Genomic DNA, 288,358 nt, shown 5'->3' with positions numbered 1-288,358 from the left:
GCAAGCAAGAATATTTGAAGAATAAGAGTCAAATTTGCCCAGAGTAGCCACAAAGACTAAGGAATAAAAGACAATTACACAAGGTCAGACTTTACCGTTATAGACAGAACTCAATAGAAAAAAAAGATATTTTCATTATAAATTAATAAGCATTCATTTTGAAAATAGTTACACATGAGTAAAAACAATGCTAATAGCCAACCTACTTGATTAAAGTCATACACTTGGGAAAGAAAAGAACTATTACTGAAAAGGTTCAGAAACTTTTCATATTTTTATTAAAAGACTTCTATATGATTGTTTTAAAACAACTTTTTTAAAAATCGAAGTGTCGGTGAAATCTAGTTCTTCAAAAATATTCCATATTATATAGGGTGAAGTCAGTTTGAAATGCAAAATCGTATTTCTTCTAATATATTTATATATTTTTCTCTCATTATAATCTGTGGGCATTCTGCTATTACATGGTGCAGTTTAATTGTCTACTAAAACATAATAGTGCTGATAGTAAAGAACATTGGTCTTTCCATTTTCTGGTCTCTGCAATAATAGGGATAATCATATTTTAGTCATGGGCCTATAGATAACTTTCTGTCTTCTGACCATGAATATAAGTTACATTTGACAGTGAGTAATAAAAAGGAGAATTAAAGGAAGTAAGGAAGGTAAAGAGTAAGGGAAATGAGGGAAAGGAAAACGAAAAAGGAGAAGAGAGAAATCAGTAGTTGCCTTCTCAACAATACAAATATAGTATGCAGTCAGTCATTTGGATACCATATCTGTATAATCCTCAGAGTCTTTAAGATTAAATTAAAGTTGTAGGTTACACATCTCTTAGTAATCACTGACCAAGACCAAAAGAAAACAGCATGTGTTGTATAAAATTGAGTTCAGCCACCAAAATAAGATGTAGGTACCAAGGTAATTTTAGCATGCTTTTTCTCTGAAATCATTCTTATTTCTGTTATTTTATACAAAACTATTTGAAAAGTGAAATATTCTAACAAGATGTTAGGTTTTTGTGTATAATACAGAAATACCCATAATTCAATCACTTGAATTTTTCACCTAATAGTGTCCCAAGAGTCCTGTAGCCTTTCTTTTTATGTATTTATTTTTATCTGCCACGAGTATTTCAGAAGACCTCTCCTTATGTTCATAAATTCTTCCTTCTGCTTGATCTAGTCTGTGACTGAGATTTTCAACTGCATTTTTTATTTGACTTACTGACTTCTTCAGCTTCAAGATTTCTATTCGGTTATGATGATCTCTCTTTGCTGAATTTCCTCTTTATATTATGAATTGCTTTCCTAACTGTATTACATTGCCTTTCTCTATTTCATGGTTCACCTAAAGTCAGCTTAAATGTTCCTTATACCAGAAAATTTTCCAAACCTTCTCGGTCTTCCTGGATCCAGGATATTTTGTCATGTATACTTAAAATGTTCCACCTATTTTCTCTTACCTCATCAACTCTTCTTAAAAAAAATATTCTTTTTTTATTTTTTCCCTGGCAGTTTGTTCATTTTCTTTTCTTTGGGGTCTGTGGATAGGGAGCTACTGTGCTCCTGTACAGATATCAGTTACCCCCACCTCTTCATAATTCTTATGCCCCTCAGTTGGTATTTGCACATATGATTCATCTTTGTCTCTCTCAATTTTATAGGGTGGCCTATGTGGAAAGAGACTTTCTTCTAAAGATTTGTCTCACTGGTTAAGAAATTGAAGTTACCACCTCTATATCTGTTTTGTGACATGAACAGTGGTCTTGTCTGTCTCTTGACCCTTGGAATGGTTCCTATTCCCATTTGCACTTTATTTTGATGGTAACCTGTCACTTGAGGTAAGGTATGGAATGTCACACATGTGGCATTATATCAGCACTCAGAAATTTCATATTTAGGAGCATTTTAGAATTTGGAATTCTTGGATTCAGGAAGCTCAGCTTTCAATATCAAAGTCAATTGTGTTGGGAAAAAGACATTTACCAGCAAAACAATCATTTTAAGAAATACACAATTCAAAACATCATGATTTCTCTCCATTAACTGTTCTAAGTTGATGTCTCTTAACCAAGTGATGGCATATGTATTTTGTGAATTCCTATAATTTTATGTCACCTTGGCATCAATTTTGAATAGGTTTAACCTTCTCATACCAGAAGTAGGATTAGTACTCTTACAGTTTTCAGTTCCCTACCTCATCCTACTTTGTCAACGTGGTTGATTCAGACATTTGTCATATGCCACCACTTCTGCATGACCTCCTCTCTCTGGGATATATAGATACAAGCTACCTGACAAGCTACCTGGTTAACCCCCACACAGATAAACTTCAGTGACCACCTCTCAGTCACAGTGTGACTTTTGAAGCATACCCATACTCAATTTCAACCCACCAGTTAAAACTCCCTATAGGGCCAGGTGTGGTAGAGCATGCCTATAATCCCAATGGCCTGGGAGTCTGAGGCAAGAGGATCACAAGTTCAAAGCCAGTCTCAGCAAAAGTGAGGTGCTAATCAATTCAGTGAGACCCTGTCTCTAAATAAAATACAAAATAGGGCTGGAGATGTGGCTCAGTGGTAGAGTGTCCTGGAGTTCAATCCCCAATACAAAAAAAAAAAAAAAAAAAACACAAAAAACCTCACCATGGGAAATCTGCTTAAGCAATACATTGACCTCAGTAAAGGCCTCTGCTTCAGGCCCATCTTGTCTCCTTACCCCACCTGCTGGATGAATGCGTTGCCTTCCCACTGGCTTTTGCCCCCTTCGGCACACACTTACTTAGTAGATCTATGAGTATTAAATTAATTCTGTCATCTCATATTTTTTTGTTTTGTTGTGTGCTCTGGGTTTCACCTGATGGATACCATTAGACGTGGTCAAGGCTCTGCTAAAAATGACCATCTTGGATGACATAAAATGAACACATATTAGAAAAGAACCACAAGGTTTCTGTCGGTATAAATATGTTTTCAACAAGAAATACATCTAGTCACAGGTTAGATTATTGGATATTAGGCTTTCCAGCAGGGCTAAGATGTATCCCATGAAAGGAACATTTTAAGTATACATGACAAAATATTCTGAATCCAGGAAGACCGGAAGGTCGTGGAAAGCTTTCTGGTATAAGGAACATTTAAGCTGACTTTAGGTGGACCACAAACTAGGGGGAAAAAAAAAAAAAACCTTGTGTGGGGGATAGAGAAAGTGTTTGTATATATTAGTAAGTCTTTGTGTGGTGGGTCAATGCATGAATGCAGCCAGTGACATTCCAGGCAGGGAAAATGTGTATAACAATGATTTTTATTATTTGTCAGCAAAATTTTGGCATATAACAAAATGTAATTTTGATGAGATGGAATTTTTAATGAAAAAGCTGGTGGGAGGGCTTCATTAGGTAGCTAGTAGGAAAGCCAATTTACTGATCAACAGCTATATATTAAAGATATTACTCTCATGAGACTTAATGCAGTTTATCATCACTCTTATTGTGAGATAAAAGCACATTTTTGAGTTTATGAAAATTGTAACAAAAGTTAAGATTATTCACTTAGTAAAAGAGCATTTGCCCAGGAAATATAATCCTTTGACCTCCATTTTAGAATCTTGTTGAAGGTAAATATTTTTTACTTACTTTTGTAAGTTTATTATAGATATACATAATATCATGGTTCATTTTAACATAATCATACAAGCATGAAATATAATTTGGTCTACTTCAGTTCCTACCACTTCTTCTTCCCATCTCTTCCTCCCTCCCCGACTCCCTTTCCTCTACTCTATTTGTCTTCCTTCTATTTATTTAGAGCATTTTTTTAAAAAATAGTGCTTTATAATTATATATGCAATGAAATTCATTATGGCATATTCATATATGTACATAGCATAGCTTGGTCAATTTCATTTCACCATTTCTCTTTCTTTCTGCCCATCTTTCTGCCTTCTCATTTCCCTTCCTCTGCTATATTGATACCCCTACTATTTTATTGGGATCTTCCATATTTTTTCCCTTTATTTTGGTCTAGCTTCTGCATAAGAGAGAGAACTTTTGACTCTTGATTTTCTGGATCTGGCTTACTTACTTGGCATGATGTTCTCTAGTTCTATCCATTGATCAGCAAGTGCCATAATTTCATTCTTCTTTATGGCTGACTAAAACTCCATTGTGTATATATACCACATTTGCTTTATATATTCATTTGTTGATGGGAACCTGGGCTGCTTCCATAACTTTTCTACTGTGAGTTGTACTGTCATAAACATTAATGCGGCTGTATCACCACATTATGATGATTTCAGTCCTTTAGAAGAAATACCAAGGAGTGGGATAGCTGGGTCATATGGTGGTTCCATTCCTAGTTTTTCAAGGTATCTCCATACTGCTTTTCAGAGTAAGTGTACTAGTCTGTAGGCCCACCAACAATGTATGAGTCTACCTTTTCCCAACATCCTTGTTAGCTTTTACTATTACTAGTATTCTTGATAATTGCCCTTCTGAGTGGAGTAGGATGAAATCTCTATATAGTTTTGATCTGCATTCAGAAAATACAATTCAAGAGTTGGGAGGAGGAGAGGAAGATACAGAAAGATAGAGAAGATAGAAAGATAGAAAGCTTTGAAGTTATTTATGAATTGAGGGCATATAAAAATCTTGAAACATTGTATTTATCTTGGAGATTCTAATTGATAGTGGCTTCTCTTTTCCAGTTTTTCAGCTTCTTAGAACCCCATCTATAGTTTGGATAAATTCATTATTTTCATAACTGTCTTATGTTGCCAAGAGCAGATGTCAATGCTCTCCTGCTATTGAACAGACAGAGCATATTTTTTTTTGCATAATATTTTGCATTAACCTAGGGGTGAGTGCTGGAGGTTGAACCCAGGGGTGCTTTACTACTAAGCTACATATCCAGTCCTTTTATTTTTTATTTTGAGACAGCATCCAGCAAAGTTGCTGAGGTTTAAACTTCTGATCCTCCTGCTTCACCTTCTCAGTTTCTGTGATTACAGCTGTGCACCACAACAATGGCAATGTATTCATCTATGACCAGTAGTTTTTCATGCACAGTAGCACTGATAAGATTGTAGTGCAGTGTTTAAGATTCAGATCGTCAATGTTACAATTAGAAAAGACCTTGCCTCACTATATCAGGCAGTTCAGGCTGATGCCAACACAGCACTTGCCCTCTCCAGGGACTCCCAGAAAAATTCCTGGCATTCTTCTCTCTCCCTTTTTTCACTTTTCAAGGGCTGGAATCAGACCAGTTTGACTTTCTCAAGTGTGAGTCACGCATCCATTCTCTGCAATTCCCACTGCATGAAACTTTTCTAAATTAGCCAAGAGGCACTTTTTGTTAAACATGGTGTCAGAGGGCAGCCCACTCTCACTAATCATCATATGGAGATGTACAATGCCTCCACAGTTCTGCAAACAGAGCTCTTCACCAATAATCTCTTCTCCGTTGTTCTGTTTAAGTGGATAAAGGGATTCATGTGCTATGGAATAATGTCTCCTTCATTCTTCTTTATTCATTTACAAAATTTGTATGGACAGAGGAAATGTGTTCTATCTTACACTAACTTCTGCATCCCCCATATATCTAAAACTGAATCCAGAAATCCTTTCTACTTGGTATTACACAAAGTCTGACTTTAAGTTAAGCCATATGAATTTAAACCTTTCAGAAATCTCTAAAATTCTTGGATAATTCAAAAATATAAAAATTAAAGAAATAAAATATTTTAGTATGTATTCTATAAATATTATCAGTGAGTCCTAGATCATATTTTTTTGTAAACAAAGGATGGGAAAAAATGCCTAAAGTAATTATTGGAAATCAACCAAATGAGAAATTATACAGGAAAAGCATGTTTATATGATAATCAAATACCCAAAGAGCCCAAGTCAACTTTGCTAAGACTGCCTTAGTTTCTAGTGAAACATGGTCAATGTTATTTAAATTATAATTCACCTCAAAGTGATGTTAAAATAGTTAAGCAGGAAAACTACAGACATTAAGAATGTTTAATAAGATTAAACAAGGAGCGTAATCCAATCTGAAAAACAAAGGCTCTCCTTTTTGTAGATTCATAAGGTAACAAACTATACAAGCTGATTATAACTGCTTAAACATTAAACATTATATCCCAGAGAATTTTTATGATTTTAAAAAGGTTACTAAGTGCATATCTGGATTTAATATTGCATACTAGAATGCTTGGAGGCAGCATCCTCTACTCAAAGATATTAATATTAATACAATGAAGGGTGTTAATATTCACAAGTGGGACAAATAAAATGATGAACATATTCACATTAGTTCAAGTTTCACCACAAATAAACTTCTGAGTCTTTTAATTATCTGAGGCTTTTAGATTTCGAAATTATATATACATAATCATGGTCAGAAACAAAATATTCAGCTAGCTGACTCTAAAGCACAGACCATTTAAGCTACATGGACATAGACAATCTCAAAAGGCCATGTAAAAAGAAAATGAAGTAATTGTCCACCAAAAAGTCACTATTTACACACCAGAAAGAACTTTATCCTCCTTATCCATGAAATTGATAAAGTCAGTTCCTCTTTTTAAAAGGAATCAAGTACATTCTGTGAATGTCATTGGAATAAAATACTAAGGGAAATGCAGAAGATAGTAAGTACAAGGAAAATAAAAGGAGAAAACATTTTCTTAACAGCTTTTTAAAAATATATTTCATCAATTTCATAGGAAAGAGTCATGATTGAAAATTAACATCATGAATCTACCCTATGTGTCATTTGGATGCATGAATAGTTCTATTAACTCTTATAACCAGCACAACATCCTTAATCTACAGCAGAAGAGGATCCATCATCTGTGAGGCCTCAGTTGAAGAATTTTTGTGTTTATTTGGATCATACCAAATTCTTCTCAAGTTTGCAACTAAATCTCAACTGCAAGAGTAGACAGAACTGGTTTATAGATTTATTTGAGCATTGCCTATTGTCCTGCCAGATTTCCTGTCATGTATGCCTATTTTAAAAGCATGAGATGTGAGGTAATACATAGTTAGATAATTTCTCAACAACAGGGTAATTTTTATCCTGTCCATTTCCAAAAGAAATTAATGTTTAAAACAAAACCACACTTTTGAGAGACTGCAGCAATAGACATAAAAAAAATAAAGTGTATTAAACTTGGGATTGGAGATGTGAAGAAACTCCATATCAATTTGTTCTGCTAAAAAGACATAAAGTAAGTGCTAAAATTTAGTCATAGGCTTCCAAGTCCTGATGACAGCAATAAAAAATTTCCTTTCATTTAAAATAATATTTTCAATAAAATGACCATGTACTTTCAGTAAAATAAGATCAGATTCATTAATGTAATTTTTAAAATCCCATATTTTATACTTATCATTGAATTGTGTGTACATAAATTTTTCCACACAAGGTAATTTTTTCTGACCTTTGAAATAGCCATAAGCACTGCAGATATAATAAACCTGAGGATGATCATGGGCATTTGCAACATTCTCACTTTGTTTTTATTTTGCCAAAAACATTACAAATGAGTTTGTAAAAATAAATCTGAGTTGCAGATAGTTGAGGCTACTAGTCTAAGTAGAAAATGATGCTAACATGGCTAAATTTTTTATTAAAATGGAGAAAAATGTATGAGGGTAGGTCGTTTATACTGTCCTTTGGTCAAAATATAATATAAATGAGTGGTCAACTTTTTTGTGATAAGAGCAATGAAAATCATTGAAGTATTTTCCATGATTCTTTATATCTAATTAATTTTTGTTTTGTTGTTGTTGTTGGTGGTGGTGGTGGTAGTGGTGTGTGTGTGTGTGTGTATGTGTGTGTGTGTGTGTGTGTGTGTGTTTGCAATAATGGGGATCAAATTCAGGGCTTTATACACACTAGGCAAGCACTCTACCATTTAGCTACACCACAGCCCTTTTTAAAATTTTATGTTATAGTACATTGCTCAGACTAATTTTGAACTTGTGATACTCTTGCCTCCACATTCCAAGTAACTGGAATAACAGGTGTATTCTGCCACATCCAGCTATATATAATTAGTTTTTAATAAAAGAAAAAGTATAGTTTGTGGTTCCTTTAGATCAAAATACTTTTAAGTATCTTTTCCAACATGCTTAATGGAAAAATAAAAAGGGAAAAAAATGAAGTATACTTACAGTTTTGAATAGTTTTCTTATTTTCATGTAACCACTACCTGTGTTTCTCAGGTGGTTCCTAAATAACCCAAGAGATATGACATACATGAAGCAACAAGATAAAGAAACCATTCACTTGGAGAATAAATTTTTCTGGAAGATTTCAAAAAAGTTAATTTTATTAGAAATAGGATATATTTTTCAAGTAGACTGAAAAATATGCATGATATTTTAAGGTAAAGTGCTAGTCATCAAAGGTCAAAGACTATTTTTCCAAGCCAAATATGAGGGAACTCAAGTCACACTCCCAGAGTATGGTGGCTTTGGGGGATAACTAAGCAAGGATTGCGATCTTGCCATAATGTTCTTCTCTCTCTCATCCTCTGCCAAAGCAAATTCCGAGATACTACTGCATAAGAAAAATCATGGATTTAGCAACGCAAGGAAAGACTTCTACTTTTATTGCTTGTAACAATTTAAATAAAAGTGTGAAAAATCTTCTTGTTTCTTTCTATAACTAAACTATTGCCCTAAGATCCCTTAAATCAACATCTCCCAGAACTCCTACAGGTATAAGTTTGCTTTTCTCTACAGAAAAATAAATAAGCAGAAAAGTTTTAGATATATAACCTTAGATGATATGATCTTTAAATTTCTCTTTGTGTTCTGAGGACTGACATAGTATGAGAGCTCAAAGAATATTTATTACAGTGACTTTTCCCCTCTTCTCTCTTCATAAATAATCCAGACCACAAAAGAAAACATAAGGCTATTTGCAAAGTTCTCAAGAAATCTTAAATTCAAATGTTTTCTTTTTAAAAAAAAATTTCATCAAATCAGAATGTTCCTGAAAGTTTTCCACTTTGGGAAGCACTGACAGTTATCAGAAATGATTTAGAGCATTGGTAACCTTAGAATTTCTTTGACAAAGGTCAGAGATGAATGATTGAGAGCTAAAAGAAGTCTTGGAGTTGCATTATCATAGCTAGCTCATTGTCTGGCTTAGACTCTGTTCACCTGAGAGATCCCATTATGTATATATTTTTAGTACTTACTATATGTTATAGTTGGCTATTGGTATCTCCCAAAAGGAATATTCAGAGGTGAAGTGATTAGATTGTGAGAGCCATAACCTAATCAGCCCATTGTCTTTGTTTGTTTTTTTTTTTTTATTTATTTGCCCTTTCCAATGTTTTATTCACTCAAATCGCTCAATACAATTTCACTCTATAGGTTCTTAATCAAGAAAAGGACAATCCTTAATGCTAGGCACCGCAGTAGACATAGTCAATTCACAGCAAACAATTCTAGATTAATTAATTCTAAGTACTGCAAACACACTTAATCATGACAGGCTAATGACAGACATTCCCTCTGTGTGCTAAGTTCAAGTGTCAGATCAAAGTCTCAAACCTTAGGTTTCAAGTCCACCAGATGCACACTCACTCAGACCCTGGTGATCAAGTCAGGAACCGAGGCAGGCTTCTCCTGGGGTGGAGCTGATGGCAGGCTGAGGAGACAGTCCTAGGGAGAAATTGTGGTTTTCACCAGGGTCAAGATGTGGCTGTAGAGTTTGAGAGCGTGAGGACCACGCAGAGAATTAGGCAAACGATGACAAGCGATGGAATGCCAGTCTAGGTCCTCATCAGGCTCTCCAGCTTGTGTGCATCAGTATCAGCTGGCTGAATGCCCATTGTCTTTGTATGATAACAATAGGCAGGTGGGATGTGGTTCGAAAAGGGTCACTGAGTGTGCCCAGGAAGATTATCTCTTTCCTGTAGCCTCTAATCCCCTTACTCCTCTCTCTGCATCCTTTCTGCCATGAGGGGAGCAACTTCTCTCTGCCACATTCTTCCTCCATGATGTTCTGCCTCACCTTGGGCCCAGAGCAATAGAGTCAGGCATCTGTGGCTGAGACCTCTGATGCCAGGAGACAAAATAAACTTGTCTTCTTTTAAGTTGTTCTTGTCAGGTGTTTTGGTCATGGCCACATAAAACCTGACAGAAACACTACATAATAATAATAAAGAACTGTTATAAGAAGTTACTTGAATCAATACTTTAGGGAAAAAAATCATTATAAAGATGCATAAAAAATGTACTTGTTTTTACATGCAAAGTCTTAAAATTTAAATAATATGCCCCTTGCTTTAATACCTCAAAATTTTACAAAAAAAAAAAACTGAGTAAAGGTAAATATTTTAAAGAAATCCATACTAGATACATATTGTTTATAATTATTGAGTCCATTGCTTTGTCATAAATGTAAATAAAACCTGTCACTGTATATAGATTGAGTCTATACCTACATATTTGTGAATTTGGGAGCAATATGAATTATTTAATTTATAAAATTTCCCTTAGTTTGCAGGTACAGTGGTTTTAAATACTGGGCTCAATTTTGAATAACCTGTAAGTTGAAACACAAAGAGAAGCAAAAAACAGGCACTCAGCTCTACTGCAAAAGCACAATCATGCATGTAAGAATTGTTTTCATCATGCTATCCTAGGGAAGTAATTTGACAGTTTAATTAATTTGTTTTTTCTCTTAAGCAAGCATTTCTGCCTCTCAAATCATCCTTGCCCTCCAAAACAACGTGTTATTAATGTCAGCAGGAGCACCATGCATCTTCACAGCATGCATGCCATCATCTTTTATTCAAGGACACATGGAAAATAGTACTGAAAATCATTTCCTTTGGGCCTAAACAAGAGTTATTCCCAATAATGCTTGGCATATGAATATCTCTTGCCCCAGTCTGAGAATATATAAATTTTCTTTTACTGGATATAAAAGCCCTGTTGGACCTAAGGGATTCTTTTTTTTTTTTTTTTTTTTTTTGTCTGAGTCTGCCAGTCACATGGCAGACCTCCTAAAATTCCTAAATCATACCCATCCAATGCTAGAGGCACTCCTAATTATTTAGGCTACCACATACATACACCGACTTCCTAAAACTCCCAGGCAGTTATAAAATTCCCACTGAAGAATACTGTCTTAGAGCAAATCAAGTTAGAGCTAAGAACTATGATAACTTAGACATTAATGTTCCTTAGACTTTGTTTAAACTAGAGCTGATGAGATGTCATTTGGGTTAGCCCTTTAAGAATGGGAAACATTAAGGCTGTTGCTCATCAATGCCATCACAAGCTTCCCCTGTGTTGAACAAGGAAAACTTTATCTTCGGGGGGATTAGAAATTAACAAAGATTAACTAGTTATTGTTCCTATCATCTCATCAGCTTGCTTTGAGAACTATGAAATCATGTATGTGCTCTAGGAATTCAAGAACATAGAATGTTTATTCCTTCTTCTTTGCTTAGAATATGTGACAAAGTATTCAAATGAGGTTCACCTTTTTCTAAGTAGCCACAGTATATTCTTCTGAGACTTACATTCTAGGTAATCATAACTAAATAAGTTGAAAAATATTAGATGAAGTTTGTTTGCCATTGGTCATATTGATAATGATTTATAAGCTACAAATGAGATAGATACTGAAGTAAATAAAGGACAACTTTCTGTATATTGGTTAAATCATAAAAATGTATGGAAGTAATGCTATCATAATTCTAGATATTCTGAAATTATCTCAATGAGAATGAAAAACAGCACTAAACACTTCATTTTCTGGCAGGATGCTATAATTCATCTGGCAGGTATGTGTTCATTTAACAGCACCAAACGCTCCTCTGAAATTCTCCTTCAGAAAGATTGTTTATATGTTCCTACTCCAAGAAAGATTGAATAAACACATCCCACTCTACATCTCATACATTTTGGAAATATTAAATGTGCACTGAATGCACAAAAGAGCTATTTGGGGACTTTGAAAGGTGAACAGTAGCAGGCAGAATGAGGAAGAAGATCAATGTTTTAAGTACCACTGAACCAGTGGCAAGTTTATCATTTTTTTCCAAATTGATATTGCCCCAATATCATTCAATAAAACTCGAAATATGGGACTGGATAGTAAAGTGATGGAGAGAGAATCATGAGAATCCTGTTTCTAGTTCCCAGAGTCAGAAATAAGTTTCACAATGGAATCCATTATTTGTTTGTTTTGTTTTCTCTATTCTTTCAGGTCACATTCAGGCAGTCTAGCAATATTGGTGACAATTGCATCAACAAGACTATATGTCTAATAAAGGGAAATATCTCTGAACAGAGAAGATGTGGTCCCAAGAAGATGAGGCAAGCCCCTATTTCTTTTTCTTCTTCTTCTTTTCTCTCTCCTCCCTTTCTTGGCTAGTAATGGGTCCTCACTACTTATTGGAAGTAAGGTAAATAAAACCCAGCTTCCTTGCCAGAGGACAAAACAGAGAAGCCTGAGAGGACCAGAGGTAGCTGGAACAGTCACAGAAATGGTAGAGCTCAGGAAAGCAACCTCATACAGTTGTGAGCTATGCAGGTAAACATCTCACACTAAAGAACATGGTGAAGACAATAATTGCTGAGCCAAGGGGTGGATGATGGCCAAGGTCCCAACTAGCCATGCGGTTGTACAGAAGTGTAGCAGGTAAAGAGCACTCTAAAAGTTTGGAGACACAGCTGATACTGAAACCAAAACTCATACAATGCTGATTAAAATTTTTAACTGAATCCAATAGCATCAATTGTCTAATAAAACAAAAGTATCTATAGTTTTATAGGGTACAAACAAAAATCTGTTATTTATCATATTTTAAAATGGCTAATATATGAGCCAAAATTACTTGTATAAGGTCCAGGAATATCACAACTCATACAGAAAAAAACTATTAATAGAAAACAAAGTCTACAAGACACCAATGTTGGAAATATAAGAAAATAAATAAATAAAATTTAATTAAAATTAAATTTAAAAAATTAAATTTCCTTTTATAAAAATTCTTTGAGTGACAGCTTAAAAATAAAAATAAATCTTCACATAAAATATCATCAATAAATTGAAGATGTAAAACACCAAATGGTAATTTTTAAAAAGTAAGTACAATAACTGAAATATAAACTCGCTTGATGTCCTCAATAGCTGGAGATGACAAAGCAAAGAGTTATTGCACTTTAAGGTAGATGAATAGAAGTTAACCATTCTGAACAAAGAGAAAAAAAGAGACTCAGGAACCTGAGATAGTAACAAAAGGTTTCATATTCATATCATTGGAGGTCCAAAATGAGAACAGAGAACTTATGTATAGTGCAGAAAAAATGTATTTAAGAAATTATATGTGAAAATTTATTAAATTTGGCAGAAGACAAGAAAGTGAAAAATGAAAAAAACCAATAATTTAACAGTCCTAAAGATGGAATATATAGCTACATCATAGTCAAATTACTAATTAAAAGTATAGAAAAATGTTTGAGAGTAGCCTGAAAAACAATGATACATTAACTCACAGAGTGATGGCTATCATCAGTGATTTTGTCCTTCAACCTATGCATTCGAAAAAGTCTAAAGACATTTTGATTGTCGCACACAACAGGGGAATTCAAACCACTGACATTGAGTGCGTAGAATCAGTGGATACTAGTGAACTTCCATTACAGAGAAACTTATTTTGGCCCAAAATGCCAGTACTTACAAGGTGGAGAAACCCCACTGTGGGGGAGCAAGTATTCATGGTGGCTGAGAATTTCTCATCAGAAACTATGAAAATTCAGAAGGAAATGGAGTAATTCTCAAAGCATGGAAAGAAAAGAACTGATAACTCAGGATTTTTCATCCAAACAGAATGAAGATGAAATACAGGCACTCTAAAATGGAAGAAATTTTTGCCAGCAGACCTGCCTTAAAATTTACATAAAAATACACTCAATATAGAAATGATAAATTAAAAATCAATTTTAAATATGTTAAAACAACCTAAAATAAAGCATCAGGAGGAAATAGACAAAGAAAATGGAGAGGGAGAACAAAAATAAAATATAATACTAAGTAAAGAAGCCAATCTCAAAGGTTACACAATGAATTATTCTACTTATGTGAATTCTTGAAATAAAAAATCATTTTGCTAAAGAACATCTCAATGATTTCCAGAAGTTAAAATTTGAAGTAGGGTATAAATATAAAGAGTAATAGCAAGAGAAATGAGGGAGTTGATGGAATTTTTCTGTACCTGGTTATTGCTGTGCTTATATGACTCCATATATGTGCTAAAATTCATAGAATGATATAAGAAAGGGTCAATTTTACTGTGAATTAACTGATAAAAATAAAATGCAATACCTTTGGAAAAACAGAATATATTATGTAGTAATGTATCAAAATATACCACATCTTATATGCAATGGAATCACATTCAATTGTCAGAAACAAGGAAATTCCATCATTTGTGACAACGTGCATAAATTTGGAGGACAACATATTAAGTGAAAATAGCCTTGTGTAGAGAAACATCTGTCACAGGATCTCATAGAAGTAGAGAATAGAATGGTGACTTCCAGAAACAGGGTTAGGAGAGATGGGGCAATAGGAAGATACTTGTGGAGGTATACATAATTACAGTAAGATACGAAAAATAAGTTCAAGAGATGTGTTGCACAGTAGAGTGGTTATAGTTAAGGTATTCTAGTTTTGAAAAATGCAAAAAAAGCGAATATTAAATTGTTCTCATCACAAAAAAAATGACAACTATGTGAAGTAATATGTATCTCCATTAGCTAGATTTAACCATCCCACTATATGGAATAGAAATCAACTTTCATTTATAAAAGAATTAATGGCATTAGAATGATAAAATTATGAGAGCAATTCTCTTTGTTTTAAAATATTCTTTAATTTGCTATATTTTTATCTTCAATAAAAAGGAAAATACTTCAATTTAGAATATATTTGGTTCACTCTTGTATGGACTTTCTTATAAGAGACTACATTAATAAAATTGTGATCATGATAACAAGTTTACTTTTATGTAATCCTTTAAAATAGAGTGTTCCAATAGGGCAACAACAGAGAAAAGTCATCTTTAGTAAAAAAGAAAATAGTCTCGAGCAATATAACATTCAATATTGCATTAATGAAACATTTGCCCATGATAACATATAGGTGATGGCATGTCCACATCAAAATAAAGTAGGTCCTGAAATACTAACTAGCTGGAAAGAATGAATTAAATGAAATTTAGAGACTGTTTTCTAAACTCTATTCCAAGGCACTACAAACAAAGATTAAAGAACTTCCACTCCCAAAACTTTGTTGAAAGACCCTGTAATGTGGAAATAAAAATAATATTCAAAGATTAGCCAAGTTTTGTGAAATAAAAAGATTAAAATCCAGTACAGAGAAGACTTCAATTTAATATATGTATGCATTTGTGAAGAAAACAACATGAGAGTTTAATGAAAACTCAGAATCCTGCTTAAATGTCCACTGTTTAGAATTCCTGTTGTATTTAATTATTCACTCTTTTCTGTAGTTGGTGAGATAATACATCACCATGGCTCTAGTTATTGCACCTTAATAATTTGTATTCCCCAAACTTGTGCTTATCAGGCAATTGATAAAGCTTTAAAAGAAACTTTGGGTCTAAATTGTCTAGCCTAGCCAAGGATCTGATTGCAGGTTACCTGGTGAGACATCTGAGCCTAGATCACTTTGGGTTGCTTTGTGTGAAGCCCAGCAAAGGAAAAAGCTGAAGCTGAGGACAGTGAATCTGGTCCAGCTATAGCTTTGAAAGAAAAGAAAGAACATGAATAATGACTGAGCACCCATTTTGAGATCTCCATCTTTTATAGGACAAGTTAATTGTTCTAAAAACATTTTCTGCTGTAGGTATTATATTCTCCTTCTCTTACCTGAAAAAAATGAAGGCTCAATTTCTTATGTTTCCTAACATTTCTTAATCATGAGGGAGTAAACATCTGACCATTTCTCTCGTAATTATTTCATTAACATCTCTATCTCTCTGGGTTTTGTTTTATTATTGTCATTCTCTTGCTTTGTTTTAAAATGTTGAATATGTGAACAACTAAAACTACTTAAAGTAATAGACTAAAACTATGACATTCAATGTCCATTAATGAATTCATTAACAGCCTACTTATAAATACTATACTAGCAGACTAGAATTTCTAACCCATCAAAACCAAAAAGGCAGCCTCACATCAAAGTTTGGTAGATAATCAAGGTGGCACAGATGGCATGAGCCATGGGATAGAGTGTGCAACATATTCTTCTATAGAAACACTACACTCCAGCTGTGAAACATACTCATGTTTGGAGATAGAAGGCAAAATGAAAGGCATAAACTACACTTAAAGTCAAAGAGAATCATTCCTCTCACCATGTTCCCTTTTATTCTTGGCAGTTACACAGAGCAGCTGAATGAGCAATACGTTCCAGCTTCATGCAATATAGACATCCTTGTCAGGTACAACACAGATCTGCGAGTTCTTATATTTTAATTATGAAACAGAAATACAAGAAAGATTGCAAAAAACAATTTAAAAATAATCAAAATATCCTACTTATTTATATTTTCTCCCTAGTTTATTCTTCAGTAAATAGTGCTTTCATTTCTAAAGCGTGTCAATGACATAATGCAGATTGTGTTCTTTTATATCTGATTAATTAAAATCAGAGCAATCAAATGTAGCTCAACCAGCTTAAGTTTTTCACTTATGACAAAACTGAGTAATGCAGAGGGTTGAGAAGGAAGTTATAGAATAAAACTTTGTCAAGGTCTAACCCAAAGAACAAAGTATTATCATGATTACTAACTTTGGGCTTGGCCAGGTACCACATTAGTCAATAGAAAGGGACTGGTATGACATCATACCAGTTTCAAACACAGGCCTTTAAAACCCTTGCATATTTCCAGTTGTGCTAATACTTCTGCAATTATATATCTGCAAAGAGAAAAATCTGTCCCATTGTTCACTGGTCCAAAGAGTATAAGACTCACAAGAAGCCTACCTTCAGGTCTGACTCTTGAATCAAAGCCTCTTAGGTGAAGTCAACCTAGACCAGACATACAGCCACCTCAGTCCTGTGCCAAATGACCTGCAGAAACCATGAGTCTATGATGTTCTGCTCTACATAGTTGCACCAGCTAAACTGCAGATTTATAAAAAACAAATTGATGTTGTTTTAACCTACTCTGTTTTGAGATTATTACCCAACAACATTTTAGTGATAGTCAATTTACACACATGCATATGGCTTGATGCAGTAGAAAATAAAGCACACATGGCCATGCACACACAGGTACATATGTGTAAGAAGAAAAAGCACATAGCAAAAAGTGCTGGATGGAGAGGAGGGTCATGAAAGTAAACTGCGTTGAAATCATGAAGGAGAATATAAACCACCACAAAAACTTTAAAACACATTTTTGGAGAGATGAAAATTTGCCTCCTCATGCTTACCCTCTGGCTATTACAGCTCTTTGTGAACTCTACTATTCTCTAGGATTTTAGAACTTAGCATGAGTCTGTATTTTAACAGCAACCTTTCCAGTAGTTTTTGAGGTAACTGACATTTCACCATGACTTGGTGAATAAGCCAAAATCCAACTTCATGTATACTATCATGGCCAGCTGCAATGAAACATGATACATGGGTTGCTAAAAATAAAAGCAATCGTCAAGTCCATGATCAATGTTAGATTTCTGGTATTATGCCTTTACTCATTTCCACATTAAGGATAAAACTGACTTTATGAAAATACTCAACTTTGGGTAAATTCTGTAGCTCTATTTATTACCATCTCATAAATTCAAAAGAGACAAATATCAAAAGAATTGCTAAAGCATTCTTGTGCAGATATTTCACTATTTTTATCTTTAAAAAAAAATAGGGGAGGTTCACATAGGCTTGTACCCCAAAAAAAGTTTTTAAAAGAAATTGTCAATTATAGTGATTTTTATCACTGAATTATTTCTTACAGTTAGTAGAAGTAACCATTTTGAATGCACTGTGTTCATAAAAAATTAAAATTTTAATTAACCATCTTGATATATCTTTGAAATTTTCTATAAAAATGTTTGAGTAACGAAAATACAGGTGAATAAATAAAATAAGACATGAGTACCAATAAAAACAACAGAGGGTCAAAGAAGCAAAGAATTTAAGATAATGGGGGTGAGGGCAGCAAACTGACAAATGTTAGATCAAATATCTGTGAAAATGGAATTTTCTTCAGTATTCCACTGAAACTGTCAAAAAAAATTGTGCCTGTTTTCATTTTGTTTCAAACTAAGAACCTAACTCTATACTTATTTATCAAACTGTGGTAGAACTGTTTGTGACCTATCTATGGAAGAAATAATGTATAAATGTTACTGTAAGTGCAGATAAATAGGAAACTGTGAACAAAATTTGTTAAAAAAATAAATATTTGAAAAATTAGGATTGTCTTATACCTTCAAATTGCATTCACTATAAAATAGATATCTTGCTATATATAAAACACAAAAATAAACTTCAATTTTTCTATGTTCAGTAAATAAATATCATTCTAAACATCCTCTTACACTGAAGAATCAATTCTAGAGAAATAACTTTTCTCTTTTAGTATTTCAGAAAATATTTTCTGTCATTTTCTTCTCAAGTATTTGTATTTTTTTTCATTTCATTTCTAACTGTGTTTGTGATCATACTTGTATAATGTCCAAAAAAGAAAAAAATATAATAAAAGCTACTAGAACTAAAGAGTATTTAGCATGATCACAATATATGAAGTTTGTTTTTCAACTGCATACTTACATGGTAACAACAAATAATTGGAAATTAAAAATTTTAAATCATACAATTTACATTAGTAGAAAAAATATAAAGAACTGAAAATAAATTTAAGTATTTAAGACTTGTACATTGAAACACTAAAGCATTGAAGACAGCCATTAAATAAGCTAAATAAATGGAGAAAGAAACTTTGACCTTAATGGCAACTGAGGATGTCTCTTCAGAGGTGGAGTACTCTGCTGAGACCTTCCAGGCTCAAGAAAGAATGTAAGGACATGTCAAGTTTTAGCAAAGAACAGAAGAGCTCTATTAGAAAGTGAAGAGAGTTATACATTCTGAGGGCAGAGTACAGTCTATACCCAGATGAAGAGGCACTGCCTGAGATTAAAGCCCATGTTTTTAGTAGGGTACATAATTGGGTGGAATATATCTGATCCAAAGGGGCTGGACTTCCCTCAGGATTGGGAAGGACTCAGTAAGATCATGTTTCCCCATTAAGGAGTCGAGCCTGGCATGTATATTTCAGTTTACATCAAAATTCCATTTGAAGGTGGCAGTCATGATTAGATACGTGGTGTCCCTCAAAAGCTCATGTGTAAGACAATGCAAGAAAGTGTAGAGATGAAATGATCAGGTTATAACATCTTCAACTTAATCATTAAATTAATCCCTGATATGGAATAACTTGGTGGTAACTGTAAGGTGTGGCGTGAGGAGGTGGATTATTGTGGGGTGTGCCTTTGGGGTATATATTTTGTTTCTGGTGATGGCAGAGTGTTCTCTCTGCTTCCTGGTGTCATCCTCCATGATGTTCTGCCTCATCTCAAGTCCCAAGGAATAGAGTTAGTCATCTATGGACTGATACCTCTGAAACCATGAGCCTCAAAATAAAATTTTCCTCTTCTAATTGCTCTTGTCAAGTCTTTTTAAATCACAATGGCAAAGAAGCTGACTAAAACCAGGTGGACTGTGTAATCCAGCCAAAGGATCATGATCAATCAAATGTTAGCCTCTACCTTCATGAGATTAATGTGTTGTTTTTTTTCCCCTAAGTCTCATTCCTGCTTTGATACATCCCAGAAAAGTTCTAGGGTACTGGAGAGGGACAAATAAATTTATAGGTTGGTCATTATGCTCCTAAATTTTTGTCCCTTTCTGTTCCTTTGTCCAGTTCAAGAATTGGTCATGAGTCCACGCATTCGAAATTCCAACAGGAACATTGCTTTATAGAATCTGTTTTCTCTGTATATTCCTAAATTTCTCAATCATTTACCATACCCTGAGACTTAAATCCTTTATTCTTAAAGGGTTATAGAAGAGGTGTTAGATAGTAGTTAGTAATAAGCAGTAGAATGAGATCAAATAATATAGCAGGGTCATGGGATTCTTTAAATTGCCTCTAAGGTTAATGACTAATCAATAACTTATGGTAAAAGAATGGGTATACTAACCATGAGAATCAATAGGCAGAAGGAAACAAAGGGAGACAATTAAAAAAATATGTCGAGAAGGAATGATCAATGGGGCTAACTTCTGACAGGGTCCATTAGGATTTATGGCCACTGGTCTCTCAATATGTACTAGAAGAGAGATATCCTTAGAGCACAGATGCACTAAGATAACGTTTACCAGGTCATTGACCCCAGCACCAGCTTTAACAAGGATAAACTTACAGATGAACCCCCTCTGAAAGGGATAGTACTAACCATGACAGTTACGGAAAGGACAAACTTAGGTCAAAACCTCCCCTGTGCAATGTGAAGGTGGAGTTTAACATCAGACTGGTGAAGACTACAAAAGGTGGCCCCCAGATCTCCTGGTAAACAAAAAAACAGGAATACACTTGGAAATAGCATAGTTTCCTTTGCCATTCTCCACTCAGAGAATACTCAGTCTCTTTCTCTCTTGAGAGTGTTCTCTGCTTGAGACTTATTTTTCATTTATAATAAAATTCTCTTCCTTGGCTTTTCGTGTCTCACTCAGTTTGCTTTCATTCCCATTAGCCTGCTGCAAGCTGAAATGGGTATTGTCCCTACAAATGCAGGGATCTATATTATCAACCTGCTCCATCTATTGAGGACAGAGAGAAACTGGACTTAATTGTTGGGACAGGTTGGACACCTTGTATTGCCATCATTTTAATCAGAAATTGTTATAATGTGGAATGTTCACATTTTATCACAAGATTAAGAAAGCTAAAGCTGAGCAATAGGAGTAGAAGCATAGCAATTTAACATCCTAACAGTGGTGACATCTAGGGGAGGTTAGGCAGGCAAACTTTAATAATACTATTCTGGGTATAAGCATTGCTTTACAATAGCTTCAAGAAAGAGAGGAGTAATATGATCATGGTTGCTAAGAGACAGCTGACACGTAGCTGTCTTCTGATGAAGTACAGTAATTCCTATAGCCAGAAGAACCCACCAGAGTGGAAAGGAGCACAATTCCTGGTGTATAGTGCATAGGGAAACATGGTTTAAACAGGTATTTTTATTTCTTGTGAACAAGACCCATAGAACCTCCAGAGGCTCTTGTGAATAGTTCTTTTCTACTTCTTGTGGTGGCATGTGGTCCTGATCCTAAATTTCTCTCTCAAAACCATTTCCTGTATAGGAAAACTCAATATATTTAAGAAGTCAATACTTCCAAATTTTATCTGTGAGTTCAGTGGAATACCATTCTCAATTCTAGCAGACTTGTTTTGGAAAAAATTAACAAGATGATCTAACAGTTAGCTGGAAATGCAAATATCCAGACTAGTCAAAGCAATTCAAAGGAGAACAAAATTGAAGATTTATGCTTTCTTATATATTTCTATTTATATACAAACCTTTATGTTTAGGTTTATTATAAAACTATAGTAGTTGAGAGAGTGTAGTATTTGTGTATAAATAGATGTACATATTCAATATAAAAAATAGAGAATCTAAAAATAAACACATCTATATAATTAGTTGATAGTTAACATAAGTGTTATGGTTAATTTTACATGCCAACATGAAAGAATTTTCATGTTGGGTTTCCTGGACATTTGGTCAAGCAAAAAAGCTCAAATAAAGACTTATTATCCAATATTCATATCAGTTTTTTTCATAGCCAAAACAATAAAAGAGTGCACAAATTGTTCTATATTCAAGAAAACTTTACAAAATGACAAAAAAAAAATAGTGAAACATAGATGTAAGGGCTAATGGATTAATTGCAACACATTTTGTAAAGTGAATGAAACCAGACATCAAAAACTACTTACTATGTGATTCCATTTTTATAAAATTTTATGGAAAGCAAAACTATTGTAGCTGATATACTTGAGAAAAAAGAATGAGATTGCTACAGGGTGGACTTGTGGGGACAGAATACTTTGGGTAGTGATGATAATATTTTGCATCTTTGCCAAAACTCATTGAATTGTACATGTAAAATTTATAAATTTTATGTGGATTACACTTTAACAATGTTTATATTAAAAACTACATTTCCCTAATTCTATATTTTTAAATCTATATAATTTTCTGATGAATTAAGCCCAAAACTTTTAAGGAAAAAGATAGAAATCTCTAGTATTACAAAGTACTGAACTTTATTTAAATGACCTACAATATTTTATAATATAAATGCCTTTCCAAATTATGATTTAATTTTTTTTCTTTACCTTTTTCATAGCCAATAAACAGTCTGTTAGTAATCATTGTATTTATCCTTTTTGAATTGCTAGTGCAAATTATCTTTTATAATTATGATTAGAATAGATAATTAGGCATCCAATCTTATTCTACTCCCATTTTGAGTGTTAGTGAGATGTTAGCATGTGAAAATATCACAAATGCAAAATTTCCTTCAGTGGTAGCTAATAACATCATTGATTTATTGATACAATGATGCTTCTTTATGTTAAGGAGATCTCATAATATTTATTATGATTCATTAGTTATGCATTCATTATAGAATATAATAATAATAATTAAAATAATTTATTATTCATCCTGACATGACTATGCTTGATGTTTATATAAATATGCCTGTATTCATCACATGTATAATTTCATGTATAAAACTGGAGACACTGACATATTTTTATAAATTCTGTAATTACTTTATAATGAAAAATGATTTTGGAATCAAGTTTTTATGGATTTCACATAGTATCAATGTGATTTTAAAAATACTTATTTCATTATACCATTTTAATTAAAAATTAGAATGAGGCATATAGCTATTGAAATTCACAAGTGTGTGGAGTGGGGAGAATGAAGTGTTGGTCATTAATTTAAAAAATATAAAAGAATGATCTTCAAATATACATTCAAAGTTTAGAGCTAAGAATAACAGTGATAATTTACTGAACAATATATAAAAGCAAAAGTTGAGATTCACTTCAATTAAAAGACTTATACAAAGTGAATGAGAAATTTAGTAGGAATTGGGAACAATCCTAAATCTCATGCCATTCTACTTGACCTTCTTTTCTTTCTATTGGTTAAAAAATACAGCCATACTAGAGAAAAGCATGGTACCTCCAAGACTGCCATGTTCAACTGCAGATGCATTGTCCAACTGCACAGAGCTTCATTCACAAATGTCTGTGATTACATCACATACAGACTGTGCTAACCACTTTGACTTACATGATATGGTTTGAATGAGACATTTTCCCCAAAAGCTCATGTGTGTGACAAGACAAAAAAAGTTTAGAGATGAAACGATTGGATTATATAAGAGGTTTAATCTTATCAGTGCATTAATTCCCTTAGAGAGATTAACTTGGTGGTAAATGTAGGCAAGTAGGGAGTGGCTGGAGGAGGTGGGTCATTGGGAGCGTTTGTTTGGGATATATATTTTGTATCTATTGAATGGACTCTTGCTCTCTGCTTCCTGATGGCCATGTCCTGAGCTGCTTTCCTCTGCCACACTCTTCTTTCCTGATGTTCTGTCTCATCTCATACCCCAAGGAATGGAACTGGATGTCCATGGACTGAAACCTCTGAAACCTTGAACCACAAAGTAAATTTTTCCTCTTCTAATTATTCTTGTCAAGTCTTTTGTTCACAACAGCAAAAAAGCCGACTAAAACACATATTACACATTGTATACAGGTATTCAATTATTAACTATACCCCATATCCTCAAGTTTATAGGAATGATATATACCACTAAAATAATTAATAAAAACTAATAAATAATAAATCAATAATTATGATATTAATTAAAAACAATAGTTCAGGTGTGGTTCTGAATCCACGTTCTTTGTTCTCCAAGGAATCTTCATATATGTAAATATTGAAGGATATGCTTTTAATGTTTCACAGGATTAAAAACATCAGTACATTAATTAAATTTCTAATTTCAGTCTTGATTTCCCTAAATCAATATTCACATGGCTGCCAATATTTGATCATTTCACTCTCCTATTTAGTAATTCCTTCCTTTCTAATGCAGCAAATGCAAGGTTAAAATGCCGATTCCCACACTGAACTCACCTTGCTGTCAAAAACTCAATGCTCAGTGTGGTACCTAATTAGATCATATGAAATCTTTCTGGATCTTCCTGAGGGTTCTACACCATATGTTCATCAGAGAAAGAAAACAGAGAAAAATCCTCCATAGGGAAAAAAAATTTCAATGGAGGCTGCAAGTACTCACCTACAAGCAACTTTTCTAAAACCAAGCAACTGAAATTAGGGTATAGGCTAAAGGGAAATTATCCAAATTTACACAACTCATGTCTCTTGGTTTATGGCTCCACCCCTCTATCTTCCAAGAAAACAACAGTTTGTTGAATCATTTTCACAGTGCTTTGAAACATTCCTCCTTTTATGGTATCTCTCAATATTCTGCCTTCTTCTTCTTTTAAGAACCATGAGATTACATGGTGACCTCCCAAATGATCTAGTAAATCTTTTTAAATTCTGCTGATTAGACACTTAAATCCTATCTGCCACCTTAATTCCTTTTTACCATATATAACATTAAATATCCCTAGCATACCACAAGAGGGAGAAAGATCATGGATGCCAAAATCTTGCCTATAACAATTTCTGAGAATGATATTCTGCTTATCACTTCAGTAGACATAAGGATCTCTAGAAACTTGGTTTAATATGCAGACTTCTGCACTGCCTTAAAAAATAAAAAACTACATAGGTCTTAAGTACAGCCTATTAATCTTCATTTTAACATAATTCAGATGATTTTAGCACAAGTTAATAATAGACTTCACATTCTTATTATTTTTGAGGTCAGACAGACAGATATATTCTTTCAGTCATCAAATACTATAGAGTACCTGCCATGAATCAGACCTAGAAATTAACACTGAACCTAACCTCAGCCATCATGGAGTCAAGACATAGGTCAATCTAAGTGTCTATAAATGACTGAATTGATAAACAAAATGTAGTACATATTCACAAGGGAATTATATTCAGACTTAAAAAAGAAGGAAATTGTCTCATTTATAACAGCATGGGTAAACCAAGAAGATATCATGTAAAGCCAAATAAACCAAGTACAGAGAGACAAATACTGCATGATCTTTTCTATATGTGGAGTCTAAAAATGTTGAGCTGATAGAAGTAAAAAGTGGAACATAAGGGCATACAATGCAAAATTTTAGCTATATGGAAGAATAAGTTGAAGTGATATATTGCACATCATTGTGAATATAGTTAAAAGCAAAGTATCATACACTTGAAATTGCCAAGAAAGATTTTAAATGCTCTCAACATAATAAAGTAGAAGTAATACATATGTCAATTAGCTTGACTTAGTCATTTCATAATGTAAACATATAACAAAACATCATGGTTTATGCCATAAATATATACAATTTTTATTTATAAATTTTAAAATGGAATAAATATAATGCAATGACCTTTAAAGAATATGAGTGAATTCATGAGGGATCATACTCTCAGAGCTAAAGCTAGCTCTGATTGGTTCACTTGATGAAGGAAGGACCTTATACTCCTTATCAACTCAGAATTTTTTTAATTATAAACAAACAAAACCCAAATAAGTAATGCCTTATATATTTAGTGTTTGTTTACTTCAACTAAGTGCAAGGCTGGTACATCACTTTAGTGATTTCCTAGAGGCCTCCACTCTTTCTTATTTCTACACTGACACCCATTGCATGCAGGTCATAGTCTTTATGCATCTATAATATGCAGAGACAAGGGTGAAAAGCAGTGCAGATAGTTCCAGAATAGCAACTCAGGGGTGTGGACCACCATGACCCAAGATGTAAATTCAGATCTAGAAGCTCAACCTTTTGTCTTGCTATTGTGTTATACAATCACACACACACACACACACACACACACACACAATAAAAAACACTACTCACACCTCACACCATGTATTTTATTGTATCTTTGAATCTACTAACAGGTTGGAAGAGATAAGTAAGGTTTATATCACAGAAATACACTTTATGTAAAATGAGTGATTATGCATTTCTGTTCTTAAAAATTCATTAGCTATTTTATTATGTTCTCAGCCTTTCTTTTTTTTCTGTTTTCCTCATCTACACAGAAAATTACCAAGAAATTTTCTCCTATGACAGTTGATTACCAAAAGGCTATTTGTATTTGCTTTCATAGAACTTCTAGAAATTATTTTATGTATTTATAATTTGGCTTCTATATTCTCAACATGAAATGTTAGTATTCAAATAATAAATATAGAAGTGATGAGAAAGATTAGTTTACTGGGATGTGTGGGGCTTTAGAAAAATGGAGATCAAGTGATTTTAGAAAGTAATTTCCAGGTTTCTAAATTATCTAGAAAGTAGAAAAATGAGTCCACTTTTGTTTTTAATGAATCTCTCCTAAAAGCTGTTATTAGGTGGCCACAGAGAAGTAAGCATCTTCTAAAATATGACATATAAGTAACTAGTGGTACACAAAAATATATGTAATCTTAATAGAATGTATTTATTTTAATATGCATGAGAGAAGAAACAGCACATTAACCCGCATATAATATTTTCTGAATATTGTTATAAGCATAAGCTAAGCAAAAGCAGTAATTTTAAAAAAATATTCATTAAATAACAGTAGTAGTGGAATCACAATATAACAAAACCACAAAAATTAAATGGGAAAAGTAGCATGGAAAATCTGCAAAACATTATATTACAGCAAGCAAGATACTCTTGAGTCACCCAACTACCACACAGTTGTCCAGGACATCTGCAAATCACAGTTTCAATTAGTCAGGTTCAGAGCAGATTGCCATAGAAAGCTCATCACAGAGATGCAAAAGCCAAGGCAGTGACAGGGCTCACTGCATAAAGTCAGCAAGGAGAATATTACCCTTAAGGACCCAGAAACTGGCTACTTGCTCATAAGAACCAGGAGAGAATTTAAATTGCAATGTCTCCCCAAAAGCTTGTCCTCTCTGCTTTGTGCTCCCTGATATATCACTCCTTCTGAAACCAAATGATTCCTTCCCCATCTCTGATGGGGAACAGGATGGTGCTGTTGGTTTGAATCATCACCTTTATATCCTACAAGGACTATAGTTAGGAGAGATGTCCATATTACCTGGGAGCTGAGAGTCTGGGACAGGAGAGAGATCTAAAAGTTGTTTTCCTGCTTAAATCGCATATTTCCCAAAAAGGGCCAAGGGCCAGGTTCCAGGGATGCTGATACCACACGTTTCAGCTACTTGAAACAACAAGTTGTCCCTAACAATCTCAAATTCAGAAACATTTCAGCTATCTCACATGTCTCATAATCTACAGGGCACGTTAACTGTATATCTATTAATAAACAATTTCCAAGCTTGAAAATGTTAAAGACTCCACATACAGTGAAGTCAATTCACATAACTAAGCAACTTCTGAAAAAAAAATGCCCCTTCGGGAAAACCCCTGAAGATTTTGTGTTTTTTGTTTGTTTGTTTGTTTGTTTGTTTGTTTGCTTTGTGTGTGTTAATAGGTGGACACAGTATATGATATCCAGAAAGGTGTATATTTTTTTCTAGCCTTAGGAATTATATGCTTGAATTTTCTTTAAAGCACATAAATTAGGACTAATTGTATGGTTAGAATTCAGTGACTCATTAGACAGCTAGACACACTGCTGATTATAGAAACTAAATAAAACAGAAAAAAAACCAACTAAAGCAAAATTGTGGGTTTCTCTGAAAAGAATAGATGATGAAAGGATTGGGGTTGTGACTCAATGGTGGAGCGCTCTCCTACCACATGTGAGGCCCTGGGTTCGATCCTTAGCACCACAAAAATAAATGAATAAAATAAAGGTATCATATCCAACTACAACTAAAAAATAAATATTTTAAAAAAGAATAAATAATAGAGACTTAGAGAGAGAGTTTATTTTTGATCATCTGCCCTTTTGATGGCCTCTCTAATTGTACCTTACAGAAATGTCTCCAGGGAAACTACTGAGATTTTTGTTCTGTGATCTCAAATGTTGCAATTACTTGCAATATTTTATAAGTAAATTAGGTTAGCTTTCAGGTTTTTTTCTATTTGGTAGTTTTAAAGCTATAATAAATCACAGTGAATCTAAACTTTTAATAATAGAACTTTTTCACCCAGGTCAGCACCACTGATAATAGAAAATATCTTTATTGCAGCCAAGGAATGTGTTTTGTGCTAATGACTAGTGAGAAGTGAATTCTACTGTGTGCACGTATGTGTATTCACACTACGTGGCTTCCATTTATTCATTGGAACTACTGTCTTCTTCTGCTCTTTGCCTTAGGGGCTGATCTGTACAGACTGCATCAACATGTTTCAATATTCTTTGGCTACCATTCAGATATGCTAAGTGGGAGCCCTAGCAGTTGCTTGAACAAAACAGGAGAGTAAGTAAAAGCTCTTTGTTCTTCTAAAGATTAGCATTTTAGTTGACCCTGTGATTCTGAAAAAAAAAAAAAAAATTCCTACAGTTATTTCTTGAGAACTGGGTCAGGGAGATGGGAGATAGAGAGCTTGTGATCTTTAAGATGTTCCTGAACTCCAGAAATTCCTTATTGCTACCTAAGTAGCAGAGAGAAGGAGGCATAAAGGAAGACAGTGCTTCCTCCCCAACATGTTTCCAGATGTCAATGGGAGAGAAATTACCAGACCTCAGCAGCGTAGGGAAGTTTCTTCCTGCTGAAGGATTCGTTACAGAAAGGAGATCAATTATTAGCAAGAGAACTGCCAACTCTATTGGTTGCCTAGAATAAAATGTTGTAGATGTTCTGGCTTTTAGGGAAGTATAAAGTTTCTCTACATTAGAATTTTCATAGCTCTGTCATCTTTAGGATGTTACTACACCCTAAAGAAAATAAGCACTCAGTAAAATGTTACTCTTTTATAGTAATCTAAGTATCTTCAAAAAATGCATTTTTCCTTCAGTTTACATTACATAATATTTTTTTTCCACTGATCCCAGGGGTCCTTAACCACTGAGCCACATCCCCAGCTTCTTTTACTTTTTATTTTGAGACAAGGTTTCTCTAAATTGCTGAGGCTGGCTTTGAACTTGCCACCTTCCTACCTCAGACTCCCAAGCCACTAGGATTGCAGATGTGTTTGACCACAACAGGTCTGATAGCATAATATTTATATTATTCATCTCCATAGACTCAGGTTTTTGGATACTCATTTCTTATCATTTAAGACCATAGGTATTCCCAAGCTCACATAATAATTGTTTTACAAATTAATTCCTAGGTAAAATCCAGGAGTTCCCCCAGTTCTTCATCATTTCAAGATGTATGAGTGATCCAATTCTTCTGAAATGATGGTTTTAAAGCCAAACACCTGAGAGCTCTGTGGGTAGCAAGGTAATGAGATGGCTGAAAATGAGGCTTTGACTCAGGACCACTAGACACACAGGGCTCCAGGCTTAACTTTGCCAGTTGCTGGCTGTGTGACCATCAGCAAATTACTGAGTATCCAAAAGGCCTGGATCTCATCTTTTGTAATATATGAATTTTGTATAGGAAGATAATAATCTCTGCCCCCAAGGGTCATTGCACTATCATGAAAAAAAATGTAGATAGACTGAGCAGAGTACCCAGTACAGAGTAAAAGTTCAATAGATTATATTATCATCTGTTGGAGATATCTTAAAAAGGAGAGTGAATATAAGTGAATGAAATACAGGGGTCCCAACCTAACCTCCAAACCAACTTTGCTGTTACCTGGTTTCCACTTTGGATTTTCAGGTAAGGTACTATTTGAAGAAAGATTTTCACTGTGTATGTGAAAAAATATAAAAAATAATAATTAGAGAAAACAATAGTAACCAGTATTCTTTGAGTATCAGATTCTATGCCCTATTCCAAGAGCTTCTTGTGCATTAATTTATTTTTCCCAGAAAACCCTGGGAAAGGTGCAATTACCTACCCTTTATAAAAGAGCAAACCAAGGCACACAGGAGCTAAGAAATTGAATCATGTCACGCAGGTAATAACGTGAAGATCCAGGAATATTAACACTTAGCCCCTCTCCTCTAATTCCCTTCTGAATATTAAAAAAAAAAAACCTCTTGATAGACCCCAAATGCCACTTTTTCATAGTGTTTTGAAGGGGAAAATTGCATCATTCACTTTGACATTGCCTAAAACAGGATATGGACTGAAAAGATACCTGACCAGGAACAAACCGTGATAGCTATAAAACATTGCAGAATTATCCCAGTAAAAAATCATGAACTTTAAATTCATGTGGACCTTGTTCAAATCCAAAATTTGTCCATAGAAGCTATGCATTCTGTTTAAAAACTTTTTAATTGGAATTTAACAGAAATCTAACTTTTTTTTTTTTTTGTCATAAGGATTTAAAGATTGACTGAAAAGGTATTGAATGTCTCACAAAATCTAAAGGAAGGCCAGACCAAGGAAACAGAATCACTGGAACAGGTGTGTTACCAAAACAAGTTTCTTCTCCTCTCCTCCCAACATCTCCTTGCTTGACCTCACATTTTTGTGGGACATCTTCAAAGCAGCTCTCAGCTCTAGGATTAGATCCCTAACACTGGTGATCAAGAGGGAAGGAAGAGAAATTCACTGTGATATATTAACAGAGGTACAGAGGATAATGGGGTCAATTCCATTCCACTGTTCCTTCCTTTTCTGCTCCTTCTCCTCCTACTCAATCCCCTTCCTCTATTCCACTGATCTTGCCTCTGTTTTCATGGCATCTTGCCCCAAACTTTTTGCCCTTGTTTTGCTCTAGCTTCCACCATGAGAGAAAACATTCAACCTGTGACTTTCTGAGTCTGGCTTACATCACTTAACATAATGTTCTCCACTTCCATCCATCTAGCCTCAAATGCCCCAATTCCATTCTTCTTTATGGCTGAGTAAAACTCCATTGTGTCTAATATTCCACGTTTTCTTTATTCAATATTATGTAGGCAGCAATTTTTAAAAGAAAGAGGGAGAAGGAGGTGCCTTCACAGCCAGCTCCAGCAGGAAACCTAGGAAAATGACTCCAATTATCCTCAGCTGGACGATTTCCCTCTCCTCTTTATCCACTCTCCCAAATCACTGTGACTGATGAGGCCCACTCCTGCTTCCAGACAAAGGAGGTTTGCCTCGAGAAAAATGGGAATAATGAAAATTTACAAGTGGACAGAAATCATGGTTATCACGGGACTCAAGATGTCATCTGAAAAGTCAGGCAATTTTCTGCCTCACAGGCTTAAAATAATGATAGGTTGAGTACTGTATGTAAAGCGACTGGAACACCGTAGATGCTGAATGAATATTAGGACCCTCAAATTGCATAGCCCTTCCTCTGAGTCTTGGGAAGTTTCTGGAAAAAGGTCAGAAGAACTAGATTCAGAAGTGTGTATGTGTGTGTGTGTGTGTGTGTATGTGTGTGTGTGTGTGTGTGTGTGTGAGAGAGAGAGAGAGAGAGAAAGAGAGAGAGAGTTAAAAAGAGGTACAGGCTTGCTTCTTGCACTAATCCTTCATCTTGTTTTGACCCTTGTACCAAATACCACATAGCCCATGTTGAAAGTAGAGATACAACATTGTGTACCATCATTGGGAGCTTTATTTCACGCCTTCTATCCATATTTCCATAACATTTTATGTTATTATAGTTTCCACCATGTTGATTACCGTTTTTAATTTTTGCATGGCAAAAAGAGTTTCTAAAATACAGGAAGCATATTTTATTCATATTTGCACTTCTAGAATCTGGGTTTTTGCACACGTGTGGTCTAATAAAATGAATGAATGATCCAGAGGGGGTGGGATTTACAGGTGCAATTATATACAAAAATATATAGTTTATAAGGTAAATATAATTATATAATCGCTATCCAAGTGACAGCAATGAACCTTCATTAAGAACTTACTCTGCAGGCTGGGGATGTGGCTCAAGCGGTAGCACGCTAGCCTGGCATGCGTGCGGCCCAGGTTCGATCCTCAGCACCACATACAAACAAAGATGTTGTGTCCGCCAAAAACTAAAAAATAAATATTAAAAAAAAAATTCTCTGTCTCTAAAAAAGAAAAAAGAACTTATTCTGCCTAAATGCTTTGCTTTGTCACCTCATTTAATTCTTTCAATACTTCTATACACTTTGTAATATTACTTCCTCATCTTTCCCTTCTCTCTCTCTTCTTGTTGACACAGAAAATGAGAGTTAAAAAGTATTGTGCAAAGGATAGTTAAAGAGATCAAGTATCTTCCCCATTGCCCAATCAGTATGTAACAATCACCAATATGTTGGTGTTTATCATGTTGTTTTTTTGAGCATCATACAGTCACTTAGATACATGTATACCAGAAGTAGCACATACAATCTGTGTATAATGTCAGAATTAGGTGGGGCTACTCCACACTGACAAGGGACAGCTAGATATCCCAGGCTTGCAGATTACTTGTCATGCTATTGTTACACCTCACCATTATTATCCTGTGTTTTGTAGGGAAACATGCATTTTATGAAAGCGCTTTTCTCTTTCTCTGTTACCTTTTACCCTGAAGGCTATGGGATATTAAAATTGCTCCTGTCACCTAAAATTCCTTGCTCCAAAATATAAATATGTACAATGGGAACACCATAGCTAGTGTCAATGCCAAATCCTGATGGACACACATGACACTCAGACATTATAAAGGGGACCATCTGCTTGCTGCTGTGGGAAGTCTGAAATGTGAGTGTCCAGAACTGAGTCCTCAGTTCCTGACCTTACAGCTGTGATTGATGAAGGACCTTCCCCAAATTACCTTGTATTTATCAGGCATGAGGGACAACATCACTCACCCCAGTGCTGGGTTCAGTGGAACACAGTGCCTCCCTGGGGCCTAGGACAAAGTGGACATAACATAAAAGTGGGCTGAAGGGGACAAGAGGCATATCACCACTTAACAAGTCATTTCTGCTAAAGAGAAAAAAGTAAAGTGGGCCTTCATTGTATTCTACATCAATTTCATAAGGTGCAATATGTACCTGTACAATATGGCACTACCATTTCTGAACAATGGTACCTTGTCCAGTGTCATGTTCATCAAAGGTTCTCAGAAAAGGCTACTTTACTTGACATTTAATAATCATAGTTTTTTTTCATTTTTTTTAAGAGAACATCCCCTTTGCTGGTGATTTCAAGACAGAAGCTGTTCTGCAGAAAATCATGTAGCAGAACTTTCATTCAAATTCCTTCAAATCCGCTTAACACAAGATAGCTTCTTTAGTTTAGGGGTCAAAGAAATGGGAATTTAAAAGATGCTGGCATGGCATGTTAGAAAAAAAAAGAACTCATCTGTCTGAGTTGTGCTGTTAAGCCAGGATCATGTGCTCCTTCAGGGCCAGGAAAAAATCCTGTAACTATTGGCCTCAAGAACCCTCCCCTTTTAATGGAAATTCACTCACTGCTCACATCTAACCCATACTCTTGCTTGTACTTACATCTGGAGACTTCTGAGATTTTGGGTCTTATCTTTCATTCTAAGTCTCAGGTTTACCTGAGTATTATGGTTTCCCTTGGTTTTGAATCTCAGAGCTTTCTGGAAATTACCTTGGGCTTACACACAGGCTTTTTTAAATCCAGAATTAGATACCCACCCTCTCCTGACCCAGTTCTATCTCACTACATTCTATCACAAATCCACTGAAAAGATGTCCCAGTTCTCTCCAAGTATAAAAAAGATATTAAAATCCATGTTCATCAGACAGGAGGCCTGCCACTAAGAGAACACACCTCCAATTAAAAGTAGTACACACAGCATTGGCACTTACTATCTCACTAATGGGAAGACGAGATATAGCAGGTGCTGGTCTTGGTGCAGCCATTCAGAATTTTCTTCAAAAATCCATATTCCTCCAATCTTTTCTCTCTGCCATCTTTCAAGTAGTGACAAGGACCACCAGCATGGCTGAGACGGCTGCCACCACTAAGGGCAAAGAGAGTAATGAAAGTGCATTATCAAAATGGTTTTCTTCCTTCCTGATTCTTTGAACACAGAGTAAGAGGGAACACAGATAAAGAGGAAAATCTTTATCCAGATGACTTCAATACACTTTCTTTATATCTTACAAGACCAATTTGGATTTCTTTTAGCAAAAAAAAAGGAAGAAATGGCTTTGGGTATACAAACAAAAATGTCAGCTGATCTGTACTGAGCAGGAGTGAAGAAAAGGATGGCAGCACATGTACCATCCTTCTTCTTTCACCTTTTTTCTTTAAAAAGAAAAATTCAAAAATTAGAAGTTTGGAAACAACGTTTTATTCAAAAGGGCATATTCATTATTATTTCCTACATGAATTATATTGTAATGCCTAAAATTGGAATCCGCTGCTTGTAAGAGGACCCTTTTGGTCCCTGTCCCCTGAAAAATCACGTTAAACTCTACCAGCAGCATCTCTGCTCCATTCCCTTTCCTCATATTTGCATTGCACCATAAGGTAGCAGTGAGGGCTGCGGCCAAAGAGCTGGGACAGCCACATGAATGAGGTGAATCGCACCTGTGCTTTTTCCTGCAGGATCCTGGCCCATAACACTGCATGTTCTGGGATGAATGCTGCACGTGGAGAGAAGTGAGCAAAGGCAGATGTAAACCTTATTTTGTATGGGCTGTGCAGCTCTGAGGAGCCTGGAGAGACACAATCCATTATGACAAATGCTAAAGAGGGATTCAGGGATTCAGCTGAGCACTGTGACTGCACCACAAAAAATGCTGTTGACTTACCGAGATAGCCACTAAAATATAATGCTTTTAAAGTAGTATTTATTAGAATGAATAAAGTCTTCAATCAATATCTGTGCCTATATAACATACTTTGTAAGTCCCTATGTGAATGCAATGAAATGAACTGAAATAATCCCCGCAGGGTGGGAACTTCTTGGAAAACACTTACATTCATACTATTATGTGCTCCAGAAAACAATCTTGAAATAGTCTCAGGATTTATTTCATGTCAAATAAGTACATCTGATAAGTCACTATTCAATAAAATAAAATGAGCACAGCAATGGTAGTCTTGATTGATTTTTTTTAGGATAGGTAACAACAGTAGTAGTAATAATGTATGAGAAAACTGCCTTTCAGGTTCACTTCATCAAACACGTTGAAATGGTTTCGTAATATTGCTTATTTGTCCTTTTAATGTAAACATCCCCTACATGAGCCAAACAACTTTCTATTCATTGTCTCTAATGGCTATACAAAATCTTGTTTACAAATAACTAAACTGAGGCTTAAAGTTATTTCCCAGGAGCATGCAACTTCTTAGAGATGGAGCTGGTCCTCAGACACAGGCTTTTCTTCCTGTAAAGACTTTATATTTTATATATCTTAATATAACGTTTCCTTTCTACTATTATTTTCCATATAACCAGTTATACTTCACGCCACACAAGAATGTCTTCTGCGAGAAATAGTAAGAGAGAGAAGGACTGCAGAAAGAAGTCAAATCTTGTCCTGGGAGGGGAGCAGAAAAAAACTGGGTAAAAGACTGACCAAAAACATCTCTATAATGTAGGGACTTATAGTTCAGAAATGCTACTCTAACTAATGGAAAAAGTAAAAACATGACTGAAATATCTGGTATATTTTTCTGCTAAGTCTTAATATTGGCAATTTTCATAAAGCATTTTTTATTATACACAATATTTTTCATTAGTCAAATTAGATAATAAAAACATTTTAAGGAATAGTAATTTATTCATTTAAATATTTATTAATACTCATTACATGCTAGGAAATTTGCTAGGAATTGAGATTATAAGGACAAAAATATCTGTCCCTGTTTAAAAGGATTACAGGTTACTAAATGCATCAGAAAACACGGAAAGACCGTACAAACAAATATAAGTAATAAAGTCTTATATTTAAAAGAAAGGAGAAAATATTACACCTTCCTTTACATTTTAGCTTCCACATCAGGCAAGGGAATATTATTAAATTTATTAGTTCTTTATTAAGAAACCATTGTCTTTTGAGTTAATAAAGATCTGTATACATCCAAAAATAATTTGAACACTGCAGTTTTTGTGGAGCAAATATGTCCCCTCACAGTTAATTCCCAGCAACAGTTGCAAAGTCTCTCTAAAAGGAATGTTGGACCAAGGTGTCTGTGCATAAAGATAAAGGAGAAAAAAAAAACCCACAATAATTAAAACAAATAATTTCAATAATATATTTCTAGTAACTACATATATACATAAATCAATTTGGTACCCAAATAACACATAGGTACTAAATAAAACTATGAAGAGGATCTTGCTTAATGCATTCAATGTGAAGTCCATTCTGCTATGTCACCTTCCAGGTGACTTTGAGAAATTTACTTCAACTACTTAAGCTTCAGATTCCTAATTGATGTTATTACTAAATGTTACAGGGGAAGAGCCTGCCATGGAACTGAAGCCTCCACAGAAACCTTCTCTCAAAAGTTCTTGCAATTATGCCAGAAAGACTTGAGACATGTTGCTCAGAGTTGTAAGGATGAGTTTATTAAGGGATCAAAACGGGAAAAGAATAATGTCAAGGGAGAGAGCAAATCTTTTCAAAAAGAAGGATGGTATATTTCTCCTGCCCTCCAGTGTTATTCTGGGCCCCGGAAAAGTTTCCAGAGAGTCTCACTCAGGTCCATATCTTGACTTTTGACTGACAGTAGAATGACATCAAACTTCCAAGTCCCCGCTGTGCATGATAAAGATTCAGAGCAACTCTATTTAAATCACTTTGATCCATGCTGACCTGTTGTAATGGGAACTTGTTCTCACTGATTTTATGGTTAGGGAGAATTATCCTTAACTCCCTGTGTTCTGGGATCTGGTCTATATAATGGTCCCAAAAGTACCCCCTTCAAGATAACTCGTGTTCTTTTTACCAGCATTTCAGGTCTGTATTTCTCCTGCAGATAGCAAGCTGTTTGCCGAGGAATATAACTTATCCTATTTACTTAGCCAGGCATGGTTGCAGGTAAATTGCTTTTTAAAAGGAAGCATATGGAGATCAACACAGTGGGTCCAGAATTACCACTTTATTCTCATGTTGCCACTGTTCACGTTTGTAACCTATCAATGAACATTCAATTTTATTCTCTGACATACATACAAAGAAATACAGCTGATGAGTCATTTGATAGCCTCATGTTTAGTTGTTTGGGTAGTTTTGCTTTTTAATTTTTTAATTAAAAACTGTTTTTCATGGTGTCTATGCTATTGTGTATTCCCGCCAGCAACATAAGAATGTTCAGTTTCTATTTTCTAGAAGAGATTGTGTAGAATTAATGGCGATTCTTATTTAAATATTTTGATTCATTCTCCAGTGAAGTCAGGTTTGTCTGAATATTTATTTGGGGGATATTTTACACTTTGAATTATTTTTATTTCATAGTTATAGAATTTTTCAAATGTTCTGTTTCACATTGGGTGAATTGTGGCAGTTTATGCAGGGAATTAGTAATGTATTCATCTGCACTGTCAATTTAGATGACTCATTGAATACATCCTTTTAGCATCTGATGTGTGAAGATCTGTAGCGACATCTACATCATTCCCAGTATTAGCAGCTTAATCTTTTATTCTTATTTTGTAAGTCTTATAAAAAATTTTTTGTTTATTTATCAAATAAACTATACTTTATTTCACCAATTTCCCTGTTTCTTGCTTTCAATGTAATTAATGTTTGCTGGATATTATTCCCTTTCTTCTATTTGCTTTTCACTTATTTTGCTCCTAAAGTAAGAGCTGATGTTATGTATATGAGACTTGTCTTCCTATCTAATGTATGAATTTGGAATTTCTCAGCACCACATTAGCTAAATTTTACAAATGTTGAAGAGTTAAACTTATGCTTTCAGTAAGTTCAATTTAGTTTTTCCCTTGAGACTTCTGTTTTGCCTGTGGGTTATTCAGAAATATGTTGCCTAGTGTCCAAATATTTGGAGGTATTATTTTTATTTTTCTGCAGTGGATTCAATTATATCCCCCCACCTATAATTTCTACATTGAAATCCCAACTCCCCTGTTAATTATATCAGTAGAGGGACCTATGAGAGGGGATTAGATTGTGAGGATGGCGCCCATATGAATGGGATTAGTGCTCTTGTAAAACAGGCCTGGTCTGAGCCAGCACTATTACCCTTTCCACATCACATTTTGAAGCCATAGCAAGAAGGCTGATCTATGAAGCAAGAAACTGAATCTATCTCCAGAACTGAGAATAAATTTCTGTTCTTCACAAGCTACCCAATCTATGGTATTTTGTTATTAGTAGTCCAAACAGATAAAGATGCTTTCTGCTAATTGTTTCTAATTTATTTATCTTGTGAACTTGGAGCAAATTGCATATTTTCATTTATTTTGAATTTTTTAGGTTCAGTAAGTTTCTATGGTCCAAGGCATGATCTATCTTGGTATTTGCTCTGTGATTACATATGAATATGATTTTTGGTTGGAGGAACAGAATTCTGCTTTTGGGTGGAGTGTTCTAAAAAAAGTTGATCTGAATTTGGTGGTTACTAGTATTATTGAGTTTTTCTATACTTGTTTGGTTTTCTATACAGTTTTTTCCATCAGTTGTGAGAGTGTTATTAAAATCCAAGTGTAATTTTGAATTTGTCTATTTCTTCTTACACTTCCATAAGTTTTTCTTGAAATTTTTTTCAGTGTTTTTTTGTTGGGTACATACAAATTAAAGATTGATAGCTCTTCAAATTGAATTGACACTTTTATCACCACATACTATCCCTCTTCATCATGGTAATTTCCATTTTAACTGTCTAAAATTTTCTGTTTTTTTAGGCTTCCCTTTTCTTATTCCTTTGGCTAGAGAGCAAATTTGATTATTTTTTTTTATTTTATTGTTTTTGATGAGGTCCTATCATCATTTTGGTGTCAAGGGTTTCTTCACTAAAAGTTTACAATATATTAGCAAAAACAAAATAAAACAAATCAAAATCAAAGATCTCATCATCGTATCAATCCTTGAGCCCAAGAATCTCTAACAAGTCCATCTTCTTCACTTCATCTTTCAGAATCTCTTTGTTTGTTTTATAAATAATTTTCAGGATTCTAAGTTACTTTTAGCTAGAGGAAGAGGGGAAACTATATATACTCTCAATTCTCAAAAGGATAATTCTTCAGAGTTGCTTTATGATTCATTCAAACCTGTATGTGAAAGTGTTAGCAATATCTGAGAAATAGTGAACATCTCAGGTCAAGAATCCTTGCATATTTAACCAAGAGAACAGTGTAACATCGAAAAGTTGGAAACAAATAATAATAAGAGTGTAATTTTCATCTATTATTTCTGTGTGTGTGTGCGTGTGTGCGCGTGTGTGTGCGCGCGCATGTGTGTGAAAGAGAGAGAGAGAGAGACAGAGAGAGAAAGACTGGGGATTCGACTGTGGGATGTTGCTACTACTGAGCTATCTACCCAGCCCTTTTTATTTTTTTGAGGTAGGTTACTGTTAAGTAGCCCAGGCCAACCTCGAAGTCCTGCCTCAGTTTTCTGATTCACTGGAATTGCAGGCAAGTGCCTTCACACCTGGCCTCATTAATTATTTTGACATACAAATTGTGTACAAAGTAAATATACATATTTATATCCCACTTTTCCCTCTGTATTAAGGTACAATCCCAATCCTGAGGAAATATGACATAAATATGAAATATGAAATAACTTCTATGTTCTGAAACTAAATCAATGTACAATGATTTAGACATTCCTACAGTGATTTCTTGACTTCAGTAATCAGACATTTCTGGGTATTTAAAAGATAAAATATGTTTGAAGTACATTCTTTTTTAAGGAAATAAAAAAGGAGACTTTTTAAAAAGTATCATTAAAAATGTAGGCTTAATAAAGAGAAGATGGTAAACACAGAAATGACTCTTTTATCTGACCTTTTTGCAATCAATTGTTAGTTATTTTATTTCTCCAGTTAATTGACTTCAGAAAGACATTATCATCTATAAGAGATGTGATTAGTGAACATCATGTTCTCAAAAGGTGATGAGTGGTGATATTTTTTCATATTCTTTTCTTTTTATGAAAAGTTTTCTGCAGATTTACTATGGCAATATATCAAATATAAAGGGGAAAAAGGCAGAAAATGGGAGGAATAGAGAGAGAATGTGTACAGTTTTATTTGGGAATTATTCAGTATGTACTATCAAGGAATTTAGAGATAGATAGATTCTAACCAGCCCAATCTTCTTACATTTTAGATATAGCACCTGATATCCAGAGAACATAAATGATTCGCTTAAGAGCAGAAGCTGACAGAATTTGAGATTAAATCCACATCATTCATTTCTAAATCTTATAGCAGTTTTCCATTTATAATAGATGTCAAAAAATACTTTGTGTTCAGAAAATTAATGTGAATGTAATATGAGGTAGCAACAAGTTAGAACAGTGTAAAAACCAAGCATGTATTCTCCTAAGTGGAGATTGATGAGCTTTTTCATATAATGTTTTATCACTCAAACAAAGAGAACAAAGAGTCTCTTGTATATTTAGAACTTGAGCATTAATTCAAACCTAACATCAAGAAGATTTTGATAACTTCAATCAGAAAGATTATATTTAGTTAATGGAGATAAAGTACTGAAAACATTCTGAATAAAAATATGCATCATTGAAGAGGTTTCTCAATTATGTTGTAATATAAAATGTGATTTAGAGAACAGGTTAGTTTTAAGTACAGAATTTTTGTATTTTATTATGGATGTTTACTACGTACTAAATATGTATATAGCATATACATATACATATGTACAATTGCACTCACCAAGCAACTTAATGTAGACTATTATCAACCCTCTCACCCCTGAATTTCCTGTTGCTTTTCTCCCTCTGATCCCATCAGCCTGCTTCTTCAGGGCCCTCAGGAGGAAACAGTATCCTGAATGTTGGCTCTTTGACGTTTGTATATTTATGCATTTGCATTTTCTGTGCCTTCCTTCTGTCTACACAAGCTTTACTAGGAAAAACCATAGCAGCAACAGAGTTGTGACAATTCCAACTGTGACCACTGTGACTAATAAAGCAAGAGCAGTTTGTGTGAGGAAGCTGTTGTGTGTACTGTGGCAGGACAAAACAGTATTGATTCAGAGCTGTGAGAAATATCCATGACCCATGGAAAATTTGGGGTGCAAAGAGACTTTACAGAGGTCCAAATTCTCTCCTTGAGATAATAAGAACAAGTGCAAGGATGGCTTAGAAGTATATATTCATATACTTTAATCTTCATGTATGACTCTATTATTATTCTTTGCCCATGAGACTTCTGGATTTTGACAGTGTGCATTGGAAATTAAAATCATCTACCTCTTTGGCTATGATTCATTTCCTTTTCTTTATTTTTACAGAAGAATGTTGACTTTAAATTGTATTATGTTGTATCTTATTAGATTTATTGTCTAAGTAAATGCATGTGGGAAATATTTGGCCAATAATAAAGAGTTGATGTGTAAAAAGGATGTTCCTACCTCAAAGAAGAAAAGTATGGTGGAGAAAATTTACTCAGCTCATAGCAGTTAGCTGGGAAGGAGGGAGAGAGAGAGAAAGAACATTTGCTGTATTTGGGACCATACTTTCAACACTTGAATTTTGGGGGAATATTCCAGATCCAAACCATAATAGAGACAATGCCTTGATCACCAATACTAATGCTAAACTGGGTCTCATCTTAGTCTCACGGCCACAGGGTCCTATGTAGTAGGGATGTGAGTACTCTTGGCACACTCCAGTGTTGACAATGATGCAGACCAAAACTTAAATTTTGTCTCACTAACACACAGGTCTCCACCAGACACCAAGGCAGTGTATGAGCTGTGGCCTGAGTTTAAGGGCCATTAGGTTTTGCCTGGTGTAGGATCTTACCAGCATTGAACTTCAAGTCTGAGACTTATGTTAGTTTGCATTTCCACTCCCCAGCTGGTATTATTAGAGGCCATCAGCCATTGACTAAACAGTTTTAGTGAGTCTGTTCATGGATATTGGCCTGAGGATAGGGATTGTGGGGCTCTCCCCAGAAGTGGGATTCATGATTGTGGATCTGATATTGAACTTTGAATCAAAGTCGGAGACTTAATTCCTCTCCTTCACCCAAGGGGGAAGCATATCTCTCCACTCTGCCTAGAGTTGAGGGTGGGGTGACAGAGGCAGTCCTTTTATTTCTACCTTCTTCAATGCATATTTTCCTTATCATATCAAAACCAAACATAATCGTCTCTCACCTTAGCTCTTGTGAAGGTAGTTTGGCGAATGGATAGCTGTTGAAATAGTGTATCTGGGGCAGTGGGGGGCAGGGGAGCCTGGAAGATTTTAGCCACCATTCTACACTGCCTCTCATCTCTATAATTTTGTCATTTTTTTACTAAAAATAGTTTCAGTTGTATCTTGTACCATAAATAAATACAAATTGTATAGAATCTATTGCTATAAACTATTGTTTCTTTTCTTTGTCTGAATTGTCATAGTGATATTTAAGAAATTACTATATTATTTTGTGCAGGGGAAAAACAGTAAAGGCTATCGTCCTTGTCTTCTAGGCATCCCAGTACACAAACCACTGCCAGGATATAAGTGCTGATAACAATTTGGGTACAGACTTTCTGATGTCAACTGAAGAGTTTGCAATGCTTTATTTTCCTTTTTTAAATGGGAATATAGTACACATAATATTTATTCCTTGGTAGATTCTCTAAACAATATATGATGAACATATTTCCATGGCATTATACATTAGACGACCTTTGTCTTTTAAAGGGTTGCATGTGACCCTTTTTATGGACATAGCTTAGGTAACCTTTATCATTTTGGTCCACTTTACAATTATTTCCTGGTTTTGGTTCTTGAGAAACAATGGAGGTATGTGAGTCAGCTTTTTGTCTCTGTGATCAAGACCGTGACAGGAAGGTAAAGTTTACTTTGGGCTCATAGTTTCAGAGTTTCAGTCCATGATAGTCTGGCTTCATAGCTCTGTGCCCAAGGTGAGGGGGCACATTAGGGTGGAGGAGTGTGACAGAAGAAAGCAGCTCAAGTAATGGTAGCCAGGAAGCAGAAAGAGAGAGAGAGAGAGAGAGAGAGAGAGAGAGAGAGGATCCAGAGACAGTGATAGTCTAAGGACATAACCTCAGTGACCTATTTCCTCTAACCATGCCCCACCTAGGAGTCAGTAGTCTATTCAAATTATTAATCTATCAAATAGAAAAATCCACTAATGAGGTTCCAGCTCTCATCATCTAATCATTTTGCCTGTGAACCATCCTGCATTGCATAATACATGAGCTGTTTTGAGAGGGGACATTAAAAATCCAAACCATAACAAAGGCAATGTATATCTTTGTGAGTTAAACTGATTTAAAGAATACTTCCAAGGGCAGGTTTCTTTTGCCATATACCTTAAAATATTCCCCTGTCTCCCACCATACATAAATCAACTCAAAATGGATAAAACAGTTATATGTGAGATCTAAAACGAAGAAACTACCATAACGAAACCTTGGGGAAACTTTTTCAAGACATCAAAATAAGCAAGGATTTTTTAAAAATATATAATACAATAAAAGAACAGGCAACAAAGAAAAAATAGACAAATGTGATTATATTAAACTTAAAATCTTCTATAGAGCAGAGAAAACAATCAACAGAATGAAAAGACAGAATGGAAGAAAATATTTGCAAACTATAAATCTGTCAAGTAGCTAATATTCAGGATATATAAGACACTCAATTCAATAACTAAAACAACAAATAATCTGATTTAGTTATAAATGGACACACTACTTTTATTTTATTGATTATTTTTAGGTGGTGCTGAGGATCAAGCCCAGTGCCTCACACTACGCAAGCTCTCTACCACTGAGCTACAACACCAACCCAAATAATCTGATTTAAAAATAGATGAATCCAAACCATAATGAGATACCACTTAACCAGTTAGAATGACTATTATCAAAAAGACAAAAGATAACAAGTGTTGATGAGGATGTGGAGAAAAGAGAACCCATAAACATTGTTGGTGGGAATATAAATTAGAATACTCATTGTGAAAAACACTATGAACATCCCACAAAAAATTAAATATAGAATTATGATATGTTTCGGTGATCTTGATACTGGCTACCTATCAAAAGAAATCATATGTCAAAGGGACATCTGCATTCCCATGTTAATTGCCAATTCACAATTGCCAAGAAATAGAAACAATCTAAGTGTCTATCAACAGATAAATGCACAAAGAAAGTGTGGTGTCCATATGCAGAATACTATTTGGCCACACATGGATGAAATCCTAACCTTTGCAACAAAGTGAATCGACCTTAGGTTCATTTAGTTAGGTAAAATAAGCCAGGCCCAGAAAGACAAAATACTGCATGATCTCTCTCATAGGTGGACATTTAAAAAGTGAATCTCATAGTAGCTCAGAGTAACAGTGGTATCAGATGCCAGAAAGAAAGGATAGGGATAGTTACACTTAGGTTAAAAAGCAAGAAATTCTGGTCTTCCATTGTATAGTGGGGTGACGACAGAAAATGATCATTTTATTTCCAAAACTCTAGAAGAAAAAATTTTGAATGTTTTCACTGCATAGAAATGAAAAGTGTTTTCAGGAATTGATACATGTATCCTGATTTGGAAATTTTCAAATATAAGCATCACATGGTACCACATGAGAAATATACAAATTACTGTGTCAAAAATAAATTTAAAAATAAAAAAGTTGCAAATTCAAAAATGCAAAAAGTGTTTAACTACTTAATATACATAGTGGGGGAATGAATTGATGTTTTTATTTGTAGTTAAGTGTAAAAGTCAGGGGGTAGTATATTAATTATTCAGTTCTTAAAAGTTTTTTCCTGAAGCAAACTGACAATGTAGTCATGAAAGAAAAGTCTCATAAGCTACTTATGTTTATGAATAAAATTGAAAGATTTAAGACATTTGAAATACAGAATGTAATTTACCCTTCCCAAAAGCCAATTAAAGAGGTTGCATTGATCCAAAATCTAAATATATCCTCAAAAATTTGTCAGTAAATGTTATAGTGATTCAGGAAAAGTTAGAACAAAACAAATGTAATTTGAACTACACCATTTCAGATATCAAAGAAAATACTACATCTGAATGAACTTCCAATTATATTTTATTTTAAGCATCTCCCAAGAAGTGTTTGCCAATATGAGCTTAAGCTGAAATTATTGTTACAGATGGCGTTAGGAAATCACACAGCCTTCAAAATTTAAACCCAAGGAAATTTAACTTTAAGCCTCTAAGGAGGTGCTTCCACCCCACTCAGAATGGGCCTTCATAGACTTTCAAAGCTCTAATGGGATTTGAAGCTCATTTAATTGTCCCAGTAGACACAAATGGAACACAAATTATGCTTGATTACCTCAAGTTGCAAGAATTCTAACCTATTGCAGACATTTGTTTAGATATTCAGCTCTTTTAAATCTTGGGATTATTTCTTCCTGTAAACTTTTGATCTATGATCAGATCTTTGGAAAACAAAAAAATGCTTCATCCCTTTTTTATAGACAGCCTTGCCGATACTTGATGACAGCACCCTTCTGCTTCCTGAGCCTTCTCTTAGGGTAAACATCTTGCCAGTGGGAGATATTCTGAATCCTACAAATCAATCACACTTTCCAGAGTTCTCTGCTGTTGTCTTTGTTCTTTCATCCATCCATTCACTGGTATTTATGGAAAACTTCCCACAGGCTCTGTAAAATACTCCCATTCACTGGGAGTGTAATAGTGAATAGCGTGAAGTTTATGTAAGAGTTAAGTAAGGCTAAAAGATAGGGTCATTTTATCACCATGTGTAAACAACATTCAACTGCAGAGGGCCACGCCAGAAAGAAAAGTTACATGGAGCAGTGGAAGCATTTAACAGAGAGCTCTGACCAAGACCTTGATGACAAGGGAGGCTTCTCTGAGAAGGTGGGTCTCTGCTGAAGAGTATGATATGAGACATCTCAGTAGAGAAGTAGGAAGAAAAGGCAGAGAATTTAGAGTTACATAGTAAGTGCTTATATGTCTCTCTAAAAATATGATCTTGAAACATATAAAGACAGAGAAATATTATTTTTTCGTTTCAAAGGCTATGAGTGATGAAATTTACAAGGGGGAAATTTCTTGCTTTAATGAGCTGGGTCACAGTGCTTTTATTGTAAAAGTAACACATTTAAGTTTAAATTTTAGAATATTGAAGGCATTGAAGAATTTCAAATAATGCTGTCTCCAAACCCAAATCTTAAATCCTGGGTTTCAGTAACATTGGAATTCAGTATTTTTTGTATGCAGACTTAGATTTATAAAGACTGGTCATCTAGCTCCACCTTCTGGTTACATAATTTTTAAAAATTCCTGCTTCCCTAGGAATACTTACTGAAATGAATATTATGATTTTGGCGCCACCTGCTGGAGTGTATTTTTTTTCTAAAAATGAGTACATTCTGTTGCTGGGAAATCTGATGGTTACACTATAGGAGCATGATTTCTAATCACTCTAGGAACTAATGTAATATGTTCAAAGCAATTAGAATCCACATTATAAGAATTTTTCTAAATTATTCTTACATAATATTCTAAGTAATTATTATGCATTCTGGTTATTCTTACAGAGAAAGAAGCTCTGTGGCCCTTTGGTGATTCATTCTTTATTTCTTCTGCTGCTGTTGATACCGCCCATTACCGGTGATGAGTCCTCACTTGTTGGAGTTTGAACATTAGAGAAGCTCACTAAGGCAAGCACATAAAGCAGGGTTTATTTAGAAAGGGATAACATAGACTTCTGCCCGGAGGGAGAGGGGGCCATAGCTGGTATCCCAAGAGGTGAGGTGTTATGCCCTTTTTATATGTCCTAGGCTTCCTTTGTTCTCCTGCCTTTCCCTCCTTATCTTTCTCCTTCCAGTGTCTGTGACTAGGCCCAGGAATGCTCAGTGGGAGGGCCAAAAGGTGGGAAACAGGTGGGCTGAAGGGGGAAGAGCAGAGTGGAGTATCCAAGGACACATTAATAACCTCACAGCTCTCTATAGGGAGGGGAAATTCCTGGGACAGGTTACCTTGGCAACAGGTAGGAGCTGGGGCAGGTTCTTGATAAGATCCCTCCCAGATCCAACCTGACTCCATTTATCTATCTACACTGACTGCCTGTCTAATTCTGGCTTCATTGTTCCCATGAAAACCATAACCTAGTAAGAAATTGTCCTCTTATAGTGTAAAAGCAAAATAAACCAATATTTGGGCATGCTTAAATAGATTGGTTACTAAATCTTACAATTCTACAAAATAGTTTTAGCCCCACTTTGTTATCTAGAAAATGTCAACTTGGTTTAGCTGTGTCCAGAGTTGCTTATCACAAAAACAGTCTAACCAAATTTTCTCCTTTTTCTTCTCGGCCTTTTTTCATTGTTGCTTTTAAGGGGGTTGTGTACAATGGATGGTATGCAAATATAATTTTTAAAAACCTGTTAAATATTTTCTAATATGATTTTCTTGTCCAAATTTTGTGGTTCTTAATCAAAATCACTTTGTTTTCTGTACTAATTCTTCTACAGGCTGTGTGCCACATTTCCTATTGGTTGTCCATGACTTTTTCCCTGCCTGGTTTTCTCCCAAACCGACTACAACATTCAAATCTCCTTTTTGGTATTTGGACAGAAAAGTCTCAAGGAAGGAAAGATAATTTGTCATTAGCTCTAAAGTGTCAATTAAATTCAGCCTAAAGAAAAGAATGCTTAAAATTTCTACTTAATTAAAAGCAGATTCTCAAGTTACTAACACTAATCCTATTTAATGTGATTTAATGTAAGCTTTATAACTATTCCTTTAAAATGTTATTTTAACTAAAAGTCTACAACAGTCAGGATCCTCCAATCTAGCTGGCAGGAAGGATCTTTCTTATGAACAAAAAATGGTGGCCTGGCAGGAAGTGGGTGGATGTGAGCATCTCCCTTTATTTGCAGATAAACCTCCCTGAAGTAGGACAGAATAATGCCAAACTACAAAGGGAGGCAAAGCTAACAGGAAGATGATATGACAGAAGTGAATTTCCTCCTAAATGTCCTCATTATGAAAACAAATAATAATCCTTTTTCACTTTGCTATTTTCAGGTTCTGTTCTTGAGACTAAAGGAGTGTTATAGCTGGGGATGTGGCTGAGTGGTAGAGGGCTTGCCTAGCACGCAGTTGCCCCTGGGTTTAATCCCCATAACTACAGAAAAGACAAAGAAAAATTTAAGGAGTATTAATATAGTATTCCAAGTAAAGGAAATGGAGACTTACAAAACCCGCAGGCAAAAAGGGAGCTCAGAAATCTGACTTATCACAATCTCCTTTATCTGGGCAAATTCCCCTGCCTGCTAAAAGTAAGCCCCTCAAAAGTAACTAACCAACTCCTCCCATGACCTGGCCCTGCTAAGCACTATAAAACTCAGACCCTTGTAGGCCTTTGCCATTCTCCCTCTTGAAAATGTGCCCCTCTGCTACTTGACAATGCATTGTTGATCCACTGAGGTTGTTTTCCCTTTCTTTTTCATTTTGTTTTCTCTTTCATTTGCTTTCATTTGTTGCTGAAAACCAGGATGGGATTTGGGGCTTTCTATTGCTCCCTGTCCTAAGGAAACTCTACTGTCTTTCTCTTCTCATCTCTCTTTCATTTCTTTCCTTCTTTCCTCCTGATAGAAAGAGATCCTTCACACCCTCCAAATCCACTACAGCTTCACAGTTGCCTGTACATGACTCCAAACCCACTCCAATCCTGGGATAGGTTTTTGATCCCTTGCTGCCATGTGAATAAAGCTGTATGGGGTCCTTTATTGATGTTGGAGGCATCCATCCTCCTTGTAACCCTATCTGCTCCAATTCCTTCCTTCTCTTATGTATTTAGACCTCCAGATCAGAGACTTTCTGCCATTTTGTTCCTACATCCAACAGTGGCCTTCTCATTCTTTGGAGAGGTAAGATCTCTTCCAGTTTTTTGCAGAGAAATTCTACCTGAGACCCTTGCCTTTTTGGCTCATCCTGACTTGGGGGTCCTTCTCCATTGGGATTGCAGAAGGGGATGCCTTCTCATTCTTTGGTGGAACTCTGTCTAGTAATGGGAGACATCAAGGGATGCTTTCATCTCAACCTCCACCCCAGTCAAATCTCTCCAAAATGGAGAGGTTAAATATTTTTAAATTCTCCACCTCTAATCTGACCTCAAAAGTAACTGCCTTACTAGGCTGAGTACACAGATCTGGCCATAATCTTAATTAGACATCCTATGTCAATGGCTCAATTTCAGAATTTTGGAACTATCACCCCCAAATCCTCCAAGACTGAGATAATTTCCTCCAACAAAATGGCAAATGGCCTGAGTTTCCTTACCTACAAGCTTTCTTCTACCTTCACTCAAGGCCCTCATTATACATACTTTGCTGTGCTCTACAATTAATTCTCACTGACTTCCTGCTCCATAATCCCCTAAATCAGGTCCCGATCCCCAGCCCTCTTCTTCATTTACTGCCCCCAAAATAGCGGATGGACCCCCACAAAAAGTAAGTAAAGCTGGGGGCTATAAAGGAAAGTTTCATAGACAGGAATGCCTGATAACTATCCAAAGAGATTGTCAGAGTCACAAGCATTTTTTTAGTCAATTTGAGACAGATGAATTTTCCTAACCTCCTACCATAGGCGGGCTTGATCTGTGTTTTTATGTTTACTAGTATGATAATCTAGCCCCAATATTTATCCCTCATATTGGTTTAAAAGATGTAATGTGGCACATTAAATTCCTAACTAACTTTACTAAGAAAGCTCTATTTGACAGAGATAAAGAGATCTCCACTAAACATAGAGGTAATGGTAAAAGAAGGGTATTTTGCAAAAACCAAACTGCATTAGACATTAGATATCTTAATTAGAGCTCATGAGAAAATTTGTGACATTATAAAAGCTAAATGTTGTGTATAATAATTCATCAAATGGGCCCACTGTGCTGACCCCAACATGCTTTCTATTTCAAGAAGCAATTTACCTACAGCCCTGCCTGGCCTGTAGGAACAGGATATGACACATTCCTTGACAAACTACCTATTCACTGCAGGAGAAATACAGGTCCAGAATAATGTTAATAAGAGGAACCCAAGTTTCCCTGATGGAGGAGACTTTTCTGATGAGATCGTGAAACTCTGAGATATAAGGATAGTTCCTGTTAGCCACAAAACCTGTAAGAATGTATGATTAGGAGTCCAGTTAGAACTGGTCAGCATATGTCAAGGTGACCTAGAATTGCCATGAGAGAGGGGACTTGAAAGTCTAGTGTCACTCTGCTGTCAGTCAAAAGTCAAAAGGTGGGTTGGATCCCCCTTCATCCAGGTGTTGGGAATTTCAGTCCTAACTTGATTCAGTTCTTTTCTGTGGGAGAAATTTGGTGCATGGGACAGAGGAAGGCTTGAAACAACTGAAGACAGCTGGCTGGGTACACTTCCCACTGCTGAATGAAGGTCTCATTTCCCAAGTCTGACCCTGATAGCCTTTAGGGGGACCAAATACTAATCACTATCTGTCTCTGTTTCTGAATGATTTGACCCTCACCCAATGAATCTTGGACTCTGAGATGAAATTTCAGTCTCATCTGAGGTCTTTGGGAAAGAGGTGACCATTAATCCCCAGAGCATGTATGAGCCAAGCAATCTCTCCTTCTTTAGAAATGCTTCTACCCCAATTCTGCCCATTCAGCCTGCCTCTTTAACAGCGACCCATTATGAGGGATTCTCAAGAGAGAGAGTCCCCTAGTTTTATAATTAGACTACCTTCTCTAGACTTTCATAAGACATGTTTTCTTCTATATTCCCCTCATCTAGCAAGAAAAAAAAAAGACAAGAAAAATCTGTCTCACTTAATTAGAGTAAAACTATCCTTCATCTGTCCTAGTTCAGGAATCCAAATTATTTATTTTCTCCAGTGGAGATATCACCCAGAGCACTAACTGACTTGCCTCCCCCTTCAAATTGAGGAGCATAATATGAAATTGTGGTCTTGTGAGTATGTGGACCCAAAAGGACAAAGGGAACATGTAAGAAATTTTAAGGGCAAACTAGCTGGCAAATGTCCTCTCTAAAATTAAAATAGTCATCAAGAACTTAGTATCCTCCCCTATGAGTGAGGTTCAAGCCACAGGTCACGGAAGGAAAGGCAGAAACTGCTGATCCCTAGAGGTTCTGAAATTGGGGGTATGTTCCCTAGGCAAAGAGAGTTTTTTCTCAGCACAGGAGGCCATGTTCTGTTCTTTTTTGTTTGTTTTGTTGTTTTATTTCAGAGGGGAGCCTTGTCTTAATAAATAGGGAATGACCTAATGACAGTTGAGATAAAATAGATGCCCAATAATTTTCTGCATCCAAACCTGGCCTGATTACCAACTGAGGAAATGAAAAAAAAAAAAAATTAAAATGCCCTATGCATGAAAAAGTAGATTCCCTTACTTCTTAGCTTCTGCCAGATCTCTATCTCTCCAAGGTTTATGGAGTCTGCAGAGCTTGCAAAATTTACAAGGCTTACAGATGTGATTGCCCAAACTGGTTTGAGGCCAAAAGAAAAAAAAAAAAAAAAGTGTCACTTTAAAATTCAAGCCTTAATGACTGGCTATCTTATTTGCTCTTGCACTCTACCATCCTGCTTTCTTAAAAAGTTCCTCCCTAAACACTACAGTACAGGGAGGGAAAATGGAATGATCAAGACTTCTTTACCTTGGGAATTTCTACTTAAGGATTTCAGGGGTTTTTCATTCTTTCAATTTCCAAACTGACTCTAATCTGAGTCAAAAATTCACCCTGATCTGATAAAGATGTTCTGCATACTCCTTCACTAATTATGGTTCTCTCATTTTTTTAAGAATTCCTCTCTTTTAAAATTCTATATTTTTGAGTTAGTGGTTTTATTTGATCCTGAATGCCTAAGAGATAATATTTTTCTGATCAGTCTTATTTTATCTAACTATAGAGGTTTTTACACTCTGTTCAAAGGCCATATTTTCAAGGGTTAACTCTCAAATACTTTGGATAATGTCCTTTTACAAAAATCCCATAAATGACAGAGTTATGGTGATGTTGAGAATAAATCTGATAGCTATTGAGGACAAAATGGTCCCCTGAACCTTTGATTCCAGTGTCCATCATGGCTGTCGGACTTCAAACCTACCATTTCCAACTGTACAGGGTTCTCTATTTAAGTCATAGTGTGAAAGTTTGATAAACTCTATTTTAATTTCTAACATTTTAAATGTAATAAATGATTTAATAAACAACTCTAGTGTTGCCTCTTCCCTATGGACATCTACAGACAGCTACAAGATCTCTCTTTCCTGTTTGTCATATGTATGTGTGCACTCCTGTGTATTATGTTGTCGTGTCTACATATGTGCTTGCATCCTTTTTTAAAATATGATACTATATCATGTATATAAAATCAAAATTGGCATATAGATAAATGAAGACTCCTAAATTAAAATTTAAATGAGAAATGGATCCAAATACCTTTTAGTTCAGATGACTTAAAAAGTTCAATTTAAATTATGTGAACAGTTGAGAATAAAGATATATTCAAAGTTATTAACTCACAAGTTTTTCTAGGTGTTCAGACAATTAACAGAGTGTTGGTGTCTATGAAATGTCTGAAATATAAAATCAATTGTTTCTAGGATTTTTCTTCAACAGGGAGGAAACAGCTAGGTCTGTTAACTACAATTGTCTGAAATCTTGGATTTTCCAATTAAAAATGAGAAAATTAGATTTAACATCAACATCAATGGGATTAATCATGAATGTGTTTGATAGAGGAGACAACTGATTAATTTAAAAAAATAAAGGGCTAAAACATCAACTGCTAAGTATAAAATCAAGTACTCTTGACTTCTTAAATTCAATAAGGTAATATATTTGAACATTAAATGTGTTTTTATAAATTATTAAATGAAAAAAGTTTAATATTTCTTTATGAGTCTTAACTAAAGCAAGATTACTAAAAGTTAAAGTTCTAACAGATGTAATTCTGTATGCAAAGGGTCCAAAAAGTTTCAGCTGTGTTTTAGTTAAAGTACTGAAAATAACATAAAGTATTTCATCTTATTAAGAAGACTAATTGGAAAAATTTAGAAATTTCATAAGGACTGTTTCAGAATGTGAATTTTAAAAAGGATCAACAGCCAGGAAAGAGACAGTAGGTATGAAAACATGTTTTAGTATGAAAGTAGAAGGAAAAAGAAATGTTTCTGGATTAGAAATTATTTTGTATGGTAAAGTAAAAAAGTTGTAGAATGTCTAAGTTTCAGAAGGTTTATAGAGGGTAAATTTCAACAACTTTGTATGTAACTAAATCATATGTAAGTAGCAGAATCATTTTAAAGTTATTCAAGGTTTTACCCTAAAATCAAATATTAATGTACTAATACAAACCAAAGTTTAATACTCTATGGGTTGAAGTAACAAGGATTTCTTAAAACATTAATCTGTTCTTATCTATCAAAATAATTTATTGTGTCTGTGTGAAGTTTTATCCTTTAGAAAAAAACTAGTCTTAAAGGAATTAGTGTTTGAACAGCTATGGTTAAACAACAACTTTTTTTTTTTAATATAACACTACATTTCAGATTCTGAACTTCTCTTTGAAAGCTAAATTTAGTTAGCATAAGAACATCAGTGTAATCATGGAACTGTTCCTGACTTATTTGTCATAACTTCCAAGTATAGAAGTCTTTAAAGTATAGGGTTTATAAATCTTTAAAGCATAAATTTAAAGTAAAGATTTGAAAGTATAAAAATTATGTTTCTTGGTGCATAGCTATTATAAAAAATAAATATATTTTTACTCTCATTAACTTCATTTTGTATTGTCTTTGCAAACATTGACTGTAATCTGTTAGTGTCTTGCAGAAGTATAACTGCTACTATAACAACCTAAGTGATTTTGAGATAATAGGCCATCACCTACAGAACAGACAGAATGATATAAGTCTAACTTCCAGTATTAATACTGACCCAAATTAAATAGAAGGGGTAAATAACTATAAAGTTATAGACATTAAAGTCAAAACCCAGTGCACTTACTTTAAGACTAGTGAAACTGGCTTGCTGGATGTTTAAGACCAACGCTTAAAGATTAAAGTTAAGTAAATAAAGGGCAAAAAAAAAAAAAAAAACACCTCAATATTTGGCTCTTACCCTCTGAGTCATCTTGAGTCCAGGGAACAATGGGACTTCTCTAAGGGCTTTGAAACTCTGGGCCACATTATTTCCTGATCAGGAAGATCAATGAGACCCTGGTGAAGAGAAATCTGACCAATGAGCATGCTACAGACAGGAGGATCATTAGAGAGAGAGAGATGTCCCTGATGCTTTCAAGGGAAGCCATGTTATCAAGGAGACTCTGACCCAGCCTGGCAGATGGCATTAAAGGCGCTAAGAGGCTGCTCTCAAGTTCTGAAGAGTGACCCACTGAGGGAACTCAGCTGACTCTTAACAATAGATAGAAACAGGGTCAATTTGACCAGCTTGGTCTTAAACACCTAGAAAAAAATAGTTACAACCAAAGTACAGCCATACCTGGCCATTTAAAAGAAAAGAAAATAGTTCTTTTAATGAAACTTAAGGCATACACCTGTGTCAGCTCTGATGCCTGAGCCCATACACCTGAGCTCCACAGCTCTGATGCCTCCCAAATTCTGGGGTAATTTTTCCTTTGCAAGGCTCATGTTTACCCCTCCCTACCAAAAATTGGACTGGCCTTTGTACCTTGGTCTTCCTTACTCCTCAAACTAATGTTTTGCCTAACAACCAAAGTTTGCTTATCCAGATAACAGCACACATTAGACACAAGACAGCCTTTCAGTTTATCCCTAACTCATAGGGCTAGAGATATTGGCCAGGATTGTCACAGGAGCAGCAGTATTAGACACCTATATTCACTATTATAAAAGTTGTCAGTAGAATTTATTGAAGATACACAACAGGGCGAAAATTCAGTGCTGACTTTACAAAATCAAGTGGATTCCCTGGCATCTGTATTCCTACAAATTCACTGGGTCCTAGATCTCCTTACTGCAAATGAGGTGGCTTCTTCCTTTTTCGCAGGGAAGAATTTTGCCTCTATATTAATAAATCAGGAATAGTAAGAGAAACCTAAAGGAACAAGCCACTAATCTAGCAATCATCTCCTCCTCCCAGAGAAGAAAGGGGGAAATTTCAGACCTGAATTTGACTCATTATGACCCCCTTTTCTCCTGATTATTATCTCTCTCTTTTTTTTTCATGTTTTACTAATATTTTCTAGAGGTTTCCAATGCAACACGTCTCCACAGTCTCCAGGGTCACCACCCAAGAACATGTGAAGGTTGTGTTCCTTCAGACTCTAGAAGATGTCCCAATGACACACCTTCTCAGCAGAATGTAGCCAGATATGATGACACCTCCCCAGCCTATAACACCCCTCTGAGAGTTTAGAATGAAGGAAATGCAGACTTACAAAAGCCTCAGGGGAAAAGGGAGCTCAGGAATCTGACCTGTGATAATATTCTTTATCTGCCCAAATCCCCTTGCCTGCCAAAATAAAGCCCTCCAAAAGTAGTTGACCAACTCCTTATAAAACTCAGATCATTGTTGTAGCCAATCACCAGTTTCCTTTTTGATCATGTGCCCTTTTACTGTGTAATAAAGCATTGCTGATCCATTGAGGCCTGTCTCCTTTTCTTTTTCTTTTTGTATTCTCTTTCATTTGCTTTCACCAAGTATATTTATTAACAGAATATGTCCAGTGGGATAATCCTAGTTGGTTGTTTAAGTTGCCTTCATAGGGAACAGAGATGCAAGTGGTAGAAAAATGAGGTTACAGGAATCATTCTAAAAAATGAGCCCTCAGTGCTCACCCCTGCAAACTTTCACTTTTTTTAATACCTTTATTTTATTTATTTATGTGGTGCTGAGGATTGAACCCAATGCCCAACATAGGCAAGGCAAGCATGCTACCACTAAGTCACAACCCCAACCCAAGCTTTTACTTTTAAAAAGTAATTTACCTGCAGCCCTGTCTGGCTTAACTGGATGTTGGAATAATGTTCAGTCGCACCTAGCAGCTACGAACAGCTTGAAATATCCACATTCGTTCAGACAGAAGGGCCTGCAGGATGGGGTGAAACCACATCCTCAGCACTTGTAGTTAGCATTGCCAAACTACCGGGCCAGGAAACTGAGAGTCGGGGGCTTCAGGGCATGAAACCCCTGACTCAATAAGGACCAAAGACCCTTCCAGATTGCTTTCCACCATGACAGCAATATTTAGAGTTTCCTCACAGTGCGGTTACATTAGGCAGAAGATGATTGGCTTATGGATATTATCTTCCTTATATATAATTGACGGGCATGTCCCACTCGAATCCTATAACAGTTGTGTGCATTCCAAAAATAAACTGAGCTACTGGATGTCGACTTGAGGTTTTTCTCCAGCTCCCAGAGTCTGTGTGTTGATCCGCATCTCTACCCACCCATAACTGAGGTAGCTAAGCAACTAGTTGACCACACCAGTGACAGGAACGTATGCAGCTGGACAAACATATGTTACAATCCACAGAAAACTACCTATTATCTGAAAAAGAAATGCGGGCTCAAAATAATGCCAATAAGAATAACACAAGTTACCTAAATGAGGAGACTTGTGACTCTTACACAGACCAGGTTTCTGCATTCAGGGTGATAGGATAATCCACCTAACCATAAAATCTGTAAGAAGAGGTTCCAATTAGAACTGATCAGCATGGGCCAAAGTTCTCTAGAGTGGTCATGGCAGTGGGGACTTGAAAGGCTGATGTCATCCTGCTGTCAATCAAAAGTCAAGAGGTGGAATGGAATAGGACACTCTGGAAACTTCCATGGGATCCCAAATAGAATTGGAGTACAAGAGATGGGTATGCTGTCCTTTGGTTCTCTAAAAGGACCCACTTTCTCCCTTGAGAGTATCCCTCTCTCTTTCTAAGCCCCTCTAATACACTTATGCATGTAACTCCAAGTGACTGTCTGAAAACTCTCTGACTTGATCCCAAGAATTGTGGTTTGAAGGGGAGTGATCATTGTGCTGCCTCAGTTTTCCAGAAGACCTCAGCCCTACAACTCTGAGTTTCATTTCACTTTTCAATTATAAAATTGAAGTATTTATATATGCTTTTCTTTCTTCCCAGTGCTTAAAATTTTTTAATAAAATTATAGATTTAGGAATCCTTTATATATGTGTTACATAAATATAAAAAATCATGATATCCATACTTGTCATATTGTTGAAAATAATTAACCCATGTGTTCAGCAAATGTTCCTTAACTATGGTATATCTTCAAAAAGTGTAAGTGCTTTTCAAAATAAGCTGATTCCATGTGGTGTGTCAACTCTAATACAAAAAGATAGAAATAAGGATTTACATGGGTTATATTATTTAACATGACACTGTAATTCAATGTTATTGTAAAATAAGGTGATCAGTGTACTTACTGGGGCATCTATGTTTGTCAGATAATAGATGCTTGAAAAAAATACTTTGTAAGAAAGAACACTAGATTTACATTTTTCTCCTTTGTAAAAGAGTGAAGTTATTTATCTGTCAATATAAAAGGACATACTTTTCCACACTTGTTTTTCAATTCCTGCTATCTAAAAGCTATTTTCTTGTAAAAACTGATCCAACTTTTAATGTTCCTGCGATTATTAAAGACTCAGAGGGCAATTTCATATTTATTCTAGTGAAGTTAACTAGCAAACATAGCTTCATCATACTAATTATAGACCCAATACAAGACAGAATCAGATGTCTTTAAGAAAAAAAATGTGCTTTCAATAAAGATGAGTATATCTTCATAAGGTTACATTTTCTTCCTTGAACAATAGAGTTATGTGCTATTTGGATTCTGAATCATATATTTTACATTTATGTTCTTGATTAGCAGTTTAATATGATAAATTGCACAATAACCAAAATTAGAGAATATACGAATGAAAAGATCCTTTGTCTCTGTACACTTGAGTAAAGTTACCTATGATTACATAGGATGACAGGTTTATCATACTTGTCCCCTTCTCATCCCATCATACTCATGATTTGAGATTTTAAGAATTTTTAAGTATTGCAAAGAAGCTCTCTTCATTATGAAAACTTAACTCTAAATTAATTTTTTTATTTAAAATAAACTTTACTTTGCTTTTTTCCAGTAAGAATAGCATAAATTAACTGAAGTCTGCTAAAAAATAAGAAGAGTCTTCAAATATTTCTGAATAGAGCATTACAACACAAAACATTTATTTTGCTGGTGATGATCCAATGTTCACAGAAAAATTTAAATGATCCCCTCTCTAACAAGGGTGATTTACAGGGGGATAGTTCCTTTCTGACACATAAATTCACATATTATAGTATGAACATAGATAAAAATGGAGAGTAATGAGGCTATGACTAACCATAACAAAACTTACATCTCAAGTATTACATATTTTAGCATCCAGGTACACTCGATAGTTGCCTAAACATTATTGCTAGGTCCTGAATTTCAGGATTGTTTTTCCCAGTAGGGAGTTAAATGCTAATCCAGATAAATAGTCCATAAATAGCTATTTTTGAGATTTATATCATTCTCCAGAAATAAATAAGAAAGTATCATCATGTCTGGAAAATTTCACCAGATAGAAATGAGGTAGGAAGGGCATTTTCAATCCTTGTTGGGGAGGGGATCATTTAAATTTTGCTATGAGCATTGATCTGTGTTGTGTTCTTGAAGCTCTATTCAGAACCACCTAGACATACATAATTTTATGTTTAAAGATCTTATTTAGCAAAAACCAAAGTCAGCCACGCGACCAGCACGCTGGCTTCATACAAGAGGTTCGTAGCATAGAAGTTAACTAGTGAGATCAAAATAAACACACAAGACTCAATTACCTTTTTCTTTGACCAAGTCTGAGACTGCCCTCCCTCTGGCTCCCACCTCGAACTACCCAGTGGGGCAGCAAGGTTTACTCAGGACTAGCAGGAGAGAGAGAGAGGGCACGCCAGGGAATGGCCTTTTATTGGGGAACAAGAAATGCAGGGGAAAATTCCATCCATTGAAGGTTGATGGGGACAGCATTCCAAGGTCAGGGTCAGTGATTGGTCTCAGGGTCAATGGTCAGTCACACCCCCACACGGACAGGCTCTCGCACCTGGACTGGGTGGGGATTAGTTTGGCACAGTTCAGCCAGAACGCCTCACACCAAATCAGGGAGGTGCCCAATCACATGCGAGAATGGTTTCCCACATATTCCCCTTTTTTCTCTTAAAAATCAGGCTGTGGTTCACTCTTTCGAGTTTCTGCATTCTTGTTCTGAAGACTCACCATCCTATAATTACAACACAAAAGAGAATTAACAGCAAAGAAAACAATCCAATAATGTACCAGGCCGAGTGTTTAAGAATATTTCCAGGGTTAAATCTATTTAACTCCTTCAATATTTGGTTAGCCAAAGAAGAAGGATCCGAAAAACCAGCTCTATTATTTTGAATGTCTTGGATATGGTGATGAAGTTCCAAAAGATCCAAGCTATTATTATTATTTTGTCAAATACCTAACAAATGGTTTTTAACCTTCTCCTAATCCCAGAGAGAAGCATTGTACTTGGCAGCTGTAACACCCACATATTTATAATTTGCATAGCATTTAAGCCTTTCTTTAAATTTTAAAGCTAAAAGTTCATTACCTATGTCTATAACAGTCGCCTCTAAGGTGTTTAATTTAGTCTCAATCCTTTTATCATTATTTACTTGATTATGCAGAGCCTTGGAAGTATTTTGAGCTAAATTATTAAGAAATTTTGCATGTTGAATATTTTGAGACAATGTCAGAGATGCAGAAACAGTGGATGCAATGAAAGAAACTACCGCCAAAACACCAACAATTATAATTCCAATAGCATGTTTAGGTCTTGCTAGCTGGGCATGAATTTGCTGCAAGACTTGTAAACCTGTATCAGCATACCATGGCTCTGAAATATTAGCAGGTAAAAAAACAAAAGAGGGCTGATGAAGTACCAGTACTCCTTTTCCTCCATTATACCTAGTAATTCAATTGGTTAGGTTACATTTGTTACATGTGACAACATACCTGTCATCTATCCATTTAACTTTTACATTTCCAATAATTAAAACATAAGGAGATTGGACACAGGCTCGTAAGCCATAGAAAGATCCCTCCTTACAGTTCTTGCCAACAAATTTTGGTAAAGGCTTGTCTGTAAAATGTAAGATTTCTGAGGCAGCAATTAAGCGCCAAACATCTTTTTGAATACCACCCTCACTGTAAGTCAAAATATTACTAACAAATCCTGTAGGTGTCATAGCAGAATTTTTTCATAATTGTCTCTCATCAATTTTTGGAGAGCAGTCTAAAATATACCCACTATCTTGAGACACCTTATGTTGTACAGGAAAAGTATTTACACAATCCACCCATCTAAGAAAGGTGCCAATATCAATTGTAGAACTATTTGGACAGTGGGGTATCCGTGGAGGTTTTGTAGAAATGACTGGTTTGTTATGGGAAAGTCCCATCTTAATTACTGATCTAGTATAAGATTTTAAGTCTCCATAAATAGAATAATTAGTCAGTCTAGGTCTACCAATCGCTGTCTTTTCCTCAAATGATACTTTCAGACAGCCAGCATGTTTATCGTGGGACCAACAAAAAGGTAATTGGGCACTGTAGCCAGAATAATTAAATCTAGTCACATGATTGGGAGTAATATGAGTATCTGTAAATCCTCCCATCATGAATGAGTCATTAGTAAACACTGAAATAGATTCTCCAGTCCACACAGCTGGGTGTACCAGGGGTGGATCTGGGAAATATGTCCAGTAAGTGTCTGTCTGGTTCCCCTTTACCTGACAGCCCAGCAGGGCAATTACTGTTGCTACCATCATCACTGGGGTCCTGTTCTTTCCTAGGAGTCGAAGTATTCGGGAAGCCTGTGTTGTTAGCTTCTTCACGTCTTCCCATGAAATCAGCTTTTCGGCTAGGTCAATCTGGTTTCTCTTCGTCTTTTTTCGATATCTCTTCCTTTTGAATGGGGGCTTCTCCGGGTCGATCTTCAGTAGCTTGAATCTCGGTTCTATCTCTTCCATGGCTGATTGCGCATTCAGGCACCCAGATAGGATGAAAAGCACCTTCTGGGAAAATACAAGCATGACCTCTGCCCCACATAATCACTGGGTCTGGGCCTTTCCATTGACCAGTCTGTAAATCCACAAAACTCTGCCTAAAGGGCCTGTTACTGTGGGAGACATTTGTCTCTCAGCCACAGTATGACCTTCTATGTCACAGTTTAAAAAATTTAAAACAAACAAAGCATGATTGAGGCTATTTTGGGGAGTCATAAACCTATTCCCCCCTTTTAATTTTTGTAATTGAAGCTTAATAGATAAATGAGCTCGTTCATAACTTTGACTTCCATAATCAGAACATAACCGAGCAACCTGGTAGAATGAGCTCCTACATGTTGTTCTAGGATGAATGTAATAAACTGTAAGTCATAGAAGAGAACAGAAGACAAGAGAGAATGTTTTTGTACTATTCTGTAGGGTGTGTGTGGGTCGGGGTAAGCATTCCTCTCTGGTTAGCTAATAGACTAGGTCTTTTCTAATAAGCCATTGTGTTCCCAGGCCTTTTCAAACATTTCAAATTGAAGATATGATTGATAGGAAGTTAAAATATTTCAATTGAGAGAAAGAGATCTTTTAAGAACAAATGTCCTCAAGAATTTTTGTATAAAATTGAGTATTAAAATTTCAGAGATGGCCAAGTGTGATAGTTTATGCCTGTAATTCAGCAACCAGGCAGGGAGGCTAAGACAGAAAGAAAACAGCCTCAGCAACTTAACAAGATCCTATCTCAAAATAAAAAACTAAAACACCTGGGGTTGTAGCTAAGTGGTTGAGCATCCCTAAATCCTTGGTACAGCAAAAAAAAAAAAAAAAAAAAAAAAAAAAAAAAAAAACAAAACAAAGAATTATACCCTTATCTTGTGTAAATCTTACACATCCATATTTAAAAACACATTGCAACTAGCCCTCCATATCCAGGGAGAATTGCATGACAATTACAGATGCCAAAATCCACAGATGTTCATGTCCCATATGTAGTATTTGTGTTTGAATTCTGAATTACTTATAATGTCTAATGATATGTAAAAAATATATAAATAGTGTTAGACATATTATTTAGGTAATAATGACAAAAAGTCTATACATACTTTGCACAGACACCTTTTTCTGAATACTTTTATCTGTAGTTAGGAAATCAACAAATGCCTACAATTTATAATGATTATATTAGTTTAGAAACATTACTTATTTCCATGCTCACATTTCACTGAATAATTTTTTGGCTTTTATTTATTTTTATCTGTTCCTTTAGTTATACATGACAGTAGAATATATTTTGATATATTTATACAAATATGGGACATATTCTTATTCAACCTCTTCATATACACTTTCAGCATCACTTATTAATCACTAGAGCCACTTAATTTTGTTGTATAGTAATTTTCAAAGGCACATATTTTAAGTCCCATCTCAGTGCCTTGGATTCCAACCTTTTAAATTCTAATTGAACAATGTAACACATTATTGGAAATTTATCTAAAGGCTAAGTACACATTCAGATGACATTAGAAGAGTTGTTTGTTTTTTACTTATTCATTGTGTGTATATCCAGAATCTCCTAAATGTAGCTATTTCTTTATTTTATTGATTTTAAGGTAAGCTTTAAAAGACTTCTTTATAATGTCTTTCAGATACCCCAGGGGTGATGTATCCCAAGAGATAACTGCTAAACTTCTTTACCTTGTGCCTTTACTGATTCACCTAATGTGACCCAGAAAGTTTTCAAAGCAAGCATTCCTTAATGTCATTTACAATTAATGTGTCTTCCTGAAAAACTTTATTTCTTAATACAAAGTAATGGAGGAAGGTCTTGGAAATAGACATCATAAGGGATCTGATATAGGCCAACTCACTCTTTTCTGTGGAATCATTTTGAGGAAAGTGTTGACCTTATATTAAAAACGACTTGATACATGCAGAGGTCAGCAAAGATAAGAAGACTGAAGGTGCAGAGCAAGTTTCAAACAGCAAAGGACAATTTTAAATGGATGGGTTGATGGTGGCATATTAGTTCCTATAGCTCAAGCCTCTGAAGAGCTGAGTGAAGGAAGCAGAGGAGTGAGAAGAGCAATAATCACCACTGGTCTGTAGGGCTACAAGGTGATTTGCCTCGCTTTTTCTAATCTCAAAATCTCAAGTCTGTCTTTCTCCATAGTTATTTTCCCTTTTTTTTCTCCTTAACTTTTTAAATTCCACCTTTCACTCATAGGTCTCTTGCTACTCCAGGCTAATGCAAAGATGGACCCTTAAGTAGTTCCCCCATGCTATAAAGCCATTTCTTGTGAACTCACTCTCTGACTTCCCTCTTTGCTATGTTCATAACACATGCATCAATTCAAAGGTGACTTAGGATGAGGTCCATGCTTGCTATGATTTCCTGTGCCTTGTGATATCTTTCTGGTACAGGCCAATTTTTATCTATCTTGAATGGCTTGTTCTGCTTTGTCCTTTGTGGTAGCAGTCTTATGACCTTAATTCTTATTCATCAAGATTTATGTGGCAGCATCACTAGCCCAGAAGTTCACCTCTGCCAGCTCTGCTTGAATCCAGCATTGATTAAGGACCCAATTTATCCCATGGTCAAGAAACTCAGAAACCAGAAGCTCTGACATAATTTGTAAAAAGTCCCACTGTTTTAGTCAGCTTTTTCACTGCTGAGACTGAAAAACCAACCAAAACAATTGTAAAGGAGGAAGAGTTTACTTTGGGGCTTACAGTTTCAGAGGTCTCAGTCCATAGACAGCTGGCTCCATTCCTTGGTGCTTGAGGTAAGGCTTCTGCCTTCTTTCTGAGACTTCATCATGGTGGATAAGTGTGTCGGAGGGAAGTATCTACAATGATAATTAGGAGGCAGAGATCTCCACTTGCCAGATACAAATATATACCCAAAGCCACACTCCCAATGCCCTACCTCCTCCAGCTGCACCTGCCTTCGGTTACCAATTAATCTCATCAGGTGATTAATTCAGTAATTGGGTTAAGGCTTTCATAACCTAATAATTTCTTCTATAATCCTTCTTGCATTGTCTCACATTGATATTCACAGAGACACCTTACACCCAAATTATAACATCTAATAAAACAGACATACAATTAAATGCAAATAAAGAAATTGTCAAATGTAAAATGGTAAAGGATATGTTTTGTTACTCCTAGCATTCTAACTATGGCAACTGATTAATGTTTTCCTTGCAATGACCCAATGACCAAGAGACACATTAAGTGTGGCCCAAACTAAACCACATAGGTAAGCAGGTTCACTTCCAAGTGGTGGGAAGAACAAGTGGGTTCTCATGGAGTAAGGGGAAATACGTGAAATTGGTCACTATCCATGTCTAGATTATAGATTCATCATAATCATAAGGAAGAAAATTATTGATGCCCTTCTTTTATGTAATTCAGTTTTAAAAGGCAGTATTCAGAAAACTGAATGATGATTTCCAAATGTATGTTCACATCCTAATCCCTGGTACTTATTTTTACCTTATTTGGAAAAGAGCTCTTTGCAGATGTGATTAAAAGTTAAGGATTTTAAGATGAGATGATTATTTGGGTTATCTTGATGGGCCTGAATGCCATTACAGCTTTCTTTATAATAAGGAAGCATAGACAGAGATTATACAGACACAGAAGAGGTGTTGAGAGAAACAGAATCATAAATTACATTTTATATCTAAAAATGGTCAGGCCACAATTTTGAGATTTCCATGCTCAGGAAACTGGTAAACTATAGTGAGGTAAAGCTTATCAACTTGAATAGGGGAGACTTCAAACCATTTTCTAGTTTATGAAAGAATGCATGTAGCTTAGGGTATGATGGTTGGTTGGTATGACAATTAAGGTGTTGCCTTTTATCTCTAAGTCTATTTTTCTATAGTCTTTGTAAATCCACGGCTCAGGCTATGCATAGCTTATTTCTCTTCAGAAAAATAAAAGCTGAAAATTTAGTGAGCTGAAGTCCTGGTAAAGTAATCCAATAAAGGGCACTGTGGGGAGCTTAGAAGACAGGTGGAGGCAAGAGGATCTTGATCGAACCTTTTTTCCCCCCTAGCTGTAGTACCTCAGCAATAACCCTTCGCCTGGTGGTAGCAAGTGTCTCCAGCAATAGTTGTTTCCAGTTTCCAAGGACTTTCCACACTACCAGAATTGCTTTTATTGCTCCTCCTATCATGCCTGCAAATACCAGATAGTTTCCCCTTGTAAGAAGCCTCTCAGTTCTGAAAGATTCCCCCAAGCTTCACCAGCTCAGCTTGGTATGTTAGTGGTCTGATTCCTAACTTATGAGACTCTTCCTCCAAACATCTATATCATGATAATGCTAGCTTCTTCCTCCAGGCTTAGCATCATGTAGGAGAGGGTGAGTTTACGTGAGAGGACTTTGAGGATATAATTAGTACTAGTGGATGGAAGTAACAGAATAGCATATTTTATATCAATATGGCTTAGTAGGTTTCATTAATCAGAAGTGTCAAAAAATTGAACATGCTGGAGCGAATTTCCTATCCATTGATTAAGTAGAAGAACATAAACTGGACAGCCATTAAGTTAAAATTTTGCTGAGACAATCCAAAGTTTCAAGTGGAATATCAAGGTGGATGATACATGAAGTCCTTTCCATTCCAAAGATTTTATAATGTAATGACAGTAAAATATAATTACAACTATTATTATTGAATAACTGTTAGCAAGCAGGAACTAGACCCAACTCCTTACTTACATTATCTCTATTGTTTTTAACAACATAGGTTATTATTATTATTAACATCCCTATGTTATTAAATTTTAACATTTCCACTGTGGAAAAAGTATTTGGAACTCATGCAAGATAATTAATTGGCCAGGTTTACTAAAGTTTTCAAGTGGTTAAGATGGGATTCGGACTTTTGTGGGTGCCACTGCATGATACCTAATGAGTTTGAGACATAATTCTGAAATATTATCTTATTGCTGCCTGCAGGTGCCAGATTCCAAATAAACATTGTTTTATTTCAGTTGAGCCACCTTAGTTTCTTTCTTTCTTTCTTTCTTTCTTTCTTTCTTTCTTTCTTTCTTTCTTTCGTACAAAGAAAGGGAGGAAGAAAGGCAATGAGAAGTGATGAGTGTAAAGTGATGAGCAGTAGTTACCTATTCAGCAAACCCATGATTCTGAACCATACTCCCTGTCATCTGGGTATGCTGCTGCTTGTGCCAGGAATGTTCTTTCATAGTCTGCAGGGCAAACTGACCACTCCACTATCAAGACTTCTTGGACTCATCTTCAGAAAGAACTAGCGGCTTCTAAATGTCTGCAAGACATGTGTCAATTATTGAGGATCACATTGTACTGGTTTACCTAAGCTGTTCCTAAGTTGTTTAAATTATTGTGAATAATTTGATTCATTTTTACATTCATAGATCTAGCAAGTTATGCAATAGTAATCATCTGAAACGTACATTCTTCAGACAATGTGATATGTTAGAAAAATTTTAAGACAATTTCTAATTTGTGAACATTGGCAAGGTTATAAAATTTTTCTAAGCCTTACTGCTCCCAGACAGGGGGGTTTCATAAAGGGAGTGGTCAAACACTATACTCAGGCAAAATTATTTAGTTTTTCTGAGTCTGAATCATCCAAGAAAATTCTTCAGCAATATCTTACACTGTGCAAAAGACATGTGGTAAGAATCGTCCATTAAATTCAGCAGAAAGATTCTTAATGACCTTTTTGAGAGAAATTCCAGCAGAATATTGAGAGTTGAAACAGGTTGCAGAGAGTCACATATTATTAAGCTAAAGAAGAGGAGATAGGAGGTACAGGTAATTCCCATGAATATTTTCTTTGAACAGAAGGCATGAGCAACAGATGCAATTAATTGCTGTTCAAAGTGTTTTCTTTTATCAGTTTAAAGAAGAAATTTGAGCAGAAAGTATTTAAATGTTTAGAAATAGGCCAAAAAAGAGAGGCTAATAAAAAGAAGGAACAGTGAGAGCTTTGAAGGAAACTCCTGGGAGGGAAATGACATGAGAACTTAAATGGAGGGATTTGAGACAAGAGGAGGGGATTCAATACTTCATTTTGATAGGGCTACAGGCAAAAGATAACGTGGACATAGACAAGGTTACAGGCTTACAGGTGGTAAGGAATTGAAGTAGGTCCATTCTGGGATTTAGAAGCAGTTGCTAGCATAGTACTGTGTGTGATTCAGAGTGAAGGCTTTGGAGGAAGTTTCTGGATTTAAATCCTAGCTCACCTTCTTGCTAACCAGATAACCCGGGCGCTACTTACTAAACATGCCAGTGGCTCATTTCCCAGGTGATAATCATATAATTATCCCCTTGGCTTATCTAGGGATTAGTTAATACATATAAACTCATCCAACAATGATGAGCATAATAAGCTCTATGTGGTCCATTGTCAGATTGGTTTTTTTTTTTTACTTCTGCTAAAAGTGACACAGAGAGACTGGTTTCAGATACGCAAAAGAGGAAAGACAGTTTGAGGAGAATGTCGCAGAACACACAAAAAAGAAAGAGCTGATACAACCTGAAAGAAGCTGTAAGCAGTGCTGAGGGCCTAGTTTGTTGGAGATCAAGGAGAAGTAGAGCAGCCAGCCATCTTCAAGGCCCCATCCTTCAGCCTGGTATAGGCAGGCAGGGAGAAGAAGGCATAGGCGGTTGAGTTGGTCCAAGTAGAAGCTGTGATGGAAGACAAAGCATCCATAGATAACAGATAGATTGAGGTAATAAAGGAATCTAAGCCAGACATCTTAGGAAAGGAAGGAGGCGCAACAGAGAAGAAAAGTAAGAGGACTAGAAAAGATGATAAACTGGCACTGTGTGATTTTCTGAGCAGGGGAGCTAGAATATAAAGAATGACAGTAAGCCGGCATTCATCCTTCTGAGACACTCCGTGGACACCAAGGGCCCTTGCCTTCCTGGCATTGGGACAGAGGGAAAGGGTGGGGCTATCATGGCCACAATAAAGAGAATTGTGATGGAACCAGGTGGGGCTGCTCTTGAGGGCCAAGAGTGGACCTACATTTTCTGGGGTCGGGTTAGGCACTGGACACCCAAGGTGCCCTATGGCTCTGTAACATGTGTCTGCGTGGTACGGAAGATGATCCTGCCCAAGTCTTCCCTGTGAGTCTTTCGAAGCCCTTGAGCCCCTTTGGCCACCGTGCAAGCCGGGATCTACTGGGACCAATGGCGCTTCCAGCCCCCACACTTGATTAGACATTGGGAAACCTTGGGTGAAAGACAAACTAAATCCAGGTTTGCTGGCCCCACCTGGAAGGAGGCGGAGAAGCACCACCTAGCCCCTGCTAGGGGTCAGCCCAATTCCATGGACTGCTGACTGAGCCACTGATGCGCCCTGGGAGGTGGGGTGGGAATGACAGAAACAGGCCCTAAATGAAGGCCTCAGTATTGAAATGCAGAGTAGATTACTTTGGGAACTTCTGGTTTAAAAATTGGATCAAAGTGGGAGGGGTTTTGAAGGGAGGATTTAGATATTAGCGGGAGGAGGGGCAACTTCAGAAACCAACAGCGAGCTCCCTAGGTGGCACCACTTCAACCACCCTAGCTTTGCCTGGCTTTAGAATCCTCAGCCAAGAGCAGTGTGGCACCACTGAAATCAGGTAGCAGCAGAAACATGATTTTTAAAAAGTTTTTGAAAATGTTTCTCCTCCAAAATAAATCTCAGCACTCTACCTATGCCCTGTGATATAGTTCCTAGCTGGTTCTTTTTTTTTTTTTTTTTTTTCATAATACCACCACCACCCTCCCTACTCTTATTTTTACCTTAGATTGTTTTTATTCTTTTGCCCCTTGTGGTGGAGGTAATATTCATATACTACATAAATAAAACCTAGTGGCAGAGGCTTCCTGTTGTGATGACTGATTTCTCTGCTTTTTCCTGACTTTTGGGTGCTTCTGTGTGTTTTAATTTTACATATTATACAGGAAGGACCAAGAAAGCATCACCCTTCAGATGTCACCGCCAGGCAGGTAACGATTACATAAACTAAAATTATGGTTGTTTCAATGCTGCTTTTAGCTTAATCCTTTACGTGGGGTGATCCCTAACATTGTAGGATTTGTATTAACTAGACGCTAAGGCAATACCTTTCTTCAGACTCTGCAGTCTTTAGACTATTATTGAAACGGTTTCAACTAGGGTAATCTAAATGGCTTATAGTGTAATTTTTAATGTAACGTTTGATACATAGGTCAAAGGTAGGTAGCATATATAATTGATAAAGTAGGTTAATAAAACATACCTTTAACTTATGGTGTAATTATCCTTGTGTCTCTCTAGGAACTGCCTCCCTATATTGCTCACCTGCACCTCTGTCTTGAATTTTATTTTTATCTATTTCCTCCTTTTAACAATTTGTCCCATGTGTGTAGTGTTGCTTCTTCTTGGTTTTAAATTTTGTAAATATAGAATCAAATAAAATTCAATGTCTGAGTCCTCCACATTGTGCCCTAAGGTAAGTCTATATTGCAGTATGTAGCCATCATGCCTTTCTTTTCAGTTGTTTAAAATTTCATATAAGAAAATATCACAACCTTCTTCCTCTTGTGAGGCATCTCCTCCTGGATGTTAAAGAGCCAGCTCCTATAACGGAAAGTACTACTGTGAACATTTGAGTGCATGTCTTTTTGCCCTTTGGACAGAAACTTCATTCACTTGCTTATTTTTAATGCAGGATTGAAATGGCTGGATGATATGGAAAGGAAATCTGTCGTTGTTTTAAAATAATGGCACATTGGTTACAAAGAAATTATACTAATTCATAATCCCACTGGCTGTGGTTACACAAGTTCTCATTTCCTCATGATCTAATACTATGTTTCATTTATCTTCAAAACATTCTAGTTTAATGCCCCTATGTCTATGTCGCTGCTACTTAGAGAAGACGTACAATGGTGACATAAAAAAGCCATGTGAAATGCAGTATTTAAGAGGAATAAAGAGTGTACTCGTTTACTTATTTCTTAATATATATATATATCATATTAACATAATATATATCAAGAAATATACACTTATATATGCATACATATATATGTGTATGCATATATATGATATACATATATCATATATATTTAGTCATAATTGTACACAACACTTTTGTTTTATTTATTTATTTTTATTTTTATGTGGTGCTGAGGATCGAATCCAGGGCCTTGCATGTGTTAGGTGAGCACTCTACCTCTGAGCCACAACTGCAGCCCCTTGTTTTCTTATTTCTATAACATAAATCCCTCTGATACTTTAATGAACATTATATTTTAAATACAATCGAACACACATATCCTAAATTGGGGTTAACAGAAATGTACACAGGCATGAAGTGGGAATTGGGAGTGAATAGTCTCTTTTGAAAGCTCTGCTGATGCTTCAATATGTTTTGTTTACCTATGAACCATACATTTAAAAGAAAGGGGTTTTTCTACTTCTATTAGTTATATAAATCATATGTGTGGATTTATCATTTGTAATGACACAAATGATATTGATATTCCAAAAATAGAATCAGCATGTTTATATTCATAATGAGCAGTATTTTTTCTTTTAATTTTCCTAAAGTCTGCAAATAAACGTATTCAGAATATGAAAAGCCTAAGGAAAGAGAAGAAGAAGTTAGAAAAGAAGTTTGCAACGCCTGCTCCAATTCCAGAACCAGGTCTCATAGTAAGTGTAGAGGTGAAACTGAAATTAACAGATACTTAGATGCTATTGACATCCTCATCTTTAACTCATGTAATAGTCACTGTAAATTTTATTTTCCCCCTTTCCTTTAAGAAATTTGTGATTTCTGGGAAGGTACCTTAAAACTCCTCTTATCAAGCTCTCATTATCTAAATCATCTTTGTGCTTTTATCCTGGAGGTGATGTGGTTTAATGAAGAGTCTGGTTTTTGAAAACATAAAACCATGTTGTTCTGGATTCCAGTTCTTGTTTTGCCATGTTAGCTGACTACCCAAGATTCTTCACTTAAATCTTTTGGATTACATTATTTATGAAATAAATTACAATATCTCCCAACAAATAGTTATTTAGCCTACGACTGAGCATTTGAAATATCAAGAATCTCTTCAGACCAGTCACAATTTATTTCATCTTTGCATATCTTTGGCAATGATTTAAAAGGTCTAATACTCAATACGTTTTGTTGTGCCTATGAGTTTTGCAATGTGGTATTGAAGTATGTTTCTTGTAGTTAGGCATAAAACCCATTACCCTTCTACTTGAAAATCCTTCACATATTCAAGGACAACTACTACTTTCCATCAATTTCAGACCTTTGTTTAGCACAAAAAAATCCATTTTCTCATCAATTTCTCTTTCAATCTACTATAAAGCCTGGGGCTTTATACAGACAATCATCAGGATCATGTTTGTATTTTGTACAGAAACATTCACTTCTTTTATCAGCTTCATTGAAGTGTAATTGACATATGATAAATTGCACATAAAGACTACATTTTTATATTTTTGAAATATGTACACTCAAGAAACATTTCCACAACCAAAATAATGAACATATCCATCACCCTGAAAATTTTTTCTTGTGCCACCATTTTTTTAATTAAGTTTCTTTTTTTAAGGCCATTTAGGCATATAGAAAATTTGAGCAGAGAGTTCCCATATATTTCTTCTCTTCCTCTCACAAATTTCCCTATTATTGAAGTCTTGTTTTGCTGTGATTTATTTGTTATGATTGATGAGCTACTATCCTTACTGTTAGCTAAAGCCTATAGTTTATATCAGGATTCATTCTTTATATTGTACAATTCTATGGATTTTGACAAATGCATGAAATATCTTGCATCCACCATCACGATTTCACATGCAATAGTTTCTCTGCCTTAGAAATCCCGATTCCTTCCCTTAAACCTTTGGCAACCACTGATCTTTACTTTTTCTGTAGTTTTGCCTTTTTCTAGATTGTCATATAATAGATATTATACATCATGTAGCCTTTTCAGACAAGCCTCTGTCACTTAAAAATGTGCATTTACAGTTTCTTTATATTCTTCATGGTTTGATAATCCAGTTCTTTTTATAACTGAAATAGAATGCCATTTCATGGGTATACCAGAGTTAGTTCATTCATTCATATATGGAAAGGCATCTTGGTTGCTTCCATTGTTTTTACCATTTCAAATGAAGCTGCTATAAACATTTATATACAGGTTTTTGCATGGTTGTGTTTTCAAATCATGTAGACAAATACCTGAGATTTATTTTTCTGGATCATGTTGCAAGACTGCATTTACTTTTATAGGAAATTGACAAGTTGTCTTATAAAGAAGTTAAGTGCATCATTTTGCATTAGTGGACAGCAACAAATGAAAGTTTCTGCTGCACAAATTTTTACTAACTTTGTTTTTTTTTCCATGTTTGATTTTGGACATTCTCATATCTATATAGAGGTATCCTATTATTGTTTTAATTTTCAACTCCCTGGTTATGGGATGTTGATCATATTTTCATATGCTTTTCTTTCAACTGTATAATTTCTTTGGTGATGAGATACCCTTTCCAATGTTTGAGCCACTTTTTAGTTGGGTTATGTATTTTCTTGGTCTTGAATTTTAACAGTTTTTTAATATATCATTTTTAATATATCATTTTAATATATCATTGGATATAATTTTTTTATCAGTTACGTGTTCTGCAAATATTTCTCACAGTCTATGACATAATTTTATTTTCCTTCTTTTAACATTATTTTCCTTGAGCAAAACTTTTCTTTTCAAATGATGGTTCCATTCCCAGGTTTCCAAGGAATCTCCATACTGATTTACATATTGACTGCACCAATTTGCAGTCCCACCAGCAATGTATGAGTGTGCCTTTTCCCCTATATCCTTGCCAACACTAATTGTTGTTTGTCTTCATAATAGCTGCCATTCTGACAGAAGATGAAATCTTAGAGTAGTTTTGATTTGCATTTCTCTAATTGCTAGAGGTGATGAACATTTTTTCATATATTTGTTGATTGTACACCTCTTCTGAGAAGTGTCTCTTCAGGTCCTTGGCCAATTTATTGATTGGATTATTTGTTGTTTTGATGTTTAGTTTTTTGAGTTCTTTATATACCCTAGAGATTAGTGCTCAATCTGATGTATGAGGGGTAAAAATTTGCTCCCAAGATATAGCCCCTCTGTTCACCTCACACATTGTTTCTTTTGCTGAGAAGAAATTTTTAGTTTGAATCCATTTCATTTATTGATACTTGATTTTAATTCTTGTGCTATAGGAGTCTTATTAAGGAAGTTGGAGACTAATCAGACATAGTTACTTTTTCTTCTATTAGACAGAGGGTTTCTGGTTTAATTCCTAGGTCTTTGACCCACTTTGAGTTGAGTTTTGTACATGGTGAGAGAAAGAGGTTTAATTTCATTTTATTGAATATGGATTTTCAGTTTTCCCAGCACCATTTTTTGAAGAGGCTATCTTTTCTCCAATGTATGTTTCTGGTGCCTTTGTCTAATATAAGATAATTGTAATTTTGTGGGTTAGTCTCTGTGTCCTCTATTCTGTACCATTGGTCTACCAGTCTGTTTTGGTGCCAGTACCATTCTGTTTTTGCTACTATTGCTCTATAGTATTGTTTAAGGTCTGGTATAGCAATGCCACCTGCTTCACTCTTCCAGCTAAAGATCGCTTTAGCTATTCTCTTATTTTTCCAGATGAATTTCATGATTGCTTTTTCTTTTTCTATGAGGAATGCCATTGGGATTTTGATCAGAATTGCACTAAATCTGAATAGTGCTTTTGGTAGTATGGTCATTTTGATAATATTAATTCTGCCTATTCAAGAGCAAGGTCTTTCCATCTTCTAAGGTCTTCTTTGATTTCTTTCTTTATCCCTCTCCTAGATCTATACCCAAAGGACTTAAAAATAGCATACTACAGGGACACAGTCACATCAACGTTTATAGCAGCACAATTCACAATAGCTAAACTGTGGAAACAACCTAGATACCCTTCAGTAGATGAATGGTTAAAAAATGTGGCATATATACACCTGGAATATTACTCAGCAATAAAGGAGAATAAAATCATGGTATTTGCAGGTAAATGGATGCAGTTGGTGAAGACGATGCTAAGTGAAATTAGCCAATCCACAAAAAACAAATGCCTAATTTTTTCTCTGATATAAGCAGTCTGATTTATAGTGGGGTAGGGAGGGGGAGCATGGGAGGAATAGACAAACTCTAGATAGGGAAGAGGAGTGGGAGGGGAAGGGAAGGGTGCAGGGTGTTAGAAATGATGGTGGAATGTGATGAACATCATTATCCAAAGGACATGTATGAGGACACAAATTGGTGTGAATATACTTTATATACAACCAGAGTTATGAAAAATGTGCTCTATATGTGTAATATGAATTGTAATGCATTCTGCTGTCATATATAAAAAATCAATAAAAAAACCTTTTCATTTTTAATGACGTTCAACTTCTCAGTCACTTGTTTCATAGTCATGCTTTCTCTTATACACTTGAAAACTTATTGCCGAATCCAAGGACACATAGATTTTCTCCTGTGTTATCTTCTAGAAGTTTTAAATTTCTATATTTTACATGTAAGTCTGTGATCCATTTTTAGTTATTTATTGAAAGACTTAAGATCAGTTCCTAGATTCATATTTTTGCATGTAGCTATCAAATTCTAGCAAAATTATTAATTCTCTATTCTGTTGCCTTTCTTCCTTAGTCAAAGATCTGACAATGTATTTGTGTGGTTTATTTCTTGTCTTTTCTGTTCCACTGAATTTTGTTCTTTTGCCTGTATAACATTATCTTAATATCTATAAATTTAGAGTACCAATTCAAGTACTATTAGTCCTCCAACTTTTTTCATCTCTTTCAATGTTGTGTTAGCTATTCTGGCTCTTTTTCTTTTCTGTGTAAACTTTAAAATTGTTTATTCATATAAAAAAAGTAACTTTCTAGAATTCTGATTGGTATTGTGTTGGATCCATAGATCATTTTCTATGGACCACACATCTTACCTAATGCTTTTACTACATATATCATCTCTTACTTTAAATCAAACTCTCAATGCTTCTCAAATGAGATCAAAGATCAATTTTGTTTGATACTTTTTTTTGGCTTTGTTTTATTTTGAAGTAATCGTGGACTAGTAATATTGTTACATAAAATCAAAATGCTATAGCAGGACCAAATTGTCATAAAGAAACCTAAATGGTTACTCTAGATTTTTCTACCAACATTGGTCTAGAAGAGGTAATAAATATAAGACTTATACCAGAATCCAGAGCACATAATAATACTACTTTAAATTGTACTTGTTCTTCTTTTACCTTTTTTCTATTATATCTTTTGCAAATTATATATATATGGGGAGCATCATTACTATTACCCTCCTCTCATGATTTATGATTAAATTGGCCTTTGACTAAGTCAATGGTTTGGGTAGCAAATGAAGGCTCATATTTAGATAAGGATTGACAAATAGGCTGTGCACAAAACAGAGAATGTATGATATGGCTAGAACACCAAAATGTGAAAACAAATTTCAAAAATGGTTTTATCTTGTTTATTTAGCCTATGTAACAAATATTTCCTAATTGTGTTGCTAATTATATGTATCCATGGTTATTAAAATTATCCTGAAATATTATGTTTATAAGCCTGTGAAACTGATAATGTACATATCTTTTCATTTTCACTTATTTCATTTTTCATGCTGCTCATATCATTTTGAGTCATTTCAAGACTTAATGACTCCTAACAGATGCCTACAATATGTTCTGTTTTTCCAGTCACTCACAGACAACTTGGGAAAGAAAATCCCTGTGTTTAACATTTATGACATATCCATTTTGTTCAAAAATGACTTTGATCTTTTTTTGAACTGATACATATTGGGTTTTAGAAATTATTTCTGTTTGCGTTGTTTGTTGTCTGACTCACATGGAATTTTTTTAATATCATATTCTTCTCCAGGTAAGATTTATTTGATAATATTTTTCATGTTTGGCTTCTATTTGAATGTGACCTTACATTAATTTAGAATAACATTTCTAACTATTGAGAATTGTTATATGCAATACTATTTACATAAAATATTTCACCCTCTGAGAGTTTTCCCAGATAATTTTTAGTTTGCATCAGCACTTTTTTTACATCAATTTTAATTGAATTTCTTTTTCTTTGTGTATTTTAATTTTGTGTAGTGGTGACCTTGATAAACCTGGAGTCTACAGGGAAGAAACCATGTTCCAGTCGAAATATATGCATTTTTAACATCAAGTGGCATATCAAGATTTGACTTCATTTGAATAATAAGAGGCAGTATTCTGTCATTTCTGCAAAATAAACACAGAACATGCAGTTAATGGCCAACCTGCAGGCTCTTGAATTTTATTAAATAGCATATTGCACTCCCACTTTCCTTTTGTTTTTTTTTCTTTTTCTTTCTCTTTTTTTTTTGAAAAATTGGAGATAGATTTCTGCTTTCCAACTAATAATAATAATAATACATAATATATGTAGCCTTTTGAAATATTGTACTCATTTTTATATATTTGCATTCAATATGTTAATTTTGATATTGAGAATTACACTTTAATAACAGAAAGGCTGATTTCTGCTGCATAGTAATAATGACCTGCCTAAACAAATGTTTAAATGTTTTTAAACAGTCAGATGAATTAGTTTTAATATAAATAAAGTCTGTATTGTATGTTAACATAGCAAATAAGATTGAGTAACTACAATCTTTATTTAAGGTAAGATGTGATTCATTTTACTTTTATATGTGATAAATAATGATTATATTATGTGTCTTTCTAAAATATTTACTTAAATGGATAAGTAATTCCTAACTTGCAAATGCAAGGGTCACATTTTTTTTTCCTAAATTAAATAACTACCAGGGCTGGGAGTATAGCATTCATGAGGCCCTGGATTCAAGCTCTAGCATTGAAAAACAAAAACTACCAAAGATTGGATTGATGTGAACAATATATTTGGTAACTGCCAGAATTTGATAAGTTGCCATATGTACTTGTATAAGGAATTCTATTAAAAATCATGGAAGTAACCCCAATGTGGTCCCACTGTAAGCAAGTAGAGAATAAGAAAAAATATTAAAAACAATGGTTGTCCAGAAATCAAACACAAGTTAAAGAAAAAAAAAGAAAGACTTGTGATCCTTCAGGTAAGACAAATAAGCAAGATGAGATTCATGATTATGGAGGAACATTCTGTATCATGATGCAAGGAAGTTCATAAGCAGAGCACAGCAATTTTCTTCAGTTAAGAATGAGTTATGGGGGCTGGGGTTGTGGCTCAGCTGTAGAGGGCTCACCTAAGCCCTGGGTTCGATCCTCAGCACCACATAAAAATAAATATACAAAATAAAGGTATTGTGTACAACTAAGAAATAAATATTTTTTTTAAAAAAGAATGAGTTATGAAACAGAGATAGGAATTCAGATCAGGCATGGTAGTACATGCCTGTGATCTCAGCAATTTAGGAAGCTGAGGTAGGAGGATCGAAAGTTTGATCCTCAAACTTGGATCTCAACAACTTAGTGAGATCCTGTCTCAAAATAAAGAAAAAAAAAAAAAAGGCTGGGGATGTAGCTCAGTGGTAAAGCAGCTGGGGGCTCAATCCCCAGTACAAAACCAAAAACAAACAAACAAAAAAAATTGCAGAAAGTCTGGTTTAGCTGAAAGCTATTGGGCTATGAGAAGAAATTCAGATAGTGAAGACTTTGCAGAGACCTTTATAGAACTTCCTATTGTTTGTACTGACTCTTTGCTGAGTGCTAAGCTGCTCCTGAAGTCAAATGGATTATCTTTGTCTCTTCCACAGGTAGGTAGTTAAGGATTGGCTAGTTATAAGGTAAACAACCCCTAGCAGTCACTTGACATAGATATTTGAGTATTGACAAGCTAGCCTTCAGAGTCCTTGTTGATCAAGTGAGGCATTTAGAAGAGACACCAGTGGACACATGTCATAGCAGCAAATCCCCCCTATTAGAAATGTATCCTAGGACCAGCCTAAGGAAGTTTAACAACTTTAAAATACAGTAGTCTCCCCCTTTCTTCATGGAGATACATTCCAAGATCCTCAGTGGATGCCTGGAACTGTTCTTACTACTAAAACGTATATAAACCATGCCCTTTTCTATACATACAAACATGATGAATTTTAATTCATAAATTAAACACAGTGAGAAATTAACAATACCTAATTAGAAAATGGAACATAAAATATACTGTAATAAAAGTTATGCAAATGTAGTTTTACTCTCGTAGAGTCAAGACAAATGCCCATATTTTCAGACCATGTTTGGCTAGGGATAACTGAAAATGAAAAGTGGAATTTTGAACAAGGAAGATATTCTAGTCAGATTTATCTACAAGTGACTGCCAACCATAACAAAGGCCAACACTTCAAAGAAAGTGTACAAAATCCAGGTACACAATAGACACAATATCTAGTATCTAATAGAATATTACTAAGCATGCTGAGGTGAAGCAAAATGAGCACATAATGGAGGAAAATGAAGCCATAGAAAACAAACGAAAAGACATGGTAGGATTATTAAAAAAACAACAACACTAAAACACACATTTTAAATAAATTAACTAAGTGCAATAGTTTAATGGAAAAAAAATGGACCCAAAGAGAGAAATGAAAGACATTAAAAAGAAAAAGGCTGGGCGCTGGGGAACACGCCTGTAATCCCAGCAGCTCAGGAGGCTCAGTGAGAAGGATCATGAGTTCAAAGACAGCCTCAGTAATTTAGCCAGGCCCTAAGCAGTGTAGGGAGACTCTGTCTCCTAAATAAAGTATTTTTAAAAAGGCTAGGATGTGAATCAGTGTTTAAAGAGGCCCTGGGTTCAAAAAAAGAAAGAAAGGAAGGAAGGAAGGAAGGAAGGAAGGAAGGGAGGGAGGGAGGGAGGGAGGGAAGAGAGGGAGGGAGGGAAAGGGGGAGGGAGGGAGGGAATGGAAGTTATAGAACTGAAAAATATTTGAAATTTAAAAATTCACTAAAAGATATTAAGAGAATATTGGATGCAAAATAAAGTCAATGAAATTGAAAATTAGCCATAAAAACAATCCAAACTGAAATACATAAATAAGATAGAGAATAATAATGGGAAAATTATTAGTGTCTCATGACCTATAAGACCATATCAAGTGAAGATAGCTGAATAGGGTGGAATTGGAGTGAAAACCTTTCCAAAACTTTTCCAAATTTGATAAAAACTAAAACTACATATCCAGAAAGCCTAAAGAACACCAGACAAGATAAAGATAAATATTGTCTAAGCATTCCAACCAAAAGATAATGCCAAGAACTGATAATGAATTGAGAGTTTTTCAAGATTAAAGTTTTTAGTTTCACATATGCTGGCAGAAGACAGAGTCCACCAGGTGTAGACTAAAGACTTGTCTACTTCTGGCACAGTAGCCAGCAACAAATGCAGGTTCACCTTTGGTCCCTTGTCTTCCCAAGTCCCAAAAGAGTGAGGCCGAAGTGCACAGCCATGGAAGCCCCTATTTTATGTGAATTATTGCTGGCAAACCTGCCCAACATTTGCTCTAGAGGGAGAGGTAATATCTGGTAACCTCAACATTGAACAAATCTACTCCAGAGGGATATTCTCACAAGATCTTTACTATACAAACATTGTTGAAAAGATATTATAGAGGGGGAAGAAAATTGAAACCTTTGGTCAAAAACTATACAGACACAAGACGGAACCATGGAGGATTTTTCTCCTAACAGCCAAAATTGTCATGTTGTAGTAAAAGGAAGAAGAAGAAGAAAAAGAAGAAGAAGAATAGAAAACAACAACAACAACAAAAAACCAACTACAAACTCTCCATTGGACACTTTAAATATTGATAGGTTAAAAATAAAAGACTGGAATAATATGTCTTATACAAAGAAATTTTAAAGTGTTGATAGCACACAAAGTAATGTAGCAATATCATCATATCACACACACATATGGACACTTGTAATAGTAAAAGAGTCAGTTCATCATAAAGACATAATAATTGCATGTGCTTCCAATAACAAATCATCAAAACAAACAAAATCTGACAGAACTCAAACAATTCCACAATTAAAATTAAAAACTAAACACTCATTTCCTGGCAATTGATGCAACAACTTGACATAATTCACATATATAGAATATTCTATTCAGTGTCATCACAAAACATATTAAGTGCACATGAAGCATTAAAATATTCCATCTACTGGACCATAATGTATGATGTAGTGAATTTCACAGGACTGAAATAACAGAGTGTGGTCTTCAATCACTATGAAATTAATGAAGAAATCACATGTGAGAAATGTGGAAGTCGGCAACATTTGTAAATCAAACAAAAAATAATGTATGGGTCAGTCAAAGAAGCATCACATTGAAAAGCAGAAAATATTATATACTAAAAGAAAATACAAAGGCTTTATATTGTTAATATAGCTACAATAGTAAAGAAAAAATTATAGGTGGTCTTGATGAGAAAAAAAAACTAAGATGAATGATTTTATCTTCCATATTATGAAAATGGAGGTGAGAGACCAAATTAATCCCAAGTAAGAAGAAAGAAGGAACTATGGAAATATGACTATAAAAACAAGGAGTTAGAAACAGATAATGGAACAAATAAAACCCAAAAATTGTATTTTAAAGATCAATTAACATTAATAACTGTAGGTTGATCAGGACTAAAAGACAAGGTACAAGTAACCATTATTGTAGGTATTCTGACCCTGGAAATAGACAGGGAAGTGTTCCCCTGGTGAGCAAACTCCCAGGGGTAACTGGTGCCCTGATTGCCAGGATTGGAATGCCCAGCTATTCCCTGCTGAGGCTATTAAGATAACTATGGGGATGTACTATCTGGTTTACATAGTGACATCTTTGAAGAAGAGAAGCTCTGTGTTTGCATTAACTGCAACCTCATCTCAGTCAGCAAGCATTCAGGGTTAAAGGAATAGGGAATACTGGTCAAAGTGTAGTCACTGGTGTTGGGTAACATGTAAATTTTGGGATTAGTAAATATGACAGCAGAGAGGGATAGGCATCCTTTCGTCTGCCATCCTTCTGTTTGTTTGCACCAGCCGTGTGTGTGTGTGTGTGTGTATGTGTGTGTGTGTGTGTGTGTTTTCTTTGTGTGCCTCTTCCACAATTCTCCCCGCACAGGTGTTCTTTAACAGCTGGTGTCCAACGGCAGGAGATCCCACAAGTCTTCCCAGTCCATGGAGAGTTTGGGACAAGGAAATTAGACAGAGACCTCTCAGGACGTCCAACAGATAACAGGGGAAGGGAGTGGCTCACGCCAGCTGGAGAGCGCCTTGGTCCTTACTTACATCATCTGGATCCCTAAGGGTCATGAAGATTCTTTGTCTGACCTACTTCAGTGTCACCTAGTGGAACTTTTACTGCTCAGTAAGGCTGGACATATTGTAATAGTGATCTGGCCGCCTTGCTCTAGGAGATAGATTTGTCCTGTCCCTGGAATCCAGGATCTGGGACATTGCATTCAAAGGACTGAGAAACAATAGGTGAAATTCTGCATGAGGAACCACATTCCCCCATATCCATTTTGCACGTGTGGTATTGCTGTAGGGACGCTATTGACCTGGCTTCTGCCTCACTGCCTGCCTTTTCAGCTCTTTCTGCACCTGTGAAAGAGAGATGCTGTAGCGCTAGCAGACAAGCAGCCTTTTTGTCCCCAGCTAGATCCAAGTTAATTGAGAGTTTGCATCAAGCTGCAGAGGAAGGGGAATTTAATGATTTATCTATCTGTTCCACTGGGTTAAATTTCGCTGGTCAGCAGAGCATAAGCAATTACCTTCTGTTCTATTTAATGAGTTGCAATGTACTATTTTAGAAAATTAGAAAAATCACTAAAAACAGTAACTCATAAAGCTGCCTTGTTTGTCACTGCCTTAAAACGCACACACACACACACACACACACAAACACACACACGCCCACTCAAGACAAAAGGAGGAGGAACTAATTTCTCCAGCCCTCTCAGGATCCCATGATGCAAGTGTTTCCAATACAAACAGAGACCTCTTGACCTCGTTTCACAAATCCTTTCATGCTACTAGAGAGGGTACTGAAATAGATTAGATTACTACTAAAGACATCTGTGTGAGGTTTCCCAGGGACAGGAGCCATAGCTCAGCTTAAAGAGTGTTTACCTCCCATGGGAAAGATGCTGGGTTCAATCCTCAGCAACAACCTTTAAATGAAAGGGAAGATAAAAGATTAGACTCTACTGTTACTGGAGCATGTTTGTTAACTACTGAAAGTAGACCTGAATTAACCTTTTGTTTTAATGAGCAATTGTAGGATTATCAGGCACAAATAGCAATGTCAGTCATGGTAATAAATACTTTTATGGTATGTCTTTACACATGGCCTTAAGAGGCCACTCCAGTTTGGGGAAAAGAAAACAGAAATAAACAAGTATCCAAAACCTCCCTGTGGCTACCATGCTCTGCCCCTTTCAATCCACAACAACTCATCGCTTATGTTCAACCATGTGTGGAAACTGTTACAAGATTTGCAAGATTTAGGGCTGGGGTTGTGGCTCAACAGTAGAGCACTGGTCTAGCACATGTAAAGGCCTGGTTCAAGGGCCTGGGTTCAGTCCTCAGCACCACATAAAAATAAATAAGTAAAAAATAAAGGTATTGTGTCCACCTTCAACTAAAAACATAATTTTTTTTTTTTAAAAAAAAAGATTGCAAGGTTTAGAACAAAAAGAAAAAAGGGAAAAAAAAAAAACAACTCTCCAGAAAGAATATAAAAGTGCAAGACCATGCTCTAAGGAAATAATTTTATAAAAGAAAGAATGGTTACAACAATTTTCCTTACTTTTTAACTTCTGTGAGATTTCTAACTTTCCTAGCCTTATATTTAAAATGTGAATTACAGCTCTTATAGGATCTACGAGGGTTGCAAAAAAACAGTTTGGACAAAAGAAGAGAAAAAGTGTCACTTTTAAATCCAAGCCACTTGGCTAGCTATCTTATCTGTTTTCACGCAGCTTTCTTAGCCAGCTCCTCCCTCTTCCTAAAATTGCACCACAAAAAGGAATGAAAAAAGTAGAAAGATTTCAAATGTGCAAGTTTTCTTTCTTCAGAAAAGTTTTTTTTTTTTTTCCTTTAAGAATTTCACGTTTCCAACTGATTCTTATCTGAGTTAAAGGTATATTCGGACCTGATAAAAAGGTTAATATTACTGTGATGTAAGTTTTTGAATATTCTATGTAAGTTGATATGTTTTTCTGATTAGTCTTGTTTTATCTAACTATAAAGGTTTTTATACTCTGTCTTTATACAAAGGCCAATTTCTCCGGAGTTAACTCGTAAATACATTCAAAGATTTATTTTATTAAATCCTAGGAAGATATAAACATGGCTGTGTTAGGGATAAGTCTAGTAACCACAAAGGACACAGATACTAGCTATATGATTTCAATGTCCACCATGGTTTTAAGATCTTATACCTGACATATCCAATTACAGATCTGTCTTATGTCTATATATTATATGATTGATATTAAATTGACATTTAGACAAATGAGTGCTCATTAAAGCTTTATTAAAATTTAAAGAATTAAACAGATCCAAATAATTTAAATCAAATAATTACATAAATATATAGATGTCTTTAAGGTTATAGCTCATGGGTTTTTCTAGGTTGTTAAACAATAGTCTTAATTTCTAAAAAATATCTGAGATATAATATTCATAACTTCAAAATTTTTTTCAACAGAAAAAGAATGATTAATACTATTATCATGTTTTTCTTATGTTTTTATGTTACAATCAAAATGAGTAAATTAAATTTAGCATAAATGGGATTAGTCTTCATAAGTATGGTTTCTTAAATAATTAAATTAAAAATTACAGCTGATGCCAAGCTGCTCTCTCCCTTTGTTTCCAGTTGTTAGAGAAATAGGATGCTGCCTCTTTTCTTGTTTGACTCTTCTTTCAAACAAGCTCTACAAAGAATTAATGAAAACAGTGATAATAGATCGACTTCCTGTATCTAAAATGCCATTATCATTAGTTTTTGTTGGAAAATCTTATGCTTTTGCAACAGTTGTTGCTATTCATAATAAGAAATTATATATAATAAAATGGTTACATTCTCTTCATTTTTCAGGCTTTAATATTTTGCCTTTTATTGATATATATTCTCAATTAATTGCTAATGGTCATATTAAAATTGTATCCTTAACAGGCATGAACATTCATGTTTTATATCTTATTTATGGGAAAAAATTTATATCTCTAATTCTTATAGTTAACCCTATTATCAAGTTGTATTAACAAAATTTTTAGCACCTATTAATGTAAACATGCCTCATGATGGACAATTCTCTTTGTTATATCAGGCTCCTTAATTATATCCCTTTTCCTTAATTTCTACTGTTCCTCTTGTAGACGGAATAATGGTGTATACGGTGGGGGTAAATAAAGAGTAGTATATCTATTTTTATTAATGGTAAGGACTATTATACCCTACCTCAGATTTCTTCACAGCAAGCTGAGTTAGCTACCATTATCCTGATGCTGAAATTGGTTTCTACTATTTTAAGTGTTATTACAAATTCTCAATATATAACTAAGCTCGTGCCTCATATTTCCATGGTTGTGTTAGTGCCTTCCTTTGGATTCCAATTCACTGTCTCTTTTTTTTAACCCTTTAAACTCTTTTGCAGCACCGCCTTGTACATCTCCCATCTTCCTTGCTTATGTACACAGCCACAAGATTTCTAAAACTTTGATGGAAGGCGACACTCACATAGATAAAACTATGAAATCCCTTTATCCTTTATTTTCAGATACTGTGGAATCCCATGCATTTTTTCATTTGAAATGCTCCATCACTAATGAAAATGTTTTTCATCTCTTCTCAACAAGCTCATGCTATAGTCAACAACTATTCTCACTGTGTACCCTTTCAGACTCCTATGTGGAAATTTATAAATCTATGGGGCCTAAGTTCCAACGCACTTTGGTAAATGGTTGTTACCCATTTCCCTCCTTTTCATCCTTACTGCTTTCTTTATGTTTTTATTAATACTCATTCTAGGTTTATTTAAGCTAATGCCCACAGGTCTAAAAAAAAAAAAGGTATCTGCTTGCATTTCTCATTTATTTATTGTTTTGTTTTGCCACACTGGGCAAGCCTATTCATTTAAAGATGGATAGTGCCCCTGCATATACATCTTGTGCCTTTGCACAAATTTGTAATCAATGAAATATAATTTTAAAGTATAAAATTCTTCATAATCCTATTGAACAAACTTTGATTAAATGAGCGCATTGTACTCTTAAAACTTGCCTTTTAAAACTAAAAAGTGGGAATCTAGCCTCTCATATTAATAATGCTTTAAATATTGTTTTATTTAAAGTTAATTGCTCAATATGCAATGCAAAGTTAATATTCACAATTAGTTGTCTACTTTGGATAGAAGTTTTATTCCCAAACAGCTATTACTAAATATTTATGTAAAACATAGTGTTTCAGACCCAGGATGACAAGACCCTATGCCTCTGATAACTTGGGAAAAAGGACAGACTGCTACACTTACAGGTCCTGTTTGGACTCCAGGTTGATGCATGAGATCATTATAATTATGAATGGACATCAGGAACTTCTCAACCCAATTCCCAAGTTTTGTTTGATCCTGGATGAGGAGAGTCCCACCAATCAAGAGGACAATGACCACTCTCCTCGAAAGAGAGAAAACATTAAAGGAGAAAAAATAAGAAACACTGAAAGAGGATCCCAAGCTTCTAGGTTTCCAGTGACTTGGGGGGACAGAAAATCATTAACAGCCTCAGCTCAACATCTGTTGACTCAAATGGATTTAAAATGTACTCTTGAAAACTTACTTTCTGCTTTGTTTGCTAAACTCATATAAACTCTATAAATGTTTTGATTCTTATGGTAATGTTATTCTGCTGTTGTACCCCAGTTGTGGGAGATTTAGTTCAGTAAGACTCCTGGACTTCCAGAACCCATCATAATATCTGGGTTTACTTGGCTGAAATTATTATATACCTGCAAAAATGTTGCATGGCACTCACTGTTGTCTTAACAGATTAACTGTGTTCATACCATCCTCGCAGGGTTTAATGGGCCACCATCCTGCACAATGTATTCATGGAGGTCTATTCCCATTGATGATATACTGTAATGACACAGTATATCTTCTCTAAGACAGAATTTGACGCTTTGACATTTTCCTTAGTGGGTATCCCTATACTAGTTGTTGGGGCTTACAAAACCACTATGAAGCTGGCCTGTGCTATGGTCTAGTATTAATCATAACTCTATGGCCATTAATATGCTTAACAAGGAATAAAAAACAACACTGTAAAGCCATTCTTGATAATTGGGTTGCTATTGATTATCTGTTGTTGTTACATCATAAAGGATGTCAGGAGTTTAATAATATTTGTTGCTTCAATTTGAGTGATAACAGTAATTCTATTTCAAGGGGGTTAAATTACCTTAAAGATACCATTAACAAGGTTCAACAAGATGATGGAGGTTTAAACCTGTTGGATTGACTAACTTTGTGGTTACCCAATTTCACCTGGGTCAAACAATTATTCATAGGTGGATGTTTACTGCTTTGGGGATTGTTATGTTGCGCTTGCTGCTGTCAATGTCTGTCCTATTTTTGCCCCCACCAGAATTAAGAAGAAAACAGATATTACTTATCCAGAAGGTCCTAAAAAAAGGGGGGCTGTAGGTATTCTGACTGTGGAAATATCAGGAAAGCATTCCTCAATGAGTAAACTCCCGGGGGTAACTGGTGCCCTGATTCCCAGGATTGGAATGCCCAGCTATTCCCTGATGAGACTATTAAGATAACTATGGGGATGCACCACCTGGTTTACATAGTGACATCATTTGAAGGAGAGAAGCTCTGTGTTTGCATTAACCTGGACCTTATCTCAGTTAGCTAGCACTCAGTGTTAAAGGAATACTGGTCAAAATATAGTCACTGGTGGTGGGTAATATGTAATATTTTGGGTTATTAAAGATGACAGCAGAGAGGGGTAGGCTTCCTTTTTTCTGCCATCCTTCTGTCTGTTTGCACCTGCCCTATATGTGTGTCTGTTCTTTATGCACCTCCTCCACAAGTCTCCCGAAACAGGTGTTCTTTAACACATTATTATGAATGTAAGACAACTTTGAAAAAAAATTCTGCCATTTCAGTTTAAATGTGTCTGTGTGTGTGTGTGTGTGTGTACAACTATCGATGTTTGTATGTGAATTAAATATATCCTGAATTACACACTGAAACTGAATGCCATTGGCAGCTTTTCAGAAGGAGGTTAGAAATTTGTGACTGGCACTAGTATGGCAATATGTTAAAACGTTGATGTGTAATCGATGTGATTCTGCAATCTTATACGGGGTAAAAATGGGAGTTCATAACCCACTTGAATCAAATGTATGAAATATGATATGTCAAGAGCTTTGTAATGTTTTGAACAACCAATTTAAAAAAAAAAAGAAATTTGTGACTGGGGTCAAAAAGAGAAATGCATATTTTTGTGTATTTGTTTTCATTCAATACTTTGTGTAACCATTTGCATTTTTTCAATAAAAAGAAAGAAACAAACAAAAAAACAAGGTCAAAGAAAGTTTTCACCAGATAAGAGTTAAATAGGTAAGGAAGTCCTCACTGAAGACTATTTTATTAAAGGAAAAGAGAAGGCAATTCCCCTGAAAGTAAAGGAAGGGGAGATGTTAAGCACTGAACTGTCTTAGAGGGAAAGGACTGGAAAACATTGAAAGGTTGGTCGACTTGGACCATCTGTTTGTGTTATTGGTACTGATGAAAATCCTACCTTTCCGTAGAGACCAGGAGTTAGGAGTTATCTTTCTTGAATATTGCATTTCAGAGAGAGAACACTCAGGTCCTTGAGAAGGAGAGTTTTGGCTTGTAGAAGTGATAAAAGACTAGGATAAAATTTACATCTTGGAGAGGAAGGGAAAGAAATTACAACTGCAAATTTCTCATGTAAATGGTACAAGAAAATGAAATATAAACTCATTGTTAAAACTGAAGAATTGAAAATACCAAGAATGGCAATAATATGTGATAAGGTTTTAAATGTACCATACAAACACACACACACACACACACACACACACACACACACACACAATACATAATACATTCCTAGTTAGAATTTTAGTAATTTAAACTAATGTTATCATTTAACCTAACAATTCTATATATTTTTTTTTCTCATGGAAAATGAAAACATATGTATAAATAAAGAATTTTACAAAAACGTTTATTCTTAATAGCAAAAAATTGGAATCAACCCATACACACATCAATAGGCAAATCTGTGGAGAAATAATGGAAAGTGCTTGGAAAATATGTAAAATGTAGAAAGCATTTTTTAAATAATAATTAAAAACAAAATTTCCTTTTTATGCAGAAAATCTCTCCACAAAGGCAGAAAAAGAAAGGGAAAAAAAAAAAGAACATAAAAACTTTTATCACTGAATTAAACATTAACCCTTTGTATCACAGGCACTCTGCTAAAGAGATATCAGTGGTGTTGGTGGTTGGGGGGGATCTTACCACAGGATATATCCCAGCAGATACATTCCATATGGTGATTGTTCTTATCTAAAGGAAAGAATAACACATATTTTAATGAGCAAAGAGCTGTATCTTCTAGCCAAATGCCTATACATTAAAGTACCATGAAGATAGGACCACAGGTGTCACCCTTCTGGATATTTACTAAGAGAAAGTTACTAAGTTTACAAATATACTTCTGGGATACAAAACTGGGAAAAGACTTATTTTGCTTTTTGAAAAAATTGTATCAGTGAGATAGTGGCAGCAGTTAGAATTTCAAGATTTCTAAAAGTTCTAAAGAGTAGTTATAAAGAGTAAGAGATGGGTAGTTTACATTTTGCAATAGAGATGATGCACTTTTTTCTTTATAGATTTGCTTTTAATCTTACAAAATTTCATGTAGCAGAATAAAAGAAGGGGGTACTGTTTCATTTAAGGACGTGAGAGAATTTCAAAGACATTGTGATATGCAAAACTAACATATTTATATCCCCATATATTTGAAACTTCTTAAATACCATAGAAATGTGAAATTATGTGTTGCTTAGAGCTAACTATGTGATATACAAGGTTGGTCGGGAATGAATGGGTACAATAGAACTCTGAAGCTTATAGAAATCTTTCACATCTTGAATAAGTGATTTCATGGCTGCATTTGCTTATTAAAACCCAATCAAAATAAGTGCACATTATAAGTAAATTATTCATCTATATAAAATGAGCCTGTAAGAATACAGATTAAAATATGAACAGTGGTTTCTGAGTTGTTAACTGTCACTTTATATCCTCTATTTGAAAAGTCTGAAATTTTTCCAAGGAGCAGGAATGCTAGAAAAAAAATAAATAAATGAAAGTTATTGTTGTGAAGATATGATCAGTCTTCTGTTAACGTACTTGAAATGAATCTAATCTTTCATCCTATCTTTTCTAATTCAGCATCTACATTTTAATAAGATGCCCTGGTTATTCTTATGCTTATTAAAATTTAAGTAGCACTTCACTGAAATATTTCTGAATAGATGAAATTTTATCATTGCTCCTGGAAAGATAAATGAATCCCAAATATCAGGAGCTAGTGGAAATTTCTATTAAAGCCAGCTAAGTGTGCTATCCTCGACTTTCAATTTTTGGTTTTAATTTCTTGGAGGCCAGAGTCGCATCTCATAGAACAGCAAAAACCCTCCAGAGGTATAAACAGAGAGGCAAGAGAAGCAGGAAGAGCTTTGAAATCCACCGCCGAGCATTTCTCCGCGGACAGCGGGTGTTTCCTTGTACCTAGGTTTTGTCTGCAGGCCTTGCTTTCCAACGTCCGAGCTGCACGCACCCGCTACTGGTCTCGGCCTCTAGGGGCGGAGCCGAGCCGCAGGGGCGGGACCAGGTAAGGAGATAGTGGGGGCGTTGCCGCGGATAAGCGTGGCCGAGCGGGGGCGGAGGGACTGGGCTGGAGGAGCCGTGGGGTGGGGGTGGGGCGTTGCCGCAGGGGGTGGAGCCGACAGGAGCCACTGGGGCCAGGGTGGGGGCGGGGCAAGCGCGGAAGGCCTGGGACCGGTGTCGGATCGCGCATTTAGCGCCGCCTGTTCTGGGGCGGGCGGGGTCTCGGACCCCCTAGGTGTCTGGATGGGGCTGTGTTTTCCGTGCCCGGGGGACTCCGCTCCTCCCACGCCCGACCCGGTGAGTAGCGCTGCGCCTCGCGCATCTGTGCTCTTGGGGCGCGCAGGCAGCCTGAGCTACGTGCAGCCCGGAGACGGTTGTACTTACTGGCTCGGGCCTGGGAGCTGGTCGCTGGGGACCTGGGTGACGGGGAAGCGTGAACCTATACCAAGGACCCTTGGGACCTTACCGGGGAGGGCAAGGCCTCCGCCTCCTTGTTGCTCTCTCCAGTTTTTACCTTTGGCCGACTGGCAAAATTGAGTTTGTTGGACAGTGGCATACATACACAGGAGGTGCTGTGTATGGACCGGTCTTGGAGGTGCGGTTGATGAAGTTAGGGTGCAAAAAGAAAATTACCTCCGTGAAGTGCCTCACTGTACTAAGAGATGTGTCTTTTCCTGTGTCTATACGAGCTCTTTAAAGAAGGTGCTCTTTTTTGGAGATTTTATTCATCAATGATTTCCTTTTAGTGTTTATTTCATTTAAAAAAAATCTTCCTTTAAAAAATATTGTGTGTAGAATAGCGTGTACAATTTGTAAGATTGCCATATTTAACAAAAATACTGGACGCCCAGGTAATCTGAATTTTAAGATAAACAAAGAATACATTTTAATATAGATTTATTCCATGCAATATTTGGTATATATCTATATAAAAATAGTCGTCGTTTATCTAAAATTCAAATTTCAGGAGGGAATATGTAGTATAATACATTTGTACTTGTAGCTTTTTATTGTTAGCACTATATTTACATTAGTCTTTCTTACAGGGAATTAATAACAAAACAACAACAAAAAACAAAACAACAAAAAAAAGCCCTAAATTCCTCTCATTTCTTCTGTGTAGCTAAAAATGAGTTGAAAAAATGAAATATTTACGGAAATACTTTAACTCTTCATCCATTAGTTTATAAGTACTGAAAGATCATATAATGTACGAAATATCAACTTGTCTTAGTTGCTGCTTTTGCTTTTAAATGAGGTTAATTTTGTTTATCTCGCTCTTGATAAAAATGCCACTCTGTCAGCATTTGTTAAGCCCTGCACCCACCCACCCCCATCCCTGGGTTGTACCCTCTTCCCTTGATAACCACTAGCTGTTGGCTGTCACTACATAGGTGAAGTTTTTCCTGAGATAAGTAAATGTATTCCCCACCATACCGCCTGCACCTCCTTTCCTCATTTATTCACAATGCCTTTGATGTTTTCCCCAAACATGCACTGAACTCTGACATTTATTTACTTGATTACATTCCTTTCTGTGCCCTCATTGCAATTTATGTTTATCTGTGTTTTCACTGCTATATTCCCAGCACCTAGAAAGGTTCATAAAGCAATGGTACTCAATGATTTGTCCAATGGATGAATAAGTACATCATTGCATGGAAGATAAATTATTAATACCATTCCCTAAGAGAATGCTATTTATTGACTTATATATTTAAATATTTTACAACTAAATAATACATGGTATAGAAAAATAATAGTCACTGTTTTCCAGCTTGGAACATTATCACTCATAAGTTTACTTCTTGTTCTTATCCAACACAGTACTAGCCCATTTCATTCAGGAATCTTTCCTGAAAATACCTGCCAATTCCATTCTCCCTTTTTAACTGGCAGCTCCAAACTGTGCATCTGCCTCCTTGTAATTTTAATACTACTTGTTTTATTATTGCCCCATTTACAAGCCCTTTTTTCAAAAAGAAAATAATATTATTATATAGGGCATACAGCTTGTATTATTTTATCATGCCCTAATTTGAAGGTGTTTTGATTTGGAAAATGAAATTCAGAAAGTTGAATATTTTATAAATTTTCTAATATTGGTATTTTTGTTGTTTTGTTTTGGCTGGGAGGGACAAGGTCTCCCTATGTTTCCCAGGCTTTTCCTAAACTCCTGAATTCAAGGGATCCTCCTGTCTCAGCCTCCTGAGTAGCTAGGGCTACAGATACAAACCATTCCTGGTTTGAAAAATAGCATTAATTGTGAAATGTTTCGGGTCAGTACTGAATGTTTTTGTAATTATACTACTTATAACATAGTCATAAAATTTGTATGTAATAATGTTTGGTTTTGAGGTGTTTTTTTTTTTTAACATGTTTTCTTTAGGCAGAGAAAAGAGCAAAGCTTGCAGAGGCTGCAGAGAGAAGACAAAAGGAGGTAAGATTAAAACTAAAATTATGCCTACTTACATAATTTTGTATTTCACTTTTTATAGATGTTTATTATTAGTGGTAGTATTCTGTAATATAAGTGGTGTCCAATATCCTAAAAATATGAGCCTAAAAATAATCACTTAAAATATCATTTCTGTATTTTTATCAGTTACATTAATATGTTTACATCATTTAATATAATGAGGATTAGCCTACAGATATTTTCTGCAAGTTTAGATGCTCTTATAATAATATTCCTCCTTGGGACAAAATAGCCATGTTTTATAAAACAGTAACAAATATGAAGCAAGTTTAGGGGAAAATTGTGTATGGTTGCAAAATATTCACTGAAGAAATAGCAGTGCATTTTACATAAGGCTGTTGTACAAATGTTCTTTGTTACCAAAATGAACCAACTTTCCAGCCCCAAAGAAAAACCTAAAAACAAAGACACACACACACCTTTTAGACAGCAGATACCAACATTTTTTTTATACCTCTTTTTAAATTACTTACAGGCTGCATCTCGGGGAATTTTGGATGTCCAGTCTGTGGAAGAAAAGAGAAAGAAAAAGGAAAAAATAGAAAAACAAATTGCCACATCTGGGCCCCCACCAGCAGGAGGACTTAGAGTAAGTATTAAAGTTTACTTAAGACTTAATTTAACTGGTATTTTACAAAACTTAAGTAGCAATCTATTCAATAATTTCCTCTGAAAATGCATTATGAGAAAAAATTGAAGTAATTTAAAAGTAGGTATGTGTTGAAAGAAATGTCAATTTATTTTAACATTAATTAGGATAGATTACTTTTTTTGTTCTAAAGAGAAAATAGTACACTTTTAATATTACTATATTTTAATACATTCACTTAATATAAACGTGTCAAAAATTCAGGCAACATAAAAAAGTATGAAGAACAATGTAAAAATCCAAATTCACTGCCATTTTGACAGACAGTATTTGTAATCTCCATTTACACATCAATCATTAAATTCTGTTTTGTAGTCTAAATTTTTTTACTCTGTGATTTGGAATTGTTGATCTTCCCATTGCCACTCATTGTCATAGTTATGTAAGTGTTAATTCTGACCACAGGGTGTACAGGTGTAAGCTCTGCACACATTCCTCCTAATGTACCTATTGCAAAGGGAGCTAAATACAGAGTATATAACTGTGGAGAAATTATTCAAGCTTCCTGAATTATGGAGTCTTTACTGTGTAGCAGCATTGGAAAAGTTTTATCTTACATGTTATAACTCAGGATAATGATTTATATATTAACATTTATTCTTGGTTTGCTTTTAAAGAAGTACTTTTCTAAAATAAGTCTATTTGTAAAAGGGACAATGTCCTCAATTTCAGGCATTTTTAATTTATCAGTGATTTATAAGTGGTTTTTAGGTCATTTCATTTTCTTTGCAATTCAATTTTGGTTTTTCTCTAAAACTACACTCTTCCCAGATACCACCTCCCTCCACCCTACATATCTGTATACCCCTAAATTGAGGGGCATGTACTTGAGGGGGGCATCGTTAGGACAGAATTGATTCTAGCTCAGGAATATCATGTAGAAATAAGAGTTATATCTTTGTTATTTTAGCATTGTAAATTACTCCTTTTAGTTTCAATTAATGAAATTACATTTTTTCTTTATCATGAATTTTTAACAATGTATAAAAATTAATTTTAATGTCAAGATATATAATGTGATCATTGTGCTGTTATTTTATATATCTTTATAAAAGCAAAATAAATCTAGGGCAGAGTTGGGAGATGACAAGGTCAAAACTTCATTAGAATCAGTTTCAATATTCTGTTGAGATAAAGAGCTATGTTACTAGGTGTAATTCAATGTAAGGTTATCAAAAACAAATAAAAATATGAATGGTAAATTTTAGAACTGGAAATAATGTTGAGATCCTCTGTTCCATTGAAATAGAGATACTTAGTTAAATTCACGTAGACTGTTATAAGAAAAGGATACTTTAATGTACATACAGTCTGAATTAAGAAGATACATTTTAACCTAATAAATTTAACATCTGCTTTTTAAACTCTAAGAAAGAAAGGGACTTATTTAATTAAATCCAAAACTTCATACCCTGAAGTATTTAGATTATATTAGATTACTGCTGGTCCCCTTCAAAGTGTTTTAAGTAGAAAACATCTCCAGTCTTAAATTTAGTGTTTCTTTGTTTTTTGTGTGTGTGTGCCGCTTTTTTTTTTTTTTTAACACAATGCAAAAAGTATTTATTAGTGATTTTTCAAAATGACACTATAGCAAAGTCTCTAGCCTCTTTATCCATCCTATTTAGTAAGCATGTGTAATTTCAGGAACAGGTAAATAAATGTTTGGCTCTTCTATAGGACCAAGAAGAATTTGCTTTAAAAGTATTCAATTTAACCTACTACTGTTCATCTATTACAATGCAAGTTGCCACGGTGATGTTTCCTTGGGATAAATATCAGCAAAATGTTAGCTTAAAATTCAATCTGGCATCTCTTATAGGAGCTCTAAGTAAAAATTATTAGCCACATTCTGTCAACGGAGAAAGTTCCCAAAGTTGGTACAGTCTCTGCATCACTCACATCTTTGCAGAACTGGATTAGACCAAGTCCTTCAATTCTAGAGGCAGATTTCCATTCAGGTGACCTTTGACCCAAGTTTCTATTGTGATTACTTCATCACCATAGGGTCTTGAACATTGTTTTAAAGGGAAGAATTTTAATAATTATCTATTTATTTTTAAACATTCCAGTAAATTCTGAATAACTAAAACTATAGAGTGTTACTCATCTATAAAGAGTGAAATTATGGCATTTGCCACTAGATGGATGGAACTGGAGAATATCATGCTAAATGAAATAAGCCAGTCCCCAAAAAAGAAAGGTTGAATGTTCTCTCTGATGCTAACCCATAACAAGGAAAAGTAGGGAGGGGAAGTATAGAAGTTCATTGCTGCTCTTATAAGAAATCTTTCTTACTGAATAAAAATGATTCTTGGGGCCATCAAGCTAGATAATGGCAAGATATTTTTCTCAAAAAGAGTGACTTATTCTCAGAAACCACTCTTGCTGCCTACTTTGGGTTCTTTTCCCTCAGGATAATCATTTCTGCCCCTAACATACTGGCTTTAATGGGCATGTTCCTACAGCACATCCAGAGCATGGCATTCAAAAAATTATTTTGGAAGCTCAGAGATAAAAGAAGAGAAAATACAAGGTAGAGAGAATATCTTAATCCTCAAATCTCTTGGTAATTGTACTGCAGGTACCCATTGATTTGCTTAGATATTTTGTCTTTTTATGCTTTTAAACCATCATGTTATCTCAGACTTTTGACCATAATGCAAAGTTTAATTATTAGTTGTTAATCATAAAAATCATGTTGCAGTTTTGGAGCTATAGCTCAGTAGTAGAGCACTTGCCTAGCATGTGTGAGACAACTGGGTTCAATCCTTAGCACCACATAAAAATAAATAAATAAAATAATTAAAAAGAATTTCAAAAATCATTTTGCATTTCTATGTCCCATATTATTATTTTTACATATTTTTAATTAAAATTTTGTGACCTAGTTTTAAGTAAAAAAATTACTTTTCTCTATTTTTGTCTTTTCTAGTGGACAGTTTCATAAAGCATGACATGAATGGGAGAGTCTACTGCCAATAGTTGTTCAACATCTGCAATCAAATGGAATTCCTTAATTTAATTTCTTCTCTTTGAATACAAGAAGAGTCAAACTTTGTAATATTAGTGCCCTCAAGTGCAGTGCTAAATCCGTACTAAAGGTATTGGAAAAACTTGATTTTCAAGCTTAGGAATTAGTGAGACCTTTCATTAAATTCTTATTTTCCTATGTTTGCTCTTCTATAGAAGTGATTTATTTTTTCATATGGATCTAAGGCTGGGATGTAGCACAGGGGAAAGAGTACTTGCCTACCTTGTGTGAGGCACACAGTTCAATTTCCAGAATCACAAAAATATGTGTACAGATTTAAATAGCATATATACGTTACATGTAAAAATCCTGCATATACCTCTAATATTAAAACTTGCAATTATAGTTCCTTCCTTTATAAAATGGCCTACCTGCTTATAGTTGTGCTGCATGACCTTATATCTGTTTTTATTTTACTACATTTGAAATCTTTTGCTCAAACTTATGGACTTAGTGCCTTTAAAATGATCATCAGGGAACATCTTGAGAATTCGTTTGAAGGGCTTATGTGAAGAATGCTATACATTTTTATAACTTAGTAATGAATATTTATAGGTAAATGTTGAATCTCTATTTATTTTATATTTCTATAGCTTATAAAATTTACAGATCATTTTACATTATAATAAAGGCTTTCTTTGCTGCATCTAAAATTATATATTAGACGTACCATCAGAGGGCAGTGATGTACTATTGTGTAACGTCAGACTCAGCTCTTTAAAACTCTATGTAGAAATTAATGAGCTAAAGAATCTGGATGAATTATGAGAGAGAATGTATTTGTTCAAATTTCATAAGCATTTTTATTCTTTTGTATTTATTAAAGAATACTTATACAATTCATACAGTTGTAAAATTGCCAAGGCAAGTATGAATGTAAGAAAGAGCAACATGTATGTACAGTATTTTAAAAATTCTACTTCAAACATAAAAATATTAGGTAATTCTATATGAAGCATAGACGTAAAATTTTTGATTTTTATTCATTAAGAGCTTAAGGTTAATAGTATTTTATTTTTCTTTTTGATGCATATAAGCTAAAATAGAAGAATTACTATTAACCATCATGGATGCTGACTCTTCTAAATGGCAGGGTCACATATCTGAGCCCTAAATTAGAATATCTAGATCCTAATTGCCAATAGAGGCTATAAATTAAATAGACCACCCCTCTTGATTTACAGAAGGAAAACTGAGCCACTATTTCACTCATCCCTCCCACAGGCTTCTATTGTATTGTAATGCAATTGTACATGTTACTTTTTTTTTAAGAGAGAGAGGAGAGAGAGAGAATTTTTTAATATATATTTCTCAGTTTTCGGTGGACACAACATCTTTATTTTATGTGGTGCTGGGGATCAAACCCAGCGCCCCGCGCATGCCAGGTGAGCGCATTACCGCTTCAGCCACATCCCAGCCCAAGGATAGTGAAATCATTGAATTTTATTTTAGAAACCCAATTTTTGACTTTATATGATTAATTTCTCCACACAAACAGAAAAAGGATCATTAATAGCTGAATGGATACAGAACTAAAGTATATGAACTGTGCAAAGCCTTCCTCCTCTGTTAATATAACAAGAACAATTTTTCCCTTCACTATGTCTTGAAGAAGTAGAGCTTGGTGTACAAACAAATGATTATTACTTCAGGGGACAGCACTGTATTTCTAACAGCAGTTTTATCACAATAGATGTTATGTGAGAAAGAGGAAGGTGTTGCTGTATTGCTTCTGGGGGAAAACAGAATATGCTGTTCCTGTCCATCATGACCTGCCTCCATGGTGTGGCCCATTTTCCTCAAAACACAAGCATTACAGGGACAAAATGGTGGTACTCAGATATTAAGAATATTGTTAGGAAGATGAAGACAAAAGGGGAAGCTAGATGCTTGATAAGAAACTAGTAAGTGACTTTTAAAATACACACAATGCATTTTCCTCATAAAGTTATGGATCAGTTCCTGTGAAAACCATAAATAGGAGGGAATTTTCTCTAATTTATCACTTAAATAACATTATAATGATTAATATGCCATTCAAAGTCCCTGTCCAGAATACTAAAAACTGGAGCAGTAAGATGCACATATGTTGCTATCATGTTATGTAAAATGTTTAAACCAAATCTTAATTTGATTCATTGAACTATTAATATGGCTAATAAAAAGCTCTATGTTATTACACAGCTCCTTTATGACACATTGCATGTTTTTAAAACATCGGTATGTGATTCTGTTGTTTGACCAATCATATTCAGAATGTGATTTAACAGTTTCACCACATGGTTTTGTTATAAATTCTGTATTGCCTTTGGAGTATATAAATATACATTTTTAATATAAAATCTGTCTTTGACCATCTCTGTTTACCCAAAATCCTATCTATAATACATCTTAAATAATTAGAACATGTGTTGGTGGTTAGAGACACTTTCGTTTATTTGGGATTATCAACAGCAAGCAAGATAATGACTGTTCATAAAATCTCTAAATTTATAGATGGTCATGCTTCTTAGTTTATACTGTAAGGGAGAAATGATGTTATTAGTCTAGTTTTTTTTTTTTTAAGAGAAATTATGGTATAGTAGAGGCCCTATCATCTTGGATATCCTAGGAAAATTGATATAAGCTGTGAATTTTCCTTTTTCCAAAAGTTTGATTTGTTTATTTTTCACTGATAATTATGCTGTGTCCTTAGAAAATAAAAGTATATCTTGTGAGTTTTGAAAAGTAATTTTTTGCATAAATAGATCAGCAAAATGCAGATAGATATGTTTGCCTATCTGACTTGAGAATTAAGACATATTTTTTTTTAACATCTCTAGGCAAGCTTTAAATGATGTATATGCTCTAAGCTGGTTCATGTATGGTAATGAGGCCCTTTCCTTTGATTTTCTAAATAGCATTGACACAAAGCACTTGTGTGTATATCAAACTTTTTTATTTTGAATCATCTGTGTTCCAATAATTGTTGTTCCAACAACTGTGTTTTTTTGTTCCAACAATTGAAACATTTTAAATTTCCCATAGGATATGGCTTTTTATTATACTGTTCTCCCCCTTCTGGGTGTGCCTCCTTTTACAAATATTGCCTCAAAATAGGACTGCTCTGGTTTAAGAACTAAATGTGCATAAATTCCTTGATATGGATGTGATACCTTTATTATATCCTGAACTTCAGTGGCTATCTTTGTAAGACCATACTTAGCTTATGCTGAGTTTCAATTTAATGCCCTTCATATTTTAAGGGCAGAACATTGCAGTTGTCTTTTCAGTGACACAATGCCCACCACTTAATGAAGTGGGCATTGCATCTTAATTTTTATTAAGAAGTTCTTTCCTTTGAGCTGCATTGATGGCTAGAAGTTTCTGTCCATTAACCTTCCATGTATCCTTCAGGCTATTACAAAAAATCTGTAGGCAAGACATCTAACAGTTCCTGTACTAATTTCCAAACAGTCCAAACTGAATACTTTGAGAGTTTCTGAAGTCATTCTTTGGGTGTGGATGAGTCAGTCTAGGAACTGAACAGGATTTCTCTATCCCATAGTAGGAAAAAAATAATACAGTAAAAGTGGTTCACAGAATAGCTCCAGAACCAGCTTAATCTGCTCATTGTGCTGGACTCATTTCTAGCTGTGTTCTTTTCACTGTTTATTTACCTGAACTTCATTTTTGGATATTTCCCCTCTGTTATTATCATTCAGGATTCTAGATTATATTGATTTGGAGTCCTTTATTTACATGGATAGGACCCATCTTCTCCATCATGCTCTCCTGGATCTTACTTCTAGCTGAGAATAAGATGATACTAGCCCAGTTCAGTCCACTGCCTGGCCAGTCTTCACTCAGGAGTCAACAAGAGCCATTTACATTTCTTCATTCCCTTCTGAACACAGTATCATCTCCCCACATCCCTTTTCAGTACTGATTAGTTAGGAGCTGGACCCCATGCTGTAACCATTTTCTTAACAATATGTAAAAGATGATTTTAGATGTGGTATAGGACTAATAATCCTCCTCTTCCCCCAAATATGTTTCTGCCCTAATTCTAAGGATGCATAAATATATAATTTTCTATACCAAAGGAGATTTGTAAATGTGATCAAGTTAATGACCTTTTTGGAGGCTTATCCAGGTGGACTTTACTCATCCATGTCCTTAAAAGTTAAACTTTTGATCCTATGATCAAGGAAAGATATGAAGAAAGATTATTTGACTCTCCTAAAAACTCTCAGGGAAATAAGCCATTTGAAGATGAACTTTATTTCAGATTGAAGCATTGATAGAGAAACAAGTAACATTTTAAAAATTTATGTTTTTAATTTTTTCAATCAGTGAGGACAATACTTTGCTGTTTATTGGTACAAAACAGCCCTGTCCAGGTATATGAGGGTATACATAAGTCTGTAATATCATTAGCTACAGTGAGTTTACTAGACAGCATAGCAATGTAGAATTTAGATATAGTTTAATTAAGAAAATGCTTTAAAATAACATGAAGTAATGAATATTCGTACAATTCACTCATCAAAATATAAATGTATGTCAGCTTGTGTGTGTGAGTTACACTAAGTCATGCTAAACACAGACGTATGCTTACGTGTGTGTGAAATCATAAACTATTCGCTAAGGGGGTGTCTTGAAGACTTCCAAAAGTACCCCAGATATTTGGTCAAAAATAAGAGATAAACTTTAAGGCAATCTTCCAAGTGAATGTAAACTTTTCTGACTTGGCCTTTCCAGTAAAGTATTACTGTTCTGAGTCCTCTGAACTTATTTATAGTGTCATTGAATATTTTTTAGTAGCACATTATCACACAAATTATTATTTTGTAAAAAATAGCTTAAAAATTCTGCAATTATAAAAATGTCTGGGGTGCTTTTACTCATAACATACAGCAGGCACTTTCTGTTGACTTATCTGCAAATCCTAAATAATTTCTCCTGAAAGTTTTATCTTGAGCATCTATAGTTAGAATTGTGTTCCTAATATTGTGTTCTAAATACTATGCTCATGTATTGACAAATAATAATTTGTCTATAACTCATCTAATTGAAATCTGAGTTTAGAATTTCTTTCAATAGGTCTTTTTCTACAGAAGCATTGAAAATAAATAGTGCTACTCTTTGAACATTTTGCATTATGATGACATTTTTTTTCTTTCTGTTACGCATTTTTCCAAAGTAGTTTTCAGAGCTTGTGAACTAAACTGACTACACTGGAGAAGTGGATATAGGCCATTCTGAGAGTCCCCTTGTCATAACCAATTAGTTTCATTTAATCTCCTTCTTAGCCTTATAGTTGGCAGAGACCACCAAGTAATTATCGGGATTCATGTCCTTAAGGGTTGGAGATTTACTCTGGATGGGGGATGTCTTGCCATCCACACGGGAGATCTGCAGCATTCGGCAGGGGTCATGTTTCAACAAATACCCTGCAAAAGTCTCCCATCCTCCTCCCACACGAACCATGACATGTTTGTTGTGCAGCATCTGTAATGAAAAAAAAAAAAAAGCAAAAGTGTTAAATTCCAAGAATTCTTACAGTATCTAGAATCAACTTTCAGTTCTAGTGGAATTAGTACTTCTGTTTGTCTTGCATTTCATGCCCCATTGTTTTTCTGCTTGTTGCACAGAGCCTGAGTTAGCATACAGTTTATGAAAGAAGCTTTGTGTTTTCCATGCCAGGGGCTCTTGGGTAAAGATCCCCGGCATCCAGCTTTGCCTAGGGGAACCAGCATCTATGTATACTTCTTTGATTTTCTGGCTACCCATAGTCCTTCATAGCTCTCCCCACTGCCTCTGGCTTCTGTCTATTTCCTCAAATTAGTGTTCCGTTCTTCCCACTGGGTTATTTCTTGCTCAACCAGAATTTGAAAGACCATGAAAATGTCTGCTCTTGAATGATAATGTGACCACACAAACACTTGATATAAAACAGAACTAAAAATGCATGCACAGAAATTGGATGATTCCCTAGTCATTGTTTGAGCCCTTCAAGGAAAGGTGTGTTTGAATAATTAAACATTTATGATTTTCTTTGGGATTTTCTTTCTTATCACTGCAGAATTCATCTTAAAAAGACAAAAACAAAAACAAAATACAACTTACCTCTAGACCTAGCTATAGATTTAAAATTGGACGAATAATGTGGTTTATTCTAATAAAAACGTGAGAGTCATGGAGACTTGGCATGGAAAACCAAAAAAAAAAAAAAAAAAAAAATTGACAGTGGTTTCTTCAAATATCAAAGTCTAACAAAAAATGTTTTGCAACTACCCTCCTACTGCAATATTATGGACACACAAGGCAGTGCAGCATCAGGAAGGGGAGGGTCATGGGATGTCAGGGTCATTGTGGAATATACATGGTCTCTGAGTTCCTTTCTCTGTCAGCTTGACACCTGAATGAGATGACTTGTGCTCATACCACTTTAATTTAGCTTTTGAGAAAGTGAATCAAGTCTTGGACAACCTTTCTCTATGTCTGGGTCTAAAAATTTTGCACGTGTTTAGGATTTTTATGAAATCTTATATGTCTGTCTATAGCCTCACTGTAAAAACCCTGGTTCATGTGGTTGACCTGTGGTTTTAAAAATTAAATATTATGCAAACAATTAAAGTATGATGTATAACAATAAAACATAAGAATTAAATTGAGTGAAATTCTATAGGTTATTCTCATGTATAGTTATTATAAGTTTAGATTAGAAAACATCTTCTAAATTGAATTCTTTAAATTTATTTTAGCCTGTAACTGCCCATTCAATAGAACGTCAAGAAGAATCCCTCAAATATAAAGTAGGTTATATAAATCAGGATTTAACTTGCAATACATTGCCTCTCCTGGCTAGCCTTTGTATCCTGTACTTGTTTTACAGATGAAGATGCTCAAGATCTTATCTTTTACATGATTTGCTTAGGATCCAGGTTTCCTTACTCTAATCGAGAGCTTCCCCAAGAGCAATTTCAACTAAAAAATATATAATCCATCAAGGCTTTTAAAACTTGATCAGTATATTCCCAAACCTACAAGTTTCTTTGTCTCTATTGCCTACTTCAAAACTTAGACACTGGGATAAAAATTGCAAAGACTATTTCAAAACAGCACTTTGACCCTTTCTCCCACTGTCCCAAAGAGCCGCTTTATCCATTACTGAATTTCTGCCACTTCCCAGCCCTGCTAATTGCATCCAAGATTTGCCTCTAAACATTCTCCATTCAATGCCTGTGGCAATATGCCCAATTGACTTGACTGTGAACAGACTCACAAACCAGAAAGATCCACCAGTCGGAACAGTTTTTAAATAATTAACTCTGGGAGTGACCCACATACTTTTCAACATGGAGTATACTGATCATTTAGGCACATATTGTGCTTGCATATTCTTCAGTGAATTTGCAGGACCCTGAAAAGTGAATCCCAGAGTCATATCGAATGTCAACAACATAGGAATTAAATTTCTGCCCACCTCCTCTTCCACATCCTTCCTATGGCAGTTGTAGTTTTCAGGCCAACATTCTTAACAGAATCACAGCTGAGGATTAGCAGAAAACACTCTTATAACATTTCTAAGTTCACTTTTCTTCCTTGGTAATTGGAGGGTAATGGACATAACTGTATTTCTGAGTGACTTCAGACTTCTTACATCTAACTTCATCCTGTGAAAGTGCTTTTAATGAGAACCACATTTCCAGGAAGCATACATTTCTCCCAGGCTCTAAAAGCTTTGATGATGGAATGACTGTGTGTGAGGGGGAAGTGAGGGAAAGGGTTGGTTGGTTTATTTACTCATTATGAAAAATCAGTGTTTCCTGTGATTGTCTCCTTTTGATTGTTTTATATGTAATCACTACAGAGGTATTTTTCTCCAAAGGTATAGACTGGCCATCCTCCCACTCCCAAACTTTGTTGACACAACGAACAAACAACATAATTTATACCTACCTTTAAAAAATTTTACCACAAAATTAGATTATTTCCTTTTAGAAAAAGATACAACTCCCTGTAAAACATTTTTATGTGGTCTACTTGCAATACTGCTTCATTCAAGACCTCAAGAATTGGGACATTGTTAATACTAAAATCAGATATCAGGTTTCTTCAGAAAATTTTCATTCGGTCTCAATATTATATTTCATTTTCACAAATTTTCAAAGACAGGTTTTTATTTTTCTCCTGGTCTTTCCTCTTAACTCTGAAGCTTGGGTCCTCACAAACCAACCAAAAAAAAACAAAAAAAGAATAGAATTACATACAGAAATTCATTAACACACCTTTCACTGAGTGCTTTTTTTTTTTTTTTTCTTTTTCTTTTTTTGGTACCAAGGAGCATTTAACCCCTGAGCCATACTCCCAGCCCTTTTTCAATTTTTTATTTTGAGACAGAGCCTCGATAAGTTGCTAAGGCTGGTTTTGAACTTGCTATCCTTGTCCCTCAGCCTCCAGAGCAGCAGCTGGGATTACAGGTGTGTGCCAACACACTCAGCTCTGAGTGCTCTTCTGATGAAGCATTTATCAAGGGCCTATGCCACTACAATCCATGCACACATATATTTATTCCTACTACTTAAAAACAAAATGGATTTTCTGTATTTTCAATATTGATTCAATATTGAAGAGGAGCAGTTACAGAATCCATTATCTTCCCTTATGCCTCATTTTGACTACTCCGGGAGTTGGAAGGAGTTCAGGTTGATATTGTTAATTTCCATAGTAAAATTTAGACACCTTAATCCTTGGAGAGATACATGACCCTGTATTTGGATATATGAGAAACCAAACTTGTCTGTCAGCTCTAAGACATTTTCACTCCAGGCTCAGTTGGACCTTGTTAATCAATAGCCTGTAATTTGCTAAGAAAGCCAGTTGTCAAAAAGCTTTAAGGACAGGATTAAGATAAAAAGGTCACAGAGATTTGATCACTGATTTATAGAGATTTAAATTGCATGCCCCTTTTTAGTATATGTTCAGTGTTTTAAAAAAAGATCCAATACCCACCCCATTTCCTACTGTTTAACCTAAAATCATGTGCATCTCTAAAAACAATATTACACTTTTTGCTACAGTGAGTTCCAGCAGAAGGGCTCCCTCAGCTGGTTTAAAATGGAGATTGTAGATTTGCTCCAAAAACTCAATCCATTTTAGGGATTAGTGACATTTTAGACCTGGTTCTCTTGTTTTGTTTTGTTTTGTTTGTTTTTTAATCCAGCTCCATTTCCTATTCTTTCTTTCTCAAACATTCTACCCATCCCCACTCTTGTTGGTTTACTGATAAATTCACCCAGATCAAGCATGTTTCTGCTTTCAGTCTTTCCTATGAGCTCATTTATCTGAATCTATATTTATTCTTTTCCTTGCCTTTCTCAGATCTCCCATCAAATTCAATTCCCTTCATAATGACACTCTCACTATTGGACCTTCTCCTTACATGCTAGCTTCTTGACAGTAAAATATGACCTTGGTACATTGACATCTAACTTCCTAATTACTGTATAAAACACAGTGCACATTGCCTTTGCCCCTTACTTCTTAATGATTGGATATAGGAAAAGAATCACCTACCTTCCAGATGCCTCAAATCTAATGCGTGGCCCTAATACTTACCTTTCTTGATTAATTTGTCAAGTAAAACATCTCATGACATTTCACAACATCTCCCTTGAAACTTTCTACTCCTTGTCTACCAATGACAAGACTCTTTGCTGTATAACAAATACAGATATCGGGTTTCTTTCTCCACCTCCTTTATAGGATACATTTATTTTACCTTTTCAGGTTTTGCTGTTACAAAAGCATTTGGAATGATTCTGTCCTTTCTTTACTGCTTTTTTCATTCTAACCACTCTTCATTTGCAACCTCACCTCTACCTTGACCTCCAAACTACAACCCCTGCCCTTGTCTCTACCTGAGCATCAGAGTATACAAGCACAGCAGGCTACTGTCCTTTACTAGGAAGCCCCCAGACCTTTCCTAATAGGGATGGTGGCACAAGTTTCTCCTATAGCTACACAGACACCAGACACCAAACATTCATTCATCCCTAAATGTTTTGCAAGGTCTTTATTCCTGTTGCTGATATTTCCTTCAATGTCTCGTCTTTTCCTTTGGCTACTATAAGGTTGTTTCTGACTCTAACATTATCCCTTCTGATCCATTTAGTAAACTGTCTCCAAAGAGATTTTTCTAAAATGCAAGCTTGACTTGACCATCTCCTGCCTAAACACCTTCAGGAGTTTCCTCTCTCCTGTAGGCAAAGATTCAAGTTTCTTTATCTGCATTTATTATTCTTCATGCCAAGCTTGTCTACCTTATATGTCTTCCTGTTTCCTGGGACCCATGAATTCTTTTAGTTCTATATTCCAGATAACACATTCCTTTTTTTCATGCTTTTTCATGCTAGCTCCAAATAATGAAATGTAATTTCTGCTCTGCTTTCCCCACTAACCAGGACTACCAACATTCCCCTGATTCAAATAACACCTTCCCCTAAAAAATCTCCCATGACCATCGCCTTCATCAGATAAGCAACTCTTTCTTTGCTGTGCTATTCATTTCATATAATTTCACTGTTATCATCATCTTACTACATTGCAATTACTGACTTATGTGTTCCTTTTTATAATGTGTGTGCTCTGTGAAAACCAAAACAACATATTTCTTATTTTTGGAATCTCACATGTATAAACTCAGGACAGGGTCAACACTGTCATCACATAACACAACCTTCCCGCTACACTTTCATTGTCTGTTCTTTGCCTGATCCATGGTGTTGTTGTCAGTATTACTCTAATTTCATAGTCAGGAAAACATCATCTTAGAAGTTAGGCTACTTGTGTAAGAGCACACAATGCAACCAGTGGGCAGAACTGGGACCAGAGTCCTTTTCTCTTAACTATACCTACTTATTCTGCAAAGCACCTATATTTGCATTCCCATACATTTGAAGTTACTTATCAGTGATAATTTAGCACAGACAGACTCTCATTAATATCAGAAATAGCAGTAAGTAGATCGAGCAGACTAACTGTGTTTATGTTAAGTGATTATTATAGAGTTATATCATAATAAACTCTAAATATTGAATTCAATTCTAGAAGGTTAACATTCCATGGCCCAGGTTTACCTCAGCAATAAACATGTGTCAAGTGTAGGTAACAGGATGGAGTGCCGTCACCCCCAGTCACCTGTTAGCATCATCAGGACCAGGCTTTGATGCTCTGTCAACATCTTATTGTCCTTTAAATTAATGCTTCATAATGTTGAAAAATTTTATATTCTTTATTCCAAAAAGTAGCCCCTCTTGATAGGAAGCATCCCATCAATGCCATGTCCACTGAGTATGTATTGAGCCTGTAATCTTTGGTCATTATTTGCTGCATTGCTTCTTAAGAAAAACAGGTTAGAGTTGCTATACATATCCTCCTTCAGTGAATGGTAAAAAGTGGTAGTTTTTGCTCATTAGCTCCTACTGGCCTTTACCATTTTCACAATCTGCTCATTCTTCACTGTGGCTCTGTCCTACCTGAAGGGAGAAGATCCATTAATGGTTTAGGGAATACTTGCAATGCTGAATGGAAAAACAGAAGACAGTAACAAAAACTCAATGTTTCTCCCAATGGCCTTCATGAAGTTCTATAACTGTGTCTGAGCTGTTGCAAACACTGCAAACATTTTTTCTTTTCACATCTCTGGGTGACACACATTCTTTGCCCCAAATCCATCATCAAAACACAAAGGTCGAATATTTTTGCTGATATGTGGACGCTAACCCACAGTAAGTTGGGGAGGAAAGAATAGAAGTTCAGTAGATTTGCTAAAGGGGAATGAAGGAAAGGGCAGGAGGATAGGAAGAGGAAAGACAGTGGAATGAATCTGACATAATTTTCCTATATATGTACATGCATAGAGCACAGTGAATCCAACCATCATGTACATTCCCAAGAATGGGGGCCTAATTAGAATAAGATATATTCCATATTTGCATAGTTCTATCAAAATGGATTCTACTGTCATATATAACTAAAAAGAATCATTAAAAAACAAACAAATAAGAAAAGAATTGCTGTACCTTAAAGATGTATTTTTGTTTTTAAATAATTTCTCTCAGGAATGGACAAAATACTTTCATTTTTATCAAGGTCAAAATAAAATGCTTAGGAAAGTCTTGCTTTCTTAGGAGGCCTCTTCCTGTATGGCAGATTAGGGCACCATCCATATTCCTTAGATGGTATACAGTGATGTAATAAGAGCACCGACTATGTGCCAGAAACAAAGAGGACAAAAGGAAACAAAGATCTACAGAGAAAAAGAGAATAAAAAACACTGAGGTCACTGGCAGTGCTCTGCCTTCACAGATGTCCAAACAGGCAAAGAGGGGACACACAGGTGTTCACCAAAGCCAGGCCAGAAATCTCATTTCCTTTATTCCCAGTGTAGAACATAGCTTTGCTACCAAAAGACCTATATCATTCCCAGAATTATTATTCTGAAAAATCAATCCATTATTTCAGAGTGGGTAAACCACTCATCTATTGACCCAGCCATGGTTTATGACATGTCAGATGAGTCACCATCTCTGTTCACTGAATTGTCAGACTACAGTGGGTGTCCCTAATGCCTGCTTTCTAGCACCACTTTTTAATCTGATTTTCCTAAATTTATCAGGTAACAGACAATCTCATAGCCAACTAAATGCTGTAGCTCATCCAGATATCTATTCTAAAGGGGAAAAAAATGGGTTGAAAGGAAATAAGTTAATTCTCACATGTAAACTTAGAACATAATGGAAACGTCCAAGGTTGTAAAAATGATCAATCAACAGCTTCCTGCAAATCCTTGGAGGTTACTGCTGTATCAAGGGGCCCAGTGCTCAGCTCTAACGACATGTGGTAACAAGATTTCAGAAGGGAGACATTTTTTCTTTCTAATTATGTAGCTTGGAGAGGCAGACTGGAATCACATTATGTGCAGGTATTTAGAGCCTAAGTGAGAAGTAGAATGTCTTCTTCTTGTTCTTAGAGACATTAATTAGTGTTTAGAAGCTGAAATATATCATCTCACTTTTCATTGAGAGGGAAAAGCCTATATATACATAGATCACAGAAAATTATAGGCTTTACTAAATGAAAGGAAAAGATCTCATGAGAGAGTTGAAAAAGTATTATGGATTCACTGGTAATGTACTTGCTTTAAGGTGACCCGTGCTTATGTATAGCTTAGCTGTATAACAAACAAGCAAAAACACCGACAACAGAAATAAACAACACCTAACAGAGCGTATCTTTTGTGTGAGCAGAATTTCCTATTTGAAAGCTTTATTTAATGAACCCCCCAGCAGAGATCTGCCTAAATGTGCATGTCTGTCCCAAACCATAATTCCTGTGAGAGGTTTTAAGTATCATCACCCTCTCAGGATAACACTTGACAAATCCATTTCATTCTGACACTAATCTTGTGCTGGTGGCTCTAAAAATCAAGAGTGGAGAGAATATCTGTTGCATGCTCTGATCACCAATGTTATGGAAACTTCCAAGGTCGTAAAAATGACCAGACCCCCTGGAAGCCTTTCAGCAGGATGCTCACAGACTCACACTGCACTAATCTAATCCACCCTCTAGGGCCACAATAAGTGATGTTTCTAGAAGGAGAATCTGGTTATACTGCCTTACTTAAAAACCTTAAAAACCTGCACATGGTTTCTCCATTGTCTACAGTGTTTCTCAGACATTTTCAGCCTCCCGGAGCACTATGATTGATTAAATTCTCACTGGAACAACAAACAAGCAGTGAGGCAAAGATTCTGGGATACTGGGAAAGCAGTGGTGGTAGAGAGGCAGAACCAATAGCCCCTGGGTAGGCAGAAATATATATAACTTGAACATTTTTCTAGCAATTCTAGAATCCCCTTTCTTATCTCTGTCAGCTACCCCCTTTGCCATAAGAATGATTAATCTGGCATACAATGAACTTTATAGTCCAGCTACCATTTTTACTTTAACACATTTTCCTTAAGCCCAATGTCAATTCACCACTGAGCTTTTTTTTTTATTTTTATCCTAAGCCTTTTTTATATTTTTATTTTGAGATAGGGTCTCACTAAGTGGCTTAGGGTCTCATTAAATTGCTGAGACAGGCATTGAATTAGCGATCTCCCTGCCTCAGCCTCCCAATTCACTGGGATTACATGTAGGGGCTCTGTGTTTGGGACTGGGGTCTCTGATACACTTCTTGTGACAATTCTGGTGACTAAGAAGTTTCTGGGCAAAGGCACAGAATGCCTGGCTGCTAAGAAGTTTCTGTGCAAAGACAAGGGATGCCTGGCTGCTGTAGCCATATCCTTCATGAGGAAGACCTGTGTTGCGTCAGTCTTATCAACTTAGACCTTCATCTCAGGCACATAGCTCCTGGGAATATAGGAACTCTCTTGTTAGAAAACCATAATATTTCATTGAAACTAAATCTGTTATAAATAGTAACTTTATACAATGGATTTTCTTAAGAGCTGCACAAAGCTCCTGACATTGCATATTGTAACTGTGAATGTAACTGCAAACTAAGTAACCTTACTGTTACTCTAAACAATAATTTACTAATACTAATGACCTAATGTAACCTATTGATATAAATAAAGCTTGGCAGCTTGGCCTCTCTGCCATTCTTCCATCTTTCTTTCATGCCTCTGCATCTTGTCTCTGAGTCTCCCTTATTATTTTTCCTTACAATTACAGGTATGCACCACCACATCTGGCTTTCCTTTACCACATTTTTTTTTTCTCTTACTATGTCAGAGTTACTATATCTGACTGTACAGGTTGTACAGTCAAAGTTTCAGATCTTCTGGGTCCTACTTGTCTTTGGGACTCAGAAACAATATCACTCTCCAATAACCTATCCCACAGATATTTCTGAACTCAGAATTACCACAAAGTTTCATGCCTTTCTACATGCAGATACTTGATGCACATTGACCGGTGAATTAAAGACAGTCACTTCTTTTGGTCATTCAATGAATATTTGTTGAGTGCCAGGCAATTTTAGTTCCTTGCTAATTTTATAACCTAGGGGTCCTTGCACAAGTATCAAGTCTGCAATGCTTATTGAATGCTTTTTAAATGAATGTCAAATGTGTAAATTCTTATTAAATGCACAAACAAGATTAATCCTTACTACATCGACATCCAATCTTCAATGCCTGTTTGCAATCTTTCTGTATTGTTAATGGGAAGAGAGAAGATAGGTAAAGAGCAGAAAGATCAGTAGAGGGAAGGGACCAGTGGGGAGAGAGGAGAAGAGGAAAAGGGGGAGTGTTGTGGACTGATATAGAGAAAATTATATTCCATGATTTTGTAACTATGTCAAAAATGATTCCAAATGCTATTTGTAACTATAAAGAACCAAAAAAGGTTAAAGGTTAAAGTTAAGTTGTAAATATTTTTTGCACAACATAATGTTTAAAGTAAACAATATGATATATACTTTAATTTTTTAAAAAGAGAGAAAAGATAGGGGAGGGTGAAACAATTTCTGTGCTAATTTAGAAAGAAGAGCTCTAAATAAATCACAATGTGAATGGCAATCCACATCAATATGTACTTGGAGAATTTCTTTGAGAGAAAAAGAGAACAAAGTGATATCGGGGACCACAGGGGATAGGGGAGATTTATATGGTGAATGAAGAGACAAAAAGACAGAAGAAAGTGAAGAAAGAATGAGAAATTTTTAAAAATCATAACAAAATGCAGAGTTAATCAAGTGCATTTTCTTCATGATCTTCCTTCACAAATCCTTTTTATAATAGGAATGCATTTTTTTCAGAAAAATGGGTTACAAGAGGAATAAATTGCTTAATTAAATTTTCACACCCCCTTTTCTGCCTCTTAGTGCTTAAATGTTGGGGGTCACTCAGCACAGCACTTGCTTTCCTTAAGCCTTTCCCCACTCAATGGACCACAGAGGCACATATTTCTGCCCAGTCTCTTTCCTGCTCTCCACTGCAATGAGGCAACCATATTCAACACTGGCTGCCTAGAGGAGACAACAGCCCACCTAAATTTAGCTCAGCTCAGCCCCTTGGGATATCATATGCTTCTAACACCTCCTCACCAGCTCCATTCACTGTGTGTTTTTACAAGCCATCATAACTTGAGCAAAAATATTGTTTTTAGAATGCAGTCATCTGCTCTCCAGAGGAAGAGTGTTAAATTAATTTATAGAACAACACACGCTGTCATTGCCTAATAATATTGTGAAATGGCAGATGCTCAAAATCAGGCAATGGGGAATTCAGCTATTTGCCTAAGGTACCTGACACATGGAGGAATGAGAGTGCAGGTGTTCATGGAGAGTTTCCATGTTGAAAGCTTGAAACCAGTATTTCCAGATAAGTGATAAGATCACCTGTTAACAAGGCAAACATTTGTAGGCTTCCTTGCCAGAGGTTCATTTCAACCTCTAGCTATGTGAGATTATAAATGGTTAATTAAGTCCAAACTTCTATAATTAGTACTTTATTGTTTACCTATATTTTTCATGTTTATTATCTCATTTTAACTTCCTAACAGTAAACAGTGCATTAGTTTACTATCCTCTTTTCTTCAATAAAACTTCAGAAAGATGAACAGCATGGCAGTAATGAGAACACTAGTTTAATCTTTAGAATACCTAGTGTTAGCTACCTCTAGCTTGCAATATAAATATAATATTTACTTTCTTTGTACCTCAGTTTTTTAAGAGATATGGCTGCAGTAATTCATTAATCCTAGATTTGTCAGGACAAAGATATGAATATGTGTAAACATGGAGCAACAATCCCTAGAACTCTCAATAGTAGCCTGATATTTTTATTCTGTTTATAAATAACAACATTGATGTGGTTCCGCTACTCCTGCTACTCCTGATTATGACAGAATTCTTATAGACTGGATCTCATTTAATCCTTAGAGCAACTCTGAGTGGTTTACATTATTGTCCACATTTGCATATGAGAAAACAGCACAGTGAGATTAATTGCCCAAAGTTACCTAAGCTAGAAAGCAGCAAAGTTTATATTTGACCCCAAGTCTCTCAGAATTCAAAGAAAATGCTCATTGCCGTGAACTGTACACCTTAAGGGGGCTTTGCCAAGGGTTTACAGTCTCCTAAATCTTATCTGGACTCTTTTCCTGGGCAATATCTCTTGATTTTAGGAAGACATCTTATGATGTCTCCACTGATCATATTGCCCAACTGTGATTGTACCCCAAGCCCAGAACAAAAACAGTGACTTAATGCATGATTGAAAGATTTGGCTTGAGTTTGAACCTCATTATTTCACTCATAGAAAACTGTTGAAAGTTAGGTGCACCCAGGAAGCTTTTCCTGGGCCCTACACTGCAAAATGGAACCATATAAAGGCATTGACAATCTGAAAAGTACTTCTTATTTCATCTTGTTTTGTAATCACAATTACTCAGTAGTTTGAAAACATAGCATTATTGCTTCCATTATCTAGATGGAGAACTGGACCCTCACAGAGGTGAAGTGGATGGCTCAAGGACTTCTACTTCTTCTGAGGCGCAGTTGTGTGATTCACTGTCTTAAATAGTAAATCAGACATTGGGAGGATGTCATTCCCAAGTGGACCTTTGAATGGTGAATTACTATAGTACCATAAAGAGTGAGTCAATTCCCCAGCCTGAATAGGGCCTTGAGTCAGAAATATTCTGACTATTGGATCTGGAGATTAAAACAGAAAGAAGAAAACAAAGGAAAAAGGCAGGTGTGTGTCGGGGGGGGGGGGCAGGTGGGAGGGCGATGGGGGGGATCCTGGCCTGGTCATCTCCCTCTGGGAGAGAAAGTTAACTTCTAAGACTCATTATGGAGACAAATGACTCCAGTATCTTCTTCCTGGAAGCAAACATGAGAAGCATACCAAACAGATGACATGTAATGGTGGACTGGCAGGAAGTTCCACTTGCAATTGCTTAGAAATATGTGTAGGAGCACTTAATGCCACCTCCTGTCAGTTCTCATCTGCTTGTTATGTAAGGTCTCCATTTTCTCAGCTCTGCACCAAATGAAATTAAGAAAGCTTAACTGCAATCTAATTACCTCTGTATGGCACAGTTTCAGAAGGAGAGACAAAAATCATAATAAATATTTTATAGGACAGTCAGCAAAGTGAAAGCAAAGGAGTAAAAATCATTGTGTAACTCATGGCAACAGCAGGAGCTGGTGCTGGAAGATAGAGCTGTCTTGAGGAAGGATGTGTAGCCCATCTATACTGGAGTGAAACAAAAATTCATCCACAGCAAAAATATAAAGTCTATTAAAGAAGGGGAACTGAGATTGAGGTGCAGGGACCATCCCCTCAAATAAGCAAGCAGAGTCATATTTTTTTGGTTCAATCTGAACTCTGTTGTCTCTTCTAATCCCTGCCCAAAATCCAACAGACCAGAACAAACAATGGAAGAGCCAAAGGTTCACATTTCATGGTGGTGATGCACAACAATGTTCTCCTGGGTCCTGAATGGTAACAACAGTATGTGACCCAGATATTCCCTCAAACTACTACTTTGCCACTGATTTCAATGTATTTTTAATGTATTGATAGATCAATGGAAATGAAAAATTAGATATTTCAACTCTTGACATTGACAAAATATTTAAGCATGAGTATCCTTCCTTCTAAAGCCCCACATGAAAGGCAGGGGATAAAATGCCATAAAGACACAGAACAAAGAAAAATTGAGAGGATGGATCAACACATTTTTTGGAAGCGAGAAAACAAATGAATTGTGATGGACTAGGGTTGAGAGAGGTGGAGCAAAAAGCCTAAAATGCAATTGTTTCAAAATAAACCAGCCAAATCATGCCTGGACACCTGAGAAAATTTAGATTTTAGAATCACCAGTTCCCTACATCAGACGAAGAAAGAAATGCAGCTAAAGAAAAGAAAAATAGGATGAAAATCAGCCTAAGGACTGTCTAGCCCCAGAATTGTTATGCCCATCTACTGATTTATTGTGCCATGACCTTCTCACTCTGCCAGTGACAGCATCATCACGGCAGGAGAATACGGTTTATATTTGCAAAACCTGAAAGAGATATTCCACACATGGGCTTAGGATGGAGAGATGGAGAGATGTAAGATAAATCAAATATAGCAAAATGTTCATTCCAGAACCCAGATGATATTTGTATGGGTATTAAATTTGTATGTTTGAAAAATTTTTCACAGTCGACTGTCAAGAGGAATAATACATCTAGAATCCCATCTGTTCTTACCATCTCCACTGCAACCTCCAGATTCCAAAGTTCCCTCATCTTACATGGATTATCATGATAACTTTCAAATTAGTCTTCAAATACTTGTTCCTCAGTATGTTCTTAACAAAGCAACCAGGAAATCTTGTTAAAAGAGATGTCACTTATTGCCGAAAGTCCATCCAAACCCTGCATGGTTCCCCATTTCACTGGGATTAAATTGCAGAGTCCCCTCAAAAGCCTATAGTACCTACATGGTCTAGAGTTTCGATAATTTTCTGATGTGTTTCCTACAACTGTGCTCTTCAAATGCTCTGAGATAGCCACATTGATATATAGTCCACAAAAGATTGTCATGCAAAAAATAGGGGATTCCACAGAAGAACAAGCTAAAGAAGATTCAGCATGACACTGTGACACTGACCCAGGGAGTGGAAGACATGTAGAGAGGCTAGAAATGAAACCAATGACTTAACCATGTTGTTTAAATGTGACATTATTATGATAGGTTTTACCATACTCTAAGGAGATCTGGTAAAGTCTTCTTAGAATAACTTAGGACATACTTCCGACAACAAAATTAGACATTATTAATTTCCAGGAAAAGAAAAATTGTTTCAAAATGGCAAAGTAATCATGGTAATCAATCAAAGTAATCAATATATCCTGCAATATCTTTTTTATTATAAAGTAAATATTGAACAGTGAATTGACCAACACTGTGGCAAGGGTGATGATCTCCAGTAGAGAGGAAGACAGGAAGTGTGCATGTGAGGTGGGTGAGGGAGAGCCAGGATGGTAAGTCATCTTCTTTCTGCTCCTGATACTCTGAGTTTATGACTATACCATAGAAAATGTCTAAAACTGAAAAACTAAGGTAGACAGACTTATATAGTATAGAAATTTAGATAAATACATGAAAGACACTATAACAGCAGAACCCAGATGCCTCTGGAAACAATTCAGTGGAAAGATTTTGGAAGAGGTAGGAAAAAGTAGAACAGGTTTGTTGTCTTTTGTGGTAAGTCTTATAGCACCATTTTATTAAATACATATATATATATATATATATATATATTTATAAAAATTAAAATACCTACCTTTTCTTCCTAAGGAAACAACAACAACAACAACAAAAAAAATACCAGAAAATTAGAATTTAAGAAAACTTCAACTTAGGAAAAAAATTTTTACTGAGAAAATTGCTTCATTACTATGAAAACGTTATTCTTCTTTTATAGAGTAGCTGGCAGGCTCTCAGACACTTCAATTTATAAAAATGTAATTTTACCTGAAAGCACTATCAAATCAATGATGATATCCTCCTCTTTAACTCACTTGAGGAGCAGCAGCTAATGGAGTAGTATTCAGAGCTAACGCACAACATAGCCACTTAATCTCAAATTAACATTTCAAGAATACTTTATACTTACAAAATTTTTACAAAGTTTCTTTTCAAAAAATTATTTTCTCATTATTTCTTTCAATTTTTACTATCACTGAACAAAACTATCATAATATCCTCAGAAAAGTCCCTAATACAAACTTGACAATTCATAGTTTAGATATCTATATTGATTTTTCTTGTTTTATCCTCCCCTTTTTGATAAGACATATTTGACTAGGAATAACTATGCACTTCAGTATTTCTCTTCCAGAAACCTTTCCGAGATCACGACTTCTTGCTCTTCCCTATCTCTCCACACTTTCCAGAGCTTGACCACAGCATTCCTTGCATCCTAACTGGCTCCACACACCTAACATGAAATGTTTTCTTCTTCCTATAAACTCTGTTTTTAGTCAGTTTTTACCCCAGAAAAACAGTAACTGGTGAATTTGTTAAAATATTTAATTATTAGTTTTCATGCTAGCTATTTATCTTATTTATTTATTTGTACCAAGGATTAAGCCCAGGGGTATTTAACCACTGAGCAACATCCCCAACCCTTTTTATTTACTTATCTTTGTATCTTGCGACAAGGTCTCAATTGCTTATAGCCTCACTAAATTGCTGAGGCTAGCCTCAAACTTGCAATCCTTCTGCTTCAGCCTCTTGAGCCACTGGGTTTCCAGGCATGCACACTGCAACTAGCTCATGCTATTTAAAAAATTCACCAGAGCACAGAAGAAAATTATAAACCAGTCTCATTTATCTATGTATATTAAATCACTTTTGTCTATGTGATTTTTTTAATCTTTTGTTTTCATTCTCTGCACAGCTATAATATTTGCTACATCTTTTAAATAGTGTGACATATTTTGAATTCAAGCCTGTCAAATCTCACGGTTCATTTTCCAATATGAACAAGTGAAGCTGGGAACTCACTCCAAATTGCTCAGTCTTCTTAAAGATGGATTAAATTCCAAAAGAATTAAAGAATCCATCACTGACCGGACCACCCACTCTTGCTTCAGGGCTGGTCACATGCTGACTTATAAAGGAGTCTGCTGTCCCATGGACCACTCAGAGGTCCCCTCAGGGAGGATAAAACAGGAACTGTTCATGCAAGCCACTGATGCTCTAGGATATTTTCACAAGAAATTGTTTGCTGAAACTCCCCATTTACAGACATAAACTCCCAAAGCTCCCCTATTTACTTTCTTTGCTCTTAAATTTACTTTTGCCTTCAAAAATTCTAGTAACTTTTCCTTTCATAGTTCATGCTAAACTTTTTTACCAGTTTACCTTCTATTTCTGTATCTCCATTATTTTATATGTCCATGCTGTTATGTCTAAATTTTCCCCATGATTTTCTTAATTCTTTTGTGTGTGTACAGGTATGTATGAACATATTTTATACACACAGGTAGCCAGACAAATATAAATTTATCCCATCTGTTAGAAATACATATACATTCATTTCCCACTCCCTACTACTGTTAGAGAGGTTTCAACTACTGTTAGAGAGATTTTGTTATTGTCTATTTAGAGCCTGGCCGGCACACTGAAACTACTTTCTCTTTGTTTACTCCACCTCTTTCAAATGATATGTATTTTCTTTTGATTAAATCCATGGTGCAAATCCTCAAATAAGTATTCACTGGGCTGCTTCTTTTTCTCTCTCCAACAACCTACTACATGCAATGATACCTTCCTGTTTGTACAAATATCTTCAGATATTTCAGGAGCCATCTCTACGTTGATAAGAATCTTTGGGTTTTCTGATAATGCTTTCCAGTCCCTTTCATTCTACATTAAAGAATGGTGTAAAAGAAGCACCAGCAGTCACTCATCTTTGACAAATCTTATATTCCCTAATTATTTACTTTGAATTTGGCTGAACATCTGGTAATGTGTGTGTCTACTCAATGGCCTCATATGCAGATCCATCCCTACTTGCTACTAGAAATGTCACCACCGCTGGCAGCATGAAGCCATCTCCTCATCTTAGTGCAGGTCTAGGGAAGTAAAGCCAACAATAGTGGGTCTCACTCCAATTCTATTCTTTCTTAAATGTCCTTTTCCTTTGCTCTAATGTCTTTTAAAGCTACACAAAGCTCTTTCCTGCTACTTTGTGATTTGTGACCCTTAGTAGTAGTAGCTAGCCTGCTTATGTAACAAAATCAAAACAAAACTTTTGTAATTCATGTTACTCACATTAGTGGTTTCCCTAATCTAAGATCATTGTTTTCTCCTTTTATAAATAACATTATTGTTGCATATTATTTTATGGAAGTAGATATTCTATCTTTGGCCTAGTAGCTCTGAAAAGTCATTGTCAGTCTGGAAGACCACTGAGATCAGCAGGCTGAGACGTGCCATCCATCTGTAGCTACCTGGTCATGGACTTTAAAGCATGACATCAGCACCTAATGTGCTTACTTCTCTTCCTCTGACTAGTTTCCATTTAAAGAAGGCCTTTTCCCCTCTCTTATCTTTTTTAGTGCTCTACAGTCTCACATTATGCACCAACTATTCATTCTTAAATCTCAAACCCACCACCTTTCCTCTCTGTCTCTCACATGCCCTATGAGATCTTCAGGAAAGAGATTTAATTTTGCCCAATCCATCTGCCTTTTCTATACATTTGATTTTGAGAGCAGCTATTTCTACTAGAATTTTTTCAACTTTGTAGAAGTTTTGTCATTATCTATGTTCCCTGGTATTTTTATTTCTCCTCAGAAATCCATGTTTAAGTTGCTTTGTTTACAATTTTCTTCAATTCTCTGAAACAAAAACTTTCTCTTCTTGTACATTTCTCTTGATTAATACATCATTTTTAACATCTCCCATATACCTTTGTCATGCTCACTATAATAAAGTTTTGCAAAGGATTCTATGCAAGAATTCCAGAAATACTGTCAGCCTAGTCATGAGAGGCAGGGGTCTTGTGAAAGTTTCTTGAAGGAAATGATCTGTTTCAAAGAAAATTTGAATTTTGATAAAGAAAGGGCAGAAAGGAATCCCAGGCTCAAGGAAAAGACGTGCAGAGGACAAAAATGTAAAGCAGCAGGGTCTATACATCATATTGAGTCACTTACTATTGACACAGCAAGAATCTGAGGGTCTGGAAGAGATTTGTCAGGAGGCCGGACTGCTGAAATAGACAGTGGCCATATGTAGGATGACTTCAAATGTCTCCTTATGCACACAGCTAACGAGGGTCACTGACAAGCTTTAAGCAAAGGATTGTCATGACTAGGTTTCTATTAGATAAAGCATCCTTCAGACCATCCATAGCAAAGTCAAGGCTTGAGGCAAGAGAGGGTAGATTGAACGTTCTTATAGTGTCTATAAAAGAGATGAAAATGGCTGAGGCTTGGGTTCAGGGACAGGAATACCCTGCATTTTTCTGTTGTACCCTCCCCTTCGAGTAAATGCATAAGTTATCTATCCCATCCTGATCTTTAATTGGCCCCATATGAGACATCATAATATTATGAGCACAGTGTTTCAACTCCTTACACTGAAATTTCTTCTAGCCCTGATTTATGAGAACCTAGGATTTTAAAAAAGTTTGTTTTTGGAGATGAGCTAGAGGAAATTGCAATTTGAAATAAAGGAAGATTTTTGAGGGATGTCTCCAGACATGGAGGAGCAGGAGAAGGGCAGAACAAGCAGAAAATAAGACAGATAAGCTGAAATACCAATCAAGGTTAAGCAGTTAGCAGTCCCAATACGCTTCAGTTTCTCTCAAATCCATTCCATACTTTCTAACTCCTGTCACCCATTATCAGAAACTGTTCTCTTTCCTGAATAATCAATTTCAATTGGTAATGCCATTATTTGCAGATTCTCTGTATACACTGCTATAAGGCTGAGCTTGTCCTTTGCGGGAACATTTTTACACACACATTCTAGATTCTTTAAAAGAGGGCCTGAACACAACTCTTCAACTGTCTTCCCCTAATGCCTATTTTATGTAAACATTGGACAAACTTTCCTGAATGGGGTCACTTTTTTTTCCAAATAAAATATGTTCTTTCTGATGGTACAAGGAAATTTTTCAAAATCTACTTCCTGGTTTTCATACCATCCTATATATAAATTAGATGCTGTTTGTCCCTTTGTTGAATCACTCACCTGCAATTTTTTAAAAAATCTTTTTATAATTCATTTATTTTTATAATTCATTTATAAAAATGAATTATAAAAATTAATTTTATAATTAGTCTCTTGAAGAATTGAAGAAGAAAAAATAAGTCACTTTTTAAAAGCAAGGAGTCTAACCTAGAACCCTCCATAAAGCTAAAATTAGGGTCTTCATATGCTTTATTCATGTTTTCAAAAGATATTTACTAAGCAACAGCTATCACACAAATAGTGTATTAACCACTGGGCTCATCATATAGAATAAATCTAATGTTTCCCTGCCTTCATGGAGGTTTAGAAATTATTGGGTTAACACACCTTGAACAGGTAAGTACAAGTATAATTTATGCCATTAAAGATAAGTCCAGAAAACTAAGAGATCAAAAAATGTGTTTTGTAATCCAATTTGGGTTCACAGATGTGACAGCTATTCAAATCCTTTATATCTATTTTTGCCACTGCTCTAGAGGCAGGGAGTTCTAAAAACATCCTATTCACTTTTTGTTGTAGCTGGGTGACCATAAGAACTGTACTGGCCAACAAGCTCTGAGAAGTTTCAAAGGAAGCCATGATAGGCACTACTCCTTGCTGTGTCTTCTTCTTGCCTTAAACTCAGATGTGATGCTTCTAGCTTGCAGTGTTCATCTTGTGAGCATAAATGTGAAAATGTGAACACAAGGACAACACATTAAGGGTGGTGGAAGAGACAAAAGAAAAGCCTTCTCACTTAATGGATCAGTATGTCAGTGAATAAATGGTAGCAATGTCTGATCTACGAATTTCAAGTTACTGCATCATTGAAGCTACAGTCAGCAGGACTTTCCATTGCACGTAATTATATGCAACCCAAAAGTGTTCAAAGGAAAATTGACAATGTACTAAAGTCCAAGAAGGCTGCCTTGAATGATGAATCTTTTTTGTGCTAAGCCTTAAAAAAAAAATGTGTTATTTTAGCAAAGGAAGTTGGTAGTAGCTGCAAGCAAAGAAAAGCTCTCCAGCCATTCTGATTGAGTTATGATAAGACTTTTGTGTGAGTTGCTCTTCACTGAAGATGGTATAAAAGTGCATGCAATGGTGGTGAATAAAACAAAGGGGACCTTGTCATCCAAAGAGCCCAGTGAGCCAGTCAGAAGCCTTGTAGGGCCTTTGAAGAATTCTGGTCAATAAATTTAATTCAATGCTTTTTAAACACTCAGAGGTGGAAAATAGCATGCTTATACATTTAAAAAAATCAATTGATTCTAGGTTCATCATAGTGACTGACAGAAAGGAAAAGAATAGATATAGAAGGCCATTGTAGAAGTGATTGAAGTTGTCCAAACTAAACAGGAATGACAGAGTAAGGGGCTGTGTCCCTGTTAGAGCATTTCTTATAGTATTTCTATGACCTCATCTCATTTCCCAACCAGATTTACATTTTTACCTTCCCAGAATGCACCACAGATGTGCAGGGGGGCATCCTGACATCCTCTTTGACATGATGTCAGGTAGAAAGAGTTGGAAGCATATGCGTAACCCAATTAAGAGAGGAGAAAAGTAAGATGCACAAAGAAAACTGGCTTGCCAAATATTTCATAATTTTATAAGGTCTTCCAGAATGAACTCTGAGTGCTGTGACTATGTATCATGTCAAGTTAGAAAAAACACTTTGGCATAATTAATGTGTTATAAAATGAACCTTCACTCTAAAGTTCCTCTTATTTTACAAGTCTGTCAGCATTCAGAGGTAGAAATATTTCTTTTTTGCTAATTAATTTCAAAGAATAAAATTACATATATTCATGTAAGTCTAGGGGACATCATACTACCAACAAATGAACTCTTTTTGCTTCAGCTAATTAATTATTGACTACTGATTCCCTAAAATCACCTGCATCAAGTTAATGTCAATACCAATGAAAATGGCGATTAGTGTGACCCCATAATTTCCTCTATCAAAATAGTAATTGAAATATTTTATATACCTTTATTAAAAATTTTCCATTTTAATTCTAATGTACTTAGAAAAGCAACAGATAAACCACCATTATTCCCCTTGTCACTATCACAGTCCTGGCACATAGCAGGAATTAAAACCATACACTAAATTATAACCAATAATTATTGAGCAAATTGGCAAACACTATGCTAGGGACTTTTAGTACAGAATCTCATTTAATTTCCCACTAGTTTTATAGAGAGCATACAATAATTATCTCCATTTGACATAAAGAACATGGAACTTAGAGATGTTAAGTTATTTAATCACAGAATTTAGTGTGTAGCAGCAGTGATTGACCTTCAGTTACATGCTCAGAAGATGGGCACTACAAGTTGAAGGCATCATGTCAGAGATTAAGGTAGGAAGAATTTGGAAAGAGTAGTGCTTGTCATGGCTTCCTTTCAGATCGCCCCTCAGAGCTTGTTGGCCAGTACAGTCCTACGTTCACACAGCTGCAACAAAAAACTGGAAAAGTCAGTTCTTGGATGTCCCTGCCTCTAGAGCATTGGCAAGGAATGAGAGATATTGAGAATATCTACTGAATTCAGCTGTATCAGTGAATTTGCTGGGGTTCAAACTCAGACCACTAATAACTGATACTGCCTCTCCCAACTATATGAATGAGCGAAGAAATGAATGGATTGATTGAACTTCTCAGCAATTCACTGGCCATCATCCAAGATTTGTCCCCAGTCATTACAAACCTTAAACTAATTAAAAGTACAAAAGTTATTTTTTATACATAATTATCGTAGTGTGCCTTTATAGCCGTGGTTCTTAGCCCATGAGACATTTAGCAATTTCTGGAGACATTTTTAGTTCTCACAACTGGAAGAAAGAGGTATGTGTGCTATACTGTCATCTAGTGGATAAGGACCAAGGATGCTACAAAATATCCTAAAACACACGGCAAATCCTTAACACAGAAATGTTTCCTCCAATATGTCAATACTGCTGACTTTGAGGAATCCTATTCTGTATCATATGACTGTTCGTATGAGGAAATCAAATCATACAAAACCTTGCCAAAAAACCCTCACATTTTAATCATGTTCCCAGTGTCAACTATACTTTCTTGTATCTCTTATCTCTTGGTTTTCCTTTTACTGTCACATTTACTATCACAAAATTAATTAATACTAACATAAAATTTCACTACTTTAATAGTAACAGTGAAAACAGAGATGTGGTGGCTACATTCCTTTTCCTTGTATAGCAGCAGTGCCTTGCTGAATGGAGATTTGACAATATGTACACATATGTTCATATGCAGATACCTTGACACAATGAAGAAAGGCAAACCTCATGAACAGCAAGAAGCCATCAACCGTTCTGTTTGATCCAAAAGCTATTATATATTACACAGTCTAAAATAAAGGAGAATGAATGCATTCAAATACATAGATCCCAACATTATTTATCATCTATTTCAAAAGGACTAACAAAGTGCCAAGCTGAAAATCTGTCATATAGCAAAAATGCAGTTATAGAATCTTAACAGTAGGTGGCAGAAGCACATAAATGCTTGAGTTTATCACTAAAAATTTAGTGGTATTTTTAATTCTATTGGAACAAAAGAAATAAACATATTTCCCCTCAACAATTCTCACTAATGCTCTCTGTATTTTACCTGGCTCAAAACTATTAAGCTGTTATTGTTTTAAGATAAATCTACTGTTTACTCTTGAATATTTGTTTCTGTGTGAAAATAACCTGTGTACACATGTGTAAACACAATAATTATGCAGATAAAACTATATGTATATGCATATAAATTGAAGTATTATATATAACTGTATAATTTATCAAATTTAGAATAACTATGTAACACAATACAATAATAATAATATTAGTTACTCCATATTGAACACTTTCTCTCATTCATTGTTTTTAACAACCTTAGGGGTGAGGTATTTGCTTTTTCCCTTTGTAGCTCAATTGCCAATGATCAGAATTGTTGAACAAATTTGTCAGGGTCTCACACTATGATGAAGTATAAAATTGAGATTTATATCATTCATTTCAGAATGTCCTAAGCCTACTAGTTTTTTGATATCAATAATTTTGTCTTACTAGTTTCTATTCTATCTCATCAAACATAGAGAAATTCTTAACATGTCAGATATGGTAGCACATGCTTGTAATACCAGCTACTTTGGAGGCAGATGCAGTAGGATCTTAAGTTCAAGACCAGCCAGGAAATTTAGGGTGAAGTCCAGTTATAGAGCCCAAATGAGTTTAATTCCCAGTACTATCCTCTGCTTCTAAAAAAAAAAAAAATGCTCAACAAATATATTACATCAGTTGAAAACCAAGTGAAGCCTATCTTGAGCTTGTAAGGAAAAATAATTCATCACAAAATTGATTACTGGGATGCATGTTAAAATTGGAATTATCAGGTGTGCTCCATGATAATTTAATCAGACTTTCTTAAAGAAATATTTTCTTAATATTTTCCAGCTGGCTTTAATGTGCAGATGTTGTTTAGAATCCAGAGTAGCAACTGTGAGAATAAGGTTTTGAGTAGTCTCTCTCTGTGTGTGTGTGTGTGTGTGTGTGTGTGTGTGTGTGTGTGTTTTGAGGGGGGATGGGGGGTACTGGAGATTGAACCCAGGGGTGCTCAACCACTGAGCCACATCCCCAGAACTTTTTTTTTTATTTTTATTTTGAGATAAGGTCTTACTGAGTTGCAGAAGCTGGCTTTGAACTTACAATCGTCTTGCCTCAGCATCCCAAACTGCTGGGATTACAGGCATGTCTCATTTTTTGGATAAGTTTTCAAAGATAAAACCTCAAATACCAAACAATTCTGGAGGTTATGAGTGTGATGTTTCATACCAAAGGATGTACAATTTTGCAATTTGTCAAAATTGTCAATGCCTTATCCATTATGTCTGCTCCCTTTGTGATTGATTTTGTGAATTCAATGACAGAAGTAGGAATTGATTTTTGTTTATTTCCATGAATAGCATTGCCACACAAGGCCAACAGTCATAGAAGCTAGTGGTAGATGTAATTAATTTGTCCTCATTACTAATTATTTTTCAGAACCTCAGTAAAATGTGTAAGATATGGCTTGACATGCAATTTATTATTAATACTAATTCTAAATTATTATTGCTAAACACTGTTCCTTCTACATAATGAACAAGTGATAACTTTTTGCTGTATGAATGATAAGTATGTATCCATGAACAAGCAGATGAATACACATAGGGTAATCTGTTAAGCAATGAGATACATGGCTAGTCTGATTGGTTAATTTCAATAACTCATTTCAAGGCAATTTTGATAATTTCTACTATTGGTCCAATCGTTTTAAAATAATAGGGATGAAAACAGCTCAGATGAAGGGTGTTTTTTCACAGTTTTTTTTTTTAACTCAGCTGTTGTAAATGTAGAACTGTTTTCATAAATGAAAGGCAGGCTTTGTTATTATTTTATCAGAATGATGGTATAATTAGAAATATTTTAAGTTATTTGGAGGTGGCTGTCTCAGAAGCAGAATGTATCTTGTGAAATAAATAACCACAAGATGGTGGGCATTGTGTTTTGGTTTGCTTTAGATTTTAACCAAAGCTTTCCGTGGAAAACTAAGTCCTTTGAAGGACTCATCCAGCTGGTCTGCTTTGTATCATTGTGGTCCATTATGTTCAGATTCAATTCCAGATCAGTTTATATAACTCATTCAGTATTATCATGAACATGACTCCTGAATGTACTAACAGATTTTAGAATTTTAATGCCAATTCTCCTCATAAAAGTAGTCAATGGTTTTCAGATATTTCACTTTCATGTAGACTTATCCTGATGAGCTGAACTAGGAAGAATTTCCAACCACTCTTTGGGTGAAGATGGCACATTGCCCAGTACTTTAAATGGCAGAGAATCCAGAGCAAAAAAATGCCAAGTAATGCCAATGTGATAGCAGAAGTAAAGGAGGAGACATACTTAACAAGGAGAACCCACAGAAGCTTAGAATCTATCCAAATTGTCAAAGCACAGATGCAGAGGTGACTGGGGCATTGCTTGATTCCCAAGACACCAGCAAAGTCCTTTACATTGTTCTGCATATATTGTTGTTCTTGAATATTAAGCAGCTGGTGACTCAGTGCCATCTGGCCCTTTCTGATTGAGCATACCTCTGGTACAGTGAAAATGTGTCAGGAATAAGGGAGAGAAGTTTCCAATGGGAGGATGTGTCAGAGTGAACCAGAGAAGGGAGGAAGGAAAGTCAGGAAGGACACATTATTACTTCTCCCAGGCTGAACAGAAAACAAGAAGGTGGCAGGGCACCTATGCTTTGCACAGTTGACTTTCTCTTCTCTACAGACTATAAGAATATGCTTTCTGAGTGCTGTGGGGATTTTATTGTTGTTGTTTTTGCCCTCCTTTTGTTTTTCTTTTCTTTTCCTTCTGTAATGATGTGGGGTATGGACTTTGGAGCACACACAGTGAGTGGCTAGGATGGGAAGGAACTTAGCAAATTTGTGGGTAAGTGCTGAATGAACTCTTTATAGGGATCAGCTGCTGCTTACAGGGTAAGAAATCCCTACAATACTTTTTTGGCTCTTTATGTACAGGTATCTGGGAAACAATTATTTCTATATTCATTTTATTGATAAGAAAACTTAGGTTCTCAAGTCAGTGATTTGCCAGACGACACTGGTTAACGGCCAAGCTGGGTAGGTTGGTGGGTGGTGAGGACTGTCTGAGCCTGAAAGGACATTGACATCATCAGTTCAAAGCTTTCTATTTTGCTGTTGACATCAAAGACCCCTGAAATGATAAGATGTCCCCAAGTCGACTTATTTGTAATGGAGACTAGAATCCCAGACCAGCTGTGTGTTAACTTTGTGGAGCCCTCAAATAGTGCTCCCCAAGTAGCTGGCAATTCAGGATTCATTCTACCTTATTTTTGATTTAAACACCATGTTTCAAAAAAATAACGGGGGTGGGGGGTGAGGACAATAACAATAACAACAATGATGATAATCATTCTTTACTAAGAGGCTACTATGTGCAGTATGGGTTAGGTGACCTCTCCAATTATCAAGACAAATATGTCATAGATGTTATAAATCCCCTTCCAATGAAGGAATTCATTCTCCCAGGAGATGTATAACTTACTCTAAGTGACAAAAACAGTACCAGGGTCCCATCTTATAAAGAATTTTTCCAGCAAAATTTATTCATTAGAAATAAATTAATTCCTAGTTTAATTAATCAATAACATATGTAGGCTATGCAGAAGATCAAATCATTAGTATAAAAAATTATTATATTAATCTGTCCTAAAGTCTGTTTTGGTGAGCCAATTCATCCTTGACATTAATAAATGTATTAGTTCTATTGTGCTTTCTGAGATACTGAATTTAACCTATGAGTATTTCTACAAGCACATGACAAAGGTATATGTTTAACCTGAAGGAATAACTACCTTGTTAGATGACTAGAAAAATAATTCCAGCTGATATTATATTTTTACACTATATTGCTTTGAGTTAAATAATAAACATCAAGATTTGTTACTTACATATCTTTAGCTCAAAGCACAGAGACCAACTATTAAGATTTGCTTTCTATTAGGTTCCCAGTATAAATCTACAAGTTGTTAAAGGGTTACTAATCTGTTCCTACAGAAACAAAGGCACTGTAGCCATGCAGGAGGTAATGAGCACCAAATGTCTCTGAGAGAGAAAAATTACAAAAGAGAAATGATAGATGGTACTTGCTAGAAAATTTAATTAAAACTGTGAATGAAAAATTTTGAATCAGACTGAGTAGCAGCTGCACTCAAACATGACCTGCTGCAGTAGCAGGGGCGGGGACATGTGCCAGGAAATGTTCTGTGAAAGCAGCCATAACATTCTTGAGTTTCATTTAATCCAGCTCTCCATGAGGCCTTGTTCTGAAGGACCTTCTAGGAGACGCCCCCACCTCAGTGAACCACTCAGAACACAAAGCAATCTGCTCTTGGTTGCTTAGTGACACTAGAATGTAGGCCACAGGATGTCTTCAGTTTATGGGAGCTGTCCCTGGTTTGTCAAGAGACAATATACTCTGCCTCTCTGCACTTCTGGTTTTGCTGCAATAATTAAGCAAGACTCCATTTGCAATTCCTCTAAGAACTATGATTAAGAATATGAGTCATCTATGTAAATACCATAACATATGCTCCCTGCCTAAATTGCCTCCTTTACCAGAGAAGCAAGTAGGAGATGCACTGTTTCTCAACCACACCTACGATTATCCCCTCACTGGGCACTGACATGTCTTTGGGACAGGAGGAAGAAATTGGATTAACATAACATGAAAAATGGTTCAGTCTTAACTCCATCACCTATAGGTTGTTTGTCTTTAGTCTGATCTGTTTATCTCTCTGCTTCTCACTTATAAACCTATCTAGTTTTAGGGGGATATAACAAAGTCAAATGTTCTAATTTAGAATGCTTTGAAAATGATGAGGCATTAAATAAATATAAGGTGCTGTGACTATTTCTTATTTCTCAACTATACTTACTCATTTACCACACTGTTTGAAAGTTCAAGACATAGATGAACAGACATAGATTGAATCTAATCTTGAATATAAGAGTATTAAGCAGCTTGCAAGTTAATCCATTTCATCATAAAAACACACCATTCCTTGTTAGAATCATTCTTGACTTGTATGTCTCCTGTACGGATTTCCCCAAACAACAAAACTTAAAAAGCACTTCGCAATATATTGTTTCAACAAGGTCTGGTGGTGCATGTCTATAATCTCAGAGACTCTAGAGGAAAGAAGTGCGATCTCAAGTTTAAGACCAAACTCAGGAACTCAGTGAAGCCTTCAAAAATTTAGCAAGACACTGCCTCCCGAATAAAATAAAAAGGACTGGGGATGTAGCTCAGTAACCAAAAGCCTTGAAATCAATCCCTGGTACATGCACATGCATGTACGTGCACATACACGTGTGCGCACACACAACTATATTGTTTTAATATCAGAAACTTTTGTCCTTTAAATTTATTAATAATTATAGAAATAAAGTCTTAAGTCCAAGGTTCAACTAATGTGTGGTGACCTTCCAGATTGCCATTCAGAATGATCAGGACTTAGCTACCAGTGTCTCGTCTCTTCTTCCAGAGCAGCAGAAATTTTAGTGGGGCACATAGATGCCCAGTATAAAAACTACCTTCTTAGTCTTCCCTGAAGCTAGATGTAGCCACATGCCTAAGTCACAGTTAATAAGATCTATGCAGGGCATACAAGGGACAGCTTCCAGGAACTGTCCTGAAGGAACACATGTGCTTCTCATCCTTCCCTCCATCTTTTCTGCCTGAGACACAGAGCCACCTGGATAAGTTGTGTCTGAGGGCCACTACTAGCGATGGCAGAGGAGCTCAGTCCTCAAGGACTCCAAGAAGCAGAGTTATCAAGGTAGCCCTGGACATTCAGAAGAGAGAACTGTTATCCTCTCTAAGCCACTGCTGCTTCATTTATTTGTATTTCAGCCAAGCCTAACCCTAATTGCTGAAATTACTGTTCTTCATCTTTGTTTTCAGAGTTCCTCAAATTTCAAAAATTCTGCATTATTTCCAATTAATATTCACTTGACAAATACATATGAAGCAACTCAGTGCATGTATCAGGCAATGTAGTGGAAAGTACATTGCACTGGGGAGAGAATAGTGAGCGATTCCTAATATGAGTTGTCTCTTAAACTCATGTTGTCCTATATTATTACAGATGTGGAACATCTATAAAAATCTAAATACTGTACAATATATAATATGATTATATAATAATAAGAAAATGTAGATTATGTGTGCTTAAAATTGGTCCTATTTCTCAATATTTCCAATTATCATAATATAATGATATTAATATTTAAATACTAATACATATGTAAGCTCTAGATTACGATTTCCAACATATTTTAATGCACCTGTGTCAATTTCATTATAAACACAGGATTGAAAACTTGGGACTTATTGAGTTAATGTCCTTAGCAGTGAAGAAAGAAAACGCAACAAAGATAAATGGCAACATGAATGTCTTGAATAAGAAGTGCAGGATGCTTGGGATGAGCATCCCTTAACACACAAATCTAATCAAACAGTGTCCCAACTCAAGGGAGAAGGAAGGTTTATTGGAAGACAGGACATTAGGAGTGACAGGTGTAAAAATTAAAATGAGATGTTAGACACTGGGCCGAGAGGGAAGGCACATTGCAAATAAAGGAGCTCTTTCCACAGGCCCTCCAGCAAGAAAACGCACAATGGGTGGAGAAAAGAGAAGTTCACCATGGCTAGGTCAAGGCGCAGGGACCTCAGACACAGGTGCAGTGGTTAGCACGGTCCCCAGATTCTGATCCATTCTCTACTGTCTCCCAGTCACTTGTCATGCTGGAGGACAAGCACAAAATGAGCCAGAGAAAGGATTCATGGAGAACCAAATTCCATTTTTTCAAAAATTTCTTGTAGGTGAAGAGAAAGAATTTAAACCCACACCCCACAATCAAAGTATTCCCTGATTCTGGTCTTTTTCTTTTTTAATCCAAAAGGGAAAAACTGAAGTGAAAAGAAGATAACACTTAAATGGGATCATTGTTTTGCCCTAGTTTATGTAAGAATGAACAGACCAAACTAAAATATGCAAGTCATTCCTCTCAACAGAACACTTCTTGTTCCCTTCCGTTTCCAAACCCACTCATTTACAGAAATAAATAAATATATTTCTCCTCTTCAACAGAAGCTGCCTCCCCAGTAGTTTTTCTTATTCCCCATGTTAAGGAATTTTCTGAGAATGCATTTCAAAGAACAAACATGCACACACACACACACACACACACACACACACACAGAGCTTAAAATCCTCACTTTTAAGATCCTCCTCTACTGAGCAAACTGAGAAAAGTCTATCAGCAGGATTAAATAAGGAATGCAGGGCACTGGAGTGCAGGTGTCCTTTTAAATCTATATAATTTCTGCCCACAGGACACTGCTCAAATATAATCTACTGCATTTCTCCTCAAATAATCCAAGCTCTGAACTTGACCTTCTTGTCACCTCTAAACTGCTTTTCCTGAACTTCTTAAGACTCACCATTTCTCAGCATTTAAGTTTTCTTTCAAATATCACCTACTTAAAGAGGTCATCCTTTACAGTTTTTTTTTTTTACCTGAAGTTACCTCTCCTGCACCCCATTACTCAAATATTTCCTCTTAACATTTATCAGAACACCACACTACCTTGTATATTTGCTTACTTGGGATGAATCAATTTCTGCTAGAAAGCCTACTTCTTAAAGGCTAGAATCATGTCTTATGACCATCTAGGTCCCAGACGCTACAAAAGAATTTGTGTAATATCTGATGAGTGAATGAATAATCCTTCCTCTAAATATGACTCCTATAGTTCACATTATAGATGAGTCACAGATATTTTAAATAACTTTATCAAGGTTATACCGCAAATTGGCAGCAGAATTACTTGACTTCAGAAACTCATTTTTCTTTCCTTAACTACTTTTCTTTTTTTTTTTTTTTTCCTCCACTAGGGGAGTAGTAATGTCTATTTAGAAATCATAATTTTCAAAATTCTAGTTTCAACTTTGCCTCTTCTATTTTCTTACTATGCAATCAAATCTATCCTCAAAATAGTACAGTGTGTGTATCTCTTCTTTGAAATGCTAGGGATGATAAGTATTTCAGATTTCAGAGTTTTTTGGATTTTGTAATATTTGCAAAGTCTGTACCAATTGAAACTATGTATTTAAAAATTTGAAAATTCAAAAATCTAATGCTCAAAAAGTTTGAATTTCAGAGCATTTCAGATTTGGGACTTTCAGGTTAGGAATGTTCTCATTTTTTATACAATTTTAATTCTCTTTGCTAGCATCTTAATTAGTGATTATATCATATGATCAATTGTAATAGCATCCTAATTGACAGTTTTGTGTTTAGTTTCTTTCCGCACTAACCTATAATTCTATTTACAAACCTTTGCCAGTTTAATTGCCTTAAACTTCAATTTCATTATGCTATTGCTCAGTATCTTCAATTGTTGTCTAAAGTTTAAAATATAAGTTTTTGGCTTTATAATCAAGGCCAATCAAAATTGTCCCCAACTATTTTTCTCCTTGCTATGGTTTGAATATGGTTTGTCTCAAATGAAATTCATAATGGAATTCAGTTCCCATCATAAGATATTATGAGGGTGGAAACTTCATATGACTGTGATGCTCAGAGGGAGAGTTTTGAGGAGGTGATCAATACTATACAAGTCACTAAATTAAACACTGGTGGCTTTATAAGAAAAGAGAGAGACCAGAGGACACACACATGGTTTCCCTGTCTCCATGTGATACTTTGTGTTGCCTTGGAACTTCATTAGCAAGAAAGCCATCACCAGATGTGACCCTCAACTTTGAACCTCCAGAGTCATCAGTGAAAATAAGTCTCTTTTCTTACCCTATCTCTGGTATTGTGTTGTTAGTAATAGAAAACAGCTCATCTTTCATATCATTACTTACAATGAACTTATTTAATAATCTATGTCAGGGATCAACAAACTATGATCCATAAGAAAAATCTGATCCATACCCTGTATTTATAAATAAAGCGTTACTGAAATGCAACCTTGGTAATATATTACTTATTATAGTTGAAACAATACGATTAAGTAGTTATAACGGAAGCCATATTCCCTCAAAGTTTAAAATAATTTTATCTGGACTTTTTTTTTATCTGATGCTTGATCTATGTGTTTATGTCGTCTTCCCACTCCCAGAATATGAAAAGAGACTGTTTTGTTCACAGCTTTATCCATGACACCATAGTTAGGGGCACATAGTAAGTGCTTAATATCTGCTGCTGCTAACTTGCAGACTTAATAGTAGAAGAATACATTGGGTTATCTTGTGCCCAAAGCTCTGAATTCAGACACACATCTGGAATCTCTGCTTTCTGGTTATATATGTAAAGAAATTTGCAAATGGCCAAAGAATACTCTAGGGAGGATTTCTGGACCAAGGATCAGTTTTATTATAAATGCTTTGGTCTTACTGCAAAGCTTACTGGGGGTGGAGTACTCTATTTTTTACAACCCTGCTATGCTAAATGAAACATGTACTAAATCACCAGGCAAACCTGGAAATGAGAATCTGGGCAACATCTGGAGAATGAGAGATTTGGGTAACAAATTTCAAAAAAGTTGTTGATAGGAACAGAGGTTTGTGCCTTTATATTAATTTATTTGACTCTTGTCAATTGATATTACCCAGAGATTTAAAAAACACTAGTTATAAATATAAAAACACTGTTTCCCGTTATTTTCTTTTAGTTTTCTATGAGTAGCCTACACTTTTATTCTATGTAAAATTCTCACCATAGAAACCCCTTATTAACAAGTGGAAATTATGACCTATTGAAACCTAGCCAATTCCTCTGTGCCAGGCATATTGCAGAACAAGCCAAAGTCAACATGTTGCTTTTCAGTTACTGTTTAAGGAACAAAGATGAACTTACTATTTCAATTTTAAATAACTATACATCAACATAGAAAGCCTTACTCAATAGGTCATAATATATATGTCTAGAAATTTATCAAGTAGCCCTCCAGGCTGAGTCCCACATCCAAGTCCAATGTGGTTGGATGGTATTCCTCCAATTTTATACCCTTTTGATTCATTCTCTGCACAAACCAAATGATTGAAAATCACTCAGATTTACTCACATCTTTCCCATTCTAAGAAATTTTTTAGAATCTCTTTTTTTGTCCTCAGAAGAAAGTCCACATTCTCATAACACAGGAAGACCTTCATGAACAGGCTGTGTGGATCTGCCGGGCCTCCCTCTCCCACTTTCCACAGCATCCTCTCATGGCCCAAGCCCCACATGATCCTCTGTGCTAGGCTGTGCTTTGGGCAGTTTTGGAAATGTCTTCTATCTCTGTTACCCCATCACCACTTCACTGATGTTTGTAGGCCTTTGTGGATGCTGGTAACTTTCTGATTCTGATTGGAACACTTCTCTGCTTACTAACGTCTGCTTCTTTGAGTCTCATCTGGTCTTTACTTTTTTCTAATGACTTTCCTTGACACTTAAAGTCCAGATTAATAGAAAAACCTTATAATAGGGAAGCCTCTCCTGGAAATTCCAACCCTAAATACAACCCAAGAAATACATCTCATGAAAGATTAATGAAATATACTTCTGTGGTGGTAACATTAAGTTGATGTCTCCCTCAACAAGACAGTAATTCTTAAAGGCAATATACCAGGTACCATTTTAAGTACTAGTCCAAGCAGTTTAACTTTTAGCTAAATCTTCAAATGCTTTGCAAAAAAAAAAAAAAAAAAAAAAAAAGATATCTAGGAATTGTTCTCTTAAAATTTGGTAAGCCAGGTGTGGTGGTGCATGCCAGTAATTCCAGCAATTCAGGAGGTTGAGGCCAAAGGATTACAAGTTTAAGGCCAGCAATTTAACAAGACTCTGTATCAAAAGTAAGTAACTAAGTAAATAAATAAATTTTAAAAAATGGCTGGGGATGTGTCACAGTGATAGAATATCCCTAAATTTAATCCCTAGTATGCAATAAACAAGCAAATAAATAAAATATGGTAAAAGTGCCCTGTTTAAAATGACACACTAAATATATTTTAATCAAAAGATGTCTTGTTTTGAATTTCCTTAGTTTTTAAAACACCAGAACATGGTTAAAGATAATGTGACTCTAACACATATATTTGAGAAGGTATTGATTTGTTCTGGAGAAATGCCTGTGGCAGAGTACATAGGTTTGGAGGTGACTAAGTGTAAAATCTCACATAAAATGAAAAAGGAATTTTACTGTGTTAAACTGAGAATATCCAAGCAGCACATAATGAGTGAAAGCATTTTTAGTACATGAACACCTCCCTCATTAGCCTCTGGTTATATGGAAACGGCTGGAATCCAAATGGTTAAAATAAATGTTTTCAATAATATGCCATGGGAGCTGGAACAAGAAGTGTCATTTTGAAATGATGGCCAAGTGAAAGGAACTGATCTCAGCGATGCAAACGAAAGCAGGTAGAAAGGTAATCTTGCTTCAGAGAGAATAACATTCTATCACAAACCAGCTCCAAGAGGAGTGGTCAATTTTAGTCCTACACAGATGTGGCCAGGTTGAGTGTGGTCGAAGCAGGAGCGATGAAGGCTGAGGTGTAGCATTAGGCCTGAGAGGCAAAGATGAGGAGAGTGTAAGTGCCCTCCATGGAAAGAGGCTTGAAATGAGGCAGGGAAAACTGAAAACTGGGCACAGATGTGCATTATGAGACTCAGAAATGAAGACTTGGCAAGCATTCCAACAAGAGTTGAAAAAGCCAGAGAGCTGAGCTTCCTCCAGGGAATAATGCAAGAGGATTAGGACTGCAAGCAGCACTCTGCAGCCTCTAGGAGGAGGTTGGCCTGTGTAGCACTGTGGACCTTCAATTATTTCAACCCTCAACTCAAAGGTGTGACGAGGCCTTCAAAACCCTGTTTTACCTCTGTTCCATGGTCTAAGGTGCTCTTAGTATTCTCCCAGAACTTCCTGAGTTCCAGGATAGAAGGAGAGGTGAGCCTGGAAGGACTTGCATCCACTGAAGGCCCTTGTGATTTCTATAGGACAAGAAAAGTGACAACTGACATAGCTCTGAACTCATTTCTTTGGACATTCCAGGGTCTATGAGAAATACAAGAAGCAAGACCTGCTCTTGATTTTAGTGTATTTAACTTCAGTTAAAACAATACCTGTGCTATCACCTTACAACTCTATTTCTACTGAAAGAAATCCAAGTCATCCTGAAGGGAATGCCACCCTCTGACTTGGCCAAACACCCTCTCTTCTTCCTCATCTTCTCTGGGGGGAGAGGGAAGGAAGAGAAAAGCATGGAAGAGAACTCTGTACAGTGTTTAGCCTTCCCACAGGAGGACGTGAACTGCCCCTGAAGAACAAACATGCCAGCTCCCTCGCAGCCTCTCATGTAACATCCATGACTGTGATTTTTAAAGACTCACCCTAAAATTGGAAGAATCATTTCTAGAGTTTTCAGATAACCACTTCTTATCTCTCAATTCAGTAAAAATGCCCCTTTAAAAGACACTTATCAATAAATGTTGGCGAGGATGTGCTGAAAAAGGTACATTCATACATTGCTGGTGGGACTGCAAATTGGTGCAACCACTCCGGAAAGCAGTATAAAGATTCCTCAGAAAACTGAGAATGGAACCACTATTTGACCCAGCTATCCCACTCCTTGGTTTATACCCAAAGGACTTAAAATCAGCATACTATTGCGATGCAGTCACATCAATGTTTATAGTAGCTCAACTCACAATAGCTAGACTATGGAACCAACCTAAGTGTCCCTCAATAGATGAATGGTTAAAGAAAATGTGCTATATATACTCAATGGAATATTACTCAGCTTTAAAGAAGAGTGAAATTATGACACTTTCCAGTAAAGGGTTGGAGTTGGAAAATATCATGCTAAGCAAAATAAGCCAACCCCACAAAACCAAAGGCCAAATGTTTTCTCTGATATGCAGATGGTAATTCTGGATAAGGTGGATGGCACTAGGGAAGAATAGTGTTACCTTAGACTAGGTAAAGGGAAGTAATGGGAGGGTAGGCAAGGGGATATGGAGATAGGAAAGAGAGTAGAATAAAACAGACATTATTACTGTATGTAATATGTGACTACATGACCAATAGGATTCTGCAATAGGTACACTCAGAAAAATGAAATTATATCCCATCTATGCATGATGTATCAAAGTCATAAATTCTACTGTCATGTATAGTTATACTAATTAAAACAAATTAAGAAATCTTTAAAAAGATACTTCTGAATATTAAAAAAAATTTAACTAGTGAAAAGAACACAAATATTAATATTTTTGGAACAAAGAAAGCCTGTTGGGCAGCATCTGCTTTAACAAAGTGATACCTGAGTAGTGAAAAGGGAAAGTTAGCACCAGCCCAAAAAAGTGGTTCAATCAACTGTGGTGATGAATGTTGGTGGAGACAGTCACAAAGTAGCTCCACAGATAGGTTCATTCAATAGCAATTTTCTTCCCAAAATTTAGGGACCATCTTTCTACATGTCCAAGGAAAGTTTTGCCTGGCGTTTCTGCCACCCACCTCCCTCATGCACTCCTAGGATGTATCATGTATGTTCAGATTCACTGAAGAAATTTTCAAAGTGACTTTTCAAACTTGAACCAAATTATGAAATATGATATGTCAAGAGCTTTGTAATGTTTTGAACAACCAATAATAATAAAAAAAAAACAACCTCATCTTGTTCCTCTATTAGCCAACTATTAACTGGGATAACCAATTTAACCATATTGAATTTTCATAATAATTAGTATCTGACCTACAGAGCAACTGCATCCTCAAGATTGCTAATAGCTCTTTCACGTGGCACCCACACATGTAGATAGTGAACGAATAAAGGTACATATGATAGATACACATATGATAGATAAATAATGTGTTTAACTGTACTCTTTCAGAAATCTAAACTAATTGTAATAATAAAATTCCATGATACATTCATCATGTAAGAACAAAATTTACAACTTGGGAGTTTCTCTAAAATTCATCTTATATATGTGATGTCATATACAAGACTTTCTCAAGTAAGTTGTTCTTTCTGGATCATAATTATTAAAACCTAAAAAATGAATCCATCCTCTTATGTGCACTGGTAAACTCATGACCTCAAAATCAAGTCCTATCTAAGTCCTCTTCTCTTTAAGTTTTATCACACTGAAGTAATAAATCACACATGTTAGTTTAAACACCACTAGAGGTTAGGTATGGTGTCAGGAGCAGAAATCTGGCAAGGGTCCATGAGCTTCCATATGTGTTAAACCACAAAGGGCAATCTATGCAGTAGTAGCAGAATGGAAATTCTCTACAATTAAATGGTACTTAATTTTTATTCCATAAATGTATTATTTAAAGTATTTGAAAGAAAAGACAAAGATAATACTGCATATGGAAGCTAAATCCAGGTTTATATTTTAAAACAATTTTAATGTTAAGAACTATGAAAGCATGGACTGAAGCATGAGAATTATACTAAGAAAAAGGCAAAAACAACTAGGTTACTGCTTTCTACTTACCTATGATCAAACCCAGATTACAATTTTTACAAGTATATGGAAAACAAGGGAAACAATTCTTAGTACCTCACTGAAAGAAACAAAGAAAGAAAAGGAGTAAAATATTCACTTGGAGTGCTCAACTCCCATCATTTGATTGGAGACCAACGCTTCACAGTGAAAGCAAAGAGGAGAGGTTTCCCCTTAATTATCTAAGTAATTACCTTAAATGTCTGCTTTGCTTTGGCTGTGGAGACATAGGCACAACCATGAAGACCCTACTAAAACAAGAAGATACGAAGTTCATAAAATGCTCTCCATCTTCATTAAGAAAGGCACTTGAACATCACCTAAAAATGCAAACTGGGTTCTTTTGTGACAAGATTAAGAAAACCATCTTCAATCAAATAACTAAATCTATGTATCTTCCAGTATCTTATAGTAGGAAAGTGTTATTGCATATACATATAATCTGAGAATTAGAGACTGTGTTGACTGTTATCATTTAGAAACACAAACATTTAAACTATCACTTTTTGGAAACATTTTCTCCTTTTCCAATACAAAATATGTAAGTAAGGAAATAATTTTGTCTGGGAAACAGTCAACAAGTCTGTGTCTCAGTTGCACAGATGAACTGTACCAGAGTCCAGAGAATGTATAATAAAGTCTAGGGAAATTTTTTAAGTAAATGAAGTCTTTCAGTGTGAAGCTTCCTGCTTTGGTGCAAAATCCTGCCATCTTGTTCTGACTCTGTGGTACTCACTCTGTTCACTAACATTAGCCTCTTGCTTTTCTTCACAAGAGGCTACCATTATATTTGCCTTCAGTAAGTTGTGTGGGAAAGAAGAACACTTTCTACTCTACCATTTCCTTCTGTTTTCATTAAAAATGTAATGATGCAGTATCCTGATTGCTCAGTGGTTACAAGGAGAACACCAACATATCTAAAAGTTGATTTGTTAAGGAACTTATAGTAAGAATTCAAAGTACATATCCCAGATTCCCTGACTAAGCATTAGGGTGACAAAGTAAAGTCATCTTTGGGAAAGATTTGTTTCCTTTCCCATGATTAGATATGATCATGGCTGTGATTTTTATTCATGTATTTTTTTATTTTTTATTTTTTTTAGTTGTAGATAGACATAGTATATTTATTTTTATGTGGTTCTGAGGATCGAACCCAGTGCCTCACATGTGTGAGGCAGGCACTCTACCACTGAGTGATAGCCCCCAGACCTTGTTTGTGTATTTAATCAAGGACATCTTCCCTTTTATTCTCATAATATTTCATCTTCATCTTTCCTTTAGTGGATGCAGGTAAATACGTTATACATCAAAGCTATGGATGGTAGGCATGAGGGAAGAGTCTCCTCAATCTTTGTTGCCAAGATGTTGATTGAAATTCAGGTTTATCTGTAGTACTCCTTGAAGAATTTTGTTGTTGTTACAAAATGTTGAAGAAATACAGGAGATAAACAGAAACTCTAAGGTGAATATCTCTTGAGAACACATACACTTAATTAAAAAATACCACTGGTACTCATCATGTTAGCTGTAGGTTTTTAGTGAAATGGTAAGAAATTCAAAGGTGTTTCATAAACACTGTGAGAGTTTTGTGACATGCACACTATGGTCTAACATTTTCCTTGTGCAAAGCTAAAGCCCACCTAAGATTTAGACCTTCTAAGTGGGCAGGCAATGTGATATGAGCAAAAATGTGTACCTTGTAAGTTTCTATAATTTTCTAATAACCCAAGAAGTCTATGACTAACAAATAACAGTCCCAGATTAGGTAATGATATCATGACTAATACATTGGTAGATGATGATGAGTTAATACGCTGCTCTTTGTACGGGTGTTGCATTTGGGATTGAGATTCTTGGAGACCTCATGCTTGATGCATAATTTGCAATCAGTTTTTCCTTTTATCTGCTTTATGAGGTCTCAGAAAGACTACCCAGCTATCTCTGTAACCCATTTTCTTTGATATTCTGCAAATACAGAAAAATTATGACAAGTGATAATGTTCAGAGTTAAAGAGACTGTTATACAAGGTGTGAGTCACTGGGAAAGGAAAGAAATCATTGGTGGGTTGGCTTAAAAACAACACAAAGGGAAGCCCTTCACAGGTGATGTCTCTAATACACTATTTAATGCAGTAATAGTTACCTAAAATTTGTTTATAACGCAAACTAAATTGAACAACACTGGGCTGAATAAAAGGCATCTTTCAATGTTTGGCAACAGTATTGGAAGGAGAAGATGTGAATGTGGTGCCAGAGGACTAGAAGCTGGCATGAGTTGCTACAGTGTAAAATAAAACTGCAATTAGGAGACAAGTAATGCTCTGACTGTGATTTCTTGTGAGTGTTCTACTAGAAAAAGTGGAAAAAATACTGCTTAATAGCTTTTTGAGCTTTTTTTAGTTTTGTTTTCCAGTAACATCAGGAAGTTCATTTGAAGAAAATTGAATGAGATGACCAAAGATTCAATCCAAATTATCACATTTTGTTCCTCCCACAATCTACATAAACAATTCCTCAAGATCTCAATATGCTTCTAACAAGATGGCAGGAAATGGGAGACTATAAATTTCAATACAACATATGACCAAGTTTAAATTAATACTAATGGGATATTGATTATTAATGAAATTATAAACATATTCATCCTTAAAATTAGTAGTAGTAAAAATGGAACACAGCATTCCAGTAAACTGCAGTGAAAGGCTAGGTACTTTGGGTGAATAGGTATCTACTGGATCCAGGCCCAATACGAATTTCACTGAGGAGCTGAAATTCAAAAATTCAAGTATTAAGGGAAATGAAAGGCATGGTCTAAATGATCAAATCATGCAAAATCTTAATAATTTTATAAAAAGATAGCATTAAATAAATGAGTCCTAATTTCGTATTGTCAATGTCACAGTGGCAGCATTTCTACCACATAGCTCCACTTATGTTCAATACAAACTCAAAATGGCCACATTTGCAAAGTATATTCTCAAGGAATCTGGTTGCATCCTGTTTATGCAACTTGAGCCCATGAGAGAACTATACACAATTTATAATGGCAGATATTTCACAGGTTTATGGTTTGGCTGCTAGAAGACTCATCAATAATTTAAGAACACAACACATTATGCATAATTATTTCATTTCCTTTTGCAAAAAATCATTCACATTTATATCAGCATAGAATCTATAAACAAACAAATGTTCTTGTTAGAAAGGCTACAAAAGAAAGAAAATTCTTGTAAACTTTTCTAATTTCACATTATTACATAATGTCTATTTTATAGTTTAAAGCAAATACCTTTAAAATTAAGGCATAGTGAACCACAAAGTATTTTTGTCTATGCTAAGTTTAAGGAAAACTTCAAAGGGTAATTTTATTGTGTGCACTTTAAAATATATGAAACTCAGATACAAAAATTTTGAAATAGCATTTAGTCTGGATTAACCACTTACTAACTGGATTACCTCAGGAAAATTACTAGAAGATCTCTACTAGCTGCAGCTCCCTTATCAGCAAGATACTTAAATTAATACTCAGGTTGATTTTTCTCAAAGAGCTGTAGTGAAACTAAATATATAAGTGAATACCCTTTAAATATCATATAAAATAAGATATCATCACTATTATCAGGTAACAAGATTTAAAACAATAAAGAAAATATTTTCTTTAAAAATTATTAGGAAACCAGTTTAAGGGAACTTGCATTCAATAACACTAGTTGTTATAGAAAACAACTTACTCATAATATTAATTTAGACCCTTTAATAAAAGCATGAAAAGGTACAGAAGGCAAATTCACCTGCTTTCCTCAAAAAATTTCTTCCATATGTATAGTTAAATTAAGACGATTTAATCTTTTTGGAGCAAAAGACAATTGTAAATGGAAATTGATAATTGAAGCAAATTGAACATATTCTTTAGGGTTTTTTTTATTCCTAGAATAAATTTTTGCTTCTTTATGATTTTTCAAATATGGTCAACAGATGAAAAGAAACTCAGATTTCTTAAATATGTGAAAAACATTCTTATTGATTTTTTTTTATTATTTTTTTGGTTGTTGTTGCTGTTTTGCAAGACTCTTTATTTTGTGGATACTCTCTTCTGAATCTCTAATGGGAACTGGCTATTAAATCCCATGTATTTCCCAAGCACAGAGGCAACTAAGCAAAACAGGAACTACACATCAAATGATGGTCAATTACTAATGAAGGTAAAAAGATAGAGCTGTACTACTCATAAACTGTTATGCCAAAAGACCATATACTCTGAAATGTGGTCAAAAATAATCATAATGCACTAATAAAAACATTTTTAAATGCACCTCTTAAATCACATACATTCCATTTAGATAAAGCCTTCAACACTTACAAGTTGTGTGATTTTGAAAAGTAATTAATATCTAACAATTAGTTTCTTCATTCTTTTTTAAAATTTTTTTAGTTATAGATGGACACAATATCTTTATTTTGTTCATTTATTTTTATGTGGTGCTGATGATCGAAACCAGTGCCTCACACGTGAAAGGCAATCTCTCTACCACTGAGCCACAACCTCAGCCCAGTTTCTTCATTCTTAACATGAGTATAATAATAATGCCAATAATAATGTCCATGTTGAAGAGTTGTGAGGTGTAAATAAAAGAATCCAAGAATAGCACTTAGACAAGCACTGATACACAGCCTGCAGAGAGGGCTAAATTATACATAAATATTTTTAGTATTTTTTATATTTGTTTATATGTAAATATAGTCTCTGCAATATAAGCATACATATGATATATTTTGTGGAATTAAATATATCTATACGTGTTTTTTACTTTAGCTAAAAACTTTATCTCCCTATATATATATATATATATATATATATATATATATATATATATATATATATTAGAGATTTAAATTTCCGAAGCTGAAAAATCAATCTGACATCTACTTTTAAATCAATTAAAATGTCAAAATATTGAAATAACTCAACTCTCTAATTCATTTTGACTACACTCACATATTTGCAGATATAAAGATATACATAGACACACATCATTGTGTAAACATACACATGTATGTAAAAAGTTTATATTAATGGCAGGGATGCTATATTATGGAGAAGTTAGGAAGGCAGACCACAGCAACTGTGCATTTTCTCAGTGAAGTCACATTTCATTTTCCAATGTTTTGTCAAGTTTAAATAGTTTTGATTTGTGGCTAATAAAAGAAAAATGCCCATTTATTCCAGAGGCAGCATAATGGCAAAAGAAAACTATAAAGATGAAGTATAGTTATCTGGGCATTGCACAACTTAGAGGCATGGTAGACCTAGCTAGTGGAAACAGAGATGAAGAAAACTACTTATTAGGCTCCATAAAGGTAGCAACAAATTTAAAAGTCTACTTATTGTTACATGGCCAAGATGGGCAAATTTTCAGAGAAGAATATTTTTGGCTTTGAGCTCTCCTTTACTTATAAATGAGACATTTATAAATGTAATATTTACAGAAATGTATCTTAAGCCAATGGAAGGAAAAGAAATATATTATTATCAACCTTAAGCATATAGAGACCTGCCTAGATAAATTAGCTTTTCTTTCATTCTTCTAATAATACAAAATTTCATTTTCTTTTTTTTTTTTTCTTTGAAAGTGACATCAAGTAAATACAGTGCCAGGCTGTAATCTTGGATAGTCTTTGGTTTAAATTTTTCTATAGTTGAAGGTTTTCAACCACAAAGGATAACTCTCCTAAAAATATCACTCCATGACCTGAATTCCATACAGCAGGGGCTAGTCATTGTGTGTTTAGTTTGCATTTCTCTATAATGCTGGCCTTTCTCAGAGAGAAGGGGTTAAGAGGATTTATCAACATTTGCAAAGTCCTTAGAGGGTTGTTTTTGTAAATTACATCCATGTCATTAGCCCAGCCTCAGCAAACATGAATAAATGACAAATGAAAGTTTCTTTGATAAAGCAAAAACACCTTCCAAAGAAGAGTTTTTAAAAAGCATTTAAATCTAGTTTACATACTATTGAGTCTTTTTTCTGAACTAGTCCAGATTAGGGACCGAGTCTGGAAACACTCATGTGTTGGTGAAGGCCATGTTTCTCTCACCGTGGATCAGAACACTATAAATGTTATCTGAGATCTTAAATATACAAGAAGCAAACACAGTCACATTATTTTCTTTTTTTTAATCTTTATTTTGTTTATTTATTTTTATGTGGTGCTGAGGATTGAACCCAGGTCTCACACGTGAGAGGCAAGCGCTCTACCGCTGAGCCACAACCCCAACCCCTTAGTCACATTATTTTCTTAGACACAAATATCTAGTTTTAAGCCATAATGATGCTCTCATAAATTTTCAAATTAGAAGAAGAATTTATATATATATATATATATATATATATATATATATATATATATATATATATATATTTTTTTTTTTTTTTTTTTTTTTAAACAAATTTTTAACTTTCAGCTTCTAGGTAATGGCTGCTTCTGTAATGTTTCCACTAAGGTAAATGGAGGCTTTAATCTCCTTGCTATTTGTTTGAAACTCCTTTGTATTTTTATACAACAGCCTATTATATATAAACAATTTGAAACAGGCTACTTTTTACCCGCAGTAAATCAATATGTGTCATAAGAGCAGAAGAAAACAGAATATCACTCACTAACACTGGACCTTCCCTTAGAGCCAGTCCCAGAAGACCTGTAAGGTTCAGTTGCTATGGCAACAGAGCTCTGATGCCTTTCTTACTTGGTGTGATAGAGTATGCTTATTTTTACCACACAGGCATAATCCTGAAGGAATTTTATGGTAAGGTAAAAAAAAAAAAAATACACAGAGTCAATAACAATGTGTATGAACTTTCTGTTGATCTGTGATGATTTAATTTAAAAGTAGTGCAAAGAAGTTAACTCCACAGCACTGCATATCCCTTTGCTGATTTCCATTTAAATTATTTATTGTATTTTCTTTAGGCCCTTCAAATAGTCACATTTGTTAAGCTAAGAAAGTGTAAGTATAGAATCTCACGTGGTTTAAGTATAGAATCTACAACAGATGTAGAGGTGTGCTATGAAAATGTTTTGAGATAATACTTATATACTTTAAAAATATTTACAATTGGTAAAAGAAATCTCAACATATACTGACAATAAGGGAAAATTATCTTCTGATTCCTATTAAAAAGATATCAGAACAGAAAGCAATATATCTTAAGTTACAAAAGCTCTAATTAGTTTTGAAAGTCAAATGAAATAGACAAAATGAAGCAACTTGAACGGATCCTGACATATAGTACATAACTCATAAATATTGTCACTATTATAATACAGGTAAATATATTGTATGCATTTTATGGGAGGTATTATTGATTATGCAATTGCAATGCTGTTTTTATTCTGAATACTCTAAAGAAAAAATGGTATAAGAAATACTTAACATAGTTGAGTCTTAAATATATCATAACATGTCCTTTTTAGAAGACCAATCTTGTGAATAAAATACTTGCATTTAATGGATTTGCCACAAGATGAAGCTTGGAGTGGAATGTGATACAGGCAGGTTTGGAAATCAAACTTGAATTTTACTCATCATACCACTTACTTAAGTTCTTAGACTCTGTAAGATTCAATTTTTTTATCCTGTAACAAAAGCAATTCGCCAGATGTATGTAGAAAGGATTTTGTCAGATAATGTATATAAAGTACCTGGTAAAATGTGTGATATATGACTCTTATTAAATTTTAGTCATCTTCCATGTAATGGAACTTCCAAATGGAACATGAAGTCAAAAAAAGGAGTTCAAATTCAATATTCCTTATTAGTATCTTAAAATACATGGATTCTAACTGTACCAAGCAGGACATAGAAAACTTTAATTTAAATATAATAGTGTTACAAATTATTTTTGAAGTTTGCTATTTTCATGACCACCTATTAAAGAATAATGTTCTGGGAAAAAAAAGATATATAGGAAGGAACAATTTCTGTCATTAAATAACTTGGGAAAATGCTACACAATACCATTCTCTCCAGGAGCTTACAAATCACATTAGTATACTAAACCCTCCAAGAAAATTTAGGCAAAGAAATCAGTATTATTTAGTGGTAAAGAACATGCACTCAGAGCTGAACTGTCAGGACTTGAACCCCAATTTAGGCACTCATTAGCTTATAATTTGGGGACGTTACTTAAATTTTCTGCCTCAGCTTTCTCAACTGTAATATGGGAATGTTAACAGTATCCCCCTGCCTGGAATGAGAGGTTATACTGAGATATGTCAGAACAGACTAAGATAGTTAGTAATGAACGATATTCAGAGGCCCATTGAAACTCTTTACCATATCAACTAATCTTTACAAGCAATGTCTTGAATATCTTTTGGAGTTGTTATTTTTTTGAGAAATACTTGAAGTATAATATTAGGATAATGCTAAGTTGTTTTTACATAGAAAAAAAATCATCACATTAATTAGACAATCAAGTGACACAAAAACTTAGCTACCTCCCAACACATTAATCCACTGGCAGCTCTTTTGCCGGAAAGTCCTGCTATGGTAATGTGAGAGCAACTTAGAGAAGTATGAAGAATTTATCCCATGGAAGTTCCGTTCAGTAGAGTCATTCACTTCCATTCCCTGCATTATTATATTAGATTGTTTTTGTGCCATTAAATACTGATCCTTATGGGAATAGGTCGACAAACATTTAAAGCTTTAATGATTAATAGGGAGAAAGGTGAATATGGGACTCTCTGATGAGGTCTGCAAAGAGAAACACATTATCCAGACAGTGATCTATGTTTGCAGGCTTCAGAGTGCTAATCTTCAACAACACAAGGAGTTTTCAAAGTGCAGAGATGAACCAGTAAAGGAAAGGTAAGAGCTTCATCCAAAGAAAAATGTGCTTAGTTTCACAAGAAAACTCAAAATCCTCCTTAAATATTGGCCTACTAAAATCAATGCTCTAACAAACCTTCCGACACTTTTCTAGAAAATGGGAAGGTTCACAATAATAGCACCATTAAAATGAGCAACCAACTAATTAATCTGACAACTTTCAGAGGACCTTTTGTTCTCAAATTTATGATTCTCTCAGATTACTGACTCCTCTTGGTTCATATTTTTAATATCATCAGAAATAAATGAAGAACAAAAGCTTTTTCACTCATAATTTCTATTTGATCAACAATTAAATCTATGTTCAAATACTCTTGTTCAAATCTTAATTGTAATGCTATTTCTACAAAAGCTATTTTATATATAAAGATATTTTAAATGTCTGTTTTTCCATGTAACATTTTATCTTAAACATTTCCTGACAAAAATTTATTAAAAAAATCCTTAAAACTGATCATTTTCAGTACCCTGAAAGTAATACTGTTTCAGGATCAGACATGCAAGTGATTTCTTATTGTGTCACAGTACAATGAATCTCCTGCTGTTTTTTTGGTTCTAAAAGTAGTGGTTTTCAAACTTCAGCACATATCAGAATCACCCTAAGGACTTGTGAAAACACAGGTGGCTGAGCCCTAACCTTGGAGTTTCTGATTCAATTGGTCTTGGAGGAGACTCAAGAATCTGCATGTCTAACAATTTCCCAGATGATGCTGATGCTGCTCATCTGGGGACCACTTTAAAGATCACAGATAGATTATATACACACTCTCATGTCATCAAATTTGAGACAAGTCAAATACACATTTTTGTGGCTTCCAAGACATATTTCTGTAATACCTGCCCACAAGCTTATGCAGATTTGTGTTGCCAACTGTCCTGATACTTAAAGCCTGGGAAAACACCAACTGATTGAATAAACAGAAGAATGTTACTTCTGTCCTCCCAGAACTTAAGACATTAGGTCTGAGATTCATCAATTCATATTTCAGATATCTATATATCTATAATATCTATATCTGTATATCTATATATATCATGATTGTAACAAAGCCATGGTGAGTTGTTCATTCTCCTAGTATGTGTAAGAATTTCTCTATGGGCAATTACTATTTAACCCATGCACTCAAAAGAAAAATAATCAAAAGAGTAGCAACAACAACCATAAGATCATTTGAAAACAATTTCAATAACTGAGGTTTTTGTTTTGTTTTGAGTAAGAGCTGCAGAATGACCAACAATTAAATTTTCTATCTGAAACAAATTGAAAGTACTAAGCAAATTATGTTCATATTTTTAGTCACATTTTTAGTCAGCATAGTTAACACAGAGGAGGTAACAGGGATAAAATATGTACTAAAGGGCATATATCACCTGCTTATGAAATTTTAATTCCTAATCCTCTGAGGATAATCAGAGACAAGGAGAAACTATTTTTTTTATAATCTCTTTCCTTCACCAGGGTGGAAATGGACTCAGCAATCAAAAGGCTAGAAATATCAATGGATATGTGTTCATGGAGATTTTTCATTTTTGACAGATAGTTTTGGTTTCTAATTTAAGCAGTAATAAAATGCTTTCTTTAAAAAAATCAAGGTTTTAAAAAAGGGTCTATTTCACAAGAAATTTGTTATAAAAATAAAACTGTATGTGGACAGTACAAAAGTTAAGAAAATGAATCGCTAAAATTCATTAAAACACTATTCTAAAACTTGTCACAGCCTGATAGTATAACTTTTTGGGACAACCTGAATAGCCACATAATGTATAACTCTTACTATAGGCTTGTCTGGAATACTGGAAGCATGAAATTGAGCACACACAATATGTTCTGAATTGTTTACTGATATTAAATTAAAATGCTATTGCCAAAGAATTTGATATGCTTTTTTTCACTAATGCAAATTTCAATTCCTCCATAATATACATGACAAGAATTCAACAAAAGGATACCATTTCCTAAAAAGAAAAATGGAAAGTCAAAAAAACCCTCACAAATTAAATACTATAAAAGAATGTTATTCATGCTTATGAATATTAAATTCTTTGACAAATGAACAAATATGGAAAATGAGACACAAATTTTTCCTGAAAATATTAGTTTATCTTAGAAGGAAATGTGTCAAATTTATTCATCATGGGTTTTATCAACATTTCTATTATAAAAAGGAACAATTATTTAAATAAATAAAGCCTTCTGCTTTGATTCTAGGCTCCGAGGCCTAATATTCTAATGGAAAGTGATTCTCAATTGAGAAAGGCTAGCCTGGTAAAATTTTAACACATCCATGGAAATTCTAAATCATCATTATTTAATGTGGTAAAGTGAAAGCAGGTAGCTTGACTAAAAAATAATAATAAGAAGAAGAAAATAAAATGCATCTTTTCCTTACAGTGAAGAACTATATTTCCTAGTGAGGCCATATATCCAGATTTATTCTCAAACCTCCCATAATAACATATTGTTAAATCCCTTTTGTTACCATTCCAAGGCAGAAAAGCAATTTCCTATAAATTAAAAAAAATAAATCAGTAACCACTCACCTAAAATCAGGTTAAAATGCAAGATGACATTTTATTTTAAGGCTAAATTTTGAAAAAACTTTTCATTAAATAAATGTCGCACACTGTCGTAACATTTCAGTTAAAACTTGAAATTAAAAAAAATACACTGACAAAATTTCTATTGGGCCATCACATATATGAGTATTTTTAAAATGTTCATTGATTGTACTAGATGCACACATTCAAATCACTGTGCTCTACAAAACAGCAAGCAAGATATTTTCACTTTATAGAAATGAGAGTAGAGTACAGTTCCTTTGAATCATAAACTCTGTTCTTTAGAAAATGACTAAAAATAAGCAGAAGAATACTTTTATTAACTTAAGATTTCTGGGACTATATCAGTGCTGTATTTTTTATTTTTTTTAAAGGAGGCATACTTGGCAAAAGCCACAGACTTATTGTGAGATTAGCAATAATCTTTTGAATACTAGCAAAACATGTTCCAAATGAAAGGTCTGAAAAGTTTCCTTACTTAGTCACCATTACAAGTTATAACTGTTCATGATCTTAACTGGGATCATTGTAAAATGGACAGAGATTAGCACCAGTCTTTCATTCAAACTCAGAAAACAAAGTAAGACATGGCCGTCACTACCTAATCATGCCACTATACTCAGCATTTTTTTTTCCTTTGATCCATAACCCAGACTTCCAGAAAAGTCATGTTGAAATCACTTGAAGATACTCAGCACCGATATGATCATCACTTCCAATATAGGAGATATGAAAGACAAGGGAAGAATACTACTTCTCATGTCAAAGATAGAGTAGTTGTTCCTTTGAAACAATATCATTAAATAAAATAGTAATATTTTTATGATATTTTGTCTCTATTATCTCTGTGTGTTTGCATATATGTGAAAAAAATACAGATTATTTTATTATTTAGCCCTCAGCAGTACATTATCATGTATATTACTTTAAAAAATGTTCATACCTTGCATCTTCATTCCAACCAAGAGCACTTTCTAAAAGCTCCTATTCACTTGTTGTTTTCCCCTGTCATGTTCCTTCAACTCAAGTTTTGAATATTCTCATACAGAACAAGATAATAAGTAAAAGTTTACCCTAATGAAGAGAATCTTTTCTCCTACTCGGTATCTTCCTTGAGAAAGCCGCTCCACACAAAACTTGTTTGGGCATTTGCAAGGAGGATCTTCTGAAATTCGTTTCACCTGGAAAAAAAAAAAAAACAGCAAGAAGTTCAATCTTCTTAGTAGGGTTGCATTTAGATGACATTTTTTTCAAAAGCTTCAAAGCCCCTGGGCAATTAATAATTTGAAACTCATTTTTTAATCTATGGACAGAATGTGAGCACACCAATACACTTTAAACCACAACTATGCAAAGGTCAGATCCTGAAAGTCTATTTTAAAGGCCAATGAGTACACTGAGCTATAGGCTAGATGAGAAGAGTGATGATGTTGGAGGATGATGATGAAAAAATTAATTGGTACCATAGGTATGATGAGTTGTGTTCTATTATTTTCCAGATTTAAAAGACCATGAACATTGGGTTGACAAGATTAATCTATTGAAAACAACACTAAAGTGATTCTAGGTTAAACATATTGAAAACTAGGACAGAATACATATAAACAGAAAGTTATTTCCACAGTATAATCTATTATACTGTTTTACTCACTTTCAATAAATTATTATTTAAAATGAGGCTATTTCTTCATCTTATTTTGAATTCTAAGATTTTCTGACATCTCAAATTCACCTAGATTCACTCTACAGTTCATGCCTTTTTAGTAATTCCTACCTACAAATCCGACTTCTATGGCCATATCTTAGATTTACACACATTTATGGAATATGTGGCTGAATATCAGAGTTTTATATCTAGTGTGTCTTATCCCCACTTTTGAAAACTATATAATCTAAATTATATGCGCACAATGTTTATAATAATTGTTACCATCAGAAGATGATATAATAGTCTGTGATTTAAGAATTAAGACTTACGTTTTATTTTCTGGGACTTTTCAATTCTGTCTCATAACTGTGTTCCCTCAAACTAACCAAGCAAACCCGACACAATAATCTTTGTTTAGAGGAAAAGTTTCCAAGGAAGATTCAGAAAGCTATAAATGATGTGCAGAAGCTAAACAGAAAAAATTCAGATTCTGACCAAACTGGACTGGATTTTTCTCACCCAATTTTTTTAACAAAATGTCAGAGAAATAGAAAGGGAACTTTGCATACTGTTGCTTGGAATATATAACCATTGTGGAAGAGAGTACAGCGGTTGCTCAAAATATCAAATATAGAATTACTGTATAACACAGCAATGTCATTATTCATCATATATATACACACACACAAAAGTATTACTCTTAAAGCTAAGATGGGGAATGAACCTACATGACCATCTATGGATAACAAATAGAAAATGAAAATATGGTATTTATAAACAATGGCACACTACTCAGTCATAAGAGAATCCTGCCATTTTCAAAAACATGGATGAAACGAACCTGGAGGATCATTAATAATTTGAAAATTGAAATAAGCTAGGCACAGAAAGACAAATGTCTCATGATATTGCTAATACATGGACCCTAAAAGATCAATTTCATAGAAGTAGACAGTATGATGGTGGTTACCAGAGAATGGGGAGATTAAATGGTTGGGAAAAATTTGGAGATATTAGTCAAAGGATATATAATTAACAGTAAGATCAGAGGAATAAATTCAAGGAATCCAATGTACAATTTGGTGACTACAGTTAATGATGAATGTTGTATTCATGAAAAATGCAAAGAATGCATATTAAGTTTAAATAAAATGATATATATGCAATATATTGGATTTGTTAATTAGTAAGATTTAACCGTTCTATTTAATATATATTATATATATACACATATATATACAATATATTTTAAAGCATCTGTTATACATGATAAATACATACAATGCTATAAATAAAGTAAATAATTTTTTAAAATAAAACAAATGTTGATTTGGAGTTCTTACTGACACGTGTGGCTCATTGGAAATCTTACTCTTATCTCTTCAAACTTCATTCCCTTTTACAATCCATGAAACTTTGAGAATACTTTTTTAAATGACAGAGGAAAATAGAGTCTTCTGATGTAAGACTTCAGTTTGCTTACTCTAGAATATATTTCAGTGTCAAAATTTCATCCACATTTTGCTCATAATCATTCTTTAGATGTTAGTTGCTATCATTTTCTATGATAATAATATAATTAGTGTAACAAAAACTATGGTACCTAGAATTTTGTCATTAAAGAAACTCAATTTCTTCAAATAATAAAATGTTTGACTCCTTACAGTCTTTTACCAAACAAAAACTGTACAACAGATATACATGAACTCACTTAAATGGTGGTATAAATGAATAACTTGATATTATTATAGCTGAGAGCAACTAAGAACAGAGCAGGGAGGAAGAGCAGGAGGAAAAGATTAACATTAAACAGAGACATGAGGTGGGAGGGAAAGGGAGAGAGAAGGGAAATTGCATGGAAATGGTGGGAGACCCTCATTGTTATACAAAATTACATATAAGAGGCTGTGAGGGGAATGGGAAAAAAAAACAAGGAGAGAAATGAATTACAGTAGATGGGGTAGAGAGAGAAGATGGGAGGGGAGGGGAGGGGGGATAGTAGAGGATAGGAAAGGTAACAGAATACAACAGTTACTAATATGGCATTATGTAAAAATGTGGATTTGTAACCGATGTGATTCTGCAATCTGTATTTGGGGTAAAAATGATAGTTCATAATCCACTTGAATCTAATGTATGAAATATAATATGTCAAGAGCTTTGTAATGTTTTGAACAACCAATAAAAAAAATAAAAAAACAAATTTCCAGAAATAATGAAAACAAAAGATAATAGAAGGAAAACTAGAAAGGTGAAGGAGTTCTAAAATAAAATTTATCTTAAGATCCATATAATTGTGTCTCAATGAAAATATAATAAAAAAAACAGTTTTTTTTGTTTGTTTGTTTTTTAGGCAAAAACAAGGAATCAACTTTAGGATACACATTTCATCCATCCATTGAGCCATCCCTATTTTTCCAAAAATAAACTTATTATTCTGAGTTTTTTTTAAATAATTGCGTATTATATCTCAGTTACTAATAAAGTTTAATTTATTCTTGCTAGATTGAGTTCCTTAAGGGTTAAGGTAGCATTTTATAGCATTTTTAAAATCCTCAGTATAAAGCACAATGCATTAATGGTATAAAAATATGTTTGATAAGTTAATATTTAAACATAAATGAACAGATGAATAGGAACATGGATCTATATAGGACACAAAGGGAAGTTATTAGAACAAAGTAAGACTGGATTCAAAGGACTGTAAAGATGACTTTCATATTTAAAAAAAAAAATGAAGGAAGTGTGTAACATTAAGCTAGTGACCAGACCTGTGATTCTGAACTCTGAATTCTTCCCACCATGTTATACTTGGTGTATATATATATATATATATATATATATATATATATATATATATCACCCAATCACCCTAGAATTAACAGAATTCTTCCCTGAGAGAATTGCTTAAAGGACATTCTTGAATGGGATGGTGATACTAAAGCAAGAAGTATGAAAGTTTGGTAATAGTAATGTCATTTCCTTGCAGGAATACAGAAGCACAGTGATTCATGAGGGGGCAGTCATAGGACCAATTAATATGTCTACATGTGAAATTTTCAGTGTTTTTCTATGCATATCTCTTTCCATGTGTGTTTAATAAACATATTATGTGTATATAATTACAGTATATATGATAAATATATATATATATATATATATATATATATATATAGATATATAGATATATATATTTAGAAGTGGCACAGTTTTATTTATCCCTACAATAAGGCTTTCATAAGAAAAGAAAGGATGAATAAAAGGGTGGGTGGAAGGGAAGGAAGCTTTGTTCTTTGGTCACCAAGAAAATCAGACAGCATCAAAAATGCCACAGGCCTGAATTTGAGAGGCATCATGATAAGCACAGTTCTGCTTGCAATTCACTAAGCAAACAGTAAACTGATATTCAAGTGGTTCCTCTGCTAATAAATGACAATCCCAAGTCTGTATGGGAAGCATTTGCATCTTACAGTGTCCTTAGACAAAATTGTTGGTGTCAAATGAAGTAAAGTACAAGGAACATTTTCTCAAGTGGCCTGCCCTTCTCTAATGCCTTCCTCACTGTGAAAATGGACTTTATTTTCAAAATCAAGGGTGTTTTTTTGTTTGTTTGTTTGTTTTTGTAGTAGTGTAAGAGGTGGGGGCAGAAATGGAAGAGACAAGGCCAGGATGTGGACCGTGGAAATATATTGTTAAGTAAACAGTGACTGATGACATCTTTGCTTCTTCCATTACCTTGGGATAAGTCAGAGTCTGGCAGGTGTTCCGTTTTTGGTTTAGGAACCCAGCCATTTCTGCTGAAATGAGATTTCAAGAGGAGCCTGATTACTCAGAATTATACTATCTCTCATCCCCAGATTGAGGAAGTTGATGGAGAAGAGGAAGAAAGTAAGAATGGTTTCTTAGAACTGTATTCTACTCATTGTGTGGAAACTAGCTCAACTCCAGGGAATGCAAAGAAGAGAACTAAACATGACCCTGCCATTCTATCACCACTGAATCACTCTATCAGGACATCTGGAGAATAAATTAATCTCAATGGGCTTCACTGTGTTTCTTTCATGATATTCTCACTAAAGAAGGTGGGTTGTATTATCCCCCTAAAAGGTCACCTAGTTTTTTTTTTCTCCCACTATTCCCCTAAGTATTGAACAAGAAAATGCCAGGAATCATTGAAGGTTTCAAAATTGACAGTTATTACTGAGACCATTGTCTGGAATAATCTTAACACTGGTCTTCTTTCTCTTCCTCTCCTTCCCTTCTCTTTCTTATTTCTTTGTTCCCTTCTTTCTTCTTTTACTCCTGCACTTCATTATCCTCCTTTACTTCCTTGTGGTTGTAGTTAATAACTTTGCCAGAGTACAAAAAGTCTATAATACTAACGAAACACAGGAACTTTGCAAGCAATCTCTATTTTATATCCTTATTCTAAAACACATGTTGGGGTGCATCAGTTTCAACTCTCAGCTGCTGTATATGCCTCACATGGGGTGAAGCAGCTGTCATAGGAGCTATTTCCTTTTTATATTAAACATATGAAATTCTGATTTAAACCGTTAGTGAAGCTCAAATTACTTTTCTCTCTGCTTCACTATCCCTGAAATAAAACACTTCACTGAAAAACTATACTTTAAACAGAACGAAAATAATTCAATAGAGTTTTCCCTAATGTAGAATGAAGGAGACTGTAAGAGACTTGGTGTTCAAATGAATTTGGAAAATTCCAGGTTAAACAAGATCTTATTTTGGAACTCACAAGAGCTTCTAACATGCCAAAGTGCATTTCGAAAGTCTAGGTGTAGAGTACAGTAAGTTGTATTTCTCAAACTAACATAAACATGGAATTCTTTTCTCCGTGGGACATGCGGTGGTAGTGGTGCTTGACTAGGCGTCAAATGATGCTTGAAAAATGGTAGTTTAAAGGCTTTCAGAACCCTCTATTCTGGACGGAAATAGTACAGAAATATCTACTTTGTATATTTCTTGCATTCAATTAAAACACCTTAGTTAAGCCAATTGTTAAATTCTCAAACACTGGTAAACTTTAAAGAGGGTTTACAACCTTTCACAATGTCCTCCACTCTGTCCAGTGGAAACAGTAGTATTTGGAATAGGGGGAACAGAAGCAGTTTATTTATTTATTTATTTATTTTTCAGAAGTGGAATACTGGCAAACCTTCTCCCAAATGCCTTTCATAGTTATTTCACTACCTCTGGTCTTCTTCCTTTTTCTCCCTGTCTCAAGGATAAAGGATGGTTAGATATAAGCTAGGGAGAAAAGGGAACCATTGCAGCTACTTCCTCCTAGTTCACACAAATGACTTCAAGTGGCAGTGTCTTCTTCTGCAGAGCTTCAGAGAGCTACGAAGTTCACATATTTCCAGAGCACATGGACAAACCAGATAAAGAGAAGAAGATTTTTATATTTTAATTACATACAATGGATAATTTATCCAACAAACGTGGTACTGAAAAGATTCAGATTACAATATGTTACTTGTCTTCAAAAACTAGGACTGCACTTTGAGAGAAATGGGTGTGAATTCCCCAGAGGTAAATGCCTCATTAAATATACACAATACTTAAGTCAACAAGAAGTGATTTGTCATTTTTGCCTGGGATGAGAAATACCAAAAATAGATTTATATAGAAGGTAACACAATGTGAATTTGAATGATGAAAAAGTATTAAAAAGTAGATTTAAAAGAGGAGGAGGAAAAATATTGCAAAAGCAACAATGGCTACATCAAAATACAGGACCTGCTCTCGAGGACAAAATGACTGGGAAACACACATTGGGCCACAGTATGGAGGGAATAGGTGGTGTGTGAATCAACTTGGGCTTTAATATGGATCTTATGGGGGAACACTTACATAATTTTAGCTGTTTCTGAGTTGTAGGAACATTTGTAGAGAATAATTTCAAGAACCAAGTGATCAACAGTGTCAAATGTCAGAAAGAGCATGATGTGAACACTGAAAAAGTCATTTGATTCCAGTAATTGAAACATTGGGCTTTATATGGTAACCTTGACCAGAAATCTTCAGCAGTCTGGAACCTTGACTATTATTCATTAAAGAATATGATTGTAGGTCATAGCTGAGAGGATAAGAATTAAGAGTAAGTATTTTAGCCCTGAGAAACACATTTATAAGAGAAAGATTGAAGGAACATATTAACCCACAGTAATTCTAAACCCAAAATTAAAATTGACAGGCAGAAAGTAATTCTCATCAATATATAAACAATGCACCATTATGTGTTAATTAATACAATGTTTCTCAATTCCCTTACTCAAAATATATGTGAATGGGGGCACATTCATAAACATAGATCTAACATCTTATGGTAACCAAGAACTACTTAACAGACAACAGGAGTAGCTTGAGATTTTAATTCAATCTGTTTTCTCCTATACCTAAAAACTGTTTATTGTGATTATGAGGGTAATATAATAATATTTCCTAACTGTCTAAAACTGTGATTCAAGGACTCTGTTTATAGAGACCTCAGAGAGTTAGATAAAAATGTTTTAGATTCTAAGCTCCTCCTCTTCTCTCAGCAGGTTCTATAAACTTCCAAGTTTCCATTTCCTTACTAGGAAACCTGCATTTCAGATAGGAGAGAGCTCTTGAAAAAAACAAGGATAGACTCTGGCCAATAGCAGGCAGTCAATAAAGCTCAGTTATCTTCTCTATTATACATTTGCTTCCCCTTCTTTAACAATCCTCAAGCTTTTGTGCCTGGGGCTTCTTGATCTGTGAAAAGAGGACCAGACCGGTAAACTAGTAACAATGAGGCTTCAGTGTTTTCAAATGACATTTTCAAGGAGTTATTTTCCTAGAATTTTAGATGCTACTCAACAGAATTAAGTAGCACTTTATTTTAAATGATTGGCTGGGTTCTGAATTTTGAAATGAACTGTAGGACTACCAACTTTTTCATAGAAGTTAATATAAATTTCAAGGACAATGAAAAAAGGTAAGGTCAGATTGATATGCACTATTACAAAATATGTTGAATAGTTAAAAAAAAAAAAAAACAAACTTGTCCAAGAAGTCTGAACAATTTACTTACTGCATCATCCAGTAAGTTTCCTGTACTCTTTTTCCCAGAAGACTTTGATGAAGGAGAAGGCGAAGGAGAAGGGGCAGAAAGTGTTTCTTCTTGTTCAATTTCTTTTTCCAATTTTATCAAACCAGGAGGCTCCACACCATACCTTTTAAAAATACCAGATAATTATAATGCATAACTTCTAATGATATAATTTTCATGTATTAAATTTGATTATAAACACCATAGTAAACTGCTGCCTTTTAAAAACAAAGTTAATTTTTACTGACATTGAAATGGTAAGTAAGCCTCCTTCAAGCACAGGGGAAGACACATAAACCTGCTTTGTATGTATACATGTCCATATATAAACACAGACATGATGACATACTAAAAATGAATAAAAATCTTCCATGCAATAAGTGGTAAATCTCATCTAGATTTTGTCATTACCAGCTTTAACAATATTAGCGCTTCGATGAAACTCCTATTTTGAACACACATTTGTTAAAGGAGGAGACAATATCAGAGTCAGGTTTGAAAAGAGTAACACCTCAAAATAAATATTTCCCCAGAGCAGGGTATGACACTTGGCATAACCTTTGAGATTACTTTTGATAAATTATCTATCCTAATAAAGGCTTCACAACTAGGAAACTAGAGCACTAAGGTTCTAAAGCCACAGTCTTCAGTGTTTTTTAACATAGAATGAGATATTGTTAATGGACTCAAATTAAGGTGTTATTAAGATGGAAAGTGGTATTACTATTATTATAGGCTTTACATATAAATTTGCTATAGGCTTTCTTTAAGAAATTTTTCTAAAATTGTGGGAATATCAGAAATATCTCAGGACCAGAGCTTGCCAGATCAAGTTATCAACTCAGCTTTACTACTCACTGTCAGATGAACCTTGGCAGGCAAACCCTTTTTAATCTCTCTAGACTACCGTGGGTTCTTAGTTCCATCAAGGTATAAATTTGGGCTATGTTGAATGTTTTGAAGAGCATAACATGAACTTGGTAGTGAGTCTGGACAAACTTAACACACTAGAAATCACAGCCCAAGTAAAAGTCAATCCTAAGTGAAAATGTTCTATTTGAAAGTATAAATTAGGTCAACTGGAAAATATGATTTAATTTGTAGTTGTAAGTGGACTCATGCCACCTTTTAGGAACAGGTTGCATAAGTTTTGCCTTTTTTACAAAGTGAAATGATAATAAATGCACTATTAGAGTAACAACAGGCTCAACTCCATATCCAATACAAACAAAGTAGAATAGACTTGAATAAAATTGGTAACAAAGTCACACATGGAAAAAATCTCACCCTGGAGATTTTTCTTTATCTGGGAATGCTGAAAATTAGCTATGCCATTGAACATACAAAATCAACACTAAGCCCGAAATCTCTGCTTATATTGGCTTTTGAATACTTCAGGCTGCCTAAGGTATAGTCAGCCAGTCCTGAAATGCACACTTAAATGCAATTCATTGGCTTCCTGTCTGTCTGGAGATGTCAACAGGCTGTAAATCTTGGAAGTCCCCTGGGGTTGGGGGTTTGCACCTGCAAGCCAACTTAGTCATCAAATAGGTCTTTTTTTTTTATGTTTTACAAAAGGCTGCTTCATTTTTATTTCCATGATTAACTTTATACCACTTCACATTCTTATTTTGTCTATAACGTTTTCACAAATTTATACAATTCTCCATTCTTTTCCAACTATAAGATTTTTGAGTTTTAGAAGGGGGTAGCTATTGTTCTCAAACAGAATAAAGGTCAAATTAAAGACAGCAGGAAGGTGAATCTTCTGAAACCAAATCCTCAGACCTGCAGAACTCAGTTATAAAATAGCGGGATAAATTCTGAAAAGACAAATACTTATTTTTGCCTCATTTTGAAAAAATACAAGAAGATGCTAGGGAAAGGGTCTATGATTAATGATTGTGTGATGAGAATATATGGATGGATTTCTCATTTTTCTGACACTTGATACAACTTTTGAGATTGATCTGATTGAAATAACTGAGTCCCGAAAATGAGCTCTGAACTAGGAAATTTACTCGAACTATTTAGTAGACTATAGTTTTCAAACAGAGGACATCTGGAGTCTATTTTAGTAGGGTTAGAGAGACAAATTTTATAGACAAATGAAAGAAATTTCCTCTTTTTAAGGCATGTAACAGATAGTTTATAGATTCTTGCAAGACAATTTTGCTCCATTCAATTTATATTTTAAAGCAACTTAAGGGTAGATTTAGATTTGGAAAAAACTCAAATCATGTGAAAGTACACGATATTCTTAGCAGTCAGTTCAAGTGCTTTAAATGAGTCACTTAATAATCTTGATGTAAGAATATTTTCTTTTAAGTAACATTTCTTTTCATTAGTTTAGGAATTGAAATAGAAGATTAAAGAAAATTCACACAGGATTTTCTTTTGAATGATCATAAATTATGTTCCAAATCATAATAAAAAGTTCTGTTATAATCTTGATTATTCATTATGGCACCAAACCAAAGAGACAATCTTAATTGTGCAGTCTGGATAAATGTGAATTCATAGTAACTTTTTTTCTTTTTTTCCCAACAATTAATGTCAAAACACTTTCATTAAAAATATTTTGAGGTTTTATTGACTTGCTTTTGCTGAATCTTTTACTTTTTATAAGACTAAAACATATTTTATGTTCAGAAATTGACATCTGTCTGAAATACCGGCAGAGAGACTTCACTCGCCAATAACCATAGCTCTATTTAGCTGAAAATAAAAGGAAGTTTTACCCATGGGAACAAAAAGTGGTCTCATTCTCCCATCTCAGAACTCAGAAAAGCCCGAAGCCATCAAAGGAGTCTCAGTAAGTGTCCCCAGGCGGAAGAAAGTGGCAGAGATTCAGAAACATTCTGAGAATCAATTCTAAGTGACATTGATGCTTTTAAGATGGTACTTTTGAAATTTGGAGAAGTAAGTGTTTGGAGTCAAGGATAAGAAAGCATCAGCTCTCAGTGATGAAAATCATGACTTCCAAGAATGCATGGAAACTCTGTTGAGGACCAAACTCATCTGGTGAGAAAGCTAATGCTGTGGTTCTTGAGAACTCTCTCCAGATTACTAAAGCTGTTTTAATTCATAAATGAATTTTCATTCAAAATAGTGTATTTCTCTGTACATTAGTGAGGAGAGGAGGGAGCAAATATTCAAACAAATAGATACAGATAAGAAAATATCTAGGATAAAATGTAAGAGTAAAAATGTTTTTCCCTTTCGTTCTTTCAACTACTATGTTTCAACATAAAGGTAAGGTAGTGAGAGTTGGTTTATTGGGTTGCTGTTTGTAAACACAATTGAAATTTCATAATAAAACTTCAAATGTATAACAGAGAAAGATTAATAGACATTTATACTTAATGTTTCATCTATCCAACCAATGTTCAAGTATTCAACATCATCCTGCACATAATAACAAAAACATTAACATGAGTAATATTTTAGCTTATTTTCTTCTTTACTGAAAAATGTGCAGCCCTTCACACCACTCAAGTAGGTGAAGAAGAAACAGAAGAAAAAAAAAGCAAAAATTATTAGTTAAATATCATAATGTATGAGTTATTTTAACCTTTACTTATCTCCACTGTAATATTCCTAAATTGTCTATAATGTATCTTTTTAATAATTATGACTGATTTTATCACCTCACATGGTCATGAAGTACAGTGAAACATGGAATAACTCTGAATGACAACAATATTAATATATTTCTAGTCAGAGGGAACCTTTCACATGGTACTTCACCGTGAATTTGACAACTGACAATGTCTCCCTTTCATTAACCAAGATTCTAATGAGTTTAACATCCTGTGGTAAAGGACAAGACTCAGAAGGAGGAAAGATGATTTCCAGTGTCATTTCCTCAGAGGATAGCCCATCTTCTGTGAAGTCTTGGCCACAGTTAAAAATGTTTATTCCTCTTAGATTGTCCATGTCATAAAAAGCATAATAACAAATAATTACATAATTACAAATATTTGCCTGAAAACAGGCAAATAACTACAAATTAAATGGGACAATAATGACAAATCCCAGCTGATTCCAGAGAGAGTAATTCCCCTTATTTATCTTCTACCTCTCAGAAGCAATAAAGGAACAAAAATGGAATCTGGAATCTTAGACTATTTTAATTGCATAACTAAAGCTAAGAATGTCCTATTAAATAGGACATCTGGACCATCAAAGTTTCTTTTACTAGAGCATTTCAGTGGCAGATGCTTATTCATTGTGATTTTATTTCATGTCTAGTGTTCTCATGTATTTTTAGCTTCCCCTTTCTTAGGGGATAGCTGCTGAGTCCTGGGTTCTCCTTAGACTCAAGGCTATTTTTCCTGCAGAGGAGAGTCCCCAGCCTTTTGGTGGACAGCATTTGTCAGGGTTGCAGGAACAGCACTGCCTTGACCCTGCTTCTTCACAGAATTCAAGGATGTGGCAGCATTCAAGGGGAAGAGGTCTTAAAAACAGCCAGGCACCCAAGCTTGAACACACTTAAGTTGACCATGGACTAGGGCATCTCCCTGGAGGTCATTGCCCAATTATCAGAGAAGGGTGTGATGGAGAGTAGGGAAATCCCTTAGCCAAACCTCAACTCAAATGGACTTTTTAACTCCATATTGGGTGAGACTCAGTCATATGTAGATTGAATTTAAAAGCATTAAAGCAACGCTTAACCAATTATCAAATCTTTAGTAAACTATTGCGGTGAAATAAAGTTCACAACTGTTGCACACTTCTTTAAAATAATTGACTATAATGATTTAAAGAACTTGGAATTACTTCTGATTACAGGTTAATTTATTATTGGATAACAAGCAGATAATCAAATAATTATCTATTTGTTAGCAGTAAGTTTTCTATCCATGCTATAATTAACTGATTTTCACATGCTATATTTTCTTTTCCTTGATTTTTTACATAAAGTCCTCATGTGAAAATGTGCATTCAGGGCTATCTCTCACTGTATTTTAATGGTTCACCAAATCCTACCTCCAACAGTATATCCAGATTTAGACCAGAAAACATCTTCTAATTAATTCTGGCTTTTATTTTTCATTAAGACCTCTTTGAATATTTAAATCTCCGTTTCTCATTCTTTGAGTTTCATAGGACTCTCAAAAGCCCTGTCTGGTTGGCAAGATAATCAATGGAAAAACATGAAACCAAAACAAGTCAGCTTAGGTCCCTACCTCTGCTTATTTGCTATGGTGGCTATTAAATTTTTTTCTTCAAGGAGAAGAAAATATCTATATCTGAATATGAATGGTATCCTACAAGCCTTTCTTTAGTAAAAACATAGAGAAAGATGGGTATCATTGTGCACATCTATGATCCCAGAAACTTGGGAGGCTAAGGCAAGAGGATTTCAATTTGAAGCCCAGCCTCAGTAAACTAGTAAGACCCTATCTCAAAATTAAAATAATAATAATAGTAATAGTAATAATAATAATAATAATAATAATATTTTTTTAAAGACTGAGAATGTAATTCTGTGGTGGAGTGCTCCAGGGTTCAATTTCCACCCAGTGCTCACCACCCCCAAAAGAAAAATTCAGAGAAAATAATTTAAAAAGCTATTTCCTCCACTCAAATGTGGAAACTAAAAGAGCTGAGGGAGGTGGTGTTGAATGGGGGAATAGAGGAAAATGAACAAAAACCAGAAGCTGAAATTATTAAGGAGTAAACAACCAGCAATGGTAGAAAGGAGTAGAAAACAAGAGAAGGCAGGAATAGACTTTCTTCTAAAAACAGACACATGCCGTATGGAACTTCACTGTACTAGATCCTCCTCCACAATCCCCTAAGTAAGCATTAAATGGAAAACGTGTTTGATTCAAGTATATTTGCAAATGCTTATACACAGCAACTTTGACAACAAGATTGTGATGTAAAGAACCTTGGTGGCATGCTTATAGTTTGAACAACTGCTCTCAAGATGTCCATAGCAACCTCTATCCATAGAGGAGGCAGGCTAGGTCTCAACACAGTAGCAGTTGTTTGACTTACCTGGCTGCAATCCGGCCAAGCTCTAGCAAACAGAGACAAACTTCTCGGGGTTGCTTGTGGAGGACTGGAAGACAAGACAGAAATAGACACATTTACAATAGAAGGAACTGTAAAGTAGCTCCACAAGGAACAGACTTGCTGATGACTGCTGCCCCTCCCCAGTTCCTCTTGATCCCAGAAAGTGAGCCAGTATTCATTTTGACACTTATAAGCTCTATCTTACTAGTTTTCAAGACACTGCTAACCCTTGCCCCCAAAAGCTGTTAGTCTCAGAAACTCTCACGCTAAGTAATTCTCATCCTGAACATATTTTTTTCCAAGGAGTTAATATTAGTAAGTCAATGTTAGATACATAGATAGATGTCATTCTGATATTTAAAAACACACAGCACACACAGACTAGATGTAAGACCATCCTTTTTAATATCTTGGATCTACCCTTTCCCAGTGATTCTAGAAAAAAGAATGCAAACAAATAAGGATACAAATTGTAAATTACTCTCCTTTGTTAACTTTCAAAGAAGAATGTCAAGTGAGACCCTTAAATTTGGTGTCTTCTTCTAATCAAATATGATTATTAAATAATGTTTTAAAGAGATACTTTTGACTGTGTTCTATAAATATAAATCAATTTTGAAAATGTGTATCAGCCACCTGTGTTTATTAAATGAGCAAATTGGAAGATTTCTTTGAATTGATATTTCTATTTTAATACAATCTAATAATTTGATAATTCTGATTTACTGTAAATTTAATGTAAATGTAGCTTTGGCCACATTTCATAATATTGACAAATCATACTTGTATTTGTTGAGCCTAATAAAAGCATGTACTGCTTAAGCAACCATTTTTAAAAGCTTGATCAAGATATTTTTAAAATGTTATTTGTCATTTAAGAAAAGGAAAACAGATATTGAAACAATTTTGCTCTGAGGACACTCTTTACCAAGTTTTACAATTAGTATTCTAATAAAACATTTGCTTATTAATAAACTTTAAGAAAAAGAGCCATATATTTTTAATTCTTGAACATAGAATTTTGTAATTTTTCAGGATTATTTTTACTTCATTTAAACATTAAAATTACTTCTCCTTACATATTATGGCAACAGCTGTATATGGCTCTCTGATACCATGATAGAATATGCTAGAAATGCATATAAGTAGGAAATAATACTTTTACTTAAATAATAAAAGTATGTGATTCCATTTCGTTTTAAACAGACTTGTGAATTATTCTAATTCCATCAGCAGTGTCACTTTAAAAGAATTGATTATGGAAACTAGGAATTAGAGAATATTTCTATTGTTGATGATACAAATTTTATTTTTAATTGGTCACTGGGGAGAGTTATTACAATATTCTACTAAAGGAAGTCTTGCGTTACTTCTAATTAAAGATCCTTCATATAAAAAAATATTTACTACTCTCATTTCAAATGAGCCAGATGACTGTGGCTAGAATAACAACTTTGTAAGATTTTGTACATTAAATCAACTTCAGAGTAAAGTAACATCAGGATTGTAATATCACATAAACATCAGTTCCAAGCAGAGAACAATAACAAATGTCATAAAAACTAAACAAATGAAAATCGATATTCCTGGCTTAATTATCAATTTATTTAGATTCGTAATCTAAAACAAACAAATAAACAAAACAAAACCATGTCCATGACATAAAATAACAAAGTTTTCTGAGAGGGAGGAAGAACCCTATAAAAACCAAGAAACAGAAAGAAGCCTTGAAATACCCTGCTGATACCCTCATCTGAAGTGAAAGCAGTGTGAAGCCAGTAGCTAAAGCCTCAGGAGCTTTAGGTACACTTTCATGCATTTCTTGATAGAAAAAGTGTCAAAATATAAACATTATTAGTGAATTGACTAAATGGTGTCAATGTGCAATCAATAACCAACTACAGGAAGTAATATTTGACACAGATATAATAATACTTTAACCAACTTACACATATTCTGAGGACTATATAAGTATTGGTGTGTAAATAGGTATTTTATGAAAACTCAGATTCATTCTGAAGAAAAACAATAACATGGGCCACATAAAAATGAAAATTTGTCATGAAGGATGCATCACTATTGTGGATCTCTTTGTTTCTTGTTTGTCAAATTAAAGAGATTTCGCCTTCTAAAACCCAAATGTTGACTCTACATGGTCTTATAAGAAAATCCATTTGGCAAAAAGAAAAAAAGTAATTTTTTTCATTTTAACAGAACCAACCTATAAAATTTGACATGAACATCTTTCCCAGTGTAATATTTAAGGAAAATGCTGACAAAAACTTGTTTCACTTTCAAGTTTTCTTGGAAATACTGCCTTTAATAAAGTAATAAAATTGCTTCAAAATATACCTATAATATTGTTTCACAGGTTAATGACTTTTCAAACATTGGACATACCATACCTGGCTTAATGTGGCCCCCACAAAAACTCAATGATTTATGACCAGTAAGGAATGAATGAGATAATCTAGAGGTGCACAGTTTGGCACAATGACCAGATCTCAGTAATTCCTTAGTTACTATTATATCTCATAATATCAAGGACGATGATAATTACATGGTAGTGATAGTGGTTGAGACAATGCACAAACTGAAATAAGATTAATTTTACCTAGAAATGGCAAGAATTTATAAAAATAAGTATTGAATAATAGAAATAAGCACTCATATAACATTGTTGTGAAATTAAAATTCAAAAATTTTTAAGTAGTATGGGTATGTATAGTGTGCTTAAGAGTTGACTCTTATTTTTGTACAAAAGCAAGTTCTAAACTGAATTTAATAGATGGAAAGAATGTAATGATGAAGTAAGGGGCAATAAAATTGACAAAATTATATTATGTGTATCTACAACTATATTACACCTAATCCTACTATTTTGTATATGTATAATATACTTATAAAAATAAGATAGTATTTGTGGATTCAAGCCACAAATATCAAAGTGTGAGCTCTAATATTTACTACTTGTGTTATTTTGGGAAGTCATTCCATAAAATCTCACTTTTCTAAGGAAATAAGATACAGCCTACCTCACAATATTTTTTGTGATGATTAAACAAAACAATATTAATATATGCTTGGCACAGTACTTGTTAGGAAATGCTTGCCCAATATTAGCTCCCTTCATTATTCTTTTTTATTTTATTGTTTTTTATGATTTGCTTAAAGATCATTCTCATTTGCTTCAGCCACTGAACATTACTGTTTTTTCCTATGTATGTTTTATTTGTGCACATATAAAGTGCCAGACCCTACATGGTAGAAGAACAAATTCTGAAATGAAAGAAACAACTACTATGGGGATACAGTAATTTAGAGTAGGATCACTCTATGATAATGTGTATTTTTAAATATTTTATACTACATCAGAGATAGCACTAATTTCAATCAAGTTTTATGTTAAACACATAATTTTGGCCAGCATGTATAGACAGAAACAAAGTAAATATTCTTTAGCTATTATAAGTATATGTGAAATATAAAGTTTAAGTAACAATTACAGTTGGACACATTTTATTTTTAAGACACCAAACATCCTACCATTAATTTTTCTTGGAGAATAATTCAGTTGAGTCTACAATAAATAAACTAATCAAACTGACTATTGTATAATTTGTAAAAACAAGTAATTGAATGCATATCTTTGTGTTAGGATGATCAGAAAAGCAACTCTTGGTGAGTTGAATTTGAGCTAAAACCCTTGCATTAAGTCATCTGTACCATTAATTTATACATATTTATTCATTTTGTTTTTAAGCAAAAATTTTTACTTCTCATGAAATTTATGGTAGGAAGCATTTTTTTCCACTACATCATTATAATACTGCTGTGAATTAAGGGTAGGAGAGAACCTTCATATTCTTGTCTGTTCCTCTGAGTAAATCATTTTTAATAAATAAAAATCTCAGTAGTCACCAGTGATTATTATGCAAAAGGTTTTATTCACTAGATGCTTTTAAGAAATAATCAAAAACAAAATCAAAGCAAAGTATAAGGTAGAACACCTCTGAGAAAAGTAATACAGATCCCCATTCAAAAATATGTGTCCAGAGACTCAATCTTATAACCTAGATTCTATAAAAATCTCATGGGCATCAAATGTCAGATGGAATGCTGCTTGCTCCAGGAATAGAAAATGAGGCTTTCCACTAAAGCAAGGGGTAGAGTTTCAATGTCACAGAATCTGCAAGGATAAAATGCATTAGACCATGAATGTATAGTGTAGCTAAATATATTAAGTTTTAACAGATGGGCAAAGAAATGGAAGCATGAAAAATCTGTTGTCCATTTGGTTTCTATATAAGTAGAGGCTGCAATATTTATGGTAATATTGAAAAGAACTGTTTTCTGGCTTTTTGTTTAGGAAGAAAACTATATATATATTTCACCTTGATGGAGTTGAATTATGAAAAATATCATAAACGAATGGCTTTCTGCCTTTGTAGAGCAGAGGTTTTTAAAAATTCAAAGTGGTAGAATAGACAATATAGGAGTCTACAAGTCAGAGGAATCAGTTTATATTCAGTGCTCCTAATTTTCTCATATCCCAAACAGGTGTCACACCTTTTACCTGCTTTCCTTCCAAATTAATTATGTGTTGAGAGCACTTGGAGCACGATAAACACTTAGTAAGCATTACATCCCTAGTAGAGAAGAGGGGGTCTACAGATAAGGAAAATTAGCTTCACGTGGGAATTTCATAGAAATACAATTACCAGGTCCAATTTCAGCCCTTGTCAGGGTCTGCACTCTTAGAAGTTTTCCAGGTGATGAGGACATACGTTAAAGTTTGATAGGCACTGTGTGAATCCATATGATAACAGTAAGCATAACATAATTCTTATATGTATTTTGCTTAAAAAATATGTTCTGTGATACATGAAAAATGTTCTATAAATGTGAAGGCTAACACTTATGACTATGATGATGAAGATGAATGGAGGGAAATCAAATTCATAAACTAGATTAGCCTTTAGTGGATATTATGGGCATTTCTCTCCTGCCAGGATCTACAAGAAAAAAACAACTGCTCCCTAAGTCTCATCATTCTGAGGAAGATCTACACAGAAAACTATGAGTTTCAATGTAGGAAGCAATTACGGATAGAAATTAACAGTCTGTTAACACTGACCTGAAAGTGTTACAGAATAATAAGAAAATAGAAAAACAAAAAGCAAACCAACAAAAAAACAAACAAACAAACAAAACAAAAAAACCCTGATCTGAAGCTAAGAAGGAAAAAGCAAACAAGGAAAAAATTCAAAATCTCATCAATACTGAATGAGTAAAATTTTTCAAAATTAATAGTAGAATGATTTAAAATATAATATGGCATCCAAAATAGAAGTCACATAAAGAGTATCCACTCATAATCACATCAGTGAAGGAAACTCTAGAATAGAGTGTATGCAGTTAAGTGCTTTTGCCTCTACATTGAGAAATGACCTGAAATGGGGGTGCCCTGTTCTTCTCCAGCACTCAGCATTCCTGTTCAATTCATAGACTACGTCACTATCACTCAGAACAGCAATGTGAGGCAAGAGTCTTTCCTAAGTTGATTTATTATTTATGTTTCATTTTTGCCTTTAACTTAATCCTACAAACATTTAAAATTAGCCCAAGATATAAATTTCTGTAACATAAGGACATGATCTTTTGAGTTGATGGAGCTCAATTTTTGTTTTGTTTTGTTTTTGTACCAAGGATTGAACTCAGGGACACTCAACTACTGAGCCACATTCCCAGCCCTATTTTGTATATTATTTAGAGACAGGGTCTCACTGAGTTCTTAGCACCTTGCTTTTGCTGAGGCTGGCTTTGAACTCATGATCCTCCTTCTTCAGTCTCCCAAACCACTAGGATTTTAGATATGCAACACCATTCCTAGCTATGGAGTTCAATTTTAATATTACCTGAACCACTTAAGATCTTGATATATTGGGCAAGTGATTTAATTCTTAAAGACTCAGTTTCTTATTTGTAAAATGAAGATTTGGAGGAGAGTGCATATGGTAACCTATTGGCATTGCTTAGCTGCCCTTTACTGAGAATAGAGCTATATCCATCAGGATTGAAAATTCAATCCTGGAAAAGAGAGAAAGATGCCCACTTTCCTAATTCAACCTGAACTTGTCAAGCCCTTGATGAAACCATTATTCTAGGGAGACATTCAGCTTTCTCTCAATCAGACTCAATATTGCTCTCTCTTACATTTTTTTCCTAGAATAGGGGAATGACTAGATTTGAAAGGAATTCTCTGAGTTCAAAAGTATAAAGTGTGGGCTGGGGATGTGGCTCAAGCGGTAGCGTGCTCTCCTGGCATTCGTGCGGCCCGGGTTCGATCCTCAGCACCACATACAAACAAAGATGTTGTGTCTGCCAAGAACTAAAAAATAAATATTAAAAATAAATTTAAAAAAAAGTAAAAAGTGAATTAATGCTAATAAAATAAATACTTTTTGAAACAAAAATATATTTTTTAAAAAAGGGGAGTTCTAAAGCAAAATGAGCCTGGGGAAAATATTGAGTTAACCTAGAGCTGAATGGTGGCACAAAATTGCTATCCTATGTTTACTAATAAACTTGTTATCCTTCACATAAATACTGTTATAGTCCTCAATATAGATAACAAGAACAAGGAGTGACTTATCACACACCAGAAAGCAGGCAAGGATTCTTTTTCTGATGCAACCAGTGACTTTAGAGTACAAAATGGAAAAGGTTAATGTTCAAAAATTCACACGCAAGCCATTTCACTTTTGCGCAGAATCATCAAAGCAATACTGCAAGTAGTAAAATACTGATGGATGTTCGATAGAACAAAGGATTTTGTAAAAATATGCTATCAGAATGATGCATCAAAAGAAGACAATATTTATAACAAACACAAACACAGGAAACAAAACTTAAAAGTCATAGTCAAAACAAATCACACACATTCACATGCTACACAGCACATAGCAAACCCTTTTCTTGCTGAGTAGATTCTTTCTCAGAGAAATAGATGCAGAATAGTCACAGGCCTCCAAATCCTATAATTATCCAATAACACAATGATATTGACACAATTATGGCAAGCAAAACAGTGTGAAACTTAAAGTATTGCCCATCCCCTTTCTTTCCATCTCCCCAATCACCAAAATAAAGAAAAATAAACAAATCTGTGGAAAAAAAGGTTAAATTGAAAATTTCTAAACTGGTATACCAATGTGTTAGATATAAATCTCATAAATAAAAGCATTACTAACTGAAAATTGGTTTATATTTTTAAAAATCTTAGAAACAAGTCTCATAAAAGCATCAGTGTCATGACATATACTGTTTTCAAGCTGAAAATAAGTCATAGATTTCTTATCTTAAGATGTAAAAATGAGCCACATAAAAACATTCAGCATAATTCTGGCAGTATAATATTTAAATTAATATTTTAAAAATTATTATATAGTGTCAGGAAGATTATTAATTAATATAGTCGCATAACTTCCACATCTCTTTGAAACTAAGAACAGAAACACTTACACATCTAAACACCTTTGGTTTTACTCCACAATTAAAAATTCATTTCTTTTAAAGTAATTATTGAGAAGCTATTTTGTATTTGATTAAGAAACTATAAACTTTTAAATTCAAGAAAATATGCATAGTCATCATTTTAACTCAAAGCACAAAATCCTAAACACCTTAAAGGCTTTTAATAAAGTTAATTATCAATCTTAATATATCAGATACATGAAAACAAAATTTCCAGGCATTAATTTGTATGTCAACAATGTTTGAACAGTAGGGGTCAGGGTGAGCATTACTTGTGGATCATAGGTTAGAATATGCTCCACAGTGTGTACAGAAATCTATGTTCTCTCTTAGAATTGCTGATTATGAAACAATAATATGAAAAAGCCTTTATAATATGCTGATGTATAAAATTATGTGTCAATAAACAATTCCCTATGCAGGTTGGTCCAATTGTATTTAGCATAAATAGAATTAATCATTCATATTTTATATTACATGCCATAACTCTTTACTATCTGAAGTTTGTTAATAGAAAAGTGAAGAAAATATAATTTCTAACTCTATTATTTTTTCTCTTTTGAATTATGAATATGAATTTTATTGGTATATACTATATATAAATATATACTATCATGTTCTTAGTATATACTTTTCTCATATTCTTAAGTGGTTTCATGAATATTATTTTTTATTAGAATCTATTGATGACTATAATTTGTTTAAACTAATGTCACCTATCAGAACTGTTTATTTTTAAGTTGTTTCAGTGGACATTTTGGTGCCTATCTCCTCTTTTCTTCAGATAAGGTTTTAGAAATAGAACACTTTAAAAGTTTATAAACATGTCTGAGGTCTTTGATGTGTAACATTAAACTCCCCTAAGAGAAGGACTACCAATTCCCAATTTTTTCATCAGTTCATAGAAGATCCTGTTTTCCTACACACTCACCAACACCAAATACCTAATTTTCTTAATTTTGCTAATTTTTCATAGTTTATAATTCCATTTACCTTATCACTAAGATGTCCAACATTTTCACACCTTAGGTGGATTTCTGCAAGCCTGACCCCTTTCCATGTTCTTATTGGCTCATTTCTAAAACACTATTCAGGGTATAGTTAACTATACCCTGAATTATTATCAGGGTAAAATTATCGTTCAAAACTGTCATGGAAAAGAGTTATAGATGATAAATTGCAGTGTATATACTGTATGTGATTGTATGTGGCATAGGAAGATATCTGCCAACAATCATATCGACAAGAATCAAGAGATGTCTGTGCCATCAGTGGCTGCAGTCACCCCTGTTCTTCCCTAACACCATTTCCCCCACCCATGGAGCCTTCATGTTATTAACTGTGTGGGAAGAGAAAAGGTCGAGTTGTGAATTACAATCTTCTCCCAAATAATTGTACAGAAAAGCACTGCTGCAAAGGGTAGCATATCAGTTGCCACCACGATAAGGATGCTTTATGCAGGCAAAGACTTTGAACAGCAGAAAAACAGAAGCCTTTTCACACATACTCAGTACAGAGATCTACTTTATCATTCATTCAAACACTTTTCCCCCCTTCATTGGGGGCATCTTTTCATTTGATTTGCGGTTTTAAACATTAGGACACAAAGAATGTTCTTCATCTGGTGAGTCATTGAAATGAAATCTTAAGGTAAGAAAAAAAAAAAAAAACTTGCCCTAAATTCCCTTTCAAAAGTGAAGTGTGAAAAGACATCAAGCAGAGTACACAGTGTTATTGTGTAGGAAAGTCAATTCTGCAACTACAGAGTTCAAGGCTAGCAGCCACCACTCAATCACTTCCTCACCCACGGTGAATAATAAGAAAAATCCAAGGAGAAAGGATTCCACTTGGGAAAATGGAATTTCTCATTGTCCTTCCTCTTGATTATCATTAACATCTATGGGCACAGCTGTTTCCTTTCTCTGACTAATCCTAAAGTCAATGCTATAATATCGGCCCCCTCCTTCTATATCCCAGGGCCTATTATACATCACCTCATGTCCTTATCTGAGAAGGAAAAATTTCGAATTTATCTTTTAATTTAGTAGCAAACTGCAGCCTCATTTCTTGATTTAGTTTGGAACTGAAAAGATTAAAAATGATTTTTCGATTTTAAAAGCATTGAAATTTTGGTTTTAATAGCCTCCTGGGATATTTAAATACATTTTAATTGTAAGTTACAAGCTAAGTTATAGAAGAGAATCAAAACTGAGTACTTTAATAGACAAAATACTCAAGAGTTTATATAGGTTACATATATATATATATATATATATATATATATATATATATTTATATAATATTAGTTTGTCAAACATGGTAAATAAGTAAAGAAGTGTCAAAATTCCTCTTGACATAACTATATATGCTACAAAGTATAAATTTACCTACCAAGATGACCCTAGAATTTGCTTTAGGCTTTGTAGCAACAGAATAGAGTATTAAATTGGACTTTAAAAAGTCGCCAGCGGTGCAGGAGGCTGGGACAGGAGGATCACAACTTCAAAGCCAGCCTCAGTAATGCCAAGGCACTAAGCAAGTCAGTGAGACCATGTCTCTAAATAAAATACAAATAGAGCTACCTGGCTCAAAATAGAGCTAGTGGCTCTATTTTGTATTTTATAGTGGCTCAGTGGTTGAGAGTCCCTGAGTTCAAAGCCAGTACCAAAAAAAAAAATTTAAAAAAGGATCATCAAATTAAAAAATGCAAATAAATAAACACTAGAACCTTGGACTATAGAAATATTTCCAAAAGAGAAAATTTAGGATTAGACTGATTGTTCTGTCTGAAAATTTATATTAATTCAAGAAACATCATAACTCATGGATTATGAGACAAGGTCATGTTTACATTTATAGCTCTCTGTAACTCACTTGATTTATAGTAATAAATGGAAAAATGCTTCTTTAATAAAAACCTTTTAAAATGAACAAACTAATTAATATTAAAATAAAGTATTTTTCCCCTGTGTGGCAATTCTTTGTCAATGTAGGAGCATTCCAGAATTTCATACCATGACATTAATTGTCCACACACTCAGTGCAGAACATATTGAGTATATTCTTTGTGACTGAGACTTGGAGATGCATATGTATATGTGTGTGTTCATATATGTGTGTGTAAATGTATATGTATATCACATATATGTATATCACATATGTGATATACATATATACATATATATGTGATATACAAATATGTGTCATATATTTCAATTTCTTTTATTTTATATGTTGAAATGGTAACACTCAAAGTCCAATTATTTAATAAGCATTGAAGCTGCACACTATTGTGTATGGCACACTACTGTGCAATTATTTTGGTTCATATTTCTTTGAGGTCTAAAATGTTCTCTCAATCTCAGCTTAATTCAATGTTAATATTTGGTATTATAAGATTTTGTAAATTAAATTTTTGTAAAACTTCAGGCAAAAGAACCAGAGTTTTCTTTTTCCTTTCACCAAATGTTGTCTTTCTTTACTTAGTTCCACTTCACTAGAGAGGTATTTTAATTCTGATATTCTCCATATTAGAGTTATCATGCAGTAGAGCCCATACAGGAGGTTGGAATATTCAATTCCAGGGTATTTGGTACTGTTGAAACCCTAAATAGTCCAATCATGGGCTTTCTTCAACGAAAATGCAAAAGCTCACTCTTTGATCTGGAAATAGACTTGCCAAAATTCATTAAGAAAAAAAACAGCAATCTAGCAAGTGTTAACAATCTAGTAAGTGCCTTTTATTTCATTATGTTTGATTATCTCCATATTCTCCTTTCATTATTTTTATTATTTTAATATCCTCCTTTCATACTTGATTTCTATCTCTCTAGAAAAATAAACAGACAAATATATAAACTAACAAACTTCAATTCCCATAAAAATGGAGCTGATGGCAGACACAAAGTTTTCATATTTCATCAAGGAGAAAGGAAAATGTTTTCATGGCTGGATAATACATACCTACCCTTCTGACCCAACTAGAGCCTCATAGTAAAATGTAGTCCTGTGCTTTCAAACACTGACCAAGTTTGCATTAATTGCTCACATTTTTAGCTTGGAAAGGATTATGCCACATCTGTTTCTATTCTTTTATCCATAAGGTAAGCAATAGTAAGAAGACATATATATTTTTCCACAAATATAGTGGGACAAGTTCACAAGAGATCTACAAGTTTACAGCAAACTCATATTTTTAAAGATAAAAATATGTGTAATTCCATAATACAGCAAAAAAGGATTAATATCTACTAAGACAAAAACAATTCAAATACTGTATCAACTAAATTTCTGAAGGAAATACATACCCAGACCTTCAGATTCAAATAGACATGTTTCATCCACACCTAAATCTCTGCACCAGGATAAGAAATTTGCTGTATTATCTCGGGCAAAAAAGGAGCCTGAGGGTGCACTGGCTTTGCATGGAATCTTCTTCAATGGCAGACTCTGAAAAAATAAAGAAGTTTCACTCTGGTGGAATATCTGGCAAAGTCATCACTATAACAAATTAAAAACATGTTTACATTTTCAAGAAAATGCTTTGGCATGACCTTACATCAAAAAACGGGTTTATGAAGAATTACAGAAAAGGAAATGTAATGCTCATTACACTTACCTGGCATTAAGACACATGAAAAGTCTACGCCTGCAAGCACACACCCTTGCCTTTTTAGTACTTTGTAGGAAATGTGTGTAAGTCTATTTCTTGGCTCAGATTGCTTCCCTATTTCTTCTTTTTCTTTGTTTGTTTGTTTTGCTTTCTTTTTCATAAAAGTATTCTGTCAGTATTTTTCACAAAGTATTTATAAAGTTTTCATTACTTGTGAAACAACACAAAGGTTGTAAATGAAAATTACGTATGCATGTAAATTTATATATACACCTGTGTGTATTCTTATGTGTATACATACAAATGTATCATAAAAATTTCCCACGAATTATAAAGTCATAAGACAGTATCAAAACTTATATAGAGGGGCTGGAACTGTGGCTCACTGGGCAAGTGTTTGCCTTTCATGAGTGAAGCCCTGAATTCGATCCCCAGCACCACATGAAAAGACTAAATAAACAAAATAAAGGTATTGTGTCCATCTACAACTAAAAATATTAAAAGAAAACTTTTCTAGAAGTGTTCATACTGGTACTAAGAGAGGTATATATTAAAATCTTTTAAAAAATATCATTATACAGTCTTTTTTTCCAAATTATTGACTTTTAATCCATAGATTATAGCTTCACTCTATAAAATAAAAATAATTCTCATTTGAACTATGCTTTTTGACACTGAAGAATACAATTTATATTTCGCATTGTTTCATTCTTGAGATAAGAACACTCTTAATCATGGATGTGATCCTGGACAAACATTCTTATTAACAGTCTCTTATAAGATTTTCACCAGACAATCTCCCTTGGCACTGTGCTAAGAGTCATAGTTTTGTTTTCTTTAACAGGGTACAACCAGTTTCCAGGGCACTGCATGAAGCCATAAAAAGTGATTCTATGTGATGTATAAGATTGAGTCAAGTGTTTGGATAAACTGAGCTACACAGAGCCTTACCTCAAAGAGCAAAATGATACAAGGTGAAGGAATAATTCATACTTTAAATAATTCATACACTTATTGTGTCCCTTATTTATTGGGAACATGTAAATGTAATAAAAAACTCAAGATTATTAAATTCATGAACAAGAATGGCTATAAAAATTTTAATAGTGGCCTAAGTGGATTGGTGAAATCCTCTTTACATCGAATTGTTACCAGAATTCTTCATGCTCAACAATTTTGAGACAACAGAACAAAAATATTCGATTACCATATTTCTCAAAGTCTGTAGCTGTTTAATCTCAAAGATCCATTTCTTTTTTTTGCAGAATAAATTTGATTTTGTTAGATAAAATCAAAGTTTTGACAGGGGTATGCAAACATTTATACAGATACACACTTTAGGCACAATAGTTATACAAACTATAGATGGTGTTGCCTATAGAATAATCTCCTTAACAGATTTGTTCCCGGTTTTCAAAGAAATGCTTGTTATATAAGTTGAAAAATTAACCATAAAGAACACATCATGTCTCTTACAAAGTATTTTGAAAATCAATTAGTATTTTAATTTGAAAGTGAAATACATCTCTTTAAATCTAGCAATTTACTTCTAATATGTTATACAGATATAATGGCATTAGTTCTTAAAACACATGTACAAGTATAGTTCTTACAATACTGATTAACTAGAAAAAAATAGAATATGTCAAGAGAGGGATGGTGGATAATATATACAAGTACAATGGAACTCTATGTAATCATTTAAAAGGAAAAGACAAATAACTGTACCTGCACTGAACCACAAACATATTCAAGTATACTCTTAAAGCAGTATCAAATTTACAAACAGATATGTGTACATGTATACACAAATAAATGACCATGTACAAAGTCCGAATCCTTATAAATATGTTGTACTTTATACTTATAAACACACAGAGATATACATATATATGCATACATATATAGTTATTATAGACTATAAACATTACTATCAAACCAAATAGGAATCAAATTGATGTTAATTACCTTTGAGGAAGGGATTGATTGATACATAGAGAATCACTTCTTATTTTATATAATCCTAAAAAAAGTAGTAGGATTTTGATTGTCTTATATTTTATCAATGTTTTCAAACAAACAATAAAACCAAGATGGATGAATTATGTCAGCCAAAACATTATTTCAATAAAAGGATTTTCCCCAAAATATGTCCAAAAATTGCCTATAAAGCTGTCTCATAATGTGAATAAAGCAATAAAGATGAATTTTAAAATAACATAAATAAATCCAAACACTGAGCTATTTTAACATCAACTTCCTATATCCCTGGCATGGGGGTGGGGGGCAAGATTTTGAAACCATTTCAAATCAATGAATGTGTTTACATACAAGAGCTATGTTCTAAGAATTAATACTTGACATAAGTAAGGTCTGCTAAAGGGAATTAGATGCATGATGTATGTGGAAAAAAGGAAAGCTATATTCATATTGCTCTGAGGAAGCAAGAGATTAATCTGACACTTAATTTACCAAGGGGCTAATTTTAGAGAATACTCACAGGGAACATGTTCTCTTTAAGAACTTTCAAGGACAAGCACCAAGGGAAAAAAATGAAAGCATTTTCCCCCTACAAGTTTGAAGTCTTTACAAAACCATCTACATATCATATTCCAGAATCTAAATATTTACTTAAAATCCAATGCAATCATATTTAAAGACCATTTATTTTATTAGGACCAATAAAATTAAAGCTGGCTATATCAGTATTTCATAACTCAGGAATTTCCAATGCAGAGGAAGTCAGTATTGATCTAATTACATGGCATTCAGGTGATTCATGGAATACTTCAGTGCTTCTGTATCAATGAAATATTAGAAAAGAATAAACTAGGAATAGAATGTTCCAATCTTCATCTAGATGAAACAACTTTCTGGAAGAATTTTTAAGTCACCTTCACTAGTCAAAATGACTTGTGAACCTTCACACATAGAATCTATAGAGTACATTACACTTAAGTTGGAATAAGGATTGCTCACAGAGAGCACCAGTGCACAGCTTATAAGACCTGATGTTCTTTTTTTTTTTTTTTTTCTTTTTGGTACTGGGGAATGAACCCAGGAGCACTTAACTACAGATCCACATCCAAGCCCTCTTTTTTTTTTTTTTCTTATATACCTTTTATCTAGAGACAGGGTCCCACTAAATTGCTTAGTGCCCAAGTTGCTGAGGCTAACTTTGAACTTGAAATCATCTTGCCTCACCTTCCTGAGCCCCTGGGATTACAGGCTTGCACCACCAGGTCAGGCAGGACCTGATATTCTTCCTGGTTGTATAGCAACCAAAAGCCCATGAGACAAGAGTCTTTCCAAAGTTTTGGAAAAAAATTCTTGATTTCCCTTGAATTAAAGAACAAATAATTCAATACTAGTAGCATTCAAAACATTTAAAACTAAAAAATATTTTTAGATGACTTACACAAAGATATTTGTTATGTTTTGGAGACTTTCTGTTCTATGATTTTTTAACATGTAAATTTCTCTTAGTTCCCATGACAATCTTGGAAGAACATCCAACCCTATAATCTTTTCTTTCCTAATAAAGATTAAATTAAGGCAAACAGATCTATGGAATGAAATCAACTTTTCATCTTCCAAAGAAAATTTTGGGAAGAGCAGATTTAGAATACAAAACTGCCTTTAGGAATTTTAGAAACATATACTCAAATAGCTGAGGTATTGACAGTTATGGACAAGAATATCTTAGATGCAAAAACAAAATAAAACAACAACAAAACCCCACTAAACCTATGGCTTTCAAAGAGAGCCTGCATGTGTAGAACACCTGATTTGTCTTAAATATTCTCTGAAGAATTCCTATAGCAATGGAATTTAATCCACTGCATCTCAGGAAAATTACTTACTAGGGCTTTGGAGTCCAATTACTTGAGTTAATACTTAGCTATATCATCTCTGTGCTGTGATATCTCATGCAAGTTATTTGAAGTCTGTGCCTCAGTCTTCTCTTTTATAATTTAATTCTGTGACAATAAGTCTTCAGTAACTACTATCCACTAACATTGTTACCAGTGCAAGTAAAAACATATCAAATTACCTGTGATTTCCTTTTCTCATATTTTCTTGTAAACATTTTAATTGTTCATTATGGTTGCAAGAATTCAGAAAAAGACTGGCAAACAATGGATTTCTTCACACATCCATTCTAAATTTAAACTGAGCTTCTGGAACAGTTTTCTAGTACTGAATAGTTTTCTGTGATAACTAATGCATTAAATTCTATTGAGCATTTGAACTATAGTGAGTGTGGCTAGTGAATTAACTATTAATTTTGCTTTATTTTAATCTAATTAAATTTCAATAGTCATATGTGGTTTCCAGCCCTCATACTAGATAGCACATTCATAGTATGGAAAATAAAATCATAACGTGGAGTTTTATAGTTTACTATTTGACCACTTGACTAGTTCCTCTGTGTGTAATAACTGAGGTAGACAAGTGTGCTGGTCACTTATGAAGACTCTGCTTATTGGTGTAGTGTGCAGAATTGTTATGTCCTGGTTATGGTGTCATAGTTGTAATTAGCTTCAAAAAGACAGTAATGACTAATTTATTTTTTCACTCATGTAATAATCTACATCTGGAGAACTAGGATTTTATTTAACATTATGGTATCTCTTTGTCAAACAGGTGATTTATGCACTTGAAAGACTGATTTGCTGTGTGAAACTTATGGTGGGTTCAGGAAGAAGGGAACCAGTGCTATAAGTGCCTACCATTCTCTGGGGACACGCAAACCTAGTTCAGATAGTTTATCCTCTTGAATACACAAAACACAATATCACAAGTTAAGTAAATACAACTATGTTCATTTTTCATCTAAACAGAGTTCAAATCAAAGCATTCCATCTTTATATTCATACACTTTTAACTACTCCGAGATAGCTCACTGGAGCCTTAAATTTAATATACTTTAACATTTGATTTATTTCACAAATATTTGGCCAAGTAACCTTAAGACAAAGAATTATGTCTGTCATCTATTCAAGCTTTGGGGGGAAAAAAGACCAAGAAAATGGCATCTTTAATTCCTCTATATTGTGAATGGAAAATTTAATACTGGTACTTTAAATAATTCATTCTTCACAAAAAGTTAAGACACACACTCCCCTTGATCACATCAAGTAGACATTTCAGATATAAAACAGTGGAAGGCCTGGTACTTGCCAAGAACTAATTTCTTTCCTTTCCAAAGGGCATATACAATGTACTGTTCAAATATGCAGGCAATAAAGTCACACTTTCCATCACGGAAATAATGTTTCCATTTGTATCCCATGCTGAATTGAGTTTCACTATATATTTTATTGAAAAATAATTTCATTCAGTAAAATTATTTCATTCGAACATTCACAGTACCAAGGTGTCTAACTATAAATACCAAGAGTCTTTAGAGAAGATGAAAATACATTCTCTAAAATCAAAATTATATACATTTTTTAAGGTAAGTAAAAATGAAATCTTTCTAGTATCATAGCCTTCTCCTCAGGACTCTGCAGTAAGACCTTATGCCTCAAGCAGTGAGCTATGGTTTAGTACAGCAGTAACTGGATGTACTAAGCTTGAATTCCAAGTGGACCTCCTCCTTTTTCCCTTTCTAGGGTAAATTCCACATTATAGATATCAAGTCTTATATCAAAATATTAATATATTTTTCATGCTGTGATATTATAACAGTACTCATATCATAAAAAAGAAATATGATAAATGGCTTCTTACAGAATTTTGGTGTACCTTTCTTCCCTGCCAAATTATGAGAATCCTCACTTAAATAACAGAGTTAGCAAATAAGTAAAGCATTTTGAATTTTTTGAAAGAATTTCTGACATGTTATAAAATTATGTTAGAGTGTGAGGTAGACAAGTGTGCTGGTCACTTAAGAAGACTCTGCTTATGAAGACCAAATGAAAACCAAGTCTAGTTCTCAAACACTAGGTTGTAAAAGAGGGGGTAGACAATAAAAGTTACTATGTAAATGAGTTGAAATTTTACATTTACTGAAAAACTTTCCCAGAGTGTTTATAGCACATTTATTCATAATTACTAACACTTGGAGGTAACCAAGAAGGACATCAGCAGGTGAATGGGTAAATAAAGTGGCATGGAAAGATAAGAAAATATTCAATAACAAAAAGAAATAAACTATCAAGCATAAAAAGACACAGAGGAAACTTAAATGTATATTACTAAGTGGAAGAAGTCAATCTAAAAATGCTATATAATGGATGCCTCTACTTGTTTAACAAACTGGAAAAAGCAAAACTAAGAAGACAGGATGTATAACCAATGTGATCCTGCAATCTGTACACGTGGAAAAATGAGAATTCATACCCTATTTGAAGCAAATGTATGATATGTCAAGATCATTATATTGTCTTGAACAACTAATAAAAAAAAAAGAAAAAAAAATCAGGGGAAAGCAGAGCAAGAGGGATTACAAAGCTGAACACACAGGATTTTAAGGTCAGTGAAACCATACTATATGACGCTGTACTACTAGATACAGTTATGCATTTGTCAAAACTCAGAATGTTTAACATGAAGAGTGAACTCTAGTGTAAACTGTGTTCTTTGGGTGATAATGATGTGTTAATGTAGGCTCATGGGCTGTAACAAATGTACCATTCTGGTGTACTTTCCACTCAGTTTTAATGGAAAACTAAAACTTCTCTAACATTTGGAATCTAAAAGAGTCAAACTCCAAAAAAATAGGGAGTGGTATAGTGGTTCCCAAGGGCTGGATAAGAGAGGGTTGAGAATGGGGAGATCTAGGCTTAAAGGTACAAAGTTTTAGGCATGAGTTATGTAGAATCCACCATATATCATAAGACTGTAATTAATAATAGTGTATTACACTTAAAATAGCCAAGAGGATAGTTCTTACATGTTCCCATCCCAAAAAGTGATGTGATGAACATATTAATTATATTGATTTTATAATTCACTATGTATGCATGTATTAAGATGTTATGTTGTATACCACAGATACACACTTTTTTGTTACTTATAAGTTAGTAGAGCTGAAAAAATAAAGTCTATAAAAAGTTCCCATGTCATTAACAGTTGTTTAAGAAGCATTAAATGCTTCACAAAGGAAAATATGTAGTTTTATACAGCCTGAAAACAAATACCTTCCTTTTGTTTTTAAATATTTTTGTGCTCAATTTTTATATACATCAATATGGTGATCACTATCCAAATGCTCTGGTACTGTAAAAACTTCTGTTGTCCCAACTTACTGTTTATGCTAAAATACAGAAAGATGAGCTTCCAGGACTCTAGTTCTATACTTTAAGATCCAATTAACTGGTGAGGTTATCTAAAATTATTAATAGAAATTTAATATGATTCAATTCAAATAATAATTATTAAATTACAACTCTGCGCCAGTTGTAACCCTGGCACTAGAAAATGAAAGGCAAAAAAGATAGGGCCAATGTTCCTTTCTAGCAACTCTCCATGTCTTGTCTTTAAGACAGAAAAATCATATCATTTTGTAAGAATTATAGCAGAACTTAAGCTGAGGTTTAAATTTAGTTCTTTTGAAACTTTAGGGATCAGTATGGAAAATCTTGGAAAGGAACAGCTTCTTATAAAACTGAAGGATCTCCTGTGCTTACAAAAAAGGGAGGGAATTGGGAAAGTGAAACATTCCACAGGCTTGAGCAAACCTGGGAGTTAGGAATGAGTACAGGATGCATGTAGACAGGATGAGAGTAGAATGTAGACCAAGACAGACTAGCAAAGGGTCTTTCATGCTTCCTTCGTAAACATCACTACAATTGGAATCTCTACTGGGGTTAATGAATTTAAAGGCTCACAAGAGGCTAGGCAGATGAAACAAGAAAATGAAGTGGCTAGCTGCAGGGGACTGTGAGGAGTGGAGATAACTGCACACACCTGAATAGATCACTCCATGCCCTGGAGGGGCACCCTTATTCATTTGTGGTTGCCCATAGAGAAATGCAATCCCGATATTGTGGGGTCTTCTCCTTTTTCAGAAAAATGAGGAAATCCATGTGAAAATTGATTGATTTTGAACAACTGGGTATAGAGGAAGAGCCATGCCATTGCCAATTTGCAATCTGAATATTCATTACACAAAGTAATAAAAAGTTTTCATATTTTAAGCCAAGAAATAACCCACTCATATGTGATGTTTGGAAAAATACTCCTGTCATCGTTTTCAAGAATGGACTGGAGGAAAAATTGTATTAAATAATTCTATAATTTATTTCTCTGTTGCCGCCTCTATCTTGGGGAACTTTCAAATCACAGAAAAAGGAGAAAGACTCGAAGAGTGAAATATGAAATGGAATACAAATGATTTCTCAGAGAAGGGCATGCATTTTGAATGCCAGGTGTGATAGTCCCTTAGATTATCAATAAGATTAATAGTAATTTCAACTTATTAATTAATTATAGTAGATCAACCAAATCAATGAGAGTTTAAAAACTGTTTTTGAGAATATAACATCAATTTTCTGTGTCCCTTCCATAATGAGGGAATTACCTTAAGGAAGTAGGCTAGAAAATTATTTTAAAATATATCTTGAATTTTCATTTCCAACAAATCCTTCACATTTTAAGATGTGCTAATTGATAATTATTGTCAACAAATTTTGAGTTTACAGAGTCACTAATTCTAATGCTTTAGTTAAAGCTACTTTTGTTGTTATTATACTGGCAATTGAAACCAAGAGCACTCTACAACTGAGCTGCATCCTTAGACCCCTTATTTTATTTTAGCTAACCTCCAACTTGTGATCTTCCTGTGTCACCCTCCTAAATTACTGGGAATGCAGGTATACACCACAATGCCTGGCTAGTCAAAGCTAATTTTTATATAATATTCAACAAAGGAATACAATTTTGAAAATTGTCTTATGGATGGATCCCACAAAACCCAATGTATTTTAGGATCCAATAATTTCTGTTGTTTGTGTTGTTATCATTTTTGTTAACTTCATAGTACTGCACAATATTATGGGGCATACTGTGAGTACAAATCAATCTTCTGATGATGACCATTATGGTTTAGATTGAGGAGTGCTCCAAGAGCTCATGGGTTAGACAAAGCGAGGATTTTTGGAGCTGAATTGATTAGATGATGTAAGTTGTAACCTAATCAATGGACTAATCCCCTGAGATGAATCCATTGATAGGAATAAATTGGATGGTAACTAAAGGCAAGTAGAGTATGGCTGGAGGAGATAGATCACTGGGGGGTGTACTGTTTGAGTATATATTCTGTCCCTGGTGAGTGAAGCTCTCAGTTTCCTGGTGCCATGCCCTGGGCTGCTTTCCTCTGCCATCATCTTCTGCCATGATGTGCTGCCTAACCCCAGTCCAAGAGCTATCAAGAGAGACATCTATGGACTGAGACCTCTGAAACTGTGGGCGTCAAATACACTTTTCCTCCTCTTCATGTTCTCTTAGTCACAGTAGTGAAAATAGGACCTATAACAGTTAATCTATTTAGCTTTTGGTACTACAGGTTCAATATTTACAATGTTTTAAGAATTAAACAAGATGTTCTAGAAAGTACTTAGTATCAATCCTCAATATTACTTATCTTTATTAATAATAATTTTTAAGAAAATGTATACTTTTGTTACAAATGCCTTGATGGGTAAAATATTAGTTACATAGTCATCTCAGTAGTTACTATAATAAATTCACACATATGTAGGAAAACATAAAAATTTATAACAAGTTCTTTATATTTGTATTGTGAATTAATTACCATTTTCTTGGCTCCATTTGCTGATGTTTCCCATTATCATTCTGTATGTTCATCTATGATTTTCATACTCAGAATGGTATTTTCCATATCAGAATGGGAATTCCAAAAGGAAAATTCAATTGTTTCTCCTGCTTAAAAATTTTCAGTGACTTCCAACTGCTTGTACAAACAGGACAAAGCTTTTCATAACATGGTTCCACAGTTTGTATTAGCTTAGGTCCTACTTGCAGACAGTTTTATCTGGCTCTATATTCCTCTGTGATAAAACCACTCCTGTTCTCACTCTTTCATTCTCTCCAGGTTGTCTCCCACCACATGATCCTTACAGATAACTGTGCTTTCTGCCTCTCCCATACTTTTTTGTCCAATTAACTCAGGTCCCAGGTTAAGGATCACACAAATCATGTTCCCTTACACTTCCTTTCAATTGGTAAAATCCACATTGTTCAAGTGTTCCGGCTACCATGTTCCTGAATATGAGTCATTGAATAGTGATTTTTCTCTCCCTCCAGGCTGTATAAGTTTCATGAGGAATCGAACAGGTCCTGATTTTGTTCATCATTTTATCCCCAGCACCTAGCATAATTCCTTAGAAATAGTACTTAAAGAATATTTGTCAAATATATAAAATACGTGTATAGACAAAACCTACATTCCCTCCAGCAAGGGGCAGCAGATGGAAGATTATGAGCATCATATCTGGAGACAGACTGTCTGGTTCTGAACCCCTAGTTTTCACTCATTAATTGTGTGATGTCAGCAAGTTAACCCAGCTTCATCTGTGAAAGGGCATAATCACAGTGTCAGCACCACAGGGTTGCTGCGAATATTATTAACTTACATAGGAAGTTCTTGAAATACAGCTTGCCATATAATAAAGTTTAAATATGTGTTAAAAAACTGAAACAAAGAAGAGTTGACGAATTGAAATAAAATTCATTATGAGGCTATGAAATCCTTGGGGATTTTAATGATCAATGAAACACATAAAAAAGCATGATCTTTAAAATATCTACAATTTCTACTTAATTATCATATGATCCAGAATAGCTCTCAAGTCATTACAACCCTTCCCCCAAAACCCAAATTTCCTTGTTTTAGTTTTCTCTACTTATCATAGATGATCTCTTTACCCTTTCAGTTTGTGGCCATTAAGTTACCAATTTAGCTTATTGCCATTTTCTAGCAAATATCTCTTCAATTATACCCAGCCCTTTCCAAAACAGTACCATATCCTTACCCCAAACTTTTTAATATCACATCTTCAAAAAATGTAGAAACTTCCCAAAGTATTCCTCCAAACATTTGTCCAGTCTCAAATCTCTCTAACCCAATCTACACATCACCATCAGATTAATCTTCCTTAATTGAGTGCTCTCATTTTCCACCTCATTGTCTATAAAACAAAGATGAAATGCTTAAGTCTTACAGGAATGAGACTCATCAGCTTCCCCAGCTTCTCCACTCTGTAAGCCAATCACATTGGTATATTTACTAATTCTAGAATATGCTTGTATTTTTTTTTCAGTTTTAATGTTTAGTCACCACCATTTGATGTTTCATTTGCTAGAAATTTCTGTCTGTTCATCTATGTAAGATGATTCAAATTCCAACTGATTGTAGGCAAATTTCCCCAAGTGCTCAAATCAATTGACTTGTTTTCTGAATGCCTATGGAATCTGCTGTGTAGACAAGCAGAAGTCAATGTGCAATGGTGTTACAGCTTAGATATGAAGCTTCTGTGTTAGGCAATGAAGCAATATTTACAGGTGAATAGATTAGATTATGAGAGCTCTTACCTCAACAGTGGATTAGTGCATCAGATGAATTAAATAATGTGAATGAACTACTAGATTCATTCACACTAGTTACTATAGGTGGGTGGGGCACAGCTAGAGAAAATAGGTCACTGGGGGTATACCCTTCACGAGTAATACTGCATGTTCTCTCTTTCCTCTGCCATGCCCATTTGCCATTATGTTCTGCCTTGCCTTAGGTCCAGAGCAATGGAGTCAACTGAGACCTCCAAAACTGTGAGCCCAATTTTTTTATCCTGTAAATTATTTTTGTCAGGCATTTTGGTCAGACAGTGACACCAAAATGACTAACATAAATGGTGTGTCTAGTCAGATGTGGGTTAAATCTAAAGATGCTTTTGACTTACTTTTTAAAAAAGGATTTATCATCGGAGTTTACAACTTTAATATATTTTAAGTATCATGTTAAGGTGAATTCAAGGTTGTCTTTGGAGTACTCTGTTACTCATTTGCTTACGTGAGGATATAACACACCTGTGCCCAGTAGCACCTGAGTTTTCCCCAATCAGTTCTCTATCTATCTTTCCAATTGCAAAATTAAGCACTGCCATTCATCCATTTCTACAGGTAGTCAACCCTGGATCAAGACCCATTTGATCTAATTCATCAATGAGGGCTGCCAAGTCCACCTAGTCTCAATAAAACTAAAAGCCATCTACTTCTTTCCAGGTTCACTGCCAGCACCCTAAAACTAAGTGGCCATTATCTTTCAACTCACCTGGAAGATAATTTCCTACCTGTGGTCCTCAATTCCATCTTCACTTCTTCTTTCTAGTACTTTCTCTGCACCACAAATGTCATCTTTTCACAAGATTTGATCATACTTTTGTTTTAAAAGTTTCATTGGCATAAGGTTCTTAGGATAAAAGGCAATATCCAGCAAGCCTTAGCTTCTACCTCATCTCTTGACACATTACATACTCGACTTCAGAAACACTTACTTTCCTTTATCTTCTCAAAATAATGACATACTTTCACATTCAAGGGTTTCATATGTGCTCTTTAACATATTGAAACATTCTGTGTTCACTCTCTAGTTAGCTAATTCCTATTCCTGCTTCAGAAGAATATAAAATATCCTTTCCAAAAGATGAAGTTATGTCCTCCTCTTTAAACATGGATTGTCACATATTTATATGTCACAGTTGAAATCCATTGTTTGTTTAATTAGTACCTTAATGTAATTCTTCCCTGCAAGTTTATAAAGAGCAGAGATCACGTCAGCATGCCCTATCTTCCCCTGTATATTTTAAGTCTGTAATGCATATCTGTTGAATAATCGAATGTCAACAATATAATGGATGCTATGGATACAAAAAAATTTTAGAACTACTGGTATCCTATACACCATTTATTTAGCATTTACCTTTGATGTCTATATTTTATGTTTGTGATTTATTTTTTAATTAAAATGTAAGCTCTTTGAGAGAAGATAGCAGTGCTTTATTCTTTTTTATTTATCAGTATCCTACACATGATTGGCTCTTAATAAATGCTTATTATTTACAAAGCACTATTTTTAAAAATGCTTTATATAGTTTGTTCACTCATGGAAGGCCTTTGCCAAAAGATGACGCTTGAGCAGAGACCTGAGCGGAGTGAGGAGCTAGTCATACACATATCTGAGGAATGAAAATTCTCAGAAAATAGAAAAGCAGTTGTAAATGCCCGTGAGAAGAAGAACTTTCCTGCTAGGTTCAAAGCACATCCAAAACCCAGCGTCCCTAAAGCAAACTAGAGTGTGTGTGGGGGTTGGAGGGGGTCATAGGAAATGAGATCAGATAGACAGCAGGGAACAGAACATGAAGGGCCTGCAGGCTGTGGTACAGACTTTGACTTCTTATCCCAGCAAGTCAAGAGTCCACTGGAGAATTTTTATCAAACAAATGACATGATGTGACTTCAGTTAAAAAAAAAAATGATCTGGTGATCTAATCAATGTTTGCCTGGCAGAGAGGAAGTACTTAGAAATGTTTGCTTTATTATCACATTGCATCACCTGGCATTCAAGTCAAGAAAAATGACCAGATACCTACTTTTCAATCTTTAAAGAAAGATCAAAAATAGTAAAAGAGAATATGGAATAACATGTGGTCTGTTTCCTTATCCCTTGTTCAAAAGGATAAGATTGAGTGAACCTTATCCAAAATTCAAAAATGCTTAGGGCTACAAGTGTTTCAGAGTACAGATTTTTCCAGATTTCAGAATATTTGCATATACAAAACGAGATATCTTGGGAGAGAGGACCCAAATCTAAATAAGAAATTCATTTATGTCTCATATACAATTTATACACATAATCTGAAGGTAACCTTATACAATATTTTGGGGATTGTGACCCATCATCACATGGCAGGTGTAAAATGTTCCATTGGTGGCATCATGTGAACACCCAAAAAAGTTCCAATTTGTAAGCACTTCAGATTTTCAAATTAGGGAAGCTCAACCCTTATGTTTTTATATATATTCCACACATATTAATTATTATAGGTAAAAATGTTTCTTACTTTAATTCTTCCATAGCACCACTTTTACTCTAGAGAAATCTGTCTGAAGTTTGCATGTTTATGACAATTCTTAAGTCATCTACAACACTGAAGACTTGTTCTGGAAGGATTCTGAATTTGATATGAGCAAAGAATCATCTTTATTTTCATTAGCATTTAAGTGAAGCTTAATAATCCTTCAGTTGTAAATGTAGACAAAAAGCACAATGGTTTATCAAGATACAGTATTTAAGTTTTTCTTATATATTACAAATACTGTAGATAACTGAAAATATTGGGTTTACTCTCTCCTCAACTTTAAAATTAATACAGTGTTTATAAAAATACTGTTAGATTAATTTTTAAAAGCAAATATATTTCTTTATTTTTAGTTTGTGTTTTAATGTTTATACTTAATATTGTAAAGATTATTTATACTTCACAGTCTATTTCAATAAAATTGGTCTGCTTTATGTTGTGTTTGTAATCTCACAGGTTATGTTTCATATATTTAAAAAGAGTGTAAGAGATTCACAGGCTTTGCCTAACTGCCAGCAAGAGTGTGCACAAAAAATGAGTAAGTTATTCCTGATCTGGAAGGATCAATGTTTATTAACCTTCACATCCTTCATAAAACCTATGAATTTATTAAGTTGGTTCATCCCCATTTTAAGTTTCTTTTCTTTCTTTACATGTCAAAGGGTTAAATCTTAAGAACTGATTGAGCTTCTTTTGTTATTTCCCCCCCTTTGGCTTTAAGATATGCAAATTCCCATAGGATCTATTTCTTATATGGAGTAATAATGCTAGCAAGGCATCCAGTAGAGAAGTAGCCTGTGCTGGTGTGAAATTAGACATGACCAGCAAAGTAACATAAACACAAAACATACTAGATGGCTTCATGCATGGTATGTAATGCATTTTCAAACTGCTAAGGGAAACAATAGAAGCTATTCATATAGTGATCCCCTAAAAACTTAAGACACAGCCAAAGAGCTCTATACCCTGTAAATTCAATTATCTCATCTAAAACACATTATGCTATTACTCTGTAATGTAGCAGTATCATATACCTTGGACCACACACACACAAATATAGTACTTACATGTTAAATTACCCAGCAATCCTCATTTTTAAATGAAAAACCATTCCTTCCCTCTTATTTTCAGTCCCTTTAAAAAAGGCTCTTATTATAAAAATTTTAATGTTCACCTTTAAGGAATAGCATACATATTCATTATTAATTTGTTCAAATGACTTCAATTTCTCCAAAGCATTTCATAACAGCTCATTTTAAAAGAATTAATTTCCCATTTTGCATATGGTGAGAGTGACTTTTCTTGACATAGTATTCTACATTCACAGTGCTTTGAAAGCAGTGACCACAATTAGTGCTATCAAATATCATGAAAACTGTTCCCCAGTTAGACTCCTTTTACAATCCTCTCTTGCCTATGAGCCTGCATGTGGTTAAGGCAGGATGTGAGCCCTTAAGCGGGAGAGATGATGTCATCGTGGAATAATTCAGGTTCACATTCACGCTCAAGGAACAAAGTTCTGCTTTAGCTGGGAAGTCATGTAGATAAGGAATGTGTGAGTGTGTGGACATGTACCTGTGTGTGCATCCCTTTCTCAATCAGAATTCATTTGAATTTTTTAATGCTTTCTGGAATTTTAACTTAACATGTTTTATTTTAATCTTATAAAGCATGATTTTAACATAACCGTTATTTACACCACCGAACAATAGCTTATGGTTTGAGCTTGGGGAAGGTAAAAGCAGTTTTGAAGGAGAACTGTCAGATTCACATGCACTTGTAGCCACGGAAATCTATGAAAATTTCTAGGTTAGAATTTGCCAACTGCTCTTTCTCCTTCTCTCCCCCTGTCTCTCTTGGGTCAGTGATCCTATCAGAATACAAAATAGAGCTAGCAATACTTCCCCTCACATCTCCTAGCACAGAGGCCTCATCAGAAGCACAACCCAACAAGAACAGAACATCAGGATTAGGTGAATTAACAGCTTGTTCTTACTCATAGAGAAATGCTGGCAACTATAGGTCTACAACAAATAAGAGACAATGTAAGGGAAATTTTGAAATGTTCTTAATTTGTTATTTTCTTCCTGGTACGTACAAGGAAAGCCATCTCAAACATGAGCGCTTTCAACATAGGTTGATTCCATGCCTGGCAGGTCATTTTCCATTAGGCCAGGACCTAGACTCATATTCAAATAAGTTATAATGTGGTCAATCATAACATAGTTTGGTTTGCTTTCTAATTACATCTAGAGATAACCAAGAAACTTCAAACTGCTTCTTAAGTCATTTTCTTAAAGAATCTCAACCTACCTTCTTAGGCACTGGCTTTATCTGTTGCCTATAAGAAACATACAATAAGAAGGACAGTGACAATTCCTTTTATGATTCACTCAGGACAAATGAATGGGAATGATTTTTATTTTGATTATGTGATCATAAAGAGAAAGTAATTTACTAATGTATGGGTAGTCAGAATGATCAAATTAATTTATTGAAACTGACTTAGAATATTTACAAAATCTCATATATATGCAGGTTAGAAGTTACCACATGTATACAGATACTATATACAGATTATAAAACAGGTATTTTTATTTCAGACAGGTATTTTTATTTCAATCCTTTTTGACTTAGAAAGCAGATGAAATTCACACAAAATAAAGTAGTAAGAATGTGTACAAAATTTTGGCATACCGTACTGTATGTTTTAACTTCTAAATTCTGAAACACAATAAAATAGTGATTTTAACTAGAGTTTTCCCCAATAACTTTCTAAACTTGACATGACAAACACTATATTAATACATGTATTATATTTCTCCATAGCAGGGAATAAATGCTTTAGGAGTAAGTGCTGCCTATTTTTCAGTCACATCTATCTTCCCCACCACTAAAACACATGCACACATCCTCAGGACTATTATCTCTTGTTTTTAACATGTAACTCATTAAATTTTAACAAAATATTTACATTTAGTAATATTCCCCATTTTGAAAGGTTGATAAAATTATGAACTTGCTCTACTGCAAATCATTTATATCTCACTTCGAGCGGCCTGTTTGTCAATAAAATAAGGCATTCTCAGAAAGCCAATAGTAGTATTTGTTCCTAAGCATTGAAATTTTTTGAGTCCTTCCCACAGTCTTATAGAAATAGTATTCTTGCCTTGATTGTTAAGTAGTTCTTTGGTGGCTGGCTAATTAAGGGCTCTGAGGAAAAAAAACAAAGGTTTTCCCCATTTCAATCACCAACTATTTTAATTGGACAAAAGTGGTAGTTGTTGGGGGAAAATGCAAAGAAAAAAAAAAGATGCTATCTTTCTGTCTCTTTCAGTAACTGAAAGATACAATCCTTAATTACTGTAACAACACCTCATTTCAGGTCAAAACATCTCTTGAGAACTTATTATATGAAAACCCTGAAATCTTCTTTTTCCTAATTCTCAATGGTTTACAAATTTATAAAATCACTAGTTATCCCTCGTCTAAACGTTAGTTTGTATGACCCATGACAAATTGTATAAACAAGCCTTAAATCTTCAAACTGAATGAACCAAGTGGATATTTATGTGCTCGTTTTTATTCTCATTTGTACCTTTACATTATGCTCTGAGCTCAAATAATTGCGTATTATGTGACTACATGATAACACCGACAATTAATTATATGGTCAACTTCTGGGAATTGATTGCTTACCAAGTATTTTAGACCTCCACAGTTTGTTACTTCTGATAGTTTTTCTGTGAGCACTCACAATGTCCTTAGACCCTTGTTTGTCCTCACATTACCCTAAAATTCCCCAATACTTTGTCATTTCCATTACTTAAAATAACCTTGTCCCTCTTGGTTTTGCACATTAAAGATTTCTCAGCTGAGAAAAACCAGCAGAGGGAGGGATTTCAAACTTGGTGACCATCATGGTCTTCAGGATTAAAAATTGAGGGTTGCGTGGATAGCACTCTTGATCTGAAAGTAAATATCTATATTGGGACATTCATTTGCCCATTAATCTTTTTATTCATCCAAATACATATCTACAGAGTACCCATATGCCATACATTATGTTTGATCTATAGTTTATAAAACACAACAACATGGTTGTTGTTGTTCTCAAGGAACTTAGAGTCTAACAAAGGGGTAAAGATAAGAAAACAAATAAGTATAAAAATATGTACAGGGTGGGGAATAATATACAGATGGGAAAACCATCAGGAATGGGGCCTCTACCTATGGAGTATGATGAAAAAAAAGACATCTCTATGCTTCCAGAATCCCCTTCCCTCTATTTAGATAGAAATATATTAATTTTCTTCTGGAAAAAAAAAACTCCTTTCTCTTTTTATTCAATCTGAGAATTTTCAACCAAGCTATTTTCAGAGTATTGGCTGTTAGACTACCAGATTCTTTTTTCATGCTTAAAGTTTAATTTTGAGAAAGAATGATATCCTAAAGTTAATAACTAAATGCTAATGAGCATATATGTGTACTAGGTACTACTCAGGTACTTATTTATATTAACCTATTTACTTCTCATAATAACTTACTGAGGAAGACGCTATTCATATCTACATTTCACAAATAAGTAAACTAAGGCACAGAGATTTTAATTGTCTCAAGTTAATAAGCAGTGACTGTGGAGTTATGATTAAAAGTCAGACAGTCTATGTGTTGAGTCCACACCACCAGCCACTTCCATACAGCTGCTTTCTCTAAGCATTTGAAATGATTAATTATTATAGAGGCACTCTGAAATGACTGTTCACGCATCTATGCTACATAACATTTGAGAATGGCCTGATTCTTAGATTATCCAAGGTCAGGTTCACTTTCCTCCAAATTTCATTCTTTCCCAAAAGACATCCTATATTCTTCCAATAAATTAGTTTTGCTTGTGTTAGCAAGAATTTGTTTTTCTTTCTTTAGGACCAAACAAGTAATGTTTGGGCATCAAGCCTCAGGAAAAAAAAAAAAAAAAAAATGGGGTATTTGGACTTGCTGTTGAGACTGATTCTAGAGTGAAGTTATGGAAAAAAAAAAAAAAAAACTAGAAGCCCATAGTATTAGGCAGAGGTTGAAAAAATCTTTCAATATGGTCTTAAACTAACACAACATTTTCTTTTGCACAAGAATATAGAATTATGAAAATAAAATTAGATATGAACTTAAGTATTCTTCTAGCACAACAAATAGCACAATAAGCTAATAACTTTCAAAAGATGATAAACACTAGAACCATCACAAAAAAACTATATAATAATTTTACAAACTGCTTCATGGAATCCTACTTCATTTTCCTCTGTGTATTTCAACTTTGTACCTTTTGAATGTCTCAATCAAAAACTAGATTCAGAAACATTTACATAGGGAAAATGAAAGTATAATAAAATTGTTCCTTTAGCATGAACAATCAGAGTAAATATTAATAGATTAAAAATTCCCTTTCAACTGAGCACCGTGGTGCATGCCTGTAATCCCCAGAGGCTCTGGAGACTGAGGCAGGAGGATTGCAAGTTCAATGCAAGCCTCAACAAAAGTGAGGCACTAAGCAACTCAGTGAGATTTTGTCTCTAAATAAAATACAAAATAGGGTAGGGCTGGGGATGTGGCTCAGTGGCCAAGTGCCTCTGAATTCAATCCCCAGTACTCCCCCCCCCCAAAAAAAATTTTTTTCTTTTAGCTCAATATTTATAACATAAAATTTGAAATTTACAAGAATTCTGATGTCAAATTTAGAGAAATTAATCAAGTTTCTTTCACAAATGCAAGTGGATGTGAAAGGAATTTCCACAGAATAGCTGTGATATAAGGAGTTCAGATGCAAAAACGACTTGCTTTTGGTATTGGCTCCTGTCCTTTGCCCAACTTCTGTGCTCTGATGAGAGTCCTGTTATACAATGAGAATCTTGTGATGGGGAAGGGCAGACTTGAAGGGAAAGCCCAGGTTGGGAGGTGGAGCTTCCTCTCCAGAAACAGAGAACTTACTTGTGGACTGCCCACTGCTGGTATTTTCCTGAGCCAGAATATGAAAAAAACATCAGCTACACAGGACATTCCTGGAACCACAGCTATGTCCTTAAATATCTTACCTATCCCAGAATGAAGAACCTATATTTTAAGCCAGAGCTGACAACCTCCACCAGGTGTCAAAATACTTCAGCCTTGTCCCAGCATAGATGTAGTTCCTGTTCCATCTCAGCAAGACTCTGGAATTCCTGGCAAACTAGTTACATAGCCTCAATGCACACTTAAAATCTTGAGAACCTCTAAGTGTATGATGGCAAGGTTTTTCTTCACCTATGTAATAGTTTCAGGGAATGTTAGTCTGAAAAGAACAGACTGTAATGTTAAATTTGGCAGAATTAATGAGTTTTGACTGTAATGACAAGATGTCTTGAATTTTCTGTGCTAGCATGGGTGGCCAGGGATGATTCTATAAAAGTTTGCTAGATTGGTTAATGCAAAAGTAAATCCAATGCTAGTCCACACTAAAAGGTCAGAAATCACTCAGTGTAATATAGAGAAAGGAATTCAAAACTTGGAGAAGAAAAAAGTGTTGTATTCAACTCATAGTGCATACCTCACCTAAGCCTACTTTTGATTACATCACTTAAGGAGGCCCAAGAGACTCTACTTTTTCCATTTTTTTCTATATGGGTCTGTGGGACTTTTTTTTTTTCCACAAGAAAGAGACATGAGCAGCACTTGAAATAAATACCCTTATTTTTAATGTGAATGGACGTTCTTAGATTGGCAGAATACATGATAATGCTTTCCTTAGGCAAGATAGATATGGCTTCCAGAATATAAGACAGTCCAATCAGATCTGTTAAAATGACCAGCACCATAAGAAATGTAACTATGTTTTATTAACCATAAGATCTGCAGGTATAAATAGAAAGCAAACTCTCCCAAGTTGTGTTTTATTAATAAACAAAGAACAATAATAACAAAAAATGAGATCATCTTCTGATATCAAAATTTCTGAGGTAGAACAAACATACAGACACCAGTTCCAACGAAGAAAGGGGCTACAGTAATGACTTTGCCTTTACTATAAAACTTCCTTGTAATCTTTATTGCCAGGAAACAAGAAATGTTTTGTGAGGATTAGATGATAGATTTCTTTTTTAAATCAAAGTACATTTTACACTAAGATTAGAACATATTTGAATATATCAGAGGTTATTTTTGTAGTTTTTTTTAAATGTGTAATCGGCATAGATATTTCTCAGCAACTATCAAAATTGTTATTTCCTGACAAGTAGAGTAAGTTCTTATGGGGTAAAGGAAACAAATACTATTTCACGTCTTTGAAAAAAAAATTGGAGATTTGCACTAATATTCATAACCTGGATTTATCAAGAAAAGTAATTTCTGCCATATTTCTATTCAACCCAAAACAATATAAAAGATCAATGGGACTTGAAACACAGCAGGGAAATTATAAGGAAGTAAAAGCTTTAAACAGAATTAGTTTTATACATATGATCTTTTCATTGAACTGTTATCACTCTATATGTTGTTACTTGATTTGATCTATTATTCTTAAATTAACAGAAAGCTACAGAATGAGTTTGCACATGCTTGACAGGAACAACAGAACTCTTTTACTATCCTGTACAACAACTCAAGGTCTGTGACTCAACAGGGACACTGAACATATCCCAATTGCATCAAACACCTCTACTGTGTTATATTTCACTGGTTCAAATAAGAAGGCAGGAATTATGGGCTGAGTAGATAGCTTCATAAAATACACACATCCAGAAGGCGGAGGATAAATCCTATAAAAACTTAGGAAGCAGCTCTGACTGCTAAATGAAGCTCCTAGTTTCAGTAGTAGGGGCCAAGCAGGAATATTTCTTACTTCATGAAGGAAACAATGCAAATGTGTCTAGTTTGCTAATTTTTGTCTGATAGAGATTGAATTTCTATCAGGGGATACCATGACCATAAAACATGAACTACTTGTCAAGAACTCAACCTGTTGGTCATATTTTTAAATTATTCTCTCCATTACTTTATCGTTGGATAGAATTGCCATATATGGAATCAGCTCAATTAGGCCTGAAGATCCAGGAACGTTTCATAAGAACATCACTCACTCCCTATCATGACTATTTTTTAATTATTACTTCCTCTCTCAATCTGCACATTAGCTCATATCAAGTCTTTTATGACCAGTTGACCCTGTGTGAAAAAGGCAAATTCCTTCACAAATTATTATTCTGTACAACCGTCAACATGTCCTGTGATGGCACTGAAGCCCCATTTAGGCATATCTAAGACAGTTCAAAGAAAAACTACTGTTAGTGAAAAAAACATCAAGCTGAACATTCAATTATCTGCTTTTAGGGTGAAAACTTTAGCCAGTTGGTCAGGCATTAGAGAAATGGTGACAAAGGAATTTATTTTATTTGCTATATTTAAGGCTTCTGGATATTTATAATTTACAAATCCCAAGGGACTGCATTTACCACTAAAACTTTTCAATTCTTTCATTTTTCTTCCTTCCTTAATCTTAAACAGCCACATATTCATTGAAAAATCTTTTTTTTTTCATGTAATTCCACCTATATTCTCTGTATCTCATCATTATTCACTTTGTTGGTTTAATCCTAGCATTATTTTACATTTTGAACATCTTACATTACTTCTTAAGTAGCATAAAATCATCGTGGCTGAAAAGTTAGATATGAATGACTCCAGATTAATCACAGCTGAGACATTTTTTCTTTGCATAATGCCTTGTATCATTTTCCATATTCTCCTATTCTGTTAGAGGTATGAACAGAAAACACAAATCTCTGGATTTCTCTGAATTTCATCATGTTAAAATGTTCTCTACACAAACAGTGCTATTGATTTTTTTTTTTTTTTGGAAAGGAAAAACTGTAATCTTTATGTTTTATTTAATTCCCAGATAGTACAACATCCTGAGGTCTTGTTATCTTACAGCCTAGAGAAAGAAGTATTCCTGATGGGCAAGTGCATGATGGGAATTCTATCTGACTAGGATGTTCTTTCCCCTGAACAAGGCCTGAATTCTACATTTGGATGGCAAGTGTTCAGTCCCTTCCTCAGAGCATAATGTAGCATTCTACTAGGTAACAGATCTTTTCTTCTTCTTCTTCTTCTTCATGTGCTTCAAACCTGATCCAAGCGCTCAGAGCCTTTTGAAGTCAAAGGAAGCTTTGCATCCAGAGAAATTCTGATGTCAGAGACAAACATTCTCAAAATAAATGAGATAAACGTAAAGTGGGGAAAATGAGATAAAAGTGGGGAAGTGAGATCAAACTCTTTTAATATATTGCCCTGTGTTGACATCACAGTGGTTGAGAGAGTTTTGTACACAAATCAGCAAAGCTATCAGTGGTGAAAAGGAAAGAGGTTAAAAAAAAATAATAATCAAACAAGAAGGGTTTCATAGGTTGAACTCTATTTGGACTATGAGTTCATGCATAAATGTAATAATTACCCTTTCTTGGTTGGAGATGCCAAGTTTGAGTCAATTAACTAATAGTCAAAAGGCATAAAATCTCAACTTGAGATTGGACTTGATATTTGTATTGGTTTTATTGTCTTATAGGATATTAGGAAGATTAGATTCATTAAAATTTTTGCCATTAAAGATCTTCATCTCTAAGAATATTAGGACTAATAATTATGGTGAATTTATCATTCTATGAATATTAAACTAAGCAAATCAAATTTTGCATTAAACTGCTGTACACTGGTCTCAGATGCTTCCATCTAATTACTGACAATGCTAGTCTCTGAATAGCTCTCATGCTTAGGGGGGAAAATGATCAAGGTTAAATTACTTACAGATAACACACCTAAAGAGGCTATTTTATTATTGATCCATTGATGCCTGAACAGAAAGAATCATGGAAAAATTTATTTACATTTGGAATATTTTATGAAACCAGAGAAGAATGTAAAATAGTCATGGTTTTCTAACTAAAATGTTAAATATACATTGTCTGACGTACATTAAAATTTACTTTCAAATATTAAGAGAATTTAAGTCATTCTTAGCACAAACATACTTCAGACATACCAGGAGAAACTTGTTTGTCCAAAAACATTTATTCCACAGCTGTATAATCCCCTACTTAACTATCAATCAGAAAAACTAAAAACACAGCTATAAAAATGAGGAGATGAGATTTAAGCTGCTAGGACTTCCTGTGATATGACTTTAGGTAGGAACAAGTTTATAGTTGGCTTTTTAAAATAATTGTGTTTCAACATCTTTCTATATGAAGTTTATTGTAACTAAGCAAGAAGGTATTAATGAGTTCAACTGTCTTTACCATCATTGTTCCTAAACTTCAATATGCCAACATGGAGAGTAATAGTCTCTTCTCTCTCTCTCTCTCTCTCTCTCTCTCTCTCTCTCTCTCTCTCACACACACACACACACACACACACACACACACCACACACTTTTATTCTATGGAAAATAGTCAATGCATTGTTGTAAATATAGGCTTTGATTTATAACAAAATGTTACATAATCTTTTATAATACCTATGTTGTTGGCATTTTTCACATGGTAAGGTACAGTTTATTTTGATTTAATTTGCACATTACTGGAAGGTACTCATGAAAGATATAAATGCTGCCAAGAGCACAGAAGGCAATTCAATCAAGAACAACTGGGTCAGTTCTGAACTCATATCAAATTTGAATTTTTGAACATTGAAGGTGGAGACATAATGGTTACTTTTAAACCTGCTCTTGTTTGAGCAGTTTTGTTTTTATACTAGAATAAATTTACCATAATCAGAATAAATCTTAGCTTTAAATTCAATTAAACAAAATGCTTAAGTCTGAGAAAATATTTCAAGTTTAATAAAATTTTGCTGCAATTCTACTTAGAATTAACTAAAATTTTTCTGTTTCTTTTTATATTTTATCATAAAATTATATAACATGAAATAAATGTTTCAAAGGAAAACAGTTATCAAAATCTTGGCCCAGAAATATTCTCCACATTTTGTATTACCATGGAGATTTTGGGCATGTCTCTACATGTTTGCATACAGCAGCTATCATACTACATATGAACTTTTGCAAAGTACTTGTTTTCTTCTAGTCCACCTAAAATTCTCATCAGGTTCTCAACACTTTTTCAGGTAGGGAAAGGATACAATATCCATCAAGGTCCATTTTTTTGTGCCATATACATAATTATCAATCTTATTTTACAAAAAGCTAAGATTCAGAAATAACCAATTAATAAATAATAAAATTAGAACTCAAGCAAAATGGACTCAAGGTCAAAGCTTTTGATGTATAGGAAAATGCTCTTAACATCTGACAGCCTTGTGGTCATAACTGTATTTAGACATCATTTTTTTCTGCTTTAAGAAGAAAAAAAAATCATAGAACTGTACATTAGTTTTAATAGAGTTTGTTCTTTGTTCCATGAAAAATTCAAATAATCCTGATCTTGAGGCAACACAAAGTTTTCTAAGTCTCTACAGTAAGAAGGTAATGCTTTCTACCCTTTACTGCATCACAGTAAACTTTCCACACCTACTGTCCTGCTATTAGGCATAAGATATCCTCATCAGCAAGCTGAAGTAGACATCAGTTACTTTACAAAGGAAATCACAGCAGAAGAATAACTGGTGTACTAACAACAAGCTTGATAGGAAATATTTTCATAAAGTTTCTGCAGATCTGTTCTACCCAAAGTTGACCAAAAGAAGAAAGCACTAGGCTTGGAAATACAGCTTCTGTGTCAAATCTTTTCTCCTCCACTTACTGGACAGATGATCTTTCACAAATCTGTATCTACCCAACAGAAGAGGATAGATACAGAGAATGTAGTAGTTACCAAATTTTGCTGAACATTAGAATCTCCTGGGAAGCTTTTGAAAAACCTCTTCAGATTGTAACTTATGGGAAGTAAATCAAAATGTTCAGGCATGGAATCCAGGTCTCATTATTTTAAAAAACATTCATGTGATTCTAATGCACAACAAAGTTTGGAAGTCACTGAGGTATTTAATAAATTTACAAAGCTTATTTTAAGATAAAGAAAGTGGGGTGAAGCAGAAGTTTTATATTATATAATAGTTTATGAGGAGTTATAAACTATATCAAAACTAAGTACAGTGATCACACACACACACACACACACACTCACTCACTCACTCTATTTTGCCAGAGTTGCAGGAACAATTTAACATATTTGTTGTTTTTGTTGTTGTTGTTTCAATTTATTTTAAGCTTCCTTCAACCTTATTTCAAACTTTTTTCCCTCTTTTCCTTCTCTATTAAAAATTAAGAAAAAGTATCATCTGGACCATCATAAAGAAAATAATAAGTCCAAAGTTAATTACTTCAATTCTACTTCTCATTTAAAAGAAACAAAAAATTACACTCCCAGATATTTTATTCCAATAGGCTGCCATAATATTTTTGAAGACAACAACCTATTTAGTAAATCTTTCTTGGCTAGTTATTATTCATTGCCTGATGACACAAATTATTTCTCTGCTGTTTTAACTCAATGTGTCAGATTCGGCCAGATTATGCAGCATACTCTTTTAATACCATCATTTTTCATAAACATCTAATTAGATTTACCAAAAGGCTAATACCATTTATGTAATTGAACTGCAACTAAGATGTTAGTGCATTAAAAATACCTTCTATATAAACTTTGTTGTTTAACACAGTCCTTGATGCATCCATTTACAATAAAATTACACTACACTGTAACTGTAATCTGCCTCTTGGCTGTGACTCCTGTACTGGGACCTGTACCTTTGTGGGCTTGTTAACATCCATGCTCTCTTTGAATTTCTCCTGCATAGTTGCTGCAAGTTGACAGAGCAAAGCACCATTATCCAACTTCTCCATAAAAGTTTCTGCTGTGATCTCCTTCCCTGAAATAACCAAAAAGGAACATTAAAAAAGCATGATCATTCCCTAACAGAAATGTCAGATTTGTGCTAAAGAACATATTTTATACTAATATTTCTCACTAATATTTCTATTCCAACTGAGAATAGGATTTAACATAAAGAAAGGTTTCTTAAGATAGGAATTGAACATAATAAATGGTTTCTTAAGAATTTCTACTATTGCATTATAGTGTACATAACAGGGGGTTCCTTTTGCATACGCATACAGGGATGGAATATAATTTTTTCCACTTCAGTCCCAAGTACTTTCTCTTTCCTTCCCTCCTTTTCCCCCCTGTTCCTCTTCCTCCATTGTACTAATTTTCCTTCCATTCATAGCTTTATAGACATACGTAAAGGTGAAATTCATTGTATTAATACATGTACATAGCATAATTTGATTAATTTCATTCCACAAGTCCTCCCTTTTCAGATTTTCATTTGGTCACAGGAATCTAAATATTTTATGTTTTTATAATTAAGTTCTAACTTCATAAAAATGTATTTCAAATTAAAGGGATAAGTGATATCCTGGGTAAAAAAGCCTCACCATTTCAGAATCAGGGGAAATGAAAACCAACTAGTGAATGAAACTCGAAGAACCAGCTTTACCAGGGATTATACAATTTGGCCTCTCTGACTTCTCATTCTCAGAAGCCCATCCAATTACTGTGGCCCACAAAGGAAAACTGGTATTTTGTGCTAGGAATATATCTTCTTACAAGAAGATCACATGTTTCTTTTTTTTATTAAAATAAATCCATGCAATATAAAAATATCATCCACCATTGGCCACTTTAATAGCATTTTAGTAGCCTGGCCAATGCATATGTTTGTCCATCTTGCTTAAGAAATTACAGGTAAAATAAATGCAAATGATAAACACTGTAAAAAAAATTATTTCCTTTTAAACTATTACCCCTTCCTACTACAGCTCTCAAAGTGAAGAATTAATTAGGATCTGATCTCTGCTTTGTCCTTTCTCTCTTCACAACTGTCTCCACACCTTCAAGAACTGCTCTTACAAGTGAAGTTCACAATTCATTCACCACAACATTTAACTGAATCTCAGTTAAAAGCCATTTTTCTTTTTTTCTTATATGGTCCTTGAAGCATATTCCCTTTCTTCTTCTTTTCTTTCATTTTGTAACCTTTATTGAGATACACTTCATATACCTTACCATTCACCAATTTAAAGTGTATAGTTCACCAACTTTTTGCATATTCACAGAGTTGTACAGTTATCACCATAATTATAGAACATTTTTATCATTCCCCATAGAAACCTTATACCCTTTAGTTCTCACAGCTGAATCCCCCATCCCCTAGCCAGATATATAAACCACTACTTGCTTTCTCAAATGACTTCCCTAAAGCTCTCTCCTTTTCTTTACTCCTTATTTCTCTAAGATTTGGAATAATTTATTTTTGCCACCTTAATTTTCCTTTAACACTCAATTCAAAAATTCAATTCAAAAAAAGATTCAAGCTGCCTTCTATTTCTCATGTCATAATCTTAATAAATACTTTTAAGATCTGATACCTAAACCTCCAGTAACAAGATCAATGGTTATTCCTTTTGTGCTCAACTTCTCTTTCCAATGTATACCACATTCACTGATAAATTAATATTACTAAACATCACCCTCACTGGTTCATTCTTCACTCTGACACATTTATTCCACATTTATTCCCTAGTCTCATCCTTTACCAAGAATATGGAATCTGACATGCAAAGGTGTGCTTCCAAGCACACTGCTGGTCTAACATCTCGGTACTCTGTTCCACGATACACACTTTACCTTTCATGTTCCCATCAAAACTGTCTGTTTTTACTGTCATGCTTCTGTTTCTGGCATGTCCCTACTTTCAGTATCCTACCTTCTATCTGCCTGGCCAATTTCTACCTTTCTTTTAATCACAGTTCCAGAAAAAGTTTCTCCCAGAGCACAATGATCTGTTTTCTGTATAATTCATGCTCATGAATACCCTTTATTTGAATACATAGCAAACAGTTTGATTGTGAGCAACATGATTCATATAAAATTCTTATCTCCCACAATAAAATGTAAACCTCTTGGTGTCTGCCTTTTTCACTCTTCTACAGAGTTAGGTATGATGTTATTCATACAGCAGGCATCTAGTCAGTGGGTTCCACTGAGTGTTTTAATTAATAAATGAAAAGATAACATAACACACTGGGACAAACGGGTATTATTTTTGTGCAAGTAGTTAGGTTGAAAGCAAAAAATAGAAAATATTTCAAAGTTTTATATTGAAGTGCTCATAGGGTTATGTATATTTTTTTCATCTTAGGAAAGATGCAGGGATCTCAATTCTACGTACACTTAAATAGAATACAACTAGAACCACAGATTAACTATTGACTTAAACTGACAATATCTGTATTTGTATTTCAAGAAACACCTGTTTAAAATGATTTGTGTCCAGTTTTTTTTTTTTTTTTTTTTGGTGTGTGTGTGTGTGTGTGTGTGTGTGTGTTTGTTTCTGGGGAAGGCATGGGGGAAGGATGGGTAAAGAGAGAACAACTACTTTTTTGTGTGTTTTCCTCCTTACTGGATAGTGCACATTTTCGCCCATAGCTTGGGTAATGACTTCTGCAGGTGGCAAATCATCAGTAGCTCCCAGTTCTCAAAGGTTAGCCTTGGAAGAGCTTCTTCTACTTCAAAACTGTTCAAAGCTCAGCTCACTTCAAAAATGAACACAGTAGTCTTAATATACAAAAATTCAGCATAATAGATTGTACTGTGCATTCCCCATATCTGGCTGTATTTGCCAACAAGGATGGTATTGCAAACTGACACGAAAAATTACTATTAGAAACAGTTTCTTAAAATGTTTATATGTATTCAAAAGCATTTAGATTTCAAGAGAAATTAGGTAAAATGTACACAAACTGTTGAATGATTCTTTTATAAGATACTTCTAAGATTTTCTACATTTGGAAGACAAATTTAGGTATTCTTAATACATGAAGATCCATGGCGATTTAAAGATTCCGTTCATATTTTTAGTGATACAATATTCTTAAACAAACTTGTAAATTATGAGAAAAAAACAGCTTTCATTAAAAAGCTATCAGCAATTTACCAAAAGGTAAGATTTCTTTTTACTTTTCATATGTTATACCTAAAGATTTCTGGTTATCCAACTTTTATGAATACTAGAAGAAAGAATTTTACATTGAACATCTGTATCCAATGAAAAATATATTAGGTGTCAACTTTCAATTCTGTATATTTTATAGCTTGGAAAGGTGGGATTTTTTTTTTTTTTTTTTTTTTGGCTAAAACAGAGACAGTTACATACTTTATAGCTGAAATGTACTGCCTCAAATGAAGGAAAAATGTGAGACTGCAAAGTTAACACACACAAAAAAAAACTTCATTTGTAATGTATTTTCCATCCAACTATTAAAAACATTAAATATGCACTTAAATGTACTACATAATTATAAGAAATCAGTTCTAATCTTTATGTGGGATAATATATTACTTTACTCTTTATTGCATTACTGTTACCAATAGTACTTAAAAGAAAACAACAAAATATAAAACTACTTGCATCCCAACCTTTCACCTTCAGGGGAGGGGAGGGGAAATAGTAGAGGTTAGGAAAGGTAGCAGAATACAACAGTTACTAATATGGCATTATGAATCTAATGTATGAAATATGATATGTCAAGAGCTTTGTAATGTCTTGAACAACCAATAAAAAAATATAAAACTAGTTGAGTTTAACCATAACAAATCCATAAGAACAGGCTATGAAGAACCAACTGTAATTAATCAAGAAAAATTCATACAAAATTTTAAAATCTCTGCTAAGCAGAATCAGATCTTCTTTAATCTAAACTGTTAGCTAACTTCACATTTCAGATTATTAGTATCTTAATGTGATTCTAAAACCAGAGAAATATTGCTTTTCTAGTTACACCCTTTCCTTGTAGTTGACAAGTGTAGGAAAATAAAGAGCAATTAATAAATAAAATTAAATCATTTTGTACTAATAAATTGCAACTGGGTTGTAAAGACCATTGGTTTGAAGTTTAATCTGAAATATGCTAGTCTAGAAGTACTATCTTCTCCTCTTGCACTCATAATTGTAAACCGTGATCTTTACAGTATCAATCCAGTCATGATTGACAGCTGGACAATAGACAAAAATTAGGGAAGTTGATTAAATATTATGATTAGTCACTTAAAACATTAAGGCTCAATTATAGGAAATAAACACCTGCAAGAAATTTTTATTAGGCAACTGCAATCAACATGCATGTCCATAAACATCAGTGTATTCCTTCCAGACACGTTTGCCATAATTTTCATAATGTCTATCAATCTATAGAGTATTTTAGACTGAAGCCACCAAGTTAAAATTAATTTACTTTTCTCTGATCCTAAGAAGAAATGTTTTCCTCTTATAGCAGTACTTAATATTTACAGATATGACCACAGTTAATAATCCCTTGGGTATTATGTATCAGGCACTGTTGTAAGCAATTTACTTGTACTCATGTTCCTGTTTTTAATCTTCTTATAAAACTTGGAGTGGATGTAATTATTTTACAGATAATGAAACATAGCTGCAAAGATTAAGTAATTTGCCTAAAATCACCCAGCTCAGAGAATAATCTGGCTCTTTGACCCAGGCAGTTCAAGGTCATAGTCTATGCTCTTAGCCACTATGCTTCACTACTTAAATATTTGCTGAATACACAAATGGCTATTTCCTATAACAATGCATTCTCATTAATGTGATTGTCTTTTTCTCTATAAAAACACCCCAGAAGATTTTTCAGGAAAAGAACAGTTTGGGATTAAAGATGATGGTGCTGAAAATGAAAAGCAGCCTACTTGACAGTCTGGAGAATTCAGGTATGCTCTGATATTTGACTTGATTTGCTGCAGAAGAAAGCTGCTATGTTGTAGCCTCTAAGAATGATCTGTTTGTTATACTATCAAACTCTACTTCCGTCTCCATTGTATCCCTCAATTATAATTTATTTCTCTAGTTAAAGAACTCACACACATATTATTTTCTGTCTCAGCCCAAATTATTCCATAATTTCAAGACTGATTTTTGAAGATTGTGAGATAGGAAATAACTCATTTTACCCAGAAATCCTAGGCCAATGCCTATGCAAGCTGATCCACAAATGTGTATCCTGCATTTATCTAAAATGCACATATACTTTTAAAAAGCTGGTTCTTCTACAAAAGTCAATAAAGAAATAGGCACTAACCTCTCTGAAAAGTATCAACTTGTGAACATGATTTAAATTGTCTTAATCTAGTCATAAGATACCACCCTTCCTAAGGAATCTTTACTGAACATACCTACAACATGTAGGAGAAAGGGTGTTGTCACGAAAAAAAGAAATCATTCCAAACTTGTTAGAAAGCAGCAACTCCAATAAACTGGTACTTAATGACAAAGATATTTTACTTTTTAGAAATAACTGAAAATAGAATCATTACATACAGGTTATATTAAAGTGAAAACAGTTGCCTAGTGTGGTGGCGCATGCCTGGAATGCCAGCGGCTTGGGAGGCTAAGGCAGGAGGATGGTGAGTTCAAAGCCAGCCTCATCAACTTAGTGAGGCACTTAGCAACTCAGAGAGACCCTGTCTCTAAATAAAATATAAAAAAAGGCTGGAGATATGGCTCAGTGATTGAACACCTATGGGTTTAATCCTCAGTACAAAAAAAAAAAAAAAAAAGGAAAGATTAAAGTGAAATCAACTGAAATCTTTTATGTGCATGTAGAAAAGTCAAAGAAGATAAAATTACCATGACCTCAATTGCATAATGGATTTTCTAAATGTAAATAAATTTAATTCAGCATAACTTTGTTTGTAATATATCTTATAATTTGTTCAAAGTTCCTGAATATCTATACACATATACCTTCATTCTAAATATTTACAGTCTTTAAAAATAATGTTCAATTTTTGATGCCTAATGAAAATCTTTTCTCAAAAGTATACTTCCATGTGATTCATACAGTATTGCTGGATAAAACTCATAAAAAGCAAAGTAAACCATCATTTTCAAATAAAAGATAAAAGCAAAATGTACAATTTGAAAACGTTTATGTCAGTATATTTATATCAAAGCCAAGCCAATAACAATCTTCAAAAATCCATCAATAACCATGAAGTTACTAACTTATGCCTAACCTATTCAAATGATGGTTGGTGACTATAAGATGAAACTTTTAATTTAATAGCATCCAGTTTTCTCAAAGGTACAATTAAATTTTTTCCCAAAGATTTATTTGTAGAATCATTTGATTTTCTAATTTGTCCTGAGGACACAGTTAAATAACAAATGAGCAATAATTACATGTAAGTAAGAACAACAAAACAGTAGCCCTTTGGGGAAATAAATATGAATAAGTAAATATAGAAAAAAGATTTAATGCAGATATTTAATTCAAAGCAGAGTACAATGGCCAAATAATCTTTTTGTGTCTTTTCTGAAAGTTTGCCATAAAATGGGACCATCATCCCAGCAATTATTAGGAGACATACTAGGACTACAAAGAGTATTTCCCATAAAATAAGTAGATGTACCAAGGGATATGTAAATAGTCAGAAAATGTCACATGATCTCCTGTCATTTGTCATGGTATCCCCAACTCAGATCCCAAGTCCTATGAGTATTTATTGACTTTCATTAGTAGACATATAAGACAGCCAGTATTTCACATTGTAAGATTTAAATTTTAGCTTCCCTGACAGATTATTGTTGTTTCTTTAACACTAAGTCTAAAACTCTAAATTTATTATTATTACTGATTAAGTAAACATATAATATGTGAAAGTTACAGTGAAATACCTATATTTGGGTCATTAATATGAATATTGATATATAAACCACAAAATCATTTTCTTTTTTTTTAAATTTTTTTTTTTCGTTGTAGATGGACACAATACCTTTATTTTATTTATTTTTATGTGGTACCAGGGATCGAACCCAGTGCCTCACACATGCTAGGCAAGCTCTCTACTACAGAGATACAACCCCAGCTCACAGAAATAATTTTCTTGCCCATCAAATCATACTTTGTCCTTCAAAAACTCTAAATATCAATTGAGCATTCTTTAAAAAGCACATTTTTTTAAATGTACTGTCAATGTAGGATCAGAAATATCTGCATTTAGAATGTGAAACTCCTTTGGAAAAATTGAAGAATTTGTTTCATTTTGGACAACTATCCCAGAAAGAAGCAGGAAATATTTCCATATCACAATGATAAAGTAAGGGCCCATATTACAACAGTAAAACCTAATTAAAAGTTTTAATTTAGTAAGCAAATTTCTACTTCAATGAGGAATTTTACTTTCTATGGAGATAGGATTAACTTTGAAACTACTGCTGAGACATCTCCAACTTTCATGTTTACATAAAAAGTAAGAATTGGAAGATAGCAGCATGGTAAAAATCTGCAAATATTTCTGAAGGAACAAAATACCCAGTAATAAATAATTTTAAAATTTATCGTGGTGGCTCTATTTCCATGGTATGTGAATACTAGATGTACATAAGAAAATACCTATCAGGGCCATACATTTATTCCTCTTCTCCTGATATCCACCAAACTGGTATTAATAGTGTCCTACTTCCAAATGTTTTACACTTGAAATAATTTCAAGTTATTAGACTACTTTCCAACTTGCCATGAGGGTATTCACTTGAGGTTCATTACCATTCTACTTCATATGGACTCAAGAGGATTCAAAGGTTACACTTCACTGTATCTTGAGATTTGTTCAGGATTCCGATCCTGAGAAAATCCATAAGCTATCAATTGCATTTGTGTTACAACTACTAATTTTTTTTAAAAAAAATTCCTATTCTTTAAAAGAAGGTCGTTCCTTTATATAAATCCTTTCCTTGTTTATGCATATCAATGACCTCAATTGCCCTCATGGGTCTCAACAGATGGATTTCTTGAAAACTTAACTTTTGGGAGCTGGTAAAGATATTAGAGATCATCTACTCCAATCCCTTCATTTTATGGTTGAGGACACAGAGCCCAGAAAAGATAGCTGAGTGACTCTGGGCAAGTTTCCTACAGAGCAGCAGAGCCAGAACCAGAAGCCAGGTCTCCTGACTCCCAGTTAGGAGCCAGGTCTCCTGACTTTTAATCCAAGGATCTTTCCATTACACACACTGACTCTCTTCTTTGAGGCTGTCTTAGGCTGTCACACTGATCAAGCTACTTTGTAACTGATCACGTTCACTAAATAAAATGCCTTGATGATAATTCATGGGACATTGGAGTGTCCATTTCCCCTGCCTGGAAATTTCAATGGCTTTTCATTGATCATACTGTAAATTATAAGTTCCTTAATATGCTACTCAAAGCAGTATATGGTGTAGGCCTAACAAGTCTGATGAAACACACACACACACACACACAGTCTCTCTCTGTGTCTCCCATTCTCTCTCTTTCTCTCTCTCATGTTGATGCTAGACTTCATTCATTTCTTCCCAAATATTAAACTCCTTCCCAACTCAATTCCTTTCCTGCCCACAAAGACTCTTACTCCATGCTTTGTCTTGCTAGCTGTCAACCATTCTCCAGTTCTCCGTTTAAATACAAGCCCCTTGAAGTTTACCTCAAGCCTTTTGATATCTTGCCCTGCCCAAACCCCATTTCACAGTCTATTGCAACTTCAATATTTTAGGTTCCGTCAATGGATTACATATTCAATTATCTACAGAATGTGTTTATTTCCTAATCTACTCCAAATTTTGTAAGAATAGGTACTATGTCTATTCTTAATCACCTCTACTACCATTCAGAATGTGTCTGGAACACAGTCATCATAATAGTTATTACTTACTGTTTGATTATTATGTTATAGACCATAGTCTGATGATCTCATTCAAACAACCATCAAATCATTAAGGTTTGTATTAGTGTTGTACAAATTTTACAGACTGTAGAACTGAAGCATTTTGTAATAAAACACACAGTAAACAGTGGAACCGAGGTGAATTGACACATTCTTATTCCAGAGTCCAACACGGCTGAGCTCAGGCATATTTCATGAATTAATGAATGAATTCATGCATTAAATCAAATTAATACTTTCACTGAACTATATAAATGCAGTAACAACATGTTTAGTGTTCACTATATGCCTGACATTATTTTAAGTATTATATATATTTAAATTATTTACTTTCACAACCTATAAATAGATAATACTAGATAGATAATAACTGTTATTATACATATATGCAATAACTATTGCATACATGAGAAAAACAAGGCACTAGATAGATAATAACTGTTATTATAGTATACACACACACACACACACACTCTTGTGTGCATACATAAAATAACTGTTGTATACATGAGAAAAACCAGACACGGAGATGTTAAGAAACTTGCCCAAGATCACACTTTTAGAAAGTAACAGAGATGGGGTTCAAATGCCAGCGGTGTATTTCCAGAGTCTGTACTCAACTTCTCGTTTATACTGCTGCACATGATAGCTTATATCAGAAGACAGACTGCTGAAAGTTAATGAATTGCTAAAGTAACAATCATTAGTGAATCCTAAAGTGATAAAACAAAGAGAGAAAAATCCATGTTTAAGCTAAAGTAACTACATTTGATGGAAATAAAATTCCCCCTTTGCATGGATGAATTACTAACAGATGGTAGCCCCCTCCTTCTGGTAGAGAGGATGTCACAAAAGAGTAAAGGGAAAGTCTTTCTGGGGGATGGTGGCTGAACTTTGGACTCATTGACCTTTGCCTGGGAACCTTTGTGAAAACTACAGTTTATGTACCCATATTTGACAACCCTGGTAAAACTATGAAAAGTTGCCAAAATAGAGTGCACACAGTGAAGAATAAGTGAACATCTAACTCTAAGGGGGGAAATAAATAAGAATAAACAAAATCCATGCAAAAATTCACAACCATAGCAAGCAGGAAAAAACCTTGCTAAAATGGGCTCAAACCTCACCAAATGAGGTGAGAATTTCAGATGGACAGGGTGGTTTTCATTAATCTTTTCCGTTTCACCAACTGGAGTGTGAAGATACCAACACTAACCCCGAAGCATTCCTTAAAGAATAAAGCCATGTTGACAAATCCCTTCTGCAAATGATAAAGTGCCTTATATATTCTACTTTGACTCAATATCCAGATCTTATATCTTATAAGCTCTGTAAGGATCCTTTCCCCAAGATGTAAATCAATTTTATTCTTCAGAAAAATATTAGTGTATACTATGATTTTTTAAATGTATAAATCTATTTTGCACTTGTAGAAATTTTATCCAGAGAAATAAAGAGGCAGCTTTGCTTGAGGTAGGCTTTTTCTCAACAATATTGTCAGACAAGTACATGAAAACAAAGGTGAATTGAGAAGAAAAAGTTTAGTTCAAGGTTAAATAACTGTAGTCAGCTCATTTGGACAGAGGATAGATGTTTTTGTTCCTGAGATTGGGTATTCAGCAGTTTTAGAAGGTGCGCTATAAAAGTAGGACAAAGAAATCTAGTTTTAGAAGCTAGATTTCACAGACTATGGCCTGTGAACACTGTCAAAAGAATAGGTCAAGTTGGTCAGTTATATGAAAGAAAAGTGAAAAATAAATCAGACTAGTATATAAATGTACTAAGCAATTTGACCACATATTTCCACATTTCAATGCATGATGTTGGAATCATGAACCACAGTTCATATGAAAGACATTGGGAAATTCATTGAAATTTTCCACATGCTTCAGGTTTCCCAGATGAAAAATCCAAATAATGAAAGCCTTTCTTTCCAAGTTGCTATCACATGCTTAGGTGAAGGAGACCGTAAGAGGAAAAAGCAACAACAACAAAATGTTATCTATGGTCACAAAATGATATCTTATAACCTTACCTAATAGATTGGTTAACCACAAGGCCAGATCTTCTTTCATCGGTAGCAAATTAGCTTCATGTCTGCTGGCCAGCCATTGGCTATACTGATGCATATCAGAGAGGCCAGGCCCACTGCGCACCTTTGGGCTCAGAGCAGTGCACATTATTTATCCACTTGTAATACCTGTTTTGGAAACAAAAAATCAATTGCTTTTATACAGACTTATGTGGTTAAAATCTTGCCACAATGACAACGTATTGAACCAGTTTCATGGTTTTGTTTTTGGGATTTTGTGTGTGTGTGTGTGTGTGTGTGTGTGTGTGTGATAGGTCAGGTGATTAATTATTAAACTCCATGAAACATTGCTTTATTTGTAAAGGCCCTCTCACTTTTGGCCAACCATTTGGTAGGAAATAACAGCAGTCAAAGGTCAAATAAGAAATCAAACAGTAACCCCTTAGCTCATGTAAAATAATATATTTGGAAAGGATCAGCTGCTAAGGCAAGAAATTCCATTTACTTGAACGAAATAAAAAGTGGTTGAATTAAAATTTTAATGTCCAATTTGTTAATTCTCATTGTTTGGGTTAATTTTTGAAAACATAAATTTTCATAAAGTTTTAGGACTAAATATTATCAGTTACATTATTTGCACAATTTATGGTAAACACATAGTCCTCCTAAAACTGTTGCCTAAAAGATAAAGCATAGCACCTGGTGTTTGAAATAGCCAATTAATTAAAAACTCACAATAAAAGAATTGAGTGGGGGACAGGTAAGGGGGTGCATTCAAAAGATCTCTTTGATGGTCACAGAAAGCAACAAGCAGAGAGTTTCTGACTTAACCAAGATCAGACAGATCATAGCACAGGAAGGCTGATCTGGGTCTTCACACATCAACACTCTTTCCATAATGACACATTTTTATAAAATGCGCTAATCAAGAGCTCATACTAATAATCTAGAATTACAACTTAATTCTAACAAATCCTATCACAGGTAATTTTTTGTCCTCTACTATCATGTCTTTCTTCCTTTCTATCTTCCCACTTAGTCTATTTTACCTGATGGGTTTTGTTTGAAATAATTTTTAGAGTGGGAATAGATAAATGTTTTATTCTATAAAACAAGAAATAACTTCATTGACCTGATTTCCTTATTCCTGGTACAATATCCCATGTGTGTTATAGAAAAGATATTTGAAAAAAAAAAAATATATATATATATATATATATTTGCTCTGAATATAACACTTTTATTCATGACTATCAGGACAGAAGTCTATAGAAATTACTGTTGAAACTGCTAAAATAGTGAAGTCATATGTTTATGAACTTGTAGTATTTCATTCTGTCTACAAATAAAATATGAATATGAAATTAGTCAAAGGCAACATAATTAAATGAAAATATTTGCAACAGGCATGGGTAAGATTTGTATGCTATCATAAGATTTTCAGTTATATATTAATATTTGTTTTATTTTCTAATTTTCAGGGCTGGGATAGAGCTCATGCATGGTTGGCAAGTTCTCTCTACCACTAAGCTACATCCCTAAGGCTATCTGTGGCATTGTAAAGTTAACAATACAAGTTATGTGCTATCTGTTTTATTCTTAGGAACTTTGCATATTATTCATTTTCAGTTAATGTTGAACTGTAATTCACTTAGCTTTGGTTAATTTATTTTCATGACTATTTTTTGAAAATGTAAGACATTGGTATTTCAAACAATGCAAAATGTCACCACCTCCTAAATATTAGAAGAGACTATTAGGAAAGTGAATAAATACCAAAAATGTGTCATAAATATAACAACTTAAAGGCACAATCACAATTTCATTACTCTTTTGAATAATATTTGAAAACAATTATCATAAATTCTCTTTGAAAACATTCTCTAAATCTCTAAGTATCTAAAGTAATGTAGCATAAATAGGAAATGTTTTTACTCTACCATACTGTAAGTTACTAAATTGATGGTATATGAATCAGAACATATACCATTGTTGCAGTCTATCACAGTTAATGATGACATTATTCATATAAAGTCCTGAAGTTTTCTCCAAACCCTCTGATTAATCACAAAAATCCTAAAACACCTTTCAATCTCTATTCTCTTAAAAATAGGTCCATTCCCAGCGAAATAAAACACCTCTTTGTAGCTGGTTAGGATGTCTACAGGCCAGCTACTCTCAGAAACAAACATTTAAGTAATAATACATTTAAGCACACGATTCATATGTTTAAATAACTAATTGAAATCTTAAAAGGGTTACCTCTAAAATGCCTTTCTTCTCAAGACACAATCTCTCCCACTACTTTCCTGAAAGTGAGATGTGGTGCTTTAGTAACTTTACCTACACCCTATTATGTGTTCTGCAACTTCCACTGAAGCATCAGAGCCCTATTTTGCTCTGTAAAAGCAAGAAGACACCTCAGATTCTTAAGCTCATTGTCCAGCAAAGAATTCATCAAGGGATAGTTTACAGTAAGCCTAATGGGGTGCAACCATTTCAATGAGTCAGAGGGACACAATCCTTCCCCTCAATACTTGCAAACAGTGAAGTTTTTATCTTCCTTGACAGTGCTACATTTATTTCTCATGTCATCTGGTTTGCATTTTGCCAGAAATGTAATTCAAGCTATCTTCTAATATGTACAGGTGATCATCAAGTAAAAACAATCAGAATAATCCAGCAATTTTTATTCTGATACTTTGTATACAATCAAAATTCCAGTGGGGAGAAATCCAAGAATAGAGTTACACTGCCCCAGGAGGCTAACATGAGAGCAAGAAAGATTAATGGGTAATTAACATGCAATAAAAGTTAATTAAACATAAGACAACTATGTATAAACCCAAAGTCACTCTCATAAATGAGGACTTTTAAGTCGCCTCTGAAAAGAATTAGGGTTGTCAACCCAGTTTCTCTGATCCATTTTCAATTTTCAGATTGCCACTAAACTAAGAATGACTAGATGGGTTAGCTGAGTGTTGTCAAGTGGAGGTCTTAGATTTAGACTTTGCAGAACAGAACACAGGAAACATAGAAATGGATCCAGATTGCAGGAACAAAATTAAGAGTTTGGAAGATTTTATGCTATGGTGAAATATATTCCAATTGAAAGGATTAAATTGTGCAAAAAGATTCAATGAGTTTGTACTACCTAAATGAAAAGATATTTATAGAATTTGGCTATTTTTATAAATTATTTGTTGAATCAACCCAGATGAGTTGAATTTGAATCCTAAAGAACAAACTGTAAATAAGGATTATTTCAGTTCTTTAGAACTCAATGAAAAGTTTTCAAAACCATGAAAGATGTCAAAAGGTAGCTTGTAAAGATGGGAAATGATTAAATGATCCACTAGGATTAAAGAACAAAGTTAAATTAGAAAGAAATAAACAAATTTTGTATGTCTAAACATTGACAGATATTTACCAATAAATTTATATAATCTAAAGATTTTAGAAGCTTGATCAGTAATTTTGGCAAGTATTAAAGTCAATCACTTTGAAAAGAATAAGAACTCAAATACTTCTATGAGTCCTCTAGACTATGGTTCCAGAAAACTTTTTTGGTCTATCAAAAGTAGATAACTCACCCCTCAGCACTTAGAATTAAGAAAAACAAAATTTAAAGGGAAAAACATGCAGAAATTTAATACAGACTTTTTCAAAGACTGTGTATGTAGATTTTTCTTTCTTTCCATTGTAGATGTGATCTGGAATAGCAATTATGAATATGATGAGACTTGAACAAGCCCAGGGGAAGAAGAAAAAGTTAATGACTCCATAAGTAAAATATCACATGTTTAAAGACTCTGTCTAGCCTGTTGCTCCAGAATCTCAGCTGAAGACACCACTTGTGACTCTGAAAAAAAAAAAAAAAAAGGGGGACTCTTTCACACCACCTAGAGGTGTTCTTTATTGTGACCAAAATGGTTTGGGGCCTATCTCTACAGTGCTGCCATGTTAGAGAAAATGAATTGCAATATTATATATAAAATAAATAAGAAAGAAAAAAATGAGAATTAAATTAGATAAACATTCTATCTCTACTGTCTTCTACGAGATTCCATTAAGAAGTCAAATTACTGGAAACAATATTGGAATCAGAAGTCCTAGGGTCAAATAAAGGTCCCACTACCTTACATTTGGTAAATATTCTATTCTAGTCCCATGTCTTTTTCTCTTTGATTTTTCACTATGTATAGTGCAAACTAACACTTCAAAGATATTGTTAGGATTAAATATTTGCACTAATGCTGATTATTTATTTTGTGGTCAATATATTCTACATTAACAAAATTTAAAGCATCACCATCAGAAAATGTACCAATAATAATAATAATAATAATAATAATAATAATAACAGAAAAACACACATGTCCATTGACTTATTTTGGAAAAACATTCTACAACAAATTAAGAACATTCTAGATAATTCTGAATCATTAAGTAAACAGCAGTAAAGGTGAAGTACAAAGGGAGAAAGTATCAATACTATAAAGCCATAAATAATGAAAAATCCAAAGTTTCATTCATATCAAAAAGAATGTCATTGCCAAGATGATATATGAAAGGTGAGAAGTACAGTGAATAGTGTGTGTGGGGGGGGTATAATATGCTAATTTATCATATGTATATTTTTACACCAGTTGAAGAGCATAAGCTATTAAGATAGAGGAATGCTGTAAGAGGATATCACTACCAACACACCTCAACTCTCACTTCTGTCTCTTCCTGTCTCTCTCTCTCTCTCACACATACACACATACACACACACACACACACTCAACTGTGGCCAGTGAAAGCAAGGAGTCCAAATGAATCCACAGTCAAGTGTCCCTCACTAAAGGCAACCTCCACTCTCTTCAGCACTGTTGACCTCACCGGTATCTGTTCAGTTTTGGGTGTTGTGGATGTTGAACAATGCAGAAAAAAAATTCATAGACTAGTTACACCATATTTTCAAACTAAAAACAAACAAAAATGCCCCAAACCAAACACCTTTCCAAAATCTAAAAGGAGAAAATACCATCCTTCAAGTTAGAATCAAAGAATTAAAAAAAAAAAATGTTGTTTTTTTTCACAATTGTATTTTAGTCTTATGTGATTCATTTTGACCAATCATAATCTTTCTACACAATGCAGTCTCAACCAATGTTATGAAAGCAAAATCTTATAAGTGTCTAATCAGAAAATAAAGTCCACAATTTAAGCAGAAAGGTGATTTCAGATTTTGTAATCTGAAATTTTAGTTCTGCATCTAGCAGGGGTGCCATTTGTCCACAGACAAATAAACTATCACCAAACATGATAGCAAAATGACATTAAATGCTAGTTTATCTACTTATGTGATAAAATATTTAAACCTAAAGCAACCTTAGAAAATGTATCAATATTCCTCATTATTAGTAAGAATCTGGGTTTAAGAAGAAACATTGCCCAAAGTAACAAAGCTGTTTGGACATAGTCCTTAGAAGTATCCTAGCTGCCCTCCTGGAGCTCAATCTCTGTGATATTAACTCTCCTCCAGTCACCTCTTTCTTATCCCAGTCCTCTACTGATGTGTTTTGAATGAAATGATGATGTACCTCAATACCTAGTCCTTCTCAAACCATGACCAAAATAATAATAATGACAACAACAATAAAAATAATAAAGCTGAAGGTGAATGGATTTTCTACATTCTCATAACATTAGGGTTTCTTTTGTTTTATCCAAGTTAAAAAAAAAAAAAAAAAAAGATTTTACTAAACCATTCTTCCAAACAATTTAAAACAGATTTTTATGTCTCTACCAGATTAAAGTGAAATATACAAAACTAGCCAAAATTAAATAACTGGAAATATTTAATGACATTAAAAGTTCACGTAAACCAATTAGTAACTCTTAACTAATGAGCAGGATTTTGTAAAAAATTACTTAAAACACAAACATTCCTGATTTACTTGACTCTAAGGTAGTTAAGACCTATGAGAGTTCTACATTTTGTTTCTAGATATGAATTTCTTGTGTAGAGGGAAAAAGTTAGAAAAGTCCAATTGAACTGACTCCAAAAGCTTTTTAATAAAGAAAATTACACAAGTATCTTGCCCATTTTCATAAGAGATTTTTTCTACTTTAATCCTAACCTTTCCTATAGTCAATAACATGGAGTGGAAAACCCTTTAGTTGCTAAGGAAAAATTTTTAAAGAAACAGTGGATCTTGTCTGTGATACAATATAAAAACCACAAAATATACCAAATAACACTACAACATCTATGGCCACTTTACTCATAAGTAAACAAATTGTGAGAGCCTCCTCATTTGTTTCCAACCAAGGTATCATAGTTCTTTCAAAAGCTCCCAGAGTCTACAATACAGACTTCCAGTGTTGAAGCAAAGTTCTAAAATAACACACATCATACTGATGATTAATATAAGACCTGACATTTCAGCCTTCATACAAGTTTAAGGTTTAACTAAGGCTTCATACCAAGATACCAGGGAACCCAGCAGCAATCACAGGTCCTTTATACTAGGTGAAATAAATTTTGCCATGTGAATTTATTGCCAGTACAGCACAGTCCATATCACCCAAGCAGAATGATTAACAATGAAATGAAGAAATAATTCCAAAGTTCACTAACAAATAGGCTGAAATCAAAGCTACCTTTCTGTGTCAGAGACTACTCAGACAGCCCTGTGCAAATATCCCAAGGTGCCTTATAAGGGCACCTTGTCCCATGTTTCATCCCACTGGCCCTTACCTTCCTTAAGCAGTCAGAACCTGGATGCCCATGTTGGGAAGGACCACCATAGCCACCACCTTTTCCACAGTTAGAGGGAAACATTCCTTGAGAAAGAACTCATGGATCAATTTCAAAGACAAGCGGGGCAAACCAGATCCCAGTAGTAGTTACTCGGTGTCCACAAAGCTAAGAAGTTGAGGGAGAGAAGCAATGAGCACAAGGGTTTGTTCTCAGCCTTGCCTCTGTGAATCTCAGGGGATACGTGGAGAGGAAAGGAGAACTTCCTCTGTCTGGCTGGTCCATCCAACCTGTCTAAGCCTTTATTTCAACCCCAGGAGGCCTAATGGGTGTTCCTGTGCCCGTGCAGATCTTATTTCCTCTGCATAACATCTCCCATATACACTGGATCAAGCTTGGTTGGAAGGTTGGGAGGGGCGGTGATGATAAGAGTAAAGTTTTGTGAATTCTTGATTATAAAAGAATGAAGATGAAGAAAGAGGGAAGGGTAAAGGCTGAAAGGTTAATTTGGCAAAATATGCAAATATCTGCTCCCTCACACATACCTCCAATTGTATTGGAATGTAGAAAACAATTTGTAAATTCCCGATTTTACTCCTCTCCTTTCCAGAGACCAGACAATCTGAATTTCTGGACTGTCAATTGCCATTTACCATATTGAGTTGATTCAGTGCTCCCCAATTTCAGACTCCAGTCTACTCTTTAAGCTGGACAAAAAGGAATGATACCATGCAAAATCTTCCCAAAGGGTATTGACACAGGGGCCAGAGTTTGTTCATTAAGGAAAAGCACAACTCCATCCAATTCATTCAATGGAAACGAATATCTCCCCAAATCTCCAAGTGTTGCATTCTTTCCTCTCATCCTGGCCTCTCTGACTCAAAAACATTCAAGATCAACCGATTAACTACCCTTTCCTTTCCCTTCTCCCCAGCAGCAGACAATGTCTGCCTTCATTAGACACTCTTGAGCAAGTATGCATATGTGTACATTTATAATCGATGTGAAAATTAGAACTCCTCACTTCTGCCCCTGGTTGGCTGAGCCATTCCAGCAGGCTTTTTGGGCTGCTCCACTGTAAGGATGAGGAGCACATGGTTGTTTCCAGGGAATCACAAAATCACCCACTGCACTCACTGAGGCTCTCAGCACCACAGCCTACTCCACTGCCAACGACTCTCACGCTTCCCTGCGACATCCCTGCGGTTATTGTTAGTAACCTGCCCTTCCCCCTTCGCCCCCGGTGAAACAAACCGGCAGGGGCTCTCGCAACCCGTGGCTGCAGAGCATGCATGCTGCTGCAGCGTTGGCGGAGAGCTCGCCCAGCCCGCCTTGCTCACCCCCGGGTTCCGAGCTGTGCTGTTGGCTGATTTCAGAGACGCCAGGGCTCCCGCCTGGGCTCCTGCAGATTCTTGGGGCCGGCCCCCTCCAGGCGCAGGTCCTGCAGCAGCGGCTCCCCGCACCCCACCAGTACAGCGGCAGCGGCAGAGGCAGCGGCAGCAGCTACAGTCGCACTGCCCCTCTTCATACTTCTCTGAAGTCTCCTCTTGGTGCAGTTTGGGAAAACGATTTTTCCCCCTGCCAGAAACAGATTTCCTACATTTCATCAGTCCACATAGACCGAGCGGAAGTAAAATGCTTACTTTTTCTGGTGGACAGCAAACGCAATTGACACTGATTTACCCTTCAAACGGGGAGAGATTGTATTACAAACCTTTGGCAGCAATTCCGAGGTTGGGGCCAAGCTCCAGCCCCTCCTTGTCCCCCAAACACTATCCTAAGAGAAGAGGTGGGGGTGGGGATGGGGATCATATTTAACTCCAGGGTTTTAACAGAGTCGATGGCTTTTGCACAATATTAAAATTGGGTGCTGGAAAAGTTTTTCTTTCCTGGCCTGTGATTTGCAGACTTACAGGCATGAGATTTCCAGTAACTTGGGTCACTCTTCATTCCAAATTGAAGAATTTGATGTCTTCTTACAATTCTCCCTAAATATCAGATTTTAGAAAAGGCTGTGCTCACGGCTGTTTTCACTTTACAAAAGGAAATGCAATTCCACCCTTCGCTCTCTCAGTCGTAGTTCAGCATTATGTTGAACATCCTAGACAATTTAATCCAACTGTTGTTTATTAGAGTATGCATTCTGAGATGAAAATTCTTGCATGAAGTCCACAGATGTTCAAGTGTCTGCTTCAGTTCTAATGTACAGGGGCCCCCTTGCTAAGGTGTACTAACCGCCTCAAGTTACCTCTTCCCATGGAGACTGGATGCAAAGTATCACACATTTGTATTGTTCTCCCATTCATTGATTTCTTGATTTCTCCATCCGTTGTATATGATAGCAGTGGGATAGGTATTCAGATCCTTTCTTGCATACTAACTTTTAACTCCTGAGATAGTTATCCTCACCCTCTACACCCCAAAATTAGAAATTCCTTGTAGATTCAGGGTAGCAAAGGAATGTGGATAATTTTAGATATAATTGAAAAAAAAATGTTTTTTGCATTTTTTTATTGCTTTCATCTGAAAGTGGTCATTGGCTCTGAAATATTCAGAAACTATATCACTTATTTACTTCTGCTGGTAGTACACATAATAAAAAAGTGAAGAAAACAGGTTTAAAAAGTTTGAGGCATTGAATTTCAACCTTTTTATTTTACTTCAGTCTAACATTGTAACTGTCAGCTCCATCATACTTCTCAGCTTCCCAAAAGAAAGGGGGAAAATACCATTCCTCATTTTAAGGATAAATTGAATTATAAGAAGACCTGTGTAAATCACAACAATGAAACAGAACTCTTTATTGAAATGGAAATAAATATGAATAATAAAAGTTTTCAAAATTTAACTAAATCTGAGCATTCCTAGAGCCCTAGCAAAGTATTTTGAGTTTGTGAGCCTCTGCAATTTAAGTAATATGTCAGTGTCTTCGATAATTTCTTATGATCAAATCATCATCTGATAAATGTTCATTTATGCATTCTCAGGATATATAAGACTTCAAAAATTTAGCACCTTAAAATTATTTTATAAATATTTATTTTTTAGTTGGACACAATATCATCTTTATTTATTTATTTTTATGTGGTGCTGAGGTTGGAACCCAAGGCCTCACACATGCTAGGTGAGCGCTCTACCACTGAGCCACAACCCCAGTCCAGCACCTTGAAATTTGAAGAATCTTTGATCTTGTTCCTTCCAAGATACATTTTGTCACATTGTTCAACACTGATGTTATAAAAAGCAAGGTGTAAGACTATATTTTTGTTGACCCAGGCATAATTCTGAACTCTGTTTTGGAAAATTAGAACTACAGGTGCATTAGAAAAACATAAACACTCAAAATTACTTCCTCTTCATTCCCCATTCTTCTAGATAGACATTTTTAGTTTTAAATCACACTTTATACCAGATCTCTTCTTTTGTTAGGAAGATCCATGAGGAAAATTCCCAGAGAAATGAAGACTATGCATTTTCTTCCCTTAGTATCTAAAAGTTGTGTTAAATATTTTTTGGTGACAAAATAGAATTAATACAAAGATTTTGAAGAAGTAGCAAAGTATTTTTTACATTTGCATTTTCTCAACATGTGGAACAATTCCTATTTGAATTTTGTATTTTCAAAATTAATATTTATATATTTATGTACTTCAATCACTCATTTTGACATTTGTCAAAGATTTTTTTCTAAGGATTTTTTTTTTAGCTTAGTCTCAAATTGTTCATCTTAGAAACAATATAGAAACCATCTTAAAAACCAGCTAACTCAACTCTAACCTATCTGACATGAGGTAAAGGAAGCAAATATCTCACTTAATGGATGGGCAATGCCTAAATACATCTTAAAACCTGACACCATAAAAAAAAAAAAAAAAAACACACCAAATTTAAAAAAAAAAAAAAAGTTCAGTTTTTTTTTTTTTAATGTCACAATTAGAAAACTTTAATATTGAAAGTTTCTGTGTTACTATGCATTTCTGGCATTCTAAACTTTCAACATTGTCCCTATTATGAATTTATGCCTTTTCCCTGAAAAAAGAAAAAATAATTTAAAGAGGTAATAAAATAGCTTGTTTTTTTTTCATCACCTATATACATTACCTCCCCTTTTTATTTTCTTTCTCCTTCCCTCCAATGAAAACAATATATATTCACTTATTCTGAAAAAATTTTAAAAAATTGATGGAGGTTAGAGAATACCTTGCAGGAAATTTAATTTAGTAACATAGAAATATATACTAGGTTAAAGTCAGTAAAATAAATTTCAAAAGATGATCAAAAAATAATTATATTACTAAACAGTTTTAAAAGGACAGTTAAATATGGAAATTTATAGACTTGGAAGCAAGTGAGAATAATGATAGGAAAAGTGGAATGAACACATGCAGAATGGGACTAAAAACATAGGAAGCTACATAATAAGTGAAACATCTATTTACATTTTATTATAACACCTCATCAGTAAACTAAAGTATATTTATCTTTTCCTACTTAGCATCTTTATTCCATGATCTAGGTACTCAATTGATACTTATTGAATTTTTTTTTAAATGTTATAAGGCAGAGTAATGAAATTTTACAAGTCCTAGCATGGTGTTCACAAGTAGTTTTAGGAATAAAAAAGGACTGGTTTCTGACATTTTAAACAATAAATGCTACTACTTCTCACTACCACACATATTTAAAAACTACAAAGAATAAATTGAGAAAAACTGCATGTGAAAAGTTCAAGACTAACTCTTTATTTAAAATGTAAGTTTAAAAAATCTGCTCACTCTCTATAGAGAACTTTAAATTTTATAAGTCCACACAACAGTAGGACAGATGTTCATGCCCTACTGTGCAAAGCTCATACTTTTGCAAAATATATGTTACATAAGAGCACATATTTTCTAATTTTTCCACAAGGAATATATTAAAATCTTTTTATGAAATATGCTATTTGTCTCATCTAGTTTTGAATATTCTGTGCCATATATATGATAGTGTGACTTCCCTTATCTAAGCTGAAGTTGAGTATTTAAAGCATTTTCCCTTCATTATATGTTTTTTGTAGTTTACTTCAAAATGTTTCATTTTAAATCTGTCATCTTAATTCTAAGGAGCTCACATATAATAAGAAAGATTAATATAAAAATTTGTTTCAATAATCTTGCCCCTCTTTTGCACCACTGCATCTTTAGCATATAGTAAGCACTCAATAGATAACTGTTGGATGAATGAATAATTATTATAGAATAAGCCAGTACCTTAGCAATCTTACTTTTTGTTGGTCACTTTTATATATTGTTCCTAATTTGGTAGTTCGAGACTTAGAAGAGAAAACTAATGTTAGAATAACTTTACAAATAATGGTTTAATTCCCAAGCTAGAAGCATTTCATCTGGTAAAATGTACTAGAGTTCACTGAAACAGATGCTTGCCTGTGTGCCAGGCTTATAAATGAGGTCAGTCTGTGTCACTTGTCACTTCATTAAAAACCAAGGTTGATTTGGACTCAAGGTTTAATCATAACCAATATAACATGAGTATAATAAAAAGCAATAGAAAATATTACTACTAGAGTAGTTTTCTTTTCTTTTTTTAAAATTGTGACCCACAACAAGAAATACATTATGGAACAGACACATAGAAACACACTCAAACACTTAACAGCCTGAACATGTTTCACCAATACTACTTGTCTTACTAAACTACTGTACTCTGATATTTTTCTGTTTGCCATTATTCTCCGTCTCTTTTGTGCCATTCAATTGAACAGAAATGCTGTTGGTGAATGTCTAAATTGGCTTCATGATCCACAATTCGAAAAAAAAAATCTTACTATAAGGAAACGAAACCAAAATCAAAACTGAGGTCAGTTACCAATGAAAAGATATTTTAATTAGAAAATTCAAGAGAGACAACTGTCTATATTAAATTCTCAGTAGATATGGCATGATGTAACGTTACAACATCCCAAACATCTTAAACTCTCCCACCTCCTTGACTTTGCTTATACTAACTAGAATGGGCTTTTACTTTCTCCACTGAACAAATCAGACTCATTCTTCCAGGGACACCTTAAGTGTCATCATCTTTTGGGTTTTCTTGATCTCCCTAACAGAAAAATAAAACAAAACAAACAGACAAAAAAACAATGTTTGTCTTTCTGTGTCCAGAGCTCTGAGCATTTTGTCATTCTTTTATATTTCATTTACACGATAGTATCCCAGTTATTTGCTTGTGCATCTACCTCATCTACTCAACTGTGGGTCCTGGAGAGCAAGGATCTATCAAAGATGAGCTGAGTGGAAATTTCTTTGTAAAGAAAGCACCAGATGTCAATTGTGCATCTTTACTGATAGAAAAAGTTAATATTGTAAGTGAGGTATTTTTACTATCATTTTTTTCTTGGGAAAATGGTCCAGTTTTCCTGTCTGTCTTCCTTTCCTCTCCCTTTTTCTTTCTTTCCTTCCTTCCTTCCTTCCTTCCTTCCTTGGGGATTGAACTCAGGGGCTCACCCATGCTAAGCAAATGCTCTACTACGGAGATGTACTCCTAACCCCACCTTATCTATTTGTTTTTTCAAACATTGATATTTACAATCTTAGAATTATTTTATAAAAAAAATGAAAAACTTGCTGAAATTTGTGCTTTTGAAACACTAGCATACTTAAAAAATATGGAATCTTTGCCAAGGGCTGATTTACACAAAACTGTTAGAGAAATGAATCTTACAGTTATATCATCAAAGATTGTTTTATTGTACTGCCGCAGTCCGGCTGCAGCAAAATAACCGGGGGGTGACGAACAACTTGTGTAGATTGATACAGCAGGAGTGGAAGCCCTTTATTGTAGGACAGGAGCGGTATTTATACATTCCATACAGCTTATCTAATTAGCATAAACTAGATACAGCAGTCAACCAATAAGGAATCTCCACACTTAATGGCTCAATTTTGTTACTTCACAAACCACTCCCTCTGGCATTTTGCCAGGCGCCTTCCAGACTTGTTTACAGACTCTAACATTTCTCTGGCAAAATGCCAGGCACTATCCTGACTTGTTTACAGACTCTAACATTGTACCAAATCATAGACCAGGTGGGATGCCACAAAGGGTAGCACTCCAAGCTCAAAGTGAGATAACTTCTTGTGTCAGCTGTGCTTTCTTTGACAGAAGGAAATATTGCCTTTGCACCATGATCACAGTAGGACTTGACCTCTCAAGTCATTTGTAAAGAAGTTTTACCAGCCATAATTCCCACCAAGCCATCAAGGATGAGGCCTAATACATTGTAATTATAACAACAGTCACTATGCTTAGCACAGTAATTAGAAGCTTAGATTAGGGGACAAATAAAACCAGATTCAATTTCTAGGTTCTTCACTTGTTTGCTAAAAATTACTTAATCTTTCTAGTGATCAGTTTCCTCATCTATCAAGTGGGATTGATAAATACCACTTACTCATATGCATGCATTGGATTATATAATTCATGAAAAATATTTAGCTTACTGACATATATATATATATATATATATATATATATATATATATATATATATATCTTTAAAATAAATGTTAGACATTGGATTAATTGAGCACCTAAATCATCCTATTGACTCATTGTGAAAAGTCACTTCAATAAGAATATTGCTATGATGAAAAACAAAAAAAAGATGAGAGAATCTTGTGCATCCTTTCTCTGAGTCTTCCTCTCTTCACATTTTTCTCCTTTTTAGACCTCCAGAGGTTTCATCGTTTGTTCCCTCATTCATTCTCCAGACTCCTCTGTGCTAAGCATTTGTTATATAAAGGTGAAGCCGCATGCTGTGCTCTCCAGGAGCTCACAGTGTAATAGGAAAAATGGTTTTAGAGAGATTTTCTAATATCACATCTATTAAGCAGCAGAGGTAGGATTCAGACACACGTCTGACTCTGGCTGATTATAAGTCTGTGCTCATTTCACGTAAAAAGTGTGAAGTGATTTGAAGCAACTTATTTGAATCCATGAAGCCTGCCTTCTTGCTTCCCTCCCTCCCCTCTTCCCTCTCTATTTTCCTTTGTTTTCCCCTCCTTTCTTTCTTCTCTTCCTTCCTTCCTGCTAATCTTGTTTTCTTTTATTATTTTAGGTGGGATGGGGAGTGTACACATCAACATTTTTTATTATTTATGCGATAAAACTGGAATGAATTTAAATTTACATATTATAATGAAATCATTAGAGAGAAAAGTGAATCATCTTTGAAAAGAGCAGACTGTTTCTGTTAGGTATCCTAACTCAAAGCTATTTAGTTAATGAACTGCCCCTGGTGCTGAGGGTTCCACATCCCAAAAAATGAAGTGGACTATCTATGACCTTGTGGCTCAAGGGCAGCTCATCTAACTCCAGAATTAAGTCAAACATGTTGTAAAAGTACAAGGAAGTGTTCCATCAAGAAGCCAGAGAAAACTTCTGACCAAGAGAATTCAAGAGAAAGTTTCAAATTCCACCTGAAGTTCATCTCTCTTTTCTTTTGGGTTTTCCCCATAGGAGAGTGTCAATGGTTGTCAAGACAGACATCTTTTTAATTAGCTTCAAGCCTAGGCAGATTGAATAACCAGGAGATTGGAATAAACTCTTAAAGTCTGTTTTAGTTATTTTTCTATTAATGAAAAGATGACCACAAATTTAACAATTAACCCTCAGAAGAATCTGACTCCAAGGCAGAACTTAGAATAAGAATATGCTAATCAAAAACTGGAATTGAATTAAATTATCAGAATTAATTGTAAAAGATCAATAGTAAAGATTAATACTAAAAGCAGACTTACTTGAGGTTATAAAGAGTTTTCCCCTTAATATTAAAAAGTTATAAAGTCAGTTAAAACTTTGTATTTCAAAATTAAATTATTGGCTATGGCTTTCCACCCACCCCCCCTCGGGATTTCAGGTGTGACAGATACATCATAGGAATGGTGAGTAGTTCCATTTTAACTGCCAACTTCAGCCATAGAAAGTGTTTATCTATAATCTTTTTTTTCTAGTGCTGGGAATGGAACCCAGGGCTTCACACATGCTAGGCAAGCATTCTATCACTATTGTGGTTAAGACATGAGGTGTCTCCCAAAAGTATGTGTGTGAGACAATGCAAATATATTCAAAGGTAAAAGAATTGATCATGAGAAGTATAACTTAATTGGGATACTGATCAACTGACATGAATTAACTAGGTGGTGACCAAAGTCAGGTCAGGTGTGGCTGGAGGAGATACTTACTGAGCACATGCCTTTAGGGTCTATATTTTGTCCCTGGGGAACAGAGATTTGTGCTGCCTGGCTGTCATTGCTCTGACCTGCTTTACTCTGCTGTGCCCTTTGGTCATAATGTTCTACCTCAATTTAGCCCCAGAGGTATGAAGTTGGTCAACCATGGATTGAACCTCTGAAACTGTGACATAAAATAAACTTTTACTACTTTCTATTGTTCTGGTCATATCTTTTGGTCACAGTCATGAAAAAGCTGACTGAAACAACCATTGCACCGCAACTCTAGCCCTCTGCTTATAACTCTGATAGGAAAATCAATATGCATCTGAGTTAAAAGTGGGGAAAGTGTATTTTTATTGAATAGCAATGTCTGCTGAAGGTGTAGGGGAAATAAATGCCATAATTTTGCCTTTTGTTGTATAAATCATGATATAATATAGAATATGCCCATATCTTGGTAAGTGAATATCATAATTCTTGCAAACATATTGAGTTCAGAAATGGAAACATTTTGTAGTGCTGAGCATAACTAACCTGCATTTTTTAAAAAATCAGATAAATAAAAATAATAATTCTTCTATGTTGTCAATGGGACATCAATGACAAGATTTCTTCGCTCACCACTCCCTCCTTACTCTTCAATTCACCTCTCAAGAACTTTTCACAGTATTTCAAAGACTTGGATTTTCTTGAATTCTTATCTAAATTAGCCTGGAAAAAAGAAGTTTAGTAGGTCTTTTGTTACACTAACATAAGTCGTATCAATCATGGTTTTACAGAGAAACAGAGCTAATTGTTTATGTGTGCATATTGTAAGTCATAAGGCATTAATATACAATTAGGGGAACTGACAAGTCCCATGATCTGCAGGGTGAGCTCAAAAGCTGGAGGCTCAGGAGAGTCAATGCTTCTGTTTATTTTCAAATGCAGGAAGAAGGCTATGTACTAGTTTGAAGGTATCAAAGGAAAAGGGATCCTCTCTGACTTAGGGCAGAGTTAGCTTTTTCATTTTATCAAGACCTTCAACCGCTAGAATGACGTACAATCACATTAAAGTAGGCAATCTGCTTTACTCATTTAAATACTAATTTAAATACTAATTTCATCCAAAAATACTCTCATTGATACATACATAATAATTTTTGGCACTCCATGGCTGGGCATACCATGGCCCAGTCCATTTGACACATAAATTCAATCATTACAGGAATAGGTGACTGAAACACCGGTGCTGATTTAAACATTCATAATTCTTATGACTTTCAGCACTCTAAATTTCCTGTTTTTCAAGTAGTTAAGAAGCTAGAATGACAATAAACACACATTTTCTTTTGAAAACAAAAGAAAATACAAAAGTAGGAAGGATTTGCATTCTATCTTATTTTAAATAAAGCATGATGGATGAGGTTATGACTTGATCCTTCACTACCAAATCAGCATTTCTACACAAGGCTACTTAACCTGTGAATACACAACACATCCAAATTTTCAACTCATATAGCACAACACATGCAGCCACTAACTATCCTTGTTTTCTAATCCTTTTTATACATATATTTGAATAGAAAATCAGCAAGACTCTGTTCCCAAGGAACATCTTTCACAAGGTTTTCTCTAATTTTGTTAAAAATAAACTATAAAAAGGAGAAATGCTTTGTTTATTACAAGGGAGACAAAATCCCTGACCTCATAGAACTTATATTTTAATAAAATGAGACAGAAATCATGTGAATAAACCAATAAAACTAATAATATATAAGATGACAAAAGTATGCAATGTGGGGAATATATCATGGAATAAAAGTGTTAGAAATAGTTCCGATATAGTGGATGTGATTTTATATAAAGTGGTCACACAAGCCTGAACCAACAAAGTGACATCTAAGGCAATATCCAATGGGAGCAAGTATGCCATACAGATACTTAAAGATTGCTTCAGGCAGAGAAGCAGCCAGTACAAAGTTTGAGATAGGGGGAATGCCACAAGTCAAATATTCAAAATCAAGGAGGATTCTAGGGCAAAACAGGTAAGTCAAGAGGAAAACGAGATAAAATCAGAGAGACAGTAAGAATGCGTCCAGATAGGACCCTGTAAATCTTTGTAAGGGCTTTACTTTTATCTCAGCACTTGAGCAGAGAAATGATATGCTCAGACTTGTAGTTCAAAGTTATCACTCTGAATCCTGGGTGGAGGAGACTACAGAGGGGGCATGGGTGAGCTCAGGGGAAACTGTTTAGTGAATATTCTAATAACTCAGGGGATATATAACTATGATTGGGTGAAAGTGATAGAAACAGAATTAAGGTAAGGGTTACAGTTTGGATCCATAATGTCCCCCAAAGACTCATGTATTTAAGGCTTGGTTCCCAAGGCAACCAGGTTCAGAGGTGGGGCTTTTAGAAAGTGATTGTATCCTGAAGGCTGTGATGTCATCAATGGATTAATTCATTGATGTGTTCACAACTGATTGGCCTATTGGGATGTGGAGGAAACTTTAGGAAGTGGGAATAGTTGAAGGAATTAAGTTCTGGAAACATGCCCTGGAAGACTGTCTCTGCTTCCTGGCTGCCATGAGGTGAGAAACTTTCCTCTGCTACCTGCTCATCATGATGCTCTGCCTTATCATGGGTCCAGAAACAAGAGAATCATCCAACCATGGGCTGAAACCTCTGAATCCAGGAGCCAAAATAAATCTTTCTTTATTTAAATGCTTTTTTAAAGGTATTTTATCATAGCAGTGGAAAACTAACACAATAAGTAATGGAATTCTAGATGATGTTAAATGGTTATTTTCTTTTCTTTACACTCTTTTCTTCAAACTTTCTCTCTTTGTCTCTCTTCAGCATTTTGTTCCTATAACTAGAAAGTAAATTAGGTGAGCATTGACTCCTAGTTTACAAACCTACATTATCTATACAGTTTCATTATTGTTTCTATTTTAAGTTATGATTTAAATGTTATTGCAATAATAGATTGATATGAAGTGTGAATAGTAGACACAAAGAATCCCTAAACTATACTTTTAAATTTTATTTTCTGGTAAGTAATTTATGGTTAGTTTCAAAAACTATTCTGCCATTTACTAACCTGGGAAAGATGACAGAAATAACTTAGTTTTGTCTTGTTTCACCTTATGTCATTTCAGGGGAATAGAAATCAGGCTTCTAGTTTTGAACCATCTAAGTTAGAAATTTCACTTTGTTTTCCATGGGAGTTATTGTGTGGTCAGTTGAGCACAGGAAAAGGGCAGATCAAAGATAATTGAGCAAATCTTAGGTGTATGTATAATTATGGAATTTTCTCCATTGTGCCAGATATATCCAAGTCATTTTACTTCTCACATAATGTGTTGTAGAACTGCTAAATATAAGTAGAAATTATAAAACTTTCTGTTTAGTTACCAGTTGTATTAAATGTGGCTGAGGCAGTTCATTACTAAATTGTAAAGTAAATTTAAATCCTAATAAAATGCACTGAGTAATACTTGATTGTGGGCCAAGATTTGGTGTTTACATAATTAGACTGCCCCATTTGACAATGAAAGCCCTAGAAAGAGTGTGAAAAAATATGGTAGTCATGACCCTCACAGCTTGAGAAAAGAAAATAACTGTATAAAGAATCTTCAGTTCAGAAGATAACCTACTTTTCCCCTTCACTATTATTTTTTCCTTTTCCTCTTTACTTTGTTTATATTCAGGGTCTCTTTGTGTGTGTATGTGTGTGTGTGTGTGTGTGTGTGTGTGTGTGTGTGTTTTACCTTAGTTAGTATTGTTAGTTCCCCTTCTTAAGCAGCCAGCTAAGTTTATACTCCAACTACTTGCCTTGTCTTACTGGGGTCTCACATCCATGCCATTATGTACCCATCCAAATCTTCCTCCGGCCAGGTGTCAGACAACTAGGAAGAGCCCCTGTGCCCTAGACAAGGTTATTTAAGTTATCCAATCTATAGGGAGGGAGAAATTCTTAGGCCTGCCCTGCTGCCACACATAAGCTGTCCCTGACAGCTTCAACCTGCTGTTAACTGTCCCAGGGTGTGACCTCTTATATCAATATGTTGGGTAGACTTTCTTCATTGGGAGTTTTAACAAAGATGTCCACCTTTCATCTATTCAGGCTCAGAGTGTGTGTGCCTCTTTGAGAAGGATCTACAAATTCTATAAAATAGGAAGGAAGAGACCGACAAGCTCTTTTCATCCTGACCATTCCCGTTTCTTTGCCTTAGCCACACTTTCAGAATGCCTCCTTATGTGAACAGCAGTTTCCTCCAATGTTACCACCTTTTTCTTTTATAATGGCTCTTGCCTGCCGGTATCTACACTCTATACAAATAGAGTAATCATACTTCTCTGGGCTCAGGAATTCCTGTAAATTACCTCAAAATGCTCCATGAAAATGAAAAAAAAAAAACTTAAAAAGTATTAAAAGTTTAATGGAGTAAAAGGGAAAATGCCCAGCATAGAATATAAGAGCATGCACATACTACGCATTGCTCCACCACCCCTCCATAACACACACAGACCCATCATGGCAAACACCACCAGTGGGAAAGCAGAAAGTTCCATCTCTCTGTGATAGACACTGTACCTTGAACTGCCTGCCACCACCTCCATCATTAGCAAATACTCTAGTTCCTGTATTTTATGGTTTATAACCAAAGTAGGCATGTGATTTTCAGTTAATACTGCTTAATTGTGAACTCGTGAAGACACAAAATTTATTTCCAGATGCTTTTTTAAGTATGTTTTTTTAAAAATTTCAGTAGTTTCCTTGAATTATGCATTGTTCTTTGTCTTATGTGAACATTATTTTTCACATTTGCTAAATTTCTTCTTTGTGCAACTCTGTGCTATTTTTTCTTTCCTAACACCAATCCTCATAGATTCAACAGATATCTTTCTCAACATTCTATTCCTTAGGCAGATCTCCTTAATTGGTGCTGGTGCCTGTCATTTGCTGAATAGAGACGAAAAGTGAAGAAGTTACCCAACTCCCTTCATTAATGACATATGTAGCTGCACTCATAAGGAAGGAGACCATGTAAAGCCCAAATTTCAGAAAATGTAACCATGTTCAAGACCAAAAAAATCCAAGCCAAGAATCAGATATGACATCAGCAACTAGTATACACTATGGTTTTACAGTTTGTAGAAATTATAGATCTGACCAAAATGAAAAATATTCAATTCTCTTGGGAGGATTTTTTGTTTCTTGTTAATATTCTAATTAGTTTGCACTTTATTCAGACAATGAAACCACCTAGTAACACATTTTTTTAGTAAATAAGAATAATTCTATGAAATATCAAGGAGTAAATATGAGTAAAAGAGGCACAGGGAACACAAAAGCCTACAACAAAAGTATAGACAAAATGTTTATACTCTTCCCCAGCACTGAATAATAATTGATAAAAATCCCGCTTACTCAGCTTTAATTGTTATGCTGATTTTGAGGTCCTTCTAGACATATACAAGGTAAGGCAATAAAGCTAGGCTCTTTGCTGAGAAAGAATATGATTTACATCTTACAGTTTCGTTTAATTTCTTTGCTGAGCAAGCAGACAAGGTACTTAGGAGCCCTGCCAAACCATACATTAATTTTTTTTTCATTAAGGTAGAGTTTATAAATGGAATGAAATTATGTATGGGAATTACACAGATGTCTTGATGAATACAGACTCTATTTTTTTTCCAAAATGAATGCAATTTCCACCATTCAGAGTTTATGATTTCAAAAATGTGCAGTGATTTTAGGTTCTGTTCTTTTTGAAGCAATTTTTGAACCATTATGAAAGGACATGGAGACTCTGGAAGTGTTTTTGGAATGCTTCTTGCATTCCATACTATCACCTCAGTGCATTTTTATATTGTTTTTAAACATTTATGGAATCTTTATTGAGTATTTAAGATGAGCACTGTGGGAATACAAACATGAGTTAGACACAGTATTTCCTTGAAGAATTTTCTATCCATGAAATAAACAGACATCTGAAGAATTAGCCTAATGCAGAATGAAGTAAGTACTAAATACAGACACCAGGGATATTCCAGGGGAGAGCACAGAGAAGCAAATTAGGCATGTTTCTGGGAATCATGGTGAGGGCCAATTTTCAGTGGCTTTCATAGGATAAGGTGGGTGTGGAGAATTGGAACCAAGCACAGAAGCCTGAGGATATAGTCTCAGGGAATGGGTGGCAGTCTGAAGAGCCTGTGGGTGCCAATGATGAAGAGTGGAGGTCAGATGAGGCTCTGGTCAGGGTTTAGATGGTCTCAAACACCGTATCAAGAACTTTGGATTCATAATAGTGTAACTAAAGTTTCCAATCCATTTTCTAACAGATTGGTTTATTACCTCAGTTTTAAGCATCACACACTTGCAATTTTCTTTGATGAAAATTGTCACTTTCTAACAATGAAGTCTAGTTGTACCTTTATATTAAACTGAACTTGTTCTGGCCTACCTTTGAGTTTCAAGATTAATAATTCAGGGATATTTTTCTCAGAGAAGGAATATGTCCTTTATTAGAAAAACAGTATAATTTAAAATTATTTATGATTTTTCATATAATTTGTACCTGTGTTTGTACAAATCATTTTATAATAATTAATAATTTAAACTGAAGTGTTTTTTAAAATATTGAAACATTAAATGATGATTACACCATAGCCATTAGCCTGATTTTGAGTTAAACATCTTTGTCACCATATCAGTTACTTATGCCACTTTGATATTATCTAATATCAACTGTACATAGATGATGTACTAGTTACTATGTTAGGTGCAAGCATGATTTTATTCAGATCTCATAACACCTTCATGATTAATGTAATTATCCTATCTTTAGATAGGATAGACATAGAAAAGTCAAATCCCACTTAAAAATAACACCAGCAACAGGGAGGAAAGGGGATGTAATGGGGACTAAATTAGAGCAAATTATATTCCATGCTTGTATAATCATGTCAAAAGGAAACTTAATATTATGTATAACTAATATGGACTAGTAAAAATACTTCCAAAATAAAACACTGGCATTAGTCCCAGATATATCTGATTCCAAAATTTTGTTAAGTTTAACAAAGAATTGTTGAATATCAACTATGTGATTGTTCCAGTAAACAAAGGTATAAAGACTTAATCTTCTCCCTTCTGGAGTTCAAGGCTTAATGAAAAGTATTTCCATACCTAAAAATGTTCATATTCTTTCCACTCCATCATCTTGCATTCCTTCATCCTGAAAGGTAGGATAGAAAGTATTGTGGACATTGAAAATACAATAAAAGACATAATCTTTACAGCCATAAAGGTTAAGTTGGATTTAGGTGCTCACATCCACTTAAAAATGTAATTAACTTGAGTATTCTCTCTTTTGTGAAGGAGGTACCCTGTGAATGAACCTGGACTGTTTGTCCTAGAGGTAATAATCTGCCTTGCTTGGTGATGGATCTATCGGTTATGTCATTGAAGATTATGTCAGCATCATAAAAAAGATGCTGATAGGAATTAAAAATCAGAAACACTGGGCTGGGGATGTGGCTCAAGCGGTAGCGCGCTCGCCTGGCATGCGTGCGGCCCGGGTTCGGTCCTCAGCACCACATACAAAGATGTTGTGTCCGCCAAAAACTAAAAAATAAATATTAAAAAATTCTCTCTCTCTCTCTCTCTCCTCTCTCTATCTTTAAAAAAAAAAAGAAAGAAACACTGCAAATTCATATACAAGTTAGGTTTGTAATGGGAACAATTTGATTTGCATATTGCAGCACAGAAGGCAGTGTTTCACATAAGATGGAAGGAAAGACTGTTTCCAGGTGCAAGAAACATGAGATGCACACCAGTTGAGAGAAGAAAGAACAAGACTATTCTAAGACAGAAATGAGATTAGTTTAGTCAAATTAGAAGTAAGGTGCATATTTTTAGGATGCATCATAAAATAAAGATTACATACATTTCTCACTGGTTTGAAATATATAGTACACTAAATAAGTAGCTCCCTTTTCCTCTGAGTACTTATATATGAGAATATTTGTATCCTTTGAAGTTGAAGACAATGAGTATATATAAGGAAGAAAAAGCAGAAGAAGGTGAGAGAGAGAAGAAAAGTGGGAGGCAAGGGAGGGAGATGAAGTATGAAGAAAGGAAGGGGAAAGGAAAGAAGAATGAAATGAAGGAAAAACTTTTCTGAGAACTAGAGAGCATGTTTGGTAGTGTGTTGATATTACTTAACTAAAAATTTACCATAGATGGTGGATAAAGTAGGTTTAACTTCTCAAAAATATGCCTTGGGGTCTGGAGTTGTGGCTCAGTGGTAGAGTGCTCGACTAGCATGTCCAAGGCCCTGGGTTCGATCCTCAGCACCGCATAAGGATAAATAAAGGTATTGTGTCCATCTACATACAACCAAAAAATAAATATGAAAAAATGTCTTGCAAATACAATTTAACATAGTTAAATATCTTATGTCCCTCTGTTTACACAATAGTCTGATTTCCTCAAAATTGATTTTGTTGAAAGTTTCAGTTGCATATTCCTTTAATGCTACATCAGAAGTTCCTCTAGTTTCCTATCATCTAGTTATCAGATTGACATAGTTTATATTCTTTGACTGTATATGCCTAATGATATTATAGAATTCAAGAAACATAAATACTTGGCCTTCTAGAACTTGTGTGCTAGATTTAGTGTACAAAAGGCTCCAAAATATAGCAATATTTGGCAGCTAGTCTATGCAATAAAAGGTAAGTAGATCAACACGTTTAGTGTAGAGACATTACACTGTTCTGTTAAATTAAATGAAGCTCCTGTCCCCCTTTTTACTAAAATCTGTAAACAAACCAAATACAATTGTCACATAAGAACTAGAGGAGAACTTAGTGTTCATTTTAATAATTTCTCACATGGAATTACCTGTATGACCTGATGCTCTTCTGGTTGGGCAGAAGACTAGAACTTTACTAAGTGAATAAAACATTTTTCTTACTGAATGAATAAGATAGAATTAACATTTATTTTTACTACTAAGAATACCAAGAGCAGCCTGGCACCATGGCACAAGCCTGTAATCCCAGCAATTCATGAGGCTGAGGCAGGAGGATCGTGAATTCAAACTCAGCCTCAGCAACTTAGCAAGTCCCTAAGAAATTCAGGAGACTCTGTCTCTAAATAAAATTTTTAAAAATGCCTGGCTCAGTGGTTAAATGCCCCTGGGTTCAATCCTAGGTACCAAAAAAGAAAAAGAATACCAAGAGCAGAAAACTTTATTTGAGTTAGAAAAAAGTTAACCAATAAGTTATACTTCAAAAGTTACAAATTTAACTAATAAAATTTTTGACTATAAAATTTATCATTTGGGGCTTAAAATGATACTTTACTCCCTACTATTATTACACTGATTATAATACATTGGTTATAACCCCTATTATTATTTAGAATATTTAGGATGTTAATTATAGAATTAAAAATTATTTAGGATAATATCTAAAATTTTCTTTCATAATAGAGTCAAATTTATCCTGCTACATATATATTATACATTATATATAAAATACACACACATTATGAATATGTATACATACATATATATATAATCTTAATTCTTTTTACATTTTTTTTTTAAACTCTACATTTCTCTCAGTAACTTTTTCTTGTTGTGACATGCAGAACTGGTCAAGGAATATAAAAATATTCAAACGAATCCAAGTCATATGACAGTACAAAATAAATTTTAATCAGCCAAAATTCCACTCACTTCACAGGGGGAAAAATATGGCTTAGTGGTCAACATCTGATCCTCTGTGTAGTAATAATAGTGAAATAATATCAACCAGGAGAACAGTGAAATCACACCATATTGTAAGATCAGAAGGAAATGGAACTTTCACTCACCAGATCTGTTAAAATAATGATATGCAAATGTAGAAAATGGCAATTCATTAATCTATTCAAAAGGATAAAAGGGAAAGAAAGATTAATTATAGCACTCTTGCGTCAAAATGCTTCTCACCCTTTACATGAGTTCTCTTCCTTAAATCTGATGGAATATTCCCTGTAGAACTTTTCTTAAATTGAAAATTTGATAATTAAGTTATTAAAACAGTACACTGAAAAGATTTTTTATATTCCAATAAAATTGCCTCTGTGACATTATGAATTTTGTTTTAATCACTTACTTGACTTATTTCAGCTAGTTTATTTTGAAATGCAAGGAAACTTTAGTGAAAATACTCCTTGACATTAATGTTATTAACAGACCAGTCCAATCTAAGAACTCAGATTAGGTCTGGAAGTGATTAAAAACAAACAACTTTCTTGATAATTTTTTCACCATGTTTGATATTTTGTGAGAGAATAACAAGGAAAATTAGCTTCATCTATTATTTTTCAGAGGAAATTACATATAAATTTGCATGTCAGTATACATTTCATTTGCATACATTTTTTGTTTTCCATTTGTTTGGCTTTAATTTTTTTATATATTAATTCTCTTAGGACATTTCTGGTTATATGTCTGGAAACTTCAGCCATCCAGAAAAAAAGAAGGTTGGGAAATAATGAAAAAAATGTGCTGAAAGAATTCACATAAAAGTTTTGGAGACTTGAAAATGGGAACAACAGACACTTAAAAAGTTATTGAACCAGAAAATAAAAGTCTTTCCTGGCAGGTATTTATATAGCAATATGCTGATAACTATTGGATAAAAATAAAGGCCTTCAGACATTATTACAGAGCTCCCATCCACGAAATCCAACTTTAATTCAAAGGAAAAGACAACCTAATTCATATTTTTTTTCTGGTTTGAATATTAGAAAATAAAATCATCGATAATAAAAGAAAAATGAAGTATTAAAAGAAATTTAGTGTGTTTATTTCAGCTATCTTCTTAGGAAGTTCTTCCCATTTGCTACTATACTAGTAAATACCTGTATATATATATAAATACATAGGATGTAAGTATAATCTATATTTTGGTATACAGTTTCAAAATAATTTATGTCACTGAATTTCATTGTTATCCCTTTGGTATAAATATTTTAATAAACAGATGTCCTCACAGTGGAAAAATATAAAAATAAGAAAACTCAGAGCAACTTCTTGCAGTAGGACTACTACCAGTATTTATGTGGTTTCTGAATATTAGTAATCCAAGAATTATCAAATTAAATGCTCAGACTCTGGGAATCAAACTGCAGATTATTTAAGGAAGGGGGCAGAGGTTATTAATTAAATTCTTCTTCCATTATTTAAACCATCTTATTAAAAACTTGTATCTCATGTTCTCTGGTAGAGACTTTGAACCAATTTCACCTGCATTTATATTTCATGAATTAATAAAACTTAAACATAAAAACATTTTATGATTCTCCCATTATTCATTCATCCAAACTTAATTATGCAAATTTATGTAGAGAAATATTAGGAAAAACATAAATAGCATATAATAAAACCAAAATCAAGCATAGAACTTTGGACCCTGTATTGAACAATAAGGACACATTAAAGGCTCTCAGACTGAGGGGTGATAGACTAAAATATGCAGCAGTTTGTCTTGTTATTTTAATTTTCCTTTCTAAATTTGAACCTAACCACAGATAATGGAATGGGTGTAGAATAACCTACAAGAGAAACTTGTTGATTATTTTGTATTTATAAAACATCCTGATAAGTTTGTGTCTGAACAAAAAATAATTTTTCAGTAAATAGAATCATCTTGTTGTTTATGTTCTAATAATAAATTATCAGATGTGTTACTGTTAATACAATTATATTATATTGACAAGATAAAATAAAAAAGTATTGAGCTGGTACAGATTACTGACTCAAAAAAAATTACTTCTGGACCTATTAAGAACATATAGTATTCAATAATTATCTATTCTTTTATTTAACAGACTAATCCAGGAAATCCTAAAGACTGTGAAGAAAAATAGTACTTGAGGATTAAAAGCCAAGTTCATAAGATTTTCCACTGAGCAAATGTTCTGCTATGATTTTTTTTTCTTATTCATCATTACTGGGACCAGTCCAAATTGATAGTACTTTCATTTAAAGGTAAAGAAACTTCATCCAATCACTTACATGGGGAAACAAATTAATCTTTGATTCTCCCTTACTATCTGTTGATCCTTGTTCAGAAGTTTCAGATCACTCTCTCTCTCTCTTTTTTTTTTTACTATATTTTCTTTAGTTGTCAATGGGCCTTTATTTTATTTATTTATATGTAGTGCTGAGAATCAAACCCAGTGCCTCACACATGCTAGGCAAGTGCTCTACTGCTGAGCTACAACCCCAGTCCGCATCACTCTTTCTTGACCTCTCCTTAATACTTCCTCTACCACAGTATTAATGTGATATTCTTCTGGGGAACTCTATTTCTAGATAGTAGTCCCACAGTTTGTGACAATCAGTTCTCTATTACACTTTATAACACATAGGATCTAATCGTTCTTTCCCTCCAAAATTGCCCATGGAGTTGGAATGCCAGTTGACCATAGGCTTATTTCCTTAGTAAGATATTCTACTGTCATCACGATCTGAGTCAGACTTCACAAACACCTCCCAGACTATACTCTCCCCCCGCCCCGAAATAATTATATTTATGGAAGGACTTCACACTGTCTGTTGAAACATTCATTTATCACTGTAGCACTGATGATTTTGTCATAGATTGGCAACAGTGTGTGTTAATGACAGGGTTTTCAGAATCATTATATACATTATTTTCTGAAAACATACTGATTGATCAGTTATTTACATTAATTAGAAAATGGCTGAGAAATTAGGCAATTGTATCAGGTCCTGGCAGGAAACAAGGGCACATTCAGCAAGTATTTTGAAGATAACTTAATAGAAGCGTATTTATAAAAGTCTGAGTAAGGTTACAGGACCAATAGCTATGTTACTAGACTCAGTGAATAGCAACAGTAGGAGTTCCTAAGGCTGCAAGCAGTGATATGTGTTTCTTCAAGCTCAGAAAAACCTTATAGACCTTCTGGAAAAAGGAACCAGAATCCAGGGACCTTAGGGAGCAGGGGAAGAAAAGTCCTACATATTTATCCTCTAGTCCTCCTAGCTGTTTGTTAATTCATCTTATTGGTCAATTCAGCAGAAAGTAGGGAACAAGGTCAATAAGGATTAAGCCACTACTCTGCTCAAAGCAGGGTAAAGAAAGAAAGAGAGTGGATGGGGTAACATGGGAAAGACAAATGGTAAATACATTTCTCTCAGTTCTGTTTCAAAAAACATAAGTAGACTAATTTGAATCTTTCTATTGCCCCCTTTCTTCAGCTGGTTGTGCTAGAATGCTTATGTTAGAGCAGAGCTTTCTAACCCTTTCTCCACATGAAACACAACGTAATCCGTCAAACAAAGAAGATTTGGGGGACATATATAAAATATTTGGTGAAGCAAAAAATTGGAATTACTTTGTATGATAGTATGAATAAAGAATATTTGAAATATTAAATGTAAGGGGCTAGGGATGCGATACAGTGGTGGAACTCAAGGGTATGCATGAAGGTTAATTTCCTAGCACTGCCAAAAAATAAAAGTAAAAAAAAAATGAATAAATGTTGAATTTATATGAAATTTCTCCAAATTTAAAATTTTGTATTTTTAAGAAAACAATCAAGCTTCTTCACAAATGTAATTTTAATAGTAGCTTTTAGGTTTTAAATGGTCAATCACGATTCCTGAGCAAAACTTTTGAACAAAGTTCTCTTCATATTCTTGAGAACCACTGTTGACCAGAAATGTTATTGATAAAATTGGCAAAACCATTTTTAATAGCTATAAAGCCATTCAAAAATTGTAAGATTTCTTATAAATCATAAAATTATAATCAGATAAATTATAATTAAATAAATGTTCTTCTTTTCAGTCACTATAAAGATAATATAAGATTAAACATTACTCTGGTGATGCAAATAAATCTCAATTCCAAACAAAATTTTTACATATTAAATATTTCAAACTGTTGATGGAATTCTAATTTTCAGAATATGTACATAATGATAAAACAGTTTTTCTGATGCTAACTTTAAGACCAAAATCACACACTCTAAACTAGGAAGTTCTGTCTTAAATTTACGGAAACAGATTTGGAATCATCACATAGACCTATACCCACAAGATGATCCACTTCTTTGGTCCCTCCTCCACCTCTTTTCTCTGAATTTATGAGGGTCTGCTCTGTTTTTCTTGAGCATATAGGACTCTCACAAACTTCATGAGCCTCTAGTCCTTGTTGGGTTGTAGTGTATATTCACTCTAGTCATGGATTGGCTGTCCAGACGGGGGTGCATATACAAGAAAGCTCCACAGGATGGATTATCAGAACTCTTCCCATCTCAGGAATGGCTCTGGCCTCCCAGATTTCCCTCCTATGTTCCAAAACCAAAGGAGATCAGTACTTAAGACACAATCTTTTCTACTATGCACTGATTGAGAAACTCAGTAGTCAGAGAAATATTTGTTTAGTTAAGTCTCTTACAAACCTTCTGAAAACAATTCTAAAGATATAAAAGGTAAATATGATATTCATTTCTCTATTAGGTATGCAAATTTAATATTTCAAAGGTTTCAAATGGCGTTCTACAGTTTGATCAAGCCGTAATACCATGTGACACGTAACACAAGGCAGTCTAAGAGATAGGTTGTAGTATTATAGAATATAAGGCTGGAAACGTAGTCATCAGATTCTTCTTTATATGCCTAAAGTCCTTAATCCATTATAATTTATTGGTTGATTTTTACCTCTTTTGTAAGTGGAACAAATGAAATGAAGTTGTGATTTTACTGAAGTAAATTCTCCTAAGAATTTTACTCTCATTTTTTAGAAAGGTAATTTACACTGTCTCTCCAAAACAGTAAATACATTTATAAGGTTTCTACAAGAAATCTCTCAAAAAGCCTGCCCACTGGCTCTTTATTATTGCTACTAGAGTCTTGCCTCTTACCCCTGATTTGAGTGAGGTGATAAATCTGAAGTCAAGTGAATTCCTTGCCCATATATGCTCTGAGGGTGATTATAAAAGGATAAATATTTTCCTGCTATGACATGGATTCCTGAATGATGGCAAAGCCCTCTATTGTCTATTCTGCCTATAAGTGAGGAGTTCATTTGAATTTGTTCATATTGGAAAAATGTTATTTTATCAAGTAGAGGGTTGAATTTAGTGTGGTGACCTCTGAATCCATGGGGGATATTTTCCAAGATTCTCAATGGACGCCTGAAATCAAAGGTAGTGCTGAACACCATCTACACTGCTTTGTTTTTTTTTTTTTTTTCCTAGTTGTATCGGAGCTTTTTTTATGTAGTAGTAGAGTTAATCTGCTTTTCCATGTTTTATTCTTTGCTTCACTACTTATGTGCCCTGGTTCATGATTAAGTAAATTAAGTGTTACTTGAACATCAGCGCTGCAATACCAGGATAGTCACTAACTTCTTGGGCCTGCATGCCTACGTTAGGTTTCAAGGCATCCTCACTCTAGCCACTGAGTAGATGTCCTGGTGGTGGAGCGCATCCACAAAAGGACCATAGGGTAGATTATCAGACTTCTCTCCATCTGAGCAATGACTCTAGCCTCCCATATTACAATGAACAAGTGAGTAATGGTGGAGAAGGTTAGCAAATAAAGGATAAATGCAATGGATCAAAGGAAGATTCATGTCCCAAGCCCAACGAAGCAGATGGCATGAGATTTCATCATACTCTCAGAATAGCAGACAACTTTAAATTTGTAAATTGCTTATTTCTGGAATGTTCCATTTAATATCTTCCAACAATGGTTGACCTCACATAGCTACAATTGTGGAAAGAAAACTCTGGTATAATATTGTTCAGAGTAGAATAAAAAGACATCAGAATAATTTGTTTTCATTGATATCTTAGTTGCATAATGTCTTATAATTTTGACTTATTACGTGTCTAAAATAACTCTGGAATTACACATAACTTAAAGATTGAGATCAACTCAGTTTTTAAGTTATAATTACACTGAGCTAAATTTTATTAGAAGCTTTTCAAAATGCAGGAATAAATGTTCCCGCAGCAAACCTCATGTTTGATAAAATTTCCTCCACCATTTCCCAGAATGATGTTGGTGACTACTGTTTTATATATGGAAGGAGTAGGATTAGAAATAGACATGTGGAATTGTGTATCTAGAAGTTTTCATTATTTTAACAGTAACAACAATAGCCAGCGTTTCTGTGTGTACCACAAACTTTTCTAAAGTGTTTGTATTAGCATAAGCACTATGGTTTCACAAACCTAAATGGGTTTAGATTATAGGCTGTATAGATCTAATTTTTCTTATTTGTTCTTGAGATTATCTTGGCCACAGCGGGGAAATGCTATGGTGGCTTTAGGTTCCATATCCATATATAATAACACCAAGAAGAGAGAACTTATCTCATAAGCATGCGTGAATACACACAGTCTCTTTGGGGTGTCTATTCATATTCATCAGTGCTTATCTGTATGGACTTTGAAGAAACAGCTCTCTCTGAATGCTCTACTTGAATGGAACTTATCCATCTGCCCATTACTGAACAAATTTCTGCCACAAGGGAATGTTACACATAGATTGGTTTAAGGGTAAGTTTCTAAATTAATTACTAAGTTAACAGAGGGATGGATTAACATGACTGGCTCAAAATCATCAGCCCCTACCATTGAGTTGAGCTGGGGTCAGTATCCCAAACAGCATGGATATTATACAGTGGTGGTAGCAGAATGAATACTAATAGGCAGCCACAAAATCCACTGTCATATGTTTATAGCCTCGTTTAATTCTGCCCAGGGCCTAAAAAGTAGGTTCCTTTAGAATGCCTCCTTTTCTTAGTTGTTTATGTTACTCAAGTTCCATGGTTTGAATGACAGCTTATTTTAATAAAATCTTCCAATGTTTGGCCTTCTATTCTCTGTACTAATTTACTGTATTTAGAGATTGTAACCAAAAGGTGGGAGATTGCTCCTAGTTTTAACAGCACTCTTATACACATCCATATCCTCATGTTTACTTTGTTATTTCTGTCACTTGAATTTTTCTTTGATAACTGTTCACTTTGAGACCTAAACCAAGTATTAATCCCCTATGAAGTGTCTAAGAAAAAAATACACAAGATCTGATCTGCTTTATAATTAAATGGTTTTGTGCTCCTTTAGACTTGAAGAATACGTTTCTTGAAGTGAGAATAAATGAATTACTGTTGCCTACACATTTGATAAAGGTGGGCTGTAGATTTAGATCTAAATTTCTAGTAGCCAAGACAAAGGACTTTAAAAGTAATGATATACTTAGGGTAAAATTACTACTTTTAGGACCAAGTAAGAGTTGGAGCAGATAGTAATCAAATAAAACTGAAGTATCATTATGAACAACACTGCTTTATTTTTAAAAAGGTGTTGGAATGCTTATTTTAATAAATGAAAAATTATTCTTCCTTTTAAATTTCTTTTTCCCTTATTTATTAAAAACATAATGCCTTTTGCCCACTTCTTAGAAGAGTGTTGGTTAGAGTTTTAGGACTGGAAAGAAATTCTTCTCTATTGAGTTATTACATACATCATTAACTTATGCTTAAAACTGTTGTGGGTTTGTAAACACTAAACAATAAGCTCCTAGGTATTTGCAAAATGAGTATTTGTCAAACCCATCAATGAAATAGATAATCTTAATTACACCCAATAATGGGTCCTCTCTCTGTTCTGGAAATCTTTAGGCAAACATTTATTATTATGAACTTTTAAATGACATTTCTTTCAGCTGATTATTTCTGTGAAGTAAGAGTCATCAGAGCTATTTTGCTCTGGAAATTATAAAACAATGATAGTGTAATTTTGGAATAAAATTTTAAATTCATTTAAAATTTTCAACAAAATATTATTCTTTAAGTTGACTTTTTTCTTTCAATTAACCTAGGCTTCAGTTCTAATAATAAAAGAACAATGTGAAGCCCCAGAATTTAGCAGAGAGCCAGTATAAATAGACCAATATATTTTTTCAAGTTTATATTAAAATTTCATTTAATAACGTTTCCTCACTTGAAATAGCATGTCTCCGGCATTACTTAATTATGATAAGCCTCAGTACACATCCCTCTTTCAGGAAAATCTCAGAAAATTTCTGCATAGGGATATTTCCAAAACGAAAGGAAGCGCAGAGACATTTGTGACTGGCAGCGTTTTGAACATCTGTCCAGGAACTGTCAATATGGATGCCTCACAACTATTCACTTCCCACTAATAGCCTTTTCCATAACTGGAGAAAAAAAAAAAAAAAAAAAGTTCAGGACTTTTCTCCAGTGTAAGTTTCCTAGATTCAAGGAACCCGGATAAAGCCGCTGTAAGATTGACATGAACTTTGTCCAATAGTGTGGCAGAGGGACGTATCATTTCATGGACGCTCCAATCAGCACGCAGATTGTCGCCGTCTCCAAGGTGAAAGCGGAAGTAAGATTTTGGCGCGCCACATGGAACCGCTTCTGCAGCACCTGGAGCGCTTTTCTGAGGTTTTGGCGGTCTCCCGCACCACCCACGTAAGCACCTGGGACCCAACGACTGTACGAAGGGCTCTACAGTGGGCTCGCTACCTGCGCCACGTCTACCAGCGTTTCCGCAGCCATGACCGCATCCGCACAACTCTGGAAAGGCGGTTGCACAGCTTGTGTAAGGAGGGCGGCCTTGGTGTGGGTCCAGTCCCTGGACTGAGGAACTTTGAGGCCCTTGGGCGCTGTGACATCCTGCTGTCTCTACGCCTGCTGAAGAACCCGGCCCTGGGGGATGCAGCTTGTCGCTACCTGCTGCAGCAACTCTTTCCCGGCGCGGGCGTCCGGGATGCCGATAGGGAGCTGCTCCAAGACAGTCTGGCCAGCCTCGCTCGTCGCGGGTCTGCGGTCCACATGCTGCGCTTCAACATCTACAGAGAGAACCCGAATCTTCAGGACGACCCAGTGATGAAGACCCAGGCTGAGTTGCTGCTGGAGCGTCTGCAGGAGGTGGGCAAAAACGAAGCGGGAGGCCCCAGCAAGTTGCTCTGCAGCCTGTGGGAGCGCCTGCCACAGAACAACTTCCTGAAAGTGATAGCGGTGGCGCTGTTGGAGCCTCCGATGTCTCCCCATCCCCAAGGAGAGGAGTTAAAACTGGGTAGCCCCAGAATTCTTGAAGAGGGGAGTCAAGAGCTACTCCACTGGCTTCTGGGGAAGTCGGAAATCCTGGCTGCCTTTTGTCGCAACGTCCCGGCAGGTCTTTTGACTTTGGTAGCAGGTCGCTACCCAGCACTTTCTCATGCCTATCTGAGTGTGCTAGCTGACTGGAGTCAACGTCTGCACTACGACCTTCAGAAAGGCATTTGGGTTGGAGCTGAGTCTCAAGATGTGTCCTGGGAGGAGTTGTACACTAGGTTTCAAAACCTCTGCCAGGCACCCCCACCTCTGAAAGATGAGGTTCGAACTGCGCTCAAGTCTTACAAGGCGCAGGATGGAAATTTCGAAGTTCCTGGTCTTAGCATCTGGACAGACCTGTTGTTAGCTCTTCAGAGTAGTGCATAATACCACATTTGGGCTGTTTTAGGTCTGAAGCCAAGCACTAATTCTCCATGAGCAACGTTTGTTATTTGAATATGTAGTTTACAAAACGAAAATTCTATGTTGAAAAGGAAAAAGCAGCATTTTTTTTTTTTTTTTTTTTTTTTTTTTTTTTTTTTTAGTATGATTTACCCTAAGTTTGGTTTGGTTCCAACTCTGCCCCCAGTGCCCTTCTAGTGAAGAGTTTTCTTTAACTAACAACATGTGGTATCAGAAATGTTATTTTGAAAAACATATTAGCCAATTTGGAGTTTAAGCCCTGGACTTTGTCCTTGTTGATCTAGTGTTCTAACCAGTTAAGCTGCCTCACCATGCAATTAAAACTGTTGTTTTGTTTCTTGTTTTAGCAAATTACTAATCTCTCTGTAAGACCACATAATATGTTAATTTAAAATATTGACTTCAATACACAAAAAATGTTTAAAAGATAGTGAGTGCAAATGTATATCTTTGAATATTAATATGGATTCCATGGTAAAAGAATCAAACTTCCATTAATTAGGTTAGTAGGTCACAACCTTAGTGCAACAGTTACTTCTTACTAAATGAAGTGTTTATACTAAAATAATTAAATTTTATTGTTCTTCCCTTAGTGTCTGCCTTATGAAGACCATTTTGAGTGTTGGAACTTAATTTTGTTAGTTTCCTTGAGTATTCCTCAAGTAGCAGAATGATTTAGTCATTTTTATTGGGGATTTATAAATTTCCAGCAACCGAAGCATTTTTGTCCATATCCAAGTTAACTGATAACAAGAGTGTTTGATGTACTGCTACTCAGAAAGTTACTTTCTAATTCCAGAAATGAAATTAGAACAAAATCTATCTTGTAGAAAATTTTATTCTGTAGTAAAATTTCAGAGGAAAGTAATGTTCCCCCAGGAAGTACACTTTCTAAAATAATCTTGAGCGAACAACAGCAAATTCTTATTACCTGTGGTCTTATTCCTTTTTCTAGCTCTAATTGATATAGACCATCTTTTAGATTGCATTTGCCAAAAATAGTAAAACAACTTCTTCTGTTAATTACATGAGTCTTATTTCAAGAAACAACTCAGTAAAGAGTTGTGCCATAACAAGTCCTAATACTAGTTTTAATTTTAGAAACTAGCAGTTTGTGAACTCTTTCCTCATTGCTATATCTAACATTATGATTTAAGATAAAATAAGGTTGATATGGACTTAACATTTTAAAATATATTTTTGTACTGATCATTTGTTAATTTTTTTAAATTTTAAATTCCAAGGTATATTTGTTACATACGTAGTCTTATTTAATCTCATTTAATCTGTGTTCCAAGACTATATTCTATGTGTATAAACTGAAAGAGATGAAGTGAAATGCCCAAGGGCACACACAAAAGCAACATAAGAGTAGAAGCCATATCCGTTATTTATTTTGTTTCCAAGAGTTTAGTACAGTATCTAGCATGTGTTTTATGTACTCCTAATGTTTGAATAAATAAAATCAGCATTGGATCCTTAATCAGTACATTTTCTTATATTTTAAAAAATATTAAGTACTTGTAAAGTTCCTATTTAATAGCCTACTTATCTCTTTAGGACTGCATGTATAGGATAGGAGAAAAGATGAAAGAAGTATATAAACATGAAAATATTAGAAAACTTTATAAAATCCAGAAATATTTATTTTGTGGTTCATCCTATTAAATGTTTATTTGTTTTGGGATGGGTTTGTGTCTCAGTGGTAGGTGGATACTTGCCTAGCATGTGTGAGGCACTGGGTTTGATCCTCTGCACCACATAAAAATAAATAAGTAAAATAAAGTTATTGTGTCCATCTACAACTAAAGTTTTAAAAAGTTTGTTTGTTTGATTTCTCTTATGTTTTCTTTCTCAGCTGTTTTTGCTTTACTAAATTGTTTCTTTTATTTTCTTATTCTGTTTTCCCCTCTACCAGTTGGGATGTTCCACACCTGAGCTTTTACTCTCAAAACTTTTATCATATTTAATTTAAAAAATATCTGAAACTATTTAATATGTTAATCCCCTTTCTTAATGATATACTAGACTTAAGTCTGCTGTTTATTCCAAACTCACAAGTTATTTTCCAGTGTTTGAGTTTTGTTCTTTATTCTAAAAAAACCAGCAAATGAGAACAGTATAATTAATATTTTATGCAGAGAAGTGTGTTTTGATTTACCTACATTTTTAGCAGTTTTGTTCTGTGATTGTATAAATCCCAAAATTTTGTTTCCTCAGATATTAATACTGGCCTTGGTTTACTTGACATCTTTTTTGTTGTTCAGAAATTTCCTTGGAGAAAATGTCTTGGTGACAACCATTTTTAGTTTTTGTACACAAATATCTTTGTCAATGTTAGAAGGTAGTTTTGATGTGTATCTGATTCTAAGTTAACATTAAATATATTTACTTTTTTCAGATGTTTATTGTTGATATTAAGCAGGATATTGTCAGTATACTTAATAGTTCTTTTGTAAGTGATCTCTTTCTGTTTTCTTTTTTCTTGTTTCAGTGTTTGTAGTCAGTACAGTGTATTTAATTGTGAATTTCTTTTTTGCTTGTATGTTATATATGTTTGTGTTTTATTTTTCTAAGGACTTTGTTTTTCTCTGTTTTAAACAATTCTCAGCAATTTCCTCCCAGTGTTTTCTTTCCTCCACATTTTGTAATCTCTCCTGTGACTTATCCAGACTATATCAGAACTCCTCATACCACTCTTCTATCCTATTAGCTTTCTTTCCTGGCTCCTTTCACCAATAGACTTTGTGCTACTACAGAAATTGTTATTATTATCCAGGCCCATGTCTCCATTTTCTCTGTAGTAATAATATCCTACCCCTCAGGTTTTAGTTAGAAATGGCCACCCTACATGAGAGTAAATTTCTTCTGCAGTTACATATACCCATAACTCTAGATTTTGGCTACTTTGATATAAGGAGAAGTAATATGTACCACCTACAACTCACACCCTAGAAATAGGAAGTCATTTGTTCATCATGCTCTACTTTCCCTTTTAGTAGGCTGGAAAGTGTAGCGAGCCACCTAGAATTATGGCTGAAGATGACTGGAGCAACTGCTATAGACTCAAAGATGAAGTCACACGTCCACAGAGGTAAAATAGCTCACCTGTATATCCCATTCTGTTACATGGGAGGAAATACACTTTTATCTACACTGTTTCTCATCCAGATCACCATTTCAAGGTTTCTTTCTCATATCCACATTCCTGTAATCCTAAATTAGTATTGATACAGTCTTGGCAATTCTGCATGATCTATCTGATATTTAAACCATAAGTTTTAATTTTCAACACCATTTTTTTCCAAAACTTTATTTAGCTTTCATTCTCCCATATCTGCATGGCCATATTTAATAACCTTGCTTTTGTGTGTGTATGTGTATGTGTGAGATTCCATTTTTATTTTTTAGCATTGTTATTTGATAATTTGTATTAATCATTCAGAATCTAAATTCCCTTGGAATTAAAACCTATTCTATTGATTTCTCACTCATGCCAGTTAGTCTCTTTACATGTTTTGTAGTATCTGTGAGTTCACATGTATTTGATCTTTATCTATGGAAACCTGGGAATCTAAATAGGTTATTCCTTCTCCCATAAGGGCATTTTCAAATGTTTCTGCAATAAATATAGAAAGCTCTAACAAGGGCCAGTTTGGCAGATACCTAAGCTTAATATAAGAATGTTGGTTTTAGTTTCTTTACTTGTGATTTGGGAGTTTCCTTTATGTTCTGTAATCCAAACATTATTAAAGATGTGATTTTTTGAGAATCTACTTGTTTGTAGCAGTTAGACCTATGGAATATCTAGCCAATGCTTGCCAGGGTAGAAGTCCTCATTTTCCTTTTAATCCCACACCAACATGTCCTCAACACTCCTCTGGAGTAAGTATTGTCGATCTTACAAATCATCCCTGTAATGCCACATTCAAAGGATACTTTATTGGCATCAAGTTATTTGCCCCCTCAGTAGCATTAGCTATTCGCTACCATTACCACCTTTTTGAAATTGGGCTTGAAAGCCTGTGGTTATGACCTATATTACAATACTCTATTCTGGTCTTCTCTTAACTAATTTTTCCTTATTGAACATCCTGGTTCCTTCTCTCCTAATCAACTTTTAAACGTTAGCGATATCTCAAGAGTTTAACAGCTTTGTTTCCTCTTTGTTGTGTACTTTCACTCATGTGAGATCCATTTTCTGTATATTGTCAGTTGCAAAGTTTGTATCTTGAACCCAGAGCTATTACCAAAGCTTCAGAAGTAACACCTGAATGCCTTATTCACAATCCTCTCAAACCAAACATTTCCAAAACAGTTCTTATTGCCACAGAAGCCTTCTTATCCCCAGATATTTCTAAATAAATAGCCAGGAACTCTGAAATTGTCCTTGAATTATTCCTTTCTCTTAAGCTTTTCATCTATTCCATCAATATGTTCTCCCCATTCTCCATTTGTCACTCATCACCTGATGCTAATAGGCTGTGGTAACATTAACTAACTTCTTATTTGTTTTTGGAGGCATCACCCTCCAAAAAACATTCAAAAAATATTCTAAAGTGTAATCAAAACAATATGTCACTGACATAAAAGCAGATACCTTGACCAATGGGATGATAGAAAACCCAGGAGTAAACCCAAATGTTTATGATAAATTGAATTGTTGTAAAGGTGCCAAGAATACATAATGGGGAAAAGATGATCCCTTCAATGTGTGGTGTCAGGAAAACTCCCATGCAGAAGAATGAAATCACACCCTGATCTCATCCCATACACAGAATCAACTCAAAATGGATTAAAAATTTAAATAAATTTCTGAAACTGTAAAACTACTAGGAAAAAAATTAAAAAAAAAAAAAAAACTTTAAAGCAGAGGGAAAAAGCTCTGCACATGTGCTGCTCTTTTTACCACCTTAACTGAAGCAGACAAATAAAACATCTGTTCTTATTTTGCCAGACACCAATTTCATTTATTTGCTATCCTTTATGACTCACTTCCTGAAAGCCTCCAGTTTTCCTTGAAGACTATTCCAATCTGGATTCCCCTTACCTCCTGCTTTGACAATGCCATTCCATCCAATGTGCCTTAGTGAGAAGACCTAATATCCTACACATTGCTAAACCTAATGGTCAATTTTCAGACCTCATCTTGTTTAATCTAACAACAAAATTTGTTACAATTGAAGATTCCCTTTTTGTTACATTTTGTTCATTTGGCTTCCAGGATACTGAGGTCTCTGGTTTTCCTCCATATTTATGTCACTCTTATTTTAGAATATTCTATTCTCAGCATTGGAGTGCCTCAAGGCTAATTCCTTCTCTATACTTTCTTGATGATTTTATTATGTTCATGATTTTGATATCATCTGTATATCAGCAACTCATATTTTTCTCCAGACATTTTTCTCAAAACCAGACTTGTGTAATCAATATCAGTAACTTCCTCCTTTTGGAAACCCCAAAACTCAATTTGTACCAAACCTACTTGATCTGTAGCCTTCCTCATCTGTATTATTGGCAACTCCATTCTTCCAATTGCTCAGGCAAAAAATCTTGGGAGGAACATTTTTTCCCTTTTTCACTCTACATCTGAATTAATTGTTTTATTGGTTCAACACTCCAAATAGATTCAAAATTTGACCACTTATCATCTCTACATCTTAAAGCCCTGGTCCAAACCATCATTATCTTTTGCCTGAATTCCTGTAATAGGTTTTCAAAAATATATACTTCAGACAGGCACAGTAGCACATGTCTGTAATCCCAGTAACTCCAGGCTGTGACAGGACCATCACAAGTTTGAGACCAACCTGGGAAACTTAGGGAGACTCTGTTTCAAAAATATAATTGAAAAGGGGCTTGGGATGTAGCTTAGAGGTAGAGTACCCCTGGATTCAATCCCAATGACCATCCATTCATATACATAAATAAATAGAGATACACACACACACACACACACACACACACACACACTTTATTTTTAGAACAGTTCTAGATTTATAGCAAAATTGAGCACATTGCACAATGATTTCCCCTGCTTCCTGCTTCACACATGTGTAGCCTCCCCCATTATCAACATCCTTCACTAGACTGATATGTTGTTACAATCGATGAACCTGAATTGGCATAGCATGACCTGAAGACCATGGTTTACATTAGGGTTCACTCTTGTTGTTACACATTTTATGGATTTGAACAAATGTTTAATGGCATGGATCCATCTTTGCAGTATCTTATAGAGTAATTTCACTAAATTAAAAATCCTCCATACTCTACTTATTCGTTTTTCTTTCTTCCCCGACCTTGGAAACCAAGGATCTTTTTACTGCCTCCATAGTTTTGCCTTTTCAGAGTATTAAATAGTTGGGATCATACAGTATATAACTTTCTCAGATTGGCTTCTCTTACTTGATAGTATGCATGTAAATTCCCTCCGTAACTTTTCCTTGTGTGAGAGCTTATTTCTTGGGCTGAATAATATTTTATTATGTAGATGTGCCATAGTTTATTTATTCACCTATTGAAGGACATCTCAGTTGCTTCCAAGTTTTGATAATTGTAAACAAAACTTCTATAAGCATGTGTGTGCAGGGTTTTGTATGGACATGTTTTCAATTCATTTGTTTAGCTATCAAGGACTGTGATTACTGGGTTGAATGATAAGGGTATGTTTAATTTTGTAAAAACTGCCAAGTTCTTCTGTTCAAGTTTTTGTTGTTGTGTCCAAAGACCTGATAAGAACAATTAGAGGAGGAAAAGTTTATTTGGGAGCTCATGGTTTCAGAGGTTTCAGTTCATAGACAGCCAACTCCATTCCTCAGGGCTGGAGGTAAGGCAGAACATAGTGGCAGAAGAGTGTGGTAGAGGAAAGATACTCAGGACAACACACCAGGAAGGAGAGAGAGAACTGTTCTCACCATGACACAATGTAAATCCCAACAGCATACCCCCAATGACCCACCTTCTCTAGTCACACCCTACCTGCTTATACTTGCCACCCAGTTAATTCATATTAGTGGATTAACACACTGATTAGGTGAAGGCTCTCATAATCATTTCACCTCTACGCTTTCTTGCATCTCACACATTACCTTTGGGGCAATACCTCACAACTAAATCATAACTCTCCAAAGTGGAAGTACCATTTTACATTCCCACCAGCTACTTTCTGCCAAACCCTTTCCAGCATGTGATAAAGTCCCTATTCTGGACTCTTGCCAAAATAAATGGTATTTCATTGTTGTTTGTTATGCAGTGGTAACACATTGTTGTTTTAATGTGCAATAACCTTTTTTTTTTGTCACCATTGTGTGACATTATCTCATGCATACTAGGCAAACTCTCTACCACTAAGATACATCCACAACCCTTTTTTAAAAGTTATTTTGAGTCAGGGTCTTGCTAAATGGCCCAGACTGGTCTTGAACTTGAGATCCTCCTGCCTCAATCTCCCCAGTAGCTGAGATCACTGGTATGCATCACCTTCACTGACTTGCAACAGGCTATTAGCCTGGTCTTCATGATTTCACATTGGCTCATTTGCTATCCATATAGAACAATGCAGGAGAAGTGGACAACACATGACAGCTCATGGTCTTCCTCTCTTCAGAATTTTGCACTGGCTTCTCGTTTTATTAATAGTCTTTTTAATGGTCTATGCGATTTTATATGATTCCCTTTTACCTTTCTTTCCTCTGGCTCTTTCCCTAACTCCCTCTGGCCTAGTCGCAATGCTCACCTGGCTGCTCTTAGTAAATTCTAGATATGGTCCTACCTTATAGATAGGTATCTTATCTGCTTGGCTAATTCTCTTACCTACTTCAAATTTTTGCTCAACTTTTACTTCTTCAAGCCTAGTCTAAGTGTTCTAGGTAATATTGTGATTTTCCCAAAGAGTAGACTTGGCCACTTTTTCCCCTTCCTCCCATTTCTCCTCCTCTGTTATGATTTATCTATGAGGTGTCCCCTCAAAGCTCATGTGTAAAAGACAAGAAATTTCACAGGTGAAGTGATTGGGTTATGAGATTCTCAACCAAATCAGTGCATTAATCCCCTAATAGGGATTAACTGGGTGGTAACTGTAGTGGGGCTTCAGGTGTGGCTGGAGATGGTGGATCACTAGGGGCATGACTTTGGGATAAATATTTTATCTGTAGTAAGGGGTATCTCCCACCCACCCCCATCTCTCTGTCTCTCTCTCCTTCCTGCTGCTATGTGACGAGTTGCTTTCCTCTGCCACATTCTTCTTCCATGATATTCTGCCTCACTTCAGGACCCAAGGAATGGAGTTAGCCATCTATGGACTCAGACCTCTGAAACTGTGAAGCTCAAAATAAACTTTTCCTCCTCTAATTGTTCTCGTCAGATCTTTGTGGTTACAGCAATGAAAAAGCTGACTAAAGCATCCTTGTACTATGTCATCCCTTCTGTTTTGAACAGAAGTTTTCACCATCATTTACTAATGTACTATTTACTCATTTATGATGCTTCTTACTACTTACTTCTGCCTCCTCTCTATAGATTCAAGCCCCTCTTGGGCAGGACACTTTTTCCATTATGTTTACTAACATATCCCAGGAGTGAAGATCATTTCTTAGCATTAAGTTAAACTTTAAAAAGTCCCTGTTAAATAAATACATGAGTGAGCAGTTTTTATGAAATCAATTTTGTCATTTCACTTGCTTACAACTATTGAATATCTCCTTCCCATTCCACTTTGAATAAAGCCCATTTTTCTTTTCTTGCTTTACAAAATCAAGGGCACATTCGGTTTATCTTGATATGCTCATTTCTTGCCATTCTCCCCTCTAGACTCTCTGAAAACTCAAACTTCTTTAAGTTCTTAGAATAGGCAGAGTTTATTCATTTTTTTCCAGTCTTAGAAACTTCATTTACATTATTGCTTTAGGTGATAATGTCCTCAGGTCTTTCACTTATCAGCTTAATTTTTCCTATCACCATCACATTATCTCCATCTAAATATATTTAATATTTGCTTTTCTTTCAGACATTTCATTTTCCTATTAATTATAGCTTTGTTGTACATGTGTGTCTGTCTTTTGCACTGAACTACAAGACCCATGAGGACGTAACTTCTTATTTGCTTCCCAGTAAACAGCCAAGACCCTCACTTTCTGACTAATATACATTGAGCAACTGAAAACTATGCTTGAAGGAATGGAAATGGAGTAAACATTTGATTAGATCATCATTCTCTGGATCACATGTTTAAGAGACATAATCATTTTAGTAGTATTTCTAAAGAGCATAAATCTAACCAAGAAGGAAGTTACTAATAGATGGTAATTTTTCCACTCTACAACCCAATAATCTGAAAAATCTTCTAAAGCTTCTTTGTTGCATTTGAGTTGGATAAACATTCATCAATGTTCAGATTTAGTCATTGTGGTTAAATTTTCCATTTTTACCTAATCTTTTTGCTCCTTTATATATTTTTGAGTTCTGAAACAGTACACTGTAACTCAAAAATAGGAACAAGTTATAAATAGAGTGGCCCATCTTCTCAGAAAAAAAATGTGGATATAAGGTATTCTTTATTAGCATAAATTAATTAAAGTAAACAGTGTAGAGAGATACCATTGATTTTTCTCAGGAATTAATTGGAAATGCTCAATCATTACATTAGAAGTGTGACACTACATCATTTATCAGATGCTAATTGTCATGGTGGGCTAAGGATGCCCTTTTGGCTTAAAAATACAGTAGCCCTAAGGGAAAGTAGCTTGAATCGTTACAATAATGAATGTGTCTTCAACTGTCTTTTAGAGCTTCATTACTCTTAATATTATCATTGAAGTTTGAGTTAAGAAGAGTTTACAGTGTTTTCAAGGACCACTATGGTTTTATTCTGTCATCTCATGAATGATTTTGACTCAAATCTTCCAATTTTTTGGAGCAATTTAGGAGTATAAACAAGGGAAATAACATGTGAAACATTAACTTTAAAAACATTTATACAGACGAGATCGGGCGCGTTCAGGGTGGTATGGCCGTAGTAGAGGATAGGAAAGGTAGCAGAATACAACAGTTACTAATATGGCATTATGTAAAAATTGGATGTGTAACCGATGTGATTCTGCAATCTGTATACGGGGTAAAAATGGGAGTTCATAACCCACTTGAATCTAAAGTGTGAAATATGATATGTCAAGAGCTATGTAATGTTTTGAACAACCAATAAAAAATTTAAAAAAAAATGGAAAAAAAAGTTTATACATACAATACTAATAGAATGTCAAATTCTGAATGATATCTTTACTAATCCCTGAATGCTTAAGATTAATTTGAATTTTGTATTTGAAATTGGGTGCTACCTATAATTATTTCAATAGAATTTATTCTAAAGGTGAATTCATGTGTTTATCACTACAAACAGAACCTTCTTACTCCATATACAACCTTGTTTTACATTTATGGTACTAACATTTACCCATTCATTCAATAAACATTTGATCATTTACTATATGTTGATGTGATTTAATGTGCTAAAAGGATTATACACCATTTTACATAGTTTATACATTTTGTTTTTACTTATTTATTTGTTTGTTTAAATGGGATCTCATGTTGCCCAGGCTGACCTTAAACTTTCCATTCTGCCTCAACCTCTCATGTACCTGGGATTACAGACATGTGCCAAAATGCCTAGCTTGTAACACATATATTTTTTATGCTATGAACTAAATTTATCATATTTTTAAGGAAAACACATCTGGAAAACAATATGTAAAGGAAAGGTATATATGTAAATCAATATTGGATATTTTACCCTTCACATTTGCTCAAATCTCTATGGGATTGCTGTTAAAATATTCATTATTAATACCAAGCATTTGACATAGTGTCAATACTTTTTTGTAAGATATTCTTGTGAGGTTATGCATATATTTATGAGTATTGACAATATTCCCAGAAGGAAAAAGATCATAGTGCACTGTTAGTTTTCAATGAATGTAGATGCACCATGAAGAAAAGTGGAAAACTTCGTTACTGACAACAGGCATATTAAGCTGAATTTGCATGCACAAATTTCAAATAATCTTTTACTAGTGAATTAAATATTAAAATGCAGGACAGGAAAGTCAATGCAGATTATGAATTCCTTTGTAGTATTTTCTAGGGATGAGGAGATCTCATAATGTTGTAATAAATATAATTGGTAGAAAGGGAGTAGGTTTTCTATCTTGTATTCAAAATACAGAAAAACAAAATAATGCTTATATTGTTTAATGATTCACAAAATTATTCAGTACTTTACCTAAACATTAAAAGCCAAGAGTATGGGTGGTGTTGGAAGTTCCGAATCTCTGGTCTGTTTTTCCAGTAATTGTAAAAACATGAGTTCCTGACACTGCCAGTTTGAAATTATTGTTAAAAACAAAAATAAATTACAAGTGACTAATGAGAGCAATTTACAGAAGATACATGCTATAGTTCACTAGTCAGCAGACATAGGTTGCATATGGAATTGCTATAGTAACCAAAACTAATCAAGAGCAGGCACCGTTTTCTAATTATAGCTAGAAAGCACTGAACCTTGTGCACTGCACCAGCAAATTGGCCCCTGTGGATTCAAAATGATTTCACTGTTTGTCATTACAGATGTTAGCGAAGGCAGGATATTTGAAGAATATTGTTCCTGCAAATTGTAAGAGCATTATATCCATATTTATTGTCTAGTTGTGTAAATGGAATATTGCAATTACTTAAATAATACTGTAATTTAAATACATTTATTTTTCCATTTAAGAATAAAAGAAGATTTACAAACATTTTTTTTTTTTTAGTATGAGCACTAATGTGAAATTAAGGAGATGAAAAGAAGAAATGAATTTAAAACTTATTAAATGACTTTTTATAACTAATTTAAAAAATTTAGTTGCAGATAGACCAATAACTCTATTTATTTATTTGTTTTTATATGGTGCTAAGGAAATGAGCCCAGTGCCTCACACATGCTAGGCAAGTGCTCTACCACTGAGCTACAATCCTAGCCCAACTTATTTTTATCAAATGATACTCTCTTTGGACCAACTTAAATAAACTGGTTCACTACTCTAAGCATCCACGTTTTTCTTTATGTAAATTAGGTTAAAAATAATGGCACATCTTCTTTCAATAAAACAACTAAGAACATGACTATTTGAAAACTTCTTTTAGCCATCTTTTCTGTGGGTCTCCTGGTGACACATTGTCTTAGCTGTCCTTCATCTGAGAATGAATTGATTTTTTTTTTTTTTAAAGAGTGAGAGAGAGGGAGAGAGAGAGAGAGAATTTTAATATTTATTTTTTAGTATTTGGCGGACACAACATCTTTGTCTGTATGTGGTGCTGAGGATCGAACCCGGGCCGCACTCATGCCAGGCGAGCGCGCTACCGCTTGAGCCACATCCCCAGCCCATGAATTGATTTTTGAAAGACAATTTAGCCAGATACAGAATTTGAGACTGTCTTTCTTTTTTTTTTTTTTTTTTGGCTTTTGAAAACGTGCCATTTCCTTCTGTCATTCATGTTTCTGACATGAGATCTGTCATTTGAATTGACCTTCACCCTATAGTTAACAAGCCAATTCTCTCTCATTGCTTTAGGATTATCCTTCTTTATAGTTTTTATAAGTTTGATATTGATGTATCTTTGGGTGGATTTCTATGGGTTTATCTTGTCTCAGTTTTGTTCAATATTTGTTTTTGTTTTGCTTTGTTTTGTTTTTTGAATCTGTAGATTCTCCTGTTTTGCCAAATTTGCAAAAACTGGCAGGAATTATTTTCCAATTTTTTTTTTCAGCCCAACATCTTTTCTTCTCTCTTTGCTAGACTCAAAAGACAAGTCAGTTTTTTTTGTTTGTTTGTTTGTTTGTTTTTTTAAGCTCCACAGGTCTTTGAAATTCTGGTCATATCCTATACTTCTATCCATTTTCTTCCTTTTGTTCACTTTGGATGATTTCTTCTGTTGTCTTTGAATTCATTGATTCCTTCATCTGTACACTTCATTTTTTTTAATCTTTTCTTTAAATATATTTTAAAATTTTTTTTATGTGGTGCTGAGAATCGAACCCAGTGCCTCACGCATGCTAGGCAAGCGCCCTACCACCTGAGCCACATCCCCAGCCCCTGTACACTTCATTTTGATATCTTAGTTATATTTCCAGTTTTCATTTTGTCCCGTTTCATTTCTTCTGATAAAACTTTTACATTTTTTATTTTTAAAGAATATTTGCAATTGCTCACTGAATCTTTTTTTTTAGAACTACTACTTTTTAAATTTTTGTCAGATAATTTCAACATCTATGTCATTTCAGTGTATCTACGTGGATTATTTTTTCCTCATTCCCCCAAAAAAATATTTTGATGGGATAATTCTTCTTTTCTATCCAAAATGAGAGAAAAAACTAACTCTCTTGTTTCCTGCAGGGTAAATTCCTTAACAGAAAATTCCCAATGTTAAAAAGATAATGGGCTTTTAACACAAATTCGTTCATCTTTTGATGGTCAAAGGATGAGCATGTGTTACCAATGAACCCCTGGAATTATTTGGAAAATTTCATACTCATGTATACACTGTCATAGAGAGAAGTCCTCCGCTTTCATCAGATTATCTAATGCATAAGTGATTACCAAAATTTTGATGCATTCTGTCCTCTACAGTATTTGGATGTATGAAGTAGTTGCTGTATTAAAATCAGCCTAATTCTGGATAAAACCAGTAATTACAGTAAAATAGCTCATGCTTATGTAATCATTCATTTTGCTTATACTAATACATTCATTCAATCATTATACCTACCTCTGAGGCCTATTATTATCTTCCCAATTTGTACATAAGAGGTTATATGGAAATTATAAAGTCTTCCTTTCTTTTTTTAGTATTTTTTAAATTTGTTCTGATTAGTTATACATGACAGTAGAATGCTTTTTGACACATCATACATAAATGGAGTATAACTTCTCATTTGTCTGGGTATGCATGATGTAGAGTTACACAGTCCATGTAATCATATATGCACATAGGGTGATAATGTCTGATTCATTCCTCTATCATTCCTACCCCCATACCCCCTCACCTCCCTTTACTCTGTCTAGTCCAAAATACCTCTATTCTTACCCCACCTTGTTGTGAATTAGCATCATCATATGAGAGAAAACATTTGGCCTTTGGTTCTTTGGGATTGGCTTATTTTGCTTAGCATAATATTTTCCAGTTTCATCCATTTACTGCAAAATGAAATAATGTCATTCTTCTTTAAGACTGGGTAATTTTACATTGTGTATATACACTATAGTTTCTTTATCCATTCATCTATTGAATGGCACCTAGTATTGGTTTCATAGTGTAGGTATTGTGAAATTGAGCTGCTATAAACATTAATGTAGCTGTGGCACTGTAGTATGCTGACTTGAAGTCCTTTGGGTATAAACCTAGGAGTGGGATAACTGGGTCAAAGACACTTCACAGAAGAAGAAATATAATTGATCGACAACTATATGTAAAAAAGTTCAACATCTCTAGCAATTAGAGAAATGCAAATCAAAACTACACTTAGATTCTATCTCACTCCAGACAGAATGGCAATCATCAAGAATATAAGCAACAATAAATGTTGATGAGCATGTGGGGGCAAAAGGTACACGCATACATTGCTGGTATAAGTACAAATTTTTGCAACTACTACGGAAAGCAGTATGGAGATTCCTCAGAAAACTTGGAATGGAACCAGTCTTTGACCCAGTTATCCCACTCTTACGTTTACACCCAAAGGACTTCAAGTCAGCACACCACAGTGCCACAGCCACATTAATGTTTATAGCAGCTCAATTTCACAATATCAACACTATGAAACCAATACTAGGTGCCATAGCTAAACGAACAAAACTTTGGAATGATTGATAGGGACTACTGGGTTTGGAGGAAGACAAATTAACATTTATTAAAGATTATTAAAATTCTGCTATGTCCCAAATATCTTGTTAGATTCTTTCCTTACATTATTTATACAATTGCTACAATAAATCTGAAAAACAAATAGCATTGTCTACATATTATAAGTGAGACACTACACAGACGTTTATCTGAAATCATCTGGCTAGTAAGAAAAAGAAAGAGGATTATAGCATTGTTTCTCCAAAATTTTGTTCTTTCTTCTTGTAAAATGAATTTCCACATATAGACCATTGATTCAGGAATCACAGGAAAGCATTCATTGTCCTCAAATTTGTATTTGCTTGTGTTATTTTAATACTGGAAAGACTACTTGGAAAGAGCAAGTAGAAAATCTAGACAGAGCTGCCAATATTGAGTAGGAACAAGAAGAAAAGCTGAGATAAGGAAATATGCATACCACAACCACAAACAATTGGAGAAAGGCCACTTAGTAAACAATGTGAAACTATTATTAAAGAAAATATAACCCATAGAAAAAGGGGGAATTCCCCAGTGATACTTTGAGCTACAAAAATACGGCTATAGATATATGTAGACACAGATTTATACCTCGAAAGGTATCTAGCAGTTTGATTTACTTTAAGGATCATTGTTTCTGGGTAATGGGATACGGTCTTATTCTCACTTTCTTTTTTGAATTTGTATTAAATTTAAAGAAGTAAGCATATATGATTTTAACAAGAATCTCTCCCCCTGATATCTTCTCTTATCAACTGACCCCCTCACTCTGCTCATTTACTATAAATCCACAACTGTCCTGGTTACATTTATAGTAACGCTGATCTCTCTTCTTTATTGCAATACCTCTATTGCAATCATTAATACTTTTTTTCTTTTTACCATTTGCTGTGGTTAAATGTGGTTTTTGTTCACCCCCAAATCCAAAGGTTGAAATCCTAATCCATGGTGTTAGTATTAAGAAGCAGGGCTTTTGGGAGGATAGTGAATCAAAATGGTAGAATCCACTCCAGAAGAATTTTAGAACACATATAAAAGAGGCCCCAGAGAGCACCCTTGCCTCTTCTACCATGTGGAGACAAACTTTGAATTCCTGTCTATGAGAACTGGCCCTCACTAGACACTAGATCTACTAGTACTGTGATTTTGGACTCCTTAGCCTCCAAATCTCTGAGAAATTGATTTCCATTGCTTAAAGACTTCCCATCTTTTGGAGTTTTTGTTTGTTTTTTATAAAAGCCTGATCATTCTAAAATACAATTTGGACAAGTGTTAGAATAATTTTTCTTATCAAAGTCTTAATAGCAAGATAAATCAACTTTAAGGATATAGCTTTTCAGTGTTGCTATGTAATTTGAGCCTAAGTAGACAATATGGAAAAAATATTATATTTTCTACTTTGAAGTTCCTAATCTATCATTATACTGATAATTTGGGGAGCACTTAAAAGTATAAGGTGCGGGGCACCTTGGTACATGCCTATAATCCCAGCAGCTCAGGAGGCCGAGGAAGGAGGATCACAAGTTCAAAGCTAGTCTTAGCAAAAACGAGGTGTTAAGCAACTCAGTGAAAACCAGACTCTAAAGAAAATATGAAATAGTTCTAGGGATGTGGCTCAGTGGTTGAAAGTCCCTGAGTTCAATCCCAGGTCCCCTAGCCCCAGCCAAAGAAAAAAAGTACAAAGTGTACATTTGTAATTCCAGCAGCTCAGGAGGCTGAGGCAGGCAGATTGCAAATTCAAGGCCAGCTTCATCAATTTAGCAAAACCTTAAGCAATTTAGAGAGATTCTGTCTCAAAATAAAATCTAAAAAGGACAGGGGATGGAGTTCAGTTGTAAAGCACACCAGGTTCAATCTCCAAAAGAAAAGTACAAAGTAACAACCAGTGACAGCCAGCAAGGAATAAGTCAAACAAAGATTTTTGTTTGTTTGTTTACGTGAAATTTACCCTATAATATTCTTTGAAATACCAAGACAAAATTCATTGTTGCCAAAATATATTATGTTATCTTTATGGCCAGAGAAGGATACAAATTGGTTAATTTGTTGGTTCTTTCTCTGATTCTACAAAACAATCCATCTTCTACCACCCAGGGGTACACAATTGATGTATTCTGTTACATAGTCTGTTCTCAGTGGTTGAAAGCCCCTGAGTTCAATCCCGGGTCCCCCCACACCCCCACCCTGGCAGCCAAAGAAAAAAAGTGCAAAGTATATATTTGTAATCCCAGCAGCTCAGGAGACTCAGGAGGTTTGTATCATAGTAGTTATCACTATTTGGTATTACTTATTTATTTGTTTGATTAAACATGTAATGTTTTTAAAAATATATTTATTCTAATTTGTTATATATGACAGCAGAATGCATTTCAGTTCATAGTATACATATAGAGCACGATTTTTCATGTCTCTGGTTGTACACAAAGTAGAGTCACACCATTCGTGTCTTTATACATGTACTTAGGGTAATGATGTCCATCTCATTCCACCATCTTTCCTAACCCCTGCCTCTACCCCCCACCCCTGCTTTTCCCTGTCTAAAGTTCCTCCATTCCTCCCATGTTGCACCCCCCCATCCCCAATATGTATTAGAATCCTCATATCAGAGAAAACATTCAGCATTTGGTTTGGGGGGATTGGCTTACTTCATTTAGCATGATATTTTCCAACTCTATCCATTTACCTGTAAATACCATGATTTTATTGTCTTTTAATGCTGAGTAATATTCCGTCGTGTGTGTGTGTATCACAGTTTCTTTATCCATTCATTTACTGAAGGGCATCTAGGTTGGTTCCACAATTGAGCTATTGTGAATTGTGCTGCTATAAACATCGATGTGACTACATTAATATAGCATGCTGTTTTTAAGTCATTTGGGTATAAACCGAGAAGTGGGAAAGCTGGGTCAAATGGTGGTTCTGATCCAAGTTTTTCAAGGACTCTCCATACTGCTTTACATTTTGTTTGCATCAATTTGCAGTCCCACTAACAATGTATGAGTGTGCTTTTGTCCCAGTTTTCTCTCCAACACTTATTGTTGTTTGTATTCTTTTTTAAATTTTATATATATATATATATATATGTTTTTGGTTGTAGATGGACACAATGCCTTTATTTTATTTTTATGTGGTGTTGAGGATCAAACCCAGTACCTCACATGTGCAAGGCAAGTGCTCTACCACTGAGCCACAGCCACAGCCCCATGTTGTTTGTATTCTTAATAGCTACCATTCTGACTGAAGTGACATGAAATCTTAGAGTAGGTTTGACATACATTTCTTTAATTGCTAGAGATGTTAAAATTTTTTTTCATAGATTTGTTGACTGATTATATGTCATCTTCTGTGAAGTTTCTGTTCAGTTCTTTGGCCCATTTATTGATTGGGTTATTTGGATTTTTTTTTCTGGTTTTAAGATTTTAGAGTTTTTTATATATCCTAGATATTAGTGCTCTATCTGATGGGCATGTGGTAAAAATTTGCTCCCATTCTGTAGGCTCTCTATTCACCTCACTCGTTGTTTCTTTTTCTAAGAAGAAGCCCCGACTTCTTAATAAAACTTTTATAGCACAAGAAATAAAATCAAGAGTCAATTAATGGGATGAATTCAAACTAAAAAAACAAACATGTAATTTATTTTATAGCACAATGAAAGTGACATTATCATCCTGCAATTTGAAGAACTGAAAGTAAAATAACTTGGTCACTATTGTGTATTTTTGACTATTGCATGATACTACCTTTGTCAGGTAGGCAGTTCAGTGTATGTACTGTTAGGATTTACTCAGTATAGCAGATCTAAGACTAATATTAATTAACCAACCATAATAGTTCTATTACTTAAGGGGCAATATCAATGATCTAGGCCAAATCCATGGAAATAGCTTAAATAGCAGGATTTGGTGGCATCTAATATAGAAATAAAAATGTTCCAAAGACAGACAAATGCTTTTTATATGTAAGTTTTAAAGACTAGTGTTCTTCCAACAGCTGAAAATATAAAACTCGAATTTAAATAGAAACAGACATGTAACAGTTAGTACAAATAGCATTGAGAATGATAGCACAGAACTTATTTAGCTAAGAAAGTATGTTTCTTTGCCTTGGGCATTTTGTTTTCAGCTCTTATTTACTAAGGAAGAGAGAGTGCAATGCAAAGGGAGAAGGTTTTTAGATATTAGTATATAGGAATATGTGAGGAAGATAAAAAGGACAATGCAGAATGAATTTTTCAAGAAGAGGATAACCACAGTATCATTTGTAAACAGAAGGTTAAGAGTAATAGAAACTGTCTTTGAATTTGACTAAGTGATTTATCTTTAGTTGACGATAATATTAGTATAAATCTATGTGGCACAGCTTAATAACTACATACATAATGTACAATAACATAATAACTTCATATATATTATATGTAAAATGCATAATTATCAAATCAGGGTAATTGAATTTAGATAAACTGAGAAATACAGCATGTTTCAAGGAGTTTTTAGAAGATAAAAAAAACAGCAGCAACAAAATATAAAACAAAACAGACTACAAACCACTATTTTGAAAAATTCAGCTCATTGAAAATAAAAATGTTACAGAATATGATATTTGGAATCAGGCATATTCAAGTTGGATCTCTATTCAGCAATAAGTTTTGTTTCTTCATTTGGCAAGAAATGAGAATCATACTAGTACCCACCAAGAAAGTCTTATATAAAGATAAGCAGTATAATATATGTACCATATTTATGATAGTATCTGCATATCATAAATGCTCAATGAATAATATGTATCATTATGAAAAAATGAAGAAAAGAAGAAAAGAAGAAGAAGAAGAAGAAGAGGAGGAGGAGGAGGAGGAGGAGGAGGAGGGAGTGATATATTTTAGGAAGTGTTGAGTGTTTTCAAAATGGCTTTGTGCATGTTTGAAGGGAAATAAGGCAGAAATTTGTAGTTTACATACACCACATCTTCAGTAACAAACTCCTAGTTTTGCTTTAGGAAAATAACCCTTTTTCTTACAGTCCAGTGGAGCACTGGTTAAGGTGCCCTGCTTCCCTTTGCACCAAAATATGAAGAAAAGGGAAATATTGAAACCAGTTTAATCCTGGTGTTCTGGCAGACTCAAGTTCCTTGGCTTTTCCTATTTTATTTTATTTTAGTTTTCTAATTATTCCTGTTAGTGAAGAACCCACATCCTTTCCATAAATACTCTTTTATAATTCACCAGAGATAATTTCTATTGTTTCTAATCATATAATTGTGCCTTATATAAGGAGGAACTAGGAAGGAGTAACGGATTTAATGAGTTAGAGAAAGGATGCAGTTCAATAGAATTAAACAACAACAACAAAAAAATGGGTCAGAAGACCTTCATCAAAGGTTACAATTGCAGGAACAGGAGAAAACAAGAGTTATAGACAACTGTGCATGGAAGAAAGAAGCATAAGATTATTTTCAAGTGAGAATACAGGTAGATGACTTCGATCTCAATGAAGAAATTATTACTCAGTCATCTCATGTAAGTGGAAATGGAGGGGAGGAAGTGGGACCATAAGAAGAAAGAAGGTGTGAAATAATTACCTTAAGAGGTCATCTGGAAAGAGAGGACTCATAAAACTAAAAGGGTTTTCAGACTTTAGCAGAAAGACCTCATATTAAATTATAGAATTGAGTACTCTAATATTTTTTCTCATTATAAAACCATTCAGTATCAGTAAACTGTCTCTAATTCTTGTTTTCCAGCAGCAAGTAATGACGAAAAACAATTTACATCAAGGTAGTTAAAAATTAGCCTTTCAGTCAGAGTGAAATGAGCCTAAGAGAGTGACAAAATCTTGGGAATTAGTGGCACAGTACTACAGTGAACCCAAAGAATGACATGCCCTAAAGAAATGGAAAAACAATTATACCCATGTCACATCTGTCAGAAAGGTGCAGGAAACATTACTTACTACCTAACAGCTGTTTTTGTCATTGAAATATTGAGGAGATTTAAGGGAAAACTTTTAATTATTTATATACAATTCTCTGATTGCAGAAAAAGTACCTTCTAGTTTTTCTAGCTAATTTTATCTCAATTTTCTATACCAAAAATTGATCAATAGAATTTTGTGATAATCAAACATTCTGTGAGAAAGATAATTTAACATACACAACCTGTGTTGTATGGTTTGGAAACCACATGTACTTATGAAGCACTTAAAATATGCTACTTCAACAAAGGAATTACATTTTTAATTTTGTTAAAATTAATTTTAGTGAAGTTAAATTTAGTCATGTATGGCTATTGGCTGCTATATTGGACAGTACAGCTGAGATCATACCTATCTTATTCTTGTAGTGAAATTTTAAAAATCACATATACAATATTCAAGAATAGCCAAAATGGAAGTTATAGGTAATTGAAGAAAATATAAAAGAGCTAGAATGCAACTGTAATTTCAATCTGTTTGTAAAATGTGTACTCATTTTTGTTACATCAATAATTCTGTTATATATGTCCAGTTTCACCTAAAAAGAAAAACAAGGATCTGTAAATTCTGAATTAAATAAGAAAACTATCATCAAAACCATTATAGGCCCAAAAGATAATTGAGCGTTTAAAAAAAAAAAAAAAAAAAAACCCTTGTGCAATACATATCAATGTTTAAAGTTTTTCTTTCATACAATGTTAGGGAACTGGGGACAATAGGGTTAAGAGAGGGAAATGTATTCAGATATTTCTGTGCTTGTTTAAATACCTTATATACCTGAGATTTTTTTTTGTTGCCAGAAATATCCAGTTAAATGATGAAGATAGCATACATAAATTTTACGTATATATGTATGGAGGTATGTATGCATGTATTTATGGTGGTGGGGATCAAACCCAGGGTCTGGCCTGGAATATAATAACCATGTTCAGCATAGCTTGCTTAGTGCCACAATAGAATTCAGAATTAGATCTGCCTTAAATGTATATTTTGATTTGGATAGTTAAAAACCATTGTTCTTCTCTTACCTTCATATTTCATACTGACTAACTTAATCACCAGATTTGAGTTTGTAATTAGTTTAAACATTTTAATTTCCTGAAATAAATTGCATGAATTCTAATTTCAACAACTTGCAAAACAGGAATTTAAAAATTAAGGAGTTTTCTGATGCTTTAGTCCAAACTTTTAATATGCTAGTACACACCGTCAATTTCTTTTTGAGAGAAATTTTAATTTTGTTCCCTCAGATAGTATCAAGGGCCTATTTTGCTAGACTGTATATAATAAACCAGAAATCCCACTCATGGAATACCTAGACTAATGGAGAAGACAGATATGAAATACATAGAAACACTCATACGTTCATAGACAAACATACACAGTAGTAGAAGATGAACAGAGATAAAATATGGCATTTCCCAATTAAGAATACATGAACTTTTTTGCCTCAGAGAATCTCAAAGTACTAATATTGTAACAGACATGGTTGGGTGGATTTTGATTGCAAACTTCTTATACGGTCACTCTTCTTAATTCGATTCAATATATTTGCCTTCTTTAGCTGATAAGTAAGACTTACTTGTCTTAGGATAATGATTTCTTTGTTCTAATCAGAATATTCTTACATTTCCTATGAAACCACTATGATAAAGAACCTAAGAACATTATATGTGCATTTTCTTTTTTATTTGCAACCATAATAGAATGTCTGAAGTTATGAGAAAATTCCAACAATAAAAGTAATATGGTGTTTTGTGTAATTGTGTTAGACTATATCAATTCAATAATAAATAACTGAATTGTACCAAATCTTATTTTTCTGGAATTATTTACAGGGGATATAAAAATGAAATCTCCAGTTATTAATTCAAATAAATTTGCTGTGATTCAGTTTATTTTAATGAGATAAATATCCTAAGTTACATATGAAGCACATTTTTATAGATTAATATATTCTCTTTTTAATTTTATACATATTTTTACTTCAACTAATGGTGGTAAATTTCCACTGCATTGCCTAAATTGTGCCTCTAATATACTTATTAGTCTGGAAAAGATAGCCAAACTGATTTAACAATGTAAATAACATTTCAAATGATACTTGAGAACATATGAAAATACATTCAAAATAATAGACCATCTGGACTTTGTGTCCAAAAGGACAGAAAGATAAAATTTGTGTCCATAATTAAAGATGTAACTATTAAAACTCACTTTCCTTATTATACACATATTTTGCTATTGAGTCATTTTCTGGTCATTCTGTCTTTTATTCCAGGAAAGAAATATGATTATGTGAGAGATGATATATTTCTACTGAGTATATATGACTAACTCAGAGTGTAGAATTTAAGAAAACGTTTTTTGTCCCAAATTTCTAGTGATGTACGCCACCTGTCAAACCTTTCCATATTTTAACTTTATGGTCAAGTCATTCAGATGGTTCATTTCTTTGATTCAATGTTGAGTGTGAGTATTGTCTACATATTAATTTGGGCTTCATCTTTATGGTCATAGAATAAAGAGGTGGTCAAGCTTCTATAGTTTGAGACAAATTCTACAACTAATTTATTTTCTTAAAACATGATACTTTCACCACCATATTAAATCTGGCAAATATGTGAAATTAACTAAAAAAAAATAACTAACACTGTTTAGAATTTATTTAACTTTATTAGTACTATTTGCATATCACTAATAAAACAAGATTCTAGAAACTGCCAAGTGTAAGTTGATAATCAAGAATGAAAAGAGGCATGATCCCAAATGCACCATAAATATACTCAGTTGAATTCCAAGTTAATGCATAATGTGTATAGCTATCATTTAAATTCAATGATTGCAATTATCGACATCAATACATAGCATAATTTTATCAATATAGCTATGTTTTCCTCAATCATTTTACCATCATGCATTTATTACCTGTTTACCATAACCCTGTGGTCTAAGTTTCTAATTATGATAAGAAATTAGCAAGCACTTAATACAAACATATTTATTGAATAGTTTAATTTATTCCCTTACAAAAACTTTTATAACTTAAGTCATCTTAAGTTAATTAATATAATAAAAATTATTAGATTCTGATTGGTTGTTTCATAAAACTATACAAAGTAATTTCATCCACTCACAAGGCTTGAAAGTCATTGGGCTAGTGGAATTTAGTAAATGATTAGTATTGACAATTGAAATGTTTCCAGGACCCTAAGTTATATATTTTAATTTTTGTACTAAGTAAGCTTTCACTTGACTGTTTTTTATAGGATTCTACTTGTGAACTTAGATGTTATTGCATAAATAATAATACAATGTATTAAAGCTTTTATCAAGCTTTTATTTCTTATTTACACATATTAAAAATAAAGAAAGTGCAAGCACAAATGCTGAAATAATAACTTAAATTTAGGCATTACAATGATAAAATTAGAAGAGGCCAAAACCTCATAATAAACTTTGTTTTTTGTTCTGAGACATTTGCCAGTGATATTTCTCTGTCAAGAGCTTTGAAAAGCGGATTATCTAACATGACAAATATTCAGTAATGATTAGTTTCAACAGAGTGAGAAACACACTGGTAATTCTAATTTTGAAAGTAGAAATTAAAGTTATTTTTAAAAGAAGAAAAAAGCAGATTTTCAAGTTATTTTTAAAGTCTAGAGCCCTAAAAAAATACCGAATGGATCATTAAATTCTTAACATTCCATTATAACATAATAAGTGTAATGGCAAAAAATCATGAGAATTACAAAAATATTTCTCTACTGAATCTTATTTTTTATTACTTTCATAAGCTTTCAAAATTATGCTATAAAAATTTTGAAAACTATGAAACTAACGAGATCACATAAGAGTCACCGTGCCTTGATCTCTAAAAGGGCATTGTAATAGGAAGATTCACTTGGCAACTTGAATTATTTTACTTTTAGCTAGCTTGGCGACATATTATTTGATTGATAACTACCCACAGGGACTTAGTATTTGGTGATTAATTTCTGCCAAATCTACTGGGATGAAAGAGTAGGGACAGAGTCACCAGATATTTACTTTGGACTGCATTTCTCTATTCATTAGGGATATTTCTGTGTGTATGTTTTCAGGTGATCAAATCAGTAACAAAAAGTCTCCCTACTTTAGCTGTCCTACTGGTTCACATCAAAGGTAAAGACGCATGTATACCATTATGTAAAACTAATTGGATGGTTCAGCTTCAGTTCTGTTACTAAGGAAAGACAGGAGTTCAGAGAAACATTGGTAGATGTGATTATTTTACTTTTTACCTGGCATATGGTTCTTTTATTGAGAGAAAGAAATCCCTCCTGCTGATTTAGTTATTTTTCATGTTTATAAGGTGTAAGTGTAAGTATAGGGTCATATGGTAGAGCCATATGAAGCAGTTAATTGCAAATAACATAAAAATGATTTATTTATATTAGTTCCACATTTTCCTTTTTATATGTATTCTGCCAAAGTTATCACATTTTATTATTTAAAACTTGCAAAGATTATGGTTATGATTTCTTCTTTGTTTTTTAGTTTAAAATGAAATTTATTACTTTCAACTGAAATATCACTTGAATAATGGAGATGCCATATGTACCAGCAAAGATAGTTTATGTTCCTGATTGCTGTGGCTTTGGCTTACTGTCCTACCTGTTTATGCACCTTATCTGTGTGGCAATCTGCAGAGGTTCCAATTCTGAATCTCAGTGTGATGATACAAAGAATTTCAGAGGCTGGCATCTTTCATACTTACTTCACATATGTCCCTGTATTTCAAAAGTCAGATGATAATCTCAATATTTTCATTTTCAAATTTAAAAAATAATTTAAATCCTTACATAAGAAAAGCAATGAAATTTTTCTTTTCATTGTCCCAATCACTTATACCTAATCTATTTCCATTGTAAGAAGTATTTACATTTAACAAGTCATTGTGTATCCTTTTAAATAGAATTTTTAAAAACTGTAAATCATATTATACATATTGTTTAGTATCTTGCCCTTTTCATTTAATTATGTCTCTTGAAGACATCCCCATCTTTGTTCATTATGACCTAACTCCTAATAACAGCTTGTATTCTATAATGTAGACATATAATTTTATGAAACAATGTGAAACATGTATATATTACATACATACATAATATGAATCAAGATATATTTATATTATATATATATAATCCTTCTCATAGTAATTACATTTATATTTCTACTTTATTGCATCTGCTACTAAAATGCTCTTATAAGTATCTTTTTCAGGCATCTTTTTATTTATTAACTTTTAAAATTGACTAGCAATAATTATATGTATATTCTCAATACACAAAATGAATTTTAGATACATGTATACATTGTGGAATGGTTAAATCAATCTATTTAACAAATGCATTACTTCACATTTATTTTTTTGTAATAGGAACACTTACTATCTACTCACTTAGCAAATATTTCAAATATTCAAAGTACTTTGTAGATAGTAGGAAGGTCTCTTGAACTCAGTCATCCTATCTAACTGAAATTTTATGTTATTTAACCAACATATCTCCAGTCTCCCAAATCCCAGATTCTGGTAATATCCATTGTGCTATTTCTGTGACTTCAACCATTTTATACTCCCGAGTGAATTCATGTGATATTTTTCTTGCTATGGTTGGCTTATAATGCTTTCTAGGTCCATTCATGCCATCAAAAATGACAGGATTTAGGATTTCCTTCTCTTCAAAGCACAAATAATATTATATTGTGTATGTATACCACATTTGTTTTATCCGTTTATCTTATGTATATTTTTGAACTTTATATTTAATTGAAGTTTATCTTTAATTCACCTGGAATTTATTTTTGGGTTTAGTGGGTACAAGTGGAGATCCAGTTATGCCAACATCACATTAAATACTGTTTGTTTTTCCCAATGGTTTGCAATGTTAATGTTCTTATATCCTAAAAGCTCCTTGCAAATGCTCTTAGATTCATTTTGCTGTTTGATCTACTTCTTTGCTAAAATAACATTTTTAATTTCTGTATCTTAATAATGTTATTTGATATTAGAAAGGAAAAGATAACTTGCACTATTTTTACCAAAATTGCTTTTAGCTATTTGTCATATATTTTTGTTAAAGTGAACTTTAGTGTTAGCATATCAAATTTCATCTAAAAATGTAATAGCTTTTTCATTTTGATTTTGTTGAATTTGCATCTTCATTTGAAATTAAAATCTTTTCAGTTTTGTAATAGTCTTATCTAGGAAAATCGTCTCTCCTTTTATTTAGGGATTTTTTTCTTTGTATTATATATTCATTTTGTCCTTTGTGTTATGTTATTTAGTTTATTCTCTGAAGTAAATAACAAGTCTTAAATATTTCTCGTTAAATTTCTTTCTAAGAATTTTATAGTTTTGATGCTGTTTTGAAGTACCTTTGTTTCTAAAGTATTTTTAAAAATCCCCAATAAGAAACAGTACTTCTTCCAATCATTTCTGATAATCCATATATCTGTTTTACAGTATACATAATCTTTTGGAAATTTTAATTTTACACACACGCATGTGTGTTGTTTGTTGTTTGTCTAGGTTCAGTTGAGGATTCATATAAACTTGCCTCATAGAACAGAATTCTCAAAACATCAGGGAAAATGATCACTAACCTTGTCCCTAGTAAAGGTAATCCCTTCGTTTCTCTCACTCTCAGTGTTATTGTTAATAAACATGGAAAAAAATATTTTCAGTATTAAACTCACATTCAATTTGTGTGAAATATAGAACTCTGAGTGCCTGAATTAAGAGAAGATCTTGGATTATTTTGGGGCTAAGTCATTCTGTATTTAATCCCTGAGTTTCTGCCAGTCAAGTTATGAAATATAAATTTGCATAGCCTTTTGGGCATCATTATATCATTGATTCAACTCTACTCTTTTCATGATAGTACATTCATTTTAGAAAGTGGGAATTCAAACAAAAGAGGCAAATATTTTTTCAAAGTCATGAAGATTAACCATATTTTGGGTAAATATTTTGTTTAATTCCAGTATATGGTTTTTGGACATTATTTTTTCTGGCCTGCAATGCTAGGTTTTAAACAGTTTGATTACAGCTGGTCTTCATTCCAATTTCAACATATGCTGGTAGTATTTGCTAACACTTGTCTCATTCTGCTTTTACTGTTTCTGTTGCTGAAGAGTAAGTTTTTTAAAATGAAACAAAATAAAACCAAACAAAGACTTCAGGTTGAACATTTGGATTTCTGTGCAATGTCTCACAATAAGAAGCTGCAGACATTGAAGGAATCAAAGATGAATAACTACTTTCATTGTTACCAGTTGTGCTGGAAAAGTATAAACAATAAAGTTTCCCTTGTAATTTGGTATAGAGCAATCTAGCATCTGTCATTTTGTGTACTCTCCATTCTTTCTTTATGGTTAGACTTTGAACCTAGGACTCTATTTTGGAAGATTGCTCTCAGGTACTGAGACTTGCTTTTCCAACACAGATGACGAGTTAGAAGTGTGTGGGAATTTAAATTTATGTTTTCTTCACTTCTCTGGGGTGGCCTGAAATCAGGCCACTATCATCAAGTTAAGACAACTTGGAATAAAATTTTTACTCCAATGATTCCCTGAATGCTATGATGAAATTTTCCTCTGTGAGACTTTGTCTGAGAGCCCACACTTGCTGGACTCTCCTTTTCTCTGGTCAGTTTCCCATTCTTTCTTACTGGTTTTCTTTGAGAACACTTCTTTACTATACTACTTAATCATGAGTCTTTGTCTCAAAATCTTTGTTCTTAGAAAGTTGACTAAAGTTAAAGAAAACAGAAGCAATTTGAATCTTATTTTCATATTTTATACAAGTGTTTTCAATTTTCCCCCATTTAACAGATTGGCTGTCTAAATGCTCCTTTGAGCATCCTTTTGTACATCACATTATAAAAGTATTTTTGTTGTTGCTATTTTTAGTAATAAACTTACTATCTGCTGCCTCTAAATCTCTTGTTCTCTATCATATTTGTTTTCTCCTTCAAACTTTAGCTAACAACTCTGGCTCTCCAGGCCTTTGCTGTCAGTTTCTGCAAGGGGTTGGGAGAATCTCCCTCAGCAAGATTTGGCTTGAAGCTTAACCTCATTGAGCCTATAAAAAGTTCTTTGACATATAATCTCAAGCGTAAGAAGGAGAAAAAATCCTGAGATTATGTAGTTACCACTTATTGAGTGCTGGTATGTTTTGAATGTGAGGTAACCCCCAAAAGCTCATGTGTGAGACAATGCATGAAAGTTTAGAGGAGAAATGATTGAGTTATGAGAGCCTTAACCAATCAGTGAATTAATCCCCTGACAGGATTAACTGAGTGGTAGCTAAAGGTGGGTAGGGTGTGGCTGGAGGAGGTGGTCCCTTGGGTTATACATTTTGTATCTGGTGAGTGGAGCTTCTCTTTCTGCTTTCTGATCATCATGTGAGCTGCTTCCCTCAGCCACACTCTTTGGCCATGATGTTCAGCCTTACTTCAAGCCCTGAGGAATGGAGTCTGCTGTCTATGGACTGAGACATCTTAAACCGAGAGCTCTTGAATAAGCCTTTTGTCCTCTAAAATTGTTCTTTTCAGGTCTTTTAGTCATAGGAGCAAAAAGGCTGACAAAAACAAATGCTTGCTATACACAAAACTGAATATTTTCATATATTATTTAATTTAAATATTATGATACCCATTTGAAATATTGCCAATATTATCAGCATTTCCTGTATATAAAATTAAGGCACATAGATGTTAAATAATTTTTTGTGTGTGTCTATTCAACTGTATAGTAAGTATACAGAAGCTAGAATTTGAGTTTGTGTCTCTGACTCTAATTGAGGAGATACATAACCACTAAGTGGCATTGCCAAATGGAAATAAGACCCTCAGGAGTGAGCTAGGCCCTTGTTTCTGAACATATAGCCTGAGGGACATACACCTTTAAAGCACCTAAAGAATTAGCACAAACACAGAATCTTGGGCTTTACCCTAAATCTTCTCGATCTGAATCCAAATTTTAACAAAATCCTCAGAAAATCATATGTACTTTGCTCGAGAAGCACTTTGCTACATGTCCTGAGGTCATCAATATAGGTGGAAATTAAATGAATAGTTAATTTATTCCACAAATTTTCATTGAAAGTTTACTCTGGGAAAGATTTGTATTGGGTCAAAGTAGTAAAATCAGATAACTGCCTTACATTATTTATAGTTGGAATCCAAATGATTTGACCAATGAAAATAAATTAGTTCCTCAACGAAACAGTCAGTGAGCAAACCACTGTAAACTATGGAGTCAAACATAGAGTGAATGTGAGGTCTTCCATCAAGAAAAGTTTAAAACTGCTGTATGCGTGTGGATATGCACATGCCTAAGTGTGCATGTGTGCATGTACACGTGCAACACTTTAAAAAGTAGCGCATAAATGGAATATTTCACTTGGATCTTAGGCTCAATTACTCATGTCTTCCAGGGCACTAGCATTTTTTGTATTTGTTTACAGGTGATAAAATGTACTTGACTGACCAGGTATATACAGAGTGTATTAACAGCATAGGAGCTTATTTTCACCATAATGTATCAGCTTTAAATGGAAACTCAATATATATTTTAAAGGTTTAATCGCATGGAATACAATAAGAATTAATATATAGAACAATATTTTTTTTCAAGTAGTGACAGAGTCCCAGTTATTTCTGGACTTGCTGTTGCTAACTCCCTTGTGGTTTATGTAGAGTACCTGACAGTCCTAAAACTATATTTACCCAAATAGGTCAAGAATTCGTACAAATATTACCTGGTAAAGGGTGAATATTTATCTTGGAAATGCAAAGATTATTTCTTTCCATTTGATAGCTCAAGTCTTAGGTTGCCAAATGTCCATAAAATTACCAGATTGCCAGCAGAACAATGTAAAAAATTTCTGCTCTTTATTCCTCAGTCTAGGATTTAAGGTAAATATTTTGGTGATAGAATCACTGTGAACTCAAGAATAACTATTGCTACTGCCTTGTCCATGTCCCAGTAAGTCCCCCAGAAATTTCACACTAAAACAGTAGCAGTTTACTTACCAATTTTTATTAGCTTAGTCAAGTGTTTGGTATCACTTAATATAGTTCTCTGATAAAGCTTTGTTGAAAAGATTGGGTTTTAGATATAAATAGAGTCTCACTTTTCATCTTAGACCAAATTTAAAATTTAACTCTTAGTCTTTGAGTCAAAAGAAGTGAGTGTTATAGCTTGCATGGTAGAAACAAGAAGTATAGAATGAGATGGTTGGGTCTGTTCTAAAGAAATAAAACTCAGTTTACATGTTGATCAGCAAAGCACACTCCTGAGTGTTCTTAATCTTGCTAGTAGCCAATTAATAATGAAAGCAAATAACTTCTGTAATCAAAAAAATTCAAATCTGTGTGTGTGTGTGTGTTTCCCCCTTTGGAAAGGGCAAGGAATATTTTTTCCCAGCATTGGAGAAAGGCGGAAAACTAATTATTTGTTCAAGGACTATTTTTGACCTATCAATCTGCAGTATTTTCATATGATCAACTCCACTAAAATTGGAGACTGAAATTAAGATATTGAGTAGGAACTCAAACATGAGGCTTATAAAGTGATCTTTCTCACAGTAAAATAAGATAACATAATTTAGTAAAATAAAAATTTTTTATTCTACTCTTAAAATAACAACTTCCTACCAATTTTAATCTCTGCTTTTATTTATAAAAGTGGGGAATAATTGTGGAGAATATATTAGTTGGAGATAACAAATTTAGAATGTTCAGAAATATTGAGTTTACTTGGAGATGACAACTTTAAATAGCACCTCCATCTTTCATCTTAGTCTAGTTTGAAAATTTAAGCCTGATGGTCACTGACCAGAAAGAGACTTTATACAGCCTGTTGTGTGCTTCTAAAATCACTAGAAGGTCTGGAAGAGAAATCTCTAGGCTTGATCCTCTAGGAAAGACTTGAGACATCTGCAAAACTAGTTGATTAAGGACTGCTTTAACTTCCTTAACCAGGAAGCCCAGGAATCAGGACACCATTACAATACTTGCTGTCATTAGCACTGGATTGCTTTATTCTCAATCCAGTGAGGAAGCTGTTATGGAGACCACATCATTGTCTCCAGGAAATCACTGCTTATCAGTGATTTTGAGGTCAGGAAGAACCCAAAGGAAAGATCTGTGCTCCAGCTTCTGGATTGGCTTTTGTTAGCTGAATGCCTCAGCTCTTGACTCTTCTCAAGGCTCACCTGATTGGTAGGTCTGACATCACATCTGAAACTCTAGCAGTAAGAAAGTCTGGGAAAAGCCACTTTTAGCTTTTCAGACTCTGTCTACAGAAATGCAGTAATGAAGAAAAGGCTGGGAAAAACGGTGACTGAGACCATCCAGACAATAGGAGATGGTCGAGTCTAGTCTCTGAGAACCCTGCTACAATATCTGGAGTGGTTTAGTGTTTAAAAATTATATTTTCATAATTTTTCTTTATCTCATTTACTATATTGTGAAAAAGTAAAATGCCAAATTTAATTAGGTTAAATTTTAGATACCTGGCAGACATAAATAGGATGGGAAATTAAAGTACAAAAAATGAAATCTATGGAAACTGTGATAAAATAATTAAAAGCAGAAATAAGAACTAATTCAATTTCTAAGTATCCTGCTTCTGTGGTAATTATAGAAATTCATTCAAATGTTTAATGAAAATATCTTCTATTTATTATACTTTCCATGATGAGTCGCAGGAATTTTAGCAAATCTTTTAAGTTTTTATGATTTAATAATCTCTATAATAACTATTTGAGGAGGGAATTTCAACTTCATTAAAACTGACTAGCAAATTTGGATAATCCAGGGTTATATTTTAAAATGCAAATCTGAACCATAAATCTATTTTCTCAGCCAACAAGACACAATATTTGACTGCTTGGCTAACATGTCTAATCCACAAACTCTGAAATATATACTGTAATTATGAATACCTAAACCAAATCCATTAATAAAGGAATTCATGCCCTCATTTTTTCCTATTAAGCTTTGATTTTGCCTTTGGTTAAAAATTCTTTGTACCATATGCAGACTATTTAAGGAAAGTAAAAAAGAAAAAATGGATTTACAACTCATTTTGCTCCCCTGGGGTAAAATGGCATTAGTGTTCTACTATTTGAAAAATTGAAGTGCTCTTCTAGCTATACAAGTCAATCAGTCATTTCTTAACCTCTTAGAAAGCCTCTTCTGTATTTTCTATGACTTTATATTCACCATAAGCTTAGTATTAAGGAAAAAGCATCTTACTCCCTCCCCAATGAATGCAGTTTAAATACTGCCAGCTCACACAATCAGGTAGTCCCACATTTAGCATGATTCTAGGAACCTTTATTCTTGGAAGCTACTCTCTAGATATGGGTCTTTGCTAAGGGAGTGCATATAAATATTGTGAAAAAGAATTAGAAAGGAAAGCAAGGTTCTTGCATTGAAAGGTTTTAAGATTCAGATCTCAAAAAATCAGATCTGGTTACCCAGGTTTAAAAATAAAAAGACAAGGAAAATAGAAAATATAAAACCAATGGTGGATTACAAGGAAAGAAGCCATGTGGTCAGCCTGTCTGGCTCTTTTTTGACCTTGGGGTCTATGCCAAACCTGCACCTCAACTGGCTCTTTCATAAATTGGCTACTCATACCCCTAGAGCACTTGCTTTCTATCCCATCAGTCTGTTGTTCTTTTCACACCTCTTACCACTCTCAGATATGATCTCATTTATTTGTTGTTCTAGCTGCATGCCATCTAACCCCTTGCACCCAAATCTGACCTCCACAAGAACAGATGTTTTCTCTCTCTTGTCCCCAAAGTCTGGCATACAGTAGTTACTCAATAAACATTCTTTTAAAAAATGAATAAATGCATCCTTACCTAGGTTCTCTCTTTTTACTCTTTCAAGGCTTATTATACACTCCTCCTATGTACATCATAATATGTAGTTTAGGGGATTATCTTCAGTTGGGATTCAATGAAAAATTACATAAGAGTATTCCAATACCAACTTATATCCCTTGGCCACATTGAATCTACTGAAACAAATGTATAAAATCTCAAAACTAATAATATGACACTTCTAGTCAGAGCCAATGTTACAAGTAAAATGTAACTCATAAGGAGATGCTCTGTAAGGGTTCATGTCACAGCTGTTATTTATTGGACATTGCTAATGAATCAGGTCTTCATATCAAATCACCCTAGGTCCATTTTACAGGACATATACTTATATATAAAATAATAGTATCATTATAGACTTTGGCATAATCCCTTGGAAAATTTTCTCCCAAGGTAATACTTTTCTCATAACAGTGATTATTTTTCCTGCCAATGTTTCTGGCCAAAGCAACATTTCTCCACTTTACCCAGTATTGATTTTCTATAGTTGAGTTTGGGTTCCATGTGTGAGGATTTGCTGCATGTTCCATCTCCAGAGTTTTTCCTTGTTAATTATTGTTAATCATGCTTTTATTAAGTGTCCAGTAGAATATGTACACTTTTCAGGTTGTGAGGGGTTTTAATTGGGTGAATTTAATTTTTTGTTGTTGTTGTAAATGGACACAATATCTTTACCTTATTTATTTATTTTTATGTGGTGCTGAGGATAGAACCCAGTGCCTCACATGTGCTAAGAAGTGCTCTTCCACTAAGCCACAACCCCAACCTCTGAGTGAATTATTTTTGATTGAGGGTTTTCTTAGAAAGTATGGTGGTATCATTGCACATTTGATGATTGCAGTTTTATAGTTCTTAAGGTCATCAATTTGGATATTGTCTCCCACTTAAAATACCTTAGATGCAGAAGTAAATGATTTTTAAATTTTCATGAAAGTATAACTTTTAAGTTTTCCTCAGAAAAGAAACAACTGTCAGTTTAAATAGTTAATTTCTTGGAAAAATAGAAGAGAATATGATTGATCAACATGATCTTACACTATATTCAAAGTTTTTGATATTTTTTATGTTTCAAAATTATTTCAAAGATCCAAAGTCAAATTTGGAGAAAAAAAATCATCCTTACAGGTGTTTATTTAAAATTATTCACATTGTTTAAATATTGTATTATTTATAAACATCTTTAAAATTCATCTTTAAAACAGATAATCATATTGTGAGACTTGAAGAATCCAAAAATATCTGGATACTTTTGTTTAAAAATTGCATATTTCCTGGGCAGGTTCAGAGTAGAAAGTGAGAGAGATGTCTACCAGGACCTTTTTATAAAGAGCTTAGATCTTCCTTTAAGTTTAAGTGCTTATAATCAGATTTGGGCCAAGTTATTTAATTCAAAGTTCTCTCATTCATAAAATGGAAAGTATAGTACCTACTTCATAAAGAATCTGTAAAGCTTCAATGAGAGGCTGTATGGTTGCTGAAACAAATCAAGTCACGTTTAGTATTAGATATTATTGTTATTGGTTTTATCATTCTTTGTATCCAGAGAATGCTGTTTCTAAATACTACTCTTGTATTAAAATCTCTTGTATTAAAATGTAGCAATCAAAACTTTTATGATATATTATAAGATCTTCATATAAAGCTTTAGTAGTCAAATCTTGAGCTAACCTTAGATTCTGTTTTTTTTTTTTTTTAAACTGGTAATCTGTGAACCACTTTTCCCTATAGTTTTGTTAGGCTCAGACTTATTCTGAATCACTCATATCTCCCAGTCTTCTGTAGGCATCTGAGGTTTGACCTTCTGGTTTATAATTCTATTTAGAGAAAGGAAGGACATCAACCCCAAATTTCCCATCTACTTACCATGGAGTGTCACTTTTCTTTCACTTCTTATTTCAGTAAAAATTCAACGAGCATATGGTATTTTCAATACAGTACATTGGAAAGTGGAGAGTCAGTGAGGTCAAAAAAGCACAATTCCTGTCTTTCAGCACACAATCTGCAATGCATGTGAAGTTCCAGAAAGAGCCACCAACCTGGCTGAGACCAGAACTGCCTAGCAGATGGATACACATAATTTTGAGCAAAACAATGCTTGTTGTTTAATGTTACTGAGTTTTGGGGTGATTTGTTCCAGAATAAGGATAAATCATATAGAAATGGGGATGGGAAGTGAAGTTTTGTGATTGAAAAAATAAAAGAACTTAAAACATGTTGTATTGACTTTTGGATTGGATGGGTGGGTGGAGATTGAGAACGTAGTGCAACCTCATGGCCAAGTCTGGGAAAACAGTGAACTGTCAGGGAAGCTGTAATTGTGTTACAAAACTGTTATGGTCCTTTATGACAATTTTTAAGATATTTATCTGGAAGGTAGAATATGTTCCTAATAAACATTTGAATTTGGAAAAAGTGGAATTTTGAAAGCATCATTTGGTTCTTTTTGTTGCTTGTGAGTATGACCAAAAAGAGGTTGTTGAATTAGGAACTGTTTAGTTTTTAGTCAGAATTTAGAGGGAATATATAAAGGTAACTACTTGCTGGTTTGGAAAAAAAATGTATCTCATTTCCAGTACTGTAGTTGGAAGAATATTCTCTACGTTAAATGAGGTCTGCCAACAAAGATCAAATCAAGGTGTGGCTATAAAACCATTTGTTAATAGTACTAAAATATTTTAAATGATACACAATGTTTTATGTGATATATTTTAGCTAGAAGAAAGATATTTAAGGATCTAAAAGTTATTATCTTGCAGCATTCTAGTATGTCAGAAATACAGACAGCAAGCTAGAAAAAAATACAGATGTGATTGAGGCATAGAGTGAACACAGGATGCGTAGAAAGCCCACAGAGTTTTATGGAGAGGTGTATCAGCATCATCTTGAACTAAAAGTAACTGAATTTTTTTAAGTTGTGAAAAGGCTTTCAGACCTCTATATTTCAAGAATCAGGAAATAGGTTATAAAGGTAACACAAATGCTAACTGGACCATTGTTTTGTTGTTGTTGTTGTTTGTTTGTTTGTTTTAAGGGGAA

General features: G+C 34.4%; 4 protein-coding genes across 5 annotated transcripts; 3 read left to right on the top strand and 1 right to left on the bottom strand.

Moving 5' to 3' along the window:
* The first annotated feature begins 68,564 nt into the window (after positions 1-68,564).
* On the top strand, positions 68,565-71,208 carry Ccdc179 (coiled-coil domain containing 179). The gene is made up of 3 exons (XM_076842596.1): positions 68,565-68,609; positions 69,432-69,476; positions 71,065-71,208. The coding sequence occupies exons 1-3, from the start codon at positions 68,565-68,567 to the stop codon at positions 71,206-71,208; spliced, it is 234 nt and encodes a 77-aa protein (XP_076698711.1).
* Positions 71,209-90,671: 19,463 nt separating this feature from the next.
* Svip (small VCP interacting protein) lies at positions 90,672-99,022 on the top strand. Its single transcript, XM_076846992.2, has 4 exons — positions 90,672-90,818; positions 92,911-92,961; positions 93,476-93,589; positions 96,582-99,022. Exons 1-4 carry the CDS (start codon positions 90,765-90,767, stop codon positions 96,594-96,596), a joined length of 234 nt encoding a protein of 77 aa, XP_076703107.1. The 5' UTR covers positions 90,672-90,764; the 3' UTR covers positions 96,597-99,022.
* A 2,901-nt stretch (positions 99,023-101,923) lies between these two features.
* Positions 101,924-216,074, bottom strand: Gas2 (growth arrest specific 2). 2 transcript variants are annotated; one of them, XM_076846990.2, is made up of 8 exons: positions 215,930-216,074; positions 204,864-204,985; positions 177,664-177,805; positions 165,803-165,866; positions 159,776-159,917; positions 152,123-152,230; positions 139,792-139,845; positions 101,924-102,173 (listed from the first exon to the last, which is right to left on the bottom strand). In XM_076846990.2, the coding sequence occupies exons 1-8, from the start codon at positions 216,072-216,074 to the stop codon at positions 101,955-101,957; spliced, it is 996 nt and encodes a 331-aa protein (XP_076703105.1). In that variant the 3' UTR covers positions 101,924-101,954. The 2 variants fall into 2 exon arrangements, with proteins under 2 accessions (XP_076703105.1, XP_076703106.1); XM_076846991.2 differs by lacking the exon at positions 139,792-139,845.
* A 34,304-nt stretch (positions 216,075-250,378) lies between these two features.
* On the top strand, positions 250,379-251,567 carry Fancf (FA complementation group F). Its single transcript, XM_076844276.2, has one exon. The coding sequence runs from the start codon at positions 250,379-250,381 to the stop codon at positions 251,453-251,455; it is 1,077 nt and encodes a 358-aa protein (XP_076700391.1). The 3' UTR covers positions 251,456-251,567.
* Positions 251,568-288,358: the final 36,791 nt, after the last annotated feature.

Source organism: Callospermophilus lateralis, chromosome 2 (genome assembly GCF_048772815.1).
Source record: "Callospermophilus lateralis isolate mCalLat2 chromosome 2, mCalLat2.hap1, whole genome shotgun sequence".
Taxonomy (NCBI): domain Eukaryota; kingdom Metazoa; phylum Chordata; class Mammalia; order Rodentia; family Sciuridae; genus Callospermophilus; species Callospermophilus lateralis.
Note: the sequence above shows the minus strand (reverse complement) of the source record. Positions and strands in the feature narration are given on the sequence as shown.

Bases quoted from the DNA above. Each gene is read 5' to 3' on its own strand.
- Ccdc179 (XM_076842596.1), top strand. From the start codon at position 68,565: ATGTGTCTGCGTGGTACGGAAGATGATCCTGCCCAAGTCTTCCCT. The intron at 68,610-69,431 runs GTGAGTCTTTCG...CATATTATACAG, and splicing joins ATCCTGCCCAAGTCTTCCCT to GAAGGACCAAGAAAGCATCA. The intron at 69,477-71,064 runs GTAACGATTACA...ATTTTCCTAAAG, and splicing joins CAGATGTCACCGCCAGGCAG to TCTGCAAATAAACGTATTCA.
- Svip (XM_076846992.2), top strand. From the start codon at position 90,765: ATGGGGCTGTGTTTTCCGTGCCCGGGGGACTCCGCTCCTCCCACGCCC. The intron at 90,819-92,910 runs GTGAGTAGCGCT...TGTTTTCTTTAG, and splicing joins CTCCTCCCACGCCCGACCCG to GCAGAGAAAAGAGCAAAGCT. The intron at 92,962-93,475 runs GTAAGATTAAAA...AATTACTTACAG, and splicing joins CAGAGAGAAGACAAAAGGAG to GCTGCATCTCGGGGAATTTT.
- Gas2 (XM_076846990.2), bottom strand. From the start codon at position 216,074: ATGTGCACTGCTCTGAGCCCAAAGGTGCGCAGTGGGCCTGGCCTCTCT. The intron at 204,986-215,929 runs GTAAGGTTATAA...TGGTTATTTCAG, and splicing joins GTGGTTAACCAATCTATTAG to GGAAGGAGATCACAGCAGAA. The intron at 159,918-165,802 runs GTAAGTCAAACA...TATTTTTAAAAG, and splicing joins CTTGGCCGGATTGCAGCCAG to GTATGGTGTGGAGCCTCCTG.
- Fancf (XM_076844276.2), top strand. From the start codon at position 250,379: ATGGAACCGCTTCTGCAGCACCTGGAGCGCTTTTCTGAGGTTTTGGCG.